The 265,656-nt window shown below is 36.4% G+C and overlaps 17 protein-coding genes and 1 long non-coding RNA gene across 29 annotated transcripts; 8 read left to right on the top strand and 10 right to left on the bottom strand.

The window, feature by feature from the left end:
• Nucleotides 1-2,387: 2,387 nt before the first annotated feature.
• Nucleotides 2,388-11,620, top strand: LOC114523521 (major facilitator superfamily domain-containing protein 8-like). Its single transcript, XM_028544476.1, has 13 exons — nt 2,388-3,301; nt 6,094-6,282; nt 6,924-6,986; nt 7,093-7,212; nt 8,099-8,178; nt 8,257-8,461; nt 8,603-8,676; nt 9,663-9,746; nt 9,833-9,885; nt 10,030-10,109; nt 10,291-10,410; nt 10,499-10,629; nt 11,137-11,620. The coding sequence occupies exons 1-13, from the start codon at nt 3,220-3,222 to the stop codon at nt 11,233-11,235; spliced, it is 1,380 nt and encodes a 459-aa protein (XP_028400277.1). The 5' UTR covers nt 2,388-3,219; the 3' UTR covers nt 11,236-11,620.
• A 147-nt stretch (nt 11,621-11,767) lies between these two features.
• Nucleotides 11,768-17,549, top strand: LOC114523519 (sodium bicarbonate cotransporter 3-like). The gene is made up of 3 exons (XM_028544474.1): nt 11,768-12,925; nt 13,271-13,637; nt 14,256-17,549. The coding sequence occupies exons 1-3, from the start codon at nt 12,465-12,467 to the stop codon at nt 16,065-16,067; spliced, it is 2,640 nt and encodes an 879-aa protein (XP_028400275.1). The 5' UTR covers nt 11,768-12,464; the 3' UTR covers nt 16,068-17,549.
• A 127-nt stretch (nt 17,550-17,676) lies between these two features.
• Nucleotides 17,677-29,123, top strand: LOC114523520 (ATP-binding cassette sub-family G member 4-like). The gene is made up of 13 exons (XM_028544475.1): nt 17,677-18,050; nt 21,175-21,249; nt 21,512-21,554; nt 22,295-22,427; nt 23,050-23,106; nt 23,336-23,481; nt 23,735-23,858; nt 24,337-24,451; nt 25,024-25,232; nt 25,513-25,729; nt 26,799-26,899; nt 27,101-27,259; nt 28,001-29,123. Exons 1-13 carry the CDS (start codon nt 17,744-17,746, stop codon nt 28,364-28,366), a joined length of 2,052 nt encoding a protein of 683 aa, XP_028400276.1. The 5' UTR covers nt 17,677-17,743; the 3' UTR covers nt 28,367-29,123.
• A 753-nt stretch (nt 29,124-29,876) lies between these two features.
• Nucleotides 29,877-32,769, bottom strand: LOC114523392. Its single transcript, XM_028544289.1, has 3 exons — nt 32,359-32,769; nt 31,491-31,575; nt 29,877-31,010 (listed from the first exon to the last, which is right to left on the bottom strand). The coding sequence occupies exons 1-3, from the start codon at nt 32,665-32,667 to the stop codon at nt 30,241-30,243; spliced, it is 1,164 nt and encodes a 387-aa protein (XP_028400090.1). The 5' UTR covers nt 32,668-32,769; the 3' UTR covers nt 29,877-30,240.
• A 1,308-nt stretch (nt 32,770-34,077) lies between these two features.
• On the bottom strand, nt 34,078-37,849 carry LOC114523393. The gene is made up of 3 exons (XM_028544290.1): nt 37,490-37,849; nt 35,247-35,331; nt 34,078-34,882 (listed from the first exon to the last, which is right to left on the bottom strand). The coding sequence occupies exons 1-3, from the start codon at nt 37,793-37,795 to the stop codon at nt 34,125-34,127; spliced, it is 1,149 nt and encodes a 382-aa protein (XP_028400091.1). The 5' UTR covers nt 37,796-37,849; the 3' UTR covers nt 34,078-34,124.
• A 7,541-nt stretch (nt 37,850-45,390) lies between these two features.
• LOC114523379 (magnesium transporter NIPA2-like) lies at nt 45,391-49,673 on the top strand. Its single transcript, XM_028544276.1, has 6 exons — nt 45,391-45,533; nt 45,605-45,796; nt 46,722-46,778; nt 47,579-47,669; nt 47,778-47,938; nt 48,305-49,673. Exons 1-6 carry the CDS (start codon nt 45,503-45,505, stop codon nt 48,943-48,945), a joined length of 1,173 nt encoding a protein of 390 aa, XP_028400077.1. The 5' UTR covers nt 45,391-45,502; the 3' UTR covers nt 48,946-49,673.
• Nucleotides 49,674-50,023: 350 nt separating this feature from the next.
• LOC114523378 (probable cadmium-transporting ATPase) lies at nt 50,024-57,393 on the bottom strand. Its single transcript, XM_028544275.1, has 5 exons — nt 57,365-57,393; nt 54,374-55,560; nt 53,590-54,173; nt 52,495-53,103; nt 50,024-52,019 (listed from the first exon to the last, which is right to left on the bottom strand). Exons 2-5 carry the CDS (start codon nt 55,530-55,532, stop codon nt 51,606-51,608), a joined length of 2,766 nt encoding a protein of 921 aa, XP_028400076.1. The 5' UTR covers nt 55,533-55,560; nt 57,365-57,393; the 3' UTR covers nt 50,024-51,605.
• A 10,617-nt stretch (nt 57,394-68,010) lies between these two features.
• LOC114523474 (probable cadmium-transporting ATPase) lies at nt 68,011-79,674 on the bottom strand. Of its 2 annotated transcripts, XM_028544409.1 has the most exons (6): nt 79,596-79,674; nt 78,586-78,667; nt 72,224-73,410; nt 71,382-71,969; nt 69,340-69,948; nt 68,011-68,859 (listed from the first exon to the last, which is right to left on the bottom strand). In XM_028544409.1, exons 4-6 carry the CDS (start codon nt 71,700-71,702, stop codon nt 68,437-68,439), a joined length of 1,353 nt encoding a protein of 450 aa, XP_028400210.1. In that variant the 5' UTR covers nt 71,703-71,969; nt 72,224-73,410; nt 78,586-78,667; nt 79,596-79,674; the 3' UTR covers nt 68,011-68,436. The 2 variants fall into 2 exon arrangements, with proteins under 2 accessions (XP_028400210.1, XP_028400209.1); XM_028544408.1 differs by lacking the exons at nt 68,011-68,859; nt 69,340-69,948 and having other exon boundaries at nt 71,607-71,969.
• Nucleotides 79,675-80,602: 928 nt separating this feature from the next.
• LOC114523495 lies at nt 80,603-85,602 on the bottom strand. Of its 5 annotated transcripts, none has more exons than XR_003687026.1 (6): nt 85,538-85,602; nt 84,552-84,683; nt 83,569-83,700; nt 82,563-82,644; nt 81,578-81,709; nt 80,603-80,660 (listed from the first exon to the last, which is right to left on the bottom strand). It is a non-coding gene; the product is annotated as an uncharacterized LOC114523495 (long non-coding RNA). The 5 variants fall into 5 exon arrangements; XR_003687024.1 differs by having other exon boundaries at nt 84,552-84,633; XR_003687028.1 differs by having other exon boundaries at nt 81,578-81,659; nt 84,552-84,633.
• Nucleotides 85,603-103,144: 17,542 nt separating this feature from the next.
• On the top strand, nt 103,145-104,763 carry LOC114523343 (protein arginine N-methyltransferase 1-like). Its single transcript, XM_028544236.1, has one exon. The coding sequence runs from the start codon at nt 103,174-103,176 to the stop codon at nt 104,317-104,319; it is 1,146 nt and encodes a 381-aa protein (XP_028400037.1). The 5' UTR covers nt 103,145-103,173; the 3' UTR covers nt 104,320-104,763.
• A 455-nt stretch (nt 104,764-105,218) lies between these two features.
• Nucleotides 105,219-109,359, bottom strand: LOC114523344 (DNA damage-regulated autophagy modulator protein 1-like). Its single transcript, XM_028544237.1, has 2 exons — nt 108,758-109,359; nt 105,219-106,161 (listed from the first exon to the last, which is right to left on the bottom strand). Exons 1-2 carry the CDS (start codon nt 109,103-109,105, stop codon nt 105,718-105,720), a joined length of 792 nt encoding a protein of 263 aa, XP_028400038.1. The 5' UTR covers nt 109,106-109,359; the 3' UTR covers nt 105,219-105,717.
• Nucleotides 107,371-180,060, top strand: LOC114523342 (murinoglobulin-1-like). Of its 5 annotated transcripts, none has more exons than XM_028544235.1 (37): nt 107,371-107,419; nt 113,890-114,088; nt 114,379-114,517; nt 115,180-115,232; nt 116,091-116,111; nt 116,429-116,480; nt 118,307-118,380; nt 119,245-119,284; nt 120,422-120,506; nt 121,208-121,310; nt 122,007-122,255; nt 122,357-122,542; nt 122,948-123,049; nt 123,312-123,389; nt 124,179-124,535; nt 125,014-125,163; nt 126,229-126,339; nt 128,091-128,220; nt 129,646-129,886; nt 130,166-130,397; nt 130,676-130,903; nt 131,200-131,254; nt 132,032-132,112; nt 133,861-134,037; nt 134,260-134,341; nt 134,824-134,980; nt 136,227-136,301; nt 136,435-136,597; nt 136,858-137,042; nt 138,093-138,320; nt 138,590-138,726; nt 139,200-139,287; nt 139,518-139,613; nt 140,545-140,641; nt 140,967-141,023; nt 141,465-141,545; nt 147,192-147,305. In XM_028544235.1, the coding sequence occupies exons 4-37, from the start codon at nt 115,185-115,187 to the stop codon at nt 147,221-147,223; spliced, it is 4,278 nt and encodes a 1,425-aa protein (XP_028400036.1). In that variant the 5' UTR covers nt 107,371-107,419; nt 113,890-114,088; nt 114,379-114,517; nt 115,180-115,184; the 3' UTR covers nt 147,224-147,305. The 5 variants fall into 5 exon arrangements, with proteins under 5 accessions (XP_028400036.1, XP_028400034.1, XP_028400032.1 ...); XM_028544233.1 differs by lacking the exon at nt 147,192-147,305 and adding an exon at nt 143,834-144,166; XM_028544231.1 differs by lacking the exons at nt 107,371-107,419; nt 113,890-114,088; nt 114,379-114,517; ... (31 more) ...; nt 140,967-141,023; nt 141,465-141,545 and adding exons at nt 145,798-145,879; nt 147,730-147,868; nt 148,243-148,295; ... (31 more) ...; nt 177,574-177,654; nt 179,650-180,060 and having other exon boundaries at nt 147,192-147,390.
• A 7,115-nt stretch (nt 180,061-187,175) lies between these two features.
• Nucleotides 187,176-188,213, bottom strand: LOC114523311 (beta-1 adrenergic receptor-like). The gene has a single exon (XM_028544189.1). The coding sequence runs from the start codon at nt 188,211-188,213 to the stop codon at nt 187,176-187,178; it is 1,038 nt and encodes a 345-aa protein (XP_028399990.1).
• Nucleotides 188,214-198,552: 10,339 nt separating this feature from the next.
• On the top strand, nt 198,553-211,375 carry LOC114523388 (dystroglycan-like). The gene is made up of 4 exons (XM_028544286.1): nt 198,553-198,672; nt 207,084-207,341; nt 207,605-208,154; nt 208,511-211,375. The coding sequence occupies exons 2-4, from the start codon at nt 207,150-207,152 to the stop codon at nt 210,631-210,633; spliced, it is 2,865 nt and encodes a 954-aa protein (XP_028400087.1). The 5' UTR covers nt 198,553-198,672; nt 207,084-207,149; the 3' UTR covers nt 210,634-211,375.
• An 854-nt stretch (nt 211,376-212,229) lies between these two features.
• LOC114523310 (glutamyl aminopeptidase-like) lies at nt 212,230-221,729 on the bottom strand. The gene is made up of 19 exons (XM_028544188.1): nt 221,200-221,729; nt 220,693-220,972; nt 219,912-220,032; nt 219,348-219,502; nt 218,650-218,763; nt 218,294-218,428; nt 217,922-217,987; nt 217,739-217,804; nt 217,374-217,534; nt 216,938-217,020; nt 216,337-216,461; nt 216,165-216,220; nt 215,706-215,853; nt 215,523-215,608; nt 215,289-215,384; nt 214,412-214,588; nt 213,781-213,909; nt 213,253-213,334; nt 212,230-212,519 (listed from the first exon to the last, which is right to left on the bottom strand). Exons 1-19 carry the CDS (start codon nt 221,727-221,729, stop codon nt 212,376-212,378), a joined length of 2,754 nt encoding a protein of 917 aa, XP_028399989.1. The 3' UTR covers nt 212,230-212,375.
• Nucleotides 221,730-233,831: 12,102 nt separating this feature from the next.
• On the top strand, nt 233,832-239,927 carry LOC114523435 (serine/threonine-protein kinase fray2-like). The gene is made up of 8 exons (XM_028544350.1): nt 233,832-234,180; nt 234,327-234,340; nt 237,062-237,158; nt 237,464-237,503; nt 238,151-238,205; nt 238,411-238,514; nt 238,878-239,036; nt 239,316-239,927. Exons 1-8 carry the CDS (start codon nt 233,957-233,959, stop codon nt 239,397-239,399), a joined length of 777 nt encoding a protein of 258 aa, XP_028400151.1. The 5' UTR covers nt 233,832-233,956; the 3' UTR covers nt 239,400-239,927.
• A 691-nt stretch (nt 239,928-240,618) lies between these two features.
• LOC114523463 (sodium/potassium/calcium exchanger 1-like) lies at nt 240,619-249,045 on the bottom strand. 3 transcript variants are annotated; one of them, XM_028544390.1, is made up of 12 exons: nt 248,903-249,045; nt 248,137-248,299; nt 246,218-246,391; nt 245,686-245,869; nt 245,365-245,422; nt 244,872-245,065; nt 244,137-244,302; nt 243,880-243,984; nt 242,747-243,026; nt 241,827-242,197; nt 241,424-241,594; nt 240,619-240,997 (listed from the first exon to the last, which is right to left on the bottom strand). In XM_028544390.1, exons 2-12 carry the CDS (start codon nt 248,279-248,281, stop codon nt 240,791-240,793), a joined length of 2,055 nt encoding a protein of 684 aa, XP_028400191.1. In that variant the 5' UTR covers nt 248,282-248,299; nt 248,903-249,045; the 3' UTR covers nt 240,619-240,790. The 3 variants fall into 3 exon arrangements, with proteins under 3 accessions (XP_028400191.1, XP_028400192.1, XP_028400193.1); XM_028544391.1 differs by lacking the exon at nt 248,903-249,045 and adding an exon at nt 248,367-248,548; XM_028544392.1 differs by lacking the exons at nt 248,137-248,299; nt 248,903-249,045 and adding an exon at nt 246,498-246,681 and having other exon boundaries at nt 240,620-240,997.
• A 2,213-nt stretch (nt 249,046-251,258) lies between these two features.
• Nucleotides 251,259-264,975, bottom strand: LOC114523501 (intermediate conductance calcium-activated potassium channel protein 4-like). Its single transcript, XM_028544444.1, has 5 exons — nt 263,376-264,975; nt 255,554-255,755; nt 254,347-254,535; nt 252,635-252,813; nt 251,259-252,035 (listed from the first exon to the last, which is right to left on the bottom strand). Exons 1-5 carry the CDS (start codon nt 264,276-264,278, stop codon nt 251,703-251,705), a joined length of 1,806 nt encoding a protein of 601 aa, XP_028400245.1. The 5' UTR covers nt 264,279-264,975; the 3' UTR covers nt 251,259-251,702.
• Between the last annotated feature and the right edge of the window lie 681 nt (nt 264,976-265,656).

The following is a 265,656-nucleotide window of genomic DNA, read 5'->3' as shown; positions in this document are numbered from 1 at the left end:
ATGAAATATTTTGCTAGTGGGGGGTGGTAAATATCTGCTAGTGGTGGGTGGTGAATCACACAAACAAAAATGCAGGATTTTTGCGCGGTAATCGGTACGGTATAACTATAAGCTTCAGCCACACACTTTCAACATCAGGGACGCGCTTAATCAGGAAGGGTGCATGGAAAATGGTGTAGCAGACTTGATATACGCCTCCGCCTCGTTTGCCGTTCTCGCGATTATTTCGAACAATAGAGTACTTTGGGAGGGGTAATGATGGATCGTCAGTGATGTTCGAGTTTAACCAGGTTTCGGTTATTGCAACAACATCTACGGTGACAACCGGCCATGTACATGTTCCTATTAATTTTCAAGGCAAGGCGTACAGGTAAGGGTTGGTATATAGGAATTTTTTAAAAATGTCACAACACTAACGGGTTTTTGTGCGATTTTCACACCCTGCATGGTATATGTTATTGAGTATTTTAACACTGTAGTTTACCTAGCTACTTCGCCACGCGCTTATTCAACTGTGGACATCCTCAGTGACATACGCTAATACGCTCGAAGTAGAAGTCGTAAGTAAAAGTAAAAATCGCCTGTGTTCTGTCACGGTAATTAAGCCACTGACAGCTTAACTGTCTTCCACTGCTTTCGCTTTGCCCGCGCGGACGAAGCTGCTTTTGAAAATATGCTCGTCGTCGTGGAGAGACGCGGCGGGCTAATTGACAAACAAAGCACGCTTCGGCTGATAGGTAATCATGCGATTATAATTATCGATTACTAGGGGATTTTCTCAAAATTTGACATGCAACTGCGAGATCGACTTCTATATTTCGAGAACAATTTTAATCATTTGAAGTTTTTAATTAATTCTCAACTATGCAAACCAAGATTTTTTGAATACCCAATATTTTCAATGTAAATTGTCAAAATTTCCGAAGGGGAAGATCAGTCCTGCCGGTTTGGGTTCTAGACTTCGAGTTCCGTCTGGGTTGTCTTATTTGTATGCAAATATACGTTTCCACTTTTTCTGCTATTTTAGCCAATCAGCATCGAGTATTTTATCGTTTTGATAATAACAATAACAATTTCAACAACTTTTTAGAGGAATTTCAGCATTAGCTACATAGGCTATTCAAGAGCTGTGTCGGCTTCATAGATTGCATGTAGCCAAACAAACATCATGTATATCATTGCAGTGAAAAAAGAAAACATATAGGTTTTGACCTGGGGAACTATTCCCATCCCGATAAAGAGAATACATAATTAATAAATAACAATGCACCCGCAACTTACACAGGAATTTAATTTCTACTAACTTGAATTTAGATCTTTCATGCTCAGCAGTGGTTTGCTTGATCTATACATTGACATAGGTAAATACTAACAATTGTATATAATTCAGTTTCACTTATTTCTTTTTTTTCCCAATCGTTTCCATAGTTTTACAAAGGGAAAATATAAGCACACCTGTCTCCGCATATTAAACATTAATGTTTTACTGCGTAATAATTCCTAAAACAACGAGAACTGTACGCATATTTCTTTGCCAGTCAAAATCGTTCCGTGATAAAAACAACGCTTACTCCAACGGCAAACAACAGGTATAAGCTCGGCAACGCAAACCATGGCCTTTTTAAAGAAAACTACATTTGTCTGTCTCGTATATCTCTTTATAAACAGCTTGTTTTCACATACGGCACATAGCGATGAATGTTTCTATGACTCGAGCTGCTCGGCTTCATACACTGGGTGGTACTACACGAAAAGGTATTGCTGCAAAAGAAAGTATCCCGAAAGTAACGTTTGCCGGACTAGTTGTATTGGCCAGTCTTGTTCCATTAATTCCGACTGCGCGACGAAGGAATGTTGCAATTCCAGGAAGAAATGTGCCACGATATGCGATGAGTGCCTTTCTCATTCTGGCTGTTCTTCATACTGGAACAGGGGAGAGTATTGCTGTAAAAGAAAAGATCCTGAAATTAATGTTTGTCGGACAAATTGCATTGGCGAGTCTTGTGACGTCAATAGCGACTGCGCGTCTGACGAACATTGTTGTAAATATAATTCGAAATGTGCTTCGGATTGTGGTTGGGAAAAATGGATTATTCCAGTGATTGTCATCAGCACACTCTTAAGCATCCTCCTTTTTATGGGATTTTTTATTCGTATTAGTCGTAAATTTTCAAGACGTCGGGTGAACACTGGAACTATTCTTGTGCCACCGCCCGCCACAGCATTAACAAGACTACCTTCAAGCGATCCACAACAACCACAACAACAACAGCCACAGCAGCATCCTCCTCAACAGTCCTCAGTAGCAGAACCTAGAGTATTTTTCAACCGACAAAAGGGAACAACGCATTACGAAACGCAACTAGAGCGAGACCAGGTTCCTGGTTATTAATTCAACAGCATATCTCCATATCACTGGTCTATATCCACCATTGGCAATAGCTTTAATGTCACAGTTTTCACCGTCAGCTAACATAGTCTTCGAGCATAGTTCATACACATGCACATGCACATAAAAAATATCTGACTACTACTAGTACCTGTTCTTAAATGAATACCGCGTAATACATCTTGTTACTTTAATCATCAACTAGCCTAATACTTAACATATGCACAATCAACTTGTCGAATTTTTCGATAGCTGTAACATCTCTCAGACAATGTCGATTTCTCGCTGGACTGGGTACGACGGTCGTAGATTATGCATGCATGGTCTATTCGACTGACGTTCTTCTCACTGAGTCTAAAACCAGTTTAGATTTGACTTTGTTTCGGACCTAAATTGAAAAGTTTGTCAAGATTTCTAGTAGGTTTCTAACCCAAATATATTTGATTCGTAATTCGATGTACTACATGAAACTGTGCACGGGGGAGCGAGGAAATTATCAATAACTGGCAAATTCGACCTGCAGCATTGTCTGGTAGGAATGTTGCCAATGTTCAACACGTGACAGATCATCATTTGGATCATCATTGGGTTTATGGGGTCGGAATTCCGGCATCCGAGTATGCTAGTATTCGTATCAACTACAATTACTACCATACCCGGAATTACAACCCCATGATGATGACCCACTGACATAGAATTGTCATTACTCATTAATCTGGGAAATATAGTCATACATTACTATTAGAGGCATACAAATTGTGTTGCAATCTTTTTATACTCCGTGCAATTTCATTAGGGATTTTATGTAAAACGTTAGATCCAGAGAAGTGATGTGTTTTGCTTATGGAACTAAGAAGAAACTAAGAAATGTAGTGATCGGATTGTTTTTCTTGTTCGGTGGCATCGAATACGGTTGGTATTGTTGGTATTAGCTACAAAAATTTGTACCATCCTTGCCCTTGGCGATGTTTACATTCCACATGTGACACTGAAATTCACGCGTACGCTACAGCCTTTTAGTTACCTCACTTTAAGTATCATAACCATCTTCAGTAACAAAGTGACAGTCCCATTTATGTAACAAGGAAACCACATGAAGTCTGAGGGTTTTGTAATATATTTAACATCATTCAATTTTGCTTGCTGCAGACTATATATTATATACGTAATAGTACTAATAGAATTAATGTATGGTTTATATGATCATGGTGATCCAAGCAGAGTGGAAAGTGTGCAAATTGGTGTTGGCAGATTTTCAAAAATATCATAGTTTAATTTAATTAAATGATAAACATCAATATTATGAGTCTCAATATTAGACCTACCATATAGACTGGTAAATGATATTTTCCTGTACAATGAAGTAAAATATTCCTCTATTACAGTTCATAAGCTAGTACCTGGTTTATTATTTGCCAGTCAACAGCTGTTAATTATCATACAGATGTACAATTTCTTGTTAGTTGTCTTACTGTAGCCAAATGAATTTTCATGATGCTGGTACATAGCCTATTTAATTTGCCTTTGTTTGCAGAGAAGATTGAACAAAACTACTTTTACCTCAATCCTGTCTTTAAACAGAAGGTTGGTCAGGACCAAAACTACTGTTATAATTGTGAATATATAAAAGTGAATATATTCTTATATTCTGTTCTGCCTGTTGGATTTCTTAAATTGGAAACATATGTAATATTATGTCTACATGTAAACACATATAAATGATAAACATCAATGTTATGCAATATATTGGTTGCATGATACATGCACTAGAGTCTCAATATTAGACCTAGCATATAGACTGGTAATATTTTGCTGTTCAATGATTATATTTAGTAAAATAATTTCCTCTATTACAGTTCATAAGCTAGTGGTTTAATATTTAATTGCCATTCAACAGCTGTTACCATACAGATGTATAATTTCTTGCTAATTGTCTCACTGCAGCGAAATAATTTTTCATGATACAGGTACATAGCCTGTTTAATGTGCCTTTGGTTGCAGAGAAGGTTAAACAAAGCTACTTTTACCTCAATCCTGTCTTTAAAACTCAACAGGTTGGCCTGGACCGAAACTATTGTCTGATAATTCGGGGGAGGGGGAATATTCATATACATATATTCTATTTGGTCTGTTGGATTGAACACATGTATACAGATGTAGCCTATATAACAATATTAATTAAAATAATTACTATCAGGAAATTTCATTAATTATGTAATTCCCAAATCTCTTAATAATTATATCAATTATATCACAAATTATTTATTTGAAATGGCACGTATCCTTACTTTACTGAAAATTACGTATACCGGCCTGTGCTATTGTTTTACTTGGCAATGTCCTATCAGTTTATGTGGGCCGCTTAGCTAGGTTGCTGACAATGTTGATTTTCTGTAATTCGACGCACGAATAAAAGGTGCGCGTCTGCGCGACGCTCGAAAAATAGCGTGAGGCGCGAAACAAACGTGACGCGCAAGATGGGTGCGAAACCTTTTTGAAGAACCTTCATGTTTTTGCCCAGAACCTCAGCAATAATAACATCCTAAAAGCAAAAATTGATCTGGTCTGTATGAAACATATCCCGGGAATTAGAAATTCTGTCTTGATGCAAACACATTGATGTTTGTTTGCCGTGAACTCGCAGTGTTTTGAGCGCAAAAGAATTGGGTCCAGCATCTATTCACTGCAGTTGTTTATAGCCCTTGATTTTTCATAATGCAGTCAAACTACACTTCCCTAGTATATGTGTATTCCGCGGACACCCCGGGCAATACTATTAGGAATATCTTATTCCAATTTCCAAATATCAACGACTACAGTAGTTTTATTTCCCATTTTTATGAAGGCAACCACCGAATGCTGTTGTGTTGCCATAGTGCTTGAGTTCAGAACATTCCAAAGCAACATGACTTATTGAAATAATATAAGGCATGTGCACGAGTTCTCAGCACGTAGAACTCTAACTGTGCTCAAATTCTAGTTTTTCAAGAAGTAGGCTATTCAAGCATTCTAAATATGGATTTGATTCAGGGTTGAGTGCATGCAGTTGGCTTGATTAATGGCAGGGCAGGAATTATTTCATTTGAACAGGGCTCCGTTTAGCTTTTGACGTATATAACTATCTATTATGGAATCGTTATATATATGTTCTACCAAATATTGCGCAATTTTGGACCGCCTATGGTTCTACATACTTCGATTGAGATCCTTTAGGTTTGAAATCAGGCAGTGCAAATCAGTTTTTTGCAATTACAAAATAATGGCGAAGCCGTCGCTTCCGCGCGTTATTTTTACGATTAACCTTTTCTTAACGTAGGTATGGTCTCATTATCAGTGCCAGAAAACATATGTATTGAGCCTTAGAGGGTGCATGGCCTTGATTGGATCCAAATCACTGGTTCCATATACTATATTATATCAATTATTTCCAATTATGTGATTTATAGCTATAATCTATCTTCATTTCGGCTACGCTCGGACTTACCTACACTATTCTATTGCTGATATTCTCAAAAAAAAGTTCTCCACGCCGTCTCCTGTGTTTTGTAATAGAATTATTCACTTTCATCCGAAACGTGGACAAATTGAGCCCGCTACTGCAGCCAATTTATATAGTTAAGGGGAGGATTCTACCCGCTGTCCATTTGGGAAAAAGGGAAAAAGATATATTTTTCCAAGAATTTTTTTTCTTATTCTTTTTTCAGGTGTTATTATTCCAACATTGTGGTTGTTTTTGCAGCATACGTTTGGTGCAAATGAAGGATATTACTCCATTGTTCTATCAGCTTTCAGTTTCTCAAGCTTGATAGCTAGTCCATTCTTTGGAGCATGGATAGACTTCACCCGTAAGACCAAGATAACGCTTTTCGTTGGTCTCTTCTTTGAAATTGGAGGTTAGAACTTTATTACTTCAACAATGGTACCGGTATATATAGATATGGTATATGCGGAAAGTCCACAGTTTTGTGGAAAGCATAATGGGCGAACAAATTATATGGTGCATGAGTGTTCTGGGCCGCTTGGGTTGACAGCCATGTGGGGTAGGTTTTGTCGATATACAAAAACAAATGTTTTTGACCGTGTAATGATTCATTGAATTTTCCACTCCATAAAAGCGCCATTTGGGTGAGTGCATCCATTGGGAATGGACGAATATATGATTAAGTGAAATGTAGCTACATACCAGCTTAAGCGTGCATTGCATTACCAGGTATTCGACGGAACATATTGTATACACTGTTTTCCGGTATATACAGTAAGAGAAAGAAATACGTTTCCACATTACCAGAGAGCCGCGTGGAATGCAGCGTCTTCAAACAACGTCGCAGCGAATGGCATTTCGAAACCTGTTCTCAATGCCTGAGTGTTCCTAATGCGACAGCTTAGATATACAAGTTCCTAATGCCCACATCTTGCCTACCTCTTTCCCACCTCTTGCCAATCTAGAATGCTGTTTTAATTATTTTTATTAACGCATTACAGTATACATGCTGTATATCTGTAGTGACTATATAGTGACTATTGTGCTTTGTAGGGAATTTTCTGTATTTCTCAGCATCGTCAAAGTATCTTCTCTTGGCCGCTCGAGTACTTTGTGGTATGTGTCGTATCAACTTCGCAAGCCAGGCTTTTCTACCTAAATTTGCTTTGATGTTCAACAGCAGTACAGCACGTTTTATGAAGGATATTCATTTTTTCTTCAGGGGTAGGGGATGGCGTTGGCTCTGTTTTATTCGCACAAGTTGTCAGGACTTCTTCAGTTGAAGAACGTACCTCAGTGCTATCGATGGCAATGGCTGCAAGACAGATTGGACTTGTCCTTGGTAGGTGATGCTTCCAGTAGATGAACCGTTCACGTATAATTTCCATGAATTTTGTTAAAGGTATCAAAGTTAGATCGTACTTGTTCATATAAGCACATGTACAGCATGCACTTGATCATTTTGATGGGAAAAAACCCGATTAAATTATATTGTTGAAGTGTAGCAATGAAATGAAGGTTGCAAAACGATGAAATAATTGCTATCAAATGATGACAATTATGATGATCAAATGATTATTGAAAAACAATAATATGATGGTTGAAAAAGCGTGTCTTAACATCTTGATGGGGGAGAAGGGAGGGGGGTGCGCCTAAAATTTGGTTGTTATTGGTAAATCAGCCAATGAGGCATGGTTACAGAGAATTGAATGCATGTTGCGTATGGTATAATGTACACACATTCACTCGACAGAGCCTACGAAAGTACACATAAATGACGATAAAAATTATTCTTGATGTACTATAACGTTAAGGCCTAAACGTAAAAATATCATGTTGTCAATATTTTGAGTTACCTTTGTTTTGTGTCTTTGTATGTACCAAATGTACCAAGATTTCCCTCTGTAATCAGTGGAACATGTTTTTGCATTGAAATATATTTTGGCTCAAGCCTGAATTACTTGCATATAACAATATATCAGTCATAGCGTGTAACGGTAGACTTGTTGTACGTCGTCTTTTTAAAAACCCACTTGGCCTGGCATTTACATGTGTACAACATCCACTTATTGACTTTTGTCCAAATCGCGTTTACAGCAAGACGTTTTACTAAAAGCTAGCCTATACTTCAGATTAGTATTTAAATTATGATACAGTGTTCATCGCTGTGGTATCAAAAAGCATGACCAGTTGGTCCTTACTTTTTCAATTATTTCTTTTCTTTCCAGGTCCTGCATTAAATCTTATCACTAAAAGCAGCGACTTCTATATAGGGCCGTTCTTGGTAAACAATTACAGATCACCAGGGGTAAATCCTTCGTTGATGGAAATAATTGTTATATTTGTTTATTTTCTTCTCTCTTCGTATAATCTTACATATTTTTAGATCTTGATGTGCGTTATTTGGTCCCTGATGTTCATACTTGTAAGCATATGCTACTATGATTTGCCAACTGATAACATTAAAGAAGCTAAACCGAGAGCAATAAATGACAGCTACACGGGTAGCGTAGAAAATGGTGATTCCGTGTCTCGGATGAAAACAATTAACAGACGACCTAGCATTGTTGATAAGTTGGTGTTATGGAAAGGTATGAGTGCATGGTAACCATTGTTCCGTATCATGATTTCCGGCATATTTTTCCATCGCTTTTCTTTAAAATGTTCATGCCTACATTTTGTAAAATTTCAAGTAATCTTTTTTTGTTTAATATAGAATTTTTTATTTTTAGAATTGCTTAATGAAGAAGTCATTGTGATACTAATGACGCAGTTTATTGTCTTCTTCGAATTATGTTCATTTGAGGTAAGCTAGCTGTTATTAGGGCCACGACTCGATAAATGGTAAGCAAATAAGAACATAGTTGCATGCAATTTCTCTGCGCGTGCGCCAGAAGATTGTCGAAAAAACAAGATTGCTGCAGTGTGAGAGTTAGATTATTTCACAGTACCAGGACTTGTGGCCAAAAATAAAAATGTTACCGGGATTTACTATACTAATCCCCGAGCCGGTGCGAAGCACCGGGCGAGGGTACTAATTCCGCCCGGAGATTTTAATTACGCCCGGGAATGCAAATGCGAAATGAAAGTTGTCCGCCATTATGTCATGGACGTTGGGCGTTTTTGTAAGTTATGCGCATGCGTGAGTATAAGACGAGTTAAAACTGGTAACTAGCAAACGTTTACAAACATGCTATTGGCTAAATTAAAATTTGGGTTCACGTCAGCATAACTGATATTTTGAAATATAAAACTTTTTTTAAATAACATTTTTCATTTGAATGGTCTTAAAAATATACGAAAAATTGACTCGTAAAATTGATTAAAATATAATGTAAAAGATACCTTTGGATAGAAAAATTTTCATTCAAAGGGATGGTAAAAAATCTACGATTGATGATAAATGGGTAGATTTTGTATTTTAAAGCATACAAGTATTTTGTATGTTTAATATGTGGATTTATCAACAAATGTATGACACCTCTTTGAATTTATTCGTCAATTTCGTTGAAATGATTTTGATTTGGAAAGTATTTATTTTTAAAGGTGAATTTGTTTAAAAAGTAATCGAAATTTCGTTAAAAATTGTAGTATTTAAAACTATTCGTCGCACAATTATGACTATAGTCGAATTTGATAGCTCGAGAGTCGACTTTATAATTGAACTTGATGGAAATATAAGCTTTATTGCTTCAGGCGAGGGGACTTTGCATGCAATGTATTTCTAGTAATGAAATTAATTCTATAGAGTAGATTGGTAGTATATTAAGCTAAATCCTTGGTTTTTTGCAGGCGTTATTTGCCCCGCTGATGGAGCGTTTATTGGGTTGGCAAGAAACCCGAATTAGTTACATCTATACCGCCATTGGGATAGAGGTGAATCGATGTATTCATATGATAATTGTATAGCGGTGTAAGCATTGAGATACATTCCGTCCACTAAATCGCTGTTATTTTTGTAGTCAATAATCGTTTATGCAATAGTAGGCAGAGTTAGTAAACGAATTGCTGATAGGTAAGTGTATTGCCTGAGCTAATGGAAAAAAGTGTGCGTAATTTATGTATTTCAAACTCATGGGGGTAAAATAATCGTCACTGACGCGTTTACATTATTTTTTCCTTTGTTATAACAAATAATATTTTTTTTCTTATTTTTCAGATGGTTAATGGTATTTGGAGTTCTTTTAGAATCAGCAGTACTCATTCTATATGTCGCTGTTTTAGCTCCGGCTCAGCCATGTAAGTAAATGCATTCTGTTTTGAAATTTTCTTGCAATATTAAATGTTCCACAATGCTACTGTACTCTGTGCATGTGTAGATTGTAGCGTAAAAGATGTAATTACATTAGACCTTACAACAGTATATCAAGTCATATGCATTTGGTATAAATCGATTAAGTGCACTTGTGTTTGTTTACAGATGACCCTACTATATTCCCAACTATATGTGTTGGCACATTCGGAATTGTTCTGGGTCTTCCGTTTCTTGCTGCAGGCGGGGTGTCCCTGTACTCTAAACTAACTCATGAGCGAACACAAGGTAACCATACTCGCGGGTGGTCAAATATTTTATCTCAAACCTGGCGAACTATCATATATATAATAGTTATATCGTTATCTAATTTTAGGTTTCCTCCAGGGTGTTCGTCGTTCTTTCCTCGGAATAGGCACAATCTTGGGTGCCCTCTGGGGTGGATCACTATTCCGTCATTTGTACATACTTCTTGGCGTCTTGGTCGGTTTATTTATCATAGCTGAGGTAGAATAAAAAATACTTGATACGAATTCAATTCCTTCGGGCTTTTGGTATTTTACTGTAAAATAATCACAATGGTAATACATGATTGCGAAACCAAATCCTGAGTAAACCTTATATAGGGAACATTATCGCAAACATAAGTAAATAGTATTGCCTAAGTAAATCTGCTGTTAGCCTGCGGTTTGCGTCTCCCGCGAATTTTAAGGCAGGCGAAACGAAGGTCTGTGTTCAGACTGATCTGCAGTTGTGCCACGCCTGTGAAAATAGATTATGCTTGTTGCCAAATTCGCTCTGGAATTGCCGTCGCTGTCTGAAGAGCTTGTATACTTTTATATAAAGGCTTTTCTCGGCTGTGGACAATTGTCCTTCAATCATGCGAAAACATTCGTTAATGGTTTTCTGGAAAGAAAAGGCATGCATCCCTTCGTTCTCCTGAAACCCATCAATATTCAATTTTATATGTACGCGCGTAGTGTGTAATACCTAATCTATATGTATTCTTTCCAGATTATGATGGTTCTGTCTTTTCGCCGATTGCGTGATCCAGGTAAGACCAAAGAGAAGCAGGAATCGACGAGCGAGGAGCGGCAACCTTTGTTGACGTGAAGACATTCAATGAATCACCAACTGTAGTCGGTTGAAAAATAAGATGTCCAGATAAGTGACGTTAAAAAGATTTTACAATTAATAGCAAATTATTTAATGAATCTCTACACGCATCTCACCTAATGTATCTTCCGTATATAGCTTATACGTGGTCGCCGGCCGATAATTGAAAAGCACTTAAGGCGCATAATTCTCACAAGCGAAACAAGCCCCTTTTACATATATCGGTGCTCATAATGTAATTGTTAATCTTAATAATAATCTTTATTTGTGCATTTTGCATCTACCTAATTTTATAGTAGAATAGAATGAAACTAACAATAAAAAATTGATTTACAACATTCGCCCTAGAATGTTAATAGTATTTATTGTTTTAGAGTGCGCACATTTTCCATATGACACTCTTCGGGGTTTCGTAACGAGAAATGGCGGGAAAATGGCTTCTTTACAGTGAATTTAGACGATAATCGATATTGGAAATTCTCGCGGCAAAAAAGCAAAAAATTGAGGGTACTGGAACATTCAAAGAATAATTTCGGGTGTCGTATAACGAGAAATGGCAGCAAAATTGATGTTCATGAATTCGAAATGGCTTCCTCACAGTCACTTATATTTTTCTGTTGATTTAAGGAAATTGTCAAACATTTTGAAAAACTCCATGAAAATCCTCTTGCTTCCTGTAGCCGTTTTTTGCACTGACCAATCAATTTTTGCTTTTCAATTCAGGGCTGTTTATGCTATCGAGTCGTACGCAAATGTTTTATCAGTATATTAGGCTATATTTCGGCAATTTAAATTGTTCTTGCTTTCTTTATAACAAGTTTTATTCTAAATTTTAATACATAATAAATGCCGGGGCCGCCTATGGTGAATTCAGGTTTGCAGAGCTTTCGGTCGGTGAGCCCGTTAAACCATCATCAGTGCAAATAAAACTAGAAAGAAACGAAGTTTCTTTTCTAAATATCCGAGCTCTGTATGGACCTAACGTTAACTATCATCAATCTACCGGTTTCACCCCTTCATAGGATAGCAGGAATGGTTTTTATATTAAACTTTTCTTAGCTCTTCGTGTGCAAGCGCGATAATTAAGCATTTGCGAACGCTTTTTGAGCTGACGTGATACGTATTGCACGCATGTTGGAAGACATGATTAATGACGTCACAACTTAATTATTTAATTACGTTCAAGAAGAACGGCCACTGGCCTGCCGTAAGAGCACGTTACGGCGATGTCATGCGGTTTACCGAATGGTTTTGTCGAACTTGAAGAGCTGGTTCATCGTGACGGAGTTCGGGACGAATGGGAGGAGACAGCGCGATGGATTACGCTCGAGGAGACTGTAGAATCGGATCGCTGGAGTAAACCACACGTGCCATGTTTATCCTTACACGGCCTGCAAAATGTTCGGGAGATTCTCGAAACTTGTCCGATAGTAACAGATCTTGCCGAGACGGAGATGACGGCGATCGTGGAAGCGTTGGTAGAAGAGATGGTGCGTTTTGGAACATTGGATGAAGGTCTTCGCGACTCCATTGTAAGGTTACTGTTGTTAAATCATCGCCATAAAAATCAGACGAAGGCCACACCGCTTACGCGTCGTCTCGACCGACATTTCACCGTTGACGTGCCGGAAGAGGATAAAGATACAACACCTAAAGACCAGGATTCCGTTACGTTTTCACGTTTCTCGTGAGTTGAACTCTATAATTTTATCAATTCGTCCCTAGTCGACCAAGATTTTGTTTCGAAACTCGGAAAAAGGCTTTGTTCAATCTGCGTGTTCATGTTTATGCAAGTTTTTTAAGGAGGAGACTTTTTTACTTGACTTAGGTTGTCTCAGGCAATCATTAAATGCTCAATACGGGCGCTGATATATAAACACTGTCACTGATATACCAATATGACCGCTCATCATGCAAACACCGCAGTAACCGCACTGCTGTGAAAATACGTGCTACGCCACGCTAATTTATCTGGTATTCTCTCTTGTGCTGTGGGGAACAAATTTGTATACAAGATTTTTATTCTCGCTAGGTGTCCATGTCTGTGTTTTCAAGTATGCCACAAGAACAGGATAGAACCTGGAAGTCCCAGGCGCTCAAATAACAAACAGGTAGCCGTGGATGATATGGATCTTGCCGAGTTTCGACTTCCCGAAAAATCGGAATCCACCACAGTCTTAGTTGGCTCTGTAAACTATTTGAAACACCCTATTTCGATATTTGCTCGTCTGGCCGAGGGTTGCCTTCTGGGCAATCTGATGGAAGTCAATGTTCCTGTCCGTTTTTTGTTTGTGTTGCTTGGACCCGAAGATGAACAGAATAAATATCATGAAACTGGTCGTTCAATTGCTGCCATGATGTCTGATAAATTCTTCCTTTCTCTTGTTTATAACTTCCAGGTAGGCTTTTAGTATAGTTATTTTCTATATAGAGTGACACATCGTGAGGATCATTAATTGAATATGTTGTGCTTAGAACAAGTCCTAGTCCTAGCCAAATAAAGTTACACTAAGCGTAACCTTACCTGGTCCACTAGGGACTTAAGGAATAACTCCGAGTCGGATCTTCTCTTCGGATCCATTGTTTTTCGATTTTTTTCATGAAGTTTCTTGGAAAGAACAATAATGACTGGGGAAATTACTGGCCAGTCTTTGCTTTTGCTTGTCTGAGTGTAACAGATTGTATGAACATAATATATATGATATATATTGAATCTGGCCAATGATTTCTGCATTTTTCCGAAAAAGAGCTACGTTGCACCGCTGGGTAGTCCTTCTGGTCCGCATAGCCATATAAATCTTTTTATTCCCTCGATCATTTTGTTTTATTCATCATGTTGACTTTCGTGAGTTTTATGGTGCGCTTTTTTGAAAATCAATTTCTACATTTCATTGTGTTTTATTGTTATCATCAACAAATAGCAAAGTTAATTCGAATAGGTGGATACCGACTCACTCGTATCGGGTCGCTGCAAGATTTAAGTAGATCTTACTCAGTGAATATATAAACTGTTTTAGGAACGTGAAGCTCTTTTACGAACAATTGACGAATTCCTTAACTGCTGTGTTGTTATACCACCGGGAGAATGGGACAGACAGATATTGTTGCAGACGATTCCGGTGCTGGAAAGTCAAAGCCAAAAGATGTTTCAGATTCGCAGACGAAAAAAAAGCGATGTACAGGAAGAAGATATAAACCAAGTACAAGGTCCCGTGGAGGACCCTTTGCAGCGAACTGGACGCTTTTGTGGTGGACTTGTCAGAGACATAAAACGACGTCTTCCTAATTACATCAGTGATTTCACTGATGCTTTTGATATCCACTGCCTTGCTGCCATCGTGTTCGTTTACATCGCCTCACTAGCACCGGCGATAACATTTGGTGGAATACTTAGCGAAAAAACTGGAGGTTGGATCGGAGTGTCGGAAACCATCTCAGCCACCGGTCTTGCTGGCATAATATTTGCGTTACTGGGCGGTCAACCGCTTACAATCATTTCCTTCACTGGTCCGCTGGTGGTCTTCGAGAAGAGTACCTACGAGTTGTCGGAGAACTTGAATATCGAGTACCTACCGTTTCGGGCCTGGATCGGGATTTGGGTTATGTTTATCTGTTTCGTGATCGTAGCTTTTGAGGGATGTTTCTTAGTCCGTTATTTCACGCGGTTCACCGAAGAAATCTTCGCCTGTCTTATAGCTTTCACGTTTGTCTATGATGCTATAGTCATCGTTGTTGATGAATACGATAATCCTATCGCAGTTAATACAACCATATCCAACATCACGACTACCACCACTACTAGTTCTTCGTCATCTGGCCACCTGGCGCTGCTGTTGGTTCTCGGGACGTTCATAATTTCCTACCTATTCCGCCGGTTTCGCCATTCCCATTTTCTCGATCATCTCATACGGCGAATTGTCAGCGATTTCGGAGTCCTCATAGCCATTTTATCAATGGTGGCGTATTACAACCTCGATGACGATACATCAGTTTCGCAGCTCATTGTGCCGGACGGTTTCGACAAGACGAAAACAGAGAGAATCGGTTGGTTCGTGAATCCTATGGGAAGTGGCAACAGTATGGACGTTTCGAGTATCCTTAGCGCCATGATACCGGCCATCCTCGTCAGTATCCTGATCTTCATGGAGGTTGAACTGACCGGCCTTATTCTTGATAAGAAGGAGTTCAAATTGAAGAAAGGCACTGGTTACAATCTGGATCTCATCGTGGTTGGTCTTATAGTTGGGCTGTGCTCTTTGCTTGGCTTCCCGTGGCTCTGTGCTTCGCCGATACACTCCATGTCCCATCTTCACGCGCTCATGGTGTTCAACAACAACCAGGCACCAGGAGAACGACCGGTGCTCATGGAAGTCAAGGAACAGAGGGTGACGAACATTGTCATCCACATCCTTATTGGACTATCGGCATTCCTCGCTCCGGCCTTACGCGCTGTTCCCATTCCAGTCCTCGCGGGAGTGTTGCTCTACCTCGGCGTCTGTTCGCTCTCACATATACAGCTGTGTGAACGTATCCAAATGTTATTCATTCCACCCAACCACCACCCGGATGTCTCGTACGTACTCAAAGTACAAACCAAAAAGATGCACACGTTTACCATAATCCAATTCGTATGTGTTTGTATCGTCATCCTAATCAAGCTAACCGTCTTAGCTCCAGCATTTCCGTTCTTTGTGTTGTGTTTGATTCCACTGCGCAAGTCACTAGAATATTTCTTCAACGAGGAAGAGCTTGAGTTGCTAGACAATGAAGCTGAGGAACTCAATGAAGACGAGTATGATGAGTTTGATGCTGTCCATGTACCGATATGAATATTTCTATAGAATTGCCTCAAAAACACTTATAAGATACGAATTCATTAAGGTCTCACTTGTATGCATTTTATGAATAAATCACGCGTATACTCTATAACGTTTGATCTTGCGCTCCGACAAAACTTGCATTTGCTGTGCACCTGTTATTTTCGTATTATTAGATCACTCCTGTGCACAGAACTGGCGAGCGAGCAATGACGCAGCGCGTCTAAAGCACGTTTTCCACTAGGCGAATTTCAATTCTCTCCTAACTACCTCGGCCCCTGAAACATGACAAAGAAATCAAACATACTAGGCTACATTTAATTCGTAACGGCACATTTATATATTTAAACTGTGCAAATAGCTTTTTCAAAGAATGTGTAGACTGCACAATTCATTCAGGTGGAGGATTAATGAAATATAAAATGCGTTATCATCTATTGTTTGATGTGTTAGTACATGTGAAAATTTGGACGTTTGATGAGACTTATGCCTGGTTCACACATGTCGTAAGAATCTGGGATTCCCTTTGTCTGAGGTCACTGGTACGCAAAATGCTTTGTCTATCGGCAAATAATACAATGGATCCCCGACTCTTAAGAACTAGTGTGAATCAGGCCTTATATATGACATTGCTGCTAGTTTTGGAGACTCCCCTATCCAGGTCTAAGGATTACTTTTAATTATATTTCATAATATGCAGGTTGCGTAATTTATCGAGATACAATATCTTATTGGACGATTGTTTCATTACGTATGAAATCCATTGTTTTCATCGTGCACAATTATTTCAAACTTATTTAGGCACACATCTCATTCAGAATAAAACAAAGTTCGCATTAACATGAAAAAAAATGGCGGCACAAAAACACGTCAGCTCAGATTTAGTTGATTGATGCATCATGCATATTAAGGTTGTATAGACTATATGCGACCAGATTAAGTTAAGGCTTGTCAAATAAATCATAGTGAGAGACAGTGGCCTTCACGGTTGGCATTCGAATGTCCCGGAAATCGTCGATATAAGTTATATTTATAGCTAATACTGTAAATTAAAATAATTGCATATGCATGTCTGTCTAAAGAAAAACGGTATTTATATTAGCATTTTATTACGGGATTATTTTGTGCACAAGAACGACAGTTTGCTCTTTTTAATATTTTCCTTGCGGCTAAATTATCGATTGCGAAAGTTTTTTATTGATCTATGTTGAAATTTTGGTTTAACTTGCCTGGTTTCGTATAGACCATATGTATATTCAACAAGACTTATATATCATTTCACGCTTCGTCATCCTCGGGTACAAGCGAGGCAAACGGCCCTTAATTGCATTTAACTGCATCTTTATGATGAAAATTATTGCAAAAGCATGCTTCCTATGGCCATTACGGTACTTGACTTTTGTCTTCAGAGGTTAAGAGCGATAATATTATTAAAGGAGCCTTTCGAACTACCAAGACATCATGTCCATAAATTCTATGATTATATCTATATAATTATTTCGAATTTTATGTCCTCCATTTATTTAATTATTTCAAAAATAACCTGTGGTACTCGGCAATGACCATGTATGCGATCAATTCTTCGAGTTTTCAAAAACGAAAAATTTAAATTGTCGCTTGCAAGTGCACGAGTGTTCCGAAGGATAGACGTATGAATATCCAAATACTTGTCTGGAGCGTGCGCAAACATGAAAATTTGCTTCATTTGCATTTATCAACACACAAACCACGCATCAATATCGACGACGTTGCATGCGGAGAGGAAGATGGCGGTTGAATGGCACCGATCAAACAGCTACGAAAATGCCTTGGCCGACGACTGTGCCCTTGCTACTGAGAAACTCTGCCCTTCCGTAACCACAGTATGTCGTGTTTCAAAGTCCAAGAGCAATACAGTACGAATCTCGCCGGAACAGGATGTTTGGAAAGCTTGTACACGAGAATTATTCCTCGAGTTTATCAACCTTACGTACAAAGTAAAAGTGGCAAGATGTGGTAGGTCAACAAGATGCTTATGTTAAAATACGCTCGAATATTCTTCAACTGAAGTCTGAGCAGTCAAAACTTTATGTTATTTATTTTTGTTCTGCAAGTCCAACATGCGATATTTTACCGCGAACTTGCTTCGTTCTGCTTCGCGGGCTTCAATACAGAATTGTCTATTCGTTTGTGAATTATTATGTCGTCATAACATGAAACGATAGGAACGGTTGAACTAGGATGGCGTTTACGAAACTTTCGTCGTCTCAACGCATTTTTCTCGAACCTTGCAAAATGTACAACTGTACGATTTAAAGCGATCATTCGGGCGACAGGTACCGGGTCAGTTTTAAGCGTACAAATTTCACCTAGAGAAGTTATAATTCATTCATTAGCTTGTTATCTTGGATATATTTCAAAACAATTTAAAATTCCATCGTTATGAAAAAAAGAAGTATCGAAACAGCGGGTCTTGTGCATTGAACACGGGCGAATCTTATTCTAATCCGATTTTTTAGAAGAAGCAGAAAACGTGTCCTGATGAACTCGCGTGACGTAACATGTAATCTGTTTAGGGAGCCATTGAGGATAACTGTAATTTAGTTTCGAACCGAGAGTGAGTCTTATATATATTTTTTCAGTCCACAAAGATTCGTGCGAAATGTGATGAAATATCATAAAGCTTTGAGCTCGGCGCAGCAACAAAACATGTCAGACCATGCTCGGTTGCGTTTCTGATATTGTGCAAACACACAACAGATTGAATTCTATAAATCCATACACTGCATGAATACGTATATATGCTGAGAATAATTCCAGTATAAAGCTTTAATTTAATAAGTCACTTGATGACTAAATTGTCATTACCTATATTTAGTGCATGGGTTAAAGGTGAGGTCGAATTGTACCGTAAATATAATTCGATTTGGGAAATTCTATTTTCCGTATATACATATATATAGTTATATAATTTATGACATAATGCATGTACGCGTGATTAAACGATATTCCTTTTGTCGTCTTGAACATTGAACAGCAATTGGTTTTTCTTTGTTTCATAATCTCAATCAACAGTGACATTTTCAGTGCAAACATTGGCGGCGTGTCAGGCTTAAGGTATATCTCTTCGAGCCTTCGGCTTAATTTGCACATGTAATACCAAGGCTTTGCCACCCGGGTGGCTAGCGACGAGGATGTCGAGAAAATGATTTCATCAATTTATCGTTTTAAAGGTGTCTCACGAGTCATTGCTTTATATAAATATATGATTCTAGCCAGACAAGCTATGGTAACAAAGATCTCAACATATGTATTTTACTGAGAGCTCGCTGAAGAATCGATATAAGCATGTCTGCGTTTCTATCCTCGTTGGTTTCAAATTACTGTTGATTAGTTTTTCAATTATAATAAGGATTGTTGATCTTTGACGATCTTGACTGGAATTTTTTTCCAGAAAATTTGAACAAAGAACGTTTAACTCATCGAATCAAAGCACCTTTTATCCTTTTCACATAAAATACGAAATTCGGTAGCCAATGGATTTCGACATCGCGCAGGTCAATGATTCAGAAACTGCAAAAGTCTTGATTCAACGCCGTACGTATATTACACGTGAATTAGACTTTGGACTGCTAAAACATGTATGTATATTAAAGATTAGGGTTAAGGTTAAATATATTCGCTTTTCGGGACCGATCACACAGCTACATTGCTTTTTTATGCCGTTGTCGAATTGATATAGGCATATAGTTTCGTACATGTATGTCCAAAATTTGTGACAAACACCATGATGGGTCCAGGGTGAATTAACGCAGTAGTTTTAGCTTCCTCGAATATTTCCGGCGATTACTTTAAAAAGCTATATTAACGCCGTGTTGGTTCGACATTTATAGTTATACTCTCAAACTACCTGCATTTGATTATAGCAACTTTCTCGGGATTGTATAACCGTTGGTATAAAGATACACCTTTCAATTGCTTGTCTATAATTAATATACACCCCAATGGCAAGCACATGGTAAAGTCTGATATAATCGTCGTTGACTCGATCCATGCATGTTGTTTTTTGCTTTCTTATCAAGATTTATCAACCTTTTATCTAAATCAGTGCTTTAAATAATCTTCTGTTCAGTTCAAGATATTAGCTAAATTTTTAGTAAATCTATATATATCCATGTTTATCTATGCACATGCAAATTGAAAGGTTAATATCCGATACTTTATTTTTTTGCTTTGTCTCTTAATTCCATACTTTGCATGCATGCGTGGCTAGTCTGCAGAACTCATGGTCGAAACATCTTAATTACCAGTAACAATTTTGTCTCTTGTTTTAATTGCTCAAAAATTAAGGTTACAATTATGGAGAAATAACCTCTAATAAGTGGAAGGAATGCATGAATCAAACATGTTTTGGTATTTAGATTTATAGGGCTTGCATGCGATGCCAAGTTTAATTGATGTACCATGGGGAACCCCGTGGAGATACCAGCGCCTATTTTAGCGTGCATTAGCTATATTGCACACTTTGATATTTATTGTGTATATATAATATTGAATGTGAATGTGTGTGGTGATGAAATTCGAAGAGTATCGTCTTAAAAAACCGATGTAAATATGATGAATAGAAACTATAGAGATCGATATGTAACAACTTGTTGACGATATAGCTACAGAGTGCTGAAATTGTTTTTACCCCCTTCCTCCCAAAACGAACGTGCAAGATGCATACGAAACCCAATCTACGTATATAGAGAGAGTCGATGTTTTCAATTATGGTTGCCTTTGCCCTCAGTCTCCCTGATTTTCTAATTTAAGGTGTACGGTATTGAGAATTCCTTAGAATAATAACACTACGGTTTGGACGGACTTGGTGCATTCTAAAAGTGACAAATGAAGTACAAGTATAACAAAAAACAGGAAGCTTTGACAAAGAGACTCGGCTAAGCACACAACTGAAAACTTAGACGATCAATATTTTGTCAAGAGAGATCGATAATAACAAGAATTCACTTTATAATTACAATTTCCGTTTATATAGTTGAGACCGAGAAAGACCTTTAAAAACCCACATATCTGCTTATCTCATTTGCATTTATATTTCTTTGTATTCTTTTTGTTTAACGTAAATATTATTCTTTAGAGTACAAACAAATTCTGCATGGTGTCTCAGGGCAATTTCGCACAGGAGAATTCATTGGCATTCTAGGACCTTCAGGTATCTGTACAACACGGCATATAGAATTAAATCATGACTATAACCATTACAATCATAATGTCGTTGGCCCTTCTCTAATTTTCGTTCGCGTACACTGCACATGCACACAGTGAAGAAATCACCATACACTTTTTTTATCGTCGAAAACCTTTCGACATAACACATGATTTGTTAGGAACAACCTCATGCATGACGTGACATGCACAACCTCATGATATGACATGACATTAATTTGCACAAACTTAATATTTTTTCTCTTAAGGTGCTGGGAAAACGACACTGGTGAATATTCTTGCCGGCTACAAGTACGCGCTATAAATTTCATTTAATAAACATCAACATACATACATATCTATTAGGATAGAATCTGATAAGCAGCGAAACCATGCATCGGCAACATTTCAAAAAATGGAACAAACAGTTATCTCAAAGTTGACCGAAATTGTACTGAAAATGCATGGAGCTCGTGACATATCTATATTCACAAATATACTCTATATATACTCTATATTTAGAAAATCATCAGTTTATAACTGATATGAATTTGCAATATTTAAAAAACATTGCTCGAGCTCGAACTCGAGCTTTTACGTTTTATCTGTTGTGTTTAAATCAAGTCTGCGTTTTAAGAAGTTATAATGACATAATATTATATTTCTTTTAATATTAGTATTCCATTTCATTCCTAAAACTAAAAAGGCTAGTCAGATCTAATCTTACTGATTTCCCGTCCGCGGTCCGCCCTGGTCCTGAAGGTGAAATGAGTCAAAAACAGTAGTGTTTGTTTCAGATTCGTCATCATTAAAAATTTCCTATCAATATTTATGCATGATAACGATAACGATACTTTTAGTTTGTGGTTAATAGCTGCAGACTATAATGACAGGGGGTGGGGATCCAAGTGACCAAATCGTCTGAGACTAATCTGGAATCAACTTTAGTCGTTTTTCGAATTCCATTCTTAATTTCGTTTTACAATGCACTGCTTTATTCTCTTCACCTTATGAAATGTATTTCTTTGATATTTTTACCCTCTCAACATCAGGAGTAATGAAGCCGATGGCACGGTACTTATCAACGGCAGACCAAGAGACTCGGATGAATTTCGCAAGTTATCATGTTTCATCATGCAAGACGACATTTTATTGCCTTATTTGACAGTACTGGAATCCATGATGGTATATATAATAGATTGATACAATCATACAAAAACTTATGAATGTGAATTGAAGTTCATTGGAGTAAAGTTTTATTGAACTGACTGGCTGCATAGCCATTTTGAGTGTCGTCGGTTCGGTTGGGCAAAAGGACCTTAGGCCGCGAATGCCTATAGGCGTTAATTCTTTCTGTCACTCTTATCTGTCACTATATATTTATTATATGCAAATTATATTAATTTGTTAGTTGTCATTCAAGAAAAAGCTAACAAAATGTTTAGAAATATATCACACTTTCATCGCGGTGATTCTTTCACTGTTCAAAATTGCATTCGAGAAGAAGAAATTCTATTATTGCATGCACACAATTTCATATAAATCATGGTTACTATAAGAGTATTCCATATAGCTATCCATTTTACCTTTTAAATCATATACGTTTTGCACGTTTTCAAACATGTGTTAGGCTACGTGTCTCCAGTAAATCATTGCAATATGGTTTTCACATCCTATCGATGCTTTAATATTAAAGACTGTGAATCAAGGCATTGCAAGGCTTGTATCAGGGTCCCACGATCACGATATACGATAAAATGTTACAATATCAGTGTTTGAATTTTTACGATGTCGTATGTACATTTAGGTCTCAGCTTCACTCCACCTGAAGAAAGATCTAAGACAAGATGAAAAACTGGCGATAGTGAGTTTGTATAAGCATGCATAATGATAGTATAAGAACAATTAATATACAATTTTCGTGCATTGGCCTAAAGGAAACTGAAATTTGCCACCCAATTTCATGCATCCACCATTCGTATAGACTATAATGGATTGCCTGACGTGTAAATAACGTGTAAAATAAATGGCAAGTACATTGTATGGTAGTTTAGTTTTAATGAAAGAAAATTAAGCTTGCGATATGTATTTAGGTACACAGCATACTCAATCAACTGGGCTTACTTGAGTTGTGCAATACACGATGCAACGATATTTCAGGGGGACAACGTAAGAGGCTGGCTATCGCCTTAGAACTGGTGAACAACCCCCCAGTTATTTTTCTTGATGAGCCAACTAGGTATGTAAATTACAAGTTGAATACCCTTGTAATTTTCTCGATTCTCTCTCTTTTTTCACCCACAGGTAGTATATCTTCCCAACCTTTGACCGACTACTGTCGACCGGTATCGGCAGTGTATACTTTGCTATATATATCTGCTTTCTGTTTATCATTTAACTTGTTTTCGTCGAGGATTCTATCATTCATCGTATATGTATTCGGTCCTCGGTTGATTTTCAATACTAAGTAACTCTCGTTTGCTTCTTTTCAGTGGCTTAGACAGCGTGTCTGCATTCCAGTGCATGAACTTACTCAAAACTCTCGCTTCGAACGGTCGTATTGTTGTGTGCACTATACATCAACCAAGTGCAAAGTTATTTGAAAGATTTGACAAAGTAAGTTTTGGTGTACACGAGTTGAATTCCAAGGTCAAGCCCGTTCGTATGTGCGTTTATCCTTATATAGGATCTTGCATGCGCATATGGCGGTTGAAACCTTTTCGATCCTCGGGTCCTGGGACTATAGATTATATAAAAAGGTAGTTAACTTTTAACTATCCTTGTTTTACCTATTAGCCAATGAGAATAATTTTTGCGTTACTAAAATTTAACTTGGCAAAATGTAGTTAAGATGCACGGATCCACTTGGACAAACTAGGGTTGAAACAGCGTGCATGCAAGATATATCTTAAGGCTCAAATAGTGTTTAATATGCAAAACACTAGAGATTTTTGAAGGATAGAGTAAAATCCAAAATCAGATGCTTTTAGGAAAGCTAAAAATAGTAATTGTAGATCTGATATGCCGTTTAAAAACTTTAAGTACAACCACACATACATTGTTTAATTTGTGAAAATGTTGCTTCTACTTTCAGCTATATTTGTTGGCTGAAGGTAACTGCTTATATCAGGGAACCGTTGATGGCCTGCTACCATATATGAAAAAGCAAGGTTTTCACTGTCCAAACTATCATAATCCAGCTGACTACGGTAATTATAGTGAAAAGATACTCTTCGTAACTCTAAATCACAATTCCGTTCTTTCAGTCAATGTCACAAATATCATGCTATATAGCACATGACTATATATTGCATTATAACTGCATGCAATGAAGTTTAGTGGTAATAAACCTCCATGAATCAGTATTATAAAGAGTAAACTCTCTATGTTTGATTTTTACTCTGTGAATGAAATACCGTCATTATCCGTACTTTTACTACTTTATATTGATATTGCCAATTTACAAGACTATCTTTTATTAGCTATATAAATGGGTTATTAAATGCCTGACTACAAGGCGTGAATTTGCCATACAGCGCACAGATTAAGATAATGCTCGACATACACTAATGGCTTATGAAACAAGTTTCTTTCAAAACATTCTTACATTTCGAAAGAATCATGCGTCTATGAAATAGGTAGGCTATACACAGATGCTTGACTGTAAATCGTATGGGACAACTTATCTCCTGGTTGCAGAGGGCTGGGTGTGTTGGAACACACTATTTTTGTCTTTTCCAAAAGAAAACATTTTATACTTTATCCCCATTTTATTTCACAGTTATTGAAGTTTCATCCGGTGAATATGGTGATGTAGTTCCACTTCTAGTAAAGGCATGGGACGCTCACGTTGCGGAAAATGTGTCCCAGGGAAGTTCGACGAGCAGCAGTTCGAGCTCGAATTTCAAACAGATGATGGTCTCGATGCTCCCTTGCACTATGAAAACTGAAAATAAAAGTATATTTGGCGGAGTAAGCCAACTTTCACAGGTATACGAAAGTAACACTGAGGAACATATTACACTGATTCCTGATCTTAGGAACAAATGGAAATGGTGCCTTAAATAGAGTCATAACCCTAAAAAGAACTGATATTTTGTCTAGTAATTTCGTGGTAAAGGGTGATCTTCAAATCAGTTTCCATTCACTTAATTTTTTAAATAGCCAAACATTGTCTTGCTCCTTATAGTTTGTCCAACCGGGCAAAGTTTGAATTGTGGTGTGCAAAGTTTGGTTTTGAACAGTGTATCGAACTTAATTTTTTTTGTAGTTCGTGGTTTTGTTCAAACGAGCTCTGCAATCCCTGATCAGAGACAGATTGTTCACTCACCTTCGTGTCGTCTCAATAACAGCAGTCGGCATCCTGATTGGTTTGTTATACCTTGGAATTGGTAACGATGGCAATAAGGTTTTCAACAATACTGGTTGCTTGTTCTTCTCTTTGCTGTTCCTGATGTTCACATCACTCATGCCTACGGTTCTCACATGTGAGTACACTCGGCAATCAGCATTATAATCTAATTAGCAAATAGATAACATTGAACCGTTGCCTGTTCAGTTATAGATACACCGTATGACGCCATTTGTGATAGGAACAAAACAAAGTGGCCACGAGCCTATTTGTTTTATATAATAAAATCGAAAAAATTCCGAAATTAAATAGGCAATTAAATGGTCTCCCTAACGCTTGGAAGATTGTCAAAGTAGAAAATTTGCAGATATCTCGCGTACATGATCTATAGGATTGACGAAACGCTATTGGCTAGCTAAGACACGTGCTAAAATGTGATTGGCTGACAAAATAAAACAAGAGATGACAGATTAAATTCGTTAAGAGTTCATCCCGTTAACAGTGCGTTCCTTATAGATCATGGCTCTCGACCAATAAGATTTCTTGAATTCCTAACGTTATTGTATAATTCTCAAATAGTACTAGCATGCTCATGATCATTATAATTAACAATTATACCACGAGCTCGAGTCATATATGAGCTGATAGCCGACAAGGTGCGTAGCACCTAATTTCGGTCAATTTCTCCTTTATTTACCTCAGCAAACCGGTCAGCCATTTTGCTTTTTCTTTGGTTTTACTACCCACCGTATATGGGCTGATATTCGGTGGGTAGCTCGACCAATCAGATTGCGGAATAGCTCATATACAGTGAGTAGCTAAAATTTATTATACTTATATATACATCCGGGAAGCTTAGCTAATACCTATTTAATATAATATCTCCTTGTCGGGTTTTTCTCAATCTGAATGAGCAAAGTGAGCTGTAAGACACGTTTATTTGTTATATGATTACCTCTATAATCACAATCCTGTAGGGAAATGCATTAAAACTTTATACTCCTACTTCACGAAACATGCAATTGTCTTCATACAGGACATTAAGATAGTTCATCACAATAAACGAATAGTACAAATGATTATTAGATTGATTATTACCTGATTGTCATCGACTTTTTTATTCCTTTATCTCGCATCAAATTCTTCATGCACCAACGAACTTTGATGGGTAAAAAGCCTTCATTTTATTTTGTTCAAAATTTTAGTTCCATCAGAAAAGCTGATATTTATCAGAGAACATCTTAACAACTGGTACAGTTTAAAGTCGTACTACTTAGCAAAAACAATGGCCGACCTCCCCTTTCAGGTATAGCTTTATAACTTTTGTTTTATTCGCGGGTGACGCATCCAAGAAATCATAGCAAGTGTAACAACAATAGTAAATGTTCTCAATCGTTTTCCATGCTGGTAATTCTGAACTTCATGTCGACACCGATTACCCATTCACTTGCAAGCATTAGGGAATCGATCGAGATTTTCCTTCAACACACGTTTTTTTACATTTTAGATCGTATTTCCTGTGATCTATTGCCCTATTGTGTATTTCATGACTGACCAACCGTATGAGGGAATGCGATACTGGCAGTTTTTGACTATAACCATACTGACGTGTCTTGTTGCACAATCTATTGGGTTGCTGATTGGAGCTGTTGCCCCCAGTTTGTCGGTGCGTATAACCAGAATAATTTTTTGTCATAGTGCATGCGTGATGACATAATATCTAATCATAGATATTTATTTTATCATATAATGATTATTGACCGAGCGTGAGGTCAGTTCTGTGAAATATCAGACCGAGGCTTTTTAGTGTGGACGGAGCGAAGGAGCGAGGTTCATGCAAAAAACCTCGGTCTGATATTTCACAGTACAGATCGAACAAGGGAGGTTATTATATGGCTGAATTACATGAGACATCCACCACGGTCCGGATATTGGTTTTTACGGACCGCTTGTCAACCAATCAGAATAGAGGATATTGAAAAGCCATATAGCTAATAATGAGTTTTAGTGCACGCGTTTTGCATTTTTCTTCGCGAAATAACTAGACTGTGCAACATGGCAATTGAGAGAAAAACCTTACCTTGACACGTAGCTACATTTACAATTCACGACCATTGAGCTGAAATAGATGATGGGCAACCTCAGAGTTTCAGACAAATTAGGACGACTTGATCAGACAAATACGTCTTCATGCTTACCCGAAACTCGGATCAGTAACAGTCTCGCATCTGGGGATCAAACGGCATATTTTAAAAATAGTTTTGTGTTTAGGGTATATCGACTTGTAGGCTCGTCTTCAGGTTTTACACAACTATAGCCACAATGCACTGTGATACGGAATATTAACAAGACGAGTTTTAGTATGGCATCCAATAATCATATCTAATTTTTTTTTCGAACCTTGTAGACTGCTGTTTTTGTCGCCCCGATAACGGGTATTCCAGTTCTTCTATTCAGTGGCTTTTTTGTGAACTTCGAGACAATCCCCAATTACATGCAGTGGTTGACGTATGTGTCTTACGCAAGATACAGTTGGGAAGGTATTATCGTCGTTATTTACGGCAACAACCGAGCACCACTCGACTGCGACGCAGCCCGGTGTATATTTCGGAACTGTTCCGATGTTCTGTCCACAATGGACGTAAAAGAGGACGCTTTGGAACTGAAGGGAGCAAAAATCTATTTAAATTGTGTTGTGTTGGGGGGATTTTTCTTAGTACTTCGTTTGGTTACATACTTTGTCCTACGGTTCAGATTATGGTCTCACAGGTGAAGCTATTTAGAAGTATAAGTTATTCACTTCATCGTCCATACCTCTAATTATATATATAGATATATAATTAGACTAAATGGTTGATTTACGCTATCAAATATTTCCACTCATTTTAGAAACTTTAGTTGAGAGTAATTAATCACAAAACCCCCATGATCTATATAAAGTTTTGATAGTATAAATCAGCCTGTGGGCTTTCCTTGTGATAAGACTGTGGTCGCATTTTTGAAGATGGGAATAATAGTAACAATTTGAGAAAATTTAAATTTTGAGAAAACGCAAGGGTTCGTATATAAGCACTTGATATTAATTCAAGTCTATTTGCATCCACCATTATTCTTTTAATGATTTTGAATGATTAACACTCCAGTCACAAAGCACGCTATGAGGGCTATGGTGAAGGGGAAGTGTAGTAAATCTATACAAGTTTGATCCTAGAGGAAGCATCGCGAATTCAACTTTCTTTCACTAGGGGTTTGGTCAAGCTTTCATGTGACCCATTTGGTCTTAACCATATATTTTTAATTTGGTGCACGTCACATTACGCCGACTGCTTTAGGAAAATGTTATTGTAGACCGTGACATTGGTGTCCATAGATCAAGGAACTTTTATCTCGGTTGCATGCATGACCACAGTCTTATTATCATTTGCCCATATCATATATCTTTTCCTATTTACAAACCGCGCTTAATCATATATGTTATACTGTATGAATATGTATCTAGAATTATAATCAAATATTATTGAGACTCAAAACAGCATATCAAATACCATTTGTACACGTATAGCGTCTATCAGGTCCGCTGCAAGCGTCGCATTTTTCATGTACCAAAGCATTACTTGCATGACAAAATGGCGGCAAAAAAATCTTGAAAAACCAACATGGCGGCCATGACTTGTTTGTTTGTTTGTTTGTCTCTTAGACAATGAGTATAATGTATCCAAGGCAACCGGATAATTGCTGAAGTTAGCCTATTAAAGAAATTATTACTTCATCGGGCGGCTTTGGTCTATTAAAACATATAGGTTCCTCAAACGATGGGAAAACAAGATTTTTAATTTAGCCGGTTCGTTATCACATGATGACACGCAGATACGTATGGGATCTACATAAACCCCCATTTCTGTGGTGTCAAATTCAAATTAAACTGCATAACAAAATTTTCATCGTGGTCCCAAATCAGAACCAGATTAATATTATCGCGATTAAAAGTGCGTTAAATTTCAGACAAGACTAGTTCCATTTACTCAGAATAGAAAATATATCGGTCGCCTCATGCATATCTTTCAGACAGCTACATCTCGTCGAATTAAACTTTTTTAAATGAAGTAAGCTAGTGCACAGTATCAACACGTGTGCCCAACAATTTTTTTATCGTCCCTGGAACATTGGGGCGCATGAAACCACTTAATTGCACTTGTTTTCGGAATGCTGAATTGTGAAACAGTCCCTGACTATTTTATTATTGTATTTAGACACACCAGACATAATCAAACACAACTCGCATATATTTGAAACAAGGAGTTTATTCTAAAAAATCACGCGACAATTTATGGTCTGACTTTTTATACGTCGAATGTTGTATACTTGAATTTTTAGTGTCGAATGTTATATATTCCTGTCCATTGGTGGTCTCTGTCATTGAAGCCAAGCACAGAAGAGCAATTTTTCCCACTACAATCTTCATACTAAGATTTTTACGTATATTATAAAACAAAACATGGCTCATATTTTTGAATCAGAAATATCGTGCGTGAAGAAAATTATTCTCCGAGGATATGATTGCTTGTCTGTGCATGGGTAACTAGCAAATTAAACTGATCAAAAAGAAATCATGAATCACTCAACAAATAAAAAGGGGGGTTCCCTGAATCAGTTCGTCTCTTTCGCTAAACTAAATATCATTAAGATGGTGATTAACAAACGCGGAGCTGAAATGTAATGTCCCAAGCTTGCTGGACGGCGCAAGGGTCGCCCAAGTTTCTTCAGTAAACGAGGGATGTCATCAACGTACAATCTTCCAGCTCCGTTATCAATCAAATTCTGAATCTTACCCTCCGAATCATCCAATTCTTTTTCACTGAATTTCATTTTGTATATGGTCCACGCTCCGTAACTAAATTCCTTTCCGTATTTCGTCTTGAACATCTCATAAGTATCATTTGAGTATTTGGCGTTGTTGTAAATATCATAATCCATATCGAGGCTGGAGGCACCGATTGCTTTAACCAATGCTGGTGTTTCCAAAATGAATTTTCCATATTCAGCATCTGATACATTTTTTACACAGTCCTTTACACCTGGAAGTTGTTCCAGATCCTTTTTAGACCCTTTCAAGAACTTCTCGCTTTTCCAGTAATTTTTGGTGAACAAAAAACATGTGTCTATTCCGCTAAGTTCCTTCCGAGCATGGTACAATTTGAATGGATCGAATGAGCTCATAACCACCTGCTTTTCGAGTCCCATTCTCTTCACCATCCTCGCAACCTCAATACCAGTCTGTCGGCTGTGGTTCAGATTATATGGCGGGTCGGATGGTTTCATCTCCAAGATCATGAGCATTCCAGAGCCATTCATCCACTTTAACAGATCTTCCAAAAGTGGTATCTTCTCGGTTTTTGAGTAGTTATACACACGATCTCCTTAAAACACCCGGAAAATTTAAAATTTAGATGTTGTAAAGCCATATTTGCAGCGTGAGATTTTTCAAACGGTATAATTCTTTGAAGAAGGTTCAAACGTCGGAAGTTATATGCCATGCCTTCGGCTGTTTCTGAACCACTAGATGATGGTTCAGCATGCAAGAAATGGGTAGATTGGATATAACCTTTTCTGCAAATGGATTGATTATAATGATAATAATAATATAAATTAAACAGTTTGCCTATATTTGCAAAATTTGTCCCAGTTCATTTGGATTCTGGATTCGGATACTGAAAGTTATATGATGTTGTTTAAACTTACTAACTGCAGTGCAGTTTTTTTATTTTGTTTATGTGAGAAACGTTTTTTGAAAAAGGACCCGAAAATTAGCTGCACCATAAATCATGCAATCTGTCGCTTGAGCCATCGGAACTAGGCTTTATTAAGGTCACAAGAAGTAGTAGATCAAATAATTTTACCGTATTTTATCTGTTTCTTTATGTCAAGTTTCTTTATTTCATCATACGTCATCTCCATGATATTGTGATCCTCTCCCGTTAGTGTCTGCGAATAATATAAAATAAAATAAAATGAAAGGAAAGAGTTTAAAGATATGGGGAAACACACCTTTATCCAGATTAGTCTCAGGCGATGGGGGGGGGGGGGGGGCAGAATTTAGTGAAAATTTATGTGTCGATGCATACAAGAGAATGTTGTGTTCTCGCTTTCGAAAGTGATTTAGATGTCTTCGAGTTTTTTACCAGACGACTGCATGTGCTTCCTGAAGCTCGTTAGCTGCGCTTTTACTTCAGAAATATACAATGTAATCCTTTAAAATGAAAAAGCATCTTTGCCACCCGCTGGTCAAAGGCAGGATGGCAGCTGAACCCTGTTCTGGCGGCGCTGAGTATGTGATAAGGCTAAAATTTGTAGGCAACATTACATGATCCCTCCCCTTTTATGCCTTGAATAAGGTATCATGTGTCAATATGTCAATTGGGGAATATTAAATTGCAGTTGAGGAGATTAAAGTTTCAAAAAATATAATTATGAGAAATTCTTTTTAGACGTTTTATTTCACCCTAGATATATAATTAATATTCATTCATTAATTAAAATCTAGTTGCTTTCTTTTGAGGGGAAAAGCAATAAAGCAATCCGCCTTTGTCAGATGTATCATTAATTTAACAATCGACGAATAATGCTACATGCATGTGAAATGTACCTTTAACAATATTACCTACAGCATTAATCGTGGTACGGGAGTAGTATTGTCTGGCTTGTACAGTGTAATTAAATATATACAATATGTCCATATTATATGTCGGTCCAGTGCCGTCCACATACCGTTGTGTTAACATCGTGAAACAACACCAATTTCTTATCCTTCGTTAAAAATATATCCGTCTCAAAGCCGTCGACATTTAGATCAAGTAAGCTCTTGTAACCATCCAGGGTGTTTTCTTGGTATAAAATCGGGTTTCCTCTATGGCCTATTACCAATGGTTTGGTTTTCGTGAAGAATAGATTATCTTTTGTCATCTTCGAAATGTCTCTCTTCGACGCCTCGCATGAGACCATACCTGCTGCATACGTCGAAGGAGCAGACAGCAATGCTAAGAGAAGGATCCCGGGGAATTGGTAGTGGCTTATCATAATTCAGGTCCTGTTGTATGGAAGATTTGTCCTCGTTCTCATGAAAAGATAGTGGAATAAGCGCTTGAAATAAGTCGCTAATACCTTAATACAATCGCGACGAAAGCCTGTTGAGTGGAAACTTGATATTTAAATTGATTTTATTTCCTGATGATGGACATTAAAGTTAATTATAAAATGCTGACGTCTAGGATGTGATCCCGGGAGATTATTTAACTGAGGTTAGCAAAATATTGCACAATATTTATCCTAGTGTATAGTGAGTGCTTCCTTGGTATATATTCGCACGTGAGGAAATTGGTCATTTCAAAAGCCTTGAAATGATTATATCTGAAATAATATAATATGAAACCCTCTTATAATGTAGCTTCAAGGCAACAATTTTTCACAGTGGCCGCGGAAAATCATTAAGTGGGCGGCTAATATTCATAGAACCGTGCAGGTTAGCAGACTGTAAATACAATCAATGTCAAAAGAAAACAATAATGCTGAACGTGAATATTTTAATATTAACCCCTCCCGCACTTGTAACGACCTTTGGCGGCCACGGTACCAAAAGCAACACGGAAATTTCTAGCTTGACAAAAACGAAAATCCACTTTGCACATCCCAGGAAATTTTTAATCAATAATGAAAAACCCACCTCTTAATTGCAGTCTTTGCGAAAATTATCATTTTACTTATTCTGTTCTTAGACTTCTCTTTTGAGTATTTCGATTTTTGATTGACTCAGTTTTTTTTATTGACGGATGTTCATCCTAATGGCGAATGCTTGTGAAACGTATATCCCGCCGCACACGAGAGCTATAGCTAAGCTAGAGACCTCGCGTGGCTGTTAGCTTAGCAAGTTACTCACGTGTGCGAATAGTTTTCGTGAGGAATTCGTCTCGAGGGACAAGTTTCTTTCATGTGCGGATGGTTTTCGGGCTGAGCTACCTGCCTCGCGAGGTCGTTAGCTCAGCCCGAAAACCATAAAAAAAGAACCAAAGACTGAAAGGAGAATTAAAAATTGTCTTGGATAAGGCCATAAAAATATGAAATCACAAATAGGGGGACTGAGTAAAAACATGCATGTTATGGGGTTCGTTGACGTCGGGACGTTTTACCAGCTAGAGCATTTCAGAATTGTGCGAAAAGCGATGAATTCTATAGACAGTCATAAAATATTTGAGTTCTATATATATATAATTATTATAACTTTTCTACGAATTTAGTCTACTTGTCAAGGATCTATAATTATTTTCTAAAAAATAATTTTTTTTGCACATACGACTTTATCGATGTTTTCGTCGTTGCATACAAAGTATACTATATGCATGCAAAGTATACGGTCATATAATAATACAAAGTTTGTTATATGTATGAAACTGATCAGAAAGAAATCATCACTCAAAAAATAAAAAGGGCTTTCTGAAATGATCTCCATGTTTTTCAATAAGTTTATCTCTTTCACTAAACTAAATATCATTAAGATGGTGATTACTAAACGGGGAACTGAAAATCTGAAATATATAATGCACCCAGCTTGCTGGACGGCGCAAGGGTCGCCCAAGTTTCTTCAGTAAACGAGGGATGTCATCAACGTACAATCTTCCAGCTCCGTTATCAATCAAATTCTGAATCTTACCCTCCGAATCGTCCAATTCTTTTTCGCTGAATTTCATTTGGTATAAGGTCCACGCTCCGTAACTAAATTCCTTTCCGGATTTCGTCTTGAACATCTCATAAGAATCATTTGAGTATTTGGCGTTGTTGTAAATATCATAATCCATATCGAGGCTGGAGGCACCGATTGCTTTAACTAATGCTGGTGTTTCCAAAATGAATTTTCCATATTCAGCATCTGATACATTTTTTACACAGTCCTTTACACCTGGAAGTTGTTCCAGATCCTTTTTAGACCCTTTCAAAAACCTCTCGCTTTTCCAGTAGTCTTTAGCGAACAGAAAACATGTGTTTATTCCGCTAAGTTCCTCCCGAGCATGGTACAATTTGAATGGATCGAATGAGCTCAAAACCACCTGCTTCTCGAGTCCCATTCTCTTCACCATCCTCGCAACCTCAATACCAGTCTGTCGGCTGTGCTTCAGATTATATGGCGGATCGGATGGTTTCATCTCCAAGATCATGAGCATTCCAGAGCCCTTCATCAACTTTAACAGATCTTCCAAAAGTGGTATTTTCTCGGTTTTTGAGTAGTTATACACACGATCACCTTAAAACACCGGGAAAATTTAAAATTTAGATGTTGTAAAGCCATATTTGCTGCTCAGGTTTTTTCGCGCGGAATAATATATATTTGAAATTTGAGGAAGGTTTCTAGGTTCATTCGTCAAAAATCCTATTCCATGCCTTTGGCTGTTGCTGAACCACTAGATGATGGTCGCAGCATGCAAGAAATAGGTAGATTGAGTAACCTTTTGCTGCAAATGAATTTATAATCGATAGCCAGTTCGCCTAATTGCAAAATTTGTCCCAGTTCGATGAAAATGAATCCGATTGAATCGGACAAAACAGAATTTTAACGTATATATATTTATATACTGATTTATTACATTTTACTATCTAGATCTTTTTACCATATTTTATCTGTTTCTTTATGTCAAGTTTCTTTATTTCAGCATATGTCATCTCCATAATATTGTGATCCTCTCCCGTTAGTGTCTGTGCATGAATAATATAAAATAACATAAAATGAAATAGTTAAATATCTGGGGAAACTACATAAACTACTGTGGGGAAAGATAAACTACAACAGAGTCCCTGGAAAAGAGCACTTGAAATAGTGAAGAAAGTTAAATAGTTGTCAGTGCACGATTGTGCCCCATGCACTTACTCTGCCTTTGGCGGGGATGTAGATTTAAGAAATTACGAATATGCTTGCAATTGTTTTAAAGAGTATGTGCAGGAACGGCCGGAATGATGCGATGGCAATGGCCGGGGGAGGGGAAGGAGCAGATTTTAGACAAAATTTCGGTGGCGGAGTTTTCAAAACATCGTCTGTTGAACTTCATTTCATTGTGTTTTCCCTTTGCAAAGTTTAGGTGTCTTGGAGTTTTTTTACCAGACGATTGTGCTATTCCTGAGGCTCGTTGGCTACATTTTTACTTGAGAAATGCGAGGGCTGCTTCATTTATTGTTCGGAGTACAAGATATCTGGAGAAGTAATGGAGCGAAACATGTCACGTGAAAGTCCGGAAATATTTCGTGCGCGTAACATGACGACAGTAGCCTAAAATCTGTAGACAAACAGTATACCTAGAACCCCCCCCCCCCTTTTTTATGCCTTGAATAAGGTATGTGTGAAAACGTCAATTACAGAATATTGAATTGCAGTTGAGGAAATTAAGTTTCAAAATATAATTATAAGAAACTTGAATTCCTCTTGGACATTGAATTTCGCCCTAGACATAAATAATATTCACATAGTATATAAAATCTTAATTAATGGCGCCGGTCTATTGAGCATCTCGGGTACGCGTTCCTTCCTTCGAGGTATGCTTTTCTGGCTCTTATCCTTGAGTGTTTGTTTGTTTGCTTTTTGTTTCCCTTCCACGTGCTGTCACTTCCAGTGATTCGCGTGTGACTGTGTAATCACGGGATGGAGAGGGTATATCGTTAAGGTCCAAGATGTGATGTGTTTGTCAAGACAGAGGACAAACACGTAGGATGTTCACATCAACGGGGCCTAGCTCGATCGCATCGCCAAGCACGTTCGCTACGTCGGCCATTATTAGTTAGTATAGGCTAGGTTGAATGCTCACTGAACCTGCAGTCCTCCTGTACGTTTGCGGCGGCTCGCCGTAGAGCTGTGTAAAGCATTCTTTGAGATCATCTATACTATTCTATACTATTAATCTCTAATTGCACGAGCAACATCGCATGATTATTAGTTTATTAACATAATAAAATCGTACAACTTTCCTAGCGAGTGAAATTTTTGGTGAATTTTCAATGCAAACACGATACTTTCCTGCAGTCAGCAAAAACAGTCCTGCTGGACCTTTATCCATAATTTTGCACTTTCGGCAGTATTTTCGTCTACTTTTCTGACCTGTTGCGAAGAACTTTCCGCTATTTTGTTTATTTCGGCAAAATCATTAATAGTAATGCAGTACAATTAATAATGGTAATTGCACTGAGTGGAGGGCAATTTGGTGTGAAATCAAACGCGTGCATGATTACAGTCACACTTATACATTGATTGTAACCAGAAGTTTGATTTCACACCAAAATTGCACGACACGAAGTGCAATTTCTCTTTTATTATTTTCATTTTGTATAACTATATTAACTGTACTATATAACTGAATGTGAGTAATTTTCATCTATTTTTGTCAAGAAATTTTGCGGGGTATTTAGAAATTCAAAATCATAAGATTTTGTGCCATTTTCCCCTGTAATTTGATTGGATAGTTATAGATACACTGAAATACCAAATCTGATTGCATTTTGTGGTGCAGAGCTTCAATCATATTGGCTTATAAATGATGTGATCAATGCTCAAAAATAGTGCGATTTGGGAATTATTCACACTATTTTTAACCAATCAGATTGCACGAAACACCATTGATTTCAATGAATATAATAAATGAAACAATTGTACTCCTCTGGACAAGCATCCAGTGGTTTTAGCAAATAATAACATGAATTATTTTAACCGACGAATAATGTAACTATGCGTGCAAGTGAAATGTATCCTGACAATATTACCTTCAGCTTTACTCGTGCTACAGTATTCTAAATCATTGTCTGCCTTGTACAGTGTAATAAAATAATATACACAATATGTCCCTTATTATTTATATGTCGGTCCACATACCATTGTGTTAACATCGTGAAACAACACCAATTTCTTATCCTTCGTTAAAAATATATCCGTCTCAAAGCCGTCGACATTTAGATCAAGTAAGCTCTTGTAACCATCCAGAGTGTTTTCTTGGTATAATATTGGGTTTCCTCTATGGCCTATTACCAATGGTTTGGTTTTCGTGAAGAATAGATTATCTTTTGTCATCTTTGAAATGTCTTTCTTCGACGCCTCGCATGAGACCATACCTGCATACGTCGAAGAAGCAGACAGCAATGCTAACAAGAGGATCCCGAGAAATTGGTAGTGGCTTATCATAATTAGGCTCTTGTTGTATGGACGATCGTTCGCAAGGATAGTGGCTGTGCAATATATTCAGTCGCTAATACAATCGTCGCGAAAGGCTGTGGGTAAAAATTTGATAATTTATTCACGCGGAGATTAAAGTTAAATGCTGACGTTTAGGGTGTGGTTGAAATTAATTAACTGATAAAAAGCTTCTTCGCGTGATATTGCACCCGTTTACACTGAGATATAGTGTATAGTGTAGGGTATTCGCACATGAGAAAATCAAAAGCCTTGAGATAATGTAACTCGTGTAAATAATACAATTTGAATCACTCACACTTATATATCATCAAAAGAATTTATATATTAATAGATCGAGGTTAGCAGACTGTAAAAACAATCAATTTCAAAGGAAACCAATAATGCTGAACGTGAATATATGAATATTTACCCCTCCCGCGCTTAACGACCTTCGGCGGCCACTGTACCAAACTGAGCAACACGGAAATTTCTAGCTTGATAGAATTCAATATTCTAACTCTTCAGTATTTCAATTTTTATTGACTCAGTTTCAACGTCCTCGTACCCGGCAGGGAATTATGTTTATCCTAATGGCGAATGCGGCATGCTTGGTAAACGCAGTGAACTGGGGAAACGTAACTTACGAATCATATAGATAGCCAGTGTTCAAATTAAGAACCAAAGGACGTAAAATAGTATTAAAAATTGTTTCGACCAAGGACAAAAAATAGCGGCATTCATATTTGAGACGGGAAACTCATTTTGTTTGTTTTCTCTTAGCCCGCCAGCCTTGTTCCGTCCTTGACCGGATATTTCAGAAATTCGCTCGAAAGAGGCGAGTCTCGTTTAGCGGGATGAAGACATTTTCATATAAACACTCCAAGGGGGCTGGCCCGGTTGCAGTGGAAAATCCCATTTTTATAATTTTTTATGTTTCTCAGCGTTTCTTTTTATAGTTTTGAACACTACATGATTAAAAACGAACACTCAGCGGTGGCCATTTATTTTAATAGATGCTGATACTAATGTGATATGAACTTCAAACGCAAAGCCAATAAAGGCGTTGTAAATCATCTCCATCCTGGCAAGCGGGATAAAATGCTCTCAAATAAACACAGGACAAGTTTATCCCGAGCCAGCCTGGCTCCCATATAAACAGCCGCTTGAGACGAGTTTCCCGTTCCCAATATGAATTCGGCTAATATGAAACCACAGACAGCAGGCACTCAATAATTGCAATGTTAGGGGTTTTATCACGTCGCGACATATTGCTCCGGGCTTCTTATCGTCATGGCGACGTCAAGCCAATGTATAATCAGATCCATTTCAGCATTTCAGAATTTTTTAAAAGTGCGAAAAGCCACGAATTCTAGACAGTTATCAAATTTTTGAGCATCATATATTAGATTTTACTTGTCAAGAATCTATAATCTATTTAACAGAAAATGCGCGTAGCGCGTATTGTCTTATTTTGCGATTCACGCAAGCCTATATAAAAGTTAAACTAAACAGCTTCTCGACGTTTCGAGCGAAGTCCCTTCGTCATATTGAAGTTGTACGAAGGTTCCCTTTGACGTTTCGAGCGAAAGACTCCTCGTAATTTAGAGTTTTCTAATAAACGATAATTAAGACTTTGCTCGAAAAGTCGAGATTTCATGTATTCAGTCGTATAAATTCCCAACAAGTAGGGCAAATAAATATTTCCATCAAGTAGGGCTGGAATTTCCATAGATTTAACAAAAATTTCACAAACAACATGTTTAAATTTCCATAAAATTTCCACGAGAGGAATCAAGAAGTGGCAGTATTTTTTGAGGCATTAAGGTTGTTTTCTTTAAGTTTCTAAGATCAATATTTAAGTTGTTTATTCACTTTCAAGTATGATGATTTTCTAAAATTTTCTAAAATTTGTTAACATGCTGAAAATGCCTTAAAATATTTACTAAGACAATATTTTTTCGCTTTTAAGCGCATTTGATTTGTTTTTTGAACATTAAAAATTCGTAAATTTCAACAAAAATTAACGATTTTTGAAAATTTTCTAAAATGCGTTACATGTTAAATTTTCTAAAAATGACTTCAACTGATTCACTAATGCTAATCTATTTCGTGTTTGAGCATATTTGTTTTGGAGCAATGGAAAATTCAAAACTATAATTTCGGCCAAAATAGTGACGGATACGTATCCTTACCATTTTGACGACTTTCGAAAATTTTCTGAAATGTCTCAACATGCCGAAAATGAATTCTATAGCCCTTACCATTTTGGCTGAAATTTTGAAGTTAATGGAAGATGGTGCAGATTTTTAATTTCCTAGCCCTGAATAAATATGCCCAATTTAATAAAATTAATAAACATTTACTAATCGTTGTTTCATAATGGAAACGAAGATGTTGTGGCGAGCGGATGGTACCGTGTAAACGCAGCTTAAGAGAAGTAGAGTTATTCAGTAATATCTGTTGCGTTATGTTGGAGATTTGGAGCACAATTTCAGCTGTCAAATAAGTGGCAAATGTTGAAACATTCTAATGAATCTGAATTACCATTTTCCTCAAATTTTAATTTATGACCAGTAAAATCAGACTTGACTTCATTAAAAATACAAAAAAATCGCACCGTGACCATTAGCTTCACCTTGGCCGCATATAACTAGCTTCATCATCATCAAAGTAAAATTATATAATTTTATGTAAAATCCTTCGAAAAAAGGGTGAGTAAAATAAAATAGTGTCGGTAGTAATTCGCCAGAAGTTCTGCTGTTCTAACGGTAAAGGCAATGCTCTCCCATTTTTCAAACTGGAGGTTCGAGTCCAAGCATGTCCGTTTTTCATTATGTCTTTCGAGAAAAGGATAAAGTAAATCAAAGAACCGTAGCCGTTCAGCACCAGATCTCGTAACTTAGTGGTGAAGACAATGGTCTCTCAAGTGGTAAATCGGTGGTTCGAATCCCAGCATAACCGTTTTTCATTATGAACTTGGTGAAAAGGATGAAGTAAATTAAATAACCATATTCTTTTAGTAGAAGATCTTGTAGTCTAGTGGCTAACACAACGGACTTCCAACCGGTAAATCGATGGTTCTAATCCTACCATAACCGTTTTTCATTATGAGCTTTGTGAAAAGGATAAAGTAAATTAAATAACCATAGACTTTCAGCAGAAGATCTTGTAGCCTAGTGGCTAACACAATGGACTCCCAAGTGGTAAATCGATGGTTCGAATCCTACCATAACCGTTTTTTCATTATGAACTTTGTGAAAAGGATAAAGTAAATTAAATAACCATAGACTTTCAGCGGAAGATCTTGTAGCCTAGTGGCTAACACAATGGGCTCCCAAGTGGTAAATCGATGGTTCGAATCCTACCATAACCGTTTTTCATTATGAACTTCGTAAAAAGGATAAAGTAAATTAAATAACCATAGCCTTTCAGAAGAGATCTGGTAGTCTAGTGGCGAGGACAATGATCTCCAAAGTGATAAATCGATGTTTCGAATCCTGCCATAACTGTTTTTCATTATGAACTTCGTAAAAAGGATAAAGTAAATTAAATAACCATAGCCATTCTGCACAAGATCTTGTAGTCTAGTGGTCAAGATGTTAGTCTCATGTGTCGACAGTCGAAGGTTCGAATCTCGTTTTAGATGAAAATTTTCGTTATTAATAAAACATTGTAAGGTGATGGTGAATAAGTTGGTGTAGGCTTCCAACAATCACCAATTAGCCTTGTGGTAAAGTCGTGGACTATCAAGTACAAGATAGAGGTATCAAGAACAGTGTGGGACGTTGTTCATGGCGCGAAAAAGAAAAAAAGAAAAAAAAAGAAAAAAACGGTAGGTATGTTGTTCTGGGGAGGTTTGTATACTCGGTTAATCTTTGAAAATCAAAGTTAATCTTTAGGGAAATTTAGGGAAACCAGGGGATAGGTAGGGTGAATGAGGGGTACATGAGTACAAAAAGACTTAGTAATTGGGCGGCAGGAGAGAGGGCATAGGTGAGAAAACACTATATAAAATGTTTAAGTCTTTTTGTACTCATTTAAACCTCTTTACCCCTATTTATCCTCCTATTTACTCCTATCTATCCTTACTTTAATCTATCCTCACATACCCCTAACTATCCCCTAACACAATTAAATGTTTGAAGAAAGCTTGCTTTGAAAGTCAGGAAAGCCGGGGGAAAGAGAACCCCCCTCAGTCTACTCCTCGCCCAAGGCGAGGGCATATTCGCCCTCTCGCTTTACTCCTCTCACACTCACAAATTCTCACTTTATTATACCTTGCTCTTTTTCCGGTTTATCCAGGGCTTGAACCATCGACTGTATACTTGGCAGATCATCGTCTTCACCACAACACCACCAGTTCTTGTGGTGTAAGCCTAGGGTTTTTTATTTTACTTAATCCTTTTTGGAAGGATCTTTGATGAAATAGAAGAAAAAAACATTCCCATCTGGGGCTCGAACCTTTGCCCTTACACTCGGAGAGCACTTCCTTTGCCAGTAGACCGCACGATCTTGCGATGAAAGGCTGTACTTTTTTATATTACTGAATACCTCATGGGTAGGATCTCAAATGAAATAACAATTTAAAGGAGTTCTTTTTAATGTTCATGATTTATTTTCTTGTCTAAAACACGCACACAATTGTATCTTATGCGTAGCTTGTAACCTAATAGTAGCCATTTGTGTTCTCGCTAAAATATCACATAGAGGTATGAAGTGCCGTAAAGCACTATTGTTTTCATAAGTTAGTTGTTATATGCGGCCCAAGTGAAGCTAATGGTCACGGTGCGATTGTTTTGTATTTTTAATGAAGTAGATTCCAAGTAAACGGTACAAGAATTAAGAAAAGCCGAATACTCATGTTACTGAGACTGGAAAGTTGATAGCCGTAAAAACCCGTCTGATTGCGTAATCATTGCGATAATATTTGTGTTTATTTTCCGTAGCCTTGTTCCGTCCTTGACCGTGCTGATATTTCTGAAACTCGTCTGATTTACTGATCCGTCTAAAGGCTAATTTCCACTCCAGAAAACGAGCAGCGGATCGGATCGGATCGGAACGAAAGATAATCCGCGCGTACGCCGTCTGTTGAAATTTTTGGCTTATATTGATCCGAAAGCGTCCGAGACCGGATAAAAAAAAGTTCAAATAGTTTCAACTTTTTTTATCCGATCCGAAATCACTTCATGGATCGGACCAGGCTCGGAAAAAAATCCGATCCGATCCGCTGCTCGTTTTCCGGAGTGGCTAATTTCCACTCAGGATAATTCTCTTTTGGATCGGACAGGACAGGAAACTGAGGAAAGATTCCTTTGTATAAACGCCGCCAGAGAACTCACCGACAAAGGAAATTTTCCTGTCCGTTCCGATCGAAAGGAGATTTTTTCTGAGTTTAAATGCGAATTTAAGACGAGTTTCTCTTCCAGACAGGATTCCCGTCTAACTTACCCGTGTGTTATGTATCTTTATTTTCTATTTACGCGAGGTAGGAGATCTTTACAAGGTTTTACTAAAGTTCACTAATGTCCTCTTCTTTCTCTGTTCTTCTCTTCTCTTCTTCAAATATTCGTCGTTGCTGTCCCTGTCTTTGGTCGTTGGTTTTGTAAGGTTGAGCTTCTCCAACGTTTCATATGCTTTTTACTCCGCTAGTCCACTGCCTTTAGTCCACTCTCGTGTTTAGTCTACTGACTATAGACTATATACTACTCTATAGACTTTCTATACTTCTACCCCACAAAAGTCCAATAATTCCATTTTACGGAATATACGATCTTACCATTGGCAAATATACCATATCCAGGTATATACGACCTTCATCATGGTCGAACCTTACTATGGACCTACCAAGGTCGAATATACCATATTCTGGTATATTTGACCATGGTCGAAATTACCATATTTGGGTTGTTTTAGTAAAATTGCAAAGGTGGTTATTGGAGAATGGTAAATCGACTCGGATTATTACGCGATAATGACATAAGCGAATTTTTCAAAATGGCGGCGGGTGGAAAAACTACTTTGTTAAACGCTTTTCAACTTTATTTTGCGAAAACATTGTTTTAATTCAATCGCTGTAAAAAGTGTGCAGATATTTTTTTAGGTTTGTAAAACGTGCATATCAAAGATATAAATTATATTTAATATATAGATGTTCACTGTAATGTTCATGATTTTATGATGTAGATGTTAGATTGATTTATCAACATTTTATCCGTAACTGCATGTTTACTAGATCAATGACAATGTTAAGTAAATTTATATTTGTTGTTAAATCGAGGCCGCGTGGGACTGCATTAAAAAAGATACTGTTACTGCACGTAAGCAATCTACGCTTGGGAAATAATGCACAGGTGAAAATTCTTAATCTGGAATTTGTGTATTTCAAAATCATCTGAAATTATACAAATATATAGAAATTAAATGTCAAGAAAAGAAGCAAAGTTCGAATAATATATTCGAATATCCTTATTATATATTCGAATATCTTTATTATGCGCAAAAAAGTGACACTATAGAATTTGTATGTCTGAGCGCTTTATGCATTTAATGCTCAGTACCCACGTGGTAAAACTGGGCATAGCAAAAATGTGTTTGTATTTCTGGAGCACATCCTTTTAACTGAACAAAAGGTTGCCATGCCTGTAAATGTTGAACATTTCCTTGCAATGATGAAGTAGATGCTCTCATGTAAATAATGTATATATATATATATATATATATATATATATATATATATTATATATATATATAATATATATTATATATATATATAATATAATATATATATAATATATATAATTATATATATATATAGAATACCATGCCATGCAACTTAATGTATATAAGTACTAATATGCTAATATTCTTAATTATTTGTAATTTTTGTTGCTATATCAATATATTTTTTATGATATATATTCTTGTTGATTTATTGTATAGGTGAAAACCTTGGAAAACATGGTCACTTGGACGCTTCTGCAAGAACCATTTAAAAATGGTCGTTTTAACCAATAAAATAAACCATTCTTTAATTGGTCATTTTAACCAGAAACAACTGGTCAACACAACCACAAAAATTGGTTGGTTTAACCATTTGTTAATTGTTAAAATGACCAATTAATAATTGGTTAATTCAATTGGTTAAAACGACCAATTTTAACTGGTTCTCTCAGATGCATCCAAGTGACCAATTTTTTTTCGTCATTTTGACCAATCAGTTTTTACAGTGTACGCTAAATCAATAGACGCATAGAAATCAGCTTCTTTAATTTTAAATAACTCCTATTAGAATAAAAGCCCACTTGCAATGAAATCATGGCTCACCTGACAAAACAGTCTTTGTAGAATAAAACGATTTCATTACTAAATTCCCTTGCGCGTAATCACGCGCGTGAGAGGCTTAAAAACAATGAGATAATGTCTATAGAGTCACACACTGTCCCCCTTTGCCATCTGTCCCCTTTGCCCTAAGAGACCGCCTGCCGTGCAGGCTACCTTTGCCCTCGTATCGTTATATCCCTGCGGACATTTTTTCTCTTGATAATAATGATAATTGATAGATACCTTTGGTAATTATTTGTGGTATACTATTTCTGGCATGTCGACGTGGCTTTTATTACGTATGCAAAATTGAACCCAGTGCCCGGACGACACCGCAACATTCATGCAATTGTTGTTTCTCTTCCGGCAGAAGGTTTAGGACACAACAAATTCGCCATGATTTCGCATAATGGTTCTTCAACAACTTGTAAGTATATTCATCTCGAGCTCATCGTTACTATTCAGATTATTTAAACGTATTTTCGTATCATCATTTAGCTGTCGCGTTATTGACTGCAACTTCATCCGGAATAAGCAAAGGAGTGAATGAGATCGGCGATGAAGACAGCTATCGTAACTTCTACATTGGTCTTGGATTGGCAGTTAGTTCGAGCGTCTTTATTGGCAGCAGCTTTATCATAAAAAAGAAAGGCCTCCTTCGTGTATCGCAATCCTCTGGAGTAAGAGCGGGTAATGTGAAAATCGGCGTATTATCATGTATTAGTTAGGCACCCTCGTGATAATACAAATTCAAAAAAATACAGTGCTTCCTCTGTATATATATTTATTAATCACATACTGTCAGATAGTATATTTACAGTATATTGCATAATATTATTAACATACATTCAACACTTATTACGACCGAGAAAATTTTTACTGTCTTGATTCTTAAATCCTACATCATATTATAAAAAGCATACCGCTATTATATGTACAATTAGCGTTTTGTTTCACTTTTATATTGGCCTATATTGCGACTTTTAATAATGTTCTAATGCCCAAATAATGCCCAATGAAATAATGCACACAATAATGGGGAATGAACTTGCATTGTATTGCCACCAGTTGTGTTTATATTACTTACTTTAATCTATTTTAGTGTTTATGGTTTGTGGTTCTGTAGGTTTAGAAAAATGTACTTAAGAGCATAATGAATCTTTGAGCATCTTATATGAAATTTATAAGTCAATTCTTTGAGCCTTTTGAGCTTATAGGAATAATTTTCTGAATATGTATTTTTCTACATGGATAATACACTGCAAAATTAATGTTCCACTATTACCAAGATGTTATAAGAAATCATAAGGCAAAAAGGGTTTTAATTAGGTACATGCAGCTATTATTCTGTTTTGTTTCGGAAGTTGAAGTGTCATCTTGCGAAATGATAGCAAATATTATCTATTTTTTACCATTGATACAAGTGGTTGGTGTTAATTAAGTTTTAATTAAATAGCTTGTTGTGTGTATTGGCCCTTCTTTAGTACTTCCATTTAATCCAGTTGATATTAATTGTTAGTAAAAGCATACTGCTAGAGGGTGAACTGAGGAACCATTGATAGGTAATAAAATGAAAAGAAACAAATTTTAAATGGAAAAATAATTTTATTTTAAGGCAGTGGTGGTTTTGCTTATCTAAAAGAATGGCTTTGGTGGACTGGGTTAATGCTAAGTAAGTTGTATAAACTTGTACAAGAATTTATTTAATACTTCACATGAATTTTGCTGTAAAATATACTCGTCACATTACTATCCCTTGATATGTTTTTGAGAATTGCTTCTTCCTCATGGCTACCACTCCTTTCATGTCAATATTCATGTAAGAATGATCGCAATGATTATCCCATATCCTCTGTGTTGAAATATGCACTTGGGATTACATAACTGGGATTACATTTCGCTTTATTAGAGGAAGGTTGAAACTCACCTTTTTAAAATATCTATATGTTTTGCAGAAATATATCACAATGCAGAAAATAGACAAACTGCCATATGTTTAATAAAAAATATATATATAGGTAACATTTTAAAATCAACATTAACTTTTTCCAACTACCCATACATTGTAAAACAGAAAGCTCTGCTAATTAAACAATGTGATGGTGGTTTTTTTTACCAATATATGGTGTTCATCATTTTTATTTCAGCAGCTTTAAAATATTTGGAGATGCCAATATATAATTGAATACAACAATATTCATTGCAAATAATTATTTGTTAAATATTTATAATATTTATTATGTATTTATTATAGATATGTTGGATTTTTAGTATGTTTCTAATACTGTATTGTCTGTGTGTGCAGTTCCTATTATGTAAGACCATTAGGTTTAAAAAGCCACAACTCAAGAATGGCTTAATGATAAAATAATGGAAATTTGCTTAACCTCAATCCCATGTTCAGCCCTTAAAGCCCAGTAGCCTAATCGCAAAAGAAAATTTATATATTCTTATTTATTGATCTTTTGATAGTGGTACTTGGTGAGATAGCAAACTTCACAGCTTATGCATTTGCACCAGCAGTTTTGGTAACACCACTTGGGGCACTAAGTGTCTTAGTAAGGTAAGCGATAGAAAAATTATATATATCGTTATCATTAAGGTTGTGCATATGTTAATATATATGTCTTGAACTTTATTCATGGTCTGAATGCTCATAATCTATTTTCAGTGCTATATTAGCTTCATATTTCCTTCAAGAAGACTTAAATATCCATGGCAAAATTGGCTGTTTCCTATCTCTTATTGGTTCAGTTGTGCTCGTAATTCACGCTCCTCAAGAAGAGTCAGTGGAGACAGTGGAAGAACTGGGCGCTAAGTTGACTGATGCAGGTACATGCCATGTGTATTTTTTCCTAATATTTTGTATGTGATTTAAGAACTTAACTTTAGGCTTCAAGCAAAGATGAGATCAAGGTTGATTTTGTAACAGTCAATAGGCGCCCCTTAGACTTTTTCTGCAAATGACGAATATTATCTCATTCAATAAAATGCGGCAACCGACGCACTCACCAGTGCTATGTTTGATTTCACTTTCAGGTCTTTTTAATGTCAAATAGCCGTTATTGCAATCCACTACCCGCAAATTCCACCATCTTGTGCTTTTAAAACCTTTTAAATAACCACTCATCTCCTTATCAATTTCTTCAAAGCCTAAACCTCCCTAAAAACAAGCACGTGATTTTCTATTCTCTTTAGCTTTTGTCGCCTACGCTTGCATAGTGTTAATCATTAGTGTCGTGTTAGTCTTTCATTACGGTCCTCGTTATGGCAAGGAAAATATACTCATCTACATTGCCATCTGCTCTTTGGTTGGTTCCCTGTCTGTTATGGGCTGTAAAGGTCTTGGAATTGTCCTCAAGCAAATGTTCAAGGGACAAAACGAGGTCAAGAATCCTGTTGCGTGGATGCTTTTGTTCGCGGTCGCAGGTTGCATTGTCACTCAGATGAACTACCTCAACAAGGCTTTGGATATATTCAATACTGCGTTAGTTACACCGATATATTACGTCATGTTCACAACGTTGACTATTATTGCGTCAGCAATTCTCTTCAAAGAATGGTCTAACAGGGATGCGAAAGACGTTTTAGGTGCTCTCGCTGGTTTACTCACAATTATCGTCGGAGTGTTTTTGCTACACGCTTTCAGAGATGTGAAATTTTCGTTTCATGATTTGCCTAGTATGTCGAAATTTGCAAGAACGTTAACTAATAGCAGACCCCGCACCGATGGCGCGGAGCAAGCTAACCTTATGCAAAATATGGCGAGAGGCGATTCAGATGAAGACAGTGAAGTAGAGATTAAAGTTGTCGGCAACTCCGTTGGGAACCACGCTTAGTTAAGTTTTTCTCAATTCATCTTCATCATGCCATATTTTTTGTGGAGCGCATTGATTGAATGTTGCATGGGATGACCAGATACTGTAAGAATATGCAAGTCCGATGACTGGAATGTTCGTCCATAGTTATTATTACAACTGAAGATTAATGAAAAAACAGTTGAACCAAAACCTATTAACTTTTTGCGTGGATATATAATTATTGTAGACCTATATCCAACGACATGGGTTAAAAAGAATTTTTTAGGTTGACACACTGCGTATATTGCAGATTTCAGGCAATTATAAATATTTTCCATAACAAGGCATTTTAGCTGAGTTTAATTAATGAATACAGTCAACGTATATCCGGATGCATGACTTTTTTATCGAATAACTGCATGCATGCAACATAAGCTAGGTTATGTTGACTGATCGAACATGCATGCCTTATTGCCATGTTGATTACACTGCACGGTAATGCAATGAAACCAATTCTCTGTATTAATTCAGCTGTTATGGATAATTTATAGGTAAAGATATTTATTGGAGCTAGTTACAAGAGAACATTATAATTATTAGCAATTTCAATTTAATTTTTAATGTAAAATTGTATTTAACGCATTCATATATTATTGGATTTTAAATCCTATAAAAGTTGTAAATAAGCGTTTCCTTTTTTTCGCTGTGAACACAAGTGTGAAATATCATTATGTTAATAGGATATCTTTACGCGGTATCCACAACGACTTTATAGGGCTCTTTTCTATTAAGACAGATAAATTTTGGCGTAACCATTCACACTCTAATAGATATAGCTGATGGTAACGAGTAGGCCGTTTTTGACCGCTTCTTTGAACTAAAGGAATAAATGATCGAATTTGTACATCTTATACGGGACCAATCAACTACAATTTCCAAAAGATCATAATATATAACATAGTTTGAAAATCCGTTTGAAGTGCGTGAAAAGTCATTGTGGTTTTGTTCAGCATTCGCGCAAAAAATGCTATGTAGTCCAGTGACTGATGTTGTTTTGGTTACGTGCTTGCGTTCTTTTGTGACAATCTCTGGGTTGAGTGAAAAAACGACCACTTATAACGACCACTAATATACTAAAAAAATACTAGATATATTTTTTCACTTATATTTGCGAATCGACTTGACAGATGGCTTCTCAAAAACCATTCGAACATGATTTTGGCTTATAGCGTAAGGCCTTATGCATAAAAAAAATTCAAAGTACAATGCGTAAAAAATATAATGGTTACAGTATAATGGTTACATAGAAATAATAAATGGAGGTAGAGACTACCGCAGAGAAGACATCGGCGCACGCTCCAAATTGTTAAAATATGGTGGGAAAGTTAAGTGTCAAATCTTCATACAAAACGTGAGAATTAATTGATCAGAGTTAAGCAATATATTATATAAAAAGAGTGAACTTAAGCATTCATTGAAAACGTTCCGGTGTTTGACTGTGGAATGAGATAAAAATGTTTTGTAAATTTGCTCAGAACAAAACTTCAAACCAAAAGGTTATTTGTTTTTTTTCCACTTATACTGCATTATATGTTACAGGTTTACATGCCAAAGTTCAATAATCGGACACGAACGGAATTTTTATATTCAGCGACATACTTCTTTTAGGACATGTGCGTAATGGCTAATGCGTTATATTTTAGAATAAAAGTCCGAAAACTATCGATGTTTTGCTCAAATCAATGAAAAAAATGTTTCACAAACTCCGCGTCGCAGTCTTCCCAACGACTGTGCATCTTGCGAAAGTCCCTGGGTACGAGGTTAAATGTTTCAGACGGTAAATTTGTTAACCGATTAATTTGTTATAACTCATGTTAGGTTCGACTTTCTGTAGCGTAAATATGGCTACAAAGTGACGCATGCATGTGTGTTGTGCACAATTAAGTCACCCTTTTATTGCTATTCCAAAACTTCGGAAGTCGAACATTTTTCCAATGCATGCAAGCAGGGGGGGGGGGGTGGCACATGCGCGACGTTTTCCCGCGATATTATTGTGCAGTTACATTAATCTAATGAGTAATGGTAAATATATATATATATACTCACGCAATGTCCTCGCGCTTGAGCTATAGCTACACTACCTATAAATATCAATTATCTGGAATAATCTTTGAAGCTCAATCATTGTCATGCATATTCTAAATGATAATGTAAAGCAAGTTAACACGCATATATTTACAGTAAACCAGCGCAATCGTAATGAAACCGAAAAGTGTTTTATATTCACTCACATGCATACAAATTCAGGGGCCAGTTGTTCAAAGTTGCATGGGATAGCGCTAACCCACGGTTAAATTTTAATCCACTGTTTTGGTGCTTCTGATGAGCCGCTGTTCGTTTTAAAACCTTACAAAATATGGCTTTTGTCGGTCCAGTGAATTTTTATGATATTCAACTGAAAAAATTGTTGTAAAGATTCGCTTTAACCCAGGGTTATATCAGCTAAGCCGCTTTTGAACAACCGGCCGCAGCTAGGTGTCTTTTGGAATTAATAAAAAATCAGGATTGAAGTAACTCAGTTTTGGCTGTACTCTTATAGGATATATAGTTACTCATTAAAAATAGCTAACTAGAAAGTTTTCAATCAGATTCGTACATCTACAATGTATTCTTGATCTGACAAGCTCTCTTTGTCCTTTTCACGGAGTACCTTTATATTCGTTGGCCGGTTTATTACGCTGCGCCGCTGCATCTGATCTCGGAGGTTTCCATGTCAAGGGTCTCAGTCCGTTGAGGATAACCAGAAGAAGACCAGCCAGATCAGCAACCACCGCCATCCAAAGCTGCACGTAACCCATTATCGCTACCAAAACGAAAACAAGTTTGAGAAAGATTGCCAGCACGATGTTCTCGATAATAAGACGGCGGCAAAATCGACTCAAGCAAATCATTTCAGGCACTTTCGACACGTTGTTGGTCATGATGGCAACCCCTGCTGCTTCCACGGCCAATGCGGACCCACCTGCCGCCATAGCAATGCCCACGTCGGCTGTTGCCAAGGCTGGCCCATCGTTAACGCCATCACCGACCATCCCGACCACCGGAATCTTTTGCTGAAAAGCAAATCAGCGTGAAATGTTGACGTGATCGATTTGTGAAGGTGACGGATTTTGAAGCCGCAATTGTGCGCACTATAGTGGATGATATGTTGCAAATAATCTTGCGCAAAGCAAATCTTGCATAAACTTGCGCAAATAATCAGGCCATTATATATAGGGTCATAGCGTTGCGTTTTACCATTGCGTTATGCATGATCTGCATGGGACATACAGCCAAGGATACCTTGTGTATGTCGTTGAGTTTGCTTCAAGAGCTTATAACTGATGTAACTTTACCTTCCGGCTTTTTTTCACTCTTCATATTACAGACAGTGCGCACAGATCTGAACGTACATGTGTACAATGTCCTTGTTATACATTCTTTCGAATATATTTCTTATCCTACTGATTTTAAATGCCTGTACAATACGCTATCCTCACAAGTGGTTATCTGTATTACCATTATTTCCTAGTTACTCCCATAACTCACCCCTCCACAACGGCGACTCTTGCTGTCAGTGTGTTCGAATTCCTCCCTAATATTCGTAATCCATTTAAGCTTTTCATCCGGTTTCATCTCCGAGATGCAAGAGTCTAATTTGAGTTGCTTCTGTACTGCCATTGCCGTCTCCTTTGAGTCACCGGTCAACATAGCCAGATGCACACCCAGATCTTGTAGCCATCTGATAGTGGTATGGGACTCTTCGCGTATGATATCGGCCAATGACATCATGAGCGCGAGTTCGCTGTCAACGCAGACGAACACAACAGTTTTGCTCTCACGGGACAGCCGGTCGTACTGGTTTTCTAACTCAGGAGTTAGCTTCACCTTCAGCTTCTTCAGCATTGCCTGGTTGCCAATGTCTATCATGTGACCTTCGACAATTCCAGATATACCTTGGCCTTCCATCGCGCCAAAATTGCTGACATTAGGCAGTTGAATCGCTTCAACATCATTCACGAAGTCGGCGATGCACTCTCCTGTGAACTTTGTTACGACGGCTGCCGCTAATGGATGACTCGACCTGCTCTCCAGCGCAGCCGCCCACCGCATCACCTCATGCTCTTCGTCTTTATTTACAGAGACAGCGTCAACAACCTTAGGATAAAAAATAAGGATGGTTGGCTTGATTCGCGCAACTAAAAATAACTTTTAATCTAAAGATTAGAATATTCGATCCTACTAATTTGCAATTTACACCCTAGTTCAATTGCTAAACAATATACAGTATATCGTTTATTAGTACAACTGTCCCCAATGCAAGAACAGCCAGTGCAAGAACGAGGCAAGTCTGACCCGTCGTTCTGACCGACCAATTTCCCGAGGAGCCTACTGACTTGTATATATTATTTCACCTGGACGTAATTATTGTTTCGCGAGAGGACACGCACAAAGCGACAGCCATGCGGGAACACGTGGCTGACCTCGATCACTCAGTTCAGATGAACTAGTGTTAACCTCCGCTGGTGACCGTCTGTCCGCATGGTGCTTCAATTGCGAAAGTAATTCACTTACGGCAAGCAACCGTATCCCAATGCTAACTAAATTAATGATTAAGAATGATCTTATTCATGCACCACAAACCTTGAATTTTCCTTCGGTAAGAGTTCCCGTTTTATCAAATGCAAGAAATTTGATTTGGGAGAGAGCTTCTAGAAACGTGCCTCCTTTAATCAGCGTCCCGAGTCGAGCGCCTCCACTTATTCCACAGATAACAACAACTGGAGTTGCCATTAGAAGGGCGCATGGACAGGCTGTGACCAACACTATGAGCGCTCGTTCCCCCCACGTTTCAATGCTTCCCGCGTATGCGCCGGAAAGATGTAATATAAAGGGTACGAGAAAGACTATGGCAGCAAGAAGCACAACCAGTGGAGTATAATAGCTGGCGAATTGATTCATCATTTGTTCGGTCGGTGAGACATTTAGTTGCGCTTCTTCAACCAGCGTAGCTATTTTTGAAATCGTCGATGATGTAGCCAAAGAGGTTGTCTCTAACTCAAGGTATCCATGTTGGATTACCGTGCCGCTGTACGCTTGGGACTTCAAAGTTTTTTCCACCGGCGCAGCTTCGCCGGAGATCGAGCTTTCGTCGACAGACGCGCTACCTTTCACCACTACCCCGTCCAGAGGAATGAGTTCACCTTGTCGGATCGCTATTATTGAACCTACACGAGAGGATGTATAATGGTATAATGTATAGTGTATAATGAAATTCAAATTGAGGAAGTGGTTGAATCGCATTTCCATCACAAAATTATTAATTATTTTGCATGAAATGTATGACTGAGGAAAATATAATACCACTTAATTGTGAAACCATACGGTTTAAAGGAGTTGACATCAGTTCCTCGTCACCAATACGTACCAATTGAAACATCTTCAATAGCAACTAGCTCTCCAGTGCACGCCATAACTGCTTTCGATGGCTGAGCGAGCATGAGACTTGAGATAGTATTGTGGACACGATAGAAACAATACTCCTGCAGAAGGTTTGCCAGAATAAAGATGAACACCACAGCCGCACCTTCGATCCACTGCCGAATACCCAGGATACCAATTACCGCCACAGTAATGAGGATATTCAAATCGATGTGCATCCGACTGACTGCGTGATAGCATTTTTTCAACACCGGCAACATCCCGAAACAGATCTGAGCGATTGCTACCCACATATACCAGGCCTTGTGAGAAAACATGGCTCCAAGTGCAATACTAAGCAGAACGGCTTGTACTGCTAGAATTACAAGGAGGATCTTCAACTCTTTTGGGAAGCCTTGCTTAATCTCTTTTTCTTCCCCTGCTTCCATAATGGAAGCCCCAAGGTGACGTTTGTTCAATGACTCCACCAGATCCATGGGTCGGACTTTGTCTGGATCGTGAGAAATATATGCCACACGACCTAGGGCATTTACTCGTATGGTATTGATTCCTGGAAGTTTGCCGAGCTCCTCCTGGACGATCCGCGCCTCTTTTTGACAGCAAATATTCTGCAATCGAACTTTCGTCGTCTGCAGCGTTGTCTCGTGGATAATCACGCCGTCGTTGCCCTTAACAACGAAATTGAGCTCTTCGGCGTCATCTAGCACGAATTCGAGATCTTCGTCAGGTTCTTGGCAAAAAATGTCCTTGCAGCCAACCTTGTTGTCTTTTTCACCGCCTGCCTGATGGTGGTATTCGTGTTTATGGTAATGTTTATGGTCGTGATGTGGTTCCACAAAGCAATGGTTTTTTATATTCTCAGGGAAGAAAGATGCTGTTTCCGCTTCCTTGTGCCAATTAAAGGCATGACGTTTAACATTAAAGTGGGGGAAATAAAACTTCTTCTCGCGCAGGGCAATCTGGTTGTGAGTGGGTATGGCAATAGGATGGGATGCGTTGGTTTCGAGAAATCTGGAATGCGTATGGATTTGTGGAATAACATTACTTTTTGGGCGCCTCTGTGGTTTATCATCGTTTTCGAAAGATGGCTGGACCTGATTGAAGCTTGTTTTATATTCGCCTTCAGTAAAAAGCGGAATTGGCATTTTTCTTTTTCTTTGAGCTAACGTGTTGCTGTAAAGAAAAACCCGGTAAAGTTAGGTGCTTTATTATAAGTTCGATACCTTGGTTGCGTTTTTTCATCATCCTCGGGAAAAAACTTCATCTTGGGTAGTAAAATCGTAATTTTGAGTAAAATCCACGATTTAAATTGTCCGCTTCTTTCGACCTTTCTTGTAATAAGTTTTGCATGTTAAGATGCGCGTATATTTTACCTTATCTCAGTCGGATTTTGTTTTAAACTAGCGCAATTTAAAACTATAAATAGCTATAGATATTTCGGTTTGTTGGTGTTGGCTGGTACTACTTATACAAAAACTTGTTTTCTTTCATTTCTCAAAATCATTTTATGCCATATTGCCAGGCAAGAGTTGTGTTTTTCCCAAGCCGGTGCGAAGCGCCGTGCGGGGGTACTAATGCCGCTCGGAGATTTAGAGTTACACCCGGGTATTGTGACAGAACATAGCGGAGTCCAAACTGGGGTTTTTCTTTTTCTTAGAAAAGCGATATAGACGTTTAATTAAACATGTATAACAAATAAATCAACCTCGTCCCAGAGTACGCGCGCTGAGCGAGGTACCCGCGTACACTGAGCTTTCTATATATTACATGGAGTAAGAGCATCTAAGACGAGATGGGTTCGGAACTCTCCCAAAGGTAGCCGTTGATTTCTTGCTGCGGCCTTATCACCCATCAAACGCTGAATTTCGATTTATGATTATATGATTTATGATAATTGATTTATGATTTACAAATCTTCTGTTACTGTCTATATAACACAACACAACACAACATAACATGATAACATAACATAACGTAACAAAAAATTATTCAAGGCACCTAGTATTACAAAGCCTTTGCAGGAGAAACCAGAGTAAGACCCTATAATTATTCGAATCCCCTTTTTACTGCGTCGCGCACTGCGCGAACGCAGTCTAAAATTGCCGTCGGCGTTTGTTTTTTTTCGTGTTTTTTACGTTTTCGACCCGATACTCGTATTTTGAACTCGTCTGATTTCGTATCGAAATATTTTCGTGCTAAACACACTTCAAATAGTAATCTCGAAAAGAAATTAAACCTGCGTATCACGAATATATTAATATTGCCCCCCCCCAATTATCGTTCTGGCTACGCCAGAGCATTTGCATATGTAGTTTTAGACTGTTCTTAAAGGTCTTAACATTGTCTACTTAAACTATACCCATGCAGCATGGCAAATGTAATTCCATAATCATGATTCTTACGAAAAAATTATACTTATAGCAATTTATTTTCGAAAATTTTGATACAATGCAATGTGTGCGCATGATTGGTTCTCGTAGCGTGATATTGTTTATACTCGATAACATCTGTAAATGTTATACCATTAAGGCCAAATACAGTTTTGTTACACATATTTAGAGATTCGGTTCTCTAAAGTGTATGACATTTCACCTCTTTCTGTTTCAGCGCTGATCTAGATGCACGCGCTCGTCATATTGTGCAACCCGGCGTTTTCATCGTTTTCATTTATCGATGAAGGCTTGTGGAATTTCAATGTTATATCTTATATGAGTGAGCATATATTTTCAAATCTCTTAGTTATAGCCGTATGAATCTGAGAATAACTCAAAGTCTGAAACACAAATTTTAAGCGAAAACGAAAAACTTATCCTCTGAACTGAATCTCTGATTTGAACTCGCCTATTACCCTCATGCATGATTTCTCCTTACGTCTTAGCTATATGGCAGGAATGTCAATGAAGTTGTTGATTTATAATTCGTACCAATCGCGAGCATATGCTATGATATAAATAATAATTTTCTTAATCCTACCAACCTTTGGTATAAATTTAAGTACAGTATGGAGTCCTGTCGTCGTTGCTTGAAAGTGGTAGCACTTTGTTGGTCTGTATAATTTTGCTTGTACCGGCCAAAATGGTCATCGAATCGTGAAAGAAACAGCTGGAAACTTAAGAAACTTCCTGATCGCCTTTGATTTTTTTTATTGAAACAAAAAAAAAACAATTATATGGTAATAATATTTGGCTAATTTATTCAGTAATCTGAATGGCAACCCTGCCTTAAACATGCATGTATGCGTGCTCAGCCAAGCGTATATGGTGATATATGTGTCTTAATTTTGTACTTCGCATTCATTATAAGGGTTGTATAAATACTGTTAAATAGTGTTAATGCTATAGCTTGTTGGTGTTCGTAGTAGGATTGGAATTAAGTATTGATGCATGTGTAAGATTTGTGTATTCCATGACCACATGCATGCAGTGTCTAAGATTAGTTTTTAGCAATAGTGTGTTCGCTGAAATTCTACATTGAATTTCTGTTCGCAACTTGCTGCGCAACAATAATTATATAACAGTTATTGTGCGAACTCGAGTCGTATATGAGCTGATCGGCCATATACGACGAGAGTGAGCAGAAAAACTATTTTATTATATACACAAACTTTGTCAGTCGCCCTTTCGGTGTATTTTGGTGTGCTATTATCAACTAAAACTTGGATTTCTATTTCACTTAACTCCCAAAATCTTTCAACCATTTTGTTTACTTTCTCTACTAGACAGATATCACCTTGTGTATATAATAATAACTAATAACTGATAACTCATATATAAATAGATATCGTAGGTGAAATAATATACTTAATATATGCTTCCGAGGGAAATAGTGAGTTTTATTTTCCCAAGAGTCTGAATGTTTCCCGAGACGAAGTCGAGGGAAACATTGAGACTCGAGGGAAAACATAACTCGCTATTTCCCGAGGTGGTGGTGTTTTGTTATATAGGAACAAAACAAATTCGATTTTCTCGTGCGTTATGGGAAACTAGTATCCTGACATTTGATCCTTATTTCCAACTTATCCCGCAACGTTATGGCATTGATAGTTTTGGTCCAGCACCCATTGATGTGTTTGGAATGAACAGTAGGACAGCTAGGTGGGTAGAGTTTGATAGCACATGTGTTGGCCTTAATACGAAATTTTGACTTCTCACCGTTTGACTCTGAGTGGTGAAGAAACGCAAGCGTGGGAAGATTAGAAATTCCAAATCATAAACATCAGCAATCGTTCCTTTTTGGCAGTTTTGCTTATCCGGACTTTCCACTAGGCTTTGAAAAACTCGTGCGGCGCCTAAAAAATGTGGAGCAGGGCCTCCATCAACAAGGTAAAGTTTGCTATTGTTTTCCCCCACAAACAAAGAGGACTTTCTCAAATATTCCAAGATAAGGGCTAAAACCTCTCTTCTCGGGCCACCCGCGTCAACCGCACCCTCTGATTGGCCTATATCGTCCATAGACTGGTGGTCGTGGTCGAGATAGGACGTGCTTAAATCGCTTCCGTTAAAAACAGTATATTGATCGATTCTCATACCATTGTTCGATATCTAATACGCCTTATGGTTTAAACATAATATAGCCGCTTTAGCCATATAACAATTCAAAAAATATAGCTTTACATCTGTGAACTGATCGTGATAACTCATCTCTCAAACTTGGTAATGGGGGATATGGCCTTCGCAAGAAGAAAGGTGGCCATGAGGGCGCGGCCGAATTTGATGAAATCAAACGCAAACTGGCAAATAGTCTGCTATCTAATACGTCCTTCACTGACAGGTTGATTCAATGTATTTCTTCCACGATTGTTGATACTTTGCTCAAGACAGAATCCTCTATGTCAACGCTTTCAAGCGAAGCAGCCTCGAAGCTTGGTAAAACCTCAAACTTCAAACAAGTACTTAAAGCTGAAATTGTTGATGACATTAAAGATAACGTAACACAAGAAGTTTACAAAGGAATACAATTTGATCATAGTAATCTGGCAGACGAAATAAATAATTTAAAACATAAGATGTCTCTACTGGAGAACGAGAATCAAACCATGCGCGACGGGCTGGACAGTTTGGAACAATATGGTCGAAGGAATTGCCTACTGATTCACGGCCTACCAGGAAAATCTGCTGGGAGCGTTGAAGATACTGATGAGGCAGTCATCAATGTTATACAAGAAAAGCTTAACGTTAAACTAAGCCTCGATGACATCGACAGATCACATCGCCTTATACGACGACGCTCCTTTACTTCGGCAAAACCAAGACCAATAATTGTAAAATTTGCGAGGTATAATAAACGCTCAGAAGTATTCCGACTGAAAAAACACCTGAAGGGTTCTGGAATTAGTATTTCGGAAAGCCTGACTCCCAAGCGTCAAGAGCTCCTAACTGCAGCTGACACCCATTCTGCAACTTTGACAGCCTGGTCTATGGATGGTCGAATAATTGCCCTTTTGCATGATGGTAGGAAAATCGTGCTGGATAAACAAAAAGATATCAGCTTCAAAGCTAAAGGGAAGTATTTACTTAGTATATTTTATTATTCAAATATTCAGTTGTCAGGTCAATATTCACGCTATATAAAATCATTATAAATGGCGTGTTAAATATTTTTTACAGTCTAGACTTTATAAGGCTGTGAAATTCTAATTTGGGTTTATATTACTTGTGCTTTTCGTCTAATCTTCTCTTGTCTCGTTATCTAATCGTCTTTTGTTTCGTTATTGTTTTTTATACAAGGTGTATAAAAAAAAAACGCAACCACTTAATATTCATGAATATCCTCTTTGTTCTACAACACAAAAGACGTTTGGCCCCTGGAATGCGAGAAAGCTTGTAATCATATTCTAGCGGCACAATCGTCGGTAAACAAAGTCGGGTGCGTAAACCAACGAGCTGAATTGAAAGTATTTAACGAGTAAAATTTTATTTACAATTTATTTTACAAGGTGGACAGTTAGCATTCAAGTTATCATGCACGACAATAAAAACTCGTTGTTCGGTTGTTAGCTGCACCATTATTAGTTTAGCTGATTTGACTATTAGCAGTTGAACTGTACGATTAGAAGCCATTTTAAAATCCCAGGGGCATAAAATCTATTGAGCTTATGAACAATATGAATTTTAGAATATTAAGTGGTTGCGTTTTTTTTGAGACACCCTGTATATTACCAAGTTCGTTAATTTTCACTCATTGTATTATATTACTTATATTGTTGTAATTTGCATGCTGCTCAGCTTTAATGACCAAAGAGCTGTGTATTGCATGCGCTAAATCCTTACGTTCAAATCAAAAAGCTGTTTATTGTGAAGTATGCAAAAACTGGGTTCATTTAAAATGCACTACTCTTAGTTATAGTGACTATAATTGAATTGAGTACAAGTCCCAATGACTGGTATTGTAGCTCTTGTATAGCAGATGCAATCCCATTCAGCCTCCTTTCAGATGACGACTTTCTGTTAGCACATCGTGAACTTGATTCCGGACTTAAGGCTGCTTTCCACTGATGCGTTTTTCATACGCACGTACACGCACGTAAAAGTCTAAATCCTCATACATGTTACCTTTGAAAAAACCAAGTGAATAAATCGAAGGAACTTAGTTTTCTGCATATTTTAGTATGCATTTGTTGACCTAGATGTTAAATAAAAAGAATTTAAAAGCATTTAAAATTTTTCGTACGTGTATGTGCGTATAAAAAACGCGTAAGTGGAAAGCAGCCTTTAGTCTCAACATAGATTCACTTAATAATTTATTATTCAATCCGTTCTCCTTGTGTTCTCAAATACCGAACCTAAATGATCTTGATCCAGACCAGCAATTCTTCAACAGCTGCGTATCTAATAATACCAAGTACTTACTTTAAGATGAATTTATAAGCTTGTATTCTGATAAGCATGACTCCTTCTCTTTTATCCATTTCAATGTCCGTAGTCTCCGACATAATTTCGATAAATTTACTGATTATCTACACCTTTTAAATTATCCATTTTCTATAATTGGATTAACGGAAACTTGGCTATCTGATGTTGATGTAGACCAATGTAAACTCGTAGATTATAATATTATTACGCGCAATCGTGCAAATCGCCAAGGTGGTGGAATTGCTCTTTAGATAACTTGAACTATAAAATACTTGATACCTTGGGAGTTAACGATGACAATATTTGTCAATCACTATTTGTTGAAATTGAATTAAATAACTCTAACGTTACTGTTGGCGTTATCTATAGGCCACCTCATGCTAACTTTGAACTGTTCAATGAATATATTGATAAAACACTTGCCATGCACGCTTAATAGATATAACAAACCAATTTACATAATGGGTGATTTTAATATCAATTTATTAAATCTTGACTCTAGTGGTGTCTCAAGAGATTTCTTTGAGACAATGATTTCCTATTCTCTATGTCCCACGATTTATAAACCAACTAGAATAACGTATCATACGGCCTCACTTATTGATAATTGTTTTACTAATAGTTTTGAAGGCGTTTCTAGTTCTGGTGTTCTAGTCACAGACATTTCTGACCATTTTCCTATATTTCACATCTCAGATCTTAATCTAAAACACTCAGTTAACTATCGTGGTAATTATACTAACATTTTGAAGAGGAAAATTAACCAAGATAGAATCAATAGTTTTAAAATGGATCTCCTTACAATAGACTGGCAACCTGTTTACGACTCATTGGATCCTTGCATCTCTTACGATATATTTTTGGACAAATTTAAATCTTCATATGACCAAAATTTTCCTACTAGAAAAACCAAACGTAAAATTGTGGCCCGTAAACCCTGGATTTCAAAGGGGTTATTGAAATCAATAAAAACGAAGAATAAATTATATAATATATTCTTACAGAAGAAAACTGATGCTAGCAAGCAAAACTTTAAATCCTACCGTGATAAGTTAACTCATCTCTTAAAGATTGCAAAAAGGCACCACTATTGTTGTAAATTTGATCTAGCTAGAAATGATCTCAAGCAAACTTGGACGATTCTTAAATAGAGCAAAGATTACTTCTAAATTTCCAGAAACATTTAAAAATAATGGAACTGAAATTTTTGACCCTCTATCTATAGCTGATTCTTGTAATAGTTATTTTACCAATATTGGCGCTAATTTAGCTGACAAAATCGCACCGACTTCGGCTACTTATCACCAATACCTTAAGGGCTCATATCCAGCATCAATTGTATTCCTTCCCACCGATGAACTTGAAATTTCGGATTATATTTCAACTCTAAATTCAAATAAGTAGCCTGGGATAGATTCTATTAATCCTTTCATTATCAAACACCTATAGTCCCTTTACTAACTAATATATTTAATAAATCCATGGAAACAGGTAAAGTCCCTCTTCAACTTAAATCTGCATTAGTCACCCCAGTTTATAAAGCTGATGATCGCACTATTTTTTCTAATTATAGACCTATATCAATCCTTCCAATTTTCTCTAAACTACTAGAAAAGGTCATCTACATAAGATTATCAAATTATCTCGATAAACTTTGCATTTTATCTACCAACCAATATGGCTTCAGGAAAAAATACTCGACTTATAAGGCTTTGATTGATTTAATAGATAATGTATCCCAAACGATTGATGACAAAAAATTTGGACTGGGTGTGTTTGTAGACCTATCTAAAGCATTTGACCATGATATTCTTGTTAATAAACTCAGACATTATGGGATTAGAGGAGTCCAATTGTCATGGTTTGCTGACTATTTAACAAACAGGACTCAACGAGTAAAATTTAAAGATTGCATTTCATCACCCAGACCTATCAACTGTGGTGTCCCCCAAGATAGTATATTGGGCCCCTTGTTATTTCTTATATATGTTAATGATATATCAAACTGTACTAGTACTCTAAATCTTATCCTCTTTGCGGACGACACAAATATATTTTCTTCTGACAAAGATTTAGAGACATTGGTGGAAAGGAATAATCAGGAGCTTTTAAAACTCTTAATATGGTTTAAAACAAACTAGTTATCTTTGAATATAAAGAAAACTAAATGCATCATCTTCTGTGCCAGAAACAAGCTCCCAAACCATTGTAGAAATAGTCTAAATATAAATATTGACGGTCAGGTGATTGAGCAAGTTGCATCAATGAATTTTCTCGAAGTTCATATAAATGAACACTTAGATTGGAAGGTCCATATCGACAACGTGTCTACGAAAATAGCTAAATCTATCGGCTTAATCAACAAAATTAAATCGTACGTCTCTGTTTCCACCAGAAGAGTTCTTTATTGTTCACTAGTTCTTCCTTATATCCAATACTGTAATATCGTTTGGGCTAACTGTTATCACACGAACCTTGATAGGATTCTTAAATTACAAAAGCGAGCTGTTCGAATTATTGCTGGCACTGGCTTTAGGCATCATACAAAACCACTATTTTCCTTGTTTAAATTGCTAAATGTATACCAACTTAACCAATATCAAATTGATGCTTCATGTTCAAATGCCTTAATCACTCCTCTTCCTTACCACCTCAGTTTAACCAATACTTTTCTTACAACAAAGACATTCATCATTATGATACTCGTAACGCTGCCAAGATTCACATTAAGAAGGTGGGAACTACTACTAGAAAGCTAACTCTCAAGTATAGTGGCTCAATTCTTTGGAATTCTCTCAGTAACTCTATACCCAGTCCCATTCACTCAATTGCTTCCGAATTAAACTCAGAAACTTCCTCATAAACAATAGTTAATTAAGGTATTACAACATGTAATTTAAGATATAGTAAATTTCTAAATTTTCATTTTATACGTTAAATTTTATGTCTTGCGCTATGCCTATGCCAAAACCTTGATCTGTAATTATTAATAATATTAATACGCCACCTTGGTGTTTAGCGCTTTACAAGCTCTTTGGGGTTTTTTAGCTGAGCACCATCAAAATATATGTATACTATGTTAATATTTGGTTATTAATATTTGGTTATTATATATATTAATAAACTTGTAAACTTGTTTGTAGGAGAGTATGATTTTCGGTTGAACCCTCTGCACGCACAGGTACCGGTATGTTAAATTTTGATATTTCATGAACTTAATTATAATAATAATATAATAATAATAATTGCATTAATAATCCGTTTGGCAGTAAAAACTGAATTACACGGTATAAATTACTACGATTAATACGATATATGATAACTAACTAATAATATTTAAAGGTGGTAAAACTTCTACAACGATCAGTGTAGGCAAAAATCTTAGGAACATTGTCAAATTAAGTTATAATTGTGATCACTAGGAATATTAAAATAATTGCTGAAATTTTGTTCAAGTGGATTATTACGTGACTGAGTTCGTATTCGTTTAGTGAATTCCTTACAATTATTAGATCTTCTAATATGTAAATGTTCTAGGGCTGATAACTTCAACGCGTCTTCATAGCACAAAAGGGGGTATATTATCCGTAAGGCCCGTTTCTGGATCGATTCTACCAAATTGAAAAGGCCCTGAGACAAATTTGACGAAACAGGCGATGCATATTCAACCCTGGATCGAATAAACGAAACGTATACATGGATAAGAACCTGCTGGCTAACACCTGCTCTCTTTAATTTCCTTAAGGCGTAAAATTCGCCTTCTTAAGGACATAATCGACGTGAGAACCCCACGCTAAGTCGGCAGATAATACTACAACAAGCAATTTAAACGTGGCCATGGATACTCTTTCAACAACCGCTCCAGCAACGTTCAACGGAGGAGTATTAGAATGTAAGTCAAACTTCAAGAAAGACACGAGCATCTTTTTACATTTTTTTTTATTTAATTCCATTCCCCGTTTTCCAGCATACTGATCAGAAATTTCATTCATAACCAATGATAAAAGGCCAGTGGAGCAACGGGGGATAATATCCACAGTCGTGGTATCATCCGCGTATTTGATACGACCAGACCAGTCTTCGAGGAAGGAACTAACCAAAATTGCAAAGAGAAGAGGGCCAAGTTTAGTGCCTTGAGGGAGACCACCATTAACTCTCTTCCACGATGACGTTACACTACCAAGCTTCACACATTGCTCTCTGTGACCCCGTTTACACTAGAACGAAAGTTTCCGGATTAATCACGAAAGCGGAATATTTTAGTACCGGATTCATGTTGCTGTTTACACACGCAGCAACGAATCCGATAGAAAATGTACTCGGTTTTTAGCCGTATCCGGAAACTTTGAATCTGTAAAAGTTTGTGGAAACTTCGTATCCAGAAACATTTGAATCCGTAAAATGTTCTTGTGTAAACGCTTTGCACGACGAATCCGAAGAAATTCAATATGACGACCAAACAATTCTCCAAGAACAAGTAATGTGAGTGTAAACGGATAAATCCGCATACAGAGACAACTAAAGTGTAGTGTAAACACCTGACGAATTCGATACATGTGTGTAACAATGAATCCGGAAAATTTTACAAATCCAGAAACTTTCGTTCTAGTGTAAACGGGGTCTGTTAAAAAGCCTTTAATCCAACGTAATATAACTGGATGGACGTTTACATTTGTGAGTTCAGCGATGATAACCTTATGGTCAACGAGGTCGAAGCCTTTTCTAAAATCAGCAAAAAGCAATCTAGCTGAACAATTTCCTTTGTCAAGAATACTATGAAAATCATGGAGCAAGTAGCTACACTAATGCGCGGCAGTAGTAGATTGTTTAGGAAGAGCAAATTGTTTCTTGTCCAATTCGTTTTCGACTTTGAAAAACAGGGAATTTAATGTAAAGCTTTCCATTAGTTTTTCTATTTCGGCAGTTAGCCGGGGAAATGGGTCTGAGGTCATCTTCAATTGATCTAGGAGGTCATGTCTTCGGAATTGGAAGGATATGTGCTCTCTTTAACTCTTGCGGAAAAATAGCCTGCGCCATCGATGAATTATAGATATCGGATATCACCGAAGCAAACTGATATCCGAAGATTTAGAGGTTTTTATGGCTTGCAATGATGAATAAACGGAACTAGAAATGAATGTGGAACGTCAATTACTTCAATCATATCAGCATTACTCAAGGGTGTAAAATGAGATGTTAAACTGACCAAAAAATCATTATATGACTCTGCGAGATCTTTGCAGGTGCGATAATCATCGCACAGCAGCTGGTAGAACCACGATTCACTCGACGAAAAGCTATCGAAAAGCCTTCGACCTTATTGACCACAGTACACTTATTGCCATGTTGTGTAACCTAGATCTCCCGAACAGTGTGATAAATTGGATAATGGATTTTTTAACTAATAAATTGGTAGCTAGCTATTACTCAGAATGGGGCATGGTTCCTTTTGGCGTTCCGCAAGGAACCAAGTTGAGACCGTAGTCTTTTATCCTGATGATAAACGATCTAGTCATTAAAGACAACGGGATCTGGAAATATGTCGATGATACGACAACTGCAGAGATTGTTCCCAAAGGTTTCACTAGTAACGCCCAGATATACGAAATAGAGATTACTTCATGGTTGGCGAGTAGCTACGTACGATTTTTATGCACGAGTTGTGAAGGATCGCAATACGAACGAGTGAGCGCAGCGAACGAGCGAGTTTGCATAATAAAAATCGTACAAACGAGCCATCCATGAAGTAATTTGTTTATTAAATGTGTATAGAGATCAATTTGACAACGACACGCTTTTAATAAAAAAACAGCGAACAACAAAATCGAAACTTTATGCATGAAAACATATTTATTACCGTTCAGTTTCTTTGTAATTTTTTTCAATAGAAGTTAGATATTCTTTTCGAAATATTTGAGAATGTGCTGAATGTAAAAATATCTTGAATATGAGAATTATATTTTGAATCTCACTCCTATATTTCGACGCTATCTTGAAAGAAAATGTAAACAAATTGCCGCCAAAATGACATACGACAATTTTTCACGTATGAAGAATATCGTACGTCCAATCAAAAGCCGTGTATGGCATTTTTTCACACGTGAAAATCATCGTACGTCCAATCAAATTGCATGAAATTAACTTACACAGTGAAATACGATTTTTATTTCATCATTCTGCTGTGCATAAATCTCTATACACATATAATAAATAAAGTTATGTCCTGGTCGGCTGTGAATAGAATCAAGTTGAACCCTGACAAGTGTAAAGAATTAAGGATATCCTTTTCTAACCAATCTCGGAAGTTTGACCCTGTGATGATTGACGGAAAAGAGATAGAGTTAGTTAACACAGCTGACTTTCTAGTCGGAGTCACTCTTACTGAACCTTGAACCCTCAAGTAGAAAAGGTGATAAAAAAGGCTAGTCAACGTCTTTACTTTCTAATCCAACTGAAGCGAGCAAAGTTACCAATAGAAGACTTGGTATTGTTCCACACAACTTAATCAATGATCGACTACTCAATAATGGCGTATTACTACTTCTTATCACAATACTTAAAATCTGAACTTGTGCGGTTAGAGAAAAGGGCTCTTTCAATCATAATCCCAGGACATGCAGTATTATCAATCTGCTACGAGAATTTTAAAGATAAAACCTTTGCAATACCATGTACAACATATATCTATGTGAAGAGAAATTTATTAATTATTCCCTAGTTTACTGTTTTTAATAAAAATCTCCCAAAAATTTTAAAGTTCAATTTTTTTCTATTATACTTTGTAATATATATGGTATAATATTATATACTATTGTAATATATAGTAAATGAACAGTTTAAGACAAACCGACGGTTTTAAATTTCAATCCACTGTTTTGGTTTAAGTGCTTCTGAGCCGCTGTTCCTTACAAAATATGGCTTTTTTTCAGTCCAGTAAATATTTATGACATTTAACTAAGAAAATTGTTGTAAAGATTTGCTTTAACCCAGGGTTATATAACCTAAGTTGCTTTCAGAACAACTGGCCCCATGCAGGTGTCTTTGGAATTAATAGAAAATCAGGATTGAAGTCATTCAATTTTGGCTATACTTTTATAGGATATATAATTACTCATTAAAAATAGCTAACTAGAAAGTTTTCAATCAGATTCGAGCATCTACAACGTATTCTTGATCTGACAAGCTCTGTTTGTCCTTTTCACGGAGTCCCCTTATATTCGTTGGCCGGTTTATTACGCTCCTGCCGCTGCGCCGCTGCATCTGATCTCGGAGGTTTCCATGACAAGGGTCTCAGTCCGTTGAGGATAACCAGAAGAAGACCAGCCAGATCAGCAACCACCGCCATCCAAAGCTGCACGTAACCCATTACCGCTACCAGAACGAAAACAAGTTTGAGAAAGATTGCCAGCACGATGTTCTCGATAATAAGACGGCGGCAAAATCGACTCAAACAAATCATTTCAGGCACTTTCAACACGCTGTTGGTCATGATGGCAACCCCTGCGGCTTCCACGGCCAATGCGGACCCACCTGCCGCCATAGCAATGCCCACGTCGGCTGTTGCCAAGGCTGGCCCATCGTTAACGCCATCACCGACCATCCCGACCACCGGAATCTTTTGCTGAAAAGCAAATAGCGTGAATTCTTGACGTGATCGATTTGTGAAGGTGACGGATTTCGAAGCCGCAATCGTGCGCACTATAGTGGATGATATGTTGGAAATAAACTTGCGCAAATATTCAGGCCTAATTATAGGGTCATAGCACGCTGCCTTTTACCATTGCGTTAGGCATTATCTGGGACATATAGCCATGGATACTTTGTGTATGTCGTTGAGTTTGCTTTAAGTGCTTATAACTGTTGTAACTTTACCTTCTTTTCTTCCACCCTTCCCATTATATAGACAATGCGCACAGATTTTCCAACGGTTTAAAATCTGAACGAATGTTTTTGTTATACATTCTTTCGAATATATTTCTTATCCTACCGATTTTTAACGCCTTTACGATCGATACGCTCAAATTTTAACTCTTCCTTTTATCCTATCCTTACAAGTAGTTATCTGTATTACTATTATTTCCTAGTTACTCCCAAAACTCACCCCTCCACAACGGCAACGCTTGCTGTCAGTGTGTTCGAATTCCTCCTTAATATTCGTGATCCATTTAAGCTTTTCATCTGGTTTCATCTCGGAGATGCACGAGTCTAATTTGAGTTGCTTCTGTACTGCTGTTGCCGTCTCCTTTGAGTCACCGGTCAACATAACCAGATGCACACCCAGATCTTGAAGCCATCTGATAGTGGTATGGGACTCTTCGCGTATGATATCGGCCAATGACATCATGAGCGCGAGTTCATCGTCAACGCAGACGAACACAACGGTTTTGCTCTCGCAGGACAGCCGGTCGTACTCGTTTTCGAACTCTGGAGTTAGCTTCACCTTCAGCTTATTCAGCATTGCCTGGTTGCCAATGTGTATCATGTGACCTTCGACAATTCCAGATATACCTTGGCCTTCCATCGTGCCAAAATTGCTGACATTAGGCAGTTGAATCGCTTCAACATCATTCACGAAGTCGGCGATGCACTCTCCTGTGAACTTTGTTACGACGGCTGCCGCTAATGGATGACTCGACCTGCTCTCCAGCGCAGCCGCCCACCGCATCACCTCATGCTCTTCGTCTTTATTTACAGCCACAACGTCAACAACCTCGGGATAAAAAAAAAGGATGTTTAGCCTGTTTCGGGCAACCAAAAAGAACTTTTAATTATCAATGACTAATCGATCCTACTGATTTGCACCGACATCCGGGCGGCTTGAACCACCGAAAATGTGTCGAAAAGTGAGATTTGCAGATTTAGCAACCTTTTACAAACCTGTGGAAGGTTCAAGAACAATGGTTGAAGAAATTAACTTTGTGAAACGAAGTCTGTGAAGTCTTGTGAAACGTGAAAATGGCGAATAAATGGCGTGATTCCTCTATGGATTGCTTTCCACTGTCGTGTTTTTTGTACGTAGCTACGTATACGCACGTAAAAGTTTAAAATCATTTAAATCGGTAAATGATAGTTATGAAATCAACGATTTAATATGCATAGGGTTGGATTCTGTTCATGATTTGATGTGTTCGTCCAATATAAAATTTACATCAACTTAAAACGTCTTAATATTTGTGTGTGTTTACGTACGTACACACATGTGTAAAAACGCGACAGTGGAATGTAGCCCTATATATGGGCATGCCACGCCATTTTTTCGCTTTTTTTATATGTCGTCATTGACGTCCACGTCCTCATGCTAAGGCTAGTCATGACACGATACCAAATTAGTTTTTGAATCGGATTATCTACGTTGATTCGATATACATATGCATGGTAATGATGGTATTGGATTTGCCTCTTGATTACACGAAACCGGATTCATTCAAAAATTCAAACAAAACGCGGAAAACGAAGGGGAGCAAAAATTAAAAAAAAATGTCCTAGGTTTCTCCGCCAAACCTATTATATACCGGATTAGAACGATCTGTAACACGGAAACAGAAATGTACTGGATCATTTTTCATGTCACCCTCAGAGCGGAGTGATTTTCACCAGATAACTATATCCGCATGTAACTGCAACGCCTATCTGATATGGAAAGTAATCCGATACGCTACTAATTCGGTATCGTGTAACTGCTACCTATTTCTCCCTATTGTGCGCCTGAAAATGCACCAAATCTACGACGTGGACGTGACATGTAAACTGCTACTAGTGTTATAAAAACAGTATCAATTTGTTTTACATACGGCTCTGACTTCGTTTATCAAAAAGAGTCCATAAATTTCATCCCTTTTGTGAAACTGTGAAAATTGGAGTAGTATATATTACTTCTGACGTCCGCGTCGTAGATTTGATGCATCTTATCCTAACCAGGCAACGCGCCCGCCTTCCGTCGCTGTTGCTTCGCGCGTGTCCTTCCGCGAGACAAAAACTACGCATTTTATTAAAACAAAAAACCCGCGCCGGGGACGCGGCTGACCTCGAGCATTCTAATGCAACTTTTAATAACATCTATAATAGATCCGCTGGCGACCGTCTGACTGCATGACGCAATCGCTAAATTAATGTCTCAAACATAATGATCTTATTCACCCCAACCTTGAATTTTCCTTCGGTAAGAGTTCCCGTTTTATCAAATGCAAGAAATTTGATTTGAGAAAGAGCTTCTAAAAACGTGCCTCCTTTAATCAGTGTGCCAAGTCGAGCGCCTCCACTTATTCCACAGATAACAAGAACTGGAGTTGCCATTAGAAGGGCGCATGGACAAGCTGTGACCAACACTATGAGCGCTCGTTCCCCCCACGTTTCAATGCTTCCGGCGTATGCGCCGGAAAGATGTAATATAAAGGGTACGAGAAAGACTATGGCAGCAAGAAGCACAACCAGTGGAGTATAATAGCTGGCGAATTGATTCATCATTTGTTCGGTCGGTGAGACATTTAGTTGCGCTTCTTCAATCAACGCAGCTATTTTTGAAATCGTCGATGATGAAGTCGAGGAGGTTGTCTCTAACTCGAGGTAGCCATGTTGGATAACTGTGCCGCTGTACGCTTGGGACTTCAAAGTTTTTTCCACCGGTGCAGCCTCGCCGGAGATCAAGTTTCCTCTCGTCCACAGACGCGCTACCTTTCACCACTACCCCGTCCAGAGGAATGAGTTCACCTTGTCGGATCGCTATTATTGAACCTACACGAGATAGTGTATAATGGTATAATGTATCATGAAATTCAAAACGGAAGTGGTTGATACTCAGACTTTAATTCTCTCAAACTAATTTTTTTCAAATTAATTGATTGATTTAATTAACGAGCATTTCCATCACAAAATTATTAATTATTTTGCATGAAATGTATGACTAAGAAAAATATAATATCACTTAACGGTGAAACCATACTGTTAAAAAAAAGAACTGACATCAGTTCCTCGTCACCAATACGTACCAATTGAAACATCTTCAACATCAACTAGCTCTCCTGTACACGCCATAACTGCTTTGGATGGCTGAGCGAGCATGAGACTTGAGATAGTATTGTGGACACGATAGAAGCAATACTGCTGCAAAAGGTTCGCCAGAATAAAGATGAACACCACAGCCGCACCTTCGATCCACTGCCGAATACCCAAGATACCAATTACCGCCACAGTAATGAGGACATTCAAATCGATCTGCATCCGACTGACTGCGTGATAGCATTTTTTCAACACCGGCAACATCCCGAAACAGATCTGAGCGATTGCTACCCACATATACCAGGCCTTGTGAGAAAACATAGCTCCAAGTGCAATACTAAGCAGAACGGCTTGTACTGCTAGAATTACAAGGAGGATCTTCAACTCTTTTGGGAAGCCTTGTTTAATCTCTTTTTCTTCCCCTGCTTCCACAATGGATGTCCCAAGGTGACGTTTGTTCAATGACTCCACCAGATCGATGGGTCTGACTTTGTCTGGATCGTGAGAGATATATGCTACACGACCTAGGACATTAACTCGTATGGTATTGATTCCTGGAAGTTTGCCGAGCTCCTCCTGGACGATACGCGCTTCCTTGTGACAACAAATATTCTGCAATCTAACCTTCGTCGTCTGCAGCGCTGTCTCGTGGATAATCACGCCGTCGTTGCCCTTAACAACGAAATTGAGCTCTTCGGCGTCATCTAGCACGAATTCGAGATCTTCTTCAGGTCCTTGGCAAAAAATGTCCTTGCAGCCAACCTCGTTGTCTTTTTCACCGCCTGCCTGATGGTGGTATTCGTGTTTATGGTAATGTTTATGGTCGTGATGTGGTTCCTCAAAGCAATGGTTTTTTATATTCTCAGCGAGGAAGGATGCTGTTTCCGCTTCCTTGTGCCAATTAAAGGCGTGGCATTTAACATTAAAGTGGGGGAAATAAAATTTCTTCTCGTGCAGAGCAATCTGGTTGTGAGTTGGTATGGTAATAGGATGCGATTCCTTGGTTGGAGGAAATCTGGAATGCGTATGGTTTTGAGGAATAACATTACTTTTTGGGCACCTTTGTGGTTTATCATCGTTTTCGAAAGATGGCTGGACATGTTTCAAGCTTTTTTTATATTCGCCTTCAGTAAAAAGCGGAATTGGCATTTTTCTTTTTCTTTGAGCTAACGTGTTGCTGTAAAGAAAAACCCAGTAAAGTTAGGTGCTTTATTATAAGTTCGATACCTTGGTTGCGTTTTTTCATCATCCTCGGACCGGTTGTATAAAACTTCATCTTGGGTAGCAAAATCGTAGTTCTCAGTGGCGTAGCCAGCCTGACGATTTTGCCCGCTATGTAAATTTCAAGTTATTATATATTATTCCTTTCTTTAGAAATTCAAATTTAACTCTGCGACTGGGGCTTTTGCCGGAGCAAATGTGACCATAAACTTTTACAAAAAATGACATCACAATCACAGTAAATATATTGTTTGTAAGAGATTTAATCGTTCGCTGCATAGGAATGCTTGAGAAGGCTTGTTTGTTATATTTTAAAGCCACATAGGCTTTGTTGATTATAAAGTGTTTTATGAAATGAAATTGTTGTGTAATATTATGCTTTTGCTGAAAATCTCCAGGAAATTAGCTAGCCTAGGAAATTATTTCTATCGTTTGAAATGACCAGGAGTCTTTTCTAGTTAACGTATTACCAAGACCAGTCAAATCCAATGGTGGAAAGTTGCTATTTTTTAGAAACATGAAAACCGCGTCAGTTATCTTGCTCTAGAGGCAAAGAACTGAGGTTATTCGTTTGCTCAACTTTGCTGAGAAAGACGTTTAAACATGTATAACAAATAAATGAACCTCGTTTCCAGAGTACCTATGCGCTCTGCTTACACTTGCATGAGCGAAGTACCTGCGTCCACGGAGCTTTCTATATATTATATCGGGAGTAAGAACTTCAGTCATGGGCCGCCATTCATATATTTTCCGGGCTATTTCCCCGTATTTTGAGTGAAAAATGTTTATTAAAAGTTTAATTTGATGTTCTGTATTAAGGTATTTTCAAATCTCATTAAATTTACTAAGAAAGGAGCGATATCTTAACTTAAGTGAGTGCTCCTTGTTGACGTTTTTTTGCAAATTACAACAAATTACTCACACCAGGCATAAACATAGTGGAAAAATATATCGATGCAGTATCGAGATCAGGTAGATTCAGAGAAATAGATTCTTTAAAACAACGCGCAACGTAACTGGACTATTTACTTATTATTTCAAAAATATTTATTGGGTTTCTATGCTAATGGGGGCATCCAAGTCCCGGATGTTCACTCATTCACGATGTCCGAGGCCAAAATATGTCGTTTTTAACGGGGTTTTTTCTATCTCTAAATGTTTTTCCCCCTAAAATATCATCTCAGGAAGTTTAAGGTAGTAAAACCAGTTCCAAAAAGCACTGTTTTTCCTTAAAAACCGGCAAAGCGACCTAAAAAACGAATATAATTTTTTTTAATGCAAATTTTAGTTGTTGCTAATGTGGTTGCTAAGGAGGCATTGATCTAGCCAATCAGCGCCTGACTTAGCATCCGGGACTTGAATTTGCCCCCATTATAACGCTCCCTTTGTCGACTGATGTTTTTGATACCAATACCTCCTCTAGTGTTATTTATAATCTCTATGATTCTTGACGCTTTATGACGTTCTTACTTTCTCGTGCCCAGTCCCCGGCCAAGTTATGTATTGTCGACATAAACCCAACGAACTCTAATAAGACTGGAACGATAACTCAACAATAAAGACTAGTCATTGGATGAAGCCGATTTGAATATAATTTGCTGATTAAGGCGGGAGCCGCGCGAGCAAATCAAGCCTGAGTGAGAATTCCGTAAAAATCGTATTTTTTGGCAAAAAATTGCCAGAAAAGTGCAATTTTTATTTGACCACTTCAACTTTAAACAACGAATTTACCCTTTTTGGATAGACCTAAGTAATCCGCATCATCTTACTGTAAAAACCGGCGAGGTACCAGCTTTGTACTTGAAATATTTAAAGAATTTGAACAGGCCGGAAAAAAACTTCGCCTTCAACTCGCAAAAGAAATAGGTGTGCACCTTTTCACGTTCATAAAACTTGTTTTTTAGTAAAATCTAAGTGTCAATCCTTGTTTTAAGCTTTTATTCATGATCAGATGAGATGGATTTGTGTATAAAAGCCGGCGTTTTTTTGGTAGTGTAATTTCAACCCTTGGCCTTCATGGCGGCCATCAGTGCTGGCTTCAAAAATGGCGGCCAAGTTATCGTTCCAGTCTTTTTAGAGTTCACTGCATAAACCTCGATCTGCTTTCTGCTTTGGGATATGTCTGTCCATTTCCAGAGAGCTCATTAAGAATTTAAGTTTGTAAAATGAGGGGGGCGTCAGACTTTTTATTGTGTACGCAGCCTGGGAAGCAGTTTTTAACAGCCATATTGCTAAGTATTCAACAGCAATACAAAGGCATATTCAACAGCCGTGTGAAGGCATTTAAATATATTCATTTTTGTGGTGATAAGTATTCAAAAACCAAACGAAGGCATATTCAACAGCCATAGGAAGGCAGATTCAACAGCCGCGTGAAGGCATATAAATATATTTATTTGTGTGGTGATAAGTATTCAAAAGCCATACGAAGGCATATTCAACAGCCGTGTGAAGGCATTTAAATATATTCGTTTGTGTGGTGATGTTATGCTAAATATTCAGCAGCCGTATCGCTAAGTATTCAACAGCCATACGAAGGCAGATTCAACAGCCTTAAGGTGAAATATGCAACAGCCGTATCGCTAAGTATTCAAGTAATTCAAAAGCCATACGAAGGTATATTCAACAGCCTTAAATATTCAACAGCCTTGTGAAGAAATATAAATATATTTGTTTGCGTGGTTGATGTATTCAACAACAGCCACGCGAAGGCATATTCAAAACGGTCTTACTAAATACCGCCCGGGAGTGCCCGAGAGCACCAGGAGAGTACGCAAGGGTGAATAAATCTATGTGTGACCCCTTTTGAAGATTTTTAACTCTTTTTTTCGACAAAAACAATGTTTAAAGTGATTTTCAACCAGCCCCGGCAACGAAAACTGCTGAAGGGCCGCCCCCGCAGGAAGCTATGTGGAACATGATATTTAAGATGTTTTTAACAGTCAGCTGCTCTCGGGCGCTCTCAGCTGCTCTCGGGCACTCCCGGGCGGTATTTAGTAGCACTTTGCACAATATACATACATTCAGTGTTAATTGTTGATGTACGTAGTAAGTAGAATTCTCTATTGTATTGTGATGTGTTGTGATGTCTGTGATGCGCAATCTTAGGTCAGTAAATAAATGTAATGTGATGTGATGCCATATGTGATGTGTCATGTGATGTGTCATGTTAACTAATTTAATTAATGTATCAAATGTACGAAACGTCGAGAAGTGTTTTGTCTATTTTAGGCAGTTGTTATACCACACTTGATGCTAAGTTGTATGTGTAACTTTAACTTTCTTCAGTAAAATGATATTTGACATAAGTTCTCAAAGGCGGACTTCTGATAGAAAAAAAATACTACTTATTGTGAAAATATGTTAATGATATTGTTAAAAGAATTTTATAATACAAGAATTTTTCTTGAATATAAAAAAACCCCGTGTATTGTGTTATATAGATCACACAGTAAAATAGACATACGCTGATGTCATGACGTTACTCATAAAAAATTTATCTATCTAACTTATCTCTCAGATATCTAATATTCTTTGATGTGACTGTATGCGTCACTAATTCTACCAATGACAACGCCATACAATGACGGTCATGTTCCCCAACGTACTAACTTATGAGAATCAAATTAGCTTCCAGTTTCCACGGCAGCACGTTCCTTGCGATAGTAACTTCTAGAATTATAACGGTTAAAAGACGACAGGATAAAAAATAACGAAGAAAATAACGAAATTCCAAAGACGAGTTCATCACCTTTCCGGTTGTCGTCACCTTTTAATTTGATATAAATTTGACAGCTGCACTGCGGTTTCAAGTTAATAGAAATATTTATTAATTTCCGGATTGTAACACTAGCGATTAAGCTTATAGTATTTTTCTCAACTCAAGCTATATTTTGGTGATGTTTTTGTGTTTTTTGCCGTAGTCTGTAATCCGTAGCCCGCTACCTGTGTTTTGTACATATTTTGCAACCGTTTTCCTTGATCGAAAACGGCTTGTAGAATTTCAATGTTATCTTGTATGAGTGAGCTTTTTTTCATATCTCTTAGCTATAGCCGTATGAATCTAAGAAAAACTCAAGTAGAAATTCTAAGCAAAAACGAAGAATTCAGAGTCCTCTTCGGGATTTGAACTATCATGATAACTACGGTTTCAAGAATGTCAATGAATAATATTCTTGAATGTTTGCATGGTGACAATCGATTAGTAATTTAGCTTGTAGGTACACCACGTAAGTATTTAATAATGCAAAGCTTTCGGTCCGTTAACCCGTGCCTTCATCAGTGCAATTACCTGAATACACATTCACACGTTACTTAGGTATCACGTTAGTCGTGATTTGTTAGCTCACGCCATTAATTAAACGGTTTCACTTATGAAAAAGAAATAGTTCTAATTAATGCGCGTGTTCTAGACAAGTATTTAGCTAGCAGACATTGAAAAGAACACGCCACGTATTATTGAGTGGCTTACCCTGTTGGTATTGTGCTCTTTACACGCACAAGGTTGGCGTCGATGAACTTCAGAAACCTGGTGTGTACCGCATTTCATGTGAGTGTGGTTTGGTTTACATTGGAGAGACCGGTAGAAATCTCTCAAACGTCTAAAAGAACATAAGACGAACTGCGAGAAAGGTAAACTGGATAAGTCTGCTGTAGCTCACCATGCGTGGATTTATAATCATCGCATTAAATGGAAAGATGCAAGCATTTTAGCGAGTAAGTATACCGGGTCTCGTAAAATGAGAGAATCTATTGAAATTTATAAACATCAAACTATCGCCCAAGAGGGTAAGCCACGCAATAATACGTGGCGTGCTCTTTTCAATGTCTGCTTGCTGAATACTTGTCTAGGACACGCGCATTAATTAGAACTTTTTCTTTTTCATAAGTAAACCGTTTAATTAATGGCGTGAGCTAACAAATCACGACTAACGTGATATTTAAGTGACGTGTGAATGTGTATTAAGGTAATTGCCCTGGTGAAGGCCCGGGTTAACGGACCGAACAAAGCTTTGCATTATTAAATATTTACGTGGTGTACCTACAAGCTAAATTACTTAATGTCAATGAAGTTGTACCAATCGCGGGCATATACTATAATATGAATAGTATTTTTCTTAATCGTACCAACCTTTTCCTTTGGTATAAATTTAAGTGCAATATGGAGTCCTGTCGTCGTTGCTTGAAAATTGTAGCTTCACTTTATGATCGATCTGTAATGTATATACAATATGCGTCATTGAATCGTGAACGACACAGTTGGACATTCCTAAAAACCGCCAGACCTTGTTAACTTGTTATAATATCTCGAGACAAGTTCTGCCAAGTATAACGAAATTTGGGTAGCAGCCATCTCACTTGAAGAGTGAGACAATTATTACTACCATCTCCATGTTAAATGACTGGGATATGATAGTGTTAATCGGCTAGCTGGTTAGTGTTCGCAGAAGGATTGGGATCAAGTTTTGATGTTAAAGAATTGTGTATTCAATGACCACATGCAGTGTCTAAGATTCAACATTGAATGAAAGTTCACAATTCGGCACTAATAACTCATATATAAATAGATATCGCAGGGGTAATATTCGTTCTGGAATGTTCGTTATGTTCGTAAGTTTTATATTCTAAATTACATTTTGGAGACTATTTTTTTAAAAAAATGTTTCGTAAACACAATATGGAATGTGGAATCAAACAAAAATCATATAAACACTGGAAAAAGATTAAGGGGGATGTGCCTGCGAAAAAATCGCAATGCGCACAAACGAAAAAAAATGTTTTGGTGGTATTTTTGTGTTTGTTGCCGTAGTCCGTAATCCGTAGTCGGCTACCCGCGTTTTCCACCATGCCCAAAAGTTGAAGTCCATGCAAGGGTACATATGGAATCGTTTTCATTTATTGATAACGGCTTGCGGAATTTCAATGTTATCTTGAATGAGTGAGCTTTTTATTTCATATATCTTAGTTATAGCCGTATGAATCTGAGAACAACTCAAGTAGAAATTCTAAGCAAAAACGAAGGATTTATAGTCCTCTGTGGGATTTGAACTATATAACCACGGTTTCAGGAATGTCAATGAAGTTGTACCAATCGCGAGCATATACTATAATAGAAATAATATTTTTCTTAATTGTACCAACCTTCGCCTTTGGTATAAATTTAAGTGCAATATGGAGTCCTGTCGTCCTTGCTTGAAAATTGTAGCTTCACTTTATGATCAATCTGTAAATTAATATGCGTCATTGAATCGTTAACGACAAAGTTCGACATTCCTAGAAACCGCCAGACCTTGTTAACTTGTTATAATATCTCGAGACAAGTTTTGCCGAGTAAAAAGAAATTTGGGTAGCAGCCACCTCACTTGAAGAGTGAGACATTATACTACCGTCTCCATATTAAATGACTGGGGTATGATAGTGTTAATCGGCTAGCTGGTTAGTGTTCGCAGAAGGATTGGGATCAATTAGTGAGTGTATTCAATGACCACATGCAGTGTCTAAGATTCAACATTGAATACAATTCGGCACTAATAACTCATATATAAATAGATATCGCAGGGGTAATATTCGTTCTGGAATGTTCGTTATGTTCGTAAGTTTTATATTCTAAATTACATTTTGGAGACTATTTTTTTAAAAAATGTTTCGTAAACACAATATGAAATGTGGAATAAAAAAAATCATATAGACACTGGGAAAAGATTAAGGGGGATGTGCCTGCGAAAAAATCGCAATGCGCACAAACGAAAAAAAACGTTTCGGTGGTATTTTTGTGTTTCTTGCCGTAGTCCGTAATCCGTAGTCCGCTACCCGCGTTTTCCACCATGCCCAAAAGTTGAAGTCCATGCAAGGGTACATATGGAATCGTTTTCATTTATTGATAACGGCTTGCGGAATTTCAATGTTATCTTGTATGAGTGAGCTTTTTATTTCATATCTCTTAGTTATAGCCGTATGTATCTGAGAACAACTTAAGTAGAAATTTTAAGCAGAAACGAAGGATTTATAGTCCTCTGCAGGATTTGAACTATATATATAACCACGGTTTCAGGAATGTCAATGGAGTTGTACCAATCGCGAACATATACTATAATAGAAATAATATTTTTCTTAATTGTACCAACCTTCGCCTTTGGTATAAATTTAAGTGCAATATGGAGTCCTGTCGTCGTTGCTTGAAAGTTGTAGCTTCACTTTATGATCGATCTGTAATTTAATATGCGTCCGCATTGAATCGTGAACGACACAGTTCGACATTCCTAGAAACCGCCAGACCTTGTTAACTTGTTATAATATCTCGAGACAAGTTTTGCCGAGTAAAAGGAAATTTGGGTAGCAGCCACCTCACTTGAAGAGTGAGACAATTATTACTACCGTCTCCATGTTAAATGACTGGGGTATGATAGTGTTAATCGGCTAGCTGGTTAGTGTTCGCGGAAGGATTGGGATCAAGTTTTAATGTTAAAGAATTGTGCATTCAATGACCACATGCAGTGTCTAAGATTCAACATTGAATGAAAGTTCACAATTCGGCACTAATAACTCATATATAAATAGATATCGCAGGGGTAATATTCGTCCTGGAATGTTCGTTATGTTCGTAAGTTTTATATTCTAAATTACATTTTGGAGACTATTTTTTTAAAAAAATGTTTCGTAAACACAATATGAATGTGGAATCAAACAAAAATCATATAGACACTGGAAAAGATTAAGGGGGATGTGCCTGCGAAAAAATCGCAATGCGCACAAAAAAAATGTTTGGTGGTATTTTTGTGTTTGTTGCCGTAGTCCGTAATCCGTAGTCGGCTACCCGCGTTTTCCACCATGCCCAAAAGTTGAAGTCCATGCAAGGGTACATATGGAATCGTTTTCATTTATTGATAACGGCTTGCGGAATTTCAATGTTATCTTGAATGAGTGAGCTTTTTATTTCATATATCTTAGTTATAGCCGTATGAATCTGAGAACAACTCAAGTAGAAATTCTAAGCAAAAACGAAGGATTTATAGTCCTCTGTGGGATTTGAACTATATAACCACGGTTTCAGGAATGTCAATGAAGTTGTACCAATCGCGAGCATATACTATAATAGAAATAATATTTTTCTTAATTGTACCAACCTTCGCCTTTGGTATAAATTTAAGTGCAATATGGAGTCCTGTCGTCGTTGCTTGAAAGTTGTAGCTTCACTTTATGATCGATCTGTAATTTCATATACGTCATTGAATCGTGAACGACACAGTTCGACATTCCTAGAAACCGCCAGACCTTGTTAACTTGTTATAATATCTCGAGACAAGTTTTGCCGAGTAAAAAGAAATTTGGGTAGCAGCCACCTCACTTGAAGAGTGAGACAATTATTATACTACCGTCTCCATATTAAATGACTGGGGTATGATAGTGTTAATCGGCTAGCTGGTTAGTGTTCGCAGAAGGATTGGGATCAATTAGTGAGTGTATTCAATGACCACATGCAGTGTCTAAGATTCAACATTGAATACAATTCGGCACTAATAACTCATATATAAATAGATATCGCAGGGGTAATATTCGTTCTGGAATGTTCGTTATGTTCGTAAGTTTTATATTCTAAATTATATTTTGGAGACTATTTTTTTAAAAAAATGTTTCGTAAACACAATATGAAATGTGGAATAAAAAAAAATCATATAGACACTGGGAAAAGATTAAGGGGGATGTGCCTGCGAAAAAATCGCAATGCGCACAAACGAAAAAAAACGTTTCGGTGGTATTTTTGTGTTTCTTGCCGTAGTCCGTAATCCGTAGTCCGCTACCCGCGTTTTCCACCATGCCCAAAAGTTGAAGTCCATGCAAGGGTACATATGGAATCGTTTTCATTTATTGATAACGGCTTGCGGAATTTCAATGTTATCTTGAATGAGTGAGCTTTTTATTTCATATATCTTAGTTATAGCCGTATGAATCTGAGAACAACTCAAGTAGAAATTCTAAGCAAAAACGAAGGATTTATAGTCCTCTGTGGGATTTGAACTATATAACCACGGTTTCAGGAATGTCAATGAAGTTGTACCAATCGCGAGCATATACTATAATAGAAATAATATTTTTCTTAATTGTACCAACCTTCGCCTTTGGTATAAATTTAAGTGCAATATGGAGTCCTGTCGTCGTTGCTTGAAAGTTGTAGCTTCACTTTATGATCGATCTGTAATTTAATATGCGTCCGCATTGAATCGTGAACGACACAGTTCGACATTCCTAGAAACCGCCAGACCTTGTTAACTTGTTATAATATCTCGAGACAAGTTTTGCCGAGTAAAAGGAAATTTGGGTAGCAGCCACCTCACTTGAAGAGTGAGACAATTATTACTACCGTCTCCATGTTAAATGACTGGGGTATGATAGTGTTAATCGGCTAGCTGGTTAGTGTTCGCGGAAGGATTGGGATCAAGTTTTAATGTTAAAGAATTGTGCATTCAATGACCACATGCAGTGTCTAAGATTCAACATTGAATGAAAGTTCACAATTCGGCACTAATAACTCATATATAAATAGATATCGCAGGGGTAATATTCGTCCTGGAATGTTCGTTATGTTCGTAAGTTTTATATTCTAAATTACATTTTGGAGACTATTTTTTTAAAAAAATGTTTCGTAAACACAATATGGAATGTGGAATCAAACAAAAATCATATAGACACTGGAAATAGATTAAGGGGGATGTGCCTGCGAAAAAATCGCAATGCGCACAAACGAAAGAAATGTTTTGGTGGTATTTTTGTGTTTGTTGCCGTAGTCCGTAATCCGTAGTCGGCTACCCGCGTTTTCCACCATGCCCAAAAGTTGAAGTCCATGCAAGGGTACATATGGAATCGTTTTCATTTATTGATAACGGCTTGCGGAATTTCAATGTTATCTTGAATGAGTGAGCTTTTTATTTCATATATCTTAGTTATAGCCGTATGAATCTGAGAACAACTCAAGTAGAAATTCTAAGCAAAAACGAAGGATTTATAGTCCTCTGTGCGATTTGAACTATACAACCACGGTTTCAGGAATGTCAATGAAGTTGTACCAATCGCGAGCATATACTATAATAGAAATAATATTTTTCTTAATTGTACCAACCTTCGCCTTTGGTATAAATTTAAGTGCAATATGGAGTCCTGTCGTCGTTGCTTGAAAGTTGTAGCTTCACTTTATGATCGATCTGTAATTTCATATGCGTCATTGAATCGTGAACGACACAGTTCGACATTCCTAGAAACCGCCAGACCTTGTTAACTTGTTATAATATCTCGAGACAAGTTTTGCCGAGTAAAAAGAAATTTGGGTAGCAGCCACCTCACTTGAAGAGTGAGACAATTATTATACTACCGTCTCCATATTAAATGACTGGGGTATGATAGTGTTAATCGGCTAGCTGGTTAGTGTTCGCAGAAGGATTGGGATCAATTAGTGAGTGTATTCAATGACCACATGCAGTGTCTAAGTTCAACATTGAATACAATTCGGCACTAATAACTCATATATAAATAGATATCGCAGGGGTAATATTCGTTCTGGAATGTTCGTTATGTTCGTAAGTTTTATATTCTAAATTATATTTTGGAGACTTTTTTTAAAAAAATGTTTCGTAAACACAATATGAAAAGTGGAATAAAAAAAAAATCATATAGACACTGGGAAAAGATTAAGGGGGATGTGCCTGCGAAAAAATCGCAATGCGCACAAACGAAAAAAAACGTTTCGGTGGTATTTTTGTGTTTCTTGCCGTAGTCCGTAATCCGTAGTCCGCTACCCGCGTTTTCCACTATGCCCAAAAGTTGAAGTCCATGCAAGGGTACATATGGAATCGTTTTCATTTATTGATAACGGCTTGCGGAATTTCAATGTTATCTTGAATGAGTTAGCTTTTTATTTCATATCTCTTAGTTATAGCCGTATGAATCTGAGAACAACTCAAGTAGAAATTCTAAGCAAAAACGAAGGATTTATAGTCCTCTGTGGGATTTGAACTATATAACCACGGTTTCAGGAATGTCGATGAAGTTGTACCAATCGCGAGCATATACTATAATAGAAATAATATTTTTCTTAATTGTACCAACCTTCGCCTTTGGTATAAATTTAAGTGCAATATGGAGTCCTGTCGTCGTTGCTTGAAAGTTGTAGCTTCACTTTATGATCGATCTGTAATTTCATATGCGTCATTGAATCGTGAACGACACAGTTCGACATTCCTAGAAACCGCCAGACCTTGTTAACTTGTTATAATATCTCGAGACAAGTTTTGCCGAGTAAAAAGAAATTTGGGTAGCAGCCACCTCACTTGAAGAGTGAGACAATTATTATACTACCGTCTCCATATTAAATGACTGGGGTATGATAGTGTTAATCGGCTAGCTGGTTAGTGTTCGCAGAAGGATTGGGATCAATTAGTGAGTGTATTCAATGACCACATGCAGTGTCTAAGATTCAACATTGAATACAATTCGGCACTAATAACTCATATATAAATAGATATCGCAGGGGTAATATTCGTTCTGGAATGTTCGTTATGTTCGTAAGTTTTATATTCTAAATTATATTTTGGAGACTATTTTTTTAAAAAAATGTTTCGTAAACACAATATGAAATGTGGAATAAAAAAAAAATCATATAGACACTGGGAAAAGATTAAGGGGGATGTGCCTGCGAAAAAATCGCAATGCGCACAAACGAAAAAAAACGTTTCGGTGGTATTTTTGTGTTTCTTGCCGTAGTCCTTAATCCGTAGTCCGCTACCCGCGTTTTCCACCATGCCCAAAAGTTGAAGTCCATGCAAGGGTACATATGGAATCGTTTTCATTTATTGATAACGGCTTGCGGAATTTCAATGTTATCTTGAATGAGTGAGCTTTTTATTTCATATCTCTTAGTTATAGCCGTATGAATCTGAGAACAACTCAAGTAGAAATTCTAAGCAAAAACGAAGGATTTATAGTCCTCTGTGGGATTTGAACTATATAACCACGGTTTCAGGAATGTCGATGAAGTTGTACCAATCGCGAGCATATACTATAATAGAAATAATATTTTTCTTAATCGTACCAACCTTCGCCTTTGGTATAAATTTAAGTGCAATATGGAGTCCTGTCGTCGTTGCTTGAAAGTTGTAGCTCCACTTTATGATCGATCTGTAATTTAATATGCGTCATTGAATCGTGAACGACCCAGTTCGAGAAACGCCAGACCTTGTTAACTTGTTATATCTCGAGACAAGTTTTGCCGAGTAAAAAGAAATTTGGGTAGCAGCCACCTCACTTGAAGAGTGAGACAATTATTATACTACCGTCTCCATATTAAATGGGGGTATGATAGTGTTAATCGGCTAGCTTTAGTGTTCGCAGAAGGATTGGGATCAATTAGTGAGTGTATTCAGACACATGCAGTGTCTAAGATTCAACATTGAATACAATTCGGCACTAATAACTGATATATAAATAGATATCGCAGGGGTAATATTCGTTCTGGAATGTTCGTTATGTTCGTAAGTTTTATATTCTAAATTATATTTTGGAGACTATTTTTTTAAAAAATGTTTCGTAAACACAATATGAAATGTGGAATAAAAAAAAATCATATAGACACTGGGAAAAGATTAAGGGGGATGTGCCTGCGAAAAATCGCAATGCGCACAAACGAAAAAAAACGTTTCGGTGGTATTTTTGTGTTTCTTGCCGTAGTCCGTAATCCGTAGTCCGCTACCCGCGTTTTCCACCATGCCCAAAAGTTGAAGTCCATGCAAGGGTACATATGGAATCGTTTTCATTTATTGACAACGGCTTGCGGAATTTCAATGTTATCTTGAATGAGTGAGCTTTTTATTTCATATCTCTTAGTTATAGCCGTATGAATCTGAGAACAACTCAAGTAGAAATTCTAAGCAAAAACGAAGGATTTATAGTCCTCTGTGGGATTTGAACTATATAACCACGGTTTCAGGAATGTCGATGAAGTTGTACCAATCGCGAGCATATACTATAATAGAATAATATTTTTCTTTAATTGTACCAACCTTCGCCTTTGGTATAAATTTAAGTGCAATATGGAGTCCGGTCGTCGTTGCTTGAAAGTTGTAGCTCCACTTTATGATCGATCTGTAATTTAATATGCGTCATTGAATCGTGAACGACACAGTTCGACATTCCTAGAAACCGCCAGACCTTGTTAACTTGTTATAATATCTCGAGACAAGTTTTGCCGAGTAAAAAGAAATTTGGGTAGCAGCCACCTCACTTGAAGAGTGAGACAATTATTATACTACCGTCTCCATATTAAATGACTGGGGTATGATAGTGTTAATCGGCTAGCTGGTTAGTGTTCGCAGAAGGATTGGGATCAATTAGTGAGTGTATTCAATGACCACATGCAGTGTCTAAGATTCAACATTGAATACAATTCGGCACTAATAACTCATATATAAATAGATATCGCAGGGGTAATATTCGTTCTGGAATGTTCGTTATGTTCGTAAGTTTTATATTCTAAATTATATTTTGGAGACTATTTTTTTAAAAAAATGTTTCGTAAACACAATATGAAATGTGGAATAAAAAAAAAAATCATATAGACACTGGGAAAAGATTAAGGGGGATGTGCCTGCGAAAAAATCGCAATGCGCACAAACGAAAAAAAACGTTTCGGTGGTATTTTTGTGTTTCTTGCCGTAGTCCGTAATCCGTAGTCGGCTACCCGCGTTTTCCACCATGCCCAAAAGTTGAAGTCCATGCAAGGGTACATATGGAATCGTTTTCATTTATTGATAACGGTTTGCGGAATTTCAATGTTATCTTGAATGAGTGAGCTTTTTATTTCATATATCTTAGTTATAGCCGTATGAATCTGAGAACAACTCAAGTAGAAATTCTAAGCAAAAACGAAGGATTTATAGTCCTCTGTGGGATTTGTACTATATAACCACGGTTTCAGGAATGTCGATGAAGTTCTACCAATCGCGAGCATATACTATAATAGAAATAACATTTTTCTTAATTGTACCAACCTTTGCTTTTGGTATAAGTTTAAGTACAATATGGAGTCCTGTCGTCGTTGCTTGAAAGTTGCAGCCCACTTTGATGATCTGTCGACTCTATGCGTGTACCGCCCAAAATGGTCATTGAACGAAACAGCTGGACGAAACAGCTGGACAACCCTATAAAAACTGCCAGACCGCTGAACATGTTATGATAGAACACGAAACACGTGTTTCCGTTCGCAACATGCTGCGCAACAATAATAACTCATGCATATAAATAGCTATCGTATAAATGTAATATCAGTAATAAATATATGTTATTTACCAAGGTTTCAAAAAAAGCCCGAGGCCGAAAGCCGAGGGACGTTTTGAGACGAAGGGAAATATTTAACAGTTATTCTGCGAACTCGAGTCGTATATGAGCTGATAGCCGACGAGGCCCCTAGCGCTGAGTTGGCTATCGGCCATATACGACGAGAGTGAGCAGAATAACTGTTTTATTATATACACAAACTTTGTCGCTCTTTCGGTGCATTTTGGTGTGCTATTATCAACCAAAGCTTGGATTTCTATTCACTCAACTCCCCAAATCTTTCGGCCATTTTGTTTACTTTCTCTACTAGACAGATATGAGCTAATATCTGTCTAGTAGCCAACCAATGAGATTGCAGCATACCTCATATCCAGTGGCGCTTGTGTATATAATAATTCCCTATACGGACCGACTAAACTGGTAAATAACAGATTTATTTTTTTTCTTGCGGTCCGAATTCATATTTTAGCGTTGGCTCTGTGCTTTCAAATCTCGCGCGGTCCGTACGGCCTCATGCGGACCGCTCGCGTAGCCAATCAGATTGCAGGAAACGCTAAGATATGAATTCGGACTGCAAGGAAAAAAATAATGTCTATTATTATATGGATGGGGTATTTTACTGAGAACTAATGCAAATTATCTTTGGTTCGTATATAAAACGATATTACCTTGGATATGCAAACGAAAACATTTAAAAGACATTTTTAGGTAAGCAAAATTTATTCTACTTTAATCAGTTTAGGCTATAATTTAAAAAATATTCGCTTTTATAATGGTCTTTCGAGGCCTATTTACTTGTCGTGTTTGTGTGTACTTTTTTCACTCTAAATTTAGTCCATACAATAAACAGAACTTTACACAGTTCGCTCGAGGATATGGATTTTATGTTCTCGTGTCAAAAACAATATCTTTATAACGATATTGTTTTTGCCACTCGAACGTAAAATCCATATCTACTCGCAACCGTGTAATATCCCATATTTCTGGAATGTTCGCTATGTCCTTAAGTATTTATATTCTAAAGTGCACAAAATGATTTGACACTATTAATATTATTATACATCATAGAAGTAAAAGTAATTTGATTGCCTATAGTTGACAGATAAATGGCGCAATCACGCAAAATTCAGTTATCTGCTAGTTATCTGCAAGTGAGCCTGCGGTTGTTAACAAGCGGTATTCATTTGAATGTATTTATGTATTAATAATTGATGTATTTTTGGATGTTGCTATTAAATAAGGTTTTTCATTCGTTAATATTATGTTTACTATTCTTCAAATGTATAATAAAACAATTATTGAATTCGGTTTTTGTGATATGCAGAGTTATCAAAGTCTCGGTAAGCGTTATCTCGATAACGCTTACCTCGACCTTGATAACTCTGCATATCACAAAAACTTCATCCAATAATTGTTTATTATCATATATAACTGCGTATTATACGTGCTTTTTCGTTTATGGAGTGCCAGTGGACACCATAATGTGTGACTTTCAATCATCTTCATATATTTGTGTTACATGTTAAGATAGATTATATATAGAAAGATCAAAGAACCGAGAAAAAGAAACTGAACAAGACGCCTGCTCAGGCGTTTAATTTTAATTTATTCAATAGCAGAATTTACATATCAAATAGTTGTTAAAAACTAAATTGTGACGCATATAACAAAACAAATAGAATAACAGACCTTTTCGGTAATTACGCCACAATATTATCGTTTTAATTTTAGAACCACCTTAAATGAGATCAGTGGATTTCAATTTTTACTCTTACAAGCTATGTTCAAAGATACAAAACACCCTTCTATAACCCGTGCATGAGAAATGATTTATCATTTTGACTAATAAGTATAGAAATAAGCCATAACGCGGGACGAGGCTCGCGGTCTTGGCCCTTCAGCCTCGTTCTCTTGTTATGGCTTATTGGTGAAAATATTTTTACAAAAAAATACAAAAAATATTTTTCATGCATGTGTTAAGGAAGGATGGTTTGAAGAAAGAGTAAAACTTGAAATCTATTTCATTTAAGACGGTTCTAAATTTAAAACGTTGTGATGTTAAAAAGTGGTGACGTAATAGACCTTTTCTGTAATTACATCGCAAGACTTCAACGTCACAATGTTTCAAATTGTGGTGATTGTGCTCTAGTTGTAAATCTAAATATTGCTATCCATATTTGTAGAGCGTAAATATTGGTAATAAAAATCATTTGTGGGTTCAAACAAACTTTACTGTCATGCATAAAATGCTTATGCACGGGTCGAATCGCGAATTGAATCGCTATAGTACCGAAATTCACATGTACCGAAATTTACCAAATACTCAGTACCATATACGCATGTGAAGACAGTGATAGTAAAGTAGTTTTGTTTAGTTTTGTTTACAAATCTCTGTTGAGATCAAGTACTTCTGTTTCATTTCTTTTTACAATATAATTATAAGGCACTTTTAATTACTTGCTCTAAGAGGAGTACATTTAATAACTCAAAGAAGGGCATCATTGCTGAAAAAGGGGGCACATCTTTATCTTTTCAGAAAAGTGGGAGGGGGGCAGCGGACCCCAGAGTCCTCATTTTTACGGCCCTTGTCAGCTTATGTCAAACACTTATACACCTGTGGGTTCTAGGTTGTTACACGGTGCAATTTTTCTTGCGACTTGCAATAAATTAGTGAAGAAAAGTAGAATTGCATTGCAAATTGCAAGACTGAAAATTGCACCGTGTAACAGGGCCTTTAATCCTTTTATACTAAATTACTTAATTAGGGGCTAAGATCTAGAGGGATAAGCCTTGCGCATTTACTTCTGTCCCCGCTACCGTCTTGCTTCGACGCCCCTCGCCAGCACGTCTGCGCAATGCGCTTTGATCTGTCATGTTCAAAGATTTCATTGGACCAGAAATTCACGTGATTGCCAGCTAAAGTTAAACAACCACTGTGAAGTACGCACCACATTCAACACGACATTCAACACGATAATCAACACGACATTCAAAAACACCATATGACTCATTTCCATCATTCAAACGTTCGAAATTCAAATATTGTTTAAAACCCTTTACAAACATTTATTAAAAGGAATAATGTACTAAATCGATCAATTGGAGCTTAAACTTTATACCTTGTAACAAAACAGGCGGAATCAACGTAAAATGTGCCCAAAAAAGAGATTTTGTACCAACATTTTTATCGCTAATTTTGTAATTCGTGCTGCAAAGAACAATTTCCTTATTTTTATCAACCCTGATTCCATAGAAATCCTTTGAACTTTTATTATAAGCATCTGCGAGCTTCGTTAATGGTAAGTTTTCGAGAATTGCGGATGTGATATCACTTGGTTGGTTACCAGTGTATGAACGCATCCAATACGGTATTGGGAAGTTAACATTTCAAGCGTTAAACGATAAGCGATGGCCGACCTATCTGACTCTGAAGACTAGGAAAACCACTAGAGAACTGCGAAGTAGCAGTGATGGAATACTGAGACTTGAACACTCTAGCATTGAGGACTCTTTTCAATACAACGCAGCTAAATTATTTAATGGTTTACCCGATAATTTAAAATGTATGGATTCTAAAAGTTTTAAGGTAGCTCTAAGAACACACTTATTAGCGAGTACCAGAGAACGATATAATTAAAATATTGCATGTATTTTGCCTTATTATAAATATTAATTGTACATATAACTAATTTTACTAATATTAATTATTGGATGAAGAGCCATGTAATGTGGATATGCCTATTAAAACCTTTATTATTATTATTATTATTATTATTATTATTATTATTTAGTGGAGAATTATGTGCGCTTTCAAACGGTATGTAACATGGAAGTGGATTGGCCGTAGAAATATATAAAATTCCGTCTTGAAATCAAACATATTTGCACGCATGAATTAATAATACCTATTAGCGCGCATGCAGCAAAGCCGGGCGACAGTAATTCCTAAAGAATCACAATTTTCTCAGCCGCTATTTTATAGCACTTTTTCAAATCTCCGTATTTACTTGGAAATAATATGCTCTTTCAAACAGTGTGTAACATGCAACAATTGTAGTTGTGAAAAATAAAACATGTCGATTGAAAGTCAAGGTTCATTATTTCGACCGTATTTCAGAGTCATTGCAAAATCTGACATTATAACATTGATATCTGTACATAGGCCTAATACTGAATTCATTTCCAGGCAAACTGTTCAACGTTTTTCGTCAAAGATCTGATTGATTGATTAAATCCGCGTTGTGGGTTTGTTTTAAAAGGATTTGCGCAGAATTACCCCCGGAACACCCGATTAACAGTGTGTAATATTTTTCAATATTCCTTATTTACTTGAAAAGGATATATTTTTTCCTTTAAGTCAAATAAAGCAAACCAATTAAAAATCAATATTTTTCTTTCACCAGCCAATCGGAAAGCTTAAATTTGACGAATGAGTCAGACCCCCGCAAAGATAAGGCAAGCCAATGAAGAACCAGTATTAGCCCTCCACCAGCCAATCGGAAACTCTTAAATTGCGCAGATGAGTCAGACCCCCGCAAAGATGAGTCAAACTCCTGCTAAGCCAATCAAATGCCTAGAATCAGAAGTCGATGAGGCAAAATTCAAGCGGGCATCCGCTATTATGACTCATTTGCCGAGGGCTCAAAAGTCTGACCAGCAACTGCATGAAGCTTAATAACTTTGAACTGGACTATTAATTTATCGCATAACTATTTTCGCTGACTGAATTTCAAATATTTCGACCTTGGACTTGTGTAATTTTTGACTTAGTCGCGTGACTCATCTGACAACCCCTAGATCCGCCCGTGTATCCACCTTTGTTTACCCATACTCACACATAGCAATACTTGACCCATATCTAAGTGCATTTCAACTCCTCTTAGATGGAACAGGTGTTATGGGCCGTGGACCTGAAGCTCACGCATAGCGATAGTTTTGCGCAAATGAAGCTGATGAAATATGTTACAAATGGGACATTTGATGCGGAATGAAGTGTATTTCAAGTTCCTGTCGTTGTCAAAAAACCCGAACCAACATTAGGCCTGTCAAGACGACGTAAAACTGTCGTTCACGAAAAGGTTGGAAGAGTTTCCATTTCAACTTTTCATTTTTCTATCACTCGTTTGGCGTTGCATTTTAAAACATTTACTTTCCTGTATTTTCTGAGTTAGTTTTCAATAAGTTTGGCTTCAATAAGTCCATATCGTTATGCGATATTCAGTTCCAGGCTCCAACACAGCAACTTGAGTGTGATTCATTACAGCGTCTTCTTTCAAATGTGTCGAGCACACTGACATGGTATCGGATTTGACATGAAGGTAGGGCCTGGTCGCCTGGATCAAACCACGGTTTCCCCTTTTATTGTGTCAGTTAAGAATACAATAGATATCTAAAATTGTTCATATTTTTCTTTAGGAGAAAGCGGGAACAATATTTTGTTTGGTAGATAGTTATAAAAAGGAATTCCTTACGATGATGTAAGTGTTTAGTATAGTTTTCATAAGTTCATGTCTTCCAAATATCAGCACTACCAAAAAAATCACCAAGCCTCTAAATAAACCTATAGCAAGTGCTGTATAGATAGCGTGTTTAGAGAATCGGTAAAATTGTTGCTTCGTTTGCTTGCCAGGTAAATGAGTGATGATCCTCAAGGTTCGTTATCGACTTTTGCACGCAATTTGTCTGTAATACATCAAGAAATATCAGCTCCAAATATGTAAGGAAGAAGTAACTTTCAAGTAAGTTTTTTGTGGACTCAATTATTTGATCTAAAATTACGTTGGGTGCGCCTCTAGCTCTAGAACACTCGCTTTAGTTCCTACTGCCAAGGAAACTTATAATTCTCAGGAGGATCTGGTCCAGGCTGTTCTTTTTGTTCCCACACCGGCCTACTCAGATTTGCCCATTCCTTCCTCAGGAAGCCATAGATGACATTGATGAAATATTGGGAACGACCAGTGAAATGAATATAACTGGGAACGACAGAAGAGAATCTCAAGCAACATCGTGATGGAAAAACTGCTCAGCTTCAGGCCGCGAGGCCAAAGGAACTTCAGCGCATTCTACAGGAGCATCAGAGAAGCGTCTCGAAAGGTGTGGGGGACAAGCAAACAGAGGAGAGAGGGGCGACTCCAAGAGATGATACTGAGGGTGGAATAGCAAGAGATACAGAGGAAAGGGCGAGCGAAAGGGGAACAGTTTCGGCGATGCAAGAAGCACATCACGTTTCAAAACTTCACCCTTTGCGTCAACTATCGTCCGCGTCTGTGAACATAAACCCACCTCCCAACTCCCCCCTCCCCTCGGGACGCAGCTAACAGTCACGTGAACGTGAAGAACGTTCAGCCAAACGACAAAAGATAACGTCGTCAAATATGACGCTATATTTTGCCTAGCTATTAGCGACTGATATTTTGTGTGAAATTTATATAATGTAATATTTCTGTAAATTGTGTCCCGGTTTCGTTTTTATATTGTTCGACTTTAAAACCATGCCTTTATGCTGAGTACATTTAAAACTAAAATATTAATTTACATGCATATTTTTAATCGTCGGCGAATGGTTATCAGATATATTGCATTATAGGTTGATATTTTATTCCAAAATCTCCATCAATATGCTTCGCATATCCAAGAATTCGGTAATTTCAGAAGGTTTTGTTTTTGAAAATCAGCGCCCAAGCAATGTGGCAACGTAGAATCAAAGCTAGAATGCTAGAAGCTAAATATATATTTCACCCGCTCCTCGTGTTGCAAAATAAAGTCATCCTATTGGATGAACACTCCCGGCCTGACAGCTCAACAACGCTTCTGATTGGATGAGCGTAGTAATTTGAATAATATGATTAATTCTTTCCTTTCATTTCTGATGTCCAGGCTCAGGATAAGAGAATTAATCATATTATTTAAATAACTATGAACATCCAATCAGAAGCGTTGTTGAGCTGTCAGGCCGGGAGTGTTCAGCCAATAGGATGACTTTATTTTGCAGACACGAGGAGCGGGTGAAATGAATATGTGCTTTTGATTCCAGTTTGAGACATCACTTCAGCGCTGGTCTTTGAAGAATAAAGAAGAGTCTCCTCCATGCCAAAAAAATTTCAACAGAAATTTCTATCAGATTGCTATCGTCTTCAGCAGAAGAGAAGCTTATTAGAAGTTTACTATCTCTGACATACTGTCGTTGGTGTAATACCAGGTAATATGCCTTTCCCTTTGCGTGTTTTATCAGCTTGTTTCATCGTGAGCTTTTGGGCAGAGGTTCCACGTGTCTTTAGTTCACGTCTTGTAATGCCTTTCTCGTAGTGTTCGTGTTGTGTTCAGCTTCAAATACAAACGTGTATAAAACTAACGTTGCTTTTTATTCTTTTCATGCAGAATTTTGACGAATTAAAGCGAAGCTAAACCGTAAAAAATTGTGAACAAGAGATTGGCGACCGATGAATGGTTGCTGAACTGGCTCAAGATAACTCGCCTTTAAAGAGAAAGCACGTCTAGGCTTTCTCTGGGGACTTGTTGATGATATGAGAAAGGTAATATACGCTAAATCTTACCGTTGAGCCGCTAACCTTCGCTCTAAACGCGCACAAATTACGTTTAGATTGAGTTCTAAAGATCTAAGCAGGGAACTAATGGTGCCTTTTGTTCTTCCAGGTCTGGAGTTTGAGAGCTTAAAACCAAACTAAATGAATGAATTGAAGTGGGCAAGAAGTCCGTTACCGTAGCTGAAATTACCCGAGACGACTCGAATTCAACGCGATGAATTGTGGCTGTAATGGCCCAAGATAACTCGTCTTTGAATGAGAGCACGTCTGCGCATTTTCTTGGGACTTGTTGATGATATGAGAAAGGTAATATACGCTAAATCTTGTGTGAGCCGCTAACCTTTGCTCCAATCGCAAGCAATTATCTTTGAATTGAGTTCTAAAGACCAACCAGTAAACTAACATTGCCTTTTGTTCTTCCAGGTAGAGTTTAAAAGCTAAAACCAAACCGAATATAGAAATAAGCTAGGAAAGAAAACCCATTGCTGAATTCCCGGAGATGACTCGCATTTAAAGAGACGGCAAGTCCAAAGCTGCTCTTCAACACTTGTTGCTAAAATGAACAGGTAATTTTGGGTCTATTTTATTCAAAATAGGATGGGAAAACTTGAAACGCTTGATCAGGCATCATGCGTTCTCTCAACTGAATAGTCACCGCACGTTTTTTCCCGATATTTAAGCTCCCTTCATCGAAGGTAAATCCTTAAAATCGCTGTCTATAACAAGCATTCCTTTGGTTTTATTGCAGGTAGCGATTTAGCGGGTCAAGCTATTTGAAACGACGACAAAACCTGTTCATAATAAAACGTGAGTATTAAGCAATTAAACATTTTTAGATAAACCGAACAATGGGGAGTTTATGCATGATTCAGGTCAAGAACGACAACGGCCGCATGATAATTGAATATGAATGTTAATAATGGCAAGAAAGGAAATATTTGAAATCCCAGAGGGGTTTTTTAGATGTTGTTGTTTTTACAATCCCGATTTTACGCGTGTTTCTCAATAAAAAATATAGTTTGCTTATTTCTGTAATCTTATTTCAGGTTAATGAATAGCCAAAACGCAAACCACGCCTATGGTGTAGGGCAACCTCGACGGCAAATCTACGCCTAATGTAGGCAACCTCGACGGCACTCTACGCCTAATGTAGGCAACTTCGACGGCAAATCTACGCCTAATGTAGGCGACCTCGACGGCAAATCTACGCCTAATGTAGGTAACCTCGACGGCAAATCTACGCCTAATGTAGGCAACCTCGACGGCACTCTACGCCTAATGTAGGCAACCTCGACGGCAAATCTACGCCTAATGTAGGCAACCTCGACGGCACTCTACGCCTAATGTAGGCAACCTCGACGGCAAATCTACGCCTAATGTAGGCAACCTCGACGGCACTACGCCTAATGTAGGCAACCTCGACGGCAAATCTACGCCTAATGTAGGCAACCTCGACGGCAAATCTACGCCTAATGTAGGCAACCTCGACGGCACTCTACGCCTACTGTAGGCAACCTCGACGGCACTCTACGCCTAATGTAGGCAACCTCGACGGCACTCTACGCCTAATGTAGGCAACCTCGACGGCACTCTACGCCTAATGTAGGCAACCTCGACGGCACTCTACGCCTAATGTAGGCAACCTCGACGGTACTCTACGCCTAATGTAGGCCAATTCGACGCCATAACTACGCCAAATCGACGCCAAACAGCAACGCATCAGCGATGCCCGAGCATCGACAGGTTAGAGTAGCCTGGTGGTCAAAAAATGTGCATGCAGGGTTAGTCTGTGCATGATTAACTTAACGAAGTTAACTAATTTAGTTAACGAACTTAAGTTAAATAAAGTTTTAAATTCAGTTAACTAAGTTCTGGCCACCAGGAACATAGCTAATGCATGATGCATGCATGTGAGCAAATGTTTCTTAAATTCGGTTAAATATTTTAATCGGTTTTGCGCTTAGGACTGCTCGCTTGTGCTTAGGGCTGCGCTAAGGTTTATAGGTTGATAATTTGTCTGTTAAAACTGAAAACATATCACAACTGTTATATATACCCATATTTCACTTAAGAAATGGCTAAAAGCCATGCACACTAACACAAACGATAGCCACAAATGGCAGACATAATCCCATAGGTTCTTTCCTCTTTCTCTTGTCCTGATTGAAATCATCTTCGGCTCTTGAAATCCGGTCAATTGCGGCTTTCGGAATTAACATTGTAAAATGATAACTATGGGGTCACTATTCGGTCTGGTTGTAAAATTATTTGTATGTAAATACGTTTTTGATTTCTCAGCAAACATTGTAAATATACGATTATATCTTGCCTTACTATATTTTGTAATTGAACATATAATATTGTGTATGTATATATATATATATTAATGAAAAAACATGATTTATATCAAAATATGAACAGTACAAAACATCATGCACTATACCTCATGATCTTGTAGCTGCACATAAAATAGACACGCACACGAGTAAATACATTGATGCAAACCATGGCCTATAATGGCTTCTAGTTTATCTCACTTATCTCTTGCATTCACTTAAGGCTACAGTTAATATTCAAGCCAGAAACATTGATTTTACGGCATGTCTTATACTGTCTTGCTATTCTGCAATGCATGAATTTATGCAATCAAAGTTAACACACACATGCTCTCAATTAATGAATTTAAATTTACTTGAAGAAAATAAGAAATGAGGGGGGGGGGGTGCATGCTGTTATCTTAAAACGATATGCCTTATTTCTACTATAGTTAGAAACCAATTACGAGACGAACATTGGCAGTGGCATTGTAACTTTATTATTTTTCCAAGGTCTCTGTGAGATTTCCAATCATTTAGCTTCGTCGAGCAGTGCTTATGAAAAGTAAGGCGCCACTTTTTGTCTGTACTGTTTGACTTTGCTATGTGGTTCGAAGTGTTAGGTATCTTGGGATATCTAATAACGTTGCAGTGTTATTTTCATTGCTGTTTCTATAAGAGCAGCTGGCTTTGGCTATATGCCTTAGCTCTAAAAGTTTTTAAACCAGTTTTCAAAGAAAAAAATGTACTCCTGTGGCTGTTTCTATAAGAGCAGCTTGCTTTGGCTATATGCCTTGGCTTTGAAAGTATTAGTCCAGTTTCTCTGAAAAAAAATTGTAAATTGTACTCTTGGTGCTGTTTCTATAAGGGCAGCTTGCTTTGGGAATATCCTTTCATGCATGGTTCAAAAAATGTTGACTGAATTTTTTCAAAAAAAAGTATTTACGATTGATGTTGCACTTGGTTTTGACAGTTTGTTGCTTTGGCTATATGCCTCAGCCTCAAAAATATAAAGTCAATTTCTTGTGGTATTTTTTCCAAACCTTGTTTCTACAATGGCAGCATGCTCTGGCTATATGCCTCAGCTCTGAAATGTACAATGAAGTTTTCAAGGACAATTGTGTATGCCTTCATGCTGTTTCTATAAGGGCTCATGAAATATCTTCAAGTTAACTCGATCCTTGAAATGTGTGCACAGTTCGACAGCTTAAAACGAAACTATTAGGAACACTGCCTATGATTTGTCAGCAGAATAATTTTAGTTTTTGGACGAACGTAACTTGAATCTAAGCACTTTGAACTCAGGCATTTTTATGTATTACTATATTAGTTCATCGATCTCATGCATAAGCTTTATTCAGCTCTCTACCAGAGTTAGTGGGTTAAGAGAACAAAAAAATATATACACGATAACTTAGAAATACTTACTCACATTAATGCATGTTTTGCTGATCAGTCTTAAACATTACTCAAACACAATAGCACACTGTAAAAAGACATGAACAATTAATACTAAAGTATATGCCAAATTAAGATTTAATCTGCATTGTTCTATAATGTCAAGATCTTAAACGCACCTACTTTGTAACTGGTTTTAGATATAATAGTTCAATGTCTTCGTATATTAAAGATGTACTATGTAAAGAAAACACACACGCTTTGTAATACATGTTTAGTGAAGTATTAATAAAAGTAGGACCAAAATTTTCCGTCTCCTCTCTCTTGATTTCAATATCTTTAACACACACACTTTGTTGTAATACTTGACTTTGTTTTAATAAAATCTCAAACTTGTGTACTTTGTGTTTAATTCCGGCTTTCGGTGAGGGTTTTTCTCCAGGCACTCTGGTTTCCCTCGTAAAAAAACAGTGTCCGTGTGTTCGGAACCGTGTTTACGGTTGGTTTTCCATACGAAAATTGAACTTTTCACGAGTAAAATTGCATGAAAGCTAAACATTTCTGTTGACAATTTATATCCGCATAATTGGTATGTCTCGTTATACTAGATAAAAAGTTTATAATATTTTCGCAACCCAGTAGACTTTAATGTCTGACGTAAACGCCCTCAGAATAGAAAACATAATGGTCTAATGGAAGCTGACTTGTACACACGGTTACTGGGTTCAATTCCCGGAACACTGTTCTTTGTTGCGATGAACTTCATGTTCTTCAATTAAAGTATGCAAAGCTTCGTCTTTAGACTATAATTTCACTTGACGAGTTGTTAATGAGCACTTTACTGATTTTGAAAGACGTGATACAGCCAAATGGAAATGCAATACTTCCTCATCCTGATGCTTATAAAAGAACGACAACATTCTCTAGATACGTGACTTATAAAACGTGGAATAAGTGTTCTTCAAGACTTCAAGATGTTCTGTTAATCACCACCTCATCCGTATCATGCATTTGGCTAATTCTCAAGATTAAGACGAGATTGTTGAATATCAATGAGAACGAAGAGACAATCCCATTGGCTATAAAGTGACGCTGACGATTCCTTAGTGACAAAATGATGCGAGCTTAAATCCTTACCTTATCTCCTGCACTTATAATGTGAAGGTGCTTCCTTCTAGAACCAGCGCATGATGCACTGAGATTACATTTTAACATTATTAAATAAATATTCTTTTTAGTCCGTTTTGTCACATCAAATTTTGTCTTTATTTATGTTGTCAACTATGACTGCAGGAAAACTGGACGGTAATTGTGATTATTTAAACTGATGATATTTGTTCTAGTATATGGCATCTTATTTCCTTACGTTCACGATCTCTGTTGCTGCATGCTAGTCTTCCAGAACGAAATTTGACAAGCAGCCCAAGTTAATTCTGAAGATGACGTGAATGTAATGTCATTGTTTCAGCAGTGATGTGCCCTACGGGAATCGTGTGTTAATGTTTTTGTGCATGAGGTTTAACGGGTACTCCGGTTCCTCTTGACTCAAGATTTTCAAATAATCACTCTGCAGTTGACTTTATTGTTGTAATAAAAATAAACAAATAAGCCAAATTTTAAAAAAGCTTGAGGCGAATATTTGATATTAACTACTTGTAAACTATTCTATCAAAAGCTTTGCATTGTAGTTTTCTAAATAAACATTTTAATGCAGTTGTTTTCTTTGATTTGGGTGCCCTAAGGGAATGTTTTTGTTGGGTAGATTTAAAAACGCTGTCCACAAAAGGTAAAAGGCAAGGTTAGCATTACTAACTGTTAAAAAAGCCTAGTTTGATAACGGTGTAAGTGTTCATGTACTGACATTACAAATACATGGCAATACCTGCCAGATTTTTTCAGTATCAATGCATTGACACTTTGTTTCATTTTGTTAGTTATTCTATCTAGTTTAAAGAATATAAAAAGGCAACTGAATTCTTTCTTTCGTCTGGCCTAAGCCGAAATAGACTTTTCCCTAGCCTTTATTCTGACTTACACTGTTCACGTATTCTCGTACAAATTTGAACGGTTTAATCTTTTAAGATCAAATCAACAATAATCAAAATCTCGCTGTTTTAATAAATATATACCTTCTTGAAAACTCGTTACCACGCGTTAGCTTTCTCCCCGTAGTAAACACTGCATGGCGTAGATGATCCATAAGTGCTTTGACCTGCAGTTCAACAATGCTTCTGAATAAACGATCAGAATTCTACCCTTAAATAAATGGGCCGACCATAGAAAAGTTATGCATAATATGCAACATAAGACAGGCAAATGATTGAAAATAAAAATGTACAAAAATTTAGAGTGATGTTCGAAATGTTTACGAAATAATTCATCAAATACCAGTTTTGCACTGATGCAGGAACATCACTTTTGTATGGTCTGACCTAAATACAATTCAAACATGCATGTATCGTAATAAATCTTTCATTTATATTTACTATTATTTAACGACTTATTGCATTGCATACGCTTGCAGAAGTCGGAAAAATACTTATAAATTATAATTATTGTAGCTGTACGTAGGAGGAAAAAATGCACTGATAATACAAACCGTAGCTTGTGAAGAAATATTTTAGGCAGATTTAAACAAACAATACCGGCGTAATTGTTGATGAAAATCATGAAAACTTCGCGGAGTTTATTGAAACAAAAATATACCCTTAAGGCTTCCATGGAAAATCCGTGGCAGCAATCATTGAAAACAAAAATTCATATTGGTCACAACTTACATACGAAACAGTAATGAAGAACGCCTGTCTCGAGTATACCAGAAAATTGTATATTTGGGGGACCGGGACGTTGCATGCCGAAGTGTATAGGGTATGAAGCTATTCTTGTGTATTATACAACTTACATTTGTCATATTTATCATCAGCATCTTAATATGCAACCAATAATGATGTACTCGCAGAAAAGGCGCTGATTTTGAGAATGCAATATATCCCTCTAGCTGTAGAAATTATATGAATAAATATATACACTACGTCATAAATATCTAAAAGAAGAAAAATTATATTTTTTCGTCATAAAAACAATGACATGATTGTAAAGACGGAATTTAATTGTTTTTTGGCGTAGCCCACTTTCATGTTACACATTGTTTGAAAGAGCATATTACTTCGAACTAAATACGGAGTTTTGAAGAAACTCTATAAAATAGCGGCTGAAAAAATTGCAATATATTAAGACATGCCTGAGCATTATTAATAAATTAAAAAACGCGAAAAGACTAATCGCTAAACAATCGCAATTTTCTCAGCCTCTATTCTGTGGAACTTCACTATACTTTCGTGAATAGTACAGAATGACACACTCTTTTAAAAAGTTTGCAATGTTCAAGTGATTCCTTTTTCGAAATGTATGAAATTCTGTCTCAAGCTCAACCGCACCAAAGTGTCAAGTACGCACGACATTCGAGACGTTTATTTGAAGACGTAATTTCATCGTTTTTTTGACGAACCCACTTTCATGTTACACACTGTTTGAAAGAGCATATTATTTCAAAGTAAATACGGAGATTTAAAGAAATTCTATAAAATAGCAGCTGAGAAAATTGTCATTCTTTAGGAATTACTGTCGCCCGGCTTTGCTGCGCGCTAGTAGGTATTATTAATTAGTTTATAAGAGACGCGCGTGCAAATATGTTTGATTCCAAGACGGAATTTTATATATTTCTACGGCCAATCCACTTCCATGTTACATACCGTTTGAAAGCGCACATAATTCTCCACTAAATATAAAAGTTCAAAGGATTTCTATGGTCCAGGGTTGAGAAAATTAGGAAATTGTTCTTTGCAGCGCGAATTAAAAAACTAGCGATAAAAATGTTGGTAAAAAATCTCTTTTTGGGGGCACATTTTACGTTGATTCCGCCTGTTTTGTTACAAGGTATAAAGTTTAAGTTCCAATTGATCGATTTAGTACATTATTATTTTTGATAAATGTTTGGAAAGGGTTTTAAACAATATTTGAATTTCGAACGTTTAAATGATGGAAATGAGTCATATATGAATGTCGTGTTGAATGTGGTGCGTACTTCACAGTGGTAACAACCGTAAACAGTAAACCTTCAATTTCCATGTGCTTTCCTGTCGAATGTATACCATGAAATCAAATGTTCGAAATGAAAGCGACGAAAGTTCTGATGACTGTTCTGATACCACTGATGCAAATTCTAACCTCTCGTATTTTTCAAGTTACGAAAACCTCGATGTCCATCGCCTGATGTTAAGAGACCGTCCACGCACAGAGTCCTACAGAGAAGCCATGCTGCAGAATAGGACGTTATTTGAAGGTAAAGTTGTGATGGATGTAGGTTGTGGAACAGGCATACTCTCACTGTTTGCGGCAGAGGCAGGGGCATGCAAAGTATATTCTATCGAAGCAAGCAATGTTGCCTTGATTGCCAGGGACATAGTGAAACGAAATAACTTGCAAAACATTATTGAAGTGTTCAGCTGCCAGGTGGAAGACTTCATTCTACCTGGTTCTGAGAAAGTCGATATAATAATATCAGAGTGGATGGGATTTTATCTTCTGCACGAATCAATGTTGGATTCTGTAGTTCTAGCACGGGATAAATTTCTGAAAGAATCAGGATGTATGTTTCCATGCCTAGCTACAATATATGCTAGCCCTTCAAATCTAAATGGATTTTATAATGAAGAGATTAGTTTTTGGGATAATCTATATGGCTTTGATTTTTCTGTTGTAAGAGAGGCAGTGCTTCAAAACAAACAACAGTCACCACAAGTTATATTGGTTGACGGCAGTGAACTAACTGCAGAACCCGAAGTTGTGAAACAGTTTGATTTGATGAATGTCACCGTGGATGATATTATGCAATTCGAAAGCCAGTTTTTTACATCTAGTATACAGAAGAACATCTGTCGTGGTATAGTTCTTTGGTTTGTTTGTGAGTTTCCGACAGAACCTAAATTTAAAGGCAATTTAACTTTGTCAACTGCCCCCAGCTGCCCAGAGACCCATTGGAAACAGACTGCCATAGTCCTACCAACTGAGATCCACCTAGAAGCTGGTGATGTTATTGGTTTTAGCATTAAACTGTCCCAAAGCTCTTCAAATCATCGTCATTATAACATTCAGGTTGAAGTTCTTTCTGATGAAGTAGAACACCCAATGCCATGTAACTGTGGTTTAGCAAGGTGTAAGTTGATAAAAGCTTTTATGAAAGAACAACATGAGTTGGATGATAGTGATGAGGCTGCATCTATATCCTAGGTCAATCTTAAACAATGAAGAAATTCTCTTGGAATGACCTTATTTGGTTAGTTTTATTTCCAAAGTACCATGTTTTTTGTGACAACAAACTAGACTTGCTAGTGTAGCAAAGGATGCAATTTGCCCAGATGCACCTTATTTAGGTACTTTAATACTTAAACATACCAAGTTTACTTGTTGGTCTGAGCTAGCTAAAAGACTATGCTTGTCCTATATGAGATTGCTAATTAATTAAAATGAATTAACGTGGGTTCAATTTAAACTAACAACCACAGTCTTTTTGCTTTCTTGGGACTTTTTTGATGATACATATAGAGTAAAAACAAAGAACAAAGAACACTCAAAGCCCCATCATTGTTAAGCAATAGGCTAGCTTATAGTGTAAACCTCAAATAAGTTGTATGAAAGGTTGATTAAATCTTAACTATGTTTAGTTATGGTTACACAGAATAGACTAATTATGATCATGTATTTTGGTGTTTTTTTACAATTTATGGTGACTACCATAAATGTGGTTTAGAACTGGTCCCTAATGCCTCAAAAATTTGAAATTTGAACCCCATAACACATGGGGGTTCACAATGATAAAATGTCGGTCAAATTGCTTTGTTACTGGTCAGCAAATTTCAGTAAATCAACCAAGTTTACCAAGATGTTTATTTTAGTATTTACAAAATTAAAGCCCCCAATCCTCGCGTGTTTCATGCCCCAGCACCCAATGGATCACACAACTACTTCCCATGTGTTGTCCTTCAAAAGTTGCAAGTTTTAAAAACAATTTGTAGGAGTAATGTATGTTGATTTAAAGGATAGCTCTATAAAAAAGGTAAATTAATATTATAATTCTAAATACAATTCAAATTTTTATTAGATATCTTGAATAAAAGGCAATACCCAATAGAAATTTTCGGGATACATGGTTGGGAGAGATAGTTAAGAAATGGTGGTTGATATATATGCTAGAGGTGCAAGCAGTCCTATTCCAAATTATTTTTGAACAAATTTTGGAAGGTACATTTGAGATTTGAAAGGCTTCTTCAAATGACGTAATAAGTTTAAAAATTACTATTTCCCTATTTAAAGTAGCTCCACTAAAGTATGTTCCTGATTGGCAGTCTGGGCACATTGGCCAATGAGAAGTATGGATTATCTTCAACCAACCTCATAATTCTGGCTTTTTAATAAAGATCTCTAGATTATTAGTTTTATCACGAAACCGACCAAATGTTTTGGTGGAACCACTTTTCGTGATAGAACGTATATTGTAGTTTCCAGCATTTTGGCCATTATACTTTCTATATTTCTGTTGAAATACTTTTCTTTACAAATTCATGTAAAATACCAATTTTATCAAAACTTATATTGACCAGCGAATATAATTAAGTCAATCATGTAAGCTTAGGAACTTTCCTGAAGTTCTTCTTCCGTCGATTTCACCGAATTAAGACTTTTCGGGATACATTTAGTCACAATTTGTATTTCCTGGAATTCCTTTAAGTAACTAACTAGGAAAAGCAGAAAACAACTGGCGCCAATCCATTCACAGACATTGCTAAACACGTGTAGTTCATAACCACCATCATTCTGGTTCCAACGCAAAATTGTGTGAGATGGATGACTGTCCTTGAATTCTGCATAGGCAATCAAGGAAAACATCAGGAACAAAGATCCAGCTGTAATCATAATGCATGTAATTATGAGTCGATATATCCAGGCCAAACGATCATCCATGTCGAAAGCATGAAGTTTCCAAGTTATAAAAGACTGCAATATACTGTAGATTGCCGCAGCAATGAACGTCAAGACAGCACCAATGTCGTGTACTGTCGCGGAGGTGGTGTCCTATAAAAAACGAAATATAAGAGTTGCTCATTTGATATTCTTATGAAAAATGCGAAAAGGGTCCTGGCCTACTACTTGCTACACTCGAGAACTAGAATTATTCCTGGAAAATGCCCATCATTCCTATAATTGTGGCAGAAAGACAACGCACACTGACTCAATTTTCTCAATTTACCAACTACGATCTGTCTTTTTGTGAACCCCCCTCCCTTCACGCGATAAAAGCCCAACATCGTACCATCGTACCAACATCGAAAGGAGCCAAACACTACAATACACTCTATTGGCTTTTAGCGCGAGTATTTAGTGGACTTGGAGTCTTAGTCGAGCGGTTGCTGTGAAATACTCAGGTCGCTAATTTCTTTTGATATTATTTTATTTTTTACATAGAAATTCGTCGATACCGTCCTACACGGATGTGCACTTGGGCGTGTTTTGCGAGACTGTTTTATTACAAAGATTTACAAGCCACTTTATACTGTAGCTAGTAAAGACGAGATAGCTAGTAAAATAATTTTAAGGAGTGTTACGCACTAGGCGAGTGTATTTCCTAACAGAATTATATCTATAAATCGTGTTCGTTAGTTTCAGGTATTTTCTTGCGCGCCTACCTGAGATAAGTGCGCGAAACATTAGCGTGCATGATTAGGCACTACAGGCTAAAAGCACGGTTCATTTTGCGCGTGACGACAACAGCTTCATTTAGAGTTGGAGTTGGTTTTCTAAAAGTGAAGCCAAAAAAGCGGAAGACGGAAAAGGCTTATGAAGGTTATTTTTAGTCGTTCGTGCCCGGCCAAATATTTTTCATTGTTTTTCACCGCGGGAGTGATGGTCCTGGAAACCTCTAATTTTTGTGGGTTTTTCATTTTATAAGAGCAAAAACGGAAATAAATTTATTCTTTACGCATTTAACTTCGGTAACCACAACTACCCTCAGTCTAATGAGTAATGTTTCTTGAGAGTAAACAATTCATGTGCTAAACCTCAAGCAGCTCTGTTGTGAAGTTTTTGCTACTTGTAGATGTCATGTTGATATCAACGACCATGTAAATATTCAATAATTCTGATGATCTAAACTGGATTTTAATTCATTTTAGGTTGATGAGGATATTATATTGGCTGAATTTTTAACGTTCGAAACATCCACATGCCCATCCTTGCATATTGTTTACGTTCGAAACATAATGCGCATCCATATGGCCTGCAGTCTTGGGCTGCTTTTTTGTGTTGTTTGATTTTGACATCTGACAACAAACAGGTTAGTGAGACCAATAAATTTACTAACCAGTTTGGAACGTGTAAACGTATATTTCTTCATCGTCTAATATGATCAAGTTGTGACTAATTTTTAGCCTTTGATCGCGCTTTATCAATGGCGTCAGCATCCAAAGGTCAAAATCCGCCATATTTTTGCCTTCATCATTTCCTTTAGGAATCATGGTACAGCTCTGGCTAATTCTTAACTAGAACTCTAAGCGCGCGAAGCATAATGGAACGTGTGCGTATAAATTTAAAACTTATAGTGCATTGTTTTTATGATTTATCTTAGTCTTGTGTCTCGACGAAATGGCGCGATATAAATGATATCAGGAGATTAATAACATTACGAAAGATCTCGATCCAGTCGTACAAGCCTAACATACTTACTTGGGTTTAATAAAAGCGGATCAATCAATATACATATTTGTGTCAATCCCCAGCAATTTGTGTCATTCCGCAGATCATAGTGCGTGCGCGTCTTTGAAACAAGTGTGACCATGCAGTATTCGAGTCTATTCGCGAATGCACTTTACTACATACTTTTTTCCTATGAGCCAGACCGGTGAACTGTAATCAAATCCACTGACAAATTTTGTTGATTAATTTATTCTCATAGCAAGACTAATTAACTTTACAAAACCCTTCAATGATTTATTAATGTATATAGGCCCTACTACAAGCGTAACCACAGTTGTGGTTAAAGAATGAAGTTGCGCTGTGTTTACAAAATACAATCGTTCAATTAGGCGCGATGTTGGGTAGAAAACGGCATACGAGAACCACATGCAAGCATCCTGCACGCATTTGAATAAATTGATGTCAATTTTAGATGAAGCTTGCATGATTCCTTGACGAAGTCCATTAGCTATTTCGTTGGAACAATGACAATTAACCGCTGTAGACAGGGATTATTTAGTAATATCATGTAATACTTCTAGTCGCGAAGACTATATATAGTCCTGGGCCAACAAGCTGCTCTATATTTCATACCTCGCGTCAAACTGGAAAACGTCCAACCTTTAAAATCTGTGGACGGACAGTGGGCGAGTATTCATGCAATATTTCTTTGGCAAACATTTCGTGGTTTTGTATATAGTATCTGTGCTGCAACTGCAGTGATTATTTATACGAAATTTCAAGGGAAAAATTACAAACAGTTCGCTCTGGCTAGATATTCCCCAAGATGATCGGGTGTACAGCGGCATATTTTGCCCCCCCCCCCGCACGCTTTGCGCAGTATACCTAGAATTAGTGCATGCCTTTTTCTGAAATCTTTTAAAAAAATTATACGAATGTCGGAATTTAGACGTAGTGAAAGATTATTTTAACCGCATACCTGGACTGATGGGAAATTTGCAACTAAAGTGATGCCAATAACGTTCGTTGCTCCAGCGATGAGTGAGACCAAGTTTACTCGCTCAATATTCTCGTAAGATTTTGCCGCCTTGTACCTAACTTGAATGTATCTTATGTACATGATGACGAAGCAAAGGAATGACGAGATGTTCATAATTTCGGCAAATATATCACCTTCGGGTCTCCTTGTACCGGTGTTGCTGATGGATGGCACTAAAGGGTAAACATGGCCGACAAAAACCGAGTAGAAATAGCAAAATAGCACTCCTGCTAGCGTAAAGATAGCCCACAGTAGCGGTACTAAACCCAATCCGAGAGGAAAATCCATTACTTTGACCGAGAGATCAATGTCTAGATATACAATCAAGTGATCGAGCTTCTTCTATTATCGGCGAACGGTGAGTCTAGACGGGTTGAAGGCACAATCTACCGACTCAACTCGGTCACAGCTCTGCCTGTGTTTTCTTTGTGGAACATCATGTCCGACTTCTGGAGGATCGAGTTTTATCGTTGACACATACACGTATATGCAGCTGGTCACATATAATTTGGATTTGTTTGCGAAAACGTTTGTTCATCTGCCCTTCATTTGTACACATGGTTTTTCTCCTCATTTAAATTTTAATTGGCTGTCTACAGCGGCTTGGCTCTTAAACGTATGCATATGTATTTGCTGCAAATACGCTTAATAATTTAGCGCATGTTGGATCCGTTAATTATAGCCTATTAAATCCAAGGCTTTGCGATTGTGGATCGCGCATATAAGCAAGACTATATATATTCGTTTATTAACATCGTGAAAATAAAGTTTCTTGAAATTTTCTGCCAGCAATCATCGGAAACTATACACTTAAAAATACTTCGCTTATACATAGCTAACTACCGTGACACAAAATGATTAAACTCTATAAACACATTCATTTGCAACGGTACCCGTGCATGTAGTTACACCCATACATATAGGCTTTGATATACTGTTTGGTTTTGGTGTGATTTAGTAAAGGATACAACAGTAATTTAAATTTTTCAAAACGGTCAGTTTTTAATTTTTGGCGAATATATTCAGTGGCAGACGTTCAATATAGCACGTTTGGGGAAAATAATTATCATATTCACGGGCACGGCTAAAATGAGTACCCGTGCCCAATTTTGCTAGTTCTCAGGCTACCAAAACAAAGGCCGGGCACAGATGAATTGGGCACGGATACCCATTTTAGCCATGCCGTGTCAATAAATTGAGAGTAGTGTACGGCGCTTATATTTCTCGTAATCAAAAATTTTTAATGATCACAATTTCATGCAGTCTTTAACCACGTAGTTAACAGATGAACGATGCGTCAAGACGAACTACCATTGAAATTTGTCATTTAAATGGGAACTATGTGGATAATTCGTCACGACAGTTAATGCTTCTTTTTGCCCATGTTTACATATACAGACGAGATAGAACACGAACTATCTTTTTCTTGCCGAGGTTCGTCTAGACGGACGAAATGTCTCCAGTATAAATCGGGTCATTCATATACCCGGAACAAAATTTGGTGCATTTTTATATATTATAGTCATTATACATAATTATAATAATATAGTTCCACTAATTAGCTATGATATACATAACTGATGATCTCTTTTACATAATTATACTAATTTATTTGAACTTAGCATCAAATATGGTATAACAACTGCCTAAAATAGACAAAAACACTTCTCGATGTTTGGACCTGAGGGCCTTCGTATGGAGAGTTAGTATCAATTTATTACTCCGGCGTGAGCGACGGAGTTGAAAATTCGGCGCGAATATAACAGTATTTGAAAACTTAAATGCTCATTTACACGCAACGCTTCTATACTTTTAAAACACGCGGTGTGCTATCCCGAACAACATTTAGGTTCGCAAGGCTTCTAAATCAACGAGTATAAAAATAGTAGTGTTTATGTTCAGAAGCTTTTTATTCAAGACTGGGACGTGCGGCACGCTGGAGTTAACGCAAGAGCAGGCGTCTTGTTTTAATGTATATCACTTTTACAAAGTAATATACATAATTGATTCATCACTTTTAAATCGGTTCCCTGAAGCGATTTGCAAATGCTTGTTTAATTTAGAACCACCTTAAACGAAATGGATTTCAAGTTTTACTCACACGAGCTATGTGCAACCGTGCAAAACATCCTTCCTTCTTCAACCCATCAGCATGCATAAAATCAATTTTTCATTTCGGCTAAAAGTACGGAAATAGGCGACAAAACGAGAACAAGGATAAGCATGCGAGAATTCCAAAGTTTTCGTGTTATGGCACATTTTATTTTTAAAAATAAAAAAATTCTCATGCGTATGTTGAAGAAAGAGGTTTTTCATAAAATTTTGACGTATATTGGAGCCGTCTATCGGATTAGCCATGATGCGCATCCGGGCATACTTTTATTATTTTACAGTTTTTTAAAAAGATTTCATTATCAGCAAAATGGAGACGTTTTGTATAAGTTCGATGCATGCTTAGTTAATTATGAAGGGTAATCCAACATTAAAGCGCTCATGTGTGCCTGAATTACTCTTAAAACAAGAGTAATTTTTTTTAATTATAAAATAAGAATGTTCAAGCTATTCTATACAGCAGTGTTCTATATCTGTCGAATCTATCTATATATCTATCGGATTAGCTATAATGTGCATCCGGCTACTTTTATTATTTTACAGTTTTTTAAAAATTTTTGATTATCAATTAAATAAAAGTAGTCAATATAAGCATAAGTAAAAAACATTTAAGGTTTATTTTATTGTCGGTTTTACATTAATTCTCATTCATTTCCAATGAATAAAAATAGTTAATCCAACTTCTGGCGTTCTGCAGGCGTAAGTGGCGTTCGTGATTTACTATACAAACATGCAAGCGCCATTTTTTATGACAATAAAAAAACAGTGTTCTAGCTGTCGAATTTATCTATTTTTCAGATTAGCTATAACGTGCATCCGGATACGTCATTTAAACTAACACCTTTTTTCTCTGGATTTCCTTTCTGTTTTATTCCTTTCTTTTAACTTTAGATTTGTTGAAGTAATAGAACTATCAAATGAAGTATTTAATGACGTAATCATTATAGTCGTAGTCCCGTGATCGACTTGTAGACAACAAATATATCCTATTACATTTATATTTTTGTTTGAAATTAGTCTTCGCGCAACAGCAGTAAGGATTAAATCATACTGCATGCGCGCAACAATGGAAATGAAGTCTGCATTGATTATTCTTCTTTTTCTCAACCTTTTCCATATTATTCACCGCAGGTATGATTTTAATAACCCCATGTTTATAATGTTTATTAATTTATAGCTAAATTAAACTAATTAAATCATGAAGGGTTCGTTCAATCACAATGCACTTGTGTTGTGATAGCCTCGCGATGATTGTGTCATATTATACTCAAATTTTTGTTTTCAGGCGGCTAAATTTACGCCTGTATTCTAAAAGCTCACTCACACTCAAACTCATTGAGTGGGAGATCTTAATCTTCTCATAACGTTTCAATGGCGGTATTTCCAGCCGAACAGGGGCTTGATTTTCAGTGATTTACCTTACATCTTTCCATCTATTCAGAAAAAACGTTCTCATTGATCAGCATTAACGAAATTTATATGTCACACTCGATGAGTATGAGTGTGAGTGAGCTTTTTGAATACAGGCGTTAGTGTCGAACATTTCAATAACAAATATTTTTTTTATATTTAGCTTAGCACGAATTGGACTGGATGTTATTTTGGGTTATACATCTATATTTGTAAAGATTATATATTATATTATATAAATAACTTGCGCAAATAGTTGTGAGCTAGATCAGATAAAAGTAAATATAATGCAGTAGGGTAATAAAGATGGTAGAAAATTCTTTGAGGTTTCGCAGAATTTGGCTTCGATATAATGATTAGCAAAGAAAGAAAAATGTCGCTAAACTGCGCTGTGCTGCCTGTAATATAATATTCGGCTAAATTAAGGACGCGGCAGGCGACTATAAAAATATGCTGATCTCATTGACTACTAGTGCTCAGGTGACTCGAGAAAACTTTTCATGGTGACACCTTCTCCTTTAGTGAATGAATTAATTTCGTAAGCGTTTTATGCTGCAAGGTTTTTTGCGCCCTATTAGAACCGAAATCAATAGAATTGTAGTACAACTTCCTTCTGTTGAATATCGGTCACCTACAGCTGAACTTACATAATTTCGTCAGATAACAGAATGGATTCGCCATAATTAGGCTATTATGAATTAACATATCAAATGGCTCTTGCTATTAGATCCAATTCCGCCCTATTTAATGAAATTATGCGTTGATGAATAAAGATCTGCATATAATAACAAACCTGAAAATTAGCATGTCGTTACATCACGGTTATGTCTTCTAACCATGGGAAGTTGCTATTAATTCTAGTGCCTACTTTGAAGATATTTGAGAATTTAAGACCTTTAGATAGTTACCCTTGTGAAGAACTTAATTCGTATCAATCAATAAATCAGCTTATCGCCCATTTCACTCAACAAAGACAGCTCATATTAAAAAGTGAGATTTTAATGAGTATGGATCAACAAAAAGTCACGCTACTTGCACTACATGATTTAAGCGCGGCCTTTCATACAGTAGATCTCAAAATATAGGCACACTGCAGGCTTTTGGGCCAGGTTTCGGCCGTTTGGCCTCATTAACTACAGTTTTGACTATGTCACATGAGGGATAAACCTTTTAGAATTGCTTTTAGCGAAAAAAAAGAACAAACTTGGTGCATGGGATCTATTTCAAGGTTAAATTTAAGGCTTGGTATCTTGGTGTACGGTTTGGGGCATGTTCATCATCGGCAGTTAAGATAATATGTATCATGCATATCCGTGATAATCCAAGATGGCGGACAGTTAGCTAATTTTAGTCAAAATATTTCATGAGTGAAAACTTGCAATCTGAACGAACGTAGTTGATATAATTATTTTTTTAAAATATTGTTCATTATTATAATTGAAATGACTTGCGCGTACTTATGTTCGAAAATATAAAGCAAGCATGTATTTAACAAATCGAACTCGATTTCCACCTTAACTTGCGGTTACTATTGTTGGTGTTTTTTGTAGCAATGGCGAAATCAATGACGGTGACTATTTGATCACTGTACCACGAGTATTGCGTGGTGGGACAACTGTTAATATTGGTGTTAATATTTTTGGAAATGTTTCTCGCGACGTGGAAATCAGTCTGCTTGGACGCTTTGGAATCAACGGTGGAGCGAAAGGCCATTTTCAACCAAATGAAATTTCAAAACTGGAACTGAAGGTTAGCCTTAACGCTGTTTAGAATAGCTAAAGCTTGGCCAGCAGCGGCTCTTCCAATGATGTCGTATCACAAAAGTAATCCGCCATCATGGATGGTAAGAGTCTTTTATTAAAAAAAAGTCACTACAAACCTGGGAACTTTGAACTGAGGTTCTCGAAGTAACAGACGAAAATGTATGTTGCCTCATGTACTACAATCGCATGTTTTATTTGCGTTTAACTATGACAACAGTATTTTACTACACAAAGTAAAACGATGAAGACAAACTAATTCCTGTTTTTATTTGAAAGGTACCAAATGAGTTTGTGCAAAGCGTAAGAGCAACGGTCGGCGGCAAAACATCAGAAACAAAAATTTCCTATGAAGAGACCACCCCTGTGAAAATTTTCATTCAAACTGACAAACCAATTTACAAACCTGGGCAAGAAGGTGAAAATTTTAAATTTTACCATACAATGATGCAGCAAACTAAACGATGCAGCCCCCAGTAGAAGGATCCACCATCGGGATACAATTTCCGCTTCTTAACGTATTACAGAAAATAAACATATCATGCATGCATATTTTGCTTATACATAGTACATATGCTACATGTAGGTCTAGCGCGCTTTTTCATGCAATCTCTGAAAACAAACTTCATGAGCAATAACGACGTTCGTTGGGTTCTTTTGAATTTTGCTCTTAAAACACCATCTATATTCTTGAAACAATATAATTAAAAAAAAACGAAATGGAAATTAAACGGACATTAACGAAGGATATAATGCAATTTGATGATGTTATCCTAACTGTGAAAGAGAAGTTATATAGGGGGTATAAGAAAAAACTAGAAGATTTTAAAACTGTTATTTTACAAAAATATCTCCAAAATGCAGTCACGTCTAAGTATTTTAGCGTCTTTTGTCTTGTCTAACAGTAAAAACTATCATAAAAGCGAACCTCGAAAAGCAGGAGAGCGATTTTTAAAAGCCTAATTTTTAATTTCTTGCGCAAAACAAAACGAGAGGTTCAAAATTCAAGTTTATATGAAGAGGTGAAACCTGCGACTCTTTCTTTTCTTAATTTTTTTAATTTAAAATTTTTCCATATAGTTCTTATGAGGATCATTTATGTCAATTCCGAGTTGAAACCAGCTGGAAAGAAGGTGATTAAAGTTAAACTATAGTATATATATAATTGAATTAAAGTAATTAAAGTTAAAGTATATACAGTATATACCGGCCGATTTTAGGGGTATTCTCTATTATGTGAAAACCAAATTTAGTGTCAACTGACCTTTGCCGTGAAAGTGGAATAAATCTACCATAGCCTGCCGCTCACAGGTCCAAAAAGAAATAGCCATCTCAAAAATGGCGAAGTATTCTTCTGTGTAAAAAGTCTGTGGTAATATTTATATATATATATATATATTATTATATAATATATTATTATATATATATTATATATTATATATATATATATATATATATGTATATATATATATATATATATATATATCCCAGCTGTTCGTTCATAGCATGTATATCAAGTCTACAAAGTTATCATGTCCCACAAAATCGAATCAAATTTTTTCATCATTCATGCAACCAACTGAATCACTGCGTGTAATTGTGACTGGAAAATATGTGAAGCATGATTTTTTGCATAATATATTTCTACTTTCTATAATATATCGATATATCAATATATACACTATATCAATATATACATGCACCATGGTGTACTCCGTTTGTCACTATATTATGGTTTATAGATTAATATATGCTGAACCGCATTAATATATTCATGATCAGAGAACGCATGTAAAACAGAATCAGGTCTACTATACAGTTGATACCTATGACGCACGTTTTGGATGAAACAAAATAATTGAAGCACTCATTAAAGCCGTTAAACGTGTCGTGCTATCACTGGAATACACTATCGATACTCTAGAAATGCACTCATGTATTAATTAAAAAAGTCCTGAATAAATAAATTTCGTACTGTATTTTTCTTATAGGTGTCATCAGTTGTAGTGGAGGTACGTTTTAAAAATGACAATTCCGATATCTCCATGAACAATACCGCAATGAGCAATATATTTGCGCATTTACCTTTTCGAATAATAATACATGCAGCTATACACCGTAAAAGCAGTAAATAATTTAGAATTGCTTTCCCCGAATTTTTTGGACTAATTTTTTATTGATTAAAACAATTTCGGGGTTGGGTTAAAACAACCAATTTTTCAGTTGTTTTCAGCGAATGAAATTGATCAAAAATGACGAATCTGGGACAACCAATTTTTGGTTGCATGTCTTATACGTTGTCAGGTAATATTTTGTAAATCCATTCCAGGAACCAAGTGGTTCGAAGATAATGAAGTGGACTGATGTTGAACTACACGATGGTAGGCTGAAGGTTTATATTAGCTTTACATGCATGCATGCATTCTTGGTTTTATTTAACTAATAAAAAGACGTACACTATATAATACCCCCGAATATGATGTCGGAATCAGTGGCGCTGCCAGCCCGATAATTTAGTCATGCTTATGCCAATATTTTGGTGTTCATTGACTGTGAAAACATTGACTGTGAAAGCAATTATAAATAAACAAGACGCCGTTCTGGCGTTAACTCCGGCGCACGTGCCAGTCTTCAATATAGAGCTTCTGAACATAAACAATACAGTTCGCGTATTGTCTCGCACGCATTTAGATGCCTTGCGAACCTAAATGTTCGATCGCGAAATTCAGAAGCAAATCGCAGTATAGAAGGTCAATTGTTCAACACTGTAAATAAACCGCATGATACATTCGCTTCGTCTTACACTTTGCCTTTGGAATTCGCCCTATATAGTTGTATTATTAAATCTTCGATCCTGTGCAAACTACGCGACGTGTCAACGCGCCAGTCAACGCGCCCATACACGACCACATCATCTTGAAACGGCGAAATAGCAGCGATATTATTAAAATAGGACCGGGTCTACATGTATTAAATATATTCTTACCCCAATTCAATCTAAACTTAATCGAACAGCATGAAAAGAACGGTTTATTTGTTCCTCTTGGAGGAATTGCCGTATCATGCGAGCGAAATCGAATCGCGCATTGGAAAATTAGCCAAAGCTGTGCACCACAACTCTTGGGAGATAAGACTGGGACGTAGATAAGTACGGTCACATACACATTTTAAATACTAGTATATTTCGCGCCATTACAGACTTGCGACGACGAAAAATAAAAAAAACAAAAACAAAACAAAACCGGGGCGAATTTTCAACTCCGTCGCTGACGCCGGAGTAATAAATGAATAATGGTAATGACTAAATCGTCAGGCTGGCTGCGCCACTGATTGGAATTCAGGTTTTCTATATGCTTAATGAATTTGCATGGCTGCATGTATTAAAGTCAGTTAACCGTAGGAAACTGCAATAACGTATAGAAATCTACCGCTCTCATCGTGATATTCTTTCCAGCTGCAATAAAATTAATGTCTAGATCAAAATGGCCCCATAGGAATAAACCGATTTTCTCCATGACCATGCTTTTAATTTTACCGTCACTCGGGCCATCGGCAAATTGCCACTCTTTCTGACATGCACTATCGGCTTGTCCCATATATTTTTTTCTCCAAAAAAGTTTATACCCCGATCCCATTGACCATGCAATCAAGGGTTAAATGTTCTGCATGGTAACGACCTAATTCGTTATATTGCTATCTCTTATAAATAATTTACCTTTCGGTTATCAAACTGTTTAAGAAAAATGCAAGTGAAATTCAAGGAAAATTTTGTGGGTGCATGTTTAATATATATTCTGTGTTCTTTACTTTTTATTGTTAAAATTTTGGAAAATGATCGTGTCTCTGTGTGTGTATATATTCGTTGCCGATTCAGCTAACAGCTATATAGAGTTGCAATGCATGCATGGTATGCGGATTGGAGAATCAAAATAGTAGCAAACATTTAAAATTCAGCTTTAAAGTCGCAGCAAACATACAGACCGAGCAACATGACCAGAAAATTATCTTTGGCCAAATATGTTTTTCGTATTTCTTCTTCATTAGGAAATACTTTTAAAAAATATTTTTAAATTCTTTTTAAGCAATCGAAGCCCAAATCGAAGCCATGAAGCATGCCATATGCTCTATATTAAGAAATCAAACGGTGTTTGCAATTGCCCCTTATTACATACCGATAATTTAATTGGTTGTAAAACAAACGTTATAGGAATTGCAGGATTAAGTCTTAAGCTATCGAAAGAACCTGTTCTTGGAAGGTGGAAAATAAAAGCAACTATCGAGGTAAATGTTTAAGTTATAATTTATTTTAAATTATAATTTTAATTATAATTTATCCTGGAAAGCTATATATTGTCATATGTGTCCAATGTGTGTCCGATATGTGTACATTTCGTTATATCAGCAACTTTCGACCTGCATGCTTTCATGCTCCAGGGGCCGGTTGTTCAAAAGCCGGTTTGCTTAAGCCTGGGTTAACTTAAATTTTCACATCAATTTCTTAATCGCTCGTTTATGAAGTTGGACATGTTTTTTCATAAATATTTTGTGGATCAAATCTTATTTTGTAAAGTTTTAAAACGTCCAGTCGTTCATGCAGAAGCACAACCACTAAAACACTGGATTAAAATTCAACCCAGAGTTTTAGCGCTAATCTGACTTTGAACAAGTGGCTCTAGCTCGGGTTGTTTTCATAAAACTAATAAAATATCCTGTAGTGAATTCGTAAATTCGTAGTAGAACTCAGTAATGGCTGGTCGATGGAAATGGAAATGACTCGTTTCTGATTGACCAATACTGTTGTTAAGTCATTACTTATACCTTATAACTATATACCTTTTTTTACAACCATCCTTTAATTGGAATACATGCAATTATGGAAACTTATATGATGTATAATTAGGCCTCGGCTGGCTTTGTCTTTGAACTTGACTTATTCAGTGTAAACGGCGTTTAGCAGGGCTTTAGCTCGGTAATATATATATATAGACATGCAGTCTATGTGATAATCTCAGCAAGGTGTCACTGAAGTGCGTCATTGCAAAAATCAATACATGCATGACTGGTTGATGTAGGTAGGAATAGTCTGGCTTAGCGCTCGTGTATGGTTAAGAAGTTTAGCATTTAAAAAAACATTTTATCTTTTAGGGAGGGACCGCTACAAAGATTTTTGAAATAGAAAAATATGGTAATGCTATATGTGTGCAAATTATTAACAAATATAATTGTTGAATTCGGTTTTCACTTTAAATCTTTTGTTTGGTTTTGTTAATAATACGTATGCGCGAAATTTAAAGTGAGTGAAAACGTTAATCAGCGACTTTAGGACTGACTGAGTCAGAAATTTGTATTTCATTTAATAAAGTCGGCAATTTAACTGCAAATTCGCGAACTCTTTTATAAAACCGTCTTTAAAAAGTGTTTTTCGTGTATTTTTTTAGTGATATATTGTTCGTATACAGTTATACTTGTCAACCTTTTATATATTTGAGATGAGAGATCAATGATGATTTTTTAATTATGATTGTAATTGATGTAAATTATGATTGTAAGTAATGCAAATTATAACTGTGAACAAACTGGAACGATATCTCAGGAGGGAAAATGAAGCCAATGCTTTTTACTTTTTATGAGCTGAAATATTTGACGCCAAATGTTAAGCCGTATATGAGACTAAAGCTATTAAAAAATTATATTTCGTGTAGAAATTTCGAGAGTTTAGCTTAAAGGGAAATATCTAAAAAATATTTGAAAATTTTCCGGCTTTTTTCCGGTTAATGATTGTTTTTGTGGCACACAGCGTCACAGCCCAACGTCTGGCGTCAAGTATTTCAGCTCGTAACTCAGAGAAACTATTTTGGCTTCAAGCTGATAATTTTTATAGGGATGTTTGTCAGGAGTTAGCGTTCCAGTTTACCTACAGTTCAATGTCTATAGCTCAGTGGTCTATTAGGCTGTGAAAGACTTTTACACTTTTTACACCATCGCTTTAATTTCAGAAAGGGGTTTTTAAAACGTAAATTTATATTTCAAAGTAAACTTGCTCTTCAAAATCAAAGCTTTTACAGGGTATATAAACGCCTGTAGAAAACAGGTGACATTACCTTCAATGTTATGACTTTATTAAACTGACTATATTTGTACCAAATGATAAAAATATTGGTTATCGCTTTGTCATTGAGTCATTCCATAATATAAACTTATGGGTATAGCTTATCTGGGCCAAGAGATTCTTTTTTGGTTGAAAATGGCGAGGGATGTTGCATGCATGTATTTCTGGTAGTCATTAATAATTAATAATTTCATTAATTTCCCCACATTTTAGTCTTGCCCAAATTTGAACTAAACATCAAATTTCCTGCTTACCTTGCTCGCGATAAAAAAGATATTCCTATTTCTGTATGTGCCAGGTAATTGCTTTTAATGTTACTTACATTTTTTAAACGTGTTATTTATATTGCGTGTATTATGTATGAATGTATATGTGTTGACATTTATAATTCAGGCATAACTATAGTGTGACCTTTGCGTGAATTTTAAATAACTCCTATTACAATAAAAGACCACTTACAATGAAATCATGGCTCAACAGACAAAACAGAATCTTTGCAGTAAAACACAGTATAATTTCATTAAATTCCCTTGCGCGTAATCACGCGCGTTTAAGAGAGGTTTAAAAACAATAAGATATAATATCTATAGCGTCACTTTTTGGGAGACTACTAGATCTTTTTCATGATTACCAGTGAATTACAGAAATCCTAATAAGAGAATGCGAAACGCGATTAAACTTGTAGGGCTTAATAACATGCACTATTGCACTATTTCTTTATTTTTTGCTGTGCATGCATATCTTAAATTCATGTTTCACTCGCCTCAACTGGATCGGTGATGGCTATGGCACAAGCTATCCAATTAGTCGATGATAACAATAAAAACATAGAAATTCATTTTCAAAAGAAGGATCATAAACACTGTTCGACAGTCACACAAAACTCGATCACATTAGGTATAGATACTTACTGCATTAGTTGTGAAACTAGACCGTTGCATGCCTTAAATAATTCTAAAAAGCATTTTATCAAAATATTATATAATTCCTTTTTTTAAGTTATACATATGGAAAAGATGTCACAGGATTTCTCGAAACCACACTGTGTATTACATCTCCGTGGTGGATGCGGAATAATTTGTGTGTGACGGAAGTTAAAAATGTAGGTCAATCAAAAGTGCATTCAAACGATTCATGCAGAATCCCCCATTTCAACTGATGAGGCAAATTCATGAAATAAATTAAAGAATAAGGAGGAAGATATGAGTATTTACCTTCCATAGTCAAAATCACGCTAAACCTTCAATAGTCAAATAACGGGGACGGGGTTTGGCCAACATTGTCCAAATTCTTTGCCATGGACGAGGTCGACGTTTGATGTTTTGGTTACTCAAGAACTTGGAATTTAACTCAGTCTTTATAGATTTTAACACAATGTAGAAAAATACGATAAAACGGTTTCGATAGTTTGAAGCTTTAATTTTTAACATTTTTGCGAGGGTCTAAGAACTGCCTGCTTGTGGCAGCAGAAAAACGGGTGATTTTTAATTGCTTATTTAATTACATATTTAATTATTTATTTTATTATATACTTATTTAATTACATTTAATTGCTTATTTCACCTATATTAAATTGATTGTCTAGATGGAATAATTCTTTTTAATAATTTTATATGCTTAGGCAACCCTAAATTTAAGAAACAAACGTTTCAATCGTTGTTCTCTTAACATCGAGCAAATAAAATAGATGTTGAAGATAAAATTAATGAATCTGAGACAAAAAACTGGACATTTTAGCAATCTGTTTTTACAAGTAATATGCAAAGATATATTTCATGCTTTTTGTTTGTTTTTTCAGATGACGGGGTGTCAAGAATATGATGCTGGGAAGTTACTTCTTGAGCCGAATAGGTGGAATAACCAGTACCGTTACTTATTTCAATACCTCAATTATCGTGTCCGTGTTCAGGCAATTTTTACTGAAACATCGACTGGAATCAGAAGGGAAAGCATAGCTACCTCATCATATGTAGCACGGTATTCTAAAGAAATCTCCTTCCTTGACTTTCCTCGAAATTTTAAACCTGGTTTACCTTTTAAATTCAAGGTACGTTTTAAATTGTATGCACTTACCATATATTATACGTTGCATGATAAAATAACCACGAACAACCGACTGAGCAACCGACTATTTTTTCTTCTTTTGAGATCAAAATTTCATATCTTGATGGAAAACCAGTGACTGAAGGTGATGTTCATTTATTGGTCTCAAGAAGACGTTTTTACTATCGCGAATTTAAGGTGTTAATGAGAAAAAATTATTCCGTCAAAAATGGTTTAATAGCAGTTAGCTTCGAAGACATGCCGCATGATACAGAATACCTAAGTCTTAGGGTAAGTTCAACCTCTTTAGAAGTCAGTCATTGTAAATTATTTTTTTTTATAAATTTCTTAAACGTTTCTAAAACTAAAAGAAGATGCAGAACTTTTTTCAGATTTCAAGAATATGTATAGAAAAGGCTCGTTAAACTACATTTTAAACAACAATAGTTCTTAATCCGCAAACATGCTGCAAATGCAAATCCTATATTTCGTCTGCCATTATGCAACGGACATCAGGTTTTGGCGGTCATAACATGGCCAAAAATTGTAGATTAATGGAATATGCATGTAGATTGCCGCAAATAACTCGTGTTCATACTTTTTCAAATATATTTCAAATGTTGCTCTAGACCACGCCCGATGTGGCAGAAAGTTATTTTCTGTGACTATAGTTATTAATAAACTTATTAATTTTAGGCTTCCTACCGCCATCTATCTAGAGCTGATAGTTCAAGGGCTTTGTATTCTCCAAGTCTGAGCTACTTGCAACTTATTAAATCAAAGCTTTCCCCAACAAAGGTAAAATCTTTACTTACTGTGTTTTCATATAGCTATATTTTTTGAAGGGAAATGACAAGATTATTCTCTCGGGGTAATTTCCTCAACTAACCCATTAAAATTTTTCACATACTAATGCCAGCGGTACCCGTGTAAAGAGCGGTGTGGGGAGGTTAAAACATCATTGATTAAAGCCATTCCACCGCCGCATTTAGGTTCGTTTAGGAGTGATTAGGAGTTATTTTACCTTGTTTCCAAGGCTGTTAAATATTTCAACATTTAGGTTGGAAGTCAAGGCTCTCTAAAGGTTTCATACACAGTTCGTTATGATGCAGCCAAAATCACAAGCTTTCACCACACGGTAATGAATTAAATACTTGATTATATAATTCAATTTTATTACCCTATAGGCTATAATTATATATAATACCCATATGAGTGATTTGACTACGCAAGAAGATTTCTCCAGGCAAAGCTATAGACTCTTTGATCTAGCTTTAAAAGTGGCATTGGAATTGTCGTCGACCAAATTGCATCATTTCAAGGTCGAAAACAAAAATTCAGTCGCCGTTTTTTATTACGAAAGTTATTCAAGTCTAATATATATATATATATATATAAATCTATTCCAAATAGACTTTTGTAGAACACAGAGTGCTCAATACATAGAATGCAGAGCGTGTTATAACAATTATAAATACAATTCTTTTAATTAGTTGCTACTAAGTTTCATACACTTAAGCAATCATCAGGCAACGTACTAACGTACGTAGTACGTTGCCTGATGATTGCTTAAGTGCATGAAACTTAGTAGCAACTAATTAAAAGAATTGTATTTATAATTGTTATATATATATATATATATATATATATATATATATATATATATATATATATATATATATATATATATATATATATATATGTTATTTACCGGCTGCGAGGTCCGGATAGAGAAATATTTTCCCGAGGTATCAAAAACGATCCGAAGCCGCAGACCGAGGGACGTTTTTGAGACCGAGGGGAAATATTTTTTCTGTCCGGACCGACCAAAACGGTAAAATTAATAACGTATTTATTAATTTTACAAAAAGCGCAGACGTTTGCAAAAACTTTAATTTGCCTTAAGATTATTGCTTTTCTTATCAAGATTATGTGCAAAGGAAATCTTGTATCAACTGGAGTTACGAAAATACATCTATCACAAAGTACTTCACATTCGAACAAGACACTCGAACACACCTCACCACCATATATTACAACTTCAGCTCCACATTCGAGCAAGACACTCGAACACACCTCACCACCATATATTACAACTTTAGGGCCATTTACCCATCCTTTTACGACCATATCAGCTCCAGCTGTTAAGAAATTTGAGATTAAATTCAACATTACCCAACAGATGGTTCCTAGTTGTAGAATACTTGTGTACTATGTTCGGCCAGATAGGGAGACCGTTGGTGATAGTATTGTTTACGACATTGAGGACAGACTTGAAAACCAGGTAAAATATATATGTTATACGACTGATTCAAATTTGACGATGGCTTTGAATTTTAAAATACATTTTGCGCCAAGACACACTTGCAACGACGTAAATAATAAAAGAAGTAAAAGTAAGAACAAAAATACATAACCTGGGCCATTTTTTTCAACTCCGTCGCTTACGCCAGAATAATAAATGCATGTGAATTATATCCAGGGCCGTAGCTAGAAGCTTAATTTGGAGAAGGGGGCATACATTCACCACCCGACTGATTTCTTTTGTACGCTAATGTTTCTATGATAAATAAACATGAATATTATATGATTACATTCATTCTCTACGTTCTTTTTGGTTGTTATTGTATCCATATCCTGCGAGACATAACAAAACCGTAGAAAATTCCCGTTATTCGGTGCGAGCTTAAATACTGTTCAAGGTTTTGAAGTTTTTGAAGGACATACTTTTTTAAATAACAGCTAGTATGTGAATTTTGTAGGTATCGGTAGACTTTGCGGATAAACAAAAGAGACCTGGTGAAAAAACCAAGATGATCATAAAGGCAAAACCTGGATCTCGTATAGCAATTTCTGCCTTGGATAAAAGTGTTTTATTTTTACGAAACGCAAACGACTTCAAGAAAAGTGAGGTACGTACGGAACAGCTGGGATAAACGGGCAGTTCGAATGTTAGAACAATTTAAATTTTGTCAAAAAGGTATATGATAAAATTCAAGTATATAGGTATGATATTCTTACATACTGTATAAACTCTTAACATGGCGTCATCTGTCATAGAGAATTTTAGTTACACCAGGGTGCTGTAAGACACAGCGTGTTTTACAGTGCTCTGGTTATAGACTTTTACGGCAGCCGCTAACGCGGTTTTACGTTAGTGGTTTGACGTTGCCGTTGTTGCATATTTGACATTTAGTTAGAAGTCATTTATCTGTACCTTATGATAGAACTATTCAAAATTGGTGACCAGTAAATAGTTTCGCTGTGAAATTGCTTCTAGCTATTTCTAATGCTTTATTTTTTGTAATAAATCAAATGTCGTTTACACCTGGGTTGAAAAGAACCTCCATTTTAATAAGCAACTATCGAACTACGTCTACGATATCATGCATGGTAACTGCCACAAAGAAAATTTGGTTATCGAATATGTCTATACTGGGTGTCTCAAAAAAAAACGCAACCACTTAAATATGCAAGAATATTAATATTGTTCGGGTTTGCACCATAGTTCAGCTAAAATGACTTTTAGCATTTTAAATGAAGGATTAAGAGCCATTTCCAACTCCCAGAGGTGCTTATTTATTGCGCTTTAGAGCTGTATTAATGTTCTTGCATATTTAAGTGGTTGCGTTTTTTTTGAGACACCCTGTAGAGGTGTTTATATACGTGAAACGAGACATGCACTATTGCAATGTGAAAACGCTGAGGTAAATGAGCCACGTGAAAATACACCTTCAGCGCTTGAAACCGTGAACCGCAAACGTCAAACGGCAAAATTTGAACGTCAATCCGCGGTTCGCGGTTGAAGAAAAAATTCAAGCTAAAACTCAAAGTTGGGTACAAAACGTAATCTTTCTGTGGTGATTTTTTAGATTATTTAATTAAATATTATGTAGCACATATAGCTACTATACCGTACAATACCGGCAAAAAATGTGTAGCAGTCGTAATTTCACGTCATTAATGTAATTATTTAGGTGATGGGTATTTTAAATCGACAAGATGTTAGTCCAGTCAACGGATACTGGGGGAACTGCGGCAGTTATTGGTCAAAACCTTTTGTAGGTGATGCGTCTGAAGCGTTTAATGTGAGTAAGAGTCATAAATTGTTATAAAAGCTGTCTCAGAAACACTAAACAGAAGTTAACAAACTTTTGTGCAGGTCAAGTATTTAAATAGATGATCCAATGTTTTCGTGTTATGAAAGAGCAGTGGTTTAGCTTTATTTCCGACGATTCCTATTTCATTTCATAACAGCATGCAAGGAATAAGGAATACTTTGACACAGTGAACTCTATACAACTGGAACGATAACTCCTGACAAACATCCCTATTTCGCTTGAAGCCAAAATAGTTTTTCTGAGCTTTGAGACGAAATACTTGACGCCAGACATTGGGCTGTGTGTCAAATTAAAGCTATTGAAAAGTTACATTTGGTGTGGAAATTTCAAGACTTAAACGGCAAAGGAAATATTTAAAAAAAACAGAAACAATTACAAATCGGCAAAAAACCGGGAAATTTTCAAATATTTTTTAGATATTTCCCTTTAAGCTCAAGTCTCGAAATTTCTACACGAAATATAACTTTTTAATCGCTTTAATTTCATATATGTCTCAACATTAGGCGTTAAGTATTTCGGCTCAAAACTCAGAAAAAGTAAAAAGCCCTGGCTTCAATTTCCTCCCCCTGGGTTATCATTCCAGTTTGTTTACAGTTCAATGACTTTGACATACATGCATGAAAGACCAAAATCAACACTAATATATTACTTAGAGAAGAAGCGAATAAAACTTTATATTAAAGCTCAGCGCGAGAGTATTTCTTAACTGTATGGCGAAGTGAAATTCCATTATCCTTAGCATATTTTAATTGTGATGTTTTTTGCATAGTTTGACGGCTGGATAGGGTTTCGCTTATACATTACCGGACCCGCGCGTCACAATTCTTTTGCCTTATCGAGAAACTGTTGATTACATTTGTAGCAAATGCTTATCAGTTTGATAGATGGGCGTAACAAGTCTTAATGATTATAAAGAAACGCTTTCTTAACATTTTAAACCGTTACATTACTTTAAATATACCATAATATTGTTCATGACGATTTTTCCCGAGCTTGAGTCAATCACCGGGCGATTATCAACATCCTGATTTTCCAAGGCAATTGTTTTAAATATCCTGACCGGTTAATGACTCGCAAGTGAGGCCTTTTTTCGTGACGTTTTCCAAAATATTTGACGAACTTCGTTAATCAACAGAAAAATGGCTTTTTGCCATTTTGAAGATGACGCAATACGCGGAAAACCTAGTAACGAGAAGGCCTGAAGCAATAAGTTTAAAAACACTTTTAATATTCAAAACTTACAAAGACAACAAATGAGCGACTGACAAATTAATTGACAAAATATACTAAATTGTGGTCTGATCCAAACACGGGAGAATGTTGCGTGAGTTAAGAAAAGCGCGCGAAACTTGGGCTTGAATAACAACAACGAGTTAACGAGGTAGTGTTCCAAGTTTGATTGTCATTAACGAATCAAATTTCCATGTTTGGATAGCCTGATCCAAACACGGGCTCGACCAATCAGAACACAGGTTATATACATTTTATTTTATAAGTCCATTTGCCAGTGGCGTAGCCAGCCTGACGATTTGTCCTGCTGCATGTGTAAATTTTAAGTTTTATCATTATTAATTAGAAATCAGTCATTGTTACCGCAGTCATTGGCACCAAAATATTAGCATATTACGATTAAATCGTCAGGCTGCCATTTTCCACATTCCAAGCATGTTTATTTACGTTTGGCAATTTTTCATGTTTAAGTAAAACTTTTTATTTAGATGGCAGGTGTTGTATTTCTCTCAAATCTGAACGTTTTTACCCAACCGTGTCGCAGAAGTTATTATTTGTTTAACGAAGATAACAATCAATTGATAACCACCCGAGAACCTTTTTTCACCCCTGCACCAGGTAAGAATATAGTAGTGCATGATGGGTAACGGAAGACGTTATCGATATACTACTATAGAGCCTATTTTTAAACTTTGGCTTATTCACCGCTTAAGCTAAACGCCTTTCGAACAACCGGCTTCAGGGTTAAAAATGCCTAACCAAGGGTTAAATTTTAAAACTCGGTTGATTTGCGTTGCACAAAGGCTGGTTAGCACTAACCCAGGGTTATGTTTAACCTGATTTTGAACAACCGTCCTCAGGAGAATTATTAATTCCCCAAAGAGATTTTAGTTACTAAAAAATGACTGGAATGATAACTTCGCATATTTTCTCATAGTTTAAAGGGGCAATGGAATTGGCATTAGGGAATCTAGGGCATCTAGGGAATTATCTTTACTGGGTAGATTGCCAAATAGCTGGCTAGGTGGCTGGCTAGGTAGATGGTCTGCATTCTCATTTACAGGTTGCTCATTAGTAAGACTTTCAGCATCAATACCAAATGTAAGAGGTTCTGTCGAAGGATATCCTCCCCAAATACGTACAAACTTGTCATAAAACTCGTACACAATTTTTCCGCTACCACTCCTTTTTCCCGCAGTTACGGCTTTCGAGAAGTTTTGTCTAATATCTTTTACCTTCTCTTAGATTCTTTGATGACCTTTTTGTATTTGGAAACTTTCTCTTTTTTGCTTCGCTAAAAACTCCTTATCTTCTTCGGTTATATGTTCAAGTGGGACAGTAGGAGGCAATCACTATACTGGGCCAAACAAAGTAACATCTTCGATCTCGTAAAGTTTGGCCATCTCTTTTGTTAATTATTTGTACTGTGCAGGCCTGTCTCCGTCAAAATCATTCGCTTGATATTGCATTCGTGCTTTGTAAGCGATTAAACAACTTGATTTTAGAAAAACTCGTGGGGGCAGTGTGCCCTAGTGACGCGCGGTTGTTTTTATCCCGGCTTACCGGGACAAAATCGAGAATTTGCGCTCATATGGAAAATTTTTATCCCACTTGCCTGAGATCCAACTTTGCTTACACCGGAATTACATCTAAATGAGCTAGCACATTCCATGTGAACACAAACTAAATATATGAAAATACTGTACGAGGTGGGATCTCGCCACAACGTAATCATCCCAGCTAACCGGGCTATCCCACACCATATGAACAGGCCCTTAGTGTTTCACTCGAACACATGGGTCTTCGCGTCAGGGGGACTCCCAAGCATACGTGTATGTGAAAAAATAAACACTCAATCAAAATCCTTCTTTGAATCCTGTATGAATGTGCACGCATGAATTACAATCTTGGTTAATTCGCAAACAAAGGTTTCAGTTTAGATTAAAAACAACGTTGTTCCGACTTCGTCAACCACATTGCCCTAAGTTCAGTATTGTTAAACGAAGAATATTGCAGCAACCATATGAATTTTTACCCGTGTAGGCACGCGCACCTTGGCTCCAGGGCGAACCACGGAGGCTCCACAGGAAATCACGGACGCTCCAGAGCTAGCCACGGAGGCTCCAGAGGTAATCACGGAAGCTCCAGAGGTAGTCACAGGTGCTCCAGAGGAGGTTTTACACCCGACCACCAGATTGCCAAAAAAAAAACAGAAGCCAATAAAGAAGGTGGAAGTCCGTAAAGACTTCCCGGAGACGTGGCTTTGGAGGGATGTTAAGTTGAAGTAAGTGCTTCTAATTAACAATTATACCACGAGCTCGAGTCGTATACGAGCTGATAGTCGTATGCGAGCTTGCAAGTGGCAAGAGCATTGCACCGGCATCGCAAACGCGTAGGTTCGATTCCTGCCGGAGGACCTATAGTTGACTCAATTTCCCTTTAACTGTTCCTGGCTTGAATTTGAAGTGTGTATAATTTCACTCCAAATGAAGAGCCTTTAAAACTCTAGTCTATATTCTTGGTCAACCTTTCGTCAATTCTTCTTTTTTGTGTGTTATTCTAGTGACACATCTGAAATGCAAGTCATGGAGGTGGAAATTCCTGATACCATTACCACCTGGGTGGCAAAAGGTTTTGCTATGTCTTCTGTGTATGGCATGGGGATCTCAGATAAAACGAGATTAAAGGCTTTTCAACCATTCTTTATTCAAATGAATCTCCCGTACTCTGTGATTCGGGGAGAAGAAATACCTATCACTGTTACAATCTTTAACTATCTATCCTCCTGTGTTCCGGTAAGAATTTGTTATTGCTTGTATTCTTACGGCTACTTTCGATCAGTCTCGAAATTGATTTATAAAATCAGATTTGTGAGTAAACCTATCTAGCCTTTTATGCGTATAATTATACAGATCTTACTGATATATGAAAATTAAAGCTTTTATTGTGTCGCATCAATCTTTAAACAACGATCTAGATTAGTCCCTGATAATCACCAATTTCGTACCCAGGGTTTTCCCTCTAACGGCTAACGGATGCATGCAAGTGACCGTCGCATTCTATAATTTTTCAGCTGAAACTCGAACTTAATCGCGAAACTAAGGATTATAGAGTGACGTCATTCTACATTAATAAGTTGTGTGTGTGTGGAGATGATGGAATTTCCGTGAAGTTCAAGATAATTCCCAAAAAAGTTGGGAACATTGCAATAAAGGTGACGGCTATAACTTCGGAGGCCCGACTTTGTCCCAAATCAACGATCTACGCCGCTGATGCAGTGAAAAGGAATTTACTGGTTGAGGTATGCTGAGTGAGTGTAAATAACAAAACATTCAGGCGTTCGTAATTGAGAGTTTACGATTTAGCTCGACGTCCTCAAAATTAATTATGCTGCCGGAACTTTGAAATAATGATACAAACGTTTCATTTGTACTAACATGATTCTCCGATGTCTGATTTAAGCTACAAAACAACTACGCTGCAGTTGCTTTAATGTCTTTGAGGAACCTTCAAAATGCCTCATTTGAAGGCGTCCTGGGAATGTCTACACTGTCGTTGTCAAAATAATCTACGTGACCTGACTTATTTATTTAATAGCCCGAGGGAATAAAGCAAGACTATACAGAAGGAATGTACTTTTGCGCTGGAAATGGTAGATTGTTAAATGTTTCTATATTCTGTACTTTTGTATTGATCTAGGCGCGCAAAAATGCACAGCTTTTTTTGTCTAGAACTTCAAATGGTATAGAGATGCTGAAAAGTACTATATATAGATATTTTTGAAATAGCTTACTTTGAGCTGAAATCTTTGAATATTTTTCCTTGTTTGGAAACAAAAAGACAAACCTCAAAAACTAGTAAAATTTTCACCAATGGGCATTCTTTTCGTTCTTTTATGGCCTATTTTTGGCTTTCAGCTAACTTTACCCAAAAAACGATCATTTACGGTATTCATATACTCCCAAAAATCTTAATATTGGAAGTATTCAAACATTTAACCTAAAGAATGTTTCGTTGTTTTTTTTCATGCTAAAGAAATTTACACCAACATTTATTTAGAATTAAATTTCATTGCCAACATTTTGGCAATAAAAAGTGTGTATCATGACATCGGTTTGTTACCAAGCAAAGTAAGGCGGTATATATAACATGCTATCGTTCCACATTTTAAAAAGCATATATTACGTGGAAATATCAATTCAAACTCTCCATGATTATTTGAGGAATTAAAAAACGAGGCGCGTGCCTTAATCGTGTAATAATGCAAGATGGGCAAATTTCTTACTTGCATGTTTTGTGAATTTTTTTACTTTAATCACTTTTCAATAAAAGGCGGGAGAATTTCAAAAACTACAATGCACGCGCATTGGCCAATTAAATTGCTGGTTATATCAAAAGCTTATATTATAAACATTTTTTATACCAATAGACCCGAAAAACGAGATGATTGATCTCGTGCTTCCTGATATAGTCATTCCAGGATCTGTACTTCCACAACTATCAGTCGTTGGTAAGTTTCAGTCGTATAATAAAGGATTACCCAGTGGTTTTCCGTGCAGGAATGCGTGATCCATGCGTGAGGGATGTTGCGAGACCTTTGGAAAACGTAAGAAGTCGAGCAACATCCCGAATGCATGGATGACGCAATTCTGCATGAAAAAGCATTTGGTAAATGTTTTATAAAATAACTACAGTGAAACAACAATACTTTGAGAATCCCGCGAAAATCCCGCGAGTGCTTTTAAATTGCTCGTCCTGCACGGCTATTGACCAATCAAATTGCACGTAATATAAATTATTTCCAACAATGTCTATAAAATCCTAAACATGCATAAAAAATAATTTTAATTGTATATTTCTCTCAACTTTTGAAAAATAATGAAGAAAGGCTATCTAGCATAAAAAGTTAAAACTATAGCCGTGCGAATTTTGGAAGTTTTAATAATTAAAAGTAGATTTTATTCGAATTGCGAGCTAACGCAATTACAGCTTTTTACCATAAAACTTTACATGCATGCACGGGTTAAAAAACTTTACATGCATGCACGGGTTAAAAAACTTTACATGCATGCATGCACGGGTTAAAAAACTTTACATGCATGCACGGGTTAAAAAACTTTACATGCATGCACGGGTTAAAAAACTTTACATGCATGCACGGGTTAAAAAACTTTACATGCATGCACGGGTTAAAAAACTTTACATGCATGCACGGTATAAAAAACTTTACATGCATGCACGGGGTAATATATTATACAGTATACCACTAATAATTAAATTTACATTTTAATTAAAATTTGTTTAAATTATAAAATACAGCTACTGGACTTCGGACAGATAACTCGTCAAATTCCATCCAGGCTTCACACATGAATGATTTGTTAAATATTTCCTTTCTTGTCTTAATGATTGGAAAACTTTGTGGGTTTCTAAATGATTGGAATGTTCCTTGGGAACAGCTAAACAGTTATGACTCATATGAATAAGTGCACGTGTTGTTGTTGTTGTTGTTGTTGTTATTGTTATTGTTGTTGTTGTTGTTGTTGTTGTTGTTGTTGTTGTTGTTGTTGTTGTTGTTGTTGTTGTTGTTGTTGTTGTTGTTGTTGTTGTTGTTGTTGTCTTCTTCATATTTCCGTGATGATAGCGATCAATGTAAGGTGCAATCTGTTCGAATATCCACTTGACGACCTTCAAGAATTTTAGGTGGGTTAATCAAATTGCATGGTCGAAGATCATTATCTGTAACCTGACAGGGGCTTTTCTTTAAAAGTAAAGACATTGGTCGTTCCCACAAAGGAAGAACTTTCACCTTTTCACCATTCACGAGTAAAACCAAACTTTCCGTTTTCTGATTTTGGGGATGCTTTTTTCCAGCTGCACCTCACATATCGATGAACTGAGATGAACAGGGTCTTTTTCTGGACTTAAATCATAACAGTAAAACTACTGGGGCCAGTTTTATTAAGCCCGTTTAGCTTAAACAGTGAATAGATTAAAAATAAAAAGCAAGTCTAACGTTCACGTTCAGCAAGCAAACTAAATGTTTCTTCCGTAATACAAAGATACTCTCTACAACTACATATTCAGTGCATAATATTCAAGTTGACTCATTCCAGAGAGATGTAAGAGTGTTGTTTAATTTTGACTTATCCACCGTTTAAGCTAAACGGGTTTGATACAACCGGCCCCTGGACGTTTTCCGTAATATAACTACTCCATGCAGAGTATCGATATTTTTTCCCTTCAAATTCCTATTAGGTGACATCATGGGTCCAGCTCTGTCCAATCTTGACGGTTTATTGAGAATGCCGTACGGTTGTGGGGAACAGAATATGGCCAATTTCGCTCCAAATATCTATATAATGGATTATCTTACAAAAACAGATCAAGTTACTTCGAAAATAAGGGACAGCGCTATGCATTATATGAATTCCGGTAGGTGAAGATATTCAATTGTTTGTACATTAATGCTCCTGCAATCTGATACATTGAAAATACAGTTGGCATTATCATTTTTTCAATTAAGGCTAGCTTGTGTACAATTTGCATACTTTACTGGTTTAATCTCACCAGTTTTCAACAATTTCTTACTTATAGTTCTCTTTGTAATATATGTAAATAGGTTGATAAATAGACGCTACAAAATTCTCCATTTAGGTTATCAAAGAGAGTTGAGATACAAACGAAGGAGTGGTTCGTACAGCGCTTTTGGAAATTCAGACAATTATGGAAGTATGATGTAAGTTCATCACAATAATTATATTCTTCTTGCTGCTGCATGTATACATTGTTACCCGGCTCGACCCGGCCCATGAAACCTGCTAATGAGAACTATTTCTGGCTGTTGAACAAAAATTCTGTGGCAAAACGTGTTTTTGTTCACAAGTCACGTCACGCCCTAGCAATGTGTGAAAATCCGCCTGGAAACATCATCGCGAAAAGTTTTACGCGACAACTATTATTATCTAACGGTCTACCTGAATCTGCAGTAATTCAATTAAAATAATTTGTACAAGATTTTTAATTCGATTTAATTACAAATTCTCATTGCATTATTTCGCTTGTCAATTTCGGCCGGAAAATTTCCGTGTTTGTATACAGGTATAGAAACATTTTCTCCACTAATAATCATGTGCGTGCTATAAATGTTATATGATAATTACCTTTGCCAATCATATAAATAAATGATATAATCAAGCTTTTGTCAATCATGTCCTTTAGGTTAACAGCATTTGTTGTTCGTTCATATGCACGGGCGCAACGATTTATTTTCATTGACGAGGCTGATATTACGCACAGCATCAACTGGTTTTCGACAAAGCAGAGATCGTCCGGTTGTTTCCCAAGTTACGGTCGACTTTTTCATAGATCCCTACAGGTAAAATTTAATTCCCGAGCCGGTGCGAAGCACCGGGCGAGGGTACTAATTCCGCCCGGAGATTTTAATTACGCCCGGGAATGCAAATGCGAAATGAAAGTTGTCCGCCATTATGTCATGGACGTTGGGCGTTTTTGTAAGTTATGCGCATGCGTGAGTATAAGACGAGTTAAAACTGGTAACTAGCAAACGTTTACAAACGTGCGATTGGCTAAATTAAAATTTGGATCACGTCAGCATAACTGATATTTTGAATTATAAAACTTTTTTAAATAACATTTTTCATTTGGATGGTCTTAAAAATATACGAAAAATTGACTCGTAATATTAATTAAAATATAATGTAAAAGATGCCTTTGGATAGAAAAATTTTCATTCAAAGGGATGGTAAAAAATCTACGATTTTGAAGCATTTTTAAAGTGGTTTTGAACAGGTAAATGGGTAGATTTTGTATTTTAAGCATACAAGTATTGCATCAACAAAAGTATGACACCTCTTTGAATTCATTCGTCAATTTCGTTGAAATGATTTTGATTTGGAAAGTATTTATTTTTAAAGGTGAATTTGTTTAAAAAGTAATTGAAATTTCGCTAAAAATTGTAGTATTTAAAACTATTTGTAGCACAATTATGATTATAGTCGAATTTGATAGCTCGAGAGTCGACTTTATAATTGTACCAAGATATAGGATTTTACTTTACGACTTCGATCATTCAGCAGAAACGAGTATTATAGCATTTCAGTGATGGAAATATATGTTTATTGCTTCAGGCGAGGGGACTTTGCATGCAATGTATTTCTAGTATTAATTTACAATCACTGGAGCTGGAGCAGTATCAGGTCACTTTTCACACTCTTAAGGCGGTTTTTCACAAGCGATATTTCTCGCGCGAAGCAAATTTATTCTTTTGTATTTTGAGAGTGCGTAACTTGTGTCTCTACAATTTACAGTTAGAGCACGAACTGAGAAAATTAAAAAGCAGTGCGCACAGCCGCAAATATACAAATTTTGCTTTTTTCCTGCCTTCTGCACAAATTAGGGTAGAAAACTGACTATACCAGAAAGGTATTGTCTTGTAAACACTACCATGGATAACTAAGAGAATAGACTTCAACAACCGGAGGAAAATACTGTTCAATTAAGGAAGGACGTGTATATACTTACACTTTTGCAGATGTATTAATTATGGTAATCAGCTAGTAACACTGAACTTTTTAGTTGTTGCGAAATCTTCAAATTTTTAGGGTGGAGTGAATAGTGAACTCACCATTACTGCCTACGTGACCATAGCTTTGCTGGAGGCTGGTATTGGTGTTGAGGTATGCATGTGGTTATAATGTATGCACGATAATACACCATGTATGTTCAAATCTGATTATGCAGAGGAAACAAAAATCTCTCCTTTTTCTTTATATTGAAATTTGAAACTGCATGCTTTTAAAATTTATTTAGACAAAAATGGTATCTAAAGCTCTTGATTGCATTACTAAGCAGCTAGATAATGATGTGCACGATTCATATACTACGTCATTAATAACATACACATTGACGTTGGCAAATCATTCGATGGTTCGAATTATGATGGATCGCTTGGAGAAAAAGGCTATCTCAAAAGGTAACTGTTTCTGAAAAGGTCTAATCTTTTTTTACTATATAGTTGGCGTACTAAAACTAAATGGCGTATATTATTATCATCTCATTCGAAAAAAATATTTTCTATACTTCTCCTTGGTTATATAGTCACGATATTTAGTCAGCTTTTGCAATGTCTACGGCTGTTGCTCTGCTATTTGCATGGAACCAACGTTTTAAATTAAATTTCACACAAAAGAAGTTTTTGCTTTCATTTGTGCAAACATAGATATTTGCATTTAGATAATCAACTTTTCTGGTCAAGAAGCAATGGGCAGCGTGGATCGCGATCCGCTGATGTGGAAATGACTGGTTATGCTTTATTGTCGTATCTCAGGCGCAGAGATTTTTTCCCAATTAATACTGTAAAGATAGTTAGGTGGCTATCTAAACAGCGCAATAGCTTTGGAGGATTTTCTTCAACACAAGTTAGTTGAATATGGAAATTTATCTTCTTAATACCGTCTATCAGCAGTATACTTAAATTATACCAGTCCACTAGTTTTCAACTCAGTCTTTCCCAAAGATATCAAAGGGAATCCTCGCCTTGCATGTGCGACATGAGCCGTGACATTAAAAAACGGCTTATTTTTGCACGTGGCTTATATTAACGGTTTATTATTGGATTATTGCATAAATAGCATCACAAAACTCAAACGTTGTCTTTTTAATTCGACAACTAATATGTTCCATTGGTTTAGCTTAGCTGGTGTGTATTTGTTCAATTATGCAACTTCTCGTGTTTGTACATGTGATGAAGAATTATCATGTTCATATATAGAGGATGTCTCCGATGTAAAAATTGCCTAATTTCGCATTTTTCTGAACATAAACTCTACAGGGTGTATAAGAAAAGAAAACTTTTACAGATTAAACTATTGTTATAATTTAAATGTCCCGTCACTACGCTAAGCCCTTGGATGCGTAAAATATTGTCAGCTTTATGCACATGTTACATATCTTTGTCATAAGCACAAAAGCCTTTCTGCTCCTCCTTTGAATTTCACATAGCTTCTATAAAAGCAAAATTCTGCGCAGTAATACATGGCAAAGAAAAGTTTTTATCGTCCAGACTTATATCCCGACGTAAAAAATACGTACGTACAAAACCCGTCTTGAGAAAAGTTCTTGATCGAAATCCACCGGTGAAAAGCACAACCTTGAACAACGCTGCATGGTGCGAAATTAATGAGCAGTTTGTGCCATGCAGTAGATTTTATTCGATTGTGCGCATGTTTGTGCCCCGTGGGCTTAGAAAATTGATCAGGCATTTCAATTATAACAATAGTTTGATTTCTAAAGTTCTTTTTTTTGTACCCTGCAGTTCATATTAGTTTAAAAGCCCTATACGAACGTATAAGTAATAATAGTGTGACTTCACATCGTATTTTAAAAAGTACCGTTGAGATTATTATGCACAAACCGTTTGTTTACATATACAAACCTAACTTTCACAATATTTTATTATTGTTGACTAGGATACCTGTGTAGCGCTACAGGCTCTTTCCGAATTTGCTCAGAAAACATATCATGGTGATTCGCCCTTGAATCTAAGTATATCGACGAATATTGGGGACATTTTTGGGCACGATTTTCAGCTCACTGGAGACAATAAATTCATTTTGCAACGTGTGGAAATCCCAAGTGAAGCTTTACCAGATCAAGTGAATATAAAAGCATCTGGGTCAGGATGTGCTTTGCTTCAGGTAGGAACACGAATAATCAGTAACTGACTGTTGAAAGCCATTGCTTGTCTACCCAGGAGGTGTGGCAGGTTCCATTATCTTGTTGGAATATCCAGGTGGCAGGCATCTTAAAAAAATTCTCTCAAATGCCTATGTAGCCCTCTCCCATTCCTTCTACAAAGTCTTCTAGTCACGTCGAATTGTTATATATAGTGTTCTTTATCTATACTAAGCCGTGATATAGTCTGTAGTCCTAAACAATAAATTAAAAGGTGCAAAATAATTTTTAGGCGTCAGTGAAATACAACATTCCAGTGCCGAAGAAACCTCCGGCTTTCAATGTGAATGTTTCTGTACAACGTCGGGAAGCAATTGCAGAAGAAGAAACAACGACTTGTTATCCCTTGCAGTTAAAGATCTTTGCAGAGTAAATATCGACTCGTATAGTTTCCTGCCCATTTTTAACAATGTATTTTAAGATGGTTGACATCGTCTGTTATACAATATAAAACCCAACGCTATTTTTTAAGCAATGAAGTATCCAGTAGAAAATATTTTTAAAAACCCAGGAAACCTATATAGTTTAATTAACCTAAATAAATTATAGTGTAGTGAACCATCATTCTTACAATATAGTGCTTTCATTTTACGATGTAATTCACCAAAATGTAATATTTTCTGATTATCACCAGAAACAATCCCTTTTTTGATACACACGTACATAGCGAGATTGTTGCACACAGTTGCATTATTATTTGCAGTTATCAGCATATATAGCTGCATGGTCGTGATAAAATGCACAGCCTTTCGAGCAATTACTGTTCCCATTGCACATATACTTCGTAAATCCTTGTAGATCGTCATTAAAAGTCTGCATTTTCCTATAATTATACTATATAGATGGTTGAAAGAAGATGTGTCAAATATGGCTATAGTTGACGTCAAGCTTGTGTCAGGATTTACTGCTAACGAAGAATCACTCCAGGAGGTGATAAATAATGCATTAGTTGATTGATGAGAAGTTCGTGCAAGATTCTGCACATTTCGATAAATCGTCATAACCTCAGCGCTTCTACATACCGTCGAGTTCATTCGAGGTGTATTTCATACATTATACAATATTTTGCCGATACGCAAACTTTGCCATTGTAGTCTTGTAGTCTCTTGATCGTACTTGCCGTAAAAATGATAAAGTTCACATTGCATCTTTTTGGACAGAAACTGGAGCAGGGAAATCTTGTCACCGAGGGTGAATCAGCGATCCTGAAGCGTTATGAAATTGAGGGACAAAATGTTATCCTTTACTTTGATGAGGTATGATATACCAATCATATATGAGTAGAAACTAGTTCATATTTAAGAAATAGAAAACATTTTCCGTGTTTCTATACAGTTATAGAAACACGCGTGGGAGTTTGGGAGAACGAGAAATAATTAGTGGGAAAACGAGCCCGTATGGCGAGTTTTTCCACGTTATTTCGAGTTCTTCCAAACTCCCACAAGTGTTTCTATAACTGTATAGAAACACAGGAAAAAATGTTTTCTATTTCTTTTATAATATAACTCAATAAAAAGATTTTGTACAAATATTATAATTCGATTCAATTACAAATTCTCATTACATTACTTCGCTTGACAAGTTCGGCGGGAAAATTCCCGTGTTTCTATACAGTTATAGAAACACGCTTCTCGACCAATCAGCACGCGCGTACTATAAATGTTATATTATAATATAATGTAGAATTAAATATTAGAATGAGTATAGAAAGCAAAAATAGTGCATTCAATTAAGGATGTAGTAATTTTTTGGGCTTGCCCTGGATCCGAAACTAGATGCATTCATTATAAATATACACGGTGCACATCGATCCTCAATTTATAAAATTGAAAATCCTATTCTATGTGAATTAAGGAAACAATGAGCAATAATTAACTTCATGCATGCGACATGCATTGGACGCGATCAGCGTTTTCTGCTTAAAAGATAATTTCAGTGAAAATTGTGCGAAAATTTCTGTTTTTTAAACAAATCAACAAAATGTGTACATCATATACAACTGTTTTTTTCATGTATGCGATTATAATTTATATGTATGTCGCAGTATTTCGAAAGTTTCCAATTCTGAATTTTGAAGAAAATAGGCAAATCAATGGTCAAAGCATCGAATAGTTGGAGATTCCAAAAGGACATCGTTCATAAAGATCTTGATCAGTCTTGTTCAACTTAATATTTTTATCTTTCCAGATTAAAACAATGCATTTCTCTCTTGATATTGTTCAAAGTACTTTGGTGAAAAAAACAAAGCCCGGCGTTGTCAGAGTTTATGATTATTATAGTCCAGGTATATCATTCAAGTACTAGAAACACATTCATGCAGAACCCAGGAATAGATTTCCTCCACCCCATCCCCCCTCCAAGGCTAGCTAGCCCAGAAGGGGTACAGGAGGCGTCAAAATCAAACCATAAAGTGAAATCACAAAAGTAATTAATTTATATTGATTATATTTAATAATATTTATATTAATAATTTATATTAATATTTATATTAATTTAAATGAAATTCGTTTAGCCTTTTTTCATCCGTTGACTCAACCTGAGCTATTTTAGCCGTGTATGCGTCCTCCGCGGCATTTATAATACAAACACCGTAAATGTTTAATTTATAGAGAGTCAAGGAAAAGTAATGTACAACATTACAGAGGAAGATTGCTATGGGGAAAGGAGTGAGTTTTTCTAATTTATCATCATCTGTGATAAAACAAAAAATTTGAAATTGTTTGTCTCGTGTTTATCTCATTTTAAAAAATTGAAAAATCCAAGGTAACCAATAGACCTTTCTTATAATGACGTCAAACGCGGGAAGTCTGATGTTACACGAAATTTAATTGGCTCCACAAAACTGTCGAGCCAATCAAACTTCTTGTAACATCAGACTTTCCGCGTTTGACGTCATTATGAAAAAGGTCCATTGCAAATTGTTTTAATTAAAGTTGACACAGTTTAACGATTTCATAGACGTTTTGCTAGTTTTAATTGTTTATTATTTATTATTGGGATAAAGGGGCTTTTTATACGACTTTTTATTATACATTGCAAAAAGTCACTCTATAAACGAAATTTTCACGTTATACTAATGACTATAATCATGTTATCTTTTAATACAGTTGGAAATGAGTGTCCGAAATGTTTATCTGTGGATAATTTCGAGGATTTCTTTGACAAGAATATCAATTGTTCCACATATCGTAAGTAATATTTGTGCTTCTCTAGGTATATAGGGAGGTGGTGCATTTTATTTCACGAACGGTTTTGCATGGTTCACCCCTACAGGAGCAACCAATTTGACTGTTTTGCATTTGTGCTAGCCTTTATGTGTGTCGTGCAACTTAGAATCTTGATCACTCTTTAGCCGTTGCAGATTACAATTAAAACTAAGAATACATGCATGCAGCAACTCCTCGCCATTTCAAACGATGGAAATAACTTCCTGGGCTAGCGAGAACTAAACTTATATTCATGAAATGACTCAAATTAGTCGTTAGCATTCCTATCTTCACAAAAATGAAGTAAACCTCACCCGATTTTTTCATTTGTCGCATTCAGCAGGCACTTTATGAATTTTTACAGCTTAAAAATTCAACCTTCAAAACATCAAAACAGTACAAAATATCCAAAGACTAAACGTAGTTGCTATTCTTTCAATATTTATATGCAGCGAATATTGGGATTTTGCAGCCGACTTTAAAGTTTTTAAGTGAGATTTATTTCATCAAAATACAAATTCACACTTTCACAAACCCTTTTGAAGTTAAAGTAATGTCGAGCTTTTCATAATCGGTTTATATGTTTTTGCGAAACAACATACCATACAAGCTCTCATGCATATCTATATAGTAAACTGTATTTTCAAGTTTTAATTACAAAAAATTCGGCATAAACAAAAACACTACTTGAAAGAATATCGATTATTAATTTATTATGTAGGCAATATGGCTCCTCTTTCATCGCTCATCCGTATATATATATATATATATAATATAATATATATAATATATATATATTATATATATAATATATATATATATATAATATATATATAAATATATTAATATAATAATAATATATAATTATATATCCGATCCGCGTTGTTTATCCATATCATAAATAAATTATTTTGCCTATTTTTATTTCATAGTGTTTTTGCAAGTATTTTTACAATATTCTTTGAAAAATGACAGTTTTCTGACGTTCCCGATGAAATACAAACTTTCCGCCTCAGCCAATCTCGTTCAAATTTCGCGCATGGGCATAACTATAATGGGATTCCGCGCTATATTCTGTCACAATATATACCCGGATGTAATTGTAAATCTCCGAGCAGAGTTGAAAAACCGCTTTCACTTCAAGCCAAAGTAGCTATATCCTGACCGAGACGTATGTGGTAACCTGGTCTGTTTTATTGCAAACCTTGTCTTTTGTTAAAATAATATAATTATCTTAAGTGCAGGATACATTGTTAAAAACCATGCTTGCATGGCCGCAAATTGCTCAATGCAATAGACCAGAGTTGATATAGAGAGATAAAACGCCTAAAAACTCGGGAAACTTCATAGGATTTTAAAAATCTCATTTTTTCATGGGCTCATTTTTTCTCAATATTGTTTACTAGACAATATTGTTGGTAAAAATTCCGACGAGATTCTGCTATTTGACGATCGCTTATTTTGCAAAAAAACTTTTTTGTCTTACCTCCCGAGTTTTAAACCACAGCGCATGTGTAAAAAACCTGCCTCAGAACTACTTTGCCCATGCATGAATAGAAATATCCCGTTTTTAGTAATTTTGAATAGCTTTTAATTGCAGGTCCAATTGCTTTAATGGCGTCTTATGTCCTGTTGCTTATTCATGCAACTGATAAAATTTAATTAAATTTTTAGTAATTCAACAGTATGCATGGTGCATGTTATGCTTCGCGAATACAAAATTGTGAATTATTTAAATCACCGTTAAACTGATGCTATTATCATGTTAAAGTTGATGTTGTAACTTTAACAGTATTGCGGCGAGCGCTAAAATAAACCTTATATGGTCGCGTTACCTCAAACAATGCTGTGGTCCAGGTTCGTTTCTGCATTCGTTTCTGTAACTTTAAAATTTTCCAAATTGGGTTTTTAACAGGTGGATTTCGACCAGGAAATATGACCCTAATGCGTCTGCTGCATGCGTCTTAAACGTGAACATATATATGTCTGCTTTTTTTGTGGTTATTGGTAGTCAGGGTACTTTTATTCGCAGATACATAAAACATCACGCGTTTACCAAAATGAAGAACTTGTAGGGGGGGGGGGGGGGCACTACACAAAGAATATTGTAATATTGTAATGAAAATGAGTAGCTGGCAGCTATAACAATAACTATTTTTCTTCACATCATTATATGTAAAAAATGTATATACTGATTCTTTCTCTTACTTTCAAATCAAATACCTAAAATGCGAGTAAGCAATCCACCCTCGTGTCATCTTTTGCATTAGTGACGCGTGTTAAAAGCATTAATGGACGTATGAAGGTGAAAAAAGCTTATATACAAACAAAGAAGACTCAGAACCGCAAGTTGAGTTCCTATGAAATACCTGAATTTTGTCCTTGCGACGAAATATATGATGGTGTAACATCATTGGTGATAGGACAAAGTGATTACTTCCAAACTGAAGGCGACAAAACCTCCATCGTGTTCAACGCTGCTACGACAGTTGCGAAGTGGAATGGAAAGAGAATGAAACAGATTTTCAGAGAGAAGATGATCTCGAAAATTTATCGTAGATGTAAAGCATTGGCGATGAAAAGAAAAAGTGGATAGAAAGGATGGCGAATCCTTTATTAATTAATGTTCAAGTAATGAATTGAAATACAATTTTTAAATTCTGTTCAATAAATGATTTCAATTTTGCAAAATTTCTTCTGTAAAGATCTGCATGTGTTTTGCCGGCTATTTTTGTTCCTTGCTGACTTGATTTAAACTTTATTCTATGTTTCCGGTCATTTGGCAGGACAAGTGAAATTATATTAACCAAGTCCTAGAATTTTGGGTACCGGTCACTCTGCTAAGCCTACAGGAACCGGTCGTACGACAGCTGGATAGTGATTGGCACGCTCCAGTAGCAGCGTTCCTGCGATCTGATTTTTTTACTTGCTTTTGCGCCCTATGGGAAGCCCGAGTGCAGGCTATCTTATTGCGAAATTTAAATAATTTCTGTTACTTGGATTTTTTTCGATCGACCACATATTTCAAGCTTTACTTTGCATGGAAAGGTTCCCGGTAAAGATGCGATAGTCGAAAGATTCTGTAGTCGTGTTGGTGACGAGCTGGAAATAAAAGTACTAAAGAATAGAGCAAAAACCATTTTACTATTTGAAGATATTTACTGAGTTCTCAGTATTTAATTTTTTGCCACTTAAAAATAAGTCCCATAACTTGGCGCCGTTGTCCAATAACTACAATCTTGGTCGTCATTTCTTTGGTACGCCTTTTAATATCTTTGTCAATCAAACTATGTTTCAGTTCGTATGAAGATGGGAGTAGCAGGGAAGTAGCTAATTGAAAGTAATCTGATTTTCCTGATGTATGTAGTTATTACTCTGCACGTGCTTTGATATTAAAATTGGAAGGCCAAGGTCACTTTCTAAACCCTAAAATCCTGCCCACGGTACTATGGAAATGATTTAATAAACACCGTTAACACACTAACACAAGAATCAAAGATCCATTGATCGCTTCACGGACCGGCATTACTTGATCACTTGCAACGGACAATAGAAATATGCAAAACATATTGCCCTGAGACATTGTGCGGGTAAACTAAGTGGGGCTGGTTTTTGTATGAGGAAGACCATCACGTGACACGTGTTCTTGACAGTTCGTTCTTTTTTGCCGCTCACTTCTTTACCTGAAATTTTAATTAGGCTGTGATGAGTGAAAGTGTCTTTGGCATTAATATATTTTCTTTGCCGTCCACGATTGTCTAAGCCATTGCGATGCGCATTTGATATGAGCAATTTGGTACTGCTTAACAATGACGGACTACATTCCACACGTCAGAAGGGAATTGTATCCGACAGGGCTATTGTATATCACTCGTCGATTCGGCAATGAACCCAAGTAACTAGTATCATGCAGGTAATGAAACTGCATGAATTCAGTCTCTGTTTTCAGTGTAATTGTATTCGCCATCCCATGATTACCTATACAAATCGCGAGCGTAATTTTTAATATTATTTTTAATATTAATGTAATCAGGATATATCAGTAAAATAACAGCTTTTTCCCTAGATATCCTTTCTGTTCTGTTCTGTTGACTTTTAGACTTAAAAAAATAAAAATATGAAATATTTACATAACCAGTGTCTCAATGTGATTAAATTTGAGAGCAGACGTGCACCGTCCCGTGATCGACTTGTAGACAACAAATATATCCTATTACATTTATTTTAAATCATACTGCATGCGCGCAACAATTGGAAATGAAGTCTGCATTGATTTTTCTTCTTTTTCTCAACCTTATCCATATTATTCACGGCAGGTATGATTTTAATATCCCTATGTTTTGAACAATGCCGGTTTATTAATTGCTGGCTAATTTACACTAATGATTTTATGAAGTGTTCAATGCACTTGTATTATTGTGCACAGTTCGCGATGAATGTGTCATATTATACTCATATTTGTTTGTGTATAACATGACTGCACACATGACTCCACCGCACAACTACATGTACATACATATAAGTATTTGCTAAGTTGTCTGTTTAATATATGTTTACTCGCAGTCACATGAATTCACAGCGTATATGTATAACGTCATCGTAAAGTGTAACACACAATTAGCATAACCGCAATAAAAATGAATGGTAAATGTAATATATAGTTTGATCTCGACGAAATATGTAGCTATATAAGACCATATATTTTATGTCAGAAAATATTTATCCTGTCACCGAACCACTTGAATTTTTCCATGCAGTAATCTGAAACATGCATGCATGCACGCATGTATAGATAGGTAGTATAATAAAATTCATTAATCATGGAGTCAAATCATTGAGCACATTGCATAGTATATACAGTAGATTAAAGGATTAATGCAAAAAGTTTAATCAACATTGAGGTTTGTCTTCCAATACAATTCATGTACGGAAAGTACGGTTGCATGACAATGCAAGTATAAGCACATCCATAACAAAAATTTTCAATATAACAAGGTTTTTTGAAACAAGTTAAAGTATACGCGTACTATGTAAATGATTTGCGCAAAAAGTTGAAGCAAGATATAAAAAGCTTCCGACAATGGTTGAATGATGTGAACTTAAATACCTAAAAGTGTATCTCGAAAGAAAAAAAAATCAAACTGTGAATGAGGCAGGAAACTGTACTATGCTGCCTGTAATATAATATTCGGCTAAAGTAAGGACGTGCAGGCGACTATATTATGCTGATCTCATTGACAAGTGCTCAGGTGACTTGCGAAAACTTTTTAAGCTGACGTCTTCTCTCTAACCTTTGTGATGAAAATCTCTTGCCTCCGCGTCAATAATTTTGTTCAACTAGTGACTGAGTAAATTTGGCAAATTTAATTTCAGAACCGAAATCCATAGAAGTGCAGTACAACTTCGTTCTTTGAACTTACATAATTTTGTCAGTTAACAACTTAACACAAGAATGGGCTCGCGATATTAAGCTATTATGAATTAAGACATCAAATGCCTCTTGCACTTGCATAATCCAATTCCACCCTATAGCTGGTGAAATTATACGTTGATGATTAAAGAACTGTATAATAACAAAACTGAAAATTAATGTCTTTACATCATCGTTATGTTACTATATTTTTGTAGCAATAGCGAAATCAATGACGGTGACTATTTGATCACTGTACCACGAGTGTTGCGAGGTGGGACGACTGTTAATATTGGTGTTAATATTTTTGGAAATGTTTCTTGCGATGTGGAAATCAGTCTGCTTGGACGCTTTGGAATCAACGGTGGAGCAAAAGGCCATTTTCAACCCAATGAAATTGCAAAACTGGAACTGAAGGTTAGAGTCAACGCTGCATGTTTACAATATCTGAAACTGGCTATTCGGCCCTTTCAATTATGTCGTATCAAAAGTAATTCGCTTTCATAGGTGGTAAGGGTCTTAACCATGCAGATAATGCAAACCCTTGGAACTTTGAAGGTTCAGGCAATAATGTATGCGTCTGCATGTGCTACATTCGCAATTGCATTCTATGTTTTGTTTGCGTATAACTATAATAAAATAACGGTGTTTTACGTTTTCACCCAAAATAGCAGGATGCGCAATGTAGTATTTCCTACCATTGACTACGCAAATTAAAACGATGAAGGCAAACTAATTCTTGTTTTTATTTGAAAGGTACCAAATGAGTTTGTGCAAAGCGTAAGAGCAACGGTTGGCAACAACACATCAGAAACAAAAATTTCCTATGAAGAGACTACCCCTGTGAAAATTTTCATTCAAACTGACAAACCAATTTACAAACCTGGACAAGAAGGTGAACATTTTACCATACAATGATTATACTCAGGTTCAAAACGATTTATAAATGATTCATGAGAATCGTTAAACACTGACAGAATATAAACTTTTCATGCACATATTCTCCTTCTAATACATGCCATGTATACATGTAGCTGCATGTATCGTGTTTTCTATTTTTAAAATAAAAATGAGTTATTAGTTATTCATTACGAGGTATTGGTTTGAGTTATTTTGACATAGGTAAAAAGCAAAAAATCACTTTCATATTTTAAGAAAAAATCTGATTTTAGGAAAATTTTCTAATTCCCCTCGGGGAAGAATACGAAAATGTTCTTATTTTTTTAAGTTTTAATATAATATGATTTTTCATTAAAACTTGTTCTTTAGTTCAGATGAGGATCATTTATGTCAATTCCGAATTGAAACCTGCAGGGAAGAAGGTAATTAAACTATGAAAGTCAGTGTAATGTGATGGATCTTGGTACGTATGACGCGGCATATAAACCAACGTATACCTATATATTTAAGCAGGCATATACCCTGACTTTGAGAAAAGGGAGTCCTTATTCACATGCAAACTGTTTTTTCAGTTTTCGTGGGAATTTCAATTCTCTTAAAAAACATTGGATATTTAAAAGAACTCCGAAAACTACATATAAATTTTTATTCTTAAGTTTTATCCTGGTTGTGACGTCATGCATAAACCAAAAGAGGTATACGCATATCCAAGATGGCGGAGTGTACCATTATTATTCTAGAAATGATCGATATCGGAATATTCTATATATCAACGAAGAACGATAGAGCAAATCTGTAAAAAGATTTTGGAATATACTGAATGTCTTTTAAAATAAGACGAAGTTAATTTGTATTGGCAATGTCCTTTAAACAATGCGAAATGCAAATTTAGTATCAACTGACCTTTGACTTTGAATTAGAATACATATCTCTACCATAGTCCTCTGTTCGCAGGTGCAAAAAGAAATTAATCGGTCAATTAAATTATATAAGATTATTTAGGTAAATGAATCTCTAAACTTGGTTTACGCTATTTTTCACTTGCGTTTAATATCTGTATGTATAAAACCATTTTACTAAAATATATATATAACTCTAACGCCAATCGCGCACGTGATCAATTGCCAGTTGAAGAACTATGTGTGGTTAATACCTTAACTGTATACATGTTCGACGAACCTTCTGGATTTCACAATGAGGAATAAAATTGTTAAATATGCATGAGATGCATGCATGCAAATATTCATACACTATATATACTCAAAACAAAAACAAATAAATTTCTCAATATATTTCTCTTACAGGTGTCCTCTGTTATAGTACAGGTATGTTTTAGAAAATGACGATTTCTCTATCCTTATGAACAATGAGCAGTGCCGTATATTTAGGGCTTTTTCTTTTCTGAGTGTTACAGACAGTGAATAATTTAAAATGGATTGCCTTAATTTATTGGACTGATTTTTTATTGGTTAAAACAACTAATATCATGGTTAAAACAATCAATTATTCAGTTGTTTTTACCAAATAAAATTGTGATAAAAAAGTGATGAATCTAAGAGGAAATTCGAAATAGACCAATCAGCAAATTTGCATACATTTTCAGTAAGTAATCCAATCAGAATACATAAATACTGACGACTTCCGCTAAAAAATGACGTTATCATTTAACATCAAGTACTAAAAATTTGGGCATTCTGATTGGCTTAGCCTGAGAAATGTAAACAAATGTGCCAAATAGTCCAAAATGAAATTCCTCCTTAATCTAAGGCAATTTAAATTCGTTTCTTGTTTTACTTACGCATCTCTTTTACAGTGATATTCTGATAAATTCGTTCCAGGAACCAAGTGGTTCGAAGATAATGAAGTGGACTGATGTTGAACTACACGATGGTAGGTTGTAGGTTCATATACGACTTGCATGCATGCAGGCTTGGTTCAATTCCACACAATGAAAACCGCACCTAAAAAGACGTACACTATAATAACTGTAATTAGTCAGTTAACCGTAGGAAACTGCAACAAACCTAAAAATCTACTCTCATAGTGATCCTCTTTCCAGCTGAAATGGAATTAATGTCTTGGTCAATATTTCAAAATTTATTTCTCTATATTATATGTTTGCGGTCATCAGCTAATTGTTTTATCTGCGGCTCTTTCTGACATCAGTGACATGCACTGTCTGCTTGACCTCTTTCTATTCAAAAAGTAAAAGAAAAAAGTTAATGGCTCGACTCTTTCCACCAATCAAGGTTAAATGTTGTGAATTGACAGTATGAAACAAATATAAAAGTAACGACTGCATAAAAAATTTTGTGGGCGCATGTCTAATACTTTGTGTTGTTTACTTTTCCATTTCTTTATTGCATATCTAACCCGAAAAAGTTTGGAAAAATAGTCGTGCTGTACAACTATGATTTAGCACTAAGTTGATATGATTTGTCAGTTATAATTCGTTTTATTATTTATCATCAATATTATCTTCCTAAAACAAGCCGTAATAAGGACAAATTCCTTTGACTATCGTTGAAGTATTTCTCTTTCATCGTGAAGTATACTGAATTTATTGCACTTCTCTATCCTGCGAATACTTTGCCAACGGTTTTGAGCTATATTGACTAAGAGAATAATTCAGTAGCAACTAGCTAATAAAGCAATGTAATTATAAAGCCTAATCTGCATGCTATATGCCCTACATTCAGAAATTAAATTGTATGTGTTATAAAACGCACTTAGGAATTGCAGGATTAAGTCTTAACCTATCGAAAGAACCAGTTCTAGGAAAGTGGAAAATACAAGCAACTATCGAGGTAAAGTTTATGTTCATTATAATATCTCCTCCAGGGGGGTGGTTGGAATAAACCAATAACATATCCTGTAGTGAATTCGTTGATGATTTACAATACTGATTTTCAATTGTGGTTGACCAATGCTGTTAAGTCTTGTAAAAAGTTAACTACATTCTCATATAACAAGGTCTTAAAATATATGTGATAGTATATAGAATAAAATAAGAAACGACCAGTGTAAACGACGTTTAGCAGCTAGGGAAATCTATAGACATGTGGTCTATAATAATTCTCAGCAAGGTGTCACTGAAGCGCATCCTTGCAAAAATCAATACATCAATAGTTGATGTGGGTATGCATGATCTGGCTTAGCCTCGTGGTTAAGAAGTTTATTTAACATCTAAAAACAATTTATCTTTTAGGGAATAACCGCTACAAAGAATTTTGAAATAGAAAAATACGGTAATGCTTTTTGTCAAATCATTAACAATTATTGAATTCGATTTTCACATAATAGAGTCTCTCGTCATGCACAACCTTTCTTCATATCATATATGAAGACCGAATTGTTTAATTATCACTTCAAAATAATGAAAATTATAGCTCTTTTCGCCAGTGTTAATTTATGTTCTTTCACAAATTTTGCTCCTTTGCTCCATTAAAATCTATTGCATGCAAAGTTTTTAAAAAAAATCAAAAATGCATTTGATATGTTGAAATCCGCAACCAACTATAATACTTACGCACGGCATAGCACCGTTCTTCAAATGGATAGGAAAAGATTTTGAAGCTTTTTGAAGCTTCGTTATGGTCATTATTCGCATAATACCTATATATCGTTCTAATACCGTTTGAGTCAACGCTCTAAATTTCAATTTTATTGTGACGATATATTTCTATGAAGCTCACCATAGAAACTTCGTCGCAATTATATATTGCTCACCTTATTTTATAGCGAGTAAGCATCAAATGTTCAGTTCATTTAAAAAATTGGGAAATTCGACAGACCGAAATTCACAGTAAAATTTTATTGCCATATAAACTCACAGTAGTAAAAGAAACGTCATGTTTACCTGTCGGTTTATTGTAATATGTAGCCAGTGGCGTAGCCAGCCTGAAGATTTTGTCCCGCTATGTAAATTTCGAATTATTATAATTATTCATGTCTTTAGAAATTTATTGTGTCACAGTCAGTGAACACTAAAATATTAGCATAGCGGGACAAATCGCCAGGCTGCATGGCTACGCTACTGTATGTAGCTAGTGTTGTAGAATATCTCCCGTGCAAAAATTGAATTTTCAGTTTTTAGCCCCAGATCCTAGTACTGAGAAATATCCTCTCATCTTCTCTCACCGCAGGCAACGTATTTTCGACAATCTATAAATAAAACCAATAAATACGACTTTAAATGTTTCCGTTAAAAAGTATATAGCTATTTCAATTATGTATTTCTAGTGTTGATACCTTCCTAACAATGTTTTTCATGCTATGATGGCTAGAAAATTAAATGACCATATATAGTCGTATCAAAAATTGCTGGTCAAAAACCACATTTGCAATAGTAGGACTCTACTAAATTTTATTATGGAATTTAAGATGCATCAAATTGATACGCGGCATGCATGTATTAATTCATCGAAATGAAGTTACTTAGTAGCTACATGCCGTTATTTCCACAGTCGCAAGGCAGACACATCGTTGAAATCAAGCCAATTTTTTAATAGTTATTAATAATTAACAATCTCACTATTTTTTTTACATTTTAGTTTTGCCCAAATTTGAAATAAAAATCGAATTCCCTCCTTACCTCGCTAAGGATAAAAAAGATATTCCTATTTCTGTATGTGCCAGGTAATTGCCTTTGATATTTATATTTCATATAGTGTTATTTACAATGCATGTATGATGTTTGTATGTACGGATTGACATTTATAATTCATTAGTAATAACTATAGCGTGACTCTGCGTTATATAGGCAGGGGCATTGATCATATTAGGTATACACTGCATTAGTTGTGAAACAGATTTATTCTAGTTAATATATAAACCGTTGCATGCCTTGAATAATTCTAAGAAGTATTTTATTAAAACGTTATATACTTCTTTTTTTAAGTTATACATATGGAAAAGATGTTACAGGAGTGCTCAAAACCCAATTATGTCTTGTGGGTAATTTTGCGGCGTCGTCGTGGTGGTGGTGGACGAGGAATATTCCCAAATTATGTGTGACAGAAGTTAAAAATGTAGGTTTGTACCAGTAATGGTTGACATTTCAACCAGAAGTGCATTCAAATGGTTCATGTAGATTCCCCGCGCAATTCTAAATGATGAAGCAATCGTATTCTTAATTAAGTTAGCAAGAGCAAGGTTTTTCTTGACCATGCTCGTACACAGGCGCTTTAGATGGGAATAAATATAGCCATACTACAAGTTTTTATATAGATCAGTGGCTAATCCTAGTGAACACGCAGGAGATTTTGGGGATGAAGAGGGGAAAGAAGCAGATTACACATGTTACATTCCAATATAACCAGGGAGCAGCGTGGCAGCTAGCGTCTTCAAACAACTTAGCATCAAATGTGGTATAACAACTGCCTAAAATATACAAAAACACTTCTCTACCTTTCGACCTGAGGACCTTCGTCAGGAGAGTATGAAAATAAATAGTGGAGAACACATGTTTTTTATAGGCACAAAACATGTGTTTTTGAAAGTGTTGTTTGAATTGTGAAAAGACAAATATCAATATACACTATAAAACTTTTAAGGTTGACTGCAATCACAGAATAAAATAACATTTTGTAGTGTTTTAATGGTTTGAAGCTCGAGTTCTAAACATTTGCTTAATTGCTGCAAGAGTCCATAAACTACTTTCCTAATGGCCTAATGCAGCATGACTATTATATAGACTGATTTGTGTCGGGTTAGCTTCGAAAATTGTGTATTTGGTTTTAAATAAAGATATGCAAGTTGCGGCATGCATGTATTTTTAGTATAGTTATTTAAAGCGCCTGGGTACGAGGTTGTGATTAGACTACATAGCTACAGAATGTCGTTTCGTTTATTTTGGCTTTGAGTGTGCTCTTAAATAATGTTTTGAGGTTTGCATATGAATGTGGTACAATTAACAAAAGTTTCGTTTACGTTTCTGTATTAAAATTCAAGTCTGTATACACGACACTGTTATCGGTTGCCATACGAAGTTTTGGACTTTTTTATGAAGTGTTGTTATATGCAGCTATATAAAAATTTAAAATCCGTCGAAATCCTATGCCATCACAGTTATTAGAATAATATTATACATGGTTTGGAGTCTAGATGGAAGTACAATACAACTCATTATATCTGTGTTATTGTCCAGGGGCCAGTTGTTCAAAAGCCGGTTAACGCTAACCCAGGGTTAAAAATGCCTAACCCAGGCTTAAATTTTAAACCTTGGTTGATTTGCGTTGCACAAAGCTCGGTTAGCGTTAACCCTGGGTTAAAATTGATAAAAAATTAACCCTGCTAGCTAGGTGGGTTAACTTTTTAACCCTGGGTTAACTTCGATTCAAAATGGATGAATAAGGAGCTGAAACACGCAAACACGTATAATTCGTCATGAATTTTACACTTTTGAAAGGTTTTAGGAATAATTTCGACAGCAAAGAATTATTTAAGTTTGACTTCGTTCGGTTTCAGCTGATGTATTGATTTATTTATCTTCGCTTCAATGCAATACATGCACGATAAATGAATACAACCGTACAAATTGGAACATCGTAATCGAAATATTTGTTTCGGATGCCAAAATTCGATTCTTTTGATTGGCAGCAAGTGGTAAGGCTACGTTTGTTCCTGAATTTTGAATAATCAAAGAATGCCTGAAATTTAAAATAGATTGTTTATAATTTCCTTAATTTTATTTCACATCGACATTGTTTATCATACAAAATAGCCTTTCATTTCGAATCTTTCCAAAATTTCATGCACGGAAATTGCTGTTCAAAACAACGTCCCTGCGACCCTGCCCTCACGGCATATAATCTTTCAACTGACAATATATCCTCGTCGGGTAAAGTTTTGACGCTCGTTTATTGACCAATCGAAAACGTTCTTATATCCAATTTAGTCCTTAAAATACATTTAATCTTAGGTTAAATATTTTAACCCTTGGTTAACTAACCCTACCTTGTTCAAAATACAATAGACACGTTGCGAATAGGGAACAATTTTTTGCATAAATGTTCCCCGACATAGTTAATGAGTTCTGTAGAGTTCATACTTTATTGCATTAGAAGTTCTCATTGCACTTTCATCTTCATTGCTCTTTACTACATTACAAGTTCTATTGTACTCTTATGTAGTCTTTAAACCCCCATATATTCTATTAACTGTGCTGCCATGGATGCGGTCGATGTTGGATCGGGCTAGCTGGCAGGGGCGGCGGAACAAGGGGGGCTAGGGGGGCTAAAGCCCCCCCCAGAAGTAAAAGTGGGGGGGCTTAGCCCCCCCAAAAAATTTCATGAAGAAAGCCAGAACGGGAGAGCAAATATACAAACTAAGTTACCACGAAGTCGTCAAATTAATGCTCGCCGGCGTATTAAATGCTAATAAGATATCCTATATTGTAATACGGATCAAGTGAATGTAAATTGACTTTCTTTGATCTTTCATAGTTGTCTTTAACAGCAGAATATTCGTGGTTGTATATTGTTATTATTTTCGGACCGCCATTTTGTTTGGAAATTATTTTCAGAATTTGAGAGATGATTTTCCAAATGTAGGAGTCTAGGAGATATCACTACACGCGCTGTGGCGTTTTCAGTTTGTGTTTGCCCATGAAAAACTACGATGAAAGTGGCAAGTAACACTCTGAAATGGCCATTTCCGAAGATCTAGAGCATTGAAATTCAAAAAAAATTTCGCTCGGCGCCAACCATGGTGGCGCCTGGTGATATTAGCCCCCCCAAAATATATTATGTTCCGCCGCCCCTGCTAGCTGGCCCGGAACGTTAGGAATTTAACTCAATCGTAAATCATTTCGCAAAGTGACTCAGTCGTAAGTCATTTTGATAAAGCGTATCATGAACTACATACAAAATGACTGCACAAAAAACGATAAATGCTTGGTTTGAAATGGCGAGGAGTTGTTGCATGCATGCATGTATTTCTAATAAAGATCACCTACAATACTCCAGAAATAACCTATAACACTGCGGTTGCGGTTCGTTGCGCTCGACCGATAGAAACAGCCGTCGGCCGCAAGGGAAAAATACGATCCGGTTGCCGTTCGCTTCCGAAACGGAGTGGTATGAGCTGCTGAGAACGACAACACATTAGTCAAATCGGTCGAACTGCGGGGCGACCGAGATTCGACCTCGGTCGCCCCGCAGTTCGACCTCGGTTTGACTGAGGTTTGACCTATGTTAACCGCGGTTTTTCTTAGGTTATTTCTGGACAGTACTGCATGCACGTATATTAAATTGGTTGTCTCAGATGCATTATTAATTTTAACCAATATTAAGAGTCCACTTTATACTTAATATAACCAATGTTTCAATCGTTGATCTCTTAACATCGTTCAAATAAAATAGGTGTAGAAATAGATTAATAAATCTGGGACAAAAAACTGTTTAACATTCATTTTAACAATCCATTTTAGAACTAATATATGCAAAGCTATATTTCATGTTTTTTGTTTGTCTTTTCAGCTAACAGGGTGTCAAGAATATGATGCTTGGAAGTTACTTATTGAGCCAAATAGGTGGAATTACCCGTACCGTTACTTATTTCAATACAACAGTTATCGTGTCCGTATTCAGGCAATTTTTACCGAAACATCGACTGGGATCACAAGAGAAAACATTGCTACTTCATCATCCTCAAAACGTTATTCAAAACAAATCTCCTTTCTTGAACTTCCTAAAAAATTTAAACCTGGTTTACCCTTTCGATTCGAGGTATGTTTTAGATTGTATTATGCCGTAATTGCAATTTAAATTATTAATTAGATTATTAAATTTAAATAAGCATTTGAAATAAACGATAGTATTTTTAGTTATTCTCATCATTATATATATATAGTTAAGTCGAAACATGTTTGCTATGAAAAAATTTATCAAATACTTAATTGCTCTTGTGCTAAACAGATCAAAGGTTAAATTTTAATTATTTGAATTATTAATTATTAATTATTAATTACAAAAATCATATTTTTTTAAAAACGTGCCTATACCACTCTGTAAAAACAGATTGTTAAAAGAACTAATTTGAAAATGGTTGTCTCAGATTCAATTCTTTTTCATCTGTTCTGTTTGGTAAAAGCAACCAAAATATTGGTTGTTTTAACAGGTTTTTAGTGATTTAAACCAATAAAAAAGATTGGTGCAATAAATGAATGAAACAATTTTAAATTAAGTATAAAAACATTTAAGTACGTGTTGCGAATAGCTGGCGAATGGAAAATAGGAGAAAATAATAGTGGTGTTTGACATCAGTTTTGAATAAACCATGATTTTCTTGGGTTATTGCGAATAAACCACGATTTTCATGGGTTATTGCGAATAAATTATGATTCGCGTGATCTGTTGCCAGGCAACAAGAAACCACGTGATTGATTTTGACCAATTGCGTGAGTAGATTTAGGCCAATGCACGAAGATTGTGTATTAATATTTGATATTCTACTCACGCAATTGGTCAAAATTAATCACGTGGTTTCTCGTTCATTGTATGGTCAGCGCGTGGGTTTTTTTGTTAACAAAATGCTCACAACCGTCTCTAACCCTTAAATAATAATCACGTTGCATGATGAAAATAATAACCACGAACAGACTAACCAACGGATTTTCTTCTCTTTTAAGATCAAAATTTCATATCTTGATGGAAAACCAGTGACTGATGGTGATGTTCTTTTATCGATCTCAGGAAAACGTTTTTACAATCGCGCTTATAAGACGTTAATGATTAAAAATTATTCCGTCAAAAAGGGTTTAATAGCAGTTAGCTTCGAAGACATGCCGCATGATACAGAATACCTAAGTCTTAGGGTAAGTCCATCCTCTTCAAAAGTCAGTTATTGTAGATGCTTAAAAATGTAAGAATTTTTTTAGATTTCAAGAATATATGTAAAATAGACTCGTTAAACATTCGTCTTAATGCGCAAACATGCTACGAATGCAAATCGGCCTATAACTTCGTCCTGCATCATGCAATTCTGTTAAGGTAAAGTTTGTTTTTAACTCATTAGTAGCAACCTTATCAATTTTAGGCTACCTACGGTATCATCAGTTCATTTGCTTATTCAAACGCTTGGTATTCTCCAAGTCTGAGCTATTTGCAACTTATTAAATCACAGCGGTCCCCAACAAAGGTAAACTTCAACTTGTACTGTGTTTTCATATCGCAAATTTTTGAAGGGAAACGAAGAATATATAGAATATTCTCAATAAAGAATATTCCGCTCTTCCCGGTAATTTCTTTTACTATCCCCTATATATACACCCGTTTGCAAAATTGCAAAAACGTTGGCCGCAGATAGATATATAGATAGATACCCGAAATCTAATTAGAATTGCATATGTTGTGTAATATGATTGAAATCCCATGCAAATGTAATCATATGCAATTCTAATTAGACTTCGAGTATCTATCTATCTATATCTGCGGCCAACGTTTTTGCAAATGGGTGTATATATATATATATATATATATATATATATATATATATATATATATATATATATATATATGTATGTGCTATATGCTATATGTGTGTTTAGATTGGAAGTCAAGGCGCTTTGAAGGTTTCATACACAGTTCGTTATGATGCAGCAAAAATCACAAGCTTTCACCACACGGTAATGAATTAAATACTTGACTAATTCAATTGTTTTTCAATGTGTTTAAAAACGAACTTTCTCTAAGCCTCATTTATATGTAATAATAGTTTTTAATAACGACCAGAAGGCTTTCTTAAAATCAGATTTTAATGCAATGCTTCGACGGTTTTTTATTGCGTAAATGTAACCTAGCTGATGATGGAGTAAACTCCGAAACGTTCTAACCATTTAATTAAAATTTTATATTAAGAAAGCTTTCTTGTGGTTATTAAAAACTATCAACTCAATTTTATTACTCTAGACTATAAACCCATGACTATATGCAAGAGGATTTTTCCAGGCAGAACTAGACTACTTCACCAACATAAAAATTTCAAAAAAATTTGATTTAATAAATCAACTACGTTTTAATGCACGATTACTTTATATACGCGGGGTTTTTTGACACTTAGTGTCGGAGCACACATAGTTCATATATTCATTTACAAGCACAGCGAGCAAAAAAGCTGTGAGATATATTGCGACATGTGTACATCATATTTCAGAAAAATATAACTTTAAAATGTGAGCAAAGCCTCACTGGAATCGATGACCAAATTACATCGTTTTAAGGTCGAAAACACAAATCCAGTCGCCGTTTGTATTACCATATTTATCATTTTTAACTGATCTAAATCATAAGTTAGGGTCATATTTCCTGACGGTTTATGGTTTGTGGCAATGGCGTAGCCAGCCTGCCGACTTTGTCCCGCTATGCAAATTTCAAAAATTATTAAACTCTTTAGAAATTCGTTTGTTTTCAAAGTCAATGAACACCAAAATATTGCCAGGCTAGCTTCGCCACTGATTTGTGGGCTCTGACTTTGCATGATATTAACAAAGAAAGCATAGAGACCTTGCACCGGACGTGACCCGCAGAAATTGGCAAAAAACTTTAAGATGCGTGATGATTATTACTTTTCTTATCAAGATTATGTGCAAAGGAAATCTGGTATCAACTGGAGTTACCAAAATACGTCTAAATTCTTTACACTCAAACAAGACACTCGAACACAGCTCACCACCACCTATTACAACTTTAGGCCCATTTATCCATCCTTTTACGACCATATCAGCTCCAGCTGTTAAAGAATTTGAGATTAAATTCAACATTACCCAACAGATGGTCCCTAGTTGTAGAATTCTTGTGTACTATGTCCGGCCAGATAGGGAGACCGTTGGTGATAGTATTGTTTACGACATTGAGGACAGACTTGAAAACCAGGTAAAATATATGTCATACAAATTGAATTGAATTCAAATTTCCATTAAATGAACTGTTTTGGTTTACATATGTACCCAGTCTCTTAACTATATACAAGAAAATTAGATAGGAGTTTCAGATAATTACTCTAATTACGTTAGCAATGCGTTAGCTACTTGCGATAATTTTTAACGCGTTGTTGAAATGAGATTATTGGGGAACCTAAGGTAAGACAAAAATAAATATGAAAAATTGTCATAACTTTACTAAGTTTACACTAAGTCGCTTCATGCGTGGAAATCGTACGGGCTTTTGACTTTTCTAAAGATATAATGTGATGAAACTTTTATTTATATATTTGTAGGTATCGGTAGACTTTGCGGAAAAACAAAAGAGACCTGGTGAAAAAACCAAGATGATCATAAAGGCAAAACCTGGATCTCGTATAGCAATTTCTGCCTTGGATAAAAGTGTTTTACTTTTACGAAACGCAAACGACTTGAAGAAAAGTGAGGTACGTACGGAACAGCTAGGATAAATGGGCAGTTAGCTAGGCCAATTTTAATCTTGGCAAAAAACTAGCTATAATAGAATTTAGTCAAAAATAATAAAGTGGGAATTCCGAATTAGGACAACCTGGGGGAGAAATGTTGTCAAATATTCTTACTTATTTAATATTATTTAATATTATTTAATATTATTTAATATTATTTAATATTATTTAATATTATTTAATATTATTCAATATTATTTAATATTATTTAATATTATTTAATATTATTTATTATTATTTCATATTATTTAATATTATTTAATATTATTTAATATTATTTAATATTATTTAATATTATTTCATATTATTTCATATTATTTCATATTATTTTATATTATTTCATATTATTTCATATTATTTCATATTATTTCATATTATCTCATATTATTTCATATTATTTCATATTATTTCATATTATTTCATATTATTTCATATTATTTCATATTATTTCATATTATTTCATATTATTTCATATTATTTCATATTATTTCATATTATTTCATATTATTTCATATTATTTCATATTATTTCATATTATTTCATATTATTTCATATTATTTCATATTATTTCATATCATTTCATATTATTTCATATATTTCATATTATTTATATCATATTTATTTTCATTATTATTTCATATTATTTTCATATCATATTATTCATATTTTTCATATTATTTCATATTATTTCATATTATTTCATATTATTTCATATTATTTCATATTATTTCATATTATTTCATATTATTTCATATTATTTCATATTATTTCATATTATTTCATTATTTCACATTATTTCATATTATCATATTATTTCATATTATTTCATATTATTTCATATTATTCATATTATTTCATATTATTTTATATTATTTCATATTATTTCATATTATTTCATATTATTTCATATTATTTCATATTATTTCATATTATTTCATATTATTTCATATTATTTCATATTATTTCATATTATTTCATATTATTTCATATTATATCATATTATTTCTATTATTCATATTATTATCAATCATTTAATATTATTTCATAATATTTCATATTATTTAGTATTATTTCATATTAAATAATATTGAATACTGCACTCATTAGATAAATTAGCCTACCAACAGCATGCAGGAAATGTTAATTATACTTATGTACAGCACTTTAAATTTCATCTTATTATTTTAACCATACACTTTGTCAATATGTGGCATTAAGAAGAAAGTTTTCCGCGCAGAAGCGTAGCCAGCCCGACAATTTTGTGTAGCTGTGCTAATATTTTGGCGCTTATTGATGTGAAAACAATAAATTCCTAACGGATAATGATAATAACATAAAGGTCTGTTCACACGAACCAATATTGTTTGATTCAATTCACTTCTGATGGATGTTTTACAGTCTGTTGTCTTATGATGTTTATGGGCAGCTAATGCACTGAAGCCAATGCAGTACTGCTTTATCCATAACAGACCTTATTCCATACGTCAGAAGTGAATTGGATCCAACAAAATTGGATCGTGTGAACAGACCTGAAAACTTGCATGGCAGGACTACATCGTCAGGCTGGCGACGCCACCGTTTCGAGGTATTTGCCCAGCCAGAATATCCCTATGCGACCCTGGGGGTGAATTGGTAGCGCATCGTTGCCATAGCGACCAATACTGACCAATACTGACTAAAATGGGCAGCAGGCATAATTTTGCGTCATAAATTTTAGGTCATGGGCATTTTAAATCGACAAGATGTTAGTCCAATCGAAAGATACTTGGGGAACTGCGACAATTATTGGTCAAAACCTTTTATAGGTGATGCTTCTGAAGCGTTTAATGTGAGTATAACAGTCGTGAATCGTTTTACAAGTTGTATCAGAAAAAGAGTAATAAAAGAGCAGTTGTTTAGCATTAATTCCGGCGTTACCTTTCATGAAAGAAGGGAATAATTAATACCTCCTTTTCGCTTGTTTACATAAAAGCCCGACATCAACACTATATCTTACATGAGAAGAAGCGAATGACACTTTACTTACTCGTTAATTATAATAGCTCAGCTCGAATTATAATAGAACATGTTTTAACTGCCGAAGTGAAATTTTGTTATCGTTAGCACTTTTGGAAGGTTTCGCATGGTTTCGCGGCTGGTCCGCTAATATATTGCGTCACAATTATTTTACTTTATGCAGAAACGGTTAAATAAATTGATAGAAAATGATCATCAATTTGATTAATTGGAATAATCAATCATAATATGTGTAAACAAACGCTTTGTTAACATTTTAAACCGTTACATTCCTGCAAATATTACAAACTGCCTGCATTTCTTTCACCATAATATTATCCATGATGATTTTTCGGTATGGGCGTGAAACGTTGAATGGTAACACTTTTACGCAAGCGCGAAATTTAAACCAAAGAAAACTGGTAGTCATCAACATCCTGATTGTCTAAAACAAAAAGTTCGAATTCCCACAACAACATCTGCACTTTGACAATGTGATCTGTCAAATCAATCTTTGCATTTATTATTAAGCAATTCTTCTTGGGCAGTTCATTTACCAATCTAATTTGATTTCGTTTCTTGAAGTATACTGGTTGGTCAGTGAATCGGAAGTGCATGAGGTCTTTTTTCGGAGAGTTTTCAAAATATTTGCCACTGACGAGCTTCGTTAATCAACTGAAAAATGGCTTTTGGCACACACAATAGGCGGAAAAGCTGAGTTCAAAAACATTTATTTTTATTTAGGGTTTACAAAGACAATAAAAAGCGACCGTCAGGCTGTTTAGGATACTGCCATTTTCCACATTCCAAGCATATTTATTAACGTGAAGAATTCATTACAAATTTTCATTCGCCATTTTTAATGTTTAAATAAAACTTTCTATGTAGATGGCAGGTGTTGTATTTCTCTCAAATTTGAACGTTTTTACCCAACCGTGTCGCAGAGGCCATTTGAAAACCACCATTCGAACTTTTTTCGGTAAGAATATATACTAGTGATGGGCAACGGAAGAGGTTATTGATAGACTACGGGAGAATTAGCGCGAAAGGCCGGGCGAGGGTACTAATTCCATCCCCCCTGAATTTAATTACGCCCGCGCAGTGAACTAAAAAAACTAAAACGATAACTTTGCTGCCATCTTGAAGGGTCAGAAATACACCCCATCCTACTTTTCAGTGACAATTGAAGTGGATTTTTATAGCAAAGTTTTGCTAAAACATTTCACTCCCTTGTCCAATAAAGGTGTTTTGCTTGTGTGCGGTTCCCGCCTCAGTATTCAAATTCAGTTTCATCCAACTTCATCATTGGGGTTCATCATCGTTCCAGTTGTATTAGAGTTTACTAACCCAAATGCAAAATTAGCGTGAGTTTAAGAGGATGTGTCGAAACTGGTAACTAGCAAACGTTGCAAACGTGCGATTGGTTCAATGGTTTGCTTCAGCATAACTCCAGTTTTTTTGAAATTATTGTTAAGCTCGGAGTCATCCTTTTTTACACTGTTTTCGAACAAGTATATGAGTAGTTTTGTATTTTAAAGTACGCATTTTGTAAGTGTGATCTGTGGATTTTATTACGATTGACAACTGATGTATCAAAACTTTTTGAAGTTGATCCAGCCCGACAAAATTGTCCTTGATAGGGGATTTCGCTTATACGACTAGAAAGTCAAGCACTCAAAAATTTAATAGCACGGATGCTTTCACTACTTTTGAACAACAATTGAAATAGTGATGTTGCATTTAGAAAATAAACTGCATTTCACAGTAAACTTTTACTGTTGCTTCGAGTACATAACATAGGCGAGGAAATTTGGCATGCATATGCATGTATTTCTAGTACATTATCATTATTATACACTCACTTTTATCGAGTATATTAAGGAAATAATTTTGATAAAAAACAAAAAGTAGCCTAATCCTGTTACATGGATTTATTGGTTATAGGTTCACAAATCCCTAAATGATTTTACTCAGTTTAGCTTATGACTGCGCTGACTCCATCACACGTGCAGTCTCAACGCAGTATCTTTTATAAAATCACAACATCAGATGTATGATACGCTCAGATGTATAAAACACCAACAATCGACATTTGCATTTGTCATGGTTTAATGAGTATCATTATGCAGAATATATAAACACTCAAGTCCAGGTTATACGCATTTTGGTCCCGGCCGTAAGTGCTGTGTCGAATGCAATTCAAACAATAGATATATTCAGATGTTAATCCTCGTTAATTTATATTAACATCTCATTATCCATTGCTCAAATTGCATTCGACACAGCACTTACGGCCGTTTTCCACCTCAAACGTATCGTATTTCATTGTTTTCTGAAAGTCATTAGTTCTGGTCGAATACGTCGGAAACAAAGAAATACGCTACGTTACGCTACGATACGCTACGATACGGTTGAAGTCCGACTCACTTGTGTGACGGAAAAATGACCCTCGTTTCAGTTTTCTTATTACTACGGCATAGTTGTTTCTATCAAATCGAACCTATGCCTGGTAAAGAATAACCACTCAATCAAAAACCTTTTTGCTCCTGAGGTAGTCACGGTACCTCCAAAGATGACCACGAGACCTCCAGAGGTAGTCACGGAATTTCCAGAGGTAGTCACGGAAGCTCCAGAAGTATTCACGGAAGCTCCAGAGGTAGCCACGGCACCTCCAGTGGTATTCACGGAAGCTCCAGAGGTATTCACGGATGCTCCAGAGGTAGTCACGGAAGCTCCAGAGGTAGTCACGGAGGTTTTACATCCGACCACCAGATTGCCAAAAAGAAAGCAGAAGCCAATAAAGAAAGTGGAAGTCCGTAAAGATTTCCCGGAGACGTGGCTTTGGAGGGATGTGAAGTTGAAGTAGGTGCTTCTAAGGCACTGTTTAAACTACACCGGATTCGCATGGTCACGATATCAAAACTAGACATATCAGAGAGAGTTTTATTATCCCAACATGTATGGATAACATGGTTGCTTTACTATGATCTGCCAAATGAAAAAATTTTGGAACAAGAGATACCGTAAAGCAACTTAAGCTGATGTCGTGACCATGTGAATCCGGTATAGTTTAAACGGGTCTTAATAAGCGTGATAATTATTATCTTCAATATTGATGTAACTGACATCATGCATTCACACTTTTACAACATTTAGGTTTTTTTGAGATTCAACTGATTGAAGTTTCTTATCACCAACATATATTGACGTTAAAGTATTATATCGAACATTGGCCGCTCTTTTATTTTTCAGTATTTTTCAATGTTTATGAAACAGTGAGTTTACAGTCCTCCTTTTGTGATGATTCGAACGTGATTTGAATATGAGGGCGTTGTAATGCGTTAATGCCCAAACTATCATAATGTGGTCTTTTTCAAAGAATAAACTTCTGGCTAATATTGTACTATAGAACTTCTCTCTATATACGATTTAGGAGCAGGACTTACTTCTTGACGAAAGTTTGAACTCAGAAGATCCACACCTTTGAAATATAATCCGAATACAGTTTATTTTAACATAAGTATAAAATTGGTGTAAACAAATTTTTAGAATACGTATAATTAGCTGGTGTCGGTGCTATTTGAAAGCATTTTAGATTATTGGATGTAAACACCTCTTGCAACAAACTTCTTTCACGGCGATACTGGAGCTGAAATATAATAGTCAGAATAGGAAAATTCCAAGAAACGGAGAAACGGAAAATTCCAAGCTGCACGAATTCTATTCCACATGCATGAACTTCTTGCTTGACACCGAACCAAAGGGAGAATGATCGTAGTAAATTCACATGCAAGACCTTACTAAATGCTACGTTTGCATGCATTCTATATTCTGGATCAACATTTCCTCAATTCCGCTTTTTTTGTGTTATCCTAGTGACACATCTGAAATGCAAGTCATGGAGGTGGAAATTCCTGATACCATCACCACCTGGGTGGCAAAAGGTTTTGCTATGTCTTCTGTGTATGGCATGGGGATCTCAGATAAAACGAGATTAAAGGCTTTTCAACCATTCTTTATTCAAATGAATCTGCCGTACTCTGTGATCCGGGGAGAAGAAATACCTATCACTGTTACAATCTTCAACTATCTATCCTCCTGTGTTCCGGTAAGAATTTCTTGTTGCTTGTATTCTTATGACCACTTTCGACTCTCGAATTTAATACTATAAATTAGATCTGGGAAAAAACTTGTGTAAACTTTTATGAGCGTATAAAGATTTTACGAAATAAAAAAAGTTTATTGTGTCGCATTAATCTATAGGAAACAATCTATAAATAGATGCATTCATGTTGTAAATCACTGCATGCAAACACAACTTAAACCGCGTGGAACTGAAATAATTTTGTCTTATTATTACGAAGAACTAAACTTTCTGTGAACTCATCTAAGAACTAATCTTTATTAAAGCATATTAATGAACGAATTTTAATTTCGACGTATTTCGAACGAGTATCAATTTCTATCATGGCATTACCATATTCGCAGCCAGTCACTGCATTTTCCAGCCAAACAAAACTTAGAGTTGCCTAACGGCAGCCAGTAGCTGATTAAATATACAGCACCGGTGCATAGTGAAGAGGCTCTACTGTTCTCTCTCTATACTGTGGCCTTGTAAATTCCGGCCTCTAATTGGTCAAATGACCTCTGATTACTACGCGATGATTAATTCTCTATCATTTTTCAGCTGAAACTCGAACTTAATCGCGAAACTAAGGATTATAGAGTGACGTCATTCTATATTAATAAGTTGTGTGTATGTGGAGATGATGGAATTTCCGTAAAGTTCAAGATAATTCCCAAAAAAGTTGGGAACATTGCAATAAAGGTTACGGCTATAACTTCGGAGGCCCGACTTTGTCCCAAATCAACGATCTACGCCGCTGATGCAGTGAAAAGGAACTTACTGGTTGAGGTATGCTGAGTGAGTATATAACGGAACGTTAAAATGTTTGTATTGCAGTAGGAAAGCAATGAACTGAAATTTTGATAGTCACGGTAACTTTATTGGTGCAGTATTGACTAGATGTAAATCTAGATGTATAAACAAAACGTACATGTAACATTGATGAAGATGTAGATGTGGATGTAGATGTAGATAAAGATGTTGATGTAGATAAAGATGTTGATGTAGATGTAGATGTATAGATCTTGATGTAGATAAAGATGTTGATGTAGCTAGATGTATAGATGTAGATGTAGATGTAGATGTTGATGTAGATGTAGATGTAGATGTAGATGTAGATGTAGATGTAGATGTAGATGTAGATGTAGATGTAGATGTAGATGTAGATGTAGATGTAGATGTAGACGTAGACGTAGACGTAGACGTAGACGTAGATGTAGATGCAGATGCAGATGTAGATGTAGATGCAGATGTAGATGTAGATGTAGATGCAGATGCAGATGCAGGTGTAGGTGTAGATGTAGATGTAGATGTGATGTAGATGTAGATGTAGATGTAGATGTAGATGTAGATGTAGATGTAGATGTAGATGTAGATGTAGATGTAGATGTAGATGTAGATGTAGATGTAGATGTAGATGTAGATGTAGATGTAGATGTAGATGTAGATGTAGATGTAGATGTAGATGTAGATGTAGATGTAGATGTAGATGTAGATGTAGATGTAGATGTAGATGTAGATGTAGATGTAGATAAAGATGTGGATGTAGATGTAGATGTAGATGTAGATGTAGATGTAGATGTAGATGTAGATGTAGATGTAGATGTAGATGTAGATGTAGATGTAGATGTAGATGTAGATGTAGATAAAGATGTGGATGTAGATGTGAATGTGGATGTAGTTAAATGTCGCGTGATGTGTTACTTATGCGCGTTTTTGCAAACTCGGGGCACGACAGGAAAAACTGAGCCCAAGCAAAGAACTAGTCAATTAATCAGCCATTTAAAATTTTATAATAGTAAAGCTGCGGCAATGCACAAAAGACTATATCCCCTGACAAAATAATGTACTTATAATTTATACTTATTTATTTAATAGCCCGAGGGAATACAGCAAGACTATACAGAAGGAATCTATTTTTGCGCTGAAAACGGTATTCTGTCTACTTTCTGTCTCGCGAACTTCAAACAGTATAGGGATGCTGAAAAAAATATCCTAGATATTTTGGAAATAGCTTATTTTGAGCTAAAGTCTTTAAATATCTTTCCTTGTTTTTTTTTTATTTTTCCATAACATGGCAAAATTAATTCAAACTTTACATGATTATACATGCATATTTTTACCAATAGACCCGAAAAACGAGATGATTGATTTAGTTCTTCCTGAAATCGTCATTCCGGGATCCGTACTTCCACAACTATCAGTCGTTGGTAAGTTTTGGGATAAGCGAATTCCCAACCTTCTGCTATAAATTTAAATCCCAAACATGCATAAAACATTTTTTTATTGTATATTTCTCTTCGACTTTCGAAAAATGATGAAACATGAAATGTATACGCTATCTATAAAGACTACTTATTGTAAAGTCCGACATGTTCGACTTAACAAATAGATTACAATGAACCGTTGTCTGTTCAGTTATAGATACACGGTATGACGTCATATGTGATAAGAACAAAAAAAGTGGCCACGAGCCGCCGGGGCGAGTGGTCACTCTTTTGTTCTTATCACATATGACGTCATACCGTGTATCTATAACTGAACAGACAACGGTTCATTGTAATCTATTTGTTTTATATAATAAAACTGAAAAAAATCCAAAATTAAACCGGTAAAAAGAAAAAAGAAAATTGTTGTGACGTCATTCCGTGCGTCTGTCCTCTTAAAGATCATGGCTCTCGTCCAATGAAATTGCTTGAATTCTTTACGTTATTATATAAATATACTTACAACATGCAGCTGGAAAAAACGTCCCAAATTTCGCGAACTTAGAAAGGTTTGGGTATAAAAAGTTATATATATAAACGAAGTTGGAAGCTTTGATAAATTTGATTATAATCAAATTGTACGCTAGACGCAATAAGAGATTTTTATCATAAAAACCTAATTTTACTTGCATGCAGGCATGCGCGGGTTAAAAAAGAGTAAATTATATAATTATACAGTATACACAACATATTTACAAGATTTTATTTACGAAATTATAATATTTATATACAATTTTGAATATTTAAAATTCCATAATGTAAAAACAATTCTAATTAAAATTTGTTCATTAAATTAAAATAATTAAAAATATAACTATAGTACTATTGGACTAACAATATATAGTTATATATAACAATAGCTTTAAAAATCTAACTAATGCTATGCACTAAGGCACTAACAACAAATGTCGAGTAAATTAACGGCTTTACATATGAATGATTTGTTAATCTTTCCTTTCTTGTCTTAAGATTGAAAAACATCCTGGCTTTCTTAATGGTATATAAGAATGTTCCTTGTGAACAGCTAAACAATGGTTATAATCGTGTGAATAAGTGCGAGTGTTGTTGTAGGGCACTTCTTCATATTTCCGTGATTTAAAAATTGACATTCACCGTGCATTCACGAGCAAAATCAAACTTTCCGTTTTCTGATTTTGGGATGCTTCTTTCTAGCTGTACCTCACAATATTGATTTCACAATTCTGGGATTAAATCGTAACAATAGAACTACTGAACGTTTTCTTTAAAATAACTATTCCAGGGTATCAACTCTTTTTTCTTCAATTCCTATTAGGTGACATCATGGGTCCAGCTCTGTCCAATCTTGACGGATTATTGAGAATGCCCTACGGTTGTGGGGAACAGAATATGGCCAAATTCGCCCCAAATATATATATAATGGATTATCTTACAAACACAGATCAAGTTACTTCGAAAATAAAGGACAGCGCTATTCATTATATGAATTCCGGTAGGTGAAGATATTGAATTGTTTGTATATTAATGCTTCTGCAATCTGATAAATTGAAAATACAGTTGAAATGATCTTTTTTCAATAAGGACATCCAGCTTGTGTACAATTTGCGAACTTAAATGTTGGTTTTCAGGAAAATTATCCTCATCGGATCCGCACCGGATCGAACAATATAGTTTCTTTTGTGCTTAAAACAATTAGGATGAGAACACATGGATATAAAAGAAACTTTTTTGTCCGATTAGTTGCGGTAAACTGTTTTGTGTAGTTGATTGACGATGATTCACGATGCACGATTCATATCAAAATTTTAAACCTGTAGCTCTTTTTGTAATATATCAAAATAGGTCGATAATAGACGCTACAAAATTCTTCATTTAGGGTATCAAAGAGAGTTGAGGTACAAACGAAGAAGTGGTTCGTACAGCGCTTTCGGAAATTCGGACAAATATGGAAGTATGATGTAAGTTCACCACAACATATTCTTCATGCTACTGTATACATTGTTACTCCATAAAACCAGCTCCACTATTTAACAATTAGACAACGAGGCGGAGTTGTCTATGAGCGAATAGTCAACGAGGCGAAGCCGAGTTGACTATTTGCTCATAGACAACGAGGCCGAGTTGTCTAATTGTTTTAGTATAAACTATAACATTAATTTTTCCATTTCTTTAATTTGTGTACAAAATTCTTGTTGGCTTGCAAACCATTCTGAAATTTATTTCGTATATTAAAGGGAAGAAAATATTTTAATTGTTGTTCGCGTAAAATGTTTTAAAATTCAGTTTAAATATAAAAATTCAATTGAGTATACGTTATTTTTATGTATTTTCTTACCCTTAAAAATTGCAATTCCGTATTTTGTTGCTTTTTTTGTTTTTTCTGGTACGGAATTGTCCAACAAGTCGTCCAAAAAATCTTCAGATACTTCGGCGAAACGCGAATTTTCCGCCATTGTTTTGAATTTTGCTACTAGTAGGCTATCACTAATAGCCTACTAGTAGCGTAGCCAATCAGAACGCAGGAAAAGTGATAGCCTATTAGTAAGTTTATACTAATGTGAAATATTCTTGGTAGTTCCTAACAGGATTCCATTATTAACCGAGCGCGAACAAAGAAATAGGAGACCGAACTATTCTTCACCGAATCCGAAAGTGGGAAGTTGAATTAATTTGCGGAAAAGACCAAACATGCAAGAAAGGTCCTTTGACAATGAGTATTTTTGTTAACAATTCACAGAAGCTCCACTTCTATTCCACTGGCAAAAAACCATCCCCATGTAATTACTTAAAATTGTTCTACTATTAATGGCTTTATGCATTTTGCCGAACCGATCGACAGCTAATCAGCGTATGCCATTTAACTTTGCCATGCATATAATAAATAACATTATTACTTTATTTAGAAGAATTTACAGCTTCTGATTGGCTGATAGCCATGTATAAAATGGTCATGTCCAACGTTTGACGTCATAACGTGTGATACGACTTTTTTTTGCACTACGTCAGAACGTGTCATAAATGGTCGTATCCCACGTTGATGACCCAAAGAAGCGGGAATGTGAAATCGACACAAATTCAAGCGAACAAAGTTGTTATTGAATTCGGTTTTTGACGTGATATGAAGAATTATCAAGCCTCAGTTTGTCATTATCAACCCCAGCATTCGGCTTCGCCTAATAACAAATCTATCATGTTCAATCTCATATATTTTTAATATATCATGTTCAATCTCATTTAATAGTTGTTAATAATCAAGCTTCTGTCAATCATGTTCTTAAGGTTAACAGCATTTGTTGTTCGTTCATATGCACGGGCGCAACGATTTATTTTCATTGACGAGGCTGATATTACGCACAGCATCAACTGGTTTTCGACAAAGCAGAGATCGTCCGGTTGTTTCCCAAGTTACGGTCGACTTTTTGATAGATCCCTACAGGTAAAATTTAATATGATTTTCAGTGGCGTAACTAGAACGATAATTGGGGGAAGGTCGCTTTTCGCGCTCTTATTCATCAATGCTCTTTCAGTACAATTCACCTGCCTGTTAGATTGCTGGGTATCTTCAGACTTCATATGGGAATTACCAAAGTAGACTAGGGTACCTGGGGCGGGCCCCTGCAAGATAGGGGTGTTTCAGGCATTATTTTAAATCAATAAAGCTACATAGGTGTGTGAAAATTTCCGGAGACAGACAGCAGAGACGACATTGATTTTAAATTTTTATATTATTGAATTCAGTGGCGTACGGGAGACGATAATTGGGGGGTGCACATATTCATATATTCATGTTAACAGACCTGTAAAGACAATGGACAACATGAATATGTGAATATTTTTGTTGTTGTATTCATTATCAATCAGTGGTGGATTTAGGATAAATTGCATGCCTTATTTTATATTTAAAATACCTTAATAACGACGCTTTTGGGTATTTATTTCTAAAGAATATTTTCACATAAAAATCTACCAATATGATTGCAAGTTAGAACTAATGTAGTTTATTTTGAATTACCCTGGATCCGCTATTCAAAAGCCATCCAACTAAATTTGAACTACCCAATCTTCAAATTTTAGGGTGGTGTCAATAGTGAACTCACCATTACCGCCTACGTAACCATAGCTTTGCTCGAGGCTGGCATTGGTGTTGAGGTAGGTGGTTTTAGTGTATGCACGATGCTCAAATGTGATCATGCAGGAGAAACAAAAAACTCTCCTATTTCTTTCTTTTGGAATTTAAAACTGCCTTTACAATTTATTTAGACAAAAATGGTATCTAAAGCTCTTGATTGCATTACTAAGGAGCTAGATAATGATGTGCACGATTCATATACTACGTCATTAATAACATACACATTGACGTTGGCAAATCATTCGATGGTTGGAATTATGATGGATCGCTTGGATAAAAAGGCTATCTCAAAAGGTGACAGTAACTGAGAAGCTCTAATCTTTGTTTATATATTGTTGGCGTTGCTAAAATTAAATGGCCTATATTATTATAATTTCATTCGAAACAACATTTTCTAGTTCTTTTATAGCCATGCAATTTAGTCATCTTTTGCAATGTCAAAGATGTCTTCAGCCAAGTATTGCCTGTGCTATTTACATTGAATCAATGTTCTAAATTGATTTTAACGATTCAAACATAGATATTCCATTTAGATGATCAACTTTTCTGGTCAAGAAGCAATGTGCAGCGTGGATCGCGATCCGGTGATGTGGAAATGACTGGTTACGCTTTATTGTCGTATCTCAGACGTGAAGATTTTTTCGTAGCTAAATTAAACGCTGTTAAGATAGTTAGATGGCTATCAAAACAGCGCAATGGCTTTGGGGGATTTTCTTCAACACAGGTTAATTGAATATAGAAATGTGTATTGTTAATAACGTCTATCAGCAGTATTTAAATTCCACATTGTACAAAATGTCTTTTCTCAATAAAATCACATACAAGGAATCCTGGCATTGCGACATGAGCCGGCACGTTAAGAAACGGTTTGTTATTGTGGCTTATTAACGGCTTATTTTTGGATTATAGCCGCATAAATAACATGCAAAAGCTAAAATGTTGTCTTTTAAATTCGACGACTAATATGTAATTGTATTTGTTTTTCTTGAGATTTAGCTGGTACATTTATGCAACAATACAATTATGCAACTCCTCGTGCTCAGTGCGCCGATATATTAAAAGGTCTCCGCGAAACGATAGATTGTTTAGTAGTTTCTACCATTTAACATAGGTTACCCGAAAATGTGTTTTTTCATGGCATTAACCACAATTAGCATTTTGATCCGTTATAATTTGCATTACACGAAGTAGCGCACGCACTCATAATTAAAAAATGTCAATGATTTCTTATGTATATTTTATACATGTATATTTTATACATAAGAGATCATTGGCATTTTTTAACAATGAGTGCGTGCGCTACTTCATGTAATGCAAATTATAACGGGTCAAATGCTAATTGTGGTTAATGTCATGAAAAAACACATTTTCGGGTAACCTATGCCATTTAACAATTTAATGAGCTAGTCAAACATGATATGAGGAAATATCATGTTTATAGTGGTAGTCAAGTTCTTTCTGTGCACCGGTTCTGCTCATATAACATAGGAATCTCTGATATAAAAAATTGCCAAATTTCGAACGTTTCGCATTTTTCTCAACATAAACTCTAGTTCGTATTTCATATTTCATATTAATTTAGATGCCTATAGCGAACCTATAATGCAATGTGGCTTCCAATTGTATTTTGAAAGGCAACTTTAAATTATCACCCAATTATTTTTTTACATTCCAATCTAACTTCCACAATGATTCATTATAGTTTACTTTTTGGTTGATTAGGATACCTGTGTAGCGCTACAGGCTCTTTCCGAATTTGCTCAGAAAACATATCATGGTGATTCGTCTTTGAATCTAAGAATATCGACGAATATTGGGGACATTTTTGGACACGATTTTCAGCTCACTGGTGACAATAAATTCATTTTGCAACGAGTGGAAATCCCAAGTGATGCTTTACCAAATCAAATGAATGTAACGGCATCTGGGTCAGGATGTGCTTTGTTTCAGGTATGCGCACACGATTAATCAATAATTCAATGTACATATCAATCAGCAGGCAGCCAATCCCAGGTTTATAGAGAATGGGTGCGGCTAAAACCAAACGAATAGGGAATTGTTATATACATTGTAAACTTTAGGTAGGGATCATTATAGCTATATAACCATGTCCATTATTAATTGAATAGTTGTGCGTTGTGTCCAGGAACTAAAAATAATATAGAAATTATTTGTGCTGATGTGCATATTCCCGTTCGTTAAATCAATAACTGTGATTATATAAAACTGAATTTGTTTCATTAATTCACTTTGTAGCGTAGTCATAACCAATAAATTAAAGGGTGCAAAATAATGTTTAGGCGTCAGTGAAATACAACATTCCTGTGCCGAAGAAACCACCGGCTTTTAAAGTGGAAGTTTCTGTACATCGTAGGGAAGCAACCGCAGACGAAGAAACAACGACTTGCTATCCCTTGCAGTTAAAGATCTTCGCAGAGTAAGTATATCGACTTGTATAGTTTCCCGCCATTTATTACGAACCTTTTTAAAAAGGTTGACATCGTCTGTTATACAATAATTATGAGCCCAACGTTTTTCAAACAATAAAGTATGCGCAAAAAATATGTTCGATTAACCCAGGAAACCTAGTTTAATTAATCTAGGAAACATCATTCTTACTACGGATTCTTGTGGACCGATTCTTGTAGATAGATTCTTGTAAATAAGAATAGTTGTCGCGTCAGTTTAATGGTTACGTTTCTAATGAAGACGTGGTTTCAAGGTTTTGTAAAAAGTGAACACGTTTCGAACATTTTCGTCATTTCTTGTTAAGATCGTCATTAAAAGTCTGCATTTTTCCTACAGATGGTTGAAAGAAGATGTGTCAAATATGGCTATAGTTGACGTCAAGCTTGTGTCTGGATTTACTGCTAACGAAGAATCACTCCAGGAGGTGATATGTAATGCATTAGTTGATTGAAGAGAAGTTGGTCCAAGGTTCTGCACAATTTGATAAATCGTCAGAATCTCAGCGCTTCTATATACCGTCGAGTTTATTTTAGGCTTATTTTATATATTATACAATTATATAAATAAGATAGCATGCGGTACCCGCATTGACCGGCTGACCAACGATACAGTATATTTAGCCGACACGCAAGACGCATAGAAGTCTTGTATATAGCAATTTCTTGACTGTATAATAAGATACATGTTTACTTTTCAAAAAGATCGAGGTCTTTTGTTCACCTGCCTTTAAGATGCTGTAAAGTTCACATTGTATCTCTTTGGACAGAAACTGGAGCAGGGAAATCGTGTCACTGAGGGAGAATCGGCGATCCTGAAGCGCTATGAAATCGAGGGACAAAATATTATCCTTTACTTTGATGAGGTATGTTTCATGGTATAATACTGTAGAATTAAATATCTATCTTTAATTCTTTTCGAAAGTTTCCAATTCTTAATTTCGAAGGGAGTGGTTCATTATGGACGAAAAAAATAGGTCAAAGCATCGAATAGTTGGGAGGATTCCAAAAGTATCGTGCTCAAAAGATCTTGATCACTCTTATTTAACCTAATATTTTTATCTTTCCAGATTAAAACAATGCATTTCTCTCTTGATATTATTCAAAGTACTTTGGTGAAAAAAACAAAGCCTGGCGTTGTCAGAGTTTATGATTACTATAGTCCAGGTATACTATTCAAGTACAAGAAACACATGCATTCATGTAGAACCCATGAATAGATTTACTGCATCCCATCCACCCCTATAGCTCAGTCCATAAGGGGTACATAGTCAAATCAAAAACGTAATTATTTTATATTAATGCCGTCCTCTTCCGAAACATCGAAATGACATTTGTTTAGTCCTGTTTTACCCGCGTGCAGGCGTCCTCCACGGCATTTATAATGCAGACACCGAAAATATTTAATTCATAGAGAGTGAGGGGAAAGTAATGTACAACATCACAGAGGAAGATTGTTATGGGGAAAGGAGTGAGTTTTTCTAATTTATCTTACTATCATGCTCTGTATTGGCTGTTTTAGATTTATCTCTATTTAGTGAGGGAAAAAATGAAAAATTTGCTGTTTTGATTTTGTTTTAGTTTTAACTAATAAAAATTCAGTCCAATAATCTGAGATAACCAATCGTAAATTGTTTAAATTAAAAGTCGACACAATTTGACCATGTGAAATCCAGGCTTTAACATCCAGTTCTCACAAGATGTCGATATAAGCTTTTATTATATTCATTTTGAAATCAATGGTGTTTCTTGCAATCTGATTGGTTAAAAATAGTGTGATTAATTCCCAAATCGCACCATTTTGAGCATCAATTACATCATTTGTAAGCCAATAAGATTGAAGCTCTGCACCACAATAACCAATCAGATTTAGCATTTAAGTATAACTATCCAATAAATTTACAGGGGAAAAGGGCACAAAAAATTATTATTTTGTATTTTTAAATACCCCGCAAAATTTCTTGACAAAAATAGATGAAAATTACTCACAATTTTACACCGTTTTCGGTTCTTTCAGCCTATAATTGGTTTTGAATTTGTTCAAAACCCCCGCTTTGCGGTCGTGCGTTTTTGTGATCACGCGTTTGATTTCACACTAAATCGCGTTCCACTCAGTGCAATTACCATTATTAATACCCATTTTAACGTTTCGCAATTTTTTTACTACACTGTGCATGACCGCGATGCCTTGCAAGACCATAGGATACATGAAACTATTATATTATTAAAAAAGGCATTTTGGCTTGGGAAATGAGGCGAAAATATTGACTCGGAGATTGCGATTTTATGGACGATTTGAGCACGTTACACTAATCCTGGTTTATTTTAATGCAGTTCGAAATGAGTGTCCGAAGTGTTTATCTGTGGATAATTTTGAGGATTTCTTTGACAAGAATATCAATTGTTCTACATATCGTAAGTACAATTATTATTCCCTTAGGTATACGTGCAATACTTTATATCATAATTATTATTATTCGTTTTTAATTAATCGCCATATTTGTATACACTTGTATAATACTTCGTGTAAAATTATATGTATTGTACATTTTATCAAAATTTATGCATTCTGATTGGGTTACTGAAAGTGTAAACAAATTTGCTGATTGGTCATATATTATGCACGGGCTTACCTTTATGAGTCGTGCAACATAGGATCTTGAGCAATCTATATGTATATATCCTTTGCGATTACAACTTACAATTAAAAACTGTTCGGGTAGCGTTGTTGATGTAAGTTGACATACAGCTTATCTGAGAAAAAGTACAGACTTAGATCGACAAGTTTTGTCGCAACAAAGGCAGGATTTGTAATTTCCATATCATTTTCACTATAGTTTTTTCTTCAAATATGCCATGCATACACCAGTTACTAAGAATTCTGCAGCTTCAAAAGATTTTTTGGAGCTTCACTAATTATTGAAAAAGCCCGTTTAGATAGAAACTTCGAACTGATACCCCTCAAGTCCTCAAAACGTGATTAACACAAAAATATAACGCTTAAGGAGTAAACATTGACTTTATGGCTTCTGTGTGATGGCCAGATCAAAACACGCGGGAATGTAAATTGCAAGATTTAAAAAAGGCGCTTTAACTTCAAACCAATTCAAAGTATACGTAGCCACTGAGCGAAGCGTGTACATGTCGTAACCTGATGGTCTTTTGTTAAAATAATAGATCTGAGGCCTGTTTCAAACGCTGCCCTTGTTAACTACCAAACGCAATAACAACAATAGATATAGTGAGGCATCTCGACTGATTTTCTATTGTTTTAATGCACGTTCGGCGCATGAGAAGCCCGAAGTTTGAAACAGACCTTATTAAAGTGCAAGATACACTCTCAATAACACACAGCCACAAATTGATAAATGCAATAGATCGAATCAATATACAGCGTGAAACAAACCTTATTAAAGTGCAAGATACACTTTCAATAACACACAGCCACAAATTGATAAATGCAATAGATCGAATCAATATATAGCGATAAAACTTCTGAAAACTCGGCCGACAAACTTCATAGGATTTTATTAACCTTCAACTTGCTGTACCCTACGATCGCTTATGCATGTAAAAACTTTTATTGTCTTCACTTCTGAGTGCGTGTGTAAGAAACCTGAACTAGGTAAACCTGACAACCACTTTACCCCTAGCACTAAAATATTAATTTTTTAGTAATTTTGAATAGCTTTTAATTAATATTCTGGCAAGTTTGCATAGTGATATCAATAAGTAAATTAGCTTGTAGGTTCACCACGTAAGTATTTAATACTGCATGTCCAACTGCTAATCTTTTGTTGCTTTTTCAAGCAATTGCTCCTAAGTGTCTATTAAATTTTTAGTAATTCGACAACAGGCATGGTTATGCCTCGCGAATACAAAATTATATCATTGTTAATATGATCCTATTATCATGTTAAGTTGATATTATAACTTTAAGAGTATTACGGCGAGCGCTACAACCTTATCATATGGTCGCGTTACCTCAAAAAAATGCTGTGGTTCAGATTCGTTTCCAAAATTGGGTTTTTAACAGGCGGATTCAGACTATTCAGACTTTTTTGCACTTGGTTATCATAACGTCGTTTTTTATAATATTTGCTGCTTTGTCTTTATTTTACGCACTTCATCCAAAGGCATTGCTACTCGAAATAATCGTGAATATGTATCTGCCCTCTTTTCGTGGTTATATATTGATTGTGTCAGGGTACTTTTTCCCCAGATGCATAAAACATCACGCCACGTTTACCAAGAAGAGGAACTTGTGGGGGAGACCGCACGCCCACTTTTTTCCATGAAAGATAAAACTGATCGCAAAATGTATACTGATCCTTTAATTCCTTTACCTTGAAATCAAATACCAAAAATGCGAGTAAGCAATGTGTATCATCGTGTTATTTTTTGCATTAGTGACGCGTGTTAAGAGCATTAATGGTCGAATGAAGGTGAAAAAAGCTTATATAAAAACAAAGAAGACCCAGAACCGCAAGTTGAGTTCCTATGAAATACCTGAATTTTGTCCTTGCGACGAAATATATAATGGTGTAACATCATTGGTGATAGGACTGAGTGATTACTTCCAAACTAAGGACGACAAAACCTCCATCGTGTTCAACGCTGCTACGACAGTTGCGAAGTGGAATGGACAGAGAATGAAAAAGATTTTCAGAGAGAAGATGATCTCGAAAATTTATCGTAGATGTAAAGCATTGGCGATGAAAAGAAAAAGTGGATAGAAAGGAACTGTTTGGACTGGATGGTGAATCCCTTTATTAATGTTCAAGTAATGAATTGTGATACAAAATAGTTTTTCAACTTAAATTCTGATCAATAAATGATTTCAATTTTGCAAAATTTCTTCTGTAAAGATCTGCATGTGTTTTGCCGACAATTTTTGTTCCTAGCTGTTTTTATTACATTTTTGCGGTCATTTGTCAAGTGAAATAATCTATACCTAAAATCTTGGTGCTGATCGAGCGCTCTGCTAAACCTACCGTGATCGCGGTCGTACAAAAGCTGGATAGTGATTAGCGCGCACGCGTAGCTTCATTCCTTTCACTCGCAAGTCAAGCACAGGCTATATTATTGTATAATTTAATAATTTCTTTTAGTTGGACTTTTTTTAATCGATCATACTTTCAATTCAAGTTCTCCTTAGCACGGAAAGCTTTGTGGTACTCTGCTCAGGACTCGCATCTTTTTTTATCGTGATGTGACGGTAAAGTTGCAATATTCGAAATTTTTACCTAAACTTAACGAAGAAGATATATTGGTGACGAGCAGGGCGTACCTAAATTTTTGAATGAATGTTTGCTCACGGCTATGCGGAAATTACCTCTCCGGTTTTTTCTTCATCCGGACCTCGCTTTGCGATCGCGTTTGTCATCGCATTTTGCCGGTATGCTTTTTAATCTCTTTGACCATTTTAAAACTCTTTCAGTCAGTCCGCGAACAGCTGTAAGAGATCGTACGTAAACGTAAATGGCCGTAAGCGACCGTGAGCACAACCCAGTGAACTCAATAAGACTGACCGCTCACTCCCTAACTTTCCCTCAGTGTCCGCCATATTGGCTTCAAACTTCCGACATGGCACAACCTCGTACCCAGGTTGTTTTACCACGCTCCATGGCCGCAGCGTGGGCTGTGGAGCGGAGGTAAAACACCCTAGGCCTGAGTGCGAGATTACCGTCAACAGTCTCGGAATTTTATTACAAAACTCAGAATCGAAATTTGATGTCGAACATTTAAAAATCTGGTTAAAAATTGCAATCGCACGTTCCATTAGCTTCAAGAAAGAATATACTTTAGTGGAATGCGTCTAACTTTCATGTTATCAATTAAAGGAATCACCAGGGCCTAGTAGTCAGTACGATTTAATCCTAGCTGGTATAATCTTATTTTGGTACATACTTATGGATGAAAAAACGTCAACATAAAATGCCAAATTCGCGTAAAGTGTTATTGCCAGGCATACTGCATTTAATTGACCGTAACGAAAAAGATGGCGGCATGTACATTTTACCAGAATGCATTGCGGGCATTAAGAATGATTGACTGAAAAAAGATGGCAAGAAAAACTCCTAATGACGTGAAATTTCTACACAGCGAAGAAAATAACTTCTTGTTTTATGCCTGTCCTTTAAAATACGTCAGTTCATTTTTTTAAACGATTTCCGACCGCAATGCATCCTGGTAAAATGTACATCTGCCACCTTTTTTGTTATGGTCAATTAAATTTGCCTTCAAACTTTGTTTGCCTACCCACAAAATAACTAAAACTGACAAGGAAAATTATCCGGGCAATTAAAACATTAAAGTCGGCGCATTTGGCTATATTGCAACTGTGACAAAGTTAATAAACGAAAAAGACAAGTTCATAGATCTGCCCTTCATTCCACACTCCAAACTAATATAGTTTATTTATCTGATTTTATCAGTAATTTTGACACAAAAGTAGGCCAAAAATAGCATGGCTTTGTGTAAATATGGGTTTCCCAGGATTCGGTCTGTAATCAGAACAATTTATCTTCTTCGCATCTTTACCTTAATCATATCTTCTTTCTCAAATTTCACATGCAGAATCATGAAGAGAGATGCGTTAAAGACAAGAACAGTTTTGATAGGAGAGAAAATCAGGGAATTATTTTTAATATTACGTTTCTGTAGTTGACCTGTTGTTGTCATAATTCTTCCGGGTGTCTATATAGGCCTACTTTTTTGGCTTTCCTCCGCATTGAATGAAGATGTCAGTGGCAGGGAAGTAGCTACATAGGATTCTCAGATGTTTCTGATGTATACTGTTATTACCCTGCGAATGCTTTGATCATAAAAAATGGAAGACCAAGTTCATTTTCTAAACCCAAACTCCTGTCCGGCAGTAGGCCTAGGGAAATATTGTTGGCTTCCCATGCACTACGACCACTAACTGTATTTATGATTTAAAAACAAGCAAATATCGAGATTTTCGTTTAAATTCTTTCGAGCGATTTGGCGGCCCTAAAAAGAGCCTGTTGTTGTTTGTCTTGTCCAGTGGTCGTTGGTTTGAAGAAGCGAGAAACCTAATACTTCCTTGATGTCTCGTCTATAGGTTCTTTAATCTGCTTGAGATTTCGTTGTTGCAGGTCTGGTCTTGTCATCTTATATGTTCGTCGATAAAGTGTCTTCATCATTTGATGCTTGGATTGTGAAAACGCTTGCTAGAATCTAGAATCTTTTCCCAAACCTCGCGTATCTTTCAGGTCTAGTACAGCCGTTCTAGCTCAAACGTTGGTGCCCATGCAATGTGGTATTGTCGTTTGTCATGTATTATAAAGTTTAATATAGTGCAGAAAATTAGTTGTCGTAGCCTATTTATTCGCTACTTTTAGGAAATCTTTAAGTAAAGAGTCTTTATTATTGTGTGTACTTTTGTGATCTTGTCCAGTATATATATACTGTATGTGCATGTTGTCGTCTATGAATACAAAAGCTAAATTTATATATATACATATATATATATGTACATACTCATACAATCTACGAATTGCGTCGGAACCTCAGCTAGAATATCTTGCAGATTTCAAAAAAATGTACACAAAAAGATATTAAAAAAATGAATGAATTATCAAAAATAGTAATATGCTACGATTGAACTTTCAACATTTGTCTTAAATGCGTTGTCATGAGCGTCAGGTCCTGTATGGGTTGTGAAAAAGTTAGCCAGTGTGCTGGCGGTAATGGTACATTACTTGGATGTGGAGCCGTCTTTGGGCCGGCGTAGAAGGCTGTGTCTATGTCGTGAGAGTCTGTTGAGTTAACATAATTAACTGGCGAGGTATTAACGGCGAGAGGTGAGATTCTGCTCCGACTTCCTGGCGAAGACAAGTTCTTCCTTCTCTGAACGCGACTCATTCTTCTGCTCAATATAACGAAAGCTCTGTCTTTCAAATTCTGTCTGTTTCTCAGGTATGATAAAAGCTTCGCTTAGAATAAGATTTCTAAGGATAAAAAGATTCTTCTCTGTGAAAACCGTTCGTGAAGCAAAGTTACGAACGAAGCACTTTGCAACAAATATTGCTTACAATGCAGGTAATCAAACCTACAGCCGACGCTTTATTTGTTTTGCCTTTCGAACTTCGCGACCAATCAAAGAGCGATCTTGCATGTGACCTCGCCACGCATCCAATCAAAATAGTCAGTTTGCCACACCTGCATCCTCCGCCAATCAGAACGTATATGCCTTATCTTTCTATTTTTGGTACAAGAGGCAATGTTGTTTTTCTTTCACAACGGAAATGTTTCTTATATTTCAAGAGTATGACGTACATCCATAAAAGCAAACACACCTCTTACGTGCGGCCGTTTATATGTTTATACAACAACGAGAGATCTTCTGTCTAGAATTACTAGGTATTTAACTCCTTAAAACTTGGTCATTGTCGGAATTAAAACTTAGTAAAGCAAACATAGGTTTTACACGAAGTGAGGTAATGGGCATTGAGAAACTGTGACGTTAAGTGGCAAGGTTATATTTTGTTTTCATTTTAAAGGACTCTCGAAGTGCTCTTTTGAGAATTGAGAGATACCCGATCCAACATTTGGATTCACTATCTTAAAAGTTAATACAAATATTTCGTCGCTAACTGAGACAAAATTCCTAATCTCTCGAGATTCAGAAAAATATCATATATGAAGTCACTTGCTACGCTCAATATATAGATAAACCAGATGACATGCTATACATATATATATATATATATATATATATATTATTATAATATTATAATATATATATATATATATATATATTATATATATATATATATATATATATATATATATATATATATATATATATATATATATATATATATATATATATATATATATATATATATATATATATATATATCTCAAAGAGCATGGCCTATACAGGAATGACCATAGTCATAAATACTCAAATACTCACATATACGTTAGTTCAATTGCACGACACCTACTAACCTAATTGTAACAAAAATTACGTCAATAATATACTGTACAACAGTAGAAGTATATCCTCAAAAAAATCCCTCACATCATATCAACCAAATACGATTTATTCGTGTAATATGAGAAATTATATTTGCCGACGCCGTCGTTTTGGTTTATACCTATATATTGCTTATTAGCTATTTAGCTACAAAACCTACATATGAACACAGAGGCAGAAGAGATATGGACAGAGGCTCGACTCTTCCGATTTTATTTTAAAACGAGTGTCCCCGAGGTTTTGCCAAGCCACGTCTTTCTCACGTCATTTCCACGCGCCACGCAACCACCTGATTCTCTTCTCGTAAGCTCCATCGAGCCAAATTTCAATTCAAAAGTATAGAGTAAACGCTGTTCGAAAGGTGAAAAATTGATTTTTTCTGAAACTGGATCGGATTATCTTCATTATTGGACGAAAATTTTGGAGATTAACGGAAAGTTAACAGCTTTAACTCCCATAGTATATCAGTTTTTAAATAGTGAGGCGCGTGGAGCTGCGAGTCGAGTCTCTGTCAATATATCCTCTGTGAGTGAACTTTCACACGCAAGCAGCATTTTTTTTTATTATTCAAATAATATTTTTTTCATTATTCAAATATTTTTTTTTAATATTCAAACACGATTTATCTATCAGTTATTCAAATAAACAAGATTTTTTTATTATTCAAACACGATTTATTTATTATTCAAACAAACAAGATTTGTATAAATTATAAAACTAGGTTACCCATGGGCAGGAATGCTGCCTGAAGTATAATGTTAGTGTTCCACACGTTCTGTAATGGTAATGCCCTAAGAACTAGATTGCAGTTTTGTTAGACATCTGTCTGAACGAATTTAAAGCTGTTTAGCTTAACTTGGTTCCTTGTTGAACTTTTATATTTCATTTAATAATCCCAACTCCCATTATTTGATACTTTGGTTGCTATTTACTTATGGGGTAGTTCGGTGTTCCATGATCTTAACTCTTGGGAGTAAAATAACGATGTATAATGTATTGTAAGAATTAAAAATTTATCTCTTTAAAAGACCTGATGCATAATGAAGTCACAAAGCGTGATTAGTAGTAACGGCGGGAAGATTTCGAAACAAAACGTTTCCAGCTGTGACTACTAAGACCAGAACCCCCTGCACGCATCGCCCCTTCTGACGTCATTATGAATAAGGTCTATTGACTTTGAATTTTAAATATTGTTGAATATATACTACCTAATGTGTATAGAAAGGGATATTGGACTACTGGTAACCAATAGTGCAGGGGATATCGAAGCTTTACGGTACGATTAATTATAAAGGGGTGGTTCAAAGGCTTAGTGATTCCGGACTATTTTGAAGACATCATTCTTCATCCTTCTAGCTCGTTATAATAAATAAACGCACAAAGTTGGACAGCATTTATGTAATAGACATCATATTTAAATATTTTCTGAATAATTGCAATATTGTGACGCGAAACAGCTGCATTCGTGGCTAGAGGAGACATCTCATTTCATTTTGCCCATTTTTTTGCTGAGGGTGCGCAGAAATTATGCATCACGATTTGTTTTGACGAATATTACATTCGATACTATATTTGCATATCAGTGATAGAAAACGTACGGCAAAATTCGATTAAGGGTTGCTAGATGTGCGCCGGCCTTATCGCCTAGAAACTCTACAATAAATTCGTTGAATATTTAACCCACAGACCAAGGTGGGAGGCCATAGTGTGAGGTCTCGCCCGACGTCTAGCTTTAATTATTGTATGACCTCCGCAAAATACATGAAAAATTCATAACGGGTATAAATTGTACGGATTACATTATATTTCTGGTTTGCATGGTTGGCAAAGACTCTCTCTGTGGCAGCAATTATGATTCGATATGAATATAAACCTTTCACTTTATAAACCTTTCACTTGAACGCACACCACGCACATGTGTAAGCATGGTTAATTTGGGTTGCAGGAAATGCATCACAGTGCAACAAATATTAAACTAATGTGATGCCGAAGTGCATGCTGGTAACAGTAAAAATCGAGATCTCAGCTCCCTATAGTAATATAATAGACCAGGGTACCTGCAAGGTAGGGATTGCTGCGGGTATTATAAGCAAATAAAACTTCATATGCATATGACAAGAATACGACTGGATTTGTATCAAGGTTTGTGACGAATTTTTCAACCACAATGCCTCACGGCCCTAAAATGTGTTTTCCACTGCCCACTGCACAAATTAGGATGCTGCTACGCTCGCTTGCTTAAGGCTTACTCTGCAGCAATTATGGATGCTGCTTAGCTTGCTCCAGGCTCGCTCGCAGCGGCTTGAACAAGGGAACTGAAACTCGATTCACTTTGCCCTGAGCTAGACTGCAAAACTTTGTTTTCGTGAATCTGCCAAACGGGGTGGGGCTCATTTTTGTAAGAGAAAACGGCTTCAGGTGTTCTTGACTGTTTGTTCTTTTTTGCCGCTCACTTCATTAACTGAACTTTTAGTACATAATAAATTAATGCATAAGATGTAGGTTCAGCCATTCACGATTTTTATGAGTGTGTTTTGCCTATGGCTTATCCACAGGGATTAATATCATAGTAAAGTTCAAAAAGGCAACTAACTCCAAGGCTATTGTGTATCAGTTCGTTTGACGATAATTCTACAATGCAACCTATCCTACAAGCATATATAGTATAGTAGATTTGGCCCTTCGCTTGACCCATTCATGCCTTCCCATGAGTATACGGACTACTCTTATAACATCCAGACATTCCACGTTATTTCTATCAATTTTAGCAATAGGTCTTATAAATCAATTGCCCGATCGGATTATTGATAAGTGGACTTATTAGGTATCTTCCTGCACGCTTATGTCCCTATTTTTATGGATAGCTAAAAACAACGCATGCTTGTTGGTGGAATTAAAGGCATAAAAACATTCGTTTTCTAATTCTTCATGAACGTAACTCAATTGGAACTATCGGTGGGTGCCTTCTCGCATCGGGCCGACACATAATTTTTTTGAACAGGTGTTTAAAAGCTTTTCTGTACGTTTGATCCAGCCAAGCGTAGATGACTGGATTACATAGGCTGTTAAATATTGGAAGCGTGTTTGAGATAACATGAAATATGTCGATATTTTCCTTTTGCAAATTATTGTCATAATCAATTAAATGTGGGTAATATAGTGAGACCAGCATCCAAATAAATCCGGGACTCCAACACAATATGAACACTCCCATAACAGCCCATTGCATACGAATGACTTTCATATTTTGAAGAAAAGCATTCTCGCGGTTTTTGTTATTTGAATTTTGGCGTAGTTGGCCACTCCGAAACATTTTTTGACGTTTGCGAGCAATAAAGAAAATGCGAACGTACATGGCAAGAGTGAATATTGTGGGGAGAAAAAACGCCATTATTATGAAGAAGGTGAAAAATCCCTTTCCGACTTTGTCAATTTTGGCAGCATCAGAGCAAAATCCGGTTCCAGTGTCTAGGATTCCCCAGCTCCCTGAATGAGAGCTGGCATTGTAACTGGCGTAGACACTTGAAATTAAGACAATGCAGGAAATAATTTTAAGTAATTTGAAAGTTGTCATTCGTGATCTGTAATGAAGAGGCTTGCTGATTTTAAGGTATCGGTCAAAACTTATGACGGTTAGTATATAGAACGATGCTGTTAACGCAAACGTGTCTAACCAAACCATAAAGCGACATGTGTGAGTAGGCTTTGCATCTCGCGATTCGTGAACGAAATTAAGTTCATTCGCCGTCATTGGTGCTACAAAAATTCCCACAACAAGATCAGCAACAGCCAGGCAAGCGATAAAATACTTATTTGGTTGATGAAGACTTCTTTCTCTCCAAGTGGCGACCAAAACGAAAGTATTTCCCAGAATTGCGCATATGGCAACGATAATTAATATGATTTTTTCTGTTAATATTAGTTGCTCTCTGAATAATCTTGATTTCTCAGGTATCGAATCCATGCTTTCTAAGTTGTGTGCTGTGGTGCCTGTGGAAGATATGGTGCAAACCTTGACCCTAGGTGATAAAAAACCTCAAAAATTAATTCATGTTTTCTTTTAGGCGCGGGGTTGAGTCTAAACATGACTGAGGATGGAAGTTTACATCCATGCAGGGATTGATTATCGCATAAAAAATATTAGTTGAAAGTAATTTACAGTTGTTTTGTTGTTGTGGTCTGTAGCTGAACCACTAAAAGTACGCGGAAAGAAGTGGATACGAAGATGCAATTTGCTATATTTACTCTGGTACATATAAATATATTGTTCCATATCTTCGCGCTTTTTATGCAGCCCACACCTGAGATACAGACTATATAGTACGATGAGGAATAATATAGCCCAACTGCTTATACTATTAGTAAGAAATTTGTGATATAAAAGATATTCCTAGTACAAAGGTGTTTCTTTGCGAGACATTCAGATAACCATCAATGACCTCGTTTTTGCGAACCAGAGTCTTATTTGCGCTGATCGTTATCAGTCATAATTTTTAACGACTATAGAGTAAGCCAAATACCTGTTTTATCTCATGTAGACTAGCGCTGGATCAAACAACCTTCAAAATCATTGATACACTTGGCATTAAGGCACGTCAATCCAAAGTTCGATCGTGCTTTGAAGTCGATAAGTTAAAAGAATGAACTCCATGATGTTCAGTTCAAATGTTAACGGGGCAACTTTGAATTTCAAACACCGAAAATTACATTTTTGTTTGCAAATGGTTTGACACTTGGCATAAGAAGTGGGCAGTTCTAATTTGCAATCGAACAAAGTTGTAATATTCATTTCGTAACTCGGAACTTAACTAATGATATTATTTGCTTTTAACACTGATATGTTTACAAGAGTACTATAGAGATTGTCATCAATGTCATGGGCGTTTCAGCTGTAGTATATTCAATGGCGTTGCCAGCCCGACAATTTAGTCATGCTATGCTAATATTTCGATGTTCATTGACTGTGAAACAATGAATTTAACATAAAATTTGCATAGCAAATAAATCGTCAGGCTGGCTACGCCACGGAGTATATTATCTCGACTTTAATGCCTCAATACCTCATGCACATACTACTTCCATGCTGTTTTGAGTTAAAAACTTTGAACTTTATCCATGAACTTTCCAGTTAATGCGCGAAAAATTACGGTCACCAAAATATTTTTTTTTATTTTAAAAAATATGAAAATCTTTTCATGCCATATTGCAAGCCAAGTTGGTGAAGTTGCTCCGAGTGAAAAAATAATGTAGGAACCTTCAATCACTTTAGTTACCCATGCAGACCAGACCCACACATAACGGGTGGAAAATAGATGATTTTTGTAAAAACGATATATTATTATATTGGATGTCCTTAAAAAGGCTTGACTGATAATAACTTCTAAGCGATTGAAGCTATTATATTTTATATACTGAAAGAAATTTTATCACATAAAGAGAGCGCGAATTTTGCGACACAATTGTATTTTACTCAAAAATTATATGTGGGCTAAATTATACAAAACGTTATTCATGCAAGTCCCATATACCTATAGCAAATACAATAATTTATTAAGAACTTTTCGGGTCAGCCGGTTAAAGACATACCCTAATCATAGACATTGCCTCACTCACAATAACACAATTGAATAACTAACGGCGTGAGATTTGACACCCTGTATGAAGAATTGAAAAAAATAGCTCGTGCATGTGCATGCTTATCCGGTATTGTCTATGCCATCAACAATTAAATTTAGTGTCGTAAATTGTCGCCCGACTCATTAATTTATAACATCAATCTTACAGCTTCGGAGCCTTAGCCTAGAGCAAACTAGGAAACACGTAGTCGCGGAAACGTTGTGATATTTCCAAAGGTATAGGAAAGCACCATTCGTATCAGTGAGAAACATTAGTGCCTATGGTTAAAGAATATAAGCATGCATGCAGGTAAAACTAAAGGGATAAAAGAAGACAATATCTCTCGTAACATAAATCACACTTAAAATACATGAAATAATTCTGAATCTTACATGAGAAACATTGTCGCATTCCCGTAAGTACATTTTGTTTCCTTATATTTAAATGTGTTTGCATTTTCACCATTAGCTTACTACTATATATACTGTACAAATTCGACCAGTTTATGAACCGGCCGTTTTGCATGCATGGCCATTTCAGTTTTGGGACGAAATTAATTATATGCTTTAGTGCGTTAGTATATAGCCTACCTGTCGTTAATTCAAGTCTTGTTTTTAGTTCTTCATCCCTGGTTTTGTTTCAAGACTTCATTAAATTCAAATATCGATTCAGCTGAACATGTCCAACCTTCAAAACATTACAAAAGTAACTCATTGCGCGTGTTGCAAGTCAATAAAGCGGTATAATTAAGTTTGCTTAGTTGACGTTTTTTAAACCAGCTCTATTTATTATACAACGACAAACTAGAACACGCCTACCAGTCAACTTAACAGCTCATGTCAAATTCATAGAAATTCATTAATTGCGAATTACATTTTAGCATTGGGTTATGGCCGGAATATTATAGCCGAAATTCAAAATTTTATAATCAAATCAGTCTTCAAATATAGTGCATTAACATCAGCGCCAAATACCATTCAGCACATGGCGAACGATAACCGTAAATTTTCCTATTACTTTTTCAGTTGCTTGGTGACTTAAGAGCACTTATATATACATTTGTGTACATGTGCGTTTGGCGTACGTGTTGACTTGCGTCACAGCACTTAGCATAGATTAAATTCAATTTTAATTTTTATTTCAGCTCCAAAGTCGGTATACCATTAAAAAGGTATGTCAGGACTAATCCGGAGTCTCTTCCACCGGTCCACCTTTGCCAGTTTTCCAGGCTCTTTCCATGTCTGATAATAACCAGATTCTAACGGAAATTAACCGTGAATGCACTGTTCAAATTTCGGCTTGTTCATGCATGCATACGTAATTCGGAAATAAAATCCCTTCAATTCTATGAAACGCCGTAATGGAAAAAATACTTCGAGTTCATTAAAGTAAAACATCTCTCGCGAGTATACTTCATCAACGTTCTCGAGCGACTAAAATTCACGATCGTGTATGAGACTTCTACTTCCGGCGTATAAGACTTCATGGCACAATTCCTTACATACAACTTTCTGCGCGTAAGACCAAAAACCGCCAGTAAGACTTTGTAAGACTAAATTTTTGGTCCGTCGGACTTCCTACACGGAAGAGAAAATTTGCTGGTAAGACTTTAATCTAATTTATCACCCAATGACAAAACCTCTAGTAAGAATTAAACTTATAAACTTATGCATGGTGCCAACTGGCATTGCTGGAGTCTGGAGATGAAATTTGAACTGATTCTTCGTTGTTAACAGCATTATTTTGTCCCAGAGACGATGCCGCAGTTTGACTGCTGGTCGCTGAAGCTCTATTGAGGCTAAAATTCCACTTACTGCGGCATTTTAAAAAATCTTGATTACTGCCTGCCATGTTTACGTTTACATGAACGCAATTCGGGTTCGGATTCAACACTTTACTCCGAATAAATCACGCCCTCGTGACTATAGACCAATTGCGAAACTTAGTAACCGCGCCTTCGCATAACATGGAAGCGAGGCTTATTATGCAAAAAACAATATTTGTATTTTTTGCCGTACAAAGCTATCCGCCGAGTTATATCCCGGTTTTCGCCTTTGGTTTACATATTTTTCGATACCTTTAAAGCTCGGTTTCATCGTTGTTATCATAGTTTTAAGGTGAGGGAGTTTTGCCTTTTATTTGAGGCGTTTTTGTGATGTCTTCATTAATTTTTTCGGCTGCTTTCGTCGGGGAAATATGGAAAAGGCCGACACAAACTCAGGTAAAAATTCAGTTTTTTCCAAACTATTTCGTCTCAAGTCTTGAAAATTTATTTCATTTTTCTTCCTTTTATTTGTGCAAAATTTGGCGATATATATTTGGTGCAAAATCTATGTTTTTGTGACAAAAATTGTTGAAAACTAAATGAAAAGTGACAGTCAGATTTTATAATTTCACACCTAATGACTGAAATGGTTCAAATTTATTCACAAATATCACTATATTTTTATCTTTATACCAGAGTAATACTGTGAAAATGGCAAAAAGTAACTAACTGAAATGTTTTTGTTTATTTCGTTTTAAAAAAGTACAGACGATGCATGGCTTGCATACCGACATGAAGGCCGAATTTTATTTAAAAGTCGAATTCGAACGCATCTGACGTTCTGTATATTTTGTGTCACTACAAAACACTATTCTTTCTATCTACTACCATGCAATAGATGTTTTAAATAAGGGTTAACCAGGAATACTTTAAAAGGAAAGGATTCCGTTCACCATCGCATTATAAAACGGAAAACACTTCCGAACTTCGGGGTTGTATATTTTTTTCGCCTTCGGCTTTGCCATCATGTAAAGGCATATCTTAAAAAACGCTGCTGCTCGCATTGTGGCTACCTTTATAGTATGATATTGTGGGAAAAGAAATATTAAATGGTAATTCAAAATAGAGAATGATATTATGTCTTGGTAATAAGTATTTTACTATCCATGTCATGCATGTGTGCCAAGTTGAAGAGTTGTTTTGCTTTTGAGTCGGCATGACATCACATGTACTGTAGTCTATATACACAGGGAAAATAAACCAAAAAACTCCGTTGTATATTTTATCTCCGATTGTTTCTGTCAACAGAGTTCTTCTAATTTTTCCTGAGCTGTAAAATTGCTGTGAAATTACAGCCATAGGCGTACGGGCGCAACTTCGTTTGGGGGGGCAAAAAAAAAATCGCCCGAATTTTTGAATTATACAATGTGCCCGAATTATAACTTTTACCTGATTTGTAACAATAGATTTGGCAAAGCGCGGATGTGCTTTTAAGAAAGTGTAACAAAAATAGCGAAATAGAATACAATATGTTATATATAATATATTACAAAATTTGGTTTTAAAATTTTTAGCTATGTAATTTAGCTTTCAGTTTGCCCGAAGTTTCGGCTGAATTTTGCCCGAATTTCTTGATTCTCGAAATTTTTGGGGGGGCAACTGCCCCCCCTGCCCCCCTGTCTCGTACGCCTATGAATTTACAGCTTATCGATCGATAAAATTGGTGTAAAATAATTTTAAATGAGAAATGTAAACATGGTGGTGGTTCGACCGTGACTTTTCAATAATCTTTGTCACAAAAACATAGATTTTGCACCAAATATATATCGCCAAATTTTGCACAAATAAGAGGAAGAAAAATGAAATAAATTTTCAAGACTTGAGACGAAATAGCTTGGAAAAAACTGAATTTTTACCTGAGTTTGTGTCGGTCTTTTCCATATTTCCCCGACGAAAGCAGCCGAAAAAATTAATGAAAACATCACAAAAACGCCTCAAATGAAAGGCAAAACTCCCTCACCTTAAAACTATGATAACAACGATGAAACCGAGCTTTAAAGGTATCGAAAAATATGTAAACCAAAGGCGAAAACCGGGATATAACTCGGCGGATAGCTTTGTACGGCAAAAAATACAAATATTGTTTTTTGCATAATAAGCCTCGCTTCCATGTTATGCGAAGGCGCGGTTACTAAGTTTCGCAATTGGTCTATGGATAATTTCTTTTCGGCACTTAACGTAGAGTTCTCCAAAATCGCACTTGCAGGACTCTAAACTTCAAATTTTTTTAGTCTGCTACACACCTTCTGCGTTCCCACTGCACCACTGATCCAAAAGTTAGAACCTAAATACTCGCATCTCATTCTAAGTTGAAAAGTACTATTATAAGTATTATTTCTTATATGTTATGGGAAAACGATATTGTTACACGTTTTGTGTTATACAAATGTAGTCAATATACATCACTAGCATCTCGTTTTGCTACTATCGGCAATAAAATTTGTTCACGCGTGGTTATTTCATTCCCAAAAAAAATCACTTGGGGTTTCTAGGACGCCAAAAATTTGTTTAGAACGAAATTGCACCGTAGCAAGCCACGCCACACTGTTAATTATGATCGTATGCTTAATGTGGTGCTGACTTCACATTGTTTTTCTTAGCCAAATCCACTAAGGCCAAGTGTCTTACAGGTCGTTAGAGTACTGCTGTTTTGACATTCCATGCAGGAAGTCGTGCGGGTGATAACTGAATTTACAAAATTTACCAGCAAATTTTCTTTTCCGTGTAGGAAGTCCGACGGACCAAAAATTTTGTCTTACAAAGTCTAACTGGCGGTTTTTTGGTCTTACGCGCAGGAAGTCGTATAGGTAAGGATTTATAGAAGTTTTATATATGCGACGTATTTATGAACATGGTGCCATGAATATGTGTGATGTTTCTAACGCGTGCATTTTAGTCGGACGAGAACGTTGTCGTTGACGAAGTATACTCGCGACGTTTTACTTAAATGAACTGGAAGTATTTTGTCCATAATGGCGTTTAATATAAGGCGGAATAAACTTACACACGATGTGTGATGTTTTAGATACGTGCATTTTAGTCATACGAGAACGATGGCGAACAATACGCGCGAAATAAGTTTTATTTAAATGAACTTGAAGTATTTTTGTCGACTATGGCGTTCCACACAATTCACTCTTAGACAAGGCATAACTCTCATTACTCTTTCGTATATCTCGTAAAGGCAGTACAGATACTGGGCGATATAATTGGCTTCATTCAGTAATTTCATCATCTTTCTTAAATGCATGTTACTGCTTCCATACTATATTTTTCCACTAAGGTCTATATTATTTGGGGCATTCACGCCTATACCATCATTTCATTATCATCCTTTTCCCACTAACACACCGATCTTTTTTTTATTAAGAACGTCATGCAAATATGCGCTGAAACATACAGTTAAACTTAACCGATAACGTAATTTCGCATGTATATTTACATAGGTAATATAAACAATCTTTTAAAGCGTACGTTATTAAAATTATCTGAGAAGTATATCTACTGACGTCCGAACCTTTGTTATCCCTCTGTGTTCATTGCCATATGTATGTAGACCTCAATCATTTTCAAAAGTAGATAGGACACCTGCATGCTTCAAACTATACTTAGCCTAGATATGCAGATTATCACATGCACATCCCCCTAGCAATCAACGTTCATTTCGAAATCCAAACAAACTTATGATTACCAGAGTAACCAGCCACGTGGAACACAACATTGAAATGAAGGTGTGTGGGAACATATTTTTTGTTAAAAATGAGAATTTTGCAACCTCTTCCAACCCTGGCTGTTTAAAGTGAATGTTGGCATATCTTTTTAAGGCTGTGAGGCGGTCAACAGCATCGGCAGCCTAAAACCAAAAATACAAATGAGTAGCTTCATCCTTCATTCCCGTTATGCATGAAAAGGAGTCCCGCATGTTCAAGAGAAAGGTATTAGGATTGACAACTGTATTACGTAAAAATGGCAGGCATGCATGCATTAGATCATGTTATGCATACACCTTGTAAGATACGATACGTTTTAGTGTTTTACACTGGTTCCACTACGAATATCACTGCGCACAACTTATGCAAATACAGTTCAATAGACAAAGTTTCAATGGTAAAGTTTTGCAGAAACTCAATAGAGCTTTTCAGAAAACAGTTTGCAAGAATTGATTCAACCAGAAAGGGATAAAAATAAGCATGCAATAAAATAATTCTTCCCAAGTTGCTATATATATATAGTGATCATGTTAGACACGTATACGTCTATATGCACATAATTACCGCGGTAATTATGGAAACACATGCTTTTATATATCCTGACAAAAGTCTTTAAGGTCAAAGTGAGAGATGAGAAGTTTTATTACTGATCTAATTTAGGCAGTTGTTATATCTGATAAGAGGTAAATCCGGTATAACACTATACCTTTGTACTCGTTAAAAAGCCATTACCTCTTAATTAATATAACTATACACAAGAAAGAGCACTTTTGTCAAAATAATATCGCGTTAAGAGTATAATTAAAAAACGTCAGGCTGATGTGAGTATAAAAATCAACCAATCAGAAGCCAAATTCTCGACAAATGTGAATTGTCATTTTCCTCATTTCATATGATTTCGGCACTGGGAAATCTAAAGTAATCCAGCTATTTTTATGCGCAAACACGTTAGTTTTACCCCAACAGAAATTAGGTTTAAAATTTTTCGCCCTTCATGACATTAGTTAGAAGAGCTGAGGCAAAAAAATTCAGGCGCATGATAAGTTGGGTACAGGCATGAAAAAAGTAAAGGGTAGGGTCGCAGCTATTCGCAAGAATGATTTTCATGCATTAGCTAAACTTTACAATACATTTCTGTTTCAACCAATAGCATAGCTTCGTTCTTTATAAAGCATAGAAAAGCATTATCCAATTGGACGAAAGCTTCCGAGCACTGCGGCATGACCCAAGTAAAAGCACTACTCGATCCCGTCGGTATATGACGTGACAAATTGACCGAATGCGCACTTTCTCTAACATTCGTCGCAACCAAACCATAGCTACAGCTATTTTGAACAAGGTGTTGCCAAATAACTTCTTATTTTTCCGGTTTTCCCGCACTTAAAGACATCTTGACGGAACACATTTTTAAAGAATACATATGGTGTGCCTCCATTGAAGGATTATCATATTTTAGGATAATTTGCTGATAATTGGTACAAAATAATACTACACAACAGGCTAATCTCAAAGTTTATCCAGTCTTCCAGGTTAAACCGTGGTTCATCCTCTGAAGCCTCTGAAGACTCATGTCATAATTATGTTTTTTCATGAAAGACAGTAAATCCAGTAAACACGTGCGCACAGATATTGCATGTGTAGATCAGTTGTAAGATTACAACTGAAATTCCAGTCAAACCTGAGGTTGTTCGAGGATACTATAAACATTGTTTATCCTAGAGTGCAGATGAAATTTAACTTAGGTTAGTCGTAAGTCGTTAACAGGCTTAGTTTGACTCAAGCGAACCGGGTTAAGGGCGTGTCGGCCGAAAAAAACGCGTCTTTGAACATTTGATATGCACGACATCATGCTTACATGAATAGCGCCATCCCACCGCGATCACGTAGCGACTGTCAGACGCAAAATTCATTTCGCATTTGCGGCCAAATAATTTGGGAGTATTTGTAAACGAAAAGACAAATATGGATTAGGATACTTCGTTTTATGATTATGTTAAGATGGAGAGACTTCAAATGTGCATGCGTAAAGAGTTTCAGATTATATCTATATAGGGAGAAGTGCTGATCACTTAAAAACGGCAAAATGCCAATTTGGCGCGCCATTAATTTATAGTTTCAACCCGCTGGCTACAGTCAAATGGTTTAAAACACTTTTGACGAAGCCCTAATGTGATGTATTATATGAAAACAGATTTGATTTATATGATTACTTTCGTCGACGGAAAGAGGCTTTCTCAGCTTATTTTCAGTGTCAGCACGAAACGTTATAGCAAAAGTTGTTCCCCGTTATCTCCCGGGGTTGGGATTAGGCGTCGTGTCAAATAATGGACACAGTCAGTGAGAAAAGCACCACATGATTATATGTCAACTCCTTTCGGAGCGCCTATGGTGAATTTTTCTTACTGATGTCCAGCTTGGCCTAAATAGTACGTTTCTGTCTACTCGTTCTCCCTTACCCTCAGCCTACCGTATGCTTTTTTAGACATATTTTTGTAATCCGCGCGCTGCACTCCTGCAGGCTTTCACAGAAGTGAATACTCCAATAATAAGCCCCACAAAAACGTCGGTGTCATTGTTGTGGTGTACTATTAATTTATACATCATATTTACATTTGATATGATTATTCCTTTAAAACGACTTAATGAGCGGATGACATAAAGCAATAATATACTGCACTCTCACAAAAGGTAAAGATATATTATTTATGATACGTAAAATATACATGTAACTTGTATTGCTGACACTGTGTGTATGTCTTGTGTTATTCACGACAGCTTTTGAACTGTGTCATATATGTTCCGCAACACCTCTCCTGTGAGCACATGAACCTCGATATGAACACAGATAAACAATTTAAAAATGGGAAATTGATTTATTCAATCATAAAGACTTGCTTCGGGCTATGCAGTACAACAACTTATTGAGACTCCATGAAATCTTACCGGAAAAACGCAGATTTATGACCCGAAAATTGAGAAAGACCGAAGACGGTATCTCTTTGGCTCCCTGTCAAGGGTTTATCTGTATTTTTGTATATAGGCGTTAATGCCCGTTCGGCACAGATGCGCTTATTGTCACGAACAGCTATGATTGGCTGCATTCCCGGATATAATCTCTTATGGCCCGTTGATTGGCTAGTCGACCAAAACAGTTCAAGAATGTCTGATAACACATAACCTTAGTCAAAAGAACATTTTATCGCGGTTAGGCTTGGGTACTTCTGTTGAAAACATTAGCCATTTCGGAGGCGAAAACGTTGGTTTACGAGCTGGTAAGTAGACTGGTATCATACATGTTTGTTGTGTTAAGAATTAGATTGAAAGAACGCGTTTGATTCCTAAAGCAAAGCTTTGGTAATTGATGATCGCTCGTTTGTACTGCATGATGTCTGTTTTGTTACGGGATCAATGAACTTAGCAAAAATGAATTCAAAGCATTCTTTTGAGCATGTACTGGTAGCAGTATATTATGAATGTAATGCCCGTATAGGGAATAATGTTCTTCTGTATAGCGTGTCAATTATGTTAGATTGCAATTTGCTGCGACAATCGTATTTCTAATGTATAAATAGAGTCGCGAACAATCTGACTAATTTGTCGAATCCCAGTCGAATACCCTGAGAAATTCTAGCGATTGAAACCCACCATTAGGCAACGTGGTTTTTGCCAGTTCAAATTTCGTCCGAATCTCCGACGTTAAAATTCGCCGTTTTTAAATCTCTCATATTCATTGGTGTGATCTATTAAATCAATCATCAAAAATATGCTGGGATTTATGCTCCGCCGGTTCCTAATCTCAGCCGAAAATGTTTAACATATGTGGCAGAAGTAAGTTAATTCCTCTATTTCCGAAATGAGCAATATCATTTACATTGTCGTTGAGGACTTTGCTTGGGCATTCCTATTAGTCAACGATTCTTATTGTTATCTTTGTATATATGCTCTTCATTCAACAGCTATTGAATATTTGCGACATAGATTTTGTGTTGTGACCAGTCATTGACCGAAAATCCGATGTGTATTTTAGCATTGTTGATATGAAAATAACTCTAGAGTCTAGAGTATTTCAAGAAGGCTGATGCCGACAAGGCATGTATTGCTTTGACATGTACAATGCTGTGAACAGGATATACATGTGTTGGTAAACGACCAATATCGTATGCAGTATTCTCGCTCCACTTCTATTCAATTTTGCAGGAAAAGGCGATCTTAAACAACACGATTTAAGAATAAGAATTAACCAAAAGCCAATATTTTAAATTTATGAAAACTTTGCTCTTCTTTAATTCTAATTGGTCACCCATAAAAGTAGCAAGTCTGAGTGTAAACAAGGCTGGAAGTAAATGCGTGACTTTATCTTGTTTAAAGCAGCTTTTGGGATAACCAGTGTTGCCTTTGTTATACAAGGAAGAGCGATTTCGCATTTGATTCCGATTTCATGTACACCATTGAATATTCCACACGAGCAATACTGAAAAGACAATACACATCGTAAACTTCGTTGTTTTGCCATATACTGCTATATTTGCCCAGCCGATTTATTCGCCATCTGGCATTCAGTTTCATTCCTTGGTTTCCTTGGTTGGCTAGTACATTAGAAAAAGAATTTTCGCAAATTACTTCATGCTGCTTTAACGTCGTTTATCCCTGCGAAACAGAAGGATAAAAGTTTTGTAGTTCAATTCCTGTAAGTTTGTTAATTCAAATTTAACAGTATATGCCAAGCTATTCATTCATGCATTCATTTCTTTGGCTATTAAAGCTATGTTTGTCCCTTATTACAGATACAGTGGCAAATTGGCATGCTGCTGTCCATCATTCTTTATTTATATAATATAATTCATCGTAAAATCAAAGTACAGGTTTTCTACAATTTGCCAATTAATTATTTAAAGCCATTTTTTGATTCTTTAAATACTGACTTTGGTGTTTTAATTTTTAATTGGACATACATGGATAATAAAACCAATTGTCACTCTGATTTTAAAGTTTCAAGAGGGACTAGTCAAGCCATATAATATATACTTTCGATATGTGATAACTTGAAACTGGTAGTATCTACTGGTTTCATTTTTTTTCTAACATTGAATATTAATATTTGTACCCTATTGCCAGTAATAATATTATTTTTGGTGTGTTATTCAATTGTGTAATCAACCTTACATATGGTTTATCACACCAAAACATACTTCACCTAGGCATTGCTTACACAGGTAGCAATATTATGCTGTCAAAAGCAATCATTAAGATTGCCTGACTGCAGCCTGTTGACATATTAGCTGACTTATTAATTTTTTAGGCCATTGTTAACCCATTAACTAGCTGTTTCCTACTCCCACTGACAATACACAGTAATCTTCTGGCAATTGGTCAGCTATTAATGTATGAAATATCTTTACATGAACAGAAATTACAAAATAGTAAACAAGTAACCTTTAAGTTGAGCATGTAATGTTTTGCAGTTCTATAAATTGTTTTGCTGTGGTGAAAAGTGAAACATAATCATTGGTCTCAACATTTGTCAGACTACCTATTCATAACATCACAATCATTTATGAGAGAAAGGATTTTCAATTAAGAATGCCAATTGGCTAATCAATAGGCAAGAATAGGTTTTATTCTGAGTAATTTGGTTTACAAATGCACCATATCATGGCATATGAAATTCACTGCTTAATTAACCATAGAATACACTAAAGCTACAGAATGCGAAGGTCTCATGTTTTTAGCCCAACCACAATTAATATTTTGAAGTTACCAAGTTGGCAAAGAACATTCAAAGTGCCAAGCAACTTTATTGTCAGAATAATTTTGAAACAAAAGAAACTATATATTTTATTATTGGCTGTGTGATTACATTTTGAGTACCAGGAACTCCAAGAATGGTATCCCTGGTATCCCTGCATTTCTTATATCCTTACTAGATATGTTGGCCTAAAATTTCTTGTTGCACTCGAGATTCTAGGTGTGTCAAATAATTGGTGGTTTTGTTTAAATAGGGCAAATTAACAAATGCAAACATCAGCAAGAATTGCAAAATCTTGACTTTAGAATTTTGAATTATAGCTTTGTTATAAAAACTGACTGACCAAAGGTCTAAAGCTATAGGTACTGTACAACTTGTATGATCTGTAGTGTTGGACACACCACTTTTAATTACGTTCTACTTATTTTTTTTGCAATAGAGCATATGCGTCATTGTGCCGAAAATAAGTCTTTAATACTGTATATGCCATATGGTCCTACATTTATGCCAATATTAAAGTTCAGTCTGACACGTTTGTGACGACTCCTTTTTGTATCGTTGGGACAAAAAGACCAAATACGATATAGCTTCAAATTGCTTCTTGAAATCGATCTTTCCACCGCTGGCAATTGAGTACAACTCACTCTTAATATTGTCTTCCAACTGAAATCATTCCCATTTCGGCATTCGGATTTATTTCACTTTTCAAATTTTTGAAAACACCCAGTCATGCACACTTTAGAAATAAAATCAAAGGCCAAGGTAGGATTATGATCTGAATTTAAAACAAGGTTCATTTTTATCCATTGCGTTCCATTCCATCGTGTTGCCGTTTCACAGCTAAAGCGAAGAAAAGGTTTGAAGAAAATTTTTATGTGTGAATAAGTGACTGTGGGGTAGAAAATATTAGGTTCAAACGAATTAAGGAAATTCCAAACATATGATAACCTCAAATCAAGTAGATAACTTCCTCAAATTGTGGTAGAGAAATAGTTCACTGCCGGTGAACTAGGGCTATATGTCTCCCTACAGATATGTGTATACTGATTACTGATTGTGAACTGTCGAACACTTTCGATAAAAATATGCTTGCCATGGCGCAAGATTTATGTCTTTGCATATAGTCATACTGATAGATAGATTACATAGTGTGCACTTACATAGTCGTAGATTAGTGCCTATAGTGGGTGTTTAGAGAGAATACGTGTAGGAAATACCAAAATGCAATAAATCCACAAACGTATTGATAATCTAAAGCATCATGAGTACTGAGCTAGTGTCCTAATGACCTAATCCTTCAATTAGGAATATCCTTCTTTTATAGTGTTATGTTATCTATTTAGCCACCTTTAGATTTTTCTTCCAAACCCAAGGGAAGAACGTTGGCCATATTGCAAAATCCGGGTGGTCTTTTCTATTCTAAGTATTGTTTGGTACTAAATCAGTAAATGAGGAGTGTTTATATACAAACACTCATGAATATTTTGAATTCCTAACATTATTTGGCATTTTGGGTGTTTGATGTCAATGCGTCATTACTCCAATAAACCTGCTTACCAGGTGTATGTATACGTCATGTTGTAATTTTAAATCAATACATATATGCAAACGTAAAGATTTTAATGCTTATTTATCTTATAAAAGATGCATGTCGATTGTAGTTTTGATGTGCCGCAAGATGGCAGTATATATGTCGCTTTTCTTTATGCTTTTTGGATTTTCATCTTTTTTGGTGTTTGTACAATACTTGGAGATTTAGACTTTTTAGAGTGCGTTTATAAAATTAATTTTAAAGTTGATATAAAGCATTAGAACAGTTGCAAATATATGGTATAATTGAGGCTCCTATATATTGGCTCCTATATTTATTCATGATCAAGTCGATCATACCTGCATTATATATGCAAGACACTCATGGTACCATAAGATTAATATGTTAAAAAATGCACAGTACAATCTGATAAAAACGCAAAATGCCTTATATGCTTTTATCGAATATTTACTAGCTACAATCTGTAAGGAATACTGAGATTATCATAGTAAGAGATGAAGCTGGAGCCTGTCTCAAATCATTCTTGTTCGTGCGTTCTATTGTTAGATATGACGCATCCTGTACTTAAATGCCACCTTTCGTTAACGGAAAATACTTCTGTCTGAGGCCAAAGGTCTTTAATTTCACTAAGATGAAATAGAGGCATGGTTATACTTCTAAATTTGAAAACGATCCCATCCCTGATCGTTGTGTTCATGCGCCATTCGTGGTAGGAAATTTGTGATCTTGATTGTCGTTTTCAGAGTTTGGGGGGCACTAGCTTCAAGGGGCACTTTTGGTTTATAAAAAGTGCAACTGAAAATATGTAATGTATAAGGACGGTTTGATTGCGAAAGCTGCAAGGACACCATTAGTGTGTTTTATATTTATGCTCAACAAAATGATTTGGGCGCGTGTAAGTGGGCATACGCAGAAACCAAAAAGGGCACCTTTTGTCCCTTAAAAACTTCGCGGAGAGGGGTACGATTCGGTTTTACAAAATAGTATTTCTAGCTACATTAGCTTCTCCCAAAACGCATTTTTCATCGCAAAAAGGGCACCGTTTGTCCCCAAAGGAATTGAGGGAGGGCACGTATTTGGTAACATATTTTGTATCTAAATGAATATTTTGTTTTATGTTTCAAAATGGTTTTATATACCAGGCAATTCGTACTGTATTTGTATTGTTGCTTTATATTTAATATCGAGTCATGTATATATTTGAGAAAAGTATTTTTGTCCGCTTTCGTGCGTCATATTAGACAAACTTCGCATCTATATCAGTAGGCTAGCTTGTATTTTCAAAATTCCATCTATTCTTTAACATTCGTACGCATTGGAACGGATCTAAGTCATTTTTAAAACATGTTTCAGTGTTTTACGTTCACTTTTTGTTATATTCTTGTCCAATCAGGAAGTTATTAGGACTTGCAGTCAAACATTCTCAGCTATTAACAATTGATAAGACGCCTAGAATTTGGCCAAACGAGCCTAAATAAAAAATAAGGAAATATGTGGTCACGTGGTTAAAGCCGGTTTTCCCATATTCACCTCTTTTTCATCAATTCTATTGGGTAAAAATAACTGCGTTTTAACCAATAAATGAATGAGGCAACCAATTTTTAAATTAGTGCTATAGTTTAATATTATTCTACTGCTTTTTGAATATAGCGCATGTACAGTCGACGAAGTTCGTTTTTTTCCTGAAAAACTTGATTAATTGCTCCAACTCAATATTGAATTTTAACCTTCACCCGTCAACTTGCATGGAACGCGTACTAATCATGCCAGACATTTTTGGCGTTCAATGCAGCAAGCTTTAAAATTTGATTAGAAGTTTTAATTCATGGTGTGACCACACGCCTTTAAGGCGGAAATAGTACTCAGCCAAAAATTATATGTCTGATGTTTACCGACCTCTTGATCAGTCAGGAAGCCTTTGTTATACATACATATCGGATGTCTGAACGAAATGAGAATTTGTTGCTCCAACCTTTCTCCGCGTGTTTGGGCTCCTGTTATAAGCACATTTTCGGTCGGACAGATGACATTCTGGTGAAATAGTCAAGCAAGTATACATTTAACATCTGATCTTTCATATTCTTAGTATAGATTGTTGAATAACCAGATTAGATTATTTTTTGAAAACCTTTAAAAGTATATATTCACAGCATGAATTCGGCCTGCTATCAACAAGCTGGATGCAAAAACATCAGCTGGTTATAACACAGTCCAGTGTGCAATTTGTTTATGCCTTATGCCTTTCGTTTAAGTGCGTGACCAAATGTTCTGTTTTTATTTGCGTACAGTAATAATTGTTGCTAAATTTGGTGCTTTTAAAGAATTGTTGACGCGCTGTGCAGACAAAACGTGAAATGTTGTTAGTAATCGTGTTTTGAATCGTATCATGCGCGCTGTTGTTTTAGTCGTCATAATTACTTCCATATTTTTCCCAGCACCATTAACTAATGAATAGTTAATATGTCCAGCCGAGACTTACGCCCGAGCTATATAAGTAAGCTGTAGCTATATAGTCGCTTTTAAATATCACCGCATGCATGTAGAGGCGAGTGTGCATGCCTGTGTGTAAGTAAGTATAATTTCTTCTCGATCGGATTGTATGCATATTGCGAGACATTTTGCAAGTTCAGCACTAGCCAATATATAGCAACAAAGAATTAAAAAAATAACGTGGTCATATATCGATATCAGTACCTGTTTACAAGTGGTTTTATCATCACGATATTATCAACTGTATTGCGCGTGATCATGCATCTTCAGTTGAATCTTCAAGCAGGTGTTTGTGTATCGAATACTAAATACGAATTGAATATAGCTAAAATCAAGTGCCCTTTCTAACATGCAGTCATTATATAGTGATTAGAATAGCTTTATAGTAAAAAATAAATGCCTCTTCTGTTGCAGAAAGTTAAATATGGTTGGTTTATAACTTAATATGCCATAACGACCTGCAATTCCATATAACGAATCTTTTCTAAGGAATAACGGCCATCCATGGTACTCCTCTCTATCAGCGCCACGATGACTGAATAGAAATAGATAGTTAATCATGCACGAAGTATGCACTTACTAAAAAGAGTTTCCAGAATACTAAAGGAGTTCATTTAAAAAAAAGAGCTAATGTGTCAGATAATTGCATAAGTAAAAATAACAGTGACGGTGCATGTTTATGTTTAGTTTTGTTGCTGAATTGGCAACGATTGGAAAGAGTAAAAATAGTACATATTGTGAAGAATCTTTGCAAATTGTTGTGAAATCATGAAAATTTTTGCCATCGAAGTTTGTATGCTTTTTTGTATTTACCTCGGCTTAGAAATTCTTATTGTATTCGACATAATATATGCAAACTTAATTAAAGATATTCTGTTTTCATTATAGCTAATGCAAATTTCCTATTATGGGCGTAATATTGTGTTAAAGATCTAAATATAATCTCATGATTGTCACGTTCTATGTTCTAGCTAGATTGAATTACTTATATAATAGGCATTGTTCTCCAAATCTTTTCCGTGTTCTTCCTACACCTTTTCCGCCCTCTTTTCCCCAGAGGAAATTAAACTTTGCCCTAACTCATTTTCAGTAAGATAGATGTTACATATTAATATAGTTGTATTCGTTATTTAGTATTATTATTCAAGGTCACGTTTGTAACAAAATAAGCATTGAAGTAACATGTTCTTTCTCTGAACGAAGAATATCTTGCTATAACTAAAAATATATTGCTATTTATGTATTCATTTTAACGTAAGCTTAAAGCGGTGTTACAGTGGCTTCTGCTCATGCATGCATGTGTGTAGGCCACAATTGCTGAAATTTTGCATGACGTTTTTCTGAACATAAAGCAGCTTATATATTCATGTAAAACTCTCAATAGCGAACCGAAATAGTGTTAAATATTCTTAACATTCTGAAATATTCTGTTTTTGATAATTTAAGTAATACCGTGATCCAAAATATGTGTTAATATAAATATATTTATTATATATTATATATTATATATATTATATTTATTATATTATATAATATATATATTTTACATGCATGCTTAAAGTTTATGGTTTTCACAAATGTTAGTTTAAGTATGCATGCTACTGCAGTGTAGTGTGAAATTCGCAACACGGTCTAGAAAAAATGCAAATTTGATCTTACGTGAACAATTATTGGTGGTCTTTTATATCTAGTTAAAATGAAAGCTCTTTTATATGCCTTAATTTCTCGAAATACCTATATATAGTTCGCAGAAATTAAAAAGATAAATTGCGTCCATCGCAAGTTATTCTTGGCGTGTATATATTCAATTCAGAAGATATATAGGCTAAAAATAGTATTTCTGCATGTAGTTCAACTTTAATACCTTTTTAAAGTTTTTTCTTTTTTTCTTTTAGGTTTATCGTTCGGTGCGTGGATTTTTGTGAAATTAGTGAAGACTTTTAAAATAATTCAATTGAAAAATGATTTTTAATAAAGATAGACATGCGGTAGAAACTGTTTTCCTGGCATCAACACTCTTTGTGTTGTTTTCCTGTTGCATTAGTGCACTGCCGTTTACGGTCAAACCAGATGAAATAGCGACTGTTTTTGGGAAGGCGTTTACTTACAAACTGCCTGCTGAGATGTCCACGCATCCTGGTTATACATTTAAGGTAAAAAAATTACATGAGAATTGTGTGAGAAACACTCGACATGCATGCAAGCTGGGAGTATAGAAGTATGTTTTCTTTGATGAGTCGTCGTTATCTTCTTAATATAAAATGTTCTATTTTGCTTTTGTTCGCGTTCCACTCTATCGCCCCAAGGTGCCTTCAATCGCCCCAACACGTTACATCAATGTTCCTTAAAGAAAACTTATATTCCTTGCCGGAAAATTATGAAGGTCTATTAACTTAACTTACTATATGTTATTTAGTTCCATGCGCTCGATAGCTCAGAACTTCCCTCCTGGCTGGAATTCGTGGCCGCAAGAAATCTCTTTGTTGGAGTTCCATCGTCGCATCACGACAAGGGTTCACACACTATCCGACTTGATGTCATTAACGACGAAACAAACAAAACAATCGACACAATCAATTTTCTCACCATAGAAGTCGTTGAATATGAAGAGGATTTAAACCACTTCAGGGTATTACGCACAAACACTTTGACAGATCCTAATAAGAATACATCACGATCGTCTTTGAGTTGCCCCAATCACGCACCTGTTATTGTAGCCACTCTTGTATTTGATTTAACCGCAAGAAAATTATCTGGTGCAAAGCGAGTTGAGTTGTTGAATAGTGTTTCCAAATGGACCGATGTTGATGTAAACGAACCGCGTTGGATGCCGGGCAAGGGGGAGAAGACTGCATTCAACTTGGAAGAAGTCATTGTATTGACTGCGGGACCAGGCGGAGTAAGAGATCCTCAGGAAAGAGGGGTTGCTGTGTCATGGAAGATTGGATGTGGCGATAGTATTACAGGTTTGTGTGTATATATGGTTAAATAACAGCGATGGATTTTCATGTTCAAGTGGCAAAAGTGTCACGAGTGAGCACAAGTGAGAACATTCCTCCATGTATTTACGGAACTGTTTAGTGTTCGATCTACATCTGCATGAAATTCAGCATGTTAATGGTTAACACTCCAACAAAAAACACAACAATACGGTTTACGTTCCTGCTATACATTTTATAGTGAAAGATATTTTAAATCGGTAAATCACTTATGTTCCCTTGTTCTCCTTTTTCCATTTACTAAATCATCCTTTTTCGGGCTGACCATGATGTTTTGCATATCTCTATTTTCAAAAGTGACTCTCGTTTTCGTTCTATTATAGAAAGTGAAAAAAGTTACGGTTCTGTTAGCCACCTCAAGTCTGCATCTCAAACTGGAGCATTCGAGAAAGAACTGAACTCACCTGTAATTGGATGGCATGTGACGTATGGTCGAGTGAAGCGTCGCCGAGTGGTTCGAGTTCGTCGTCAAGCACTGGCACAAACGCCAGTGCCAACATCTGCTTTCGTAACGCCAACGGCAGCTATTTCCACTCGTGTCATTGGTACTCCGTCCATGACAAGATCGCCCAGTCTCCTTAGCATTACTCCTACTGCCATAAGAATTGTTCCCTCTACGACCCAAATATCGGGCCCACCAACCACGACTGTTGCTCCGACCGCACCACCTACAAACACCCCACCTTATCTAAATAAACCTATAAATGATTTAACCGCGCAGGTAAACGAGCCTTTCTCCTTCAATATTCCTCCCAACACTTTTTACGATAAGGAGGACGGCCCTACGCCTAATCTTCAACTGGATATATTCGACCCTCTTGGAAATCCTCTGCCCACCGACAGCTGGGTAACGCTTGACCCACAACGTCAAAAACTTAATGGCATCCCGAAAGATATTGGTGACACACAAATTTCTTTAGTTGTGACTGACCGTGGATTCTTGAAATCTCAATTACACGTGGTCACTATAAAAGTGAATGTTGCCCCTGTTTCTACTACACCACCTACAAACACCCCACCTTATATAAACAATCCTATAAATCCTTTGATCGCGCGGATAGACGAGCCTTTCTCCTTTTATATTCCTCCCAAAACTTTTCTCGATAGAGAGGACGGTGAAACGCCTGATCTTCAACTGGAAATGTATGACCCGCGTGGGGATCCAATAAATACCTGGGTAACGCTTGACACGACGCTTCAAAGACTTCATGGCATTCCGAAAAGTCTTGGTGACACAAGAATTGCTTTAATTGTCAGTGACAGCGGAAACTTAAAATCTAAGCTACTCGTGGTCACTATAAGAGTAATGACTCCCAATAAACCGCCTTATCTTTATAACCATATTGACCTGATCTCGCTCTACGTTGGTGAACCGATCGCTTTTAAAGTGCCTCACGATACATTTCACGATGCGGAAGATGGCTCAACTGAAAATCTTACACTTGAAATGAAAACTGCGGACGACCAATCATTGGATGACTTTCCATGGATCGAGTTCGACGCCAAAACTCATACTATTTATGCTCTTCCAGTTAATGTTGCGATTGGCAAATATGAATTTTTGATGTTTGCGTTTGACAGCGAAGGGTTGAAAACGGTAGATGCTTTCGAGTTTCATATCAACCCAACACCCGTCGCGCCCAACCACCAATTTGGTCTCGTTCTAGACGCCGATTTTAAGAAGTTCAATAAAAGTGCTGCAACTAGGGTTAAGCTGTTCTTGCAGATTGGTAACTATTTCGGGGACCATTTCAACACCTCTTATCGTGACATTCGTGTAGAGAAATATGAGAAAGGTAGCATTGAACTCATGTGGAATTTTGCAAATATTGCCACTAACATTACGGGTGTGTTTGATTACAAAAGTAGATACATTCTTGGTGGAGAAAAGCCAGTTAACGAGTTCAAAAACCGTATAGAATCATCGTGCCCGATGTCCACAGGATGTTCCGTTACGAAAGTTTGGGTGAAAGTATCATCGCCGGAACCTACAACCGTCGATCCGAATGTCGTGGGCAGAACTGACGATGATGACGATGGAACGTGGTGGGAATACACGATCATTCCAGCATTTGTTGTTGCCGGTTTGATCCTCATCATCGGGTTGATAATTATCATTTGTATACGTTGTCGGCGTAAGAACAGGCTCGAGAAGAACGAAAATGTTGTATTCGTTCAGAGGAAGAAACCTGCTGTGTTTAGAGAGGAATATCCGATGAGGGAAGTGTATGGTAATCAACCCCTTATCACACCTAACGAGAAAGCGCCTCTTCCCCCTCCTGCCTACCCTCGGAGTTCAACCCCAACTGAAGATCCAAGTGAACGTCTGTTAAGTGACAGTTCGCCGTCATATCAACCGCCATTCGACAGTGGACACGAACCTGCAGGAAATTCTCGCCCATCGGTAGCTAGTTACCGTTTGCCTCCTCCTTATGTGGCTCCATAAACTCCCACAAACATTTTCTGATTCAATATTTGTAACATGAACTGTCTAGCCCGTTAAGGGTAAATTTTTAAAGATCTATAACAGTAAAGTTTGTTCGTTCAGTAGAGATGTACAGTATATACGTCCCTTTCTTACAAAACGTAGGTGTAATTGCTCGTTGATTCGGAAAGAGATTATCTTCAATCATATGTGTGGGTAAACGCTACAATATTTCTATTGAATACGCCAAGTTGCCGGTAATTGTTTTTTTTACTCAACTCATGTACAGTAATTAGTAAAATTTCAAAATCTATCGGAAATACCAAATAAACTGACCAATCAATCAACCCACTACTTGGAACATTGTCTTAGAGAGTTGGAAAAGGTATAATAATCGATCGAAAAATATACGTACGATTAATTGTAAGATCGACCACTTCTATAACACAACCTGGTCGTGTCCATTGTCAGGAATCGAAAATAAAGTTTTACTAATATTGCGGTTAAGAACAAATATGACTGGAGATTGTCTTTTTTATTTCAAAGGAGAAAATATTGATAGCATTTAATAAAAGGATTTACAAATTCGACATATATGAACCTCATGGGCGTATTTCCAGCGGTTGCTAGAACTGTTACTGTTAACACTTAACGTTCTGTTCTTCTCGTAGAACATTAAACAAAGTTTGTGCTATCGTTCTTAACTCTTTTTAGGAGTAAAACTGTTGGATGTAGAAAAAAATATATACAAGTTTTATTTGGATCTTTTGTCGTGAACGCTGTTTGTGCGCTATATGTCACTTCGTGTAGAATTTTTTTCATACGTGTACATATCCATTATTCGTACCCAAGAAAAGGAAAATTATTCCGAATCGTATGACTTGCATGGACCATTTTCAAAATTGGACAAGTATTGTACATGCATGTATAGCTATTCGCATTTATTACAATACTAGGCCACTTCAGTATGAAAGAATAATGCTTATAATTGTTGCAAGTGAATAAATACAAATACACTTATCAGTTCTACTCTCAAATATAGTTTTCATATTGAAAGTAAAAAGGAGATAAGAATTAATTCTTTCTTGTTCTATGGAATGATCCGTTTTGTTAAATGAAATAATTTCAAAATTTGGTTCAATTAATAGTTTGTATAACAAAACTAATTTAGCTAATAGTAAGTACAGCTGTTAGGCTTTGTTCAAAAAATATTTACCCCACCTGAGCCATCCTCGTCCCCAGGGCCTAGCTCCGTTGCTCTCCGGATGCCACCTGCGCATACCTCACACGATGCATGCATGCGCTTATCAAAATTAAAATTGCGTTTTCCCACGGAAACACGGTCATTTTCCACTTGGCGAATTTATTCGTGCGGCGCGCCAAGCGATGTCTGAAATCCAGCCTTTCAGTGTTGTGATTCGTCTGTGAAAAGTTTTTTTGAGCTATTATATTATGTTTTTATTATTATTAATCTTATAATTAACTATATTTTGGCTTACAATTTACACCTATACTGCATGTATACTAATTTTACACCTAGCAATATTCACACTTGGCCGAAAAAAAAACATATCTATAATTTCCATTATTGTAGACCATATAGCCCCATTTACACGACTATTATATGGGCGATTTTAAGTGGCCTGTGCCAAAAATTCATGTCGTGTAAATGGGGCCCATGCATTTTACCTCGTACAGTAGCCTAGTCAAGTCCATGCATGCAACGAGGTTATATAATGTATTACATGGATATAAAGTAATTTTTATTTTTTTACACTGTCTAAGTAACGTCTTATTTGTGGCGCACTTCTTTCCACCCATTTAATATTTGCATTTATGCTCTCAATTGATAATTCGACTGCTCTTGCACCTGATCCTTTTTCCAAGCCTTTGAAAAAGTCTGTAACCTAAATCGACAACCATAAGAATCTTGGATATATTTTTTTTCTCGCGGTCTGAATTCATATTTTAGCGTTTCCTGCAATCTGATTGGTTACGCGAGCGGTCCCTATGAGGCCGTACGGACCGCGCGAGATTTAAAGCACAGAGCCAACGCTTAAATATGAATTCGGACCGCAAGAAAGTTTAGTCGGTCCGTATAGGGAAATATTTCCCTCGACGGACATCCAATCTGGTTAATAACATATATATATATATATATATATATATATATATATATATATATATATATATATATATATATATATATTATATATATATATATATATTATATATATATTATATATATATATATATATATATATATATATATATATATATATGTATTTCGTACAGCTTTTAGCCTTTAGGACTGTCGTGCTCAAAACGCGAAGTGCAACAGTGCGCAACCGGTCGCCCTTTCCAATTCATGTATCATTGCCACGCTAGATCAGCTAATGTGAATTTTGTACTATGGTAAGTAAAGCTAAGGTTTAATTCGGATAACTATAAAAGAGCATGGATGACGCATGCTATATGCGGTAGGTAGAGCTGAAATTGTTAACAGAATCCGAGGTTTACAAATACAATTACAAATTTTTAGTATTACAATTTTTTTATGGTCTCCTGCCCTATAGCTCTCGGCGTGGTTTATTCATTGCATAATTTATTCAAAGTTTTGTCAATAATTTGTTCACAAACCTCTTTCTCTTCATCTCTTGCGTTCATCATTGAGGTCGTGCTGGAGATAACACTTGCTAATCGAAAACTTAATTTGCTGTACCTACAGAATTAAAAAGGTATGAAGGTCAGATGATTAGTGGACTATTATTAGTGGATGATTAGTATTCAACAAACTATAGTATAACCTTTTAGTCGAAGAATGGTTTTAAGATTAGTATCCTGGACCAAGATCGCTACAAAAGATTTCTCTCTCATATATGTCATTTTTCATTTTTTAAATTAAACTTTAAAAAACATTCCTGCAGATTCCCCTTTCCTTTTCAAAGAAACCATGTTATTTTCTAAACTAGCTAGCCTAGCTATAGACCTAAAGGTTTATATTGTGAACTGATATCAATGAGTTTTAGCTCATATTTTACCACGGTACAAAAAAAGTCATAATACTGTAGTAAACAAATAACTCATTTTCCCTCTGTATAGGCATGAAATAGTACCTGCGGGCGGATTTATAGTACCCTAGCACGGCGCACGACCGGAAAAGTATACCTTTCGTAGAATATATTCCAGTTTTGTTTGAGGAACCTCCACGCGAGATTTCGTCCAAATGGATTGTTGGCAACATTATTTATAATTGTAACTGTGTCCTTGCTTCCATCAATAGAATATTTCAGAAATCTAATAAAAAAAAATCGGTGTGTGTGATACTGCATGTGGTGTATAACACATTATAGTATATACTTACTATATATAAAGTATGTAATTACAGTGAATTTATAATCATGGGCATTGCTTTTATTTATTAATATAAGGAGCGTTTTCTCAATCCGCTTTCTCATTTCTATCGGTATACCAAAGTGTGGCATATTTCTATATTTTCTGCGTGAGCATTTTGAATTAATAAAGGGGTTCGTATATAGGTAACAGGAAATCTGTCATAAAATTTCAGTTTTTCTGGCCTCGAAACCTAATCTCGAAACCAGAGATCGATCAGCCCCGATGGATCGCGGGCTCTGGTTTCAAGATTGTGGAAAATATTGAAAGTCACGGAAAGTCACGTAAAGTTATTTCAAAATTCTATGTCAAAATTTTTCCCACTTCAGTTATTTATTAGCGCATATATACAAATTATCTATTAGCATTATTAGCGCATATATACAAATATTCATGAAGTACTAACTTTTGTAATAATGCCTTATTTCGTGACATAGAAAGTCCATGTATCAACAGGGATCGTTCGGAAGCAATGGTAGTACTTCGATATATCACGAACAACTTTTCCCATTCTTTTTTTCCCGTATTTGCTATTCCGTGTGCGTATATTGCACCTTTCAAGTCAACATCAAGTTTGCTTTTGCTATTCAAAATGATACAATCATAGGTTATATATAGAATATAAAATGAATTTGATAAATCCATATAGCTAACCATCTTGATTCTGTTAAAATTTGCTTTCGTTCGGTTACTATAATAGTCACGAAAACAAAATTGATAGATCGGCAAAGAGAATTGTTAAAAAATGTTGCCGGTCAATAAGACGGCGCTAAGTTAAAAAATTGCAAGCGATAACTGGAGGGTGTTTATTCATATATTCAGTTCTGCCCGACGGATTTTTTTTGTAAGTGGAATATCTTGTAAGTACAATAGAAATCTTTGAAAATTTTGTAAGTACAATACAAATCCATCGGGCAGAACCGAATGTATGAATATTCACACGACCCCCGCCCCCCCTCCTCCACCAATTAGGCATTTCCCAATCGAGCAGGGAACTGGGTCTAGTCGCGAACCGCAAAGCCTCTTATGGACTATTTGGAAAGACAAATGATTTCATACTTATATTTCCTGTCCCTCCAAACAATCCATAGATGCTTTGCGGTTCGCCACTAGACCCAGTACTCTGCTCGTTTGGGAAATGGCTAATTATCGTTCTTGTTACGCCCCTGAATCGTTGCCTGTTGACTGGCCGTTTTTTTGAACCACGATTCTATAATTTCATCTAATCTTCCATTTGCCCGTATTTTTCAAAGTTCGGCTTTTAAATATTAATTCATCTTTACCTTTCCAGATATCGTTTAAATAAAACTTTTACGTTTTCTATCGTTTTTTGATGACCAAAGGAGCAAGCGGCATTCAAAATCAATCTGCGCATTTTACTATACAAAATATCAAGAGAATGTTATAAACCTGTGTTTACGTGATAAGGGATCACCACTAGCACAACGTGTTTGAAAGACATATTGAAGATATTGCTTTTGGTAAAGTATCATCTTCGGAGATGGAAATGCACTTACATATTTGAAGGGTTATCTTTGGAATCTAATTTTCTGCCCCCTCTGATTACATCGATTTTGCTATCCAAAATATCTAAAATCAATTGCTAAGAAAAAGAGAGGTAGATGTAAGCAGAAGTGCACTCACATGCAATATAATAACCCAATGTGAGCTGTATATACATATATATGGTACATGATTACCTTAAACTTATGATAAATATCTTCCTTTCTCAACATCTTATCCAAATATTCAATATTGTCCAATAAAGTTTGCCAGGGTACATATCTTGTCTCTTTCTTCATATATTTTACCAAATTGAAGGCTATACCATAATCAATGTTCCCTGCCCTATATATAACGACCATGCAGAAGTTGATATCATCACAATCGTACATGCAAAGTTTTAGTTTATATCAATTGAAATCACTAAATGGGTGGAATCACTTTTCCACTTATTCGATAATAAAGTTTAGAGATTTGCTGATGCTGGGTTTGATGATGCACGTGTACTGTTTTGGGGTGATTACCAAAATTCTTTGGATGCTAGCGCTAAGTTTATATATATGCGCTATTTAACATTTTCTTTTTTGGGCATTTTGTGCTCAAACACATATGAATTAGATGATCTGAATAGATTTGAGTCTATTCGACAACTCAACCTGGCTAAGGTGAATGCATCGTTAATCAGACTAGTTCTGTCCGTTGAATCGAGGATCTAAAATTTATAAAAAGAGAGTAATGAACCTTTTTTGACCTATATACACTAAGCCATAACTGTAAATAACTTAATCTGTTTAAATTTTAAACAGAAGTTATATTTTGTTTCACTACCTTGTGATTCTTCATCAAAACATATGACAACTTCACCCAATTTTCCTTGTCGTAATTTACGATATAATATCCACGCTGCCCTACGTTTGCCTTCAACCATTTTTTACTAGGCCAATCAAAGGAAGCTGAAAGGGAGTGATGGAATTATTGTTAGTATACTGCTAATATAAGTATTACTTGACGATATAGAGTAGACCCTGTATATTTAGTAGTATATTTACGAAGTGCCGGTTACTTTTTATCAATAATGATTGACCGAGAGCTTCGTAAGGCGACAGAATTGTCTGTTGGCAAAAACATATAAGATAACTAAAAATTTTACGGTGAAACTGATAAGATAATAGAAAGAGGATAATTTTGTACGATGTTTTCTGATCTAGGAATTGCAGCACAGCTTATATCTTCCTCTTCTTGTTAGTATATGGGATTCTGTCATAAAGTTGTTTTACGGCTCGTATTTAGGAAAGATCACGAGATATCAAACAAATAATATAGCTATATAAAGCAGCGATATAGCATTCTCAAAACAAATGGAATTTAAAACAGAATTAAGCCACAATGCTAAACGTTTGATTTGATTTGATTCCTATATTCTTCCAACCTGAGGTTCTGTTCATCCACAAAGATATCTTTCTGTGAGTATTGCCCTCCAGAATGTAATCAAACGGGACATACCAAGAATATCTGCATCAAAACGTAAACCATCTTAATATATACCAGTTAAATTGAGGCATTGCGATTGTTGTCAGTAAGACGTACATCGTTTGATTTCAGTTAAATGAAATCGATATAATTTATAGTGAAATAGAGTGGAATCATGCAATCATTGTTGTTATTAATTTATTCGAAAAACTGGTGGAAGATATGCAAAATGACTGATGCATATTTCTACAAATGCCAAAACACAAACTGTTGTCATTATGGAAGACGGAAATTCAGTCGACAATTAGCAGCAGAATGCAGAGATACCAAGAAATACTATATTCGTTGCGAAGAAAATCGAGTAAGGAAAGTCTGTATAATAATTTTGTACTCACCCTTGGTCAGACTCTTTCGAATTTTGGGAATTCGAGTTAAGAAGAAAATGTTTTTGGGTCGCTTTTCCTTTACCCGACGACTCCCTGGAGATGTAGACGACAGGAAAACCCATTTGATTGGTCCAAGAATCCATTATAGTTTCGATGTCTATGCCTGAGACCTATATAATGGAGTAGCATCATTACTTTGGCGTGCTTTAAATTGCTGTATACGAGTTGTTGTTTTTTGTATCACAGATAGTGCCCTGTACATTTCTTCATTTCTCCATAAATATTATAGTTATTTTAATTATAAGTGTTCTTGATATCAAGCGTATTTGTACCAGATGCGGAACCATATGATAAGAAAAAACTGACGGTCTAACCTCACTGAGCGCATTCCACAAATCCTTTGCTTCAGCATTGCCGAATTTGTGTTTCTCAAGGTAGTACTACAAAAATTACGATACATTGTTTTATATAAATAAATGGCCCCTGGTCTTTAACATGATTTAACATCATTTCTTTCAAGTAAAATTATTATTTAATCATTAATATTTGGTGCGCACCTTTATACCCTTCTGAAACACCGATTCTCCTAAGAAGCCAGACAACATTCGGATAATGGAAGCACCCTGTAAGCAAAATATCCGAAAGCACTTATATAGATAGGGATAATTAGGACATGAACAAAGGCCCTCGAGTCATTGGGAGCTTGGAGACTGGTGCATGTCGCCATAATCAGTACAGATAAAGAAACATCGTGATAGTATGGGAAAACATGATTATTGCAATGCCAATTACTTAAGATCCCCAGCCTCCGTACGTTTTAAAAACATGTCTTTATAGCCAGACTATCAGTTCCGCCCTCGAGTCCAGTACTGAATGATTACACAATTACTTCTCCTACACAATTATTTCTATATTATAATATTACTTGCCTTGGAGTAAGTTATCCCATCAAATATAGTTGCAATATCAGCTGGATTTTCAACATCAACTGTAATGGGATGGGACGAAGCGAACGCATCCAGACGGAATGCACGATATAAGTCATTTAAAAGAAACGTATCAAGCTAAAAATTAAAATTACAACTTCTTTTATTCTACCACAAAATACAAGCAAAAAACTCGCTTGTTTGAAACGCACTCCACACCATAACCAAGCACGTTGTCACATTGTAGAGTATTCTTCCTCCCATCACTTGACCTGGGAAATCTATCTTCCTATTCTAGAATCTCATTCCAATCCGTGCATGTGAAGAGGAATATTCACTACTTTACCCTTAATACATACGTATTTCCATTTAGGTTGTGCGTGATCTGTACCCAGGTACTCCATGTAAGACGCAAAGCCTTCGTTTAACCACAAATCATTCCACCACAGGCACGATACCAGGTTGCCAAACCACTAAATTTGAGAGTAGAATTTCTATGTTTTAAAACAATTATTGGATGAGGCTGAGCATGTTATCAATTTTATCGGCCGAAGCGAAGGCTATGGGTAGTGTCGCAGCTCGTCGCAAGAACGATTTTCATTGGCTGAAGTTTTCAATGCATTTCTGTTTCAACCAATAACATAGCTTCGTGCTTTAGGAAGCATAGAAAGCATTGTCCAATTGGACGAAAGCCTCCGAGCACTGCGACATGTCCCAAGGCTATAGCAAATGACATTGACTGAGGTTTGAAACCGTTTGAGTAGTTCTCTGTCAGTCGGTATTATGCAAAGGCCGAAAAATATACAACAAAAATACGACAACAATGCTGCAAGCCTGCAATAAACTTGAAAACAAATATCCTTCAACCGTCTACTAAAATTTTATATCAAGGTTTATCAAGGTACATATAATACATGACAATATTCTGTATCTTAAAACTTTTATGCTTTTTGGACACAAACGAATACAGGAAAACTCACAGAAGCGTTCAACGTCATAAAATGCATATATATGCATGGTTTAACTTTAACAGGGTTAGAAATAACGCGTCATTTACCATGTGTGCCAGCTCGTGTGCTACCACATGAGTGACCCTCTCCTTATTGTATGCTGACGACAGACCAGGTTTGTATAAAAGAGTAGTCTCGTGATACATAATTATGCCCCAATTTTCCATTCCACCTGAGTTGAAATCTGGCGCTGCAATCATATCTAGACAGTAAAGATGGTATTATTTTAAACCTATAGTCATGCTAAACTAAAAAGATCGTTCGACTGTCGTCAGTATTGTATAGGAAAACGTACGGGCCGACCTAAAAGGCACAAATAAATGCTCAAGAGAAAATATAATTGCTTTTGAAATTAGTAAGACGTCCCCAGACATTCTAGGTAAACTAAATAATTCAATATTTTGGGGTTTTTTTATCAAATGCGTGCGAGGCTATATACTAATACGAATTCATGCATTTCTTGTTTGCTTCAAGTGCTATAAGTAGACCTACGAATTATACCTATTTTTTTGTCAATTATTAGCTACAGATATTCTTTCTGAGGCGGTTTTGTACATTATATCCAATATCAATATCAAATAACATATAGTGTATAAAATGATAGTTATTACCTTGTTTCGGTAATGGATATGGTATTCCGTAATAGTTCTCATAAAACGTGGTGACAGTTTTTCCGATACCTAATGCATAGGCTGAGTCTTGGTATTGTTCAGGACTAGCCCAAGTACGAATCTGTAAGGAAGTATAACTTGGGGAAAGTATAAAGGATGTATGAACAGTGCGTGAGACCTGGGGCCTGCATGTTCACACTAGTAAGTAGTAATTTACATCGATCTCCTGTCAATCCGGCTGTAAACATAAAGCGAGCTAATTGTATAAATCTCAGCCAGCCCCTTTCGAAAGATGGTCTCAGATCGGATATGGATTGATACAACTTTACTTGATTACTTCCATGTTCTTTTCGCTAGCCACACGCCCTTGAATAGATTTTTATCACTATTAAATAGAGATTACTTCATGGTTGGCGAGTGCGTATGATTTTTACGCACGAGTTGTGAAGGATCGCAATGTGTTCATAAAAATCGTACAAACGAACCAACCATTAAGTAATTTGTTTATTAAATGTGTATAGAGATCAATTTATTTGTGTGTTATTGACCGCTTCTTGTGGTGTGAAAGGCCCATGCAATAATAGCCAATTGTCTAGATGAACCATATGTGCTTGGCAATGTTGAGTTTATTTAAATGCATTTTCCTTCAGGGGATGTAAGAGAACTTTGAAATTGGCGGAAAATTGAACGCTTTTTATATGCGGTGCGTAAAATCGCTGCCACACGAGTGACACGACTATGAAGAACTCAGTTTCGTGCCTTTCATATAAAAAGTTCATACCGTGACATTGTTAAATTTTCCTGTCGTTGCCTCAAGATGCTTGAAATCGGATACCATGTACGCGATCAAATAGGTAGGCATGCGAACAGATTTGGCAAACTTGGACACTGTTCGTGTATCGGAGACCTTTTGCCTTGAGTAGACGTTCATGTTGGACAGCGCCGTATATTCACTGCCATGCTCAATGTTGAAAGTGAACGTTGATTTGAATGCTGGTTCATCGAAGCACGGAAATGCCTTGCGTGCATCTGATGGTTCGAAGTCCGTTAGGGCCAACGTCCTTGGTTGTAAATGGAAAAAAGTCTTTAGTTGGTTAAAAGAGCAATATTACACAACTCTAGCAAACGTTTGATCATGCATGAAATGTTTTAGCTATGTTGAGGAAGCAATGTATAGCAAAAGTTCGATCATTCCCATGCACACTTCAAATGACAATCACTAAACAATTTTTAAAATTATAATTAAGTTAATTTTGAAAATATCGTGCACATGCAATAGTCAGTATACCTTGTTTTCCCGTCCTTAGTTTTATAAGTACTTTTATAGAATCCATTTAATTCCTTTGTTTCGATATCCCCATCAAAGTTCAATTTCAATTTGTATTCACCAACGTCAAGTTCTTCAACCAATATCAAGACATAAAACTGATGCCTCTTGTATTCAAACTGTTTTCGTACTTTAAGATGCTTTTTTTCGGATTTGCCAAGAACCTGCGCATTTCTTATTCTAAGTTTATTTATATGAAATAAAATGACATTGGTTGATTCAGTAACTTGGAAAGATATTGTTGATTTCCCAGAAAATTCTAGATCTTTGAGGTTCACTTTTATCAACATATCGTAGTGTATTGGTAGAACTTTGCTTGGCAAACGGATGTTTAGCCAAGGCTTCCCGCTATCTTTGTTAGTGTCGCGGTTTTCAACAGTTCTATTCCTAACCATAACAACTGCTACTACACAACAAATTGCCAAGGCTGACACTATTTGAATTATCCTTGTCTTGGCATTTTGTCTGCGGGAATCGGCATTGATACCCATGTTAGAGCGTAATTTGCACAATGATCCTTTTTCTACATTCATCGCCAGAAGACCGGCTGAAACTTCCAAGAGGTATGTATACATAGATGATTTCAGGACAACCTATGCTACAAAGAAAGGCGAAATGTGGAAAGGTGAAACATCAAAAAAGATGTATATAAGCGTATGATATGAACTCTTTTCCAGGGTCGCCGAATGGGTAAAATACTTGTGTTTGTCTGTGCATTGTACACTATAATGAAGATAAAGGGTGGCCGTAAAAGGTGGTCGAAAATACGATAGACTTTAGGACTGAAATTATGGTGGTGGAAAAATAAGTCTATCAAGTTTGCTTTTGAAACTATATATATACAGAATTGCTGGCCTTGTCAACCTCGTTCCTAGGGCCTTTTACCTTAATTGTGGGTTGGAGTAAAAAGCCCTGTGTTCGGCCAGACGCTTCTGACTTCTGATTGGTGAAATGATTTTTCCTAATTTATGTATAATTAGCGGAATATTTTGTAATGATTCCGAAACAGTGCAATTCCAATACGCTTTAATGCGACAATATTATCCATTCTACGTGACGCCCGCCATCAGTTTGAAAATATTATAGACAAAATTTTATGATTATGCTTATTCAAAATATCCACCAAATGTCGGTATTATGAGCGGCCGACCCCAGGGCCTCTTCTCGCCCCCATCCCAAACCTCCCATATAAAGTCCCAAAAAGCCCTGGGAAAGAGGTTGCCGGTTGCCGACCCTGTCACATAATTAAATGTTTTTACAGAGAAACGTTTCATCGCTGGATTACTGAGTCTGTGAACTACAGTATAGGGCAAAAGGAGAATGAAAGGTTACATTCTTGAAAAAAAATTCTTTACCCTGTTCGCTTCCATGATACTGTTATAGTTTTAAGGTATATATAATTATGGCAAACGCTTATAATTTTATAACTTGAGCCTGCGATCTCATAATCAAGGATTCTCGTGTTTACGACGAGGAAAGTTAGTTATTTTTAGGCGCTGGACACAGTCCGATATACATTACAAGTATTTAGAGTGTATACACATTTCCTTAAAAGAGTAAACCTTACTAATTTGTATAAAAGCCGAATATTACCTAGTGTGTAATTATGAAGACATATACCTCAATACCCGTCGAGAATAGCTGTATACATACGTACCTATCGCAAGTAATTATTGGCTTTGTCGATTTAAAACTTATAATTTATAGGCTTAGCCGCTTAGCGTTATAGTCTGTGCCATCTAAATCATCAGTAATGTTTGTTAAACTTGAGTGGACAACGATACTTGCATGTGAATAAAATAAACTGAATACCGTCGTTTTGTAGTACAAGTCAGGACAGGTATACCTGCCAAAACAAAAACAGTATTGATCTTAATTAAGATCATGCATGTACATTTTGGCAAAAATTGGGTTTTCCTCAGGTCGGGAGATGTATAATTCTCTTATAACTTGGGTAAATTATTCTTAGAATTCTCCTCTGTATATAATTCTCCGCTGAGATACGATGGTATAGGTTGGTGTGACAAACTGGGCAACAGTACTCTAAGACCGAACGAATGAGTGCAATATAAGTTGTTAACAAATTATCTGCGGTCATACCACTTTTCTTTAAGGGCTATTCGTTGGCGAAGTGAATGTAATGTAGGCTTGTAATGCACCGAGTTTGCAGCCACTATACTTGTTACACTGGCCAAAAGGAGCAGCTAGGGTATTAGAAAATGCCCAGCGATTTCATAAAAACAACGATCTACAGAGTACAGTCATGTTTATAAAAGCAAGTATACTGTTTTCCTTTCTTCTAACTAGCAATAATCCTATATACGTCGATCCTGACGTTGATAGCGCTGAATTTGATCGTATGATTCGTGCAGCCTATATTATATGCACTCTATACCGTTTAATATTAGACTAACGCTTGTATTCTAAAAGCTCACTCACACTCACACTTAACGAGTGGACGCTTATGCTCAATGAGTGCAACTTGTAACTCAATGAAATCCCCTTCGAACTCATTGATTTGATTGTTACACTAACACTCCAGTCATTCAAAGACGTTACTTACCGTCCTTCAATAAGGCCTAAAAGTGGAGTGAAGTGTGAGTGAAATGTATACGTCCCTTGACCTGCCCTCACGAGTGTGTATGTCATAAAAACATGGCCGGCAGATGGCTAAATAGACTATATGCCGTCGATAATATTATATTCAATAACAGAAATAAACGGAAGACATATACGTTCAATATAGACACGTATGACGATGGGCAATTTAGGAGGAGATAAAGGTTAACAAAGGATGCTTTTCAGGAGTTGCTGCGAATTATTCGACCACATATACGTGCACATAACAACAGGGGAAGACCTATTCCCGCTGATATTCAACTGCTGATAACTCTCCGATTTTATGCGACTGGTACGTTCCAGTTAGCATGTGCGGACTTATGTGAAATATCCCAGTCATCAGCAAGTCGCATTATAAAACGCGTGTCGGAAGCTATTGCTCGTCTAAAGAATAATCACATAACATTCCCTAATGAGAATATGCTACAGCAAAGCAAGCTTAATTTCTGGCGCATTGGTGGATTTCCCAACGTTGTTGGAGCAATAGACTGTACCCACGTTAAAATTACATCTCCCGGGGGTCAAAATGCAGAACTGTATCGAAATCGAAAAGCATTGTCACAAGTATTGTCACACGCTGGCATAGTAAATATTGTCACACGCTGGCATAGTAAATATTGTCACACGCTGGTCAGGTAGCGTTCACGATGCGAGAATTTTTTATAACAGTCGATGCGAGAATTTTTTATAACAGTCGCTTATTTGCAAAGTTTGAACGAGGGGACATTCATGCTATTTTACTGGGCGACAGTGGCTATCCATGTCGATCGGCCTTATCTGATGACACCACTGTTGAATCCGCAAACACCGCAAGAGCGAAGATATAACAGGGCCCAAATACGGACGAGAAATACGATAGAGAGAACATTTGGATTATTAAAGAGACTATTTCCATGCTTATCAATGAGTCTACGTACAAAACTAGAAACAACACACACTATTATTGTTGCTACAGCTACTTTGTACAACTTTGTCCGAAGCCGAAATGATCCGTTTGAAGCACCGGACTATATATTCCCGCAGATATTGGTTTCTTTGTGGTCGTTGGTAACGACAAGGCAGCTTCTACAACAGTTGACGGTTGTTGATGCGGAGTAACTGTAGGTGTTGTACCAGACTAAGCATCGCCATTTTCGGTTTCTATTAAATGCATGAATGAGAAATGAAACATGCCCAATACCATAATCTTTCTACTATAGCATATACGTATACCCTTATCAAATTCGTAGTTATCGTCATTAAAAGGGTTTTCTAGGCTGTCTATTTGAGCAGGGATCATTGAAGCAATAGCCGATGATAGTTCGGCTGCAGGTGATGTGGATACACTGACCAACAGTTAATTTAGCGGCCCGTTTTTCTTTAGCAAGAACCTTTTTGGCACGCATCTTCAAATTTTCCCAACATTTCTTAAGTTGCTTCGCATCCCGCTTAGTCACACCTGACTGCGAATTAAATTCTTGCGATAACGTTTCCCACAACGCGTTTTTCTGGGATATTGTCCTAAAATCATCTAGTTGTGAAAAATACTGCCTGCCTTGGGGCATCTCACTGCACGTTGTCTTTGGACTTCACAGCCGAGAAAATCAAACTCTTATATACATGATTGTGTACTGAACTGCACCTCCAGTTAGTCACACTTGAGTAACCTTTTTGAATCCAATTTGACCAGTTTGCTTAACAAATGAGTAAGCCCTTTCAAAGTGCAAAGTTATACTCACACTCACACTTACGCCTGTATTCTAAAAGCTCACTCACACTCAAACTCATTGAGTGGGAGATCTTAATCTGCTCATAACGTTTCAATGGCGGTATTTCCAGCCGAATAGCGGCTTGATTTTCAGTGATTTACCTTATATCTTTCCATCTATTAAGAAAAAACTTTCTCATTGATTAGCATTAACGAAATTTATATGTCACACTCAATGAGTATATGAGTGTGAGTGAGCTTTTTGAATACAGGCGTTATTCTCACACTTCAATCACACTTGGGAGCAGCTCACTCGAGTTTAACTTGAGTGTGAGTGTGAGTGAGCTTTTAGAATACAGCGTAAATGTCATTAGAGATGTCATTTATCTCTCTGCCTTTCTTTATAATTAACGAAGAATTATGTGACTAATGAAGCTTAAATCGAGGTTTTTCATATTTAATGGCTGATTAGAAACTCTTTTACCAATTATGTTCTATACTACTAACCTGTGTAGAAGATTTTCGGTGGGGGACTCATTAAAACAAGCGCATAACCGCCGCAAATATAGCGATTGGTATGAATATATACCCTATCTTCCTGCATGTATATTATCATAAAAGGGAGCGATCGAAGGCCGAATGATAAAAAATAAGCAGTACAGATTGAAAGCGTGCGAGCAGAATTATCACTGATGGTGCATGGTACAAAATATTGCCGTACAAAATATTGCAACCTAGGTTTAGGCCTTGACAATCGCAAATTGCTTGTACAGATTTGTTTTTTCAACATTCTTATTGTTTACTTATACGCTTAGTTTACAAAATCAACAATAGTTTTCGGAAATAAGTCTAATTCTATTCACTAAGATTATCCGTTAAAATACTTCTATAATTTATAATGAAATTCATAATATAATCGTATATAGTCACTGGTAAATATGGAGTCGTTATGTCCAAGTAGAGCGAGATTACAAAAGAATCCATGCCCAAACAGTCCAGGCAACGTGATTTCCACCTGACGTTTTCCCATTCACCCAGGCGTGAACTTTGGCTGTTGAGCTCCCTCGTGTCCAGCTTAGAGTTGCCTTGCCATTGCCACTACCCACGCTCATACCGTTTGAGCTATGATCTTGGTAATCCAAGGAGACATACACGACTTCGCGAGGTATGTTGTGGTAGAAGAAGTCTTGTCTCTTCCCAAACCATCCGCTGCTTCGTAGATTTCCTGAGCCCAAGCTAAAACGATACAATTGTTTTGCGTCGATAAGACTAAGGGTCAACGAAACGGAGATCAAAACAAGCACGAATAAAATTGACTTAGTAGCCATTGTCTGAAAAAAAGCGATTTGTTTAATGTTTTCTCGATGTCTGTATATGGTCTATAACTACTGGAAGATACAGTATTTCGCGGGTATTTATGTATGCAGTGCTTCTGGATGCTGTTAATCTAATGAGATTAACGAATAACATCCGGAACGTCAAGATGGCGTAAGATCGGTGTGGAAGTTGAGATTTTTGCTGAGACGGAACACCAAGGATTTTGAGATTTTTGCTGAGACGGAACACCACTGCGTTTTTAATTTTGATTCCAGTTGTGTTATTTTGAGCCCAGATAAGCATCTTAAGTCGCTGTTGCCAAGACTTTATCAATAAGCGTGCATTTATTCATGTGTTTATAACATTAGGTTGACCTTGCGAAAGTCCTGAACATATCGCTTGTTGCCCGATGCCGCGGGTTTGCCCCATGCACATGCATGCGTTCACCATCTCCGCGTAGACCTAAAATATATTATTATTATTATCATTATTATTATTATTAACAATTTACAATATTATTATAACTACATTTAGCTAAATATTACACGCATGTAGAGCCGGAGTATTTCTAATATCAGCTTGTGCATTAATTCATATATGCACAAGTGTATGCAAACTCAACCTGAAACTTAATTAGCACATTTAAATGTAAGAAAGTAAAAAAGACTAACACTCTATCTAAATAATATACGTGGCAATTCAGCATTTTGACACCAAGAGGATAACAAGCTGAAACGCTGAATACGGAAGTGTATGGAAGTACAATTGAATGCGTCTGCATGGTGAAACATGAAACTTAAATTGCATATAGTTTAACTGTTTAACTTAAACCTGCGATTGTCGTTTTAGAGACACTGACAGCCAAGTCGGGTTCAAGCAAGTCATTATCATCTTATAAAATATATATATAGATTTATAATTAATCCATGCAGAAAGTAGATACAACTGATAAAATTTTCAATCAAGTTATCTGATTAAAGGGAGATTTTCGTATGTCGCATATTTTGGCCGGAAAAGTGTTCAAAACATAAAATTTTTTAGCGGCGCAGCACTCAGTCTCAAAGTTCATTTATTTTAGCTTTATTTTTTCATTTTTTAATGTGGTTATCGGCATTGTTATAAACGTTTACGCAATTGATGCACTGAATTATATAGTAAACATACGTTTCAGCGTTTTTTAACTTTTATTTTTAACGTATAACGTTAATTTTAATCACTGTTGCATGATAGTATGATTTCAAGAACCTGTTACTTCACAGCCCTATATATGCATGTACGTGTTTTTTAAGAATTGGTTCCAGCGTATTTCATAGTTCCGGAAATAGACCTTGTTCCACATAAAATTATACCATTTTATATATACAGCAATATCTTATTCAAATGTTATACGTATACCAAATTAAAATATTCTACGGTGCAGTTAAATTATTTCTAACCAAAAATATATATAGAAGCATGCAAATTAAGTACTTGCTGTATAATTGTGCATGAATGAATATTATTATATACAAGTGCCAAATATAAAGTTGGCTACTCGCCACAGTATCCAAAAAACGTTTTTCTATATGCTCCTTCTCAGCGTTTCAGTTATTGTTTCATGTGGTTTTATCATCACTTGATAGTTCCAGCGCGTTTCATAGCTCCGCCTTTTTCGAGATTATATATTCCTTCTCAGCGCTTCTTATTTCCACGTGGTTTCATCACTTGATAGTTCCAGCGCGTTTCATAGCTCCGCCTTTTTCGAGATTATAAATTCCTTCTCAGCGCTTCTTATTTCCACGTGCATGGTTTCATCACTTGATAGTTTCAGCGCGTTTCATAGCTCCGCCTTCAGTTTAAGACTTAAATTCCGTTTTTTAAAACATCCCCAAGGTAAGCGGCATACCATATAAATAGAAACGTAAATTGGAAACAGCTCAGTATAGAGACTGCAAGAGTTGAAACGTTTTGAAGTGATCACCATCGAACCCTTTAAACTTTAGTTTGGACTAAAAAATGGCAAACAAGTCAGCGTTTGGGCTGCTTTTGTTGCTCGCTCTTTCAGCGACTATCGAAGGCGCAAGGCTAGTTAAAGTTAAGGTGGCTTCTGGAAGTTTATCAAGCAGGGGCTGGTTTGGCAGGAAAAAAGATTTCTACTATAGTGTACCGGCCAATGCTTTTTACGTCTCCTTTTACTACAACGATAATAGCTCGAACGGTGCAAGCTTTGGTAGTGGCAATGGCAAGGCAACTCTGAGCTGGACACGAGGCAGCAGGACAGTCAAAGTTCACGCCTGGGTGAATGGCAAGGCTTGGGGGCGTAATCGTATTTCTTGGACAATATGGGCTACGGTTCTCAAGCGATAAACTGGTTGAAGGAAAAATGACCGCTTATAGATAGTAACGCACTTTGTGTTCACTTCAAAATCATTAAACTTTTATATATCAAACTTTATACTGTGGAGTTAAAACTGGATGAAAAGTATGCCAGATTTTAGACACGTTTTTCAAGCACCTTAAATTAATGTAGTAGATTTATTGTTGTCTTTATATGAAATTTGATATCGATCAATATTATTCATCGTTTTATTGTCTTTGGCCGCCTCTGCTCTAAATGAACCTTTCAAGCATCCCTCTCTTTAGTCTGAACACAGACATACGTTTCACCTGCATTAAAATTCGCGGGACTTGGTTATTTAATTGACATATTTATCACTTAAAAATAAAATTGAACAAAATATGTATACATTGTACAAAATATGGACTGTTCCATATCTTGTTTCTTTGGAGTCGAAATTGGACTTAAAACTGAAGCTAAAATTTCAATAAAGCCTGGACTGCAACTCGAGTCGAAAAGCGAAATTATTTACTTTTGAAAATATAACATTGCTTATCTTGGTTTTGCGCACAGCGATCTCCAGCGCAACCTCTTCATTTATAATTAATTCAGACTGAAACTTGGTAGTCATGCTAGTTTGGGCTCATCCTTGATGGCATCGATTCTGCTTCATTGTTTACCATCAACAACCCTTGAATAACAGTCCTTGCGCCATTATTTTTTCAAAGGAGCAGATAAGGAGAATAAAAGATTTTGTGACCTTTGGTCCTTATAGCTTTTGCTTTCACGACTTGAAAGAAATCAAAACACAATGTGTTCAAGGTGTCATGTAACATGAACGGCATCCGCCACGGTATTCACCACAAACTACACTTCGACCATCTTGATCTTTCAATGTTACTAGTAACAAAACTTTCGCTTCAATCAAGGAATGTGTAACTTAAGTCGATACGACATATCATGTGGTTACCCTAGCGTTGCCATTTGCCTTTCATTTCTAACTTAGCCTATTACGAAAAGATACCTCCTCATTGTTTTTGTGAATCCAGAATTCGCGGGACTTTACCGCCAGACCTCTCTCCTCCGCAGAGGCTTTTTCAAAACAAAAATTTTAAAATGTTAAGAAATGTTAATGCGAAGAAACCGCTAACCCCATGAAAGAGGAACGCTGGCGCGAAACGAAAATGAGGGATAGAAGAGAAGCCTTTGCCAAAAGCCACACCCAATGACTGGAAAAACCGGGGGGAGTTGATCACCTAAGAAACAGTTCAAATTATCCAAAGTTAATTTACTCAGTATATTTTTTTTAAGAATATTAAAGTAAACTAACTAAATATTATTTTATATTAACAAGCAAAAAAACTAAGAAAACGTATAAATTACAGACGTAAATCGTCGATCTCGTGCGTCATATCGCTACTATTGACCGGAGATTATGCCCTTGATTATGAATTATTTCAACCATTTGGACATTATTTCGACCGTTATTTGGCAGAGGTTTCTCGTCTCACTATTCTATTTTGCTGCGCGCCCACGTTGAAAATTAATAGAGACCTTTAGTTTGACGTTTACGGCAAACGCCAAACCGCTAGCAATGTTTGTGTTTTAACTCCACTATCTTTAAGTGTGCGGCAATTTCGCTAAATTACAAACGTTTTGGATGAAACTTGTGATGTTCAGCAGTAATGTAAGAAAGCAATAGGCTATTTCTGATGTATTTAGAAAAGCAGCAAATTCAGCTTTTCCGTATGTGTTTGACGTTCGCCGTATAAAATTTAATGCTTGAACGACTGCATACACCCTCAGCCGTTCCAGCATTAAATTTTATACGGCGAACGTGAAACATGCATATACGGCAAAGCTGAATTTGCTGCTTTTCTAAATACATCAGAAATAGCCTATTGCTTTCTTACATTACTGCTGAACATCACAAGATCTATGTAAAACGTTTGTAATTTAGCGAAATTGCCGCACACTTAAGGAGAGTGGAGTTAAAACACAAACTTTGTTAGCGGTTTGGCGTTTGCCGTAAACGTCAAACTAAAGGTCTCTAATGCTTTCCTTCTACAACTTCATGTTAAAACATATATAATAGTCAAAACGAAAACCTCTGCGGAGTAGAGAGCCTCCAGACACGCGTGTCCCGCGAATTTTGGCTTCACAAAACCAATGGGGAGGTATCGTTCCATTTATTTATTAGAGTTCACTCACGATGATCGAATGTACTGGAATATGGTATACTCGAACGTGCATTGTATATTCAATCTTGATATGGTCGAATATACCGCGGAATATGGTATATTCGACCTTGGTATGGTCCAATATAGCGGAATATAGTATATTCTAACTTCATAAGGTCCAATACACCGGAATATGGTATGATTATAAAAATATTCTTTAATGAAAAAGCTTTCAATCAGGTAGGTTGTTTATGTAAAGAACAAAAAATAAAAGACCCAAGATTACGCTCCATATCAAGAGTAGTTTAGTTCGTCGAACCTTGTACCTGACTCTCGTTCGTACACAGCTATGCTACGGATCGCAAATTTGGGCACCACAAGCTGTAAGTCTAATCCAAGACATTGAAAGAGTTCAACGGCGAGCGACGAAATATATCTTATATAGATCTACTATTTCGCTGCGATACCAGCTACAGACAGAAACTTTCCCTATTGGACCTCATTCCATTGAGTTACTGGCATGAATTCTTAGACATGGTACTATTCTTTAAACGAATTCATAGACTTTTCAGCATTGATGAAGATTTTTTGCCTCATCAACAGCCCCAGAGAAACACGTTCATCCGATTCCGAACGTTTCACATTTGTTTAAACCGCCTGCAAAACTACTACCTTCCAACAGTCGTACTTAAATACATGTATACCAGATTGCGGAATACGTTACCGAAAGACTTAATTAACAGGCAATAACACCAATGCACATTAAGTCAGTTCAAAAAGGGACTTTTTGATTATTAGAAATCGTCGTTAGAAACAGTGTATAAGGATGACCCAAGAACATGGAAATCTATATGTTTGTCTTGAAACAAGTCTCGTAACCTGTCCCGTCAAATATCCTGTAGTTATTATTAGTATTTGTGACGTCATAGCATATTACATGAAAAGGGCCGCTGTAATAGACCTTTTTCATAATGACGTCAAACGCGGAAAGTCTGATTTTACACGAAGTTTGATTAGCTCGATAGTTTTGTGGAGCCAATCAAATTCCGTGTAACATCAGACTTTCCGCGTTTGACGTCATTATAAGAAAGGTCTATTGGCGAAAGCTGTAGCGAGTTCTCTGCCATTGTATTTCCCTGCCTTTTTATGTCTGTCACTGTATGTCCCTTGTCTGTTTGTCTTTAACTATCTACGTCTGTGATGTGTGCACGTGGTTATTCTGCACTATGTGCACCATTGCATTAAATCAAGAATGTTCTTTATTCACATAATTTCTTAACTAAATCAACCTGTTTTAGCTTATAGTAAATGCAGTGAGGGAAAAACGGTAATTACAGTTTACTGTTATTAAACATACTTAAACGCTATTGGAAAACGATAAAAAGTCATATTTAGAATAAAGAAACCCAGCGCAGTCGCAGGGAACGAATAATAATCCCACACTGATCACAGCATAGAGCAATGTCATATATACTAAGCCTTCGGCTTTTGGAATCGCATCCACAGCGTGACACGCCCATCTATTGATTCTCTTTAATTGTCCTGCTTTGAGGAAAAAGGCTCCTCTTGCAAGTTTGGCTATGGCGCCGTAGTTCAGGCTTCTCGTATTTAAGCGGAAGGATTAAATTATGAAAGGATTGTGTTTTTCATTATAAACGTGAAAAAAGGTAAAGCAAATAGTCTACGAGTGACGACAATGGTTTCGCAACTTCCAAATTGATGGTTCGAATCCTACGTAAAAGAGAAGATTTAGGTAAGTTAGAAAAATATAGCTGTTGATTTTAAGATCTGTTGGCCCAGTGGTGAAGGCAATCGTCGTGTTATTACGTCGCGAGCCCATAAATATCTTCGATTGTTTACCTTGTAAAATGGCGAGGACAATGGTCTCCCAAGTGGAAAATCGATGGTTCGAATCCTACCTCATGACTCTTGCCAAGCTAGCCGGAAATCATCGCTGGTCATCACTTGGTCACCACTCATCACGCGCTGGCTGCGCGTGGGACACGAAACACTCACTCAGTTCCACCAGACTCGTCCCCAGTCGCTTTATCATATCCACTGCTTTCTGAGCTTTATCTCTAGTTAGTTATATAGCTCAGTGGGTTGTGCCGTGGGCGCGAAGAGGTCTACGGGAAGGGCGAGAAAAGAAAGTTATTTTTTCCCTTGCCTTCCCTTTACCCATTGCGCGCATCTTCCTTTGCCACTGACCGATATACATATATGTATGTATATATATATATATATATATATTATAATATATAATATATATAATATATAATATATATATATATATATAATATATATAACTATAAATTCGTGCATCTGCTGGTTTTAAAATAACGAATAACTATAAATTCGTGCATCTGCTGGTTTTAAAATAACGACTGGGAACGAGTCTGCAGTGCCACTCAGTGCACGTGGATACTGAGCTATATTAGCAAAACACAGAAGTTTCTTATCTGTATATAGCTCATCTGTGACGCCATCTTGAATTTGAGAAAAGTTGTAGTTTGGTTGTCGTTGGTATACAGCTTTGCGATACTCTTGCAAGTGTCTAGTCATGTAAACCTGATTAAAAATTAGATTAATTTTCCGACCATGGGGAAGTACAGTTCAGACGAGGATCGAAGAAGATCGCGGAGAGACCGCGATGAAAGGCGACGTCGTTCGCGAAGCCGATCAAGAACTCGGAGTCGTTCATCAGGAAGACGGCGAAAGGACTATCGGCGAAGATCACGAAGCAGGGACAGCGGGCGACGAAGGAGCAGAGACAGTTACGACAGCAGAAGCTCCAGACACAGAAGGCAACATCGTAGCTCTAGGTTGTTTGATACACATTTCTGATCTCTGGGCAATCATGCTGGCAATGAGGTTTTTATTATAAAGTTATATGCAGTCTTCTGATCATTGTGTTTTTTATTTTATTGATTATTGCTTCCTCAAATCGGATCGTTTGGATCGTAAGTAGCAAGTCACGAAGGGGTAGGTAGAGTTTTATATATGATCGCCATCCATCAGCGGCGGACATACATACATACATAAGTGATACATCGTCTATTGGTGACCGTGACTCTCAGGTCTCATTGTGTTCATTGTGTTCTGCCTTATGACCATTGTTTGAATTTAGACACAGGCATTTAGAACATGCATCCAAGGTTTTAAGTACCAATGAAATTTGGGTCATCAACAGACTATTTTGCCAGTGGGACTTGTTGCATGATTGGGGGGGGAGGGTTATGTACCCTTAAAATCTCCAGTTAAAAACCTACGGCAACAAAAGTTAACTGGAAAGCATTTATAAGAAAGAATTCAAGATGAAGCTACATAGTACTGTTTATGAGAAGTCAAAACAAGTTCATATCATATTGTGCATGTAAAATGTGCAGTTTTAATGTTGTTAAGCAGTCACATTTAAAATTATACAGCTATTTTTTCTCTCTTGCGGAGTCTTGGCACTAGGAACTATCACAAAATGTTTTGCTTTAAATATTGTGGAATTGGAAAACACCCAGAAAGTACTTGAGATTTTCACCATATGTTGGAAATGAAACTATTCCGATTTGCTCAGATTGCATTAGGAAGATTAGCATCTCTTACATGCAACATTCGTGGCTACTACCACTACTACAAAGTAATACAGAATACTTTCTCATTTTAATGTTACTGTAGTGTATAATACTTTGTTTAAATTTCCATGTCGTCAGCATCAATTTATAAATGTATGTAAACATGCAGCCATGATATATCTGCTTGTATAAATCTTCTACTTTGGTCAATTTCTAATGCCAAACTTGAGTTGTATAAAATACCGAAGTGGCAGTGTTTATATATATATAAAAAGCCATGTCATGTTTGAAAGAACAGACAGCCTTTTTTACAAGCTAACACCTAGAGGAGGTGGTCAAAACAGCTATGGAACAAATCCATTTTCCAAGATGAGATTTATCAACCTATTGAACAAGTTTTTAAAATTTGTATTTATGTTTGCCATTACAGTGAATTCAGCTATGTACAGGTAATTTAAGAAAATATTTTATAGTGCAACATTGTACCTAAAAATGTAGGTATATAATTATCTTTTCAGATTTTGTCTTGGACTGTCACTAAATTTGCAAACAAGAATCCTCCATTCATTTACATTTCTCAAAATAATGAAGAAAATCTGATCAATAAATAAAGATTTTCAACCTTAAAAAGGGCAACTTGATAATCTTTATAATCATGCTGAATAATCACAACTAATTGTATCAAAAATCTCAGTGCCATGTACAGTATATATGTGGTTTATTAATATTTGTATGTCTGTTGATTTTTGCTGGCAATATAGCAATAGAGTTTATGTTTGCAGCATAAATGTGTTTTTGGCCCACTGAGTGAACACTTTAGTCATTCTTCTGATTTGCTTAGATCAGCGGGCTAAAATCTATCTCAGGCTGGCAAATTTATCTTTTAGCCCGCAAAATACACCGCAATGCCTGCCAAAGTTAATATAATATGTATTTTTAGATGCCAAAATGGAAATCCTCCTTTTTCACCTTCCTAAATATGTACTTTTTCAAACTTTAAAATAATATTTTCATACGTTATGTGATTTAAAACGTTATATGGTGTAATTTGATAAAAGATGAATTATAAAAAGAAAAAATCTTAGAAAACCTACAGTTGATGAAGTTGACTACAACAATAATTTATACAGAATTAAATGTATATCATATCTTACTCATGTTGAGGTGGACTTCTTCATTTAAGATAATAATTTTATCAACATGATCTATTATTTTCATTCTCAAACAAATTGTTATCAAAGCTCGAAACTCAAAGAGATTTATCCCTATTAGAATAGTCTCATACTTTTCTCGGTAGTTTGAGATTAAGATGAACTGAGGTAGTTCAGATAGCAATAATTTTAACAATATTACAATTACCTCACCTCTCTATACTTACACATTTGATCCTCAGGATAACAAAACAGAATTAACAAAATTACAAGTAATTTCCAAATATATCATTGTCAATTAGTATTTGGATTTAGGTTTGTTTAAATAATTCTGATATTTTCAAACTTGATGTACTGTCATAGGAATCCAAACGTCACCAAACTCACACAGCGCAACTGGGCTAAATTTTATTAGTTCAAATAGTATTTATTATGATTCCTATGATACTGTATGCCCAACCTCGCTGATTATTTGTTGGTCTCCTGTTCAGCTGTCAAACGTTTAGCTATTCGCCACAGCATTAAATTCGTTTTTCAATGCAACTCAGAATTTACATACATTGTCATTGCTCGTTTATCTCAGTCTCAGAAGGATTTCAGAATGAAAACTCTTGCACCTAAAACGACGAAAAGTTCGATGGTGGTTGTGCGATTCACATCGAGCAAGCAATTGTATTTTTTTACCTTACGTTCACGTTTCATGTCATAAGGTGTTTTTCGTTCAATTTCTTTCGAAGATGCATGTACTAGTCGTACATTAACAAGACCCTGTCCCTGGGTACGAGGTTGATACAGTAAATGGCATTGCTATTAGATCTGTCAGTTCTGCGATGCTAAACGCCTACGGTTTAATATGTACTCGCATGTTTTTGAGTTGCGAATCTTTTATCGAGAACATTTTTACTTTATTAGTGCTGTGTCGATCATTTTACAAAAATGGTCGTTATCCGAAACATGTATTAAAAACTCTGTTTTTAACTTTCTAGATAGACATCGCAGATCACGGAGTCGTTCAAGAAGCAGATCTCAAGGACGGAGATCACGTTCATCCCACAGGAGCGGCCGAAGAAGAAGTAGAGATAGGTACTGATTGTAACTGATACAGTGGAGCTTTTGAATAGACAGGCCACAGCATCAAAAAGGAATTTATATGTAACAAATGAAATCAAAATTCTTCGATGACCTGTTCGTTGTATGAAAGTAACATTTACTCTTTGATGCCATTACGTTATATAACTTTCGGAAACAAGTACATAATAATATTATGATACTGTATACACTGAGATATAAAATTGGACATGAAATTTTCTAACGCTTATACGGATGCCTACATTCAATATTTCGTGACGTGTGATACATTCAGCTAGTGTGCACTGTTTTCCTTCCAGAAAAGTGTCAAGTGCTTCAAGGTCGTCATCAAGATCAAGGGTAATTCTTTATATTCTTAAGTATTGCTGAAGGGGCGATGGAGCCGTGTGGCAAAGTAAAGGCTGCTTTCCACTTACGCGTTTTTTATACGCACGTACACGTACGGAAATTTTTAAATGCTTTTAAATTTTCATTATTTAACATCTAGGTCAACTAATGCATACTAGAATATGCAGAAAACTAAGTTCCTTCGATTTATTCACTTGGTTTTTTCAAAGGTAGCATGTACAAGGATTTAGACTTTTACGTGCGTGTACGTGCGTATGAAAAACGCGTAAGTGGAAAACAGCCTTAACGCTATTAGAATCCATCATTATGTGTATTAAGTAGAATGAAAAAATAATATTACTTAAAAGTTAAATGACGTTAAAGCATAGACAATCCAAAAGACAAATAAATTGTCTTTTGGATTGTCTATGGTTAAAGGTACCAGGAAAGGGTGGTTTATTTGTGAAATGACATGTTATTAAATGCAGTAAATGCAGACATGCAAGTAAACAATGTTCCAAATTAATGATATTAGCTATTACGTATATATACGAAGTACGCATATTGAGATTAAATGAGATGATAGATAAGACTGTGAGCTATATGATAATGTACTTTCTTCTTTTTTGACGATGTATTAATCTCATGCATTTTTTTAGTCCTCAAGCCGCGGCAAAGGTTCTGCTAAAGATATCCAAAGAGATGTCAATAATGGTATGTACATGTAGTACTCTCTATTTATGTAGGTATGTGTATAGCTGAAGGCCATTAAAATGGAGTATACGTCCGTTTACAGTATCTTTTGTTATGTACGCGTGGGTCATCCCAAGCAGCAATTACTTAGTCCTTGGCATATGACATGTCCTCCCGTTTATGGTGATTTTAAATCTTAACAACTACACGACACTTTTTTATACAGACATTAAAGACACTCCACCCTTCATTCCAAGTGCTGATGCTCTTGCTAAAATCGAAAGTGCGGGTTTTGCTCCAGAAACGTTTGTATCAAATAATTTAAGCAAAGTAGGTGCTCTTTTTTTGCATCATAACCGCAGTTGCATAATAGATAACAGAACTTATTATTGCTAGTTATATATAATATATAAACACACACTACTTATACATTACTACTACACATTAGTGATTAGAGTTGTACAATAGTACATTATATACCTAAATATTATATAGCTACATAAATATACCATATAGTTTGATATATATAGTTCGCGGTGCAAATTAACTTTACTATTTGTAAAAAATTAAATATAACCCCATAGTGTGGATAAAGCTACAATCTCTCATCTCGCCAAGCACTTTTATTTTTTCGCAGATCATGCGGTATTAAGCAAATAACGGCACACCTAATTAATAACTTCAAATATATAGGGTGAAAATGGTGACTCGGCGCTTAATTCCCATGAAAGAAGTCATGAAGATGCGATGTTTGGGAAAAGCGGTGATCATGTATCAAGAATAACTGATGTCAAATCAAATGACAACCATGTGCAATCGACAGAAAAGGAAAGTGGGGTCATGGCATCGATAGTGAGTGTCACTGAGAGAGCGTATAGAATTTATTATTTTCTCTGTTTTCTTTTTGTAATTCATATAACGCATCTTTTGATAACTATTGTTGGATATGTTGTTATCCATACTCTATATCTATTTACACTGTACTCGCTGCAATTTACACGTGCATGCAATATTCACAACATGTTTTAGACTTCGTTCTTCCATAGGTTCTTCTTCGATAGCTATTTTTTTATTGATGCTTTTATATCCTTTTTAAACCTGTTAAACTTGCTTCTGCTTTATGTGCTGTAGTTGCATGAACGGGAGGACGTGAAGAATAACAGATGGATGAAGAAACTGCAGTCAATGAGGGAAAAAAAGTTATCAAACACTTGAAAATTATTTGCGTACCTCTGTTCCTATGTGTGTACACGTAATGACGTTCAGGACAGAAGGAAATTATCCGCACTTTCTAAAAAGATGGTACTCAAAAAGGATCCACTGGTGAAAGGGAAAGTCGGTGAAATAGAATGACGATACATATCTTCGAGTAGCTGAAGTTAGTTAAACAGCAACATTACATAATATGAAGTTCATCGTTGCGGTTGGATGGGAAAATAATCCACTAAAAGTCCGATGTCAAACTTTATGACGTGGTGTAAATTGACTGAAAGGTGGCTCGCGGGCTATATGCTCCTGCTTCAGCAAAAGGAATTCAGCCAATCATCATGGATCTCTCTCTAAATCGATTAGTTAACTTTGACCAATTTAAATAATGGCTAATAAGCATAAAAATGTATAATGTTTTAGATACTACTTAGTGAGTTACCTTGTGTAGTAACTGTTATTAACACTCACCCCAGTATACAGGTCACAAGTGCAAAACTCATGCAACATCTTTTTCAAAACTGTTTGGTTCCAATTCATGACATTAATATATATTATAATATATATTATAATATATAATATATATATATATATATAATAATATATTATATATATATATATATATATATAAACAAATCAACAAAATATAATCATAAAATTGTATTTCATCGCTACACTGTGTTTCACGTACTAGTTTTAGTACGATCCTCAGGCGATAACTATTTACAACGGTTTACGCACACGCGTTTTTGATTGATTACGCGAGAGTTTTAACGTGCATGTTTGCGCTCGCAAACATGCACGTTAAAACTCTCGCGTAATCAATCAAAAACGCGTGTGCGTAAACCGTTGTAAATAGTTATCGCCTGAGGATCGTACTAAAACTAGTACGTGAAACACAGTGTAGCGATGAAATACAATTTTATGATTATATTTTGTTGATTTGTTTGTGTTTTTGCTCTACTATTTACTTGTATTGAGCACTCTGGTTTACTACGCACAAATCCAAGATTATATATATATATATATATATATATATATATATATATATATATATATATATATATATATATATACATTACAGTAAAATTTTTATGAATGTAATGAATCTCTGCCATGCAAAATATCAAAACATCAAACGCAAGCTGTTTATATACGAATAAAAATTGAAAATGTACCTTTTATTCTGCATTGGCTTGCGGACTCCTTCTTTGATTATACGTACTGTTCAATATGTCTCATTCTATGCGTATATGCAACAAATTTTACAGGCATTTTTAATGCATTTCAAAGGTTCTTTATTGGTAGAAAAATATCCCATTTTGTCTGTACAGAAGGTACATAAAATATACATATTATATGCTACAAGAATTTCAATCCATATTATTTTAGCCTCGTCGCTAGCAGTCGTGGTCGCACAGCAGATCCTGTATGTAGGCGTATGATACAAACAGAATGTACATGAGGAAGAATGATATGCCCACGGTACGACTCAAACGGAACTTCACCGCTCCGAATACGCCGAGGCATATGAGCAAGACTATTAGAAGTATGAAACCAAATTTCACGTGTGGAACAAGTGTCATCTCGTCATTGTCATACAATTTCTATAAAAAATGATTTCATGTTTCTAAGAAAACAGACTATGGAGCCTAATACTGCAACTCATTCTCGTGTGGAGACTAAAAGCATGGGTGAGACTTGAATTTATGAGTTCTGTAAGATGTTTTGAACGATTTTTCAAGGTTGATAAATTTCCTGCTTTTAAAGCGAAAGTTTATTAATATTCATTCTTTGTATATTTTATGCATTCTACAACTCCGAATTTTGCACCTCTAAAGGCTTGTTTACACTTGTGATTTTTGCTGCGATTTTATGTGCAATTTTCTTCTTTTAATAGCTGTGAACGAGTAATAATTTACGAATGCTTTGAACATCCGTGACTAATTCACTCATCCGCATTTGTCAAAAGAAAAAATTGTAGCAAAAATTGCGAGTTGTAAAATTAATATAATGAGCCTTGTTAATGTTACCTGATCAGCATCGCTGAGAAGTCGAATAGGTCCAAGGTCATCAATAAGAGATTTGATCACAAACGGTAGACCAATACCTAAGTCGATGTCAAATACATTGGAACCAATGGCGTTTGAAACGGCCATATCGCCAAAACCATCTCGCGCAACGATGATAGAACTTAGTGCGTCCTATAAAACAAAATGCCCTTATTTAGGCCCTAATTGCTTTACTTGAACTAACTTTCTACAATTTTCTCCCATATCAGCATGGTGCAGTGGCATAGTGTAACGGATAATCGCAAGAATTTTCCTGAAAAATATTTTTGTTACGTTTCTTGTTCCAAAATTTGAAAGTTGATTAACGAGTTGATTAGAACCGTTTTAATTTTACAGCAAAGTAAAAAATGCCCTGATGTCTCACCGGAATGCTTGTTCCAATTGCTACAACGACCAAACCCATTGTAAACTTATCAATATTTAAGATGCAGCCAACTCGTCCAACCAGGGTGACCATGCCGAAGCTCAAGATAGCAATCCATACAATTGAGGCCAAGAACGAGACGAGGAAGTACTTCCGGTTGTGTGCCTCCGAGCAACTTGGTATTGTCCACGTGAACATACATAAGAACGGAAACGAGACGATGAAAAGGATCCAATCGACTATGTAACGAATGCCAGCCAAGCAACCACCACCTTCGCCTTTCTCTGGAAAATTTGCGTTAACGGCGGGAAGGCAAGGAACAATTCGCATTTTCGAGTCAGCTTCTTCTTCGCCATGGGCACTGGACTCACCTATATTGGTTTTTCGCGAGAACATACATGATTGAGTGAACTGTAAGCCTAAATTTGATAAATTATTTCATGCATGCTAATATGGGCCCAAATGTTTGGAACAAAAGGAACCGAGTTATCTCTCTTGAGAATTAGGAATGAATAAATCAAAACTAGCTCATGCAGATGCAGCCTAAAGGGGTTCAAAATGGCAGATGATCAATAATAGGCAATGACCGGCCAAATCAACTATCAACAATTATTTGCACATATTTAAGTGTTATACCGTGCAGTGATTTTCTCGAAAGCTGCGCTACATAGTAACATACGGCACTGATGAAACATGCTGACGCTGAAATGATTGCAACAAACGCAGAAGAATATTTGTGTCTCAAAACCTCTAATTCAGTCCTTTTTCTTAAGAAATACGTGTATTAAGGAGGTTATAAACGATTTTGACCGAGCAATTTTCATGTAAATTACTGGATTAGCAAGTGAAAAACTGTCTCTGTGGGGTTGTTTCGAAGCGTTGCGAATCGAGGACATTTGTGTGGACATCATAACTCATACCTACGTCTCCGTCGTTTTCCTTACTGTCATCGTGATGGATTTTCTCATGTTGGGCGGATAGCCGCCGCATCTCTCTGTGGATGTGTCCGGCCGCGATGGATTTCACCTTGACCATCTCTTGCGGATACGCAGAATGCCCTCCCACGGAGCTCTTTCTTCGCATCTTTTCGTCGTCAAGCAAGTTGTTTTCGAATAAGGAAGGGATTAAAGGTTCAGAATTAGTGGTTACCTTCTCGACCTGGGCAACTATGTCAAGCCTCCGGGCACTTCTGGGTCGTATCTAAGACCCGGTCACAAACGAAGGAGCGTATGGAAGAAACGATTATTCCGGATAAATTGAAGATGCCGCAGGAAGAAGACGCATAAATAAAAGCAATGAAATAAATCTTGGTCAGTTTATGTTCTCTTTCTAAAATTCTGAAACAAATTCTCAAATGTTACTTTCTCTTCTAAGCTGTCTGCGTCTGCCTGATCCTTCCGCCTTCTCGAATCAAAAATTGAAATACATGTCATAAACTAAATAATCGGTCTCTGTAATTCGAATTTGTAATCTTATTTAGAATGTGTGGATTGTGGCCGGGCAACCTTCGCTACGCTTCCTGTTCCATATTCTCCTCAGGCTCAGAGATACTGAAACTGATTGAATTGCATAATAGACCAACTTTTGATTCAGGCGATCATAAGTTTGTCTATTATGCTACTAAGCTAAGCGGTCCATTGGGTCCTCTCACCATTTGTACGTTTTTATAAACATGTATGCTGCCGGCAATTCCTCTGGCAGAAATATAAGAGCGTGTAAAAGCATTGGTTATGGAATGCATCTCTGCTATTAAATGTTACCATGCAATGTCAATTTACCTAACCTGCACGGTAAAGATAAGCGTACATCCACTTGGAACCGATAAAGTATTTGAAATATTTTAGTTTGCAGCCTTGCACTGGAAATGCTCTTTCTCAATACTCAAGAGGAATCAAATTACTTGCTTCGGAAAAATTTTCCTAAGATTTCTCCATGCAACTATGCAAAGCTGACAGGTTGAAGTAGGGCAAAATAATCTACATTTTCGTTTGGGAGAAACCTATTTCTGAGCTACGGTTGCTTCTATGCCTTTTTCATTGCACCAAATACTTACAAATGATCTAGCTATCTCTCCTTTGTGAGAATGCGAAAAATGAGGAAGCGTCCCATGTCCTGCAGAACCGATACTGTGGGTCGATTTGGTTCCTTCAAAGCCGACCTAATTGAAGAAACAGATGCTTTTATTCACAGTTTACTGGATGGATTCTTTAATGTCAGGCACATGTGAGCGATGAGCAAAAAGCTGTGCTGTAAAAATTTTGTGAACGGGTAAGACCTCTACAGCAGTATACTTGAAAGCGTATAAGCTACCTTCAATGGTTGTAAGGGAGGAAGTCTTCCTTGTGGAGGTGTTGCATCTTTGTTGTGGTTGTCCTCTGGAGGTTCGTTAGTTTGTTCCTTTTCGTTGATCTCAATAACGGTTTCAACTGTAGTTGGTATATCCACAACCTCGGGACTAACTCGGCCTACCTTGTTCCTAGACACGTGGCAATAATTGAAGCTAGACCCTTTTTTTGCACATGCATATAACCTCAACTGCGCATATAAGACTCAACTGTGCATATAAGACTCAACTGCGCATATAACCTCAACTGCGCATATAAGACTTAACTGCGCGCATAACCTCAACTGCGCATATAAGACTTAACTGCGCATATAAGACTCAACTGCGCATATAAGACTCAACTGCGCATATAACCTCAACTGCGCATATAAGACTTAACTGCGCGCATAACCTCAACTGCGCATATAAGACTCAACTGCGCATATAAGACTCAACTGCGCATATAAGACTTGACTGCGCATATAAGACTCAACTGCGCATCCGAATGCCGAAGGTTGTTGTATCAAAATATTAATATATAATTTAATGCCAAAATTTCTCGAATAGCAATCAGATTTTTTTACGGTTGACTTGTTCTGAATATTTTGGTGTGTTGGTTGGTTTATTGATTAATATAATTATGGGCACCGACTTGATGCATCCGCAAGCAGAACAACTCTTGACAGACAACTTCCATGCAACCGACTCTAATATATACTTACCCCCATCCCTCTAAATATTCCATAAGATTGCTGTTGTATTTCATCAACAAAATGTACATGAAGTACAGCGACAGTAGTATTACAGATTCGTAAAATTCGAATTTTGCATCCCACGCAAAGAGAACAAATACGGCTATGGAAAGAGCGTAGCAGATTGAATCGCGAATCAAGGGTCGCCAGTCCAGCTGAAGTGTCTGTGAAGGAAAAGTCATAATTAATACTATAAGGATGGCTGAATATGGCCGAAATGCACGCCCTGAAGCATAAATTGGAGTTACTATTTGGAAATCAGGTATATATCACATTTCTCGGTTAAACCTATAGCTCTCCTCCTTTTTTAAACATTTCAGGGAGTAAAAAAGGGCAGCAAATATAATAACAATTTATTAGTAGCTTGGTTGTAAATTTGCCACAGGGTAGGAGATTTATATGCACGTGTACTGTCAGTCCGCAAACACTTTGATTCACATATAGCTACATGTAAAGTCTTTACCTGTGTTGTTAAGGCAGCTGTTAACGCTATAATAACCAGTAGATTGAAAACTGCACTCCTAAAAACCCAAATACAAAGGTCAATGCAAATCCGTTTTACGTAAGTTTTACTGTTCCACAGACATGGAATTCATTCTCTCATCGTTTTGTGACAAAAGTTCCCTTTGTGAAATCCCAGCAGATCACGATGTTCTCCGCAGTCAATTTATCACAGTTCTTTCCCTCCGGGAGACATATAGGATACAAGAATCGTTTTGCCTAAATTGTGTTGTGGGGTCTCTCCCTAACCATAATATTCTGATGCGGATGAATGCAAACGTACCCAACAATGGTGCCAACTCCCACATCGCTATCCGCAGTAACACCAGCAACGGATGTAAACAGCTCCGGTGCCGACGATCCAGCCGCCATGAAGGTTGCACCAGCAACGTCTTCGGAAAGATCGAGTTTCTCCGAAATTGCTTCCAGTGACGGAACGAAAAAATCATCACAGATGATGGCTAGAGCTGTAAAGCAAAAAAGATTGAAGTCATTGAAGTTTAATTCAAAGTCATATGACTCGTATTCCACCACCCTATATCTATATGGTTGTTTTCTATTCGGTAACTGTATTCGCCATCTTATGTTTTACACAGACACAGATCAATTGTGTCTGGGATCGACCAAATTTTACAGTGATGTTGGGACATCACTAATTCGAAATTACTTCTATACAATTACAAGATGTAGAATTGCTGACTCCAACTTTCATTTTTTTAATACGCTTTTCGTCCGGTGTATCAATTAATCGCTGATGTTTCCCAACAACACTGGTAGTAAAAGAAACCGTTTTCAATAGTTCATTAACCATTTACCTATAAAAATTATTATGACACATAAAATGTGCAGCGCCATCCATCCATAAGCCTTGTTTGGTGTTGTGTTCTTGTTATGGGGATCAGACTCATTACGTAAATAATCCGTCTCAAAGTCACATGTTTCCCACTGGCTTGTTGATAACAAGTTTCTTGCAGTGTAAGTTGATTTTCCTGCAATGGCGAACGAAAGTCATACAGTTTGTATCTTTCAAAAGAACGACGACGATAATATATTAAGTACAGCGACAGAAAACGCTAAACGATATCAGCAACTTACAGTAAAAGAGCTTGCAAACGCGTCGTTTAGCTAAAACACGCGATAACAAATGAATGCATGATGATCATTGAATCTTTTCACTAAGTTTTCAAAGAACTTGCAGCCACAGACTACACCTCAGCTAAATTACGCTAGGTTTTAAAATATTACCGACGTTAATTATTTATGAGGTGGATATTTCTATTTGGTGGATTTGCCAGAATTTTATTTTACCTTACTCCTTAGTCTGGAAAATTCTAACCAAATCAGTAATGTGCAGTGATTTTATGTTATTGTATCTGTAAATGGCGTGAAAATTCGATGTAGACTGTTTTATGTCCAGTGTAGATGTCGCATCGAATGCAACTTCAGAAGACAATAGATAATAGGCCTGCATGGTTAACCTCAATTTTTATCTTATTAACTATTGTCTTGATGCATTCGACGATACAAAAATGCGGCGTCAAAACAAAGCGCAAGACATTAGTTATAACTTCAGTATACCGAACAGTCATCATTCGTCCAAGTGCGGAAAGGTAAATATAGTCGCCCTATACTCAAAGTCCGATTAGCGTTGGAGCATGCAGCCTCTCTCCTGGGCTACATTTTAATTACTATAGAAGTCTTTGCCGGAAATATGCGTGATATGCATGTTTCTTTTAAAATTCTGAAAAATTTAATCTCTAGTAGTTGAATCCAACCGCCACCAGCACGTTTTTGGAAACTTTGAGGGGTAGATTTGCGTATCGCATCCGCGGGCTAGCCCGGTGAACGACATTCCGACGTTTAATATCGTTTAGACAGAGAGAGCTAAATAAAAGATTTAATAGTAAATATTAAAGTTGCCTTTTAAAATAACCTGCGGCTGCGTAAAAAAAATTCAATTTTCACTTTCAGTAAAAAATCGCACAGACACGCATATACTCGTATCGTGACATAAAATATTTCGTCAAACTATCCAGCCTTTGCTTTTGACATTGGTTTTCAAAATTACTCTCTTTTACAACAAATTTTCCGATCTTAGGATTGGCATCAAAAACGTATATCTTTAGAAATATATGTTCACTAAATGGTTGGATGCTTAATTTGCCTTTGAACTGGCTTTAATAAGTACAGCGCCGGTCGCCCAGGCCCAGGGGATCCAACTACCTTAGCAGACACTTTTGTCGTGTAGCCGTAGCCATAGTCAGTGCTATGGCAGTAATCCTGTCATGGAAAATTCGATAGACGATACTGAGGATAGCAGCAACATACAAACCGAACCAGCTGCAGAAGCCGCAGATCGAAGAAGATAAGCCTTCGACTTCAATGACAACATGGCAATTAGCAATTCAAGCTATATAAGTTATGACCAATATCACGTTTCAAAGTAGAAGCTTTGCCTTGGTAATAAAAGTAGAATTCTATAACACCCGCTTATCTACTTTTGATGTAAAGATTTTGGTCATCCAGACCAAGGTCGATAAGAAGGAGTAAAAAAAGGACTTATTACTGAGTGCTTTAAATGTTCAGTGGCAGTGGACCGAACGAATTCCCCACCGTGCCCGTCCTCGCGTCCCTTGAAAAGGGGTCAAAAGCTTTACCTAATTCTTAAATCTTAATTATATGATTGTACAATACAGTACAGTATTAACATACACGAGTATGGATTCTGTATTACCTGAACGGATATGCTGAACTCCATTAGATGTTAGAGAATGAAATATCGAGGTGCAACACAGCAATCCGACGAAAACCAACACGCGGGCTAACAGTGACTTGCGCCTCGGACGAGTTCTCAAACCACTCGCTAATTTCTGTATCATTTTCGTTCAATGGCAATGCTGCATGAAAACACAAGTCATTAAATGCATTTGAAAAGAAAACTTAACGTAGTCAAACAAATCGAACCTTCGTGTATAATTTTGTATATCAGCCTAAATACTCTTCATAAACGTTATCCTTTTTTAACTTAAGAAACATTTTTCGTATCTTGAAGATATAAATGTATCGGCAGCGGTTTTTTACCGAGCACACAGTCTGGAAATACGTTGGAAATAATATTTCATTTAACATCTGCTTTTAATCCTTGTTTTGCCCAAGACCATATTTAACATAACTCATAAGCAAATTTAAGCACTTATGACACAAACAAACTTGAAGAGGGGTTTGTGATGAACGTAGCAAAAGGCAGCATTTCAGCATGCAAATGGCGTAATTCAAGCTAATATATTCGTTGCAGTGGTTTTTATTTTTGCCTTTGCTTGCAGCATAGGGAAGTCAGTAGCATTCATAGCGGGTATCTGACACTAATTCGCAAAAGTGATGTTTTGTAGCAGAAAGCAATTACTCGTTTCGCTTAACCGGCCTTTTGTCTACTATGAAAAGGTTTCAAACAAATGCAAAAACAAATAGCATGAAGATCAAACGTATATCATCTTACTCACCGGCAAGTGACCTTTCGTCACAAAGTGCTCCATGGTGCTGCCGAGTTGATCAAAAGGCCATTTTCTCAATGAAAACAGGAGTTTGGTTTTTATTATAAAGTATAGGAGATTGATTTTCTCGCAGTACACGCAGTAACAGTTAATTTCAGTCAAATGACGTATGCAAACAAGCTTAGACTCGCAATTGGGCTTGTTCCCATGGTAACAGTGCCGAAGTTCACACGCGCGACCATGGAGTTTTAGCATTGTTTGTGATTTTGGCAGCTGAACAGCGTAGTTTAATAAGAAAAAAGGAGACACTTTCGAGTTTTTTTAACTAAGAAGTAACGAAGAACAATGTTCAAAACAGGACCTCAGTAAAGTATTAAATACATCCGGTGATAATCCTTTATTATCGAAAATATGTTGATACAGTCAAGCAAGGTTGACGGGCCCAGTTTATAAACAATTACCGAGCTCGTAAGATAAACTTTTAATCAATATTTGCAAATTAAAATCTCGCAGGACGGCAAGGTGCTAACCCACTGAAATACGGCGGAGCTCGCTAAGTGTAGACAGCCATTTAATTAAAAACTGCTTCAAACCGCGGAGGGGAGAAAGCGCGGCAAGGAACTGAGGGGAACCAGAGACAGGGAGTGTTAAAGACCAAGCGAAACTAGGTGGGGGGCATCTAGTGATTCTATGATTGCCCTGTTGGGTCGTGATTCCTTAGGACACCGTGAAATTCATAGCTCCTAAGATGCCACTTCTGGGAATTGTTTTGAAAATTCATTCAGAGAATGATTCAGTAACTACAACTGGTGAAAGAAATTAAGACGTGCATGCAGAAGGTTAATCACAATGTCATTGACAGTATGTCGTAATTCGCCGAACCTCGTGATGCATAGTGTGCTTCTGTAAACTATCTCAACAGTAATACAGGCTAATCTTAGTTAAGTCGCATACCAGTGTTGTGCTGACTCGCCAGTCGATCTATCATGCACCTACTGCCTGCCACTAATCTTTTTTAAATATGGATGCGTAGTCGATCCTAGCCGATTTAAATCGGTTGCAATTAACATTCATACAAAGCATAGTTAGACTTATAGTCTAAGAGTGAACATTTATTAATGTTTATGGACGTTTCTAGTCTTGAAAAATCTTAGATCCTCTGTTTCTAGGAGGTGAACTCCATGGGCGTCGGAACTAGTCTGCGGAAGCACTTGAGACAGCAACCCAAACTGTCCTGGCTTATGAGGGAAAGCTAGTGTCCTTTGCGGCATAATATACAATTACTTAATGGATGAATGTTGCGAGAGTAATGAAAAGCGCGCGAAACACGAGCCGCTGGTAATTATTTTATAAAATAACAACGACGAGGCCTGAATTTAAATTTAAATTAAAAAATTCTTTAAAACTTTAAATTTCCGTGTCTGGATGGCCTGGTCCAAACACGGGCTTCGACCAATCAGAACACGCGTCATATATATTTTATTTTATAATTCAAAATCCTATACACTCACCATTCATTAATTTTAAAGCTCACTTTTCGTATTAAAACTCACATGCAGCTAATAGTATTATGGATATCAATAATTCTCTGAAGATCTGCAAGTCGGTCTGTATTTCTAAGTCTTAGGATTTTCTCCGTGTGGTCGCTAAGATATGATAAATGTGCCCATCCGCACTGCCCGGAACTTCCCGAGCATCCCTGCATGGAGAACTTTTATTTAAAGTTTTACTATACTATATATATTCCAACGCTTTCTGTATTTTGAATCTTGACTTCGTTCTTCTCATGGTATAATAATTATATGCACATGATGACTTCAAGACAAACATCCCACTTGGAGTTTTTTTTCGTGATACCGATACAGGATTACAGTCTACGGAGGCTGTGCACCTGCCTACTGCCAAGTATTACCTATTGAAAGGCTAAATTTTTTCGAGCAAATGAAATTTTTCGCTTGATTTTCTTTTCAGAAATTCCGCCTACTATATGTTCACACATGGGACCGGAAGAATTTGAGAGCGTGCTCGAATTTGTCCGGTTCAGGTATTCGCACGTAAAAATTGATAAAAATTGGACCGGTTCTTCGTGTTCACACTAGGAAACCGGACGAATTCCAGCCAGACCCACCCCGGCGTTTATGTATTTGTAGCCTGAGCAATAATAATATGGGTACTGATACCAAATTGACTATCTTCGTGCTGTATTGCAATATATTTATTTGTTTCTTGCGGTCCGAATTCATGTTTTAGCGTTTCGTGCAATCTGATTGGCTACGCGAGCGGCTGTATGAGGCTGTATGCAAAACGAATTAATTAAGGGTTTTCGCAGATAAACAAAATTGACAACCAGATTACCATTGGTTGTTTATTCATTTTAAAGTACAGTAAACATAATATCTTGGGTATAATTTAATGTCCGTAACAAAAAGTTTCAGCAATTTTCAATGCTATCCAATAATCTTTCGATCTGTTATAAATTGCATGAGAATACTGGCTCATGGCTGAACCATGCAATTATCGTGCCTTCAAAACATTCGGTGTATACAAGCACTGCACATAATATCTATCGCACTTAACGTGTCCGGTTTTCCATTGTGCGTTGGGACAGGAAACTGCTCGTTTTGTTCACCAAACACTAGTTTTGTTCAACCAGCGGTCTTTGGACGCAATTCGCGGGATAAATGTTATTTGTTGCGATCAACAACAATGCACCTTCACCCAGAATGTCAACAATCCATTCCGAACACCAGGACTGCACCACCACATTTAATTTATTCCAATACAACACTTCTGAGCTTAATTCACGCTCTTAGGTTTCATACATTTCATCTTGGATCAATTTTCTAATGCCACGCACATCAGACTTCGCTTTAGTGTAAAATCCATCCAAGTAATTTTCCATAGACTCGAGTTTAATTTCAATTTCTTTGCGCGATGTCTCGCCATGGAAAGTTCTTGAATCGTTATTTGACATCCTTTCGTGCATACCATTTGGGGGAAGGATTATTTTTATAGGTAACCCATGGTTTTCTTGGCTAGCATCATCAATAATTGGATAACCAACATGATTTATTGAAGCATGATTGGGATCCGATTGGGATCTTTTTTTCCTCTGGTCAGCACCCGTCTGATTCTGATTTCCCTAAATAACAATAATGCGCGCACAAATTGAAAAACAAATAACGTGTGCATTGTAATTTCGGGGGACACAGGATTTCGATTAACATTCGGCTTTTAATACTAGGGTGTAAATTTTGATAGCAAGGGGTAAGGTTTGGTTGTAAATTCGGGTCAAATCGTATTGTCTCGAAAAAATATGCATCCATGCAGTGCGATACATTCATACAATAATCTTTAGCTGAGAAAATTCAAATTTTAATTGTATCTAGGTATATGATATACCTGGTAAAGCAAAAGTATTCCTTCAAAGCCCCCCTGAAGCCTTCTAGTCGTGGTTGATATTATATTTGGAGTAGTCATTTCAGTTGGCCATAGTTATGACCGTCGTTGACCAGCAATTCGCCATTCATTAGTAAAGTCTGATATCAGTTAGCATGCTTAGGTTCTGAGAAAACCCACTAATACTAGATTATATCTGCAATTTATGCAAACTTCTGATTTAGCACCATGCGCGGATTCAACAAGTAACAACTATGGTTTTACAGCATTTCAGAATCAAATGCCGGTGTAAAACTTCTGCTACGTACTCACACGCTTGTAAAATTCATGACAAACACTGACCTCCTCCTCTTCGTAAATTGTGCTTTCTTTAACAGTATCTTTTCTAAGCATCGATGATTGCCTTTTTTGAGAATACCCGATTCGGTTGAGTGTAAACTGGATCTTGTCTACGGCTCGACCAACGTCAGTCACCATCATCGCGATGTCATCAGCAATGAACTCCTTGTACCAGTGATCGGCTAATCAACAAAAACAGAAAGCATGTTGTACAATTCAAATTATATACTAACGTCAAGAATTCAAGCAATTTCATTGGTCGACAGCCATGATCTATAAGAGAACAGACGCACGGAATGACCTTACAGAACTTTTTATCGAATTTAATCAGTAATCTCGTGTTTTGTCAGCCAATCGCATTTTAGCACGTGTCTTAATCTAGCCAATAACATTTCGTCAATCGGACTCAATCCTATAGATCATGTACGCGTGATATCTGCAAAATTTTTACTTTGACAATTTTCCAAGTTTCGGGGAAACTATCTGCGTGTTTAATTTCGGAATTTTTTCGATCATATAATATAAAACAAATAGATAACATTGAAACGTTGTCTGTTCAGTTATGGATACGCGGATGACATGATTTGTGATAAGAACAAAACAAAGTGACGTCATCCGTGTAACTGAACAGACAACGGTTCAATATTATCTATTTGTTAAGCCTACAATCCTATAGACAAGAAACACGCGGACGTTATTTATAATGGCTGAACTTTAGGTCTATCAATTATTTTTTCGCATGTTCAGTCGTATTCCCCGCTTCCTGGCAAAGTTGTTGGGAAAAGTATGCAGTCGTTGCCATAACAATTCAAGTGTTCAATTTTTTTCCATGCTTGTCCCAGCAAATTTTTCTATGATTGTAGCTTCAAACATTTTGAAGAAGAACAACATGAATAAAATTTTCAAAATTCTCTAAATTAAACACCTTTTCGTTTATCTAAAATCTATAAATGACATTGCTTGAACATTCCTCAAAGAAACGCGCGAAAAACTAGCGGAATTTGAAACATGTAGTATTTAAATAGTTCAACCAGGAATAAAATGCGCTTAAGCACGAGTATAGCAGCACAAAAGCAACCGACGTTTCTTTTATATTTTCATATCATGCGAAAAATATTTTCAAAAATTGCTTGTAACCGCAGGTGTTGCATATAATTGCATTTATCATTCACTTTATAGTATTCTCAATTTTGATTGGTTAATTTACCTGCAGTTAACTGCGTGCAAATAACACTCAGCTGCAAATAATACTCTGAGCATGCGCATTAATGTCAATTTTATAAACAATGGCGACTCGCTTTGCCGAACTGTCCGATAAAACGAACTCAAAATTGAAAATTGAGTGGTGAATGAATTGAAAATTGAGTGGTGAATGATAAAACAATTATTGAACTCGGTTCTCACAAAATATCGTGATTTGTCGGTGGCTCGCAGATCAATTATTTGCCTCTGCCTTCGGCATCGGCAAATAATTGATCTGCTCGCCACCGACAAATCACGATATTTTGCTCGACCTCGTCCAATAATTGATAAATAATTGCATGTGATTATATCTATTCGACTAAAACGGGACTTTTTCAAAACGTGCCTATAAGTTGAGTATGTACTCATTCACTGTGATAATGATAATAATTTGGGAGAAAATACGGTATTCGAAAGCAGCCTTGTCCTACCTTACTCAAATGCCTTGCACACAAATCCTAAATTATTCATACCATTAATTTTCTTTCGTTCCCTCCAATTATGAAGATTTGTATACAAATGATTCTTCAGCTTTTTTAAACGGACGACCTGACGAAGGCGTTTCTCTGCCAACCTTTCACGGTTATTATTGATGTAACTGTAAAATCTCCAGTAACTCTGGATCAACTTCGCAGCTGCCGTCTTCTTTTCATTGTTGTGATCTAAGACCAGTCAGGATTTCAATAAAATATTCATTGTTAATGTTGATAACCCTTACGTCATCATTTTACTACATTTTTTACCCTCTGGGCCCAGTATGCTTTGCAATTGATAATGGACCACTTGCATACTGATAGACCAGCTTTTGACTCGGTCGACAAAAAGAGACTTTCCGAATAAAAGCATACTAAACTTGCCAAGTTTGGCTGCAAAAGTTGGTAAAATTTTGTATACTTTGGTATATATTATTATGGCCGAAAGAGTGTAATTAAATTAATTAAACTAAACAGTCTGCCCGTAATACAAAAGTTTTCAAAATTGCCTACTTCGCTTGCGAATATTTTCCATACTACTTCATATTTTTCAGCCAAGCGTGGCAATTACACTAATGGACCTTTCGGTAATTGCATCAAAAAATTTTAACATCACAACGTTTTAAATTTAGAACCACCTTAAACGAAATATTTCCATACTTATTAATCAAAATTAAAAATTATTTATCATGCACGGGTTATAGAAGGAGGTTTTGCATCTTTGCACATAGCTTGTGAGAGTAAAACTTGAAATCCATCTCATTTAAGGTGGTTCTAAATTTAAAACGACAGTGTTGTGACGTAATTACCGAAAAAGTCTATTTCAGTATGCTCTTTTTAGCTGTGATCATTTTTTCTCTTCTTGTTACCTAAATCAGAAGTTCGTCGATTATGCATGTGGTCCATTGAGGAGTAGGTGGTGTTCTCTTGGGTTTCATTCACGTGACATCACACATTTCAATAGGGATCAATCAGAGATCGAGACACGTAATGGTGTGTCGGTTTTCCGCTGTATGTGTTGGTGAAGTGCTAACTAGTAGGATAAAAACTATTCGCACGCAGGCTAAAGAAATCTGTAAAACAATAGGATTTATTTAAATATCGAAAGATATGTCTTAATTCGGAGCTGCAAAATGGGATAAAAACGTAGAAATGAAATTAAAGGTTGTCGCAAAGTCCGTTTAGCAGCTTGAAAGATGAACCTTACCCGCATTTTCAAGATGAGCTAAGATTCTTTTCTCACTCTGACTTAGCTGCAATGTCTCGTGTATAACTGAAATCAACAATGCCATCAGAAAGATACCGAGAACTGACATTAATCCGGCAATTAATCGACCAATCAACGTCACCGGCACTACGTCACCATATCCAAGAGTTGTCATGGTAACGATAACCATCCATGTCGAATCCTAGGAAACGTAAAGATAAGAGCAACGGTTATTTTTGAATATAGCTATAATGTAATGTTCACGATGTGAACGAACGCTTTCTTTGTACCGTCTGAGTATACGACCATTGTGCATGGTTCGGTATGTGCCGCTAAATGAATATGAATTAGAGCTGTTTGTTTTTCGCTAGTTACTGTTGGCTAGGATATCCGGATCCCCTTTTAATTTGGGGTGCCGTAAATTGAAACCAATCCGGTCTACAACGATCGTTTTAGGTTTTGGTTATCGATAAATATCTTGACCTACTATATTAGCCTATCAGGTTTTATATATGTTTTCTGATTGACTACGCTACTAGCTGTGGGTATAATGAGACCCTATTTGTAGTTAGTTTGCGAGTTTTTTTCTTTAATGCGAAATCCCTACATACAGGAAAACCAGAGGTAACGAAGATTTGTCTGTGTTACTTCCCCTTTCATGTGTTTTAAAAGCATGCTGTGAGTTTTAAAAGTGTCTTGCAGAAACGCCACCTTATATATAGTTTTGCGGAGAATATGCGATGCATGTACCGTAGTGAATGCACGAGTTCGGCATATTTTCAAACTAAATCGGGACACATGCAACAATGATTGATACGTGGGCAAGAGAGTAAGGGGGAAAATTTAGAGGCTGTTGGAGTGTGGCACCTAATCTATTCATCTACGTTGGACCACTATACAAAACAAAAAACCTGTATGCATATATCTGTGTAGCTATGTTCTCATATAAGCATGGCAGCAGAGTATACGAAAATAAATTTGTAAATTTTTAACAAGGATGACGAATAGAGGTGTGAGCGTACAAAAATGCATTCTAGAGGTGTAGGCGTACAAAAATGCATTCATATTAAATGTTTTATTGAAACCCCATTCAAAAGTAACAGAGAGGTCTTAACGCGAAAGTTAAACATCAATTAGGCAATAACGGCCCCATGCTGTGCTCGACTAGACATCACTGTTGAATCATTAATACATTTCGGGTTATTATTGAGAGGATATACAACCGTAGCTGTCGGACATCGGATCTCGAATGTTCCAAGTAATAAAATTTCAATTGAAAGTGTGTCAAACTATTCGCCTATTGCTGGTATATACTGCCTGATCACTTGAATTCGTATCATTAATATATTCACAGAATATAAAAGATTAATTAGTGGAAATTCGAGAAACAAATTTCGTCTGGTTCGTCATATCAGCTACAGGGACTATAGTTTATTCTCCTAAAGGTGTTTTTGCCTTCATTTATTTCCAGGAGGTAACGTAGTCCCAATTATGCGAGTAAATGCGTGGTGCGTGGCTTCAGCAATTCAACAAGGACTTGTGAAAATCGTCGATTGTTCACAAGCGGTAGCTACAATAAGGCTAGGGTTGAAACTAAGAGGTCGAGCCTTAAGGCGGCCGCAACTAAGGCTGCAACCTTTTTTCAACCGCATATGGCCCTAACTTTCTCAATGTGCATACCTATACAGGATTGCATGACTTGCAGGTATTGCATGTCTGCAGGTAGTAAAGTATAAAATTTGGTGGTCCATTATCATAGGTATTGGGATTTAAATCATTTAATGGATGTATTCCCCAACAAGTTTGCATTTTTTATAAGTTTCCATTAGGGGTCGGTATTTTGCGACACTTACGCCTTTATTCAAAAAGCTCACTCACACTCGCACTCATTGAGTGTGACATTGAAATTCTGTTATTACTGATTAATGAGAAAGTTTTGTATTGATTAGTGGAAAGATCCAAGGTTACACTGAAAATCAAGTTTAGGAACTGTTGAGTGGAAATACCACCATGGGAATTTTATGTGAAGATTGATATCACCCACTCAATGAGTTTGAGTGTGAGTAAGCTTTTAGAATACAAGCGTTATTGCTTTGTAAAATGAGGAACTTGTTTCGTTCCTCGGTATATTGTGTGATGTGGAGCTCAGAGTAAATTTTATATACTTAAACTTTTACTAACGAATTTTTAATTTTACATGCATGCAAATTACACTGATAAAAAAACTAAAAATAAATGTCGTATTATAGGCACGAGAGTGCATGCTGCATTATGTATATTTTACTGACATAGATATCTTATCCTCTGTTGTTTGGGAATTTTACCAATTGAATTTTATGATCAGTCATCCTACTGCGTTATCCTCTCTGTTTCTGCATGAGATAAACCGTTAATTAGCATGCACATCACAATTTCTTGTTAGCCGAACTCTATACGTTTGCAGGCTGGTTTCTCTACTTTTCTACCGAGGTTACTGAATTACTTCTGAATGTGACAAAATAAACGCGCAGTTCTGCGCAAGAAAACAACTGTTGGAATAAACAAGTTGTTGTTTTCTGAATGAAGTCGTGTTTTGCAGGCGTTTCACCGGGGGGCAAATTAAATCCCCGAGTCTTCATTTCAACGGTGAATGACCTTTGGTGGCATTTGACAGAGAGAATTGAAAATCAACGACATAACAACACAAAAAACCGTGCTCATACACTCAAAAAGTTTAATCCAATAAGCCGCCTGTCGTGTTTATCAGTATTAAAGTTACACAATATTCGTAATCTTTTATGTACTAAGCTTTGGATATTTATTAAAGCAAAGAAATCGGAAGATGATTCCTAATCTATATAAGCTTGAGCACCGGCATCCACATGCAAATAAATAAGCAATTGTAAATTTTGGTTACTAATGGTTATGATATTGTATTGAATTGTAAACTGATGGTTATGATAACTGTACTTGTTAGTATAATCAGATATGTGGAAAAATGACAAAAAAATGACAATTTGGATTTCGTATTGTGTGCATAACAATCGAAGCAATAGCATGCATGACTGTGAACGATAAAAACAATGGAAGATGGCTTTTCTTCGGTGAAATACATAACAATTCGTATCAACATGCATGCAATTTAATATTATAGGTTATGTGCTCTTCTTTGCAAGAGGCCTCGCTCAAGGTTCTGTACTTGGTCCATTGCTATTTTCCATTGTCTTTACTTGATAACTTCTTCAACTGTTAAAACGTTGTCGAAATTTGAACTCCGTATATTTCATTTGATAGCTAAATTTATTTTGTTACTATTACTTTGCACGTAAACTATGTAGGGCATGGAACTAGTAGCTAAGGAAACCAATGAAATTAAATAAAACAACCCCTCGGGTACCCTTTTTCGACGAACTACTTTTTACCTTATCCAACCATTGCAAGACTATACCCAACCTAATTTCGCTAAAGCTTGCCTAGCTTAACTATAATTGATTGTTATATATGCATGATAAATTCTACCTCACAATTCGCTTCTGGAGAAAACGTGGATGGTTCATGGTGCATAAAAATCTCTGGGATAACCATTTTGTAAATTTACATTGAAAATACAACATTGAAAATAATCACCTACCCATTTAATATATTATTTCTAGTAAGTGTCAAAACAGATAATACAGTATAGTAAGTATAGAACATGAGCATAGCAACTAAAATATCGCTCTAATCGAAAGCGTTCATCACATGAAACACGGTCAATAAAAAAGGTTTTAACTTACATATTTAATCAAATAAAAGTTACGATAGCTTAAATACTATCATGGCTAATTGGATTAAACTCAGTAAAACGTAATTAATCATCCCGTCGTATTGTGAACGATGGTATTTCAATATCACAGCCTGAAATCGTTTCTTCTTAGCTGGTGGTACATGGGTATTTCCAATTATTATATCACATTCACGACTCAGCATTCATGACTAATTGCAGGAACATGCATGCTGGGGTATAATATCATGGAGCCCAGCACGACATGTTGTTCAGTGTTCGAGTTGGTAACGTTGGTAGTGTATTATTAGCTTGCTGTGTCAAGTATATTAATTCTAATAATATCTCGATCGATATATGTCAGAGCTCTCTGGAGCTTAATGCACTAAGGATATCTGCATGTATATTTAAAGTAATGTTGCTTACAACGGTTTCACACGTCTATACATGGTAACAAATATGTTAATTCATTAATATTATTATACCTTTAATCTCGTTTGCTTACAATGTAAATAGATTAAAAAAATTAATTAACTGGGACAAATAAAAGGTATAATTTTTGTGATTCCATCCAATTTCAGGTTTTTCTTAAGTTATTATTATAGGTGCGGATATAATCAATTGTTACTGTACAATGCAATGCACTATCTGTTCCTTCACCAGGGATGCTGGACACGAAAGCAAGAACAGATCGCAGTGGTCGGATACAAACTAAAGTACATGCATGCAACGCGTGTGCACTTAGTGGCCGCGTCAAATAAATATAGCACGATAATGCAACTGTATTTCACAAACTCTTTTAACCATGCGGTGACCATGCATCGCGCGTAACTCACACCATGTATACTGGTTATTTATATGTAAAAAGTCTACAAGCCAGCATGTATGATCATATTTATTGTTATCATTGTTATTATATTTAGCATATAGTTATTGCTCGAGCTGGTGGGGAATTTTTGTCAGAATAAGAATATATGCATGCATGTACTTTTACCATGCGGTGTAATTGATTTAGAGTTTTAATGATCTCTGCGCAGGTGTCTTGGCTGGCTATAACCTTCTGAAGTGTGCAATAATGAAGCAACACGATCATGGTATATACTTTGTGGTGAAAGCAAAATGATATACATGCAGAGACGCTATGTGGGCTACACTGCTGAAAATGCATCAATATATCGCATATATATCTTGTTTGCATCTTGATTATCGGATGAACACTTCAACATGCGGTTTTTTGTGTTATCAGTTAATTGAAAATCGCTCAATATGATTGCTTGACGACAGGTCAGCAACATATAATTAAGTCGTAATATGAAAACATCGGTAAGTATGCATGTCTCCAGTGTTAGCAGTGGCACCTGTTTATACTTCATACTGAGAAATAGGCGTGTGAAGTTCTATTGACAATATATTTTGCAGCTGCATTGTGCTGTCCAAAAATTATACACATGCATGAGAATTAATGTCATTACACAAGCAAATGTATAGTTATTACAATACTATTTCCTCAACTATGGTAACTGACGATAAGTTCTTATAATATGCACCACATATAAACCACCAGCAACTAGAACTGTATAAACATTTCCATTGTATCGAATCCAATCTGCAGATTTTTTCCCAGACGAATTATTACGAGTAGAAAAAATTGACGGAAATTATGTAAATTTAACAATTCTACAACAAATACTTATGCTGGATTTACTTATGCTGGATATACATTATGCTATTGTCTCTACCGTCAAGCCTCGTTTTGATGTAAAAATAATATGTTGCATAAAAGTGAGACTATTTTATCGCAACGCAGATATAGAAGTACAATGAATTAATTCATTTCCAAGACGACAAGTATTTGTTCATAGCCAGTAATGAAGAATTTATCAGGCTTTCTTTTATTTCTTGATCGAAGTAGGGGAAATGGAATTTTCAAAGAGTTTCCAATACGACACAAATCGGTGTTTATATGTGTTTGCATGTACACAAATGTAAATATGTTTATGAATCACAGAAAGCACCAAACAGACAGCTATAACTGAGGCAATAAAGAAATTTCTCATGCTGAAACCCTGATAGATATGAAAATTCGTTGAAATTTCTCATGCAGCGCAAAACAATCGAGTCTAAATAAGTTTTTTTTTAAGACCATTTTTCTTGAATTTTTTATTTAATCTTGATATACGTGGTGGCAGACCTCCTTGGATACTGACCACCCCCACAATACGTTGATTGGGGTGAGCCACTATTGGCTTCGCTTTATATGCATATCGGAGCAGATGCGCTCTCTGTATAGTCTTTGTTTTCATATCAGTGGCCAAACACAAGCATGTTTCCAATAAATTAAAAACGTGTCCAATGGGCGTATGCTATTTGCGTATATAAGCGAGGCAAAAATTGCAAGCATGCAGGTTTAGTAGCTACGCACTTAAAGTTTTTGTCTTTCCATTGCATATTTCAGGAAAGATATACGTGTCGCGTTTTATTATTTATAATAACTGTCAAAAAACAACAGCAGGGCATTAAATCTTGATTCCACCCATAGGGTCCGTTTGCGATTTTCTCTTTTGATAGATGAGAATGAGTGGAGATCGAAGTTGTAAATGCTAATACAAAGAATACTCAGGCATGAATAAGGGGCTATTCTGCCGCGTAAGTGACTTGGAAGTTTTGAAATGAGGATATAACATGATCCTGGCAGTCGAGTACTCTCTTCGCTTCACAAGGACTTATTTTGGAATTCAGTACAAAATCATCTCACCGTTTAATCTCGGGTAACCGGACTCATGTATAAACAGCCCTTTAGAACGTTCATGCATATAAGTAATCGCTCATGTGCATGCTTCATGCTTCAAGATGCAGCAAGAATAAAATCGCAAGAAAAGATTGCAAGTGTTAACGAGAAAAATAGAAATATTCAGCCCTATATGTATTTTCTCGGAATAGCATGACTTCGTCCGGCCAAATTAAGTTGGATATATGTCACAGCTATATCTATGCATTATGAAAAGAGATCATTTATCCGTTTATCTTGCAAAGCTCGCAAGTGCTTCGTGTATACTTAGGGCTTGTGGTTATATATCCCACATATGGTTGTATAATGTTTTGAAATTGCAGATAATATTGCATCGCCCGCCTCGAGTGTCAAGTGTTGCGCAGGCTAAAACATGCCTAATATGACAATCCAGCGCCGCTTTTGAGGACATTTGACTCGCAGCTGTGCTCGCTCGGCGGGAGACCCAAGTCATTTTGAAATCAATTCAACACTTCAACCAAAACAAAATGCCGTAATGTCGTATAAATTGCAACAAAAATGAGTAGATTGTCGATCATTATATATATGTATAGAGTTTAAAAAACCGCAGCATAATTTGACATGAAGCAAAGCCGAGTATATATATCATCGGGCGTGTAGACTATACTATAGCCTGTAGTTGATCTACTTCTTTGCCGTTGTTGTTTTTGAAGTCGAATTTATCATGAATTACGGAATTATCGACAAAGTATTATTGATAATAAGTGACTATATATGCTATAGTCTACACGACTTTAGCCTGAGGTGCTCTGTAGTGGTTTTGTAATAGTGGGCCGAATGTAGATAAACTTGCGATTCAGTCGATATGGATAACTTATAAATATTTGTCTGTGGTGTTTCGTAATGCTGTCTATATTCGTCGGCTCGCACAATTTCGCTACCTTCCGACAATTTCTGGTTCTTTGTTTAATATATTTTACGTGCACTGAGGCCGGATATTTTTGCCCTAACATTGCGAAAAGTGAGCCCTTCAGTAAGAATTAGGCTTCCTTGCAGTGCGAACTGGACAGCAGTACCGGCTTGCGTAGATGAGATTATCTAAACAGCGCGACTTCCGAGCTGATATGGTTCAGTTCGAAGCGTTAGCTTGGTGAAAACTCGGTATCGGTCGGGTTCAAGTTAGCCGGCTTGGCTACCTATATCCGACTGTAGGGGCTTATGGTTGCCAATAAAGCACGAGTGTCGTGTGGCTCCCCCTTGTTTGTTTTAAGCTGTCAAAAGCATGTCCACAAAATTAAAATATAATATTAACATAAAACAAGCTCACTTACGAGATACGAATCCTTCTCCTCGACGACGTATAGAATATAAGCCCCAAGAAAGATGTTGAGTAGATACGTAGTGACGATCACGCGAAACGGCATTCTTTTAAGAAACGTTTTAAATAGAAACATATTCGAGAGTTCGGTTCGCGTCACAGACGCTAAAAAGAGACACGTTTTATTCCGGGTGAATTGATTGTGTTCCTTCATGTATCTTGCGATAACGTACATCCTCATCAAGACGAGCAATTGAAGTTTGTAAGGCATACCCAAGTAACGGTCGGCCAAAGGCGGCACGTGAAACAGACACATGCAACTCTCGAGTAGATAATAGACTAGCAAGTTTGAGTTGAAAACGGTCGCGGAATCCGGCAAGAGATTTCTGGCGATATTGAATTTGCAAATACTCACATATGTTAAGTAAACATTGATGCAGATCAAGAGCGTGAGCAGCGAGATGATGCATTTGATGAAAACGCTCGCCACCTCGCTTACGCTCAGCTCTTCAAAATCCAACGAGGAGATTCTCTCGCCCCGCTCGGCGGCCCTCAAATGTAGGCGATGTGTGATTTCGACGTCGATGACCGCCAGTGCGGCGGCGACGAAGCCCAGCCAACAGGCGGCTGTCGAACATCTTTGCAAATGCTGTAAGATGATTTTCCTCACAACCTCCATTACGTGCAGCGTCTTCAGAGTGGTCCCGAGCGAACAGAGCCCCGTGCTGGGCATTAACTGTACATTATCAACTTTGAGGCTATCTTCGACGCTGAAGCGTCGAACCCACGCTACCGGTGCGTAGAGCGACGATCTTGATGCAGTATGTTCGGCTTGCTGAGTTTGTGGCCTTCGGGATCTATTCCCTGCTATTTTACTTCCAGATAGACTACCGGGAACAAATGTCGTCTCGGCCATAACATAGCAATATACCAATGGCAGCCGAGCTCTACTGATACGAATGACGATTTACAAGCGTTCTACGGGTCAAAATCTTACCTCTTTCGATTCGCAATGCGCCTGTACCGATGTAGTTCGGCTATATATTACACAAAGACAATTTTATTCCCATTATTTATCGCGAACACCAATAAGTCAATGACAATTTTCTTATCGCTTCACAGCACAGCCCACTGTCGGCTGTATAGAGCTACTGATATAATCAAACGATAGAGTCCCCCAGCTACGGTTGCCTGCTGCTTGTAAATGCTGTGAATCATTTCTGGCTGTTCGACATTCCACATCGTGTTTTCAACTTACATGTTTTCTTTACGGCGATGCGAAGCGGCTGGCAGTAGCTGCATCTCAATTCATTTAATAATGCAGACAAAACATCTTAAACCACAAGCTTCATCAGTATGCTTGTCCGTGTGTATATATTCAACTACCAATGAACGAACATGTTTTAAACGGCAAGACACGGCCAAACTGATTTTTTTGCAATTATGTATCTACGTAGCGGAAACGCGCGATATTTTGTCCGATTTTCACTCTTATACTTGCATTAAGAGGCACTGTAGGTACATTCAAGATCGATTAACATTGACCATTATAATATATTGACCACGGGCCAATTGGCGTCATGATTCGTAGACTGGAAAATTCTAAAAAGCAATTGCATTGTTTTCCCGACCTTTTTGAACCCGTTGTTTGAGGACGCTTTGCAAGGGGGCTGTAAATATCCACTAGCAATAACCAATAACCTAAAGCTCGATCGACGATTTAATGCCAATGTCATTCTCCACATTGCTTTGAAGAGGCAAACTTTTCTCTTACACTTTTCGGCCGGTATAAGTAGCACTCAGACTTTATTTATCAGCATTATTATTTTAACTGGTCACCTGGCCACCCGTGACCCTTGATAGTATAAACCAAATTCCATTTCATGTTCATCTAATTACCGTTACTACACGCGAATTACAGGAGCCTACATTTTCAAATCGAGTGGCGGCGAATGAACAGAAAGTAAATGTAATTTTTTTTTATTTCTTCATCTATATTTCCTAATCGATGTCAAACGTCAGGCGCCCAATTCCTGCGCATGCGCCACACTGTAAAAATGTTCTTCAAATATAAATTATTTTATTAGAAACAACTATGATAGCTGGAACGAAATTTCTCCATTATATGCATTGCATGCCTCGATGGGACCTGGTACGAGATTGAGGTCAACTCAGAATTAAGCTATTGTTCCCAAATCCATGGTTCGCCATATATTTGTCGTAGATTTGTCGTGATCAGCATCAGGGACACACAGATTTCATCAGGTCCATTTTCTAAAACTCCTTGATTTCGT

The sequence above is a fragment of the Dendronephthya gigantea genome, unplaced genomic scaffold (genome assembly GCF_004324835.1).
Source record: "Dendronephthya gigantea isolate DGI-Jeju-01 unplaced genomic scaffold, DenGig_1.0 000027F, whole genome shotgun sequence".
Lineage (NCBI taxonomy): Eukaryota > Metazoa > Cnidaria > Anthozoa > Malacalcyonacea > Nephtheidae > Dendronephthya > Dendronephthya gigantea.
Note: the sequence above shows the minus strand (reverse complement) of the source record. Positions and strands in the feature narration are given on the sequence as shown.

Coding starts and splice junctions, on each gene's coding strand:
- LOC114523521 (XM_028544476.1), top strand. CDS start 3,220: ATGTGTTTTGCTTATGGAACTAAGAAGAAACTAAGAAATGTAGTGATC. Junction 7,213..8,098: donor ACAGATTGGACTTGTCCTTG/GTAGGTGATGCT, acceptor TTTTCTTTCCAG/GTCCTGCATTAAATCTTATC. Junction 9,886..10,029: donor AGTAAACGAATTGCTGATAG/GTAAGTGTATTG, acceptor CTTATTTTTCAG/ATGGTTAATGGTATTTGGAG.
- LOC114523519 (XM_028544474.1), top strand. CDS start 12,465: ATGTCATGCGGTTTACCGAATGGTTTTGTCGAACTTGAAGAGCTGGTT. Junction 12,926..13,270: donor GTTACGTTTTCACGTTTCTC/GTGAGTTGAACT, acceptor TATTCTCGCTAG/GTGTCCATGTCTGTGTTTTC. Junction 13,638..14,255: donor CTCTTGTTTATAACTTCCAG/GTAGGCTTTTAG, acceptor AAACTGTTTTAG/GAACGTGAAGCTCTTTTACG.
- LOC114523520 (XM_028544475.1), top strand. CDS start 17,744: ATGAAAATTTGCTTCATTTGCATTTATCAACACACAAACCACGCATCA. Junction 22,428..23,049: donor CAGTACTGGAATCCATGATG/GTATATATAATA, acceptor ATGTACATTTAG/GTCTCAGCTTCACTCCACCT. Junction 25,233..25,512: donor GAGTAAGCCAACTTTCACAG/GTATACGAAAGT, acceptor TTTTTTTTGTAG/TTCGTGGTTTTGTTCAAACG.
- LOC114523392 (XM_028544289.1), bottom strand. CDS start 32,667: ATGATAAGCCACTACCAATTCCCCGGGATCCTTCTCTTAGCATTGCTG. Junction 31,576..32,358: donor TTCACGATGTTAACACAACG/GTATGTGGACGG, acceptor TATTATTCGCAG/ACACTAACGGGAGAGGATCA. Junction 31,011..31,490: donor AAAGAAACAGATAAAATACG/GTAAAATTATTT, acceptor GGGTGTTTTAAG/GAGATCGTGTGTATAACTAC.
- LOC114523393 (XM_028544290.1), bottom strand. CDS start 37,795: ATGATAAGCCACTACCAATTTCTCGGGATCCTCTTGTTAGCATTGCTG. Junction 35,332..37,489: donor TTCACGATGTTAACACAATG/GTATGTGGACCG, acceptor ATTCATGCACAG/ACACTAACGGGAGAGGATCA. Junction 34,883..35,246: donor AAAGAAACAGATAAAATATG/GTAAAAAGATCT, acceptor CGGTGTTTTAAG/GTGATCGTGTGTATAACTAC.
- LOC114523379 (XM_028544276.1), top strand. CDS start 45,503: ATGATTTCGCATAATGGTTCTTCAACAACTT. Junction 46,779..47,578: donor GTGGACTGGGTTAATGCTAA/GTAAGTTGTATA, acceptor ATCTTTTGATAG/TGGTACTTGGTGAGATAGCA. Junction 47,939..48,304: donor CGCTAAGTTGACTGATGCAG/GTACATGCCATG, acceptor TATTCTCTTTAG/CTTTTGTCGCCTACGCTTGC.
- LOC114523378 (XM_028544275.1), bottom strand. CDS start 55,532: ATGCCAATTCCGCTTTTTACTGAAGGCGAATATAAAACAAGCTTCAAT. Junction 54,174..54,373: donor TATTGAAGATGTTTCAATTG/GTACGTATTGGT, acceptor CCTCTCGTGTAG/GTTCAATAATAGCGATCCGA. Junction 52,020..52,494: donor AGAGTCGCCGTTGTGGAGGG/GTGAGTTATGGG, acceptor TTTGCTTTTCAG/CAAAAGATTCCGGTGGTCGG.
- LOC114523474 (XM_028544408.1), bottom strand. CDS start 73,382: ATGCCAATTCCGCTTTTTACTGAAGGCGAATATAAAAAAAGCTTGAAA. Junction 71,970..72,223: donor TGTTGAAGATGTTTCAATTG/GTACGTATTGGT, acceptor TATCTCGTGTAG/GTTCAATAATAGCGATCCGA.
- LOC114523343 (XM_028544236.1), top strand. CDS start 103,174: ATGTATACCATGAAATCAAATGTTCGAAATGAAAGCGACGAAAGTTCT.
- LOC114523344 (XM_028544237.1), bottom strand. CDS start 109,105: ATGGATTTTCCTCTCGGATTGGGTTTAGTACCGCTACTGTGGGCTATC. Junction 106,162..108,757: donor CAAATTTCCCATCAGTCCAG/GTATGCGGTTAA, acceptor CGTTTTTTATAG/GACACCACCTCCGCGACAGT.
- LOC114523342 (XM_028544231.1), top strand. CDS start 145,821: ATGAAGTCTGCATTGATTTTTCTTCTTTTTCTCAACCTTATCCATATT. Junction 163,253..164,828: donor CACCATTCGAACTTTTTTCG/GTAAGAATATAT, acceptor CTCCTGAGGTAG/TCACGGTACCTCCAAAGATG. Junction 165,136..166,149: donor TGGAGGGATGTGAAGTTGAA/GTAGGTGCTTCT, acceptor GTGTTATCCTAG/TGACACATCTGAAATGCAAG.
- LOC114523311 (XM_028544189.1), bottom strand. CDS start 188,213: ATGGATTCGATACCTGAGAAATCAAGATTATTCAGAGAGCAACTAATA.
- LOC114523388 (XM_028544286.1), top strand. CDS start 207,150: ATGATTTTTAATAAAGATAGACATGCGGTAGAAACTGTTTTCCTGGCA. Junction 207,342..207,604: donor ATCCTGGTTATACATTTAAG/GTAAAAAAATTA, acceptor TATGTTATTTAG/TTCCATGCGCTCGATAGCTC. Junction 208,155..208,510: donor ATGTGGCGATAGTATTACAG/GTTTGTGTGTAT, acceptor GTTCTATTATAG/AAAGTGAAAAAAGTTACGGT.
- LOC114523310 (XM_028544188.1), bottom strand. CDS start 221,729: ATGGGTATCAATGCCGATTCCCGCAGACAAAATGCCAAGACAAGGATA. Junction 217,988..218,293: donor ATGGGATAACTTACTCCAAG/GCAAGTAATATT, acceptor TTTTGCTTACAG/GGTGCTTCCATTATCCGAAT. Junction 216,462..216,937: donor GTGGATGAACAGAACCTCAG/GTTGGAAGAATA, acceptor ACTCCCTTTCAG/CTTCCTTTGATTGGCCTAGT.
- LOC114523435 (XM_028544350.1), top strand. CDS start 233,957: ATGGGGAAGTACAGTTCAGACGAGGATCGAAGAAGATCGCGGAGAGAC. Junction 237,504..238,150: donor GGTCGTCATCAAGATCAAGG/GTAATTCTTTAT, acceptor GCATTTTTTTAG/TCCTCAAGCCGCGGCAAAGG. Junction 239,037..239,315: donor GTGGGGTCATGGCATCGATA/GTGAGTGTCACT, acceptor TATGTGCTGTAG/TTGCATGAACGGGAGGACGT.
- LOC114523463 (XM_028544390.1), bottom strand. CDS start 248,281: ATGATACAGAAATTAGCGAGTGGTTTGAGAACTCGTCCGAGGCGCAAG. Junction 243,027..243,879: donor GAGAGATAGCTAGATCATTT/GTAAGTATTTGG, acceptor ACCGGGTCTTAG/ATACGACCCAGAAGTGCCCG. Junction 241,595..241,826: donor CAATTGGAACAAGCATTCCG/GTGAGACATCAG, acceptor TTTGTTTTATAG/GACGCACTAAGTTCTATCAT.
- LOC114523501 (XM_028544444.1), bottom strand. CDS start 264,278: ATGGCCGAGACGACATTTGTTCCCGGTAGTCTATCTGGAAGTAAAATA. Junction 255,756..263,375: donor AGGAGAAGGATTCGTATCTC/GTAAGTGAGCTT, acceptor TACGTTTCCTAG/GATTCGACATGGATGGTTAT. Junction 252,036..252,634: donor CAATTTACGAAGAGGAGGAG/GTCAGTGTTTGT, acceptor ATTGTTATTTAG/GGAAATCAGAATCAGACGGG.